Source organism: Nesoenas mayeri (genome assembly GCF_963082525.1).
Source record: "Nesoenas mayeri genome assembly, chromosome: 10".
In the NCBI taxonomy this organism is placed as follows: domain Eukaryota; kingdom Metazoa; phylum Chordata; class Aves; order Columbiformes; family Columbidae; genus Nesoenas; species Nesoenas mayeri.
The window spans coordinates 19,377,063-19,620,855 of record NC_137560.1 but is presented as its reverse complement, the minus strand read 5'-3'; the positions used below and the strand labels follow the sequence as shown (position 1 = coordinate 19,620,855).

Below are 243,793 nucleotides of genomic sequence, written 5' to 3'. Positions count from 1 at the left end.
GAAGAAACGGATTTCAGACCTTTTTGTGGGACACGTCCCTAAACTCCAACAAACTTCTTTTTAATAGGGTCTGCTGGAAAATGTAGAAAGAAATCAATAATTCAGATTCAGTCTTTGACCAATGTACAAGCAGGTTAACTTGCTGTCTTCTCCCAAAATAAAACAATCTAAAAACCTTTAGCCTTTATTTGGTGTTAATGTCCGTGAAGTGTAACCCCAACACGGCTATTCCAGCAGGGTCAGGACTATCCGCTGCCACGGGACTTGCACAAAGGTCTATTCCCACCAGATGTGGGAAATGTGATATTTTCAGTGCTGGGGACAGAAAATCAGTCCAATCAAACCAGGTATGGTTTTCACTTTGTATTCAAGGGAACCAAATGATTAGCTAAGTTCTTATTTGAATATCCCCCACTTACACATCAGAGTCTAGATGCCTATGGCCTCTCTGATGTGGAACCCATAAATTTACATCTGCCACGTAGTGTTGCTCAGAGTAGTTTAAATGACGTAGTCATCCCACATCTTATGTCGCAGAGACTACTTTTATCTAGATTCATACATGTGACATTTTACATCGTAGGTACAACACAACTGATAATCAGAGATACTTATTTTTACACCTAGGTAACGGCTAGGACATGTTTGACCAAATCAAGCATTTTAAAACAGATGTTTTCTACTGTCTGAAAACTTGTAATTGCTGCCAACAGAACCAGTGTTATATGTGTTCATAAACTAAATCATACCAACAAAAATCTGGACATCTACACAGAGGTTTCTCCTAGCTTAACATTTATCCATGAATACTGCAAAGTATCTTCCCGAGAATATCCAAATAATGTTTGATGGACTGAAGGTAGTGGCAAAGTAACACATTTCAGCTGACACCAGTATTTATGTACATCTATTCAAAAGGCTGATTTTTTCCTCCTGTCTTTGTATTAGCGATAGACAGTTCTGCATCATTTCTTGAAATAAGTAGTACTCAAGCTACTCACTCCAAATTCAACAAGAAAAATATATACTGAATTGTACTTACTGCCACAAGCAAACTGGCTCATTACAGTACCAAAGCTTTGGTTTCTGAAGTTAAGTACTTTCCTAAGGAAAAAATCAAACAGAGGCAGGAGAAGCAGTTTTTCCTGTGCGCTGCTTTGAAGGATCTCTGCATCCTGGTAGCTAAGCCCAGGATTTCTCTGTCTTTTGTTAGAATTACTTCCTCTGCTAAAAGGAAAGCTCAAACATTTTCTGTACATTATGCATGAAGTGACATTTACAGTGACAGGAGAAAGCAGCAGACAGAAAAACAAAAAACGCTGAAGTTTGAACATGAAACAGAAAATTTCAGATACAAAACTCGTCATATACTTTTTACAACGAGGGAGATCAACCACTGGAGAACAGACCAAGGGAAGAGGGAAATTTTAAATCTTTTTATGTCTTAACATGTAGACTGGATACCTCCAGTTCATTATCATGTGGCAGCCAAAAAACCCCAAACAAATCCGTTAGAGAACAAAACACTATGGTTTTTCTGCTGTGTAAAACCGCGGATTTTGGGATGTGCAGACCAGACCTGCACACAGTGCCCATGGAAGGCACAGCAAAGTTGAGAAAATACAGAAAAGAGCATTTAACGTGACCCTGGAGATGAAGCAGCTGCCTTTAGAGGAGAGACTGGTAAGACTGTGGGACATTAATTTGGAGAAGGCTGAAGCAAGATAAGATCAAGGTTTACGATATCACAAAGTAGCAAAGTAAACACATGCAGAACCACCATTCACCAAATCCTGCAACAGCAGGAGCAGGGACCGTTTGGTAAATCTGGGAAGAGTGTTTCAAAACCGAGGAAAGAGAAATGGCGCTTTATCTAACAGGTATTTAACTCATGGAACTTGCTGCTGTGAGACACTGTGGAAGCTCATTGCACTTTGCGCTTTCAAAACAAGATGAGAGAGTCATGAAGAGCAGTCCTTGAGCTGGAAATGGAAAGAAACACCCTCTGACATCCCTAACAGGACAACTGGAGATGCCACAGGACTACACGGGGACCAGGCTGCAGACCGTGGCCGGGCTCATGTCCCCTCCACGAGCAGAATCTCCTCCTGCCCTGGTTGAAACAGGGACAAACCCTGGTCACCGGCTGCCGCACACGGGGGATGCGGAAAATGTCACGTCCTGAGGTTTACAACATTTTGCATGAGATTATCAAACGGTTCTGTTTCTCCTCAACTCTGCAGCTCCATGATGTTGGCTTTAAAAATGTGCAGTGAAGTAGTTACCAGGCAGGAAACACAGGATAATGGCAAGAACTGACAAATAATCTAAAACTAAAGCAACCATTGAATTTCAAAGCCACTGCTGAACCTACTCCTCCTCAGCTCAGGGTTTTTTGTGCCAAAAGCATCCCACACGGCTGAACCCCACACCTCGGTGGGGCAAGGAGGGAGGCGGCGCTGGGACATGCCCGGCTTGAGAGAGCTCACTGGGGTGACACCCGCCACAACGCGCAACAGCCATACCCGTGGTAATTAATCTAACTTTCCTTAAACAAGAGACAGTGTTTTCTAACCCCAACCACCGGAATACTTAGTGTTTTCTTGTACTGAATTACTTGCAGTGGATTTGGAGGCAAGTGTAATTAATCCAAGATGTACGTATGTTTATATAGTGTCTGAGGTCTGGCTGGTGCTGACAGGTTTATGAGAAGTGAAGTATTACTTGTTATAAAAAGATTTATTTTACTTTTTAAAGAGCCAGTCTGGAGGTTTAGTGTGATTATTTTTCCCCAATGCAAGACTACACAGACTATTTTGCTCTTCCACTTGCAACTTCGCTGCTCCTGCTAGTAGGACAAGCACTGAAGCTCCATCATAGTTTCACCAAAGGTGCATCCAAGTTACACAGCACTGGACAGAGCGAAGAGACCTCAATTTGGGAGCACAGATACATGATAAATATGGGAATAGCTTTCAGACACTAAGAAAGTCTTCGGAAAAAATACAATTCCGAAAAACCTATACATTTTGATAGGAATATTGTGAGGACCAGCTTCATCAGTTACACAAGTCTAATTCCATACTGGGTGCTGAACACATCACAAAGGCAGCGGAAAGAAATTGCATTGGTTACGCTCCATGAATTAAAAACATTATAAAAGGGATCAAATTAATGGAAGTGCATTTCCTAATTTCTTCCATTCTTTTACTGTGGATGCTTATTATAGTAATAATTTAAAAAGCGATGCAAATTTAGGGTGAAAGAAAGTGCATGATGAGCTATAGGTATGCACAGCAGGCAGTATTATAATTAACTTGACCACAGACAAATCTCATGCATATATGCGCCATCAGCTCTGATGCTCACAAAATGAAAAGGTATCTAAAGGCATGGAAGAAACTGTGGTGTAATCCAGCTTGAAAACGTGCTTCATGTGACCTTGGATGCTTTTTATTTTGTCCGTTGACCTTCAGAAGGAGGCTAAACACACTTCTGCTGTTTACTTTCCTCTGAAGCTGATTAGTTACATGTGGACATATAAATACCAGAATGCTAACACACTGTAGCTCTTTAGAGACTTAACAATATTTACTGGTAACACATTTTTTTTCACCCAAATAACCAGATTTATATCCACAGGCACAAATGAGAGAAAACTATCAACAAACGTTGAAAGCTAATACAAGAGCTGACTCATGCCAAAAGCAGGCAGTTGTCAGGTGGCTGGCTGTTGTGCAAGAGAGTGGGAAAGAAAAATAAGTATATTCCCTTGCAATTAGACGTTCTTCCTCTGCCCCTACCTGCCAATGCTTTTTAATTTGGGATTTTACCTTTTTTTTTTACAGCATTTTTAAAATTGCATTTTTACCTCTTCACCAACAGTAGTATTTTCAGCAACCAACTGGCAGAGGAAAGATCTCATCAGAAGTCTTACTTAATTTTGGGGAGAACTAACAAAATATGGTTTTCCCGTTGACCAAAATCATTACCTTGTACCAGTGCTATCAGTAACATATGTACATTGAGCAGTGCAATGTGCTTTTGTATTGTTTGAGACAATTTATTATCAGAAAAGTAATATGGTAGGAGTGATACATAAAAAAGCAGTACCAATTATCTTTGCAGAAGAGGGATGATACAGTAATTGTTGTGCCTGCTGGAAAAACAAAGTTTACAGAGAAACTTACTAGATGTGGCAAAGCTACCTCCTGTGCTTGTTTTTAATTAGTTTTGTATGGATACAAGTCACAATCTTACCCTGCATAAAAATATGGGAGCCGTATTACAAAGAACATCTTTTACCAGGGAGACTGGGTGCTGTAGTGAGTGGCACCAGCTGGACCCCTCACTGAGAACACAGTCAGTAAGAGCGCTGGATGGGGTGTTGTGGGACCCACAGTTGTGCCCTGTGCTGATGAACAGACTATTTTTGCCTGGGAGTGTGGTGAGAACCATCTGGATAAACAATGGGACCCTTTGGCACACGAGCAAACAAAACCAAAACACACAATGAATTCCCTCAGCCGACTCTGGGCTTCTAAGTGAAATTTCGTATTTTGAGTACAAGTTGATTTCTGCTTTTTTTATTGTCGGAACAAAAGAAGAATTAAATAAAAACATTTACACTGACAACATGCAGTGGCGTCACTGAGCCAACATCCCGATTCTCCGCGACCCATGTTTGCACAGGCCTGTTTTCTTCCAAGACTTGTTTTCCAGCAACGTCAAACCTCAAGGGCTGATGGCTCCACGCCACGCAGCCAGTCGCCAGCTCCTGGGCATCTGCCAAACCTCCCTCGTACACACAGATAACAGGTTTTGTACAGAGAATACAACCAAAAATCTGAATACAGCACATTTAACCACATACAAATGGGTAGCTCCATAGTTTGCACATAGAAGCAATAAATTAGATGCTTCACTTTTCTGAAATTCTTCCTTTTCGATGCTCTCAGGTGTTCAGTATGAGCTTAGCAGATCAACACCATTGCCACCATGACACTATATCACAGGTGACATTATGGCTTTACATGGGTTTTACCAAAAGGCGTGAAGACCTGCACGCTTCTTCTCTTGTGCTCATTAGTTTTAAGAACGTTTATTTAATGACTTAATTCTGACAAGAAACCAGAGGGGTCAGAGGGCCTAAATCTAATTGCGACCAAGAATTAGATCACAATTTAGATGAGATCTGATCAAGATCAAAGAGAACTCCTTTCTCCCACTCGTGTGGGAGCTGTGAAACACCCTCACAGACACCGTGGGGAAGGAGAAGAAGAAATGAGCACACGAGGTCACTATCTGAAGGGGAAACAAAGAATTCAAAGGGCAGCTGTGAAGGCTGCTCGGTGCGGTGCAGAGCCGCTGCTCACAGCCCGGGCGCTGCGTGACCAGAGACAGAGATCCGCACCACCGTCCACGGCTGACCCTCGGCCCTCCCCACACCAACACGGGCTCCGGTCCGAGGGTTTGCAAACCGCGCACAAGCCCGTTCCGAACCGCCGTGACCGGGGCCGGACGACTCCAGCCCGTTCCGCCCGGGCGGACGCCCGGACCCTGCTCAGGTTTCCCACGGGCTGAACCGCCCGCACGAGCGGCTGCTCCGCCGAGCCGCTCCCGGGACCCCCGCTCCTGCCGGGCCCCCGCGGTCCCGCCGGACACCGGGTGGCACCGGGGGACGCTGGAGGACACCGGGCTCGCCCGCGCGCCGCCGCCACCCGCGTGCCCGGCGCCTCCGCTCGCGCCTCGCAGTGACGCGCGCCCGCGCCTCCCCGTGACGCACGCGCCTCCCCGCTCGGCGCGTGCGCGGCCGTTGGACCCGCGCCCGCTCCCGCGCCTGCGCAGCCGGAGCCGCTCCCATCCCCGGCTCCCCCCTCCCCTCCCCTCCTCTCCTCCGGCGAGGCTCGTGTGACCGGAGCGGCGGGAGTCAGTCCGCGCCCGCGGAGGGAGGCCCCGAGCCCGCCACCACCACAGCCGGCCGCGGAGGGGGGGAGAGGCGGCGGTCTCCTCGGTGTCCGGCACCATGAACATCGAGATCCCGCCGGGCCTCACCGAACTGCTGCAGAGCTTCACGGTGGAGGTGCTGCGGCAGCGGCCGCCCGACCTGCTGGGCTTCGCCGCCGACTACTTCACCCGCCGGCGGGATGCCCGCGAGCAGGAGGCGGCCGGCGGCGGCCGCAGGGTGGTGAGCTTCGACGGGGAGCCCATGCAGACGGAGTCCAACGGCGAAGAGGAGCCCGACCGCCGCGACGAGGACTCCGACTCCGACTTCGAGCGTGAGTACGGGCGGCGGGGGGCGGCGGCGGGAGGCGGTGCGGGGCTGTGCGGGGCTGCCCGTGGCGGCGGGAGGCGGTGCGGGGCTGCCCGTGGCGGCGGGAGGCGGTGCGGGGCGGTGCGGGGCTGCCCGTGGCGGCGGGAGGCTGTGCCCGTGGCGGTGAGGAAGGGCCGGGGGCCGCGGGGTCCTGCCCCGGCGGGGGAACAGCCCGGAAGGCCAGTCGGGAGCCTCCGCCACCCCGTCCTCGGTGCCGTTGTCCCGGCCGCTGCCGCTCGGGGCTGCCGGGCGGGATGGATTGAATGGGGGAAGAGGCTCCGGCCGCGTTCTCTGGCAGAGCGAGTGCTGCCGGGGTCCCTCCCTCTGGGGCGCCGCAGAACTGGCCTCTCGGCCGGAGCCCTTGCTCGCCCTGACGCCAGGCCCGTGGACTCCAGGAGGAGCCTCGTTCCCCGGGTGGGGTGTCAGAAAGCAGCTGCACAGAGCTACCATGTAACGGCTGGGGTTATCAGTGCATTGAGCAGACTGCCAGGCATGTGATAGGGAAGATCATGTGTTATTGTGCAACCTCTTCTGTGCTTATCTTTACGTTTCTGTCTTTAAATCATTACGGGCAAGTGTTTTTTTCATTGACAGAGGGGATGTTTATTGCCACCGTCGTGTGTTTAAAGTGGTTATTATAAGGCACTGCAATAACTTTTTAATATGTTGCGAACAAGCAAAAATTCAAACCCAGCTGTATATTCCTGCTTATAGTATAGCTTACCTGATCTAGACAGTGAAGTACCGCTTGTGATACTTCGTTTTTATTCTGTCAAAATAATACTATGTGTGTTCTGCAGTGTGCACTGTTTGTAATTCGAACTGTAATTGAACGTCAGTGCCAAAAGTTATTTAAAATGTTTGTGAATGGGACTTCTTGGCACACCCAGAATTTTGGACCTGAAATCAGTGAATACTCTCTCATAACTAGAAAATAACTTAAGGGGAGAGGGCAAGGTGAGAAAAGGCATGCTTTCCATAAGCTTTCAGTGCCCTCGGTTGGAGGTCTTGTGCCCTTGACCTATAACTTGAGTAAAGGTTTCTGACTTTTATTGACAGAGGATCCTCTTTTAGACCAATTACTGTGTGTCACCTTGTGGATGCAGAGCGTTCTTAAATCTGTGCTGTGGTTAACAGTTTTAAAGAAATAAGGAGAAATTAAACCATGGAACAAATATTTGTATTTATTAAAGAAGAATAGAGAGACCAGCTATTTTTTCAGCCCTTCCTAGGCTGGGAACTTCACAAAGTAAAACACAGCTTCAGCTCTTGAAAAATATACCACCTAACCAGGACATGAAATATGTGAGAGGACAAGAATGAAATGCACTGTCAGAATGAATGAAAAAGCAGTTTGCAATTACTGCCTAGATTTGATTTTTTTCTTTTTCTAATGAGAGAGAGGTTCTGTTTATGGCATGGAGAAGATGGAAGGGTAAAGAGGTGGATGCTGGTAGGGACTGGGCTGAAGTTAAGGGGATGTGCAAGTGTGAGCACAGATCTATGACAGTAATTACAAGTGATTTCGCTTGTCCTGCAACCCAAGTCAGCAATATTTTCAAATATCTTTAAATATAAAAGAAGTTACAATTTCGTGTAAGATGTATTATTTGAAAATGAAGTTCTAGATTGGAAAAATTGCAGTAAATAGTTGGATGTAATTTTTAAAAAATGTTCAATATCTTTGTATATAACATTTTCCTTTTTTTTTTAAAAAAAACCAAATTCACAAAAAACACCACTCCACCAGAGCTTTTAATGTAATTGAAAACAACTTTTCTATTTCTTGATCAGTTTATCTTCTTTTGGGGTTTGACAGACCTTCTCCCGGGAAGTGTAATTTTCCTAGTGAATGTTGGCAACTGCAGCTGAAAGGATCCTCTGAAATTAAATGTTTTCAGATAAAAATCTAAAAACTTGATGGTGGCAAGCAACATTGCAGTCACAGCTTTATGAGGTGAGGCTGTCCAAAGCAGAAGGGTGGTTCCTTTGCTTCAAGTTTCTACTCATCATCTTTCTATCTTAGTCAGAGAGAAAATTAATTTAACGAGGCCAGTCAGTATCACTTGTTGTAGTCAGAGCCCTTCGGCAAGTGGCGCTGTCAGTAGTGCTTGTCTTGCTGCCCACCTGAAAACCTGAACTATTCCCTCCTTAGTGTTTCAGAGAACTGTGGAGGAGAGTGTGATGATCTGTGCAACAGCAGGTGAGGGTCTCTCGGCAGGGTCAGGGAAACGAGTCTTTCTTATGGTGTTTACTGGTGTGGGTGGCAGTCAACTGTGGCTGTATGTTTTTTAGATTTATAGACAGCTTTATTAATGAGAAAATGTTCAGTCAGAGGTTCTGGTATCTTTGTCTTCGGTGAATATTATAAGTAGGACAATACATCTGCCTTGTTCTGGAAGACCAGGTCCTGTGTGCTTGTAGACTGCTTAGCATTTAAATGACACTTAGAGAAAACACACAAACTGAGAGAGTTTCAGATGATCTCGTTGGCCAGGCCCTAGTACTGTTTATTAGGATTGCATTTTTTCATCCTGGGCAACTTAGGAAAGACTTGAATTAATTTCACCGTGTTTTCATAGGTTAACAATTTTTTTACCTCTGAGTTGCAAAGACAGGTCAAATGGATGCTTTAAAAATGTTGCCATAGCTGTTTTTAAATATAAAGATAAAATTGAGCAATTGTTTTTGTAAAGTACTATGTTAAGAAAAAATTAAAGATAGTTAAAATAGTTGTATTTGTTGGGAGTGTGAAAGATGTCTGCAAAAATAATGTGCTTGTATTCATGTTTCTGCTTCTGGCACAGTATTGAATTTGTGCGTCTCGCTAAGCTGCATCTACATGCTATGAGTTAGAAGACACTTTGGATAAATTTTCTGTCTTTTTGATATGCTTTGAGTACATATGGCAATAGAAGTGAGAAATAACTTAAAATCAGAGTGAGTTCTTGGCCTTTGGTGTAAACCATGTGGGCGATGTCTTCATGTAGTCATAGTGACACCAGTGGTTCCTTGTCTGCCCTAATGACACTTATTAATGTGGTAAAAGTCACTGAAACTAACAGGACTACAAAAACCCTTCTGTTTTCTTGTGACGCTTAAGAAGTTACTTCCAGGTTTATGTTTATTCTCTGAACCCCCTGGAGTTTCATCTCTCATTTTAAGTGGTTTTGTAAATGTGATCAAAGGACATCAGGATCTGGCTGTTCAGCAGAGAGTGGTGTGTAAGGAATGTGTAGAAATAAAATGATCATAGTGGGAGGAAAACCTCCAGAAACATTTACCCAGTGGGCTGTGACAGAGAATATATACATACGAAGCTTTCCTCAGAGCCTTTATTTGGTTAGTATAACTGCAAAATCAACAAGTTGATAGAGTTGGGAAAAGATGCGAAGTGACAATATAAAAAATGAGGCTGAGGACACAACCAAGGATGACTATGTCTTCTCAAAATGTGTCCTTGACAGCAACACTTGTAATTTTAACAAGGAAGCTCTGAATGGATGTGTTAAGGCTGCGAAATTAAAGCCACAGAAATGGTCCATCCACTGTTTGAGGCTGAGTCACGGCTTTTTGAAACCAAAACCTCCTGTCGTGAGCAGCACATCTGAAGGAATGCTGGCAGCTTTCCTCCCATCAGTCGAGGCCATTGCACAAAGGTGCAGGGTGCTGCACTGTTAGCTTTCCATTTATGTCCTTGTTTGTAACAGTGATCAGTTAATTAATAAACCACCTGTATTTATTTTTGGAGATACTGAACATAACTAACGGTGGAACTAAAATGGTTTTGGGATTATATACTAACTTGAGCAACTCAGATGTTTTAACTAATGGCAAGTATTTTAGTGCAAATCGATTTTTTTCCTTCCCAAGGTTTCTCCTTGACACTGAGGCAAAGATTATGTGCTTTTCAGCTGCTCCCTGAGCAAAAGAAAGCACTTCTCATGATATTGCTTTTGAAATAATCCTCCTCAGTATGCTCTATTGTTATGAAGGAAAATGGTGCATAAGAATCTGGATGAAGAGGTGAAAAGATCCTGTCTAGCTCTGCACTGAGCTTCTCAACTAAAATTCAAGGATTTGTGAAATGTCATTTCTAAAACAGCAATAGGATATCTGAGCAGAAGAGATGCAGGGAGGAGGGAGCAGGGAAGTGGACTTTTACGTCATCAGATCTTGGACGTGGTACAGAGTAAGAGCTCAGTCCATCCTTGAAATATTTCTCTTTTTAATTGTTAACAGAAGTGCTTAATATTAAATTAAACCTGTTTCAGATTACTTCTCTTCTTAAGCTTATGCATTCTTATTCTGTACTTTGCTGATGTGTCCTGTGGGATTCTTCAGGAATTACCGTGTTACATCAATCACACAGCATTAGTGCTCTGCCTACATCAGTTCACAGGTCAGGCATAACTCCTTGCAGTTTTCCTGAAATAATTCAAGGAAATTTTTCGAAAGGCAGATGTCAGATGATTTGAAGACGTTTGAAGGATAGCATAAGGAGAATAGTGGTCCTTCTGAAGAACACTGTTCAAGTTTTCAGATGTAATTCAGATTGATGGCTTATTGCAATTGTTTCTGTCACCTTTAAAATGAAAGTACTTTTAACTTTTTAGTGGTACTTTCACCTACATACTTCCTCCATAATTGTTAATTTACTGGGAATAAAGCACAGTAGCTCTCTCCTCAATGTTTTGTTTGACCTTAACATTAAAAGAGCTTCTCTTTGCAGAACATCTTTTTTGCAGTATTATTGCACTGTATGATGCAAATTCAGTCCAAAGAATGGTTACTGTATTTAAAATCTAGGTAGTACAGTGGGCACTTTCATAATCTGATAATTACTATTGCTACATTTTAAAAAATTGTTTTACTGACTCGTGGCTTAATTGCTTAATAGAGTAATTATAACAAAAGTGTTTTGTGCTCTACTTAAGTAGTTACTAGATTTTTAGGGAGATGGATGAAGAAGCTTTAGATTATGATTTAACTGTATTAAGCATTTGAGTTTAGTGTACAAAGGAAGAAATATGCATGATTTCTTTGGAATATGTTTTAAAATGGTGTGTATGTGAGCAAGCCTAGCAACCTGAAGATACAGAAGAAACTTTAGAGTTTTATTTATTCTTTTACCTCCATCAATAACATGATAGCAATTATAAAGCAAAGTATTAGTGACACATCCATGTTTTAAGAGGAGTATATGTCTACACTTAATTTTCTAATTTTGATAGGTCTTGGCAGCATAGTGTCTTGAACGTGTTTAGCATAAGAAATACCAAGTGAAAGGCTGCCGTTGTGCAGCTGCTGTACTCGCACGTCTTTGCTTTTGCAGAGAGTTCTCACTAACTTAAATCTGAAGGATTAAATAGAGTAACTGCTGTTAGTACTAATGGAACTTCACTCCCTATATTTATCTTGTTCACACAGTGGAACTTTGCAGATAAACTAAGTATTAAGGAAGACTGAGGTAACTTTTCTTTAGTTACCTGGACAAAATATCTAAAGCTGTTTTTCTGGAGGTCTTTTTGCGTCTGTATTTGCGTATCACAAGAGACTTGCTTTTCAGCGTTTGTTCTTAAGATTAGACTAGGTTAGACTAGGACTTTAAGGTTAGACTTAAGGTTAGACTAGGACTTTTTTTGCTAAGAGATGTCGTTCTAAGAAGGTCAGCATTTGTATCAGTGGAACCCGAAGGAAGGTTTCATCAGTAATCTTCAGTACAAACGACAATTAAAATACAGGTGTAATATGCTGTTCTTACCTGAGATAGTAACAGAACTGAAAGTATGAAGTGAAGGGATGAAAGTTGCTGGCTGAGGAACAGAGAATTGTAGATGACTTGGCTGAAATTTGCAGGTATCACTGGATGTTGCTAAATGTCTATTGATCTACATCAGGAAGGAGGAACTTCTATGTTAATTTTAAAATATGGGTTTCTTGCAGTTTTGACATAGTGCACTCACAGAGTTATTTGTAACATCCGGACATTGGCACTGTTATTACTGCTATAGCATCTACTAGACAGTCCTTGGAATCTCTCAAGAAAAATATCCTCTTAATCTGGTTTACTATTAGTGGCTTGACATAATTGTTCTGCTTTCCTTAAGTGATCCATAAATTCCAAAATGTGAGGAAGCAAGCAGTACTTTTTTGTTTAAAATTTCTTTTAAGTTCATATTTGTGGTCTGTTGCATTTTTAACTGTTAGGCTTGATATTTCCTGAAAGAGCTTTTGGTACTATATATAACCATATAGCTAAATTAAATTCCAGACTCAGTTTCTGCTTTTTAAATATCTTTCTGTTACTTTGGGCAAGTAGAAACTGCATTACTCTATGTACTAGCCTATGAAAAGAGCATCGCTATAAAGGAAGCGGATAAGTAGCCTTTGTAAATAATTGCTGAATTCTTAAATGCTTGTGATTCCATATTGAAAAAGTTTATTGTAAGAAAAATACTATCAAACTTCTAAAATTGGATTATTCTAGCTGGTTCTGAAATTAAACTAAAGGAAATGGTTGTATTGCAATAGTAGGTATTGTACTGAATACCAGCTTCTTTTTAACTGTGCTTTTTTTTTTTTTCATTTAATAAACTATTATTAGAGTGTAGAGACAATTCCGCCAGTGTTGCAGAGTGCCATCTTCCCCTCTTGCTAATACTGGAGTTTAGTTGTATCCTCTTACCTAAAATAGAACAATGGAGATCTCGGGGAAGAGGAGGAGACAACAGAGAACAAACTCGCTTCAAATTATTCACCAGTCAGTCATTAAAAAGCATTAATGTTTAACAAAGAGCAGTTGCTCATTATTCAAATGAAGACTGGAACTGGAGCCAAGATGAGCTATGAATGTTTCTCGCTGGCTTTAGTAACGTTTTCAACTGTGTGAATGATCATTCATATTTTTTTGTGAAAGAAGAGGGAGACAATGACAAATATAATTCTAGCAAACGTACCGGTTCCTCTTTTAGAGGGATGTTATTCTTGCCTTTGTGTAGTCCTTTAGATTCATTCAGGTATGCCACTGCACTTGCATCCTTGTGTTCCATACCTACCATGGTCGGTATGTAACAATTGGTTGGGTTTTTTTTTGACACATCAGGATTCTTCCATTCACGTAGGTTTCCTTTTTTTTCCTGAAATACCATCAGTTCCACAGCAAATGATGTGCACTCTTCTGCACTCTGCATTTTCAGTATGTTTGTGCATCACTGTAATATGAAACAGACAAGATAACGCATAAATGATAATGTCGGTTAGAAAAGTAAGCATTCTGAGTGTGGATGGAACACTGATGTATAAAAGTCTCTTGCACCAAGATACTAATTCTGCTAAAGGGTGTGTGCCTATGAGATCTTCCATACAAAAGGATCCTTTTCTTTTAAAAGTATGGATCTAAAAGAGGGATTATCAGGTGGAAACTCTAGAGGTCTGGTACACAGAATAAGCAGCAGTTTTGTGGTCATTTGTGTTTTGTCTGTGAGGTGGTGAAAATTGTGGTGATCATGTCATTGTTCTCTGTGTGCTTTAATGAGTAGGATACTTAGAAGAGAGATGAGATTTAGAAAGCAAGCCTGTTTTACAGTTATTATACTACTAGGATTTGGCCTCTGTTTCATAAATATACAATAAATCGTATAATGAAGCCCAGTGTTGTATTAGTAGCAGTTATACTGTTAGCCCTTCCCATCCTGGGGCATTTCTTTTTTATGTGGAAATTGCAAATGATGAGTAGTGGCAATTCTGCATGGACTTGGCAATTCCCTTTAGGAGGGAAGACATGTCTAGGAACAGCCTGCCTTCAAGGCGTGTGGGAGGGACTGCAGGGATTCCTTCTGCAGCATTGCTTTTCTGATCATTTAAAAGCAACAACAAGCAAACTTGTTTTTTACTTTTCTAAGAAAAAAAAATAAGCCACTCTGCCTCCCTCTGTTTTGTGTTGACTTTCTGAGGGTGGCTTGAAGAACAGGTTTGCTTCTCCTCAGAAATGATCTCCAGCCTGCAGGAACTCCATTTCTGAGGTCATTTTACAGACATCTGGAACCTCACACTCTGGAACCATGTGTAGGACTTGCCACCTGCTGCAGCTCACTCAAGTCAGGGAATTTCTGTTATTGTTACTGGCATATTTATATTAGGATGAATGCTAACATGTACACTCTTGCAGGGACTTCAAACATTCATGAGTATAAAAGAGGATTTTCCCTGGCCTGGGGAGAACACACAGTTTTTTTTACTATTATCCCTTCTTGGGAAATAGGACAAATTTTTGGCTATTGGTGAAGTCCAAACCAAGATGGTCCATGATCACGGGCCTTACCTGCAAAATTGAGCAAACTGCCACAAAATCTCTCTCTAACCTGTTGTGTGAAGGATTAGGATTGCAAGCTGGAGATGAAGTGCTGGTTTGGGTAAAAATATGTTCTTCCGTCTACAACTGTTTCTGTGTCTCTCCGAGCTGGAGTGGTGTGCAGTGAAGGGTTGCAGAGCTTCGAGTGCTGCAGCTCTTGTTGCAGAGCATTTGAACAACATGCACGGAGTTTGTGTGGGGAGCAAACTGCGTGTTTTTTAGATGAGGGTGGAGAAACTGCTTTGTAGTTTTCCTGTGTATTTTTAAATAAGCTGTAGTGCCAAGTTCCTTGTTCTTGGTGATTGTATATTGACAGACGGTTAGAAAGCAGGATGTCACAATGGCCCTTCATTTCCATTTTGGTTCTTCCTCCCTTGGGCTAACATATTGTTTTTTGCTTCCTACTGAGAAAGCTATATTCCACAGAAGACATTTTAAGAAAAGAAAAATACAAATATTTGTGGGTCGTGCGTGTCGTGTTTTGTTTTGTTTTCCGCTGTAGGGGCTCCAGTAAATGCTGCAATTTCTGTGGCAACACTTGTGCTAATCCTGATCATTCAGGAAGATTTGCTTCCTTAAGGACATGCTGTAGTGTAAGGAACTGGTCCATCTCAGCTTGTCATGGATATGAGGAATAGCTCTCTATGAAAGGTGTCTCATGGACAGCCCTGGAATGAAAATTCAAAAATGATGGAGTTGCTTTCTCAGGGATAAGTTATGAAAGATGGCTCATTAAAACAGATTAACATTCAGTCTTCTGGCTCTGACATCGTTGGGGGCATGATTCCACAAGTATTCTGGTTCTAAAATGCTGAAACTTGGTGTTATTCAGAGTGGCATTGTTGCTTTAAATACTCTAGTTTCTCAAGAATGTAGAAGTTAAGTATCACTGGATATAATTTGTATAATGATTTTAGTTCTGATCTTGAGATGGTAACTTTATGATAAACTGGGCTTCAGTTTCTCTTGTGGTCTGTATGAGCATCTTGTAGAGCCCTGTGAAGTAATTTTAATTTCTTGATGCTGAAGACATTTAAGTGTTGTATCTTGTTATTTTAATAGCACTATGAAGCAATATCACTTTGTATGGTGTATATATTGGTTTTGCTAGCGTGTGTCAGGTTTTTTTTAACTTATCATAGTTTCACATGCAGATACTGTTAACTTTTCATGGCTAAAAGATTTGCTTTGTGTAGCATTTGTTTTGAAGTAATAAGTAACAGTGACTGCGGAGCTTCAGACTAGAAGTTCTGCTAAAAATCAGTTCATGCAGAAGCTGAACCATGTGTAGGACTTGCCACCTGCTGCAGCTCACTCAAGTCAGGGAATTTCTGTTATTGTTACTGGCATATTTATATTAGGATGAATGCTAACATGTACACTCTTGCAGGGACTTCAAACATTCATGAGTATAAAAGAGGATTTTCCCTGGCCTGGGGAGAACACACAGTTTTTTTTACTATTATCCCTTCTTGGGAAACAGGACAAATCTGTCTTCAGCCTTCCTCTTTCCCCAAAATCATCTTCCCGTGAAAGCGCACAGGATGCAATTACTGGAAGTGTGTGTGTGGGGGGGGGTTGTCTGTCAAAATACTTTTTTACATGGAGATTACTCTTTTTACAACTATATGTTTTAAGTAGGGTTTGCTGAATATTGACTTAACAGTGTTAAAGCATAAATTTGATGGATTAAAAGTATAAAATACATTAATTTGAGATGTGGTAGAGAAGTTATTTTTTACTCATAATTTTGTTGTGTATCACAACGTGAAGACTGCCTTGATAACAACTTTTCTAAATTTTAAAACATACATATTTAGAATCTACTCAACTTTATGTATACTTGGTTTACTACAAGAACCTTACCAAGTTATATCTGAATGGAACAAGATTCACTTGTGAATTATTGATGGATATAATTTTACTGGCAATGAAGCAGCAGAAGGGAAGGACCAGCTCCTTTGACCTGCTGGTGATGCTGCTCCTGGTGAAGCCACGAAACCAGCCTGGCACACACGAGTGTACTTGGTGCCCCAATTTAAATGTGAATGTGTGAAATTAGGCTCTGAATCAGCTTGAAGTGACGCTTGATGCTGGTCTAATTGAAATTTATCTTGTTCTTTCATACAGATCAAATCAGATGACAACATAAGCCATTCCAGCTTTGTCTGATGTAAAAACATGCTATGTTTCATCATCCAAATCAGTAATGACAGGAATTGGTAATGAAATTAGAAGCGACCCAACCAAAGAACTCTGGGCTTTTATGTGCCTCCTGTTTTAGCTATGGGATGGATGCTATTCTTAAGTCCTACCTATGTAGGTGTAACTATACAATCCTGAACTGAGGCTGACCTGACAAGTATAGCTGTGGAACGTCTATGCTGGGCATATAAAACACTCTGCTCTTTCAGTGTGGCTCTTTGTTTCTGCTGAGCTTCAGATCTTCTTGTCTGTATTTTTCTTCGGAATTGCTCTCTTTTGTAGAACCAGTGCAGTTCCAGTTGTTTCTTACCGTCTGCCACATAGTACTGGACTGTGCAGTGACTCCAACCTGTTTTAGCTGAGACTGTAAATAGCTAAGAGGCAAAAGGAAAAGCTGCTTATACTGCATCTTATCCGTAACTGCCTGTGCTAGTCTTTCTGTTGTAGTGCAAACTTGAGCAGACCAGCTGTATATCACTGAAAATCTAAGACAGACCCTTTTTTTTTTTTGCACTGAAACAGATTGGAAGTGCTGCTACAATCGGGCCATCAATCTTCTGGTTGTGTGCTCAGGTTTGGGATTGAATCTGCACTCTGTCCTCTGATTTTTTTCTTTGTCTTTCCCCTTTTGTTGCCATTGCATTATGTGTTCTGAAATGGTGGTGGGTGTGCAAGTACAGGCTGGAGGCTGACCGTGTATTACACCCTGAGCATGAACAATTGTCTTCCCCTTCTGTGTAACTCACTTCTCTGTTAAGCTGTGCTGGAGCTAAGCTGTGTCTGTTAAGCCCATTAGTCTATCAGAAGAAGGGCACCAGAGTTAGAGTTGGATCACCGTGATTTTCTGTTCTTACGTTGCCTCTACTTGTGTAATTATTTTTGTGGCAACATATCTATATCTTAATGAGCTATCATCTTGAAGTTTCGTTAGATTTGTGAAGAAGTGTTTGTTACAATACTATGGCAAAGATAGCAGAAGGCCAGTTCCCCACGAAAACATGTATTTCATGAAAAGCAAGTGTTGTTCTTAGATAAAAGGGACGTAGGAACTCTTTGTTAAGATTTAAATAAGTTGAAAAATGTATTACGTCAGTTTGAAGGTGTAATATCTAGTTGCTTGTATTGGAGAGACAACTTTGTGTGTGTATATATATGTATATACACACATACATACTTCTCTTCATATAGATTGCTGATGACTGCCCCATTTGTCAGAAACTTACAGATGGGTACAAGCTGAAAACACATAGATGATTGGGAAAATGTAAATTTATATTACCATCAGTTGGTAAGGATTTGAAGCAAATGATGATGCTATTAACTTAGCGTCATTTTTATCTTAAAAAATAGGTAACTATATTGTTCATTCAAGAATAATCAGTCTGACATAGTAGGAAAGTATCTTAAATCACTGAGCACACCTGTTAATTGAATTCTTTTATTTGGGTACTCTTACATGCTTAGCAATGGTCACGTTTTAGATTTTTATGAATGCTTTGAGCTTCACTACTCAGTTTCAGTTGCACTGAAGTTCAGTTTTCTTTGTCCTCTTTTGTTTACTGGTTAGATTTGCCTAAATCTGTATCTTAATGAAAGATGTGAGCATTCAGTTTTATCAGTTCATTGTCTCTCTTTGAAAATTGACTGAATATAAACCATTTTGCTTATAAGTAGTTTAAGGTGCTAGTAAACTATATTAGGTATGGATGGCATTGTAGAACTGTTTCATGATAGTAAATATTTGATTTTTCAAGATACCTTTTATGTCCTGATACCACATTATTTAAAGACACTATCAGTCTCAGCAGGACTTGACAATAAGCCTGCCAAGCAGCTGCCAAGTGCAGATAGCCAACGTTTACATTCAGTGTTGTGTGATGGTAGCTGTGACATGATTCCAATTAAAAGCTTGGTCTGCACACTGCAGATGTCTTCTGAATATTAATGTGTATTACAGACAGAGCAGATGGAATATCTTTAAAATACAATGCAGTGAGTGTAAAATTAAGGTTGGGTTTCTGGTGGAAACTGAGAGGCAGTCAAAATAATTCCTTTTTTCTTTATTTTTCATTACTCGACCACAAGAATATCTGTGTATTGTTGCCATCTTTCTTTATATATAGGAGGAAATCAACTCTTCACTATGCATCCAAGTAAAAATACAGCATTATGCCTTATTGAAGTTTTGTTAAATGCCAAATGCACCTAGAAAAGTATTAGGATTGCGTGCAACATTTGCTGTGCCTTAAAATATGTCTCTGCCTAAAGGACAGATATGAGGCAATACATAATAGTTGAAATGTAGGATGTCTGTGAGTTGAGGAGTTGTTCGTTGACAAAAGCTATGTAAAATATATACAGGAGTATGTATTTAATTGGGATTTGAAGGTGTTATGTGAGGTGTATTAGGAAGAGTTCACCCTGGATAGGAGGGGTGGTGTAACACTGGGAAACGAAGAGAGCAGCAAGGACTCAGTGATGCAGTGCAGCGTGGCCTGTTGCAGACCCAAAGGAAGCTGTCAGCAAACAGCAGCAACCCGGCTGGGAAAGTGTGTGGATTAATTGCTTAAGTATTACTGTGTTTCCTTGGCAATCCTTGGGATGTGGAGTAAAGCTTTGGTAGCGGGAATATGTCAAAAGTCTTGGAAGTAATAGGGTAGGTGTTGTATTGAAACAGAAAGCAGAGGGTTTCTATGTGAGTGGGAACTGGAACTTTCCTCTTTTCAGCTGCAGTTGTCTTGCCCTCCCAGGCAGGATGCGGGTGTGTGAGAAGGGAGTGAGCGGCTGTGCACAGAGGGAAGGGGTTATAGGGAAGGAAGTGAGAGGAGGCACAAAATACATAAATCCAGTACACTGTTTAACTCGCTAGTGCTATTACCATGGCTGTGGCATGCTTGCCTCCTACCATTTATACTTAATTTTACAATAACTTATACCTAAGGCTGTGTAAACACTCAAGCCAGTGCCAGTGAAAGCATTTTCCACTTCATCCGTATTACTTTTTTTTTCTGTACTTGTCAAACGTTGCTTTAAACCATGTTTCTGAAGTTTCAACCAAAAATATTTCAGATAAAACTTGTCTTTGTTACATTTCAAATATCTTAAATACCTGAAGTATCTGTGATTTCTGGTGGGATGGGAGTTTGGTGAATAAAGAGGTGAAGTTTGAAAGCAGGACGGGTGAGGTAGAAGGGAAGAGTCAAGAGACTTGGACAGGCAGAGGCTGTGCTGCCTTCGCCACTGTGCCTGGACACCCGGCTCAGGTGCCCATGTGTCTCACTCATAAGCCTTATGCTTCCCTAGGTAAGATGCCGCTATCTTTTCCTGTATGAAGCATTTATTTTAAGGAATTTTTCAGTTATTTCACCTTGATATGATGTTTCTGGCACTCTAGAGTCTCATACTCATCTTTGGCCCCTTCTGGCTTTTTCATTGTCAGAGAATCCCTGTGAAAGTCGTTTCCAAATATGTTCAGGATCTTTACTTTTTATCATCTACTTGATGTTGGGTCTGTAACCCTAACGTCATTCTGGGTTTTAAAACTTCTGTTGTATTACTAATGTGGCTTCTTTGCTTCCCTATCTCTAAAACGCTTTTCTCTTTAAGCTTGCTCCTAAAGCCCAAGCAAATGTCCCTTTTTCACTTATTGTGTCTTGCTTTGCTGTGCCCTCCAGTGTCTTGCCTCTCCTGACAATACTTTGAAGATTTGCCAGTTGCTTCTTAACTCTCCTGGTTCTTTGCAGCATCCTTCATTTTCCGTGCAACGTATAATTTTGTCTTTCCTTGAAAAAATTCTCCAGTCTTTCATTTCAGTCCCTGACAATCTCCATTGTAGTATCAGCATTCAGTTATATCTTTAATCACTGTGAAATATATCCTTTCCACCGAGATTGTATCTTAGCGCTGGGAATTTGTCTAATTTCATGTCTGTAAAGCAAGCGCATGCCTTACTGCGATCTCTTTGATCTTCATAATATAGATTACGCTCATAAAAAATCGAGGCAAAAAAAAAGTGCTGTGTTTGGCTAGATATCTGAAACATGTCAGCAAGAAATAAGAGAGGGCTGCGTGGGTCATGCCATTGCAATGTCAGATAATACGGGGTGCTGCTTGATGGGTATTCGTTCTCCTGTACTTGGGCTTCAGTCAGGCTGAATTAACTCCTGAATTCTGAGAGCAGGGTGCACTGCACAACAATCGTGGTCCTTTTTTTGCATTGAATTAATATCTGCTGAGAAACATAATCAAAATAGTACCGTGTATGACTGTTCAAGTTTAGTCATGGAATGAGAATATTGAAGTGGTGATATATTTTTGCTAAAGAATGCCTTTAATTCAAAACAAACAAAACTCTTACTGGCAGTTCTTGACAAGATGTTACAACCAGCGGTTCCTCTAAATTTCTTTCAGAGAGTCAAGTAAAGATTTACGATTTTCTTGAATTTTTCAGCTATTTAAAGTCTGTCCATTCCAGAGGGCATATTAATTTTTCTTCTCTATTTAAGAAAAAAGCCAACCAAAATAGCACAACAGCTTTAATAACTTTGTAAAACATCTTCTTTTAACTGCCAGAGATGTCTTGCTTGTTGACTCAATCTTTTCCTCCAGAAGTAGTTATCCTTTCTATTAGAGGGGTTCTAAAGAACTCAGGGGCTCCTGACAGTGTTTTCCCTTTTCCTGTCAGTAATTTTAAAGTCCAAATTAAAAAATCAATTAAAATGGAGACCAGGATGTTTTACTACTTTGGTTTTATATTTTATTATCGCTTGCTACTGATGAGATCTCTTTTTAAATCCTGGGAATGTAAAGGTATCTATGCCTCTATTACTTTAGCAGAGGAACACAGTGTTTAGTATTCATGTATTTTTTTGTTATTGGTTTCCTCTCTTACAGAAAGGTGAAGTGTGTGTGTACACAGACAATCCTGGACCATGGTTTCCATTTTCCTGCCTTCTTTTTCTAAAGTTCTGTGCTCCGTTTGTCTTCTGAAAGAACTCGCTTCCTCCCTAGTGTTCCCTGACCTTTTGTCTTCCTCCAAATATCTGGCACGCTTCAGCTGACACCGTCACTATCTCTCCTGCCTGTCTCTAACCAGGTTCTGAGTTTCCATCCTTTTCTGGAGGGGTGTGAGAATAGAAGGGAAAAAACAATGGTACCTGTAAAACTTCCATTTCTGTCTGTTTTGCTTTTCTGAAAGAAACGTTGACATGTGGACTGTTGGGTTCCAGAACTGCCTCTGTAAACACATGCCCCACTCACATTCCCCACCTTGTCAAGCAGAGATCTGTAAGGGGTTAGTGGAATTTGCCACTGACCAGCAGGGACATCCTGAAGGAAATCATGGATACATAACTATTGTATTAGTAATAGTCACAGAGAGTCCCATTATTTTACTTACTTGTTGAAAAACAAGGTCAGATTTGCATATATTAAAGTGTGATTGCATATCTGATGATGGAAGTCTTGTTTCTGCTATAGCATTACTTTTTAGTTACTAGAAATCCTAAAAGGTTGATACTTGAATCTTTACATTTTCTCACAGTTCCAATGGTTCATACTCATGTAAGTCCGTTAACATCTTGGTGTGTAGAAAAACAGTTTGACAGCTGTAGTCTAGCACTTCCTTATCGTAACTTGATATAACATTCCGTGGAGACAGTCACGCCTCAGATTTATACTCCACTCTGCTTCTGGTATTTCAGCTTTAATATAGTGTCAGCTCACATGTTGTTTGGATAATCTTAATTGACTTTTTAAATACGAACAGTTTACATTCTGTTTCTCTTTTTGTCTCTGTTCACATAGGATGATCTTGTTCCACGATTCGATGGGAATGTACCCTGGAAACCACTAATTTCTGTTGGTGTTTTATGCCTATGTTCTATGAACTCCAAGTACTATACTGCTTACTTTATGCACCCTCTCGTATGTCAACTTTGCTCTATCTTTCATCAGGAAACCTTGAAAAGATTGTTAAGTTGATGAGACTGTTACATCTATATTAGATTTTTGTGTGCACAATAATTAAACTTAGTCTGCTGCGATAAATTGTATTCAGTATCACAAACAATCAGCATGTGGGTTGTTTTTTTTCCCCAGTTGTAATTGGGAAGTGTTCAGAGGTCCTTGTAAAAAGCAAAGTGCTTGTGGAGGAAGAGGAATGAAGTTTTCACAGTATCCAGTACAGAGGGGTAACATCTGGTACTGTCAGCTCATGCCTGGGACACCAGTTCTTTCTTTGTCCCTGATTTTTTTTCCTGTGACCCTGAACTGATCTTTTGAGTCTTATTTATCCTTTCATTAAGAATTTAATGTTCTTAGTATGTGTAAGAAGAGGATTGCAGTAGCTGGGAGTATTATTGTTGTAATTTTCCTGTTCATTTCAGGCTTTAGTGTCTTCTGTTACTGTACAGTGCTAATGAGTAGCATAGAGAAATAGCTTCTACTATTACGGTAGTAGTGTAACTTTTAAAAAGCTTGCTGGTGTTTTTTACCAGTCACTTTTGTTACTCTGACACAGAAGGGATCCCATGCACTGTAGGGAAAGTGTTCTTTTAGATCTGGTTGGAGAATCATTTTACTGTCACTTGCTAGGCTTAAATACTTCAATTGTTGGTTTGGTTTTGAAAGCGGGGGTAAGAAAAGTTTGTATGTGTCCTTTTTCTCTTATATACTTTATCACCTATAGGGCTGAGCCTTAACACTTGCCTATAACCATAGTCAGAACTCTTGTAAGTTAAACATGGTGAACCAAAATCCAGCATCAGGTATTTCAGAGAAGATCTCAATGCCAAAGCAAACAGAAAAATAGTGGATAATTTCCTGTTTCTTCAATTTTGGAAAGTATTAAAAAAAACCAAACCAACCCCCCTGTATTTGAGGTGAGTGGTTTGCAGCATTATCACATACCAGTCTCTGTTTCTCCAATTCATATCCCTAATTTTTCAAGTGATGAAACCAACTGGAATGGAGCCACTAACAAGTGTTAGGATGACTGCATGGCAGTAGTGCTGTTTGCTATCAGGTACATCTGTCAGTTTAACAAAAGGTACAGTATTGATTAATTTATGCAAATGATTCAAAATTTTTATTGAATAAATGGAATGCTGTACCTTTGAGGAAGAAAGGTTGTGCAGTCTTTTATTAGCAAATATGTGCGTAACTAATTTTTGCAGAGCTGGCTGATTGAAGTTAGTATAAAATGTTTTCGAAATTGAGAAGCTGGGTACCTTTATAGCATTGTTCTGTCTTTGACTATTTATAATATGTATGTAGCATTCATATATGTGTGTGTGTATATATATATATATGAATGAATGAATTCTCGCTATTTTTTCTCTTCCAGCATGGGAACAGGAGAATGATGAGTGACATGATAGTGACATAAAGTTGAACTTGTTTAATAAGCACTTGAATTAAACTAGAGAACTGACTGGTTCAAGAAAAAGCAGTTGTAAAGAAAAAATCATTCTACAGCCAGAAACCTGTAAATTTTTCAATCTGAAACAGCCCCTGTTTAGTGTTCCTATCTAGTGCTGCACTCAGGCCGTGCCTCAGGCCAATATGGAAAATACACCCACGTTCAGCAGATATTTCTGATTTTTCTTGAACAGTGCAGTTGGATCATTGTCCTGAGTTGGTCCTGGCCAAGCTGTGGGATGCAGGATTGATGGGCCTCCCCACTGCCCGTGTCACTTGGCCTTTGGCTGCCAGGGAGGAAATTGGGCCAGTTTGGTGTCTGGTACAATGATTTAATGTACCTCAGTTTTTGTTGTGTTTACCCAATTACTGGGTCTTGGCTCCCATGAGCCAAGTAAAAGCAGGGAGTGTGCTACAAGTATGAGACATTTTGAACTTGAATGTTGCTGCACCTGAGGTTTTGACACAATGGAGAGTTCGCAATACAATTGTCTGGCAGCGAGATCTTTTAATCTCATTATAATTTCTGCAATTAACGTATCACTGACCTGCGACATGGCTTGTTGGCGTGCAGGTGGGAAATTCTAATTGTACAAAAGAAGAAAAAGAATGTCTTCCTGTTTCAAAGCAGCAATTTCTTTGTATTGGTGAAGATCCCAGCTGCACTGAGCGGTACTGGAGTGGTGTGCTGGGCTCACTGTGTTCTTGTTGTGGTGTAGGCAGAGATGTGCTCGTGGCTGCGCTGCTGTAAGAGGTTAATATTAGTGTATCTATCGCTGTAGCTTTAAATTAGACGCCCGTTAGTGTTCAGGCTAGGAAACAGGCTGGGCTAACCATAAGTATTATTCTCTTCCGCCCCATCTAATTTTTTGGCATATGTCCGTGGTCTAATCTAGGTGTGTGTAGGACCTTCACGAGTTGTTCTCGGCCGTCCTTGATTCCGGGCTTGTCTCCGTGTTCTTCTAATGGCAAAACACAAGGATGCCGTAGCAGGGGCTGTACTGTCTGTGCAATACTGAAAATAGTCATAAACAAACAGAACTTTTCATTGGTGACCCAGAACAAAAGAAAATGCTGATTTTCTGTAGTAGGAAATGGCAGATTTTATCTCTTTAGAATAAAAATGATCTTCTGGCAACATATAAAAGTAAACCTGAAGTTTTATACATCTGAAAACTCTCACTGGTGTAAGAAAAGCAAACTATCATTTTAATCTTAAAAGCTTTGTGGAGGCAGAATAATAGTGCTTTCTTTAACTGTCCTTAAAAGGCTGTGTTTTTTTTCTCATGTTTAACACTGTGGAAAACTTGATGCTGTTTCGATGACACTAAAGCCTGCGATAGGATGAAATAATCAAGATTCTAAAAGAAGCCATAGTCTTTGAAACATGGATTTTTTTTTTCTGTGGTACCCAGAGTATGTCAGAGCTTTCTGTCGTCTATTCGTGCTGTTCAACAGGAATGGGAAAGCTCGAAGCATTCGGAATAAAATTACTTTGGTTGTTATGTGTGGTGAGGGATGGGTGACTGGAGTTAGTCCGGGGGCCCTGCCTGTGCGGTTACCTGCGTGTGTGCTGTAGGAGTATAGAACGGTGTAGATAATAAATTGCATCAGATCTTGATCATGTTAAGTAGGTATAGATAACTTAAAGCGCTTTGAAACGTTTTGTTGTAACACTAGGTGAAGTGGGCTGGGAACTGATGATGGGTTAAGATTGGGTGACCTCTGTAGAAGTATGTTTTTTTCAGAATCGGGTACGAAACCCCAAAACTGCTTACGCTTCATCTTAGCATGTAATGGCCTTCTGGAAAATAAAGTTTTAACTTTGAACAGACACTTAAATGGCTGGCAAGCAAGTGGATGAAAGGTTTATATTGAAGCTTTTCTTTAACTTGTATGGGATTTGTGTGGTAAAAATGTATCTTGATTACTCAAGATGATGACTTTTAATTTGTAATAATAAACAGCATTTTTAATTTCAATTTGTTTCTTTTGCAGCTCCAGTCATTAACCGGTACAACAGGAGAGTATCAGGTATGATTTCCTTTTAAGAATGTAATGTTTCTCAAGAAGTACTGAAATGTGTATTTGACTAAAGGAATTACATTTAAAATGTCCATACTTTTAATCACTGCCGTATTTCTTGCACTTCTTGCAGTATTTTTATTTGAAATAACGAGAATAGATTCTTAATTCACTTTAGAAACCAATAGGCAGCACAGCAAGAGTAGTTTAGACAAGTTCTGCAAGGTGTCACAGGCTGTTGAAGCAACTTCAGCAGTGATGACTCTGCCCAGAAAAACTTCCCAGAACTTTGCAAAAGTTTGTTTTGCAGTGAATTGGAAAAGTGGCAGCTTCTTTTTGCTGGAGCACATCTCCTAATCTTCCGTGTTGCTGATCATTTTATCTCTGGTTAGAATACAGAAATATGAGGGGGTAGGCGATGTCCCCTCTCTGTGGTGTTTTAGCCCCTTGCTTGTGCAGCTGATTTAAAGTTGTTGGATTTGTGGCTGTTCACTTGTTCTGGAGATGCAGATTATACTTGTTTGTTTGTTTTCTATCTTAACCATTATTGAATGCTTTATTGAGTCGCTGTTATTCCAAACAAATTATTTTTAAAGTTGTTTTTGAACAGTATCATGTGAAGAAAATGCAATGTGTAGGTGAGAAGGTATTGTATTTTTGCATCTGAGGTGCAATACGCATTGCTGTGCATAAGTTACTTTTTTTCTTCAAATATTTAATTGTAACATTCAGCTGGTCTAGAAAGTTGTTATGGTTCTGATTTGAAGAATTGCTTTGTAAAAATGCCAGTGGGTTCAGTGTTTTCTCTCTAGTTTTCAGTTGAAGCTTACTCAGTTTGTAACTTGTGTATATTATCTGACATGTTCTTTGGTATGATAGTTACAGTGGGACATTGGTGATAATATATATATATATATATAGTATATAAATATATGTGACATAAATACCTGGTTAATTTTATCTGCAAAATGTCCTTATACCCATGCAGTCCAGTCGCTTTACTGCTGTGCTTGGGTATGATTAAGGGTATGATGTGTGTTTATGCCACTACATAATATGTAATTGTGAGTATAATGAGAACGTCATAACTCTTAAAAATCAACAGTGCTCATAGTTTTGGTATATTATTACATGAGAAATTTAGGCAAGAAAAAACTGTGTCTTGAATGATGGAGTTTGATACTTTGATAGTAAATATTGGAAGTCATACATTGTAGAGTATCTTAATCTGGAAACTTGCAGCACATTTTAGTTTCTCTGCTAATTAAACTAATCTTCCCTGAAACCTGCTGATGGAGTAAAATCTTACAAATGAGAAGTGAATACGTCTCAGATTTACATTTAAATAAAGGCTGACTTATTGCTGAATTTAAGAGGTTGAGCCTTAATCAGAAGGTGCTTGTAATCCTTTTGAATCTTCAATGGTGAAATATAATATTGGTGCTCTCATAGTACCGAGCTACTCTTAGATTAAAAAACAGGTTCCTTCATTGAAGGGGTCTAAAGGTTAATGTGAACAACTAAAGAGCAAATGTAAAATTCAATTGCTAACTTAGGCAATTAGATTAAGGTGGACTGTTTAGATGCTTAATAACGCTGCTGCTCCAAGGAGAGCTACAATAATTCCGAGTTTACAGTACATATTAGAATTCTCATGGAGAGAAACATTAATAGAATGCATTTTACTGCTGTGTGTTAAATACTTTTCACAATTAAGAAAAAAATATATATACAAAATGGAGGAAAAAATATAATGTACAGGTCATGATCAGTGTGGGATTTGTTAAAATATGAAAGAGGTGTAAAGAGCGTCTATGCATACACAAGGAGACCCCATTTTCCTTTTCTTGGCAGTACAGAAAGTACAGAAACAGTTTGAGGTGGGGGATGTTGTGGGTTGTATTTATTTTTTGGGGGGTTCAACAGCCACAAAGCTCTGCAGGGAATCCTGTTGGCTCCTTGGCCGGAGAACGTGGCTTTGTGTGAGGGTCAGATTCAGCCAGCAAAGCTGCTCCGGGAGTGGGATGGTGGGAAACTCCATGAGCCGTGCAGGAGGGTCGTCCTGGAAAAGGGGGCTTATCTAATCATGTTCCCGGAATTATTTATAGAAGCACAGAGTAGTAAAGTAGTGTTCTCATGAAGAGAAACAGCCTTTTCCAGGAAATGTCAGGAGGGAGAAAGAGAAATTAGAGCTTGATGTTCCCCTAGAAATGTATCTAATTAATAGTTTACTGATGTATAGCGAGATTGGACATGTAACATGTTGAGGTTCCTTGGCGTGTGCACAAAGCCCAAATATTGTGTTGGTCAGTTCTAATTTGTGTATAAGCCGGTGGCTGATTTGATTAACATGGTTGTCTGTTTCCAAAATCATAAGCTATCCCTATGTAGAAATTAAAAAACAAACCAAAACCAACCAACCAAAACAAACAAACAAAACCAAACAACACAACCCCCAACCCACTAATTTTTAAATCTCTGAGCTATAAGACGCCAATTACGTATTACGTGGTGCCCAGGGCAGTTTCAGTGCTGATCACCCAGCAGAACGGTTCTCTCGCTGCTGCTTTAAGTGAATTAGCGCTGTCTGAGCCTTTGCCAGCGTGGGGAACTCATGTTACACGACGTGCTGACCGCCCCGGGCTGCCTGGGCTGGCTTGGATGGCCTGAAAACTGTGCGGATTCCTTCCTCCCAAGAGTTGGACTGTGGTGAAATTCATACTTGCTTGATGACGTTTCTTGATTTTCCTCCAAGCACAGGGGCTCCTGACAAATTTTATTTTGTTAGTCATTTCCTTTTCTATAGTGAAAGAGACCGCAGAGAACCCCAGGGAGTGTCTCAGTCCTTGGTTAGTGACTACAGGGTGCGGGGAGGTGGGACAGACCTCCTTTCACAAGTAATAATATCAAAGCTATTTCAAAACTAGGGGGAAGAGAGCATTGATATTTGTCCCACTATAACAACTGATACGTAACATTGAGGAGAATTTTGCTACTAGCAGTATATGAATGAAAGTTAATTGTGGTTTTGGAATGAAGAGTGTGACGCCTACTACAGTCTCACTTGGGCATAGTTTCTCCTCTTTTAGTTTTAGAAAAGTAAAGTTTTCTGCTAGATTTCTGTATTGCCTTTTCTAGACACCTTTGATTCATTCCACAGAACACCCACTCCCAGCAGACTTGCTGAATTCTTTACCGGATAGAAAAAAAGTCTGAGGAAATATGACACCCATACCATATACACGTAAGGAAATGATTTCATCTGTTTTCTCTGATTAATCCTGTTTATCTGAGTGACCTGGTATAATTTATCTCTCTTGCACAGCCTTGTGCTCCCTCAATCTTCATTTGACCTCTGTGGGATAGGACTGGGATTAAGTTTTCACACTCAACTATATAAGCAGAATAAATGAATTATAGAATCTAGAGAAGCTATATGTTATAGTTATTTCCCCAATATTTTTATACTGGCAGAGTAACATGACTATCAGGATCTATGACTATCAAATGAACAAGACTTGCTTCAGTTAGCCCCTCTGCTAGGGCAGCTCTCAACAGAGACTTGCTCAAGTGAGAAGGATCAAATCTGCTGTCCCCAGAATGAGAAGCCATCTCCTAAAATATGATCAAACTTCCATAAGAGTTCTGGATGAAAATTGGTTCTTCAAACTCACTGGTTCTTCTCCATTTTGACGATGGGTGACTCTTTACCTTCAATGCCTTATTCTTCCGGCTCCTACCAAAGATGAACAACATTTCTACTTTATGAGCTGACTGTTCAAGTCTGATGTCTCTCTGGGCTTTCTAGTGAGATAAAGCATTTTCGTCACACTCTGGCAAGTTGAGATGTCAGGATATGATAATATTATGCATAGTAAAATCTTTTTAATAGCTTTAGCCTTTTAAAATGACATTTAAAAAACAGTTTTCCAAGAAAGCTTTTATATTAATTATTGCCATGCACCATGTTAGTATTTGGTAAAGAATACAGTTTTGGGATCCTGTTGAATTTGGACATGTAAATAGTAGCAATGAAGCAAGAAGCAGCTCTTGTTTTGGGAGGCTGTTTTGAGTATTTTCTCTTGCAGGATACTATCTACTAATTCAGTGATAAAATCTCATCAAATCACCAAGGGAGGAAGACTGAGTGACTTTCTCTGTGCCGTTCTCTTTGCTTTCTACTTACAAGAATAGCTGATTATCAGAGGGTGACTTGGAAATCATGATCTGATTCCTTCTCTTGCAGCTATTAGTGGATTTCTATATTGATTATTCACCACCTTTCAAAACTGATGGTATAATAACTTCTACTGAAAGGTTTTCAGGCAGATGATAAATTGTAAGAGACTTCTGACTTAAAATCACATTTTTACTAATGGCACAAACAGCTTGCCTGTTTCAGCAACCTGATGCTTCTATAATTTTTTGCTGTCCCTAATGATTGCAAAACTGATATCATCACTTGAGTGAAAATAATTCATTTTGAAAAATGTTGATATGAGCAAAAGCCAAGTGTGTGGGATGACAGATGAAAGTGGTGATAAATTGTGTGGGTGCTCTCCTGTAAGAAAGTGCCTGAACCATTATTCGTTAAACAGAAAAAAGCTTGTTTTTTGTTGCAATATTGGGACTTATTTAAAAATCCTTGGCATGTAATTGACATTCAGTGAATAATGAACAGCTTATTTTTGGAAATTAACAGTCGTGACTTCACAATTACTTGGATTGCACAGTTGTGAATAATTCTGCTTGTAATTGGTAGATTTTTATGACAAAAAGAGAAATACAACACTCAGTGAGAATCCTTATTTAAAACTTAAGTCAGTGCAGTACATGGTCAGACAAAATCTGATCCAATCTACTCAGTGCGAATATAAGTGCTACAATGGAATAGAATTAAGTCCGTTTTCCTTTTTTTAATGCATTCTTAATTTTTAATGCTTATGTTACCTAATGATAAAAAGATGTTCCTCTGAAGTAAAATATCTTAACTCAAATTAGTCCTTATTAATTGAGGGTATAAGGTATAGCTATACATGTTTATTAAGCCACTAATGCAGTGAGGACCAGTTTTTCAGAAGTATTCAGGTGGCAAAAGATGCAGGTGATTAACTTCTGCTAATCTTTAATATTAAAGATCTTTAAAAAGCCTATATAGATGCTGCTCCATATCTTTAGATACGTAAATACTTCTGAAAACAGCCTTCAGATGATAATTTTTTTAAAAATAAAATTACATTCTCTCACTTTTTGATGGGTTAGAATTTCATTTTCTTTTCTTGAGATGAGGTGGAATGAGAAATGCTGGGTTTTTTTGCTTTTGTTTTGAAACGAAGCTGGTTTTTAATGTGTGAATTGAAGCCCAAATTAAAATATTCCTACGTGTTTTGTTGTGCACGAGAACCTGAAAGCAAACACACTGGAGAAAACATCAAAATGATACGATACAGGCTTAAAAGGTGGTTTTAAATGTAGTGCTGTGATATAGAGATGTGGAGCGATGGGAGTTAGTTGTGCTTTGCATTTTCCCTGTAGATAAATACAGCAGCAATTTATCCCTTTTTTAATATAAAATTTTAGACTGAGTCATAGATGTTATGCTTTTTTCCTGATTAATACACTCACGACAAGTTTAGGTTGCTGTGACTTCAGATTAAACTTCACTCAGTCGTTTTTAACACCTGAACGCCTTGATGAGACTGTGTGTACTCCAAATAATGTAAAGCTTTAGTCAACCTGCTAAAAAACGAGCTACAGGAGATACAGTGGGTTTAAAGCAGTCTCAGAAAGTGCTGTGAGCACTTTTATAGTTCTCTCATTTAAAGAGAGACTTAAATCAAGACTTGGCTCTGGGAGATGGCTTCTACACGGCTACTTGGCAGCCTGAAGCCCTTACCTGATCCGGATCAGCGTGTCAATGTACGTTTTTCCCACGTCTCTATTATTTGTGCTAGGAAGGAAAGCAACCTTCTGAAACTTGTTCATCTTCTGTAACAGAAAAACACAGAACTAAGTGGTTCTAAATAAAGCCCACAAATTCTAACTGATGACGCTCTGTTTAACATTAGTCTTTTGCCACACTGCTTTAACTGACTCTTTCTGTAAATGAAATCAATTTGTTCAGTGAGCCACTGAAGTCGACGGTTGACTCATCCTGAAGATGAGCGGCACCATATCAAACAGTTCTGCCTTGCCCATTACTGGCAATCATCGGGACATCCGAGCTGCTCAGAAATGGGGGTGCCTGGTGGGATTTTCACGCAGGGACGGGACAGCAGGTTTTCACATTCCTTGAGTTGCTGATGTGCCAGGACAGGACGCAGTCGTTTCAAAGCTCAGGGATCCGGGGCTTCCACATCATTGCTCTGCACACAGTCCTGTGTCAAAACCGCAGCAGCTTTATAGCGTTTGCTGCCAGATAGATGGAGAATACTTGTTCCATTAGGGGTAACGTGCTTTTTAAGCTATTTGGACATTCTCTAGAAATCTGTAAAAATCATATCTAAGTTGCTGAACCATTCATTTCAGAAATGCCATCTAACACTCTGACATCCCTCAGTTCTCTGTCACAATAGACCTCAGAAAGACATGGGTAATTTTCATTGCTGAATATCTGCTTTGCCCTAACACACAGGTGCTTCAGTGCACTTTCCACAAGATGCTGGGGTTCTTTTAAAGTATTATGTGCCTAATCGCAAGTTTAGCAATTCACATATCAGAATTGGGGGAAAAAAAAAGACCATGGTCTGAAAACAAAAAGATAATTTCTTATTTCTAGACTGGAAAAACACTTTTTCTGTTTTATTCCTGAGGTAGGTTATATTCCTCAGATTGTATTTGCTATCTACTGTTTGCAACTTTGCCTATGAGATACATGCCTTTTTTTTGGAAGATGTATATTTGAGCCCTTTTCTGGGACTTGGGGTGTTTAGATGTAAACCGAATGTAAAATGAATGTTCTCCATGCTGTTTTGAACTGAGACACAGTATCACTGTTTTTAGCTGGCATGTAAACACTTTTTGGTGCTTAATTTCTGGTTTTATCTGCCTGGGTTATGTAACCATTTAGAAGTGTGGTGAGATTTATGTGATGGGCTATAACAGAAGATCATGAAAGCAGAAGGCTGACTTCTACAATTGTGAAGCTGGGTGCTCTGAAATAGTAGTAGCATCATGTTTTCCAGGAGACCTTTTTTATGGCTGACTATCTCATCGGTAAGGCTCTCTTACAAGGCTTGAACAAGGTCAGCAGTGTGTTTATCCATTGCAGTCTGATTTCTTAACTTGCAAGAATAAAGCTTGCTTCAGTTGAATTTCTCAGGCTGCGCCACATAGAAGAATAATGTGTAACTCTAAAATACTCAGCTGCCATTTTAAGGTTTTTGTTTAAATGTAGTAAAGGGAGTTGGGAACAGAAGCAGCAAGTTTTAAATTGCTGTTTAGTAACTAAGGATCAATATCTTGGATTTGGTTGTTACCGTGTCATAGCGGCGAGCACCTTTGATGCTGACACATGGAAAGCTTTCTTATTTTCAATTAGTCCTCTACCATGATGGAAAGCTTTCTGTTGTTTTATTTGTATTTCTCATGCAGACTCGCCTGTTACCTCAAGGTTCAGAACACACGAGTGTCTGATGGGACACGGGACTCTGCTGGGACAAATAGACACAGAAACCACAAGGGCAGGAGCCCTTCTTGTGGCTTCCCTAGCAGCTGAGCTCGGTGAAATCAGGTTGTCTTGTCCCTTGGCTTCTCCAGCTGTGCAGGAGAGTGTTTGCACAAATGTGTATTTAGATTATCTAGGGGCGTTTTATACAGTTATTTTTGCCGGTGTTTTACTCTACAAAATTAAGTAGCCTCGTAACTTCATTACTGTTATTCCCCTGCACCTGGCTCGGTGAGGTGGGAGGGTGTGATGCTTTAGCCACGTGTGAGCACTTAAAGTGATAAGTGATAAAGTGATAAGCTGAAGCAGTCTGCATAACTCATACATAAAGGTATTAAGTAAAAGTTGTGTCTCTATATCATTCAACAGGCAAGAACGTAAAGTAAATCCAATGATAAACAGCTGTTGGTTTAATTAAACAAAACCAAAATAAAAATAAAGAGGCAAATGTCATGTTAATCTGGTTATACTAAAGCAGTAGAAGAGCCTAAGAGAATTCTGTCTCCTGTCCTGCATGGGCACAAGTTTTTTGTTTTAATTGCACATAAGTAGGAGGATTTAAATAAAGATATGTAGGCTGAGGATGGTCTTCTGAAGTTTCCTTGTGGTTCAGTAGGATGCCCTCTCCTCAATTTGCCTCTTTGACAGGAGATATTTTTCCATACTGGATCCCAGGAGCAGGTTCTCTAGTAGGAAGGCATTGTGTTGTAAGTTAAAAGTGCTTTATGTTTCTCTTAAAAAATCTAGCTGAAGCAGCATTGTCTGCATTGTAATGCTTTCTTTATATGTACATAAAGATATAAATCTAAAAGAGAATGTGATTATTTACTTTCTGTTTATTATTCTAGGTCTTTCATCATGAAAGTTCTCATCTGTCCCTAGGGAAATGTAATTTTAAATACTTTGCCAAATCTTCCTGTAGGGGGAAAAGAATTTAATTTGTGGATGTATCATTTCCCTGGCTGTTCTGCTGTAATGAATTGTCTCATTTGTTTTACGCTGTATCTGAAGATAATGCCTTTTAAATACACACTTGGAACAATATTTTTATTAATCTATATGAATTTAGTAAAAATACTTGAAAAATGCATTCAGAATATGTAAACCAAATGTACTCGTGGAAATAGTTGCCAACTAATTGTCATAATTTTAAAGGGCTTATTCTATTGCTTGTACTTATGCATCTGGGAGAAAAGTTGTCTGTGGATGTAGAGTTGGATTTCCTGCAAAGAAAAGAAAATATCATAAAAGGCAGCATTTATAATGGATTCCGCAATGTGTTCTGAACTCATGACTGAAATGTAGTGTGGAGGAGGAGTGTGTGACACTGTTTTATCACAAGCCATTTTCACTGGAACTGGTACATTTCTGTCTTGATTTGTTGGGAAGAAAACAAGCTGGAGATTTAGATAACAATAGTACTGGGAAGTGTGGAATCATACAGAGGGAACAGTTAGCAGAGGTTCCTAAAGGCAAGGACAGCAAGTGCTGTGATCTTCCGTTCTCTGGAACAGCTGCAGTGCCCCAGCTCCCTGGGCAGAACCGGCTCTGCCTGTGCCCTCGGATTTACTGCTCTGATGTGGATGTTACCGACACCTGAACAGAGACAGGCATTTTAGATTTGAGTTAGGGGTGTAAGCAAAGCTTTGGGTGGGCCAGGTGAACACTTTCACCTTTCCTCCCTCAAATTACCCATTACTGAGCTGGTTTGGCACAGGAACGCTCAGTGACTTTGTGTCTTCGTAGTTAATCTGTAAAGCAGAAAAACTACCCGTGAAGAACTGAGTTGATTTTAATTTTCTTATAACTTTTAATAAAATTTGAAGCTGTTTCCAGAACTGAAAATCCATTATTTTCCTTTGCCACTTCATTATTTCTAAGTATTTCTCAACTGAAAAGCCTTACAATTGATTTGACATATATGGGCATGCAGGTGGTTGTGTGCTTGAATATTCTGCATTGGTATTTGACAAAGATTTGAGGGGGAGGGTTTGCTCAAGTCCCAGTCATTGTAAGTCACGTCTCAGTTATGCCTCTGAGAATTAAGAATGAAGTGATGAAGAGACACTGCTGTGGGTACTCCTGCATCTGGGGATTTTCATATGGCACATAATGTAAAAGAGAAAGACCTGAGATCTGAGTTTTGGGCTGATGCAATGACATTCTTTTTGACTAAAAATTTACACTTGATTTCAGTCAGTTCTCATTAGTGAACTGAAGGCTGAAACAGCTGATTTTCCTGCAGATGGCTTCACTGTTTTTCAGGTTTCAGTGTTGCTTTTCATTCTGTCATAAATGTGCAAATTGTTCAGGTAGTGTGAATGGGTGCAGGTTCTGTTTCCCACTTGATGGGTTGAGGTATGAATCTGTCATCTGCTTTGACGTGGTGAGATCTTTAACTCAGCAAACCAAGTGCAATTTCTAAACCACAAAGTTCGGAGCTACCCAGCAACAGAAGTGAGAGGAAACTTGAAGTACAGAAAATCACATTGAGCTGTGCCAGCAAAGACCTGTGTATAAGCTCAGTTTAAGCTTCCTAAGTTCATCTCGACTGCATCATTTTGGAAGTGCCTGCTTTAGCAACTCAGCTGTCAAGGAGGGAATGACAAGCCACTGGAAGTGGTCACCTTTCCAGCTGGCGTTGCGCTCCCAGAAGAGGCTGCACATCTGTCCTTCGAGAGACAGACTTGCAAAAAATGTTTGAAGCTTTGGCAAACTCCAAAGTGAAGAACAGTGCCTTAAACATAGTGCAAGATTACTGATCTGAATAAATAACGAGGAAAGTTCTGTGTGTACCACTCTGGGGGGATTTTCATTACTGAGTCTCATAGGATCAGCTGGAGGTGATGCAGGCTCATAAAGATGAGTGAATAGGTTTTCACTCTGAAGTACAGATGGTGCTATCCAAAATTGTAAAGAGAATATGACAAAGTGTTTCTTTGCCACTTCTTCCAATAACAACAGAAATACTGTGCCCTTGTGGGTGGGAAGGCCAATGGCATCTTGGGGTGTATTAGAAGGGGGGTGGTTAGTAGGTCAGAGAGGTTCTCCTGCCCCTCTGCTCTGCCCTGGTGAGACCACATCTGGAATATTGTGTCCAGTTCTGGGCCCCTCAGTTCCAGCAGGACAGGGAACTGCTGGAGAGTCCAGCACAGGGCAACGAAGATGCTGAAGGGAGTGGAGCATCTCCCGTGTGAGGAAAGGCTGAGGGAGCTGGGGCTCTTTAGCTTGGAGAAGAGAAGACTGAGGGGTGACCTCATTAATCTTTATCAATATGTAAAGGGCGAGTGTCAGGAGGATGGAGCCAGGCTCTTCTCGGTGACAACCAATGATAGGACAAGGGGCAATGGGTTCAAACTGGAACACAAAAGGTTCCACTTAAATTTGAGAAGCAACTTGTTTGGGGTGAGGGTGGCAGAGCCTGGCCCAGGCTGCCCAGGGAGGTTGTGGAGTCTCCTACTCTGCAGACATTCCAACCCGCCTGGACACCTTCCTGTGTAACCTCATCTGGGTGTTCCTGCTCCATGGGAGGATTGCACTGGGTGAGCTTTTGAGGTCCCTTCCAATCCCTGACATTTTGTGTTTAAAAATGCTTTCACCTTACACAAAATGTAGAGTTTTCATATCTGATATGAAAATGTTTCCTCCTCTTTCGTGTGTCTGAAGGTCTTCAGGGTCCAGCCTCTTGGCTACTATTTTGAAAGTAGTAACAGCAATCTCTTAACTAGTGGGATGCTATGTATTTCTCACAAAGGCTTTGCTTGCTTGTGGGAGCTAAATGTTGAACTGTTATGCAAATTTGCATAGAGTGCAAGGACTTTGATCTTGACAAAACACATTTTGCAGAACAATATTATCTTGGCAGCGATTAGAGCTTGCATAAAGGAAGATAACAAAGTTGTACTGGCAAACTTTCCTTGTTACTTCTCATTCTCTCGCCAGCCCTTGCTTCCCCCTCACCCATCCACTGCTATGTCATTGCTGCAGCTAGAAAGATCTTTATTGCTTTCAGCACCTGCGTAAGAAAGCAGCGATCGAGTTGTATCATTTCAGAGCCTTCAGAAGTGTTAACAGATGTGCGTGTTCTTGAAAGCCAAAGGAGGTGCTGTATGAGGAGAAAGCTAAACCAGAAGCTGCAGCAGCTAAGAAAGACTAAGCATAGATGGTAGGATAAAAGCCCGAATTTCTTTTTATCTTGAAGCTTCTTAAAACTGAAAACTGTTTTTTTTAATGTTCCGAAGCTGTTTGAAGTATGTGGGCAGATTTGGAAGGAAACTTGGTCTGCATGATATATGCTGATAATAGCTGTAATATTGGACATAAATAATTGGGGTGTGTGTCACACTCATATATAACTTTTGCTGATGCATTCATGTTTAGCATTTGCTCAAGGGCAGATCTGTGCTGAAAATCTCACATAGGAAAGGTGTGATTTCAGAAGTCACTTCAAATTATATCAAGATATTTGTGAACTTTAGGTTGCACGTTAAGAAAACCTTCTCCCAAGAGGGTGGTGCAGCAGGTGAGCCAGAAAGATGTGCGATCTTCACCCGAGGAGGTTTCCGAGTCCGCCCTGATAGCACGGCAAATATCTCCCCTTTTGGGGGTAGATTGGGCTGGGAGAACGTGAGAGAGATCCCTTCCACCTGCGGTTCCAGGCAGTCTGAAAACATGCTGCCAACACATTTCTTCAGGATAATCCTGTGAGAAATTAGCTTGCCTTGGAGTACCTGTTTTATTGAGATGCTCAAATAGTTAATATTTTAATTCAGTCGTGTATAAAATAGTTGGGCAAGTGTATTTTCACTCTGTCAAGATGAAGGATCGAGCGGTTTCTCATTGGGACTGGCCGTACTGCAGCCTGTGGATGATGAACCTTCGGGAGTCAAGTTAATGGCCACAGATTTCTAAAAGGGGTTGCAGGCTTTAGGGTAGTTCCAGGAATGTTTTTTCCTTCCTAAGAATAGAGAAGCAGCACTGTTAAGCACAGATAACATGAAACCTGTTGAAGGTAAGACTGATATATGTCGTATGTTCACCAGTACAGACTTCCACAAGTAATTTACCAATTAAAAATAATTTACCGATTAAAAATTGGATGTATTGTGACGTAAACCACAGGATGGTGTTGATGTAATGTTTGCCTTTTCTCTGCATTAGTCATGTTTAAAAATATTTGGAAAATGCTGTTGGTTGTTATGAGTAGGCTGAAGAGCTTTCCAGCATATCGCAGTATTAATTTAAGCTTGAGGTCAGAATTAATCACTTTAGTCTCTCTCCCCTTTTTCTAACCATCCCACAACAGATAAGTTACGTTAAGGGTTACAGCTCTGCCTGAAAGTAAACACTCCTGTCAATCAGAGCTGTCAATCAAAGTCCAAAATGTCTGCCCTACCCTTCTACATGAAAAAAGAACTCCCGGCAGGAGGCTGAAGAACACAAAGTCCAATGGGAAGGCTTTGGACTTGACAGCATGGGAAGAAGTAGCACTTTTGCCACATTTTTGTTTGATTTCTGTGGTGCCCGTTCTTGAGCGCTCCAGCAGTGATTTCCATGTGTAAGGAAGGGCCCTCAGTCCTGGGCTGTGTCCTTACTGGGCTGCTTGAAGCTGGTTTTGCGCTTACTGGGTTGGATGAATTAGGGGAGACTTATGTATACAAATCCCAACCAAAACCTTTTGATGCTAAAGTTGCAGAGAACTGTGTTGTTTTGCCGCATGTTTTAAGGTAAAGTTTTGCTCTAGTACTATCATCTTACCTGTGGTAATTAAACTTCTTTTCCCAAGGGAATCTTGGAAGAGAATTTCCTCAGTTCCAAAGCATATTCTTAGCAATAGCTTCCCTGAAGTTGAGGTGGGAACAAAGTCTAATTTGCAGCTTAATATTGAGAATTTAAATGGTAGAATGATATAATGAAATATGGTGATTTTTGAATTCATGGATACAGAGCTTGAATGTGCTTGTGTGCCAGGTACTGTCAGAAACACATGTTAAGTGCGTTTCTAATACATACTGTAGTGTGTAGTAAGGAATTGAACTCTAGTTACTGGTTGTAAATAAATAAAGATACTTTAAATCTCCAGTTTCACCCATACTGTTTAAACCAAGGAGCCTTTCTTCTAAGAAAATGTTCTTTATTAGAAAATCCAAAGCTTTTACAATAGACTTTGATCCTTACTGTAAAATAGAGGGAGGAGGAAAGTTTTCACCCCGAAATGCTAATTGTGTTGTCTTTGTTAGTGCCTTTGTGTCGCATATTAAGTGGATCTTTGCCTATCAGCCCCAGTTCTGCAGCTTTTTAGGCATCTGCCTTCCCACAACACAGACATGGTCCGACTGTGGTGGGCTGGGCTGCTGCTTTAGTTGGGGAAGAATGCTGTTTATCCTTTGGGAAGGATCTGCCCTGCATGTGGGCGAACCACTCTGTTAAACAAAAAGCATGTGTTTGCTGTAGGAACGCTGTTAATGTACCATTTCTATATTGTTGAATGGTGCGAAGCAGAAGCGGCAGCGCGACACTGAGTTTATTGTATGAGCAATAGCTACTTATTAATGCCTAATGATTACATGGTTGGGTTTTTGCATTGTGGTTTGCTAAGTGGAATACTTGTGTTGTATTGCAGTCTCTTCAACCTCTTCAGGGAAAAAAATGAATTAAAATCTAATTTGCTAGGAAAGATGTGTACATTTTAGGCAGAAAAAAATATACAAGTCTCTCCTAGCAAATTATGCTGGAGTTGTGCATTTTTATAGCAATTTTCAAAACATGATGACAAGGTCAATAGTCCTGTACGCGTTTTCAAATCATTTGCAAGTTACTGAATGCTAGGCCTTCTAGATTTTATTTTTTTTTTAAATCTGCTTATTTTTATTGATACTTTCCAAGTCCATTCAGTGGTTAGATGTCATTGCAGTGAGCTGCTGGGCGTTCTGCCAAGTCTTCAGTATTGTCAGGTTGCTGGATAAAGTACAAAGAAAAACGCTTGTCTGTGTTGCCTTGTAAAATCTTACAAGTGGCGTATACCCTGAGGAAGACCACCCTTATTAAAATGGGAAGCAGAGCTAGATGAAAACAGCACTGACTCCCACTTTATCTGTACAGCTAGTTGGAATGGAGGGGTCTCTTTGACATGTAAGAACTGCAGATGTCTACAAATTAATAAGGAAATCTGAGCTAGAGATGTAGGCTTTTGGCAGCCAAAGGTGTCTGTGTTTAATGGTGTAAACCTGGAGAACGAAATTTTAGAAACTCACCATTATTGCTGCCTCTCGTACAATTGATCCTGTACTTATAATGACATGTCTGGCGGAGCCTGGTTCCTGTCACTACAGCGTATGGTTTGCACAGATGTTCTCATACTTAAAAACAAAACCAAAAAAACCTTTCTGTATTTTTTTTTCAAGTTGTTTTTATATTTCAACCTGACATTCATTTTATTCAAATGTATTAAGATACAGGAGCATATGGAGGAGGGAAGTAAACATTTTTTGGCGTAGAATATACTGTGGTCAAGCTGATTGTTCATTTCCCAGGTTAATTTCTGTGTGAACGTGATTTCTCTATATTGAAGGAACCTCAACATATAGACACTCACTTGCAAATTTCGCTTGAGGTGGAGTGAGTGCCACGTGTCTGCTTCTACTTTTCTCATTTAGCGTGTTTTGCTACATACATTGCACTGCAAAGAACAAAGCAATGAGCTGCAGTATTTTTCCACTGCATTTTTAGAGAAGATGTTTATAAATGTGAATGGAGATCGTTATGCTTCGATAAGAAACCAAAGGTAATCTGTGTGTGTGCTTTGGAGCACTCACTAGGCAAGGTTATTTTCTGTTGGAAGTTACAGACTTTGTACTTCAGAGTTCAAGAACAGCCATGCTGTGCCTGCTCAGAGAATAGATAGGATTTAAGCTTCTGACACTGTAACAACATAAAAACAGAAGTGATCTTGTTTTCCCTGCAGGAAAATAAAATACAGAAGAAAGGAATTTAAACTTGATCTGTTTGATGTTCTCGTGTGATTGCTTCTTTTTAGTAATTTCTTCTCTCTTTGTCTTCCAAGTTTGTGCCGAGGCTTTCAACCCCGATGAGGAGGAGGAAGACACGGAACAAAGGGTAAGGATGAGTGGATTGCATCAGGCTCCTCTGCAGTGTGACAGGCAGATGTCTGTACGTCACCTTCTCCTTTCCACGCGCGCGTTCGTTCTGAGCGACTGTGATGCGCCGACATTGACAAAGCGACATTGCTCTGAAATTTAGGGCCGTGTTGTCTCACGCACTTTTTTAGTCACTATAGCTTTAATATAAGTTTACTTCAAAGGACTTGAGGATTGCACTGAAGTCTACCATCTTTCCAGCCTCAATTATCTTAGAGGCTTGTTGAGGCAATTCCTAGAGCATCGATGCTGTTGTGAATAGTTAGTTAAGCTTTACCACAGCTGTTTCTTCATGGTTGCTTAAAATTCCTCAGATGTTTTTTACTGCCTTTCTTGTCAAAGTGTTCTGCCTGGGTAGTCGTTCAAATATTTTGAGACTGTAGCCACCTGTTGTTCTATTGTTCTTGAAAAGTGGGAGTTTCTAGGAAATGCAAGTCCAACTATTATGGTTGTTTTTCTTTAGAGATGCTTCTATGTGAGCAAATCCTGTAGCCTGGCTGGTGAGGGTCACTGTTTTCTCTCTAAATTTCTGGTGTTCCATTTGCAGATTCCATCTCAAGGATGCTTACATTTCTGCAATGAAAATCTAAGTCTAGTCTAATTTCTCTTTCAAAAGAAGATACTTCATAAATAAAATGTTATTAAAAGGGAAAAACAAGACTCTGGATGTGTCTGATCATCCAGATGTTTGTAAACCTGGATACATTTATTCCATCAAAATTCTTCATTTTACTGACTGCTGATTCGATATTCAGTTTTCTTTTACAACAAGGATCTGAAATCTGCTTAACTTTGGACAATGAGTTTTTAGAAGCGCGTACTAATGTAACTGTTGTTTGGAATTCTTGTTATTCCAGAAATATAGTTAACATGGTAAATATGAGGTAATTAGTATTTTTTAGATACATTTTCATAATTATCCCCAAACAAGCACTTAAATAAACGTTTTTATGACACAGTGAGTGTTGGTTCCTTTAACTGATGAAATGTTTATAATTGGGAAAGAAAATCCCTCAAACAGCAAAATTTGATTTAAGTAATTTTGTTGAAAAAATACACTTCTTAGATAACATTTGCTATTAGATGCACTGAAATACGCATGTATCATAAATCTCATAAACTACCTGTATGCCAACAGTAAATCTAATAGGACTAATATACCCAGAGTTTAGAAAACTCGACTTTTTCCTCCATTAGAAATGTTTAAGCCTTGACTGTATCTGTGGCCCCATTAGAAAGGAAGGGGAAGGAAAAGGCATCCTTGTCTTCCTTGACTCTTATTTTACATGTGTTAATTGTCACCCTAATGTATTTCTTACGTCTCTTTCATTCTGTCTTGCATTGTATGTTTATATATAAATACTCTTTATGCAAACAACAAAAAGAACCGTATACTTTGACACTTAAATTGTGTTCTGCTTTTTCACTCTGAAGGTTCAGTCTGTAATCACGTTTCTTTGTTGTCATGGCAGTTTTGTTTTACTTTATTTTAAAGGTAGTTCACCCCAAAACTGACGAGCAGCGCTGCAGGCTGCAGGAAGCGTGTAAAGATATCCTGCTCTTCAAAAACCTTGATCAGGTAATACCATTTTGAGGCAATCTTAACTGGAATTGGTGCTTTGTAGGTACAGATAATAGCTCGATGTAACAGTCCGGACACTTGTTTGCACTGTGGTAGTTCATGAATTATTAATTATATGCAGGCTGGACTGGGACATGTGTTTAGAGATCAACAGTCAATGAACAAGATAAACAAGCACGTCAAATTGTCAGTTACTAGGACAATCAAATCCCTCTCTCCGCAAATTTTTTTCCTGTTGTTTTTTTCTATTAATTCCTTTGCTCATCTTTCAATATTTGCTGTTGTGTACCATTGCACCTCATTTTTTTCCCCTAGGTTTGTAGAATCCTAGTTAAAACTGGATTTTCTGCTGGGTAGGAGCAATGACTGTTATCTTTACCAGCAAGGCCCCTGAAAGTGCTCAGTAACCATATTTAAACCAAGGGGGTTTTTTACAGTTCAGAAATCTGACAAAGTTTGTCCTTCTATTGACAGAAGAGCTCAGTGTTTTATTTACTTCAAATAAGTTTTTTGCCCGTTTACCCTCCAAACAAAGCATTATTGAGTTACAGCATTTCAAAAAAGCTTTTGAAAATCTGCATTTCGTGTTTTCTGACAACTGTTACTTCAATGCATGCAGTGAAATACGTGGTTAAAATAAATGGCTTTCATACAATGATTTTTAGTTTAAATATCAGGAGAGTTTTTTAAAGACAAGAAAATAGGATTCCAGTGCAAGGATAGGCAGTATTTTCGATATAGGGCTGCCTACAGATGCTGCATTGATTATTCCCAACTTAAGGAGTGCAGTAAATACTTCGAGTGTATCTAGCAGCATAAAGACTAGTTGGCGTATTCATGCAGCATATTTTTAGAAACTCAGCTGGGATCTGTGTCTTCAACTTTGAACATATGGTCACTGAAAATGCAGTGAAAGTCTATTGTTAATGGACTTGGGAATAACAAAGGTGGTAAAGCAGCTCAGCGTCGAGACCAGGCGTTACTGCGGCATCGTCTCTCCTGGCTTTCATGGCCTCCCTGCCTGGGCTGCCTACAAAACCAGTTTAGTCATGGCCCATCAGACAAACCTAGCTTGAGTCTGCTGTGCAGACCAGCGTTATCCCATTTTCTGTGTGTGCTCCCCATCTGTACTGGTCTGATCTCATCTTATGCTGGACTTCCAGGTTCTCTAAGCCAGAGACTGTCTAAGGAAATACCTCTCTTTGTATGGAGTCTTGTTCAGTACAGTCCTGATCATGACTGGGGCTCTTAGATTATGACAGTACAAATAAGTTACTAATAAACTGCGGTACAGTTTCTAGACATACATACATATTATTAAATATATGTGCTGTTGACATAAGTCAATATGTATCCATTGCAGTGAAGCTGTGTTGGATTATCCCAAGTGGGAGCTTGCTGTACACCTGTGCTTTGGCACTGAAATGGTGTGCATGGGTTAAGCCGTTTGGATATAATTTTGAGATCATAGCTCTTCTGTAATGAAAGTATCCGTGTTTGTCTGCATTATTGAACTTATATTAATAAGCTGGAAACAAGTGAGATATTAATGGAAGTCAGCATTTAATATCAATATTACTTGTATTTGCATACAGTAAAAATAATGCAGTGCATGTTGCACTTCACTCTTCAGATAGAATGAGCTCACCCTTGTCCAGCAGTAATGCTAAGGTGTGTTTTCTGAGACTTTTCTTTTTTTAAATTATTTTTTCATCCTGTTCATTTTATAGGAGCAGCTGTCTCAGGTCCTTGATGCCATGTTTGAGAGGAAGGTGAAACCTCAGGAACATGTGATTGACCAAGGGGATGACGGAGACAACTTCTATGTCATCGAGCGGTAAGCAGCTGTGCCTTTGAAATGTAGAGTGTGTTTCTTTTCAGGTTCTTTGACCTGGCAGGGAATGCTACTGCAGGACAGTTTCTGAAGGAAACGTCCTTTTTGCAGTTATTGCCTCTTCCTTTGATCTTTCCATTTTCCCCTTTAGGCCTCCATAGACTTCTGGATCATGTGCCCAGGGCAGTTGGTTTTGACAGAGGCAGACATTTCAAACCTGCTGAGTTTTAAGACATTCTGTGTGACTGCATAAAAACTCAACTACCACTTTGTCTGAGGAAAGGGCTGCAGCATGAGCTTGCCTGTGATTTGTCCAGTTCAGGTTTTGTGCCCATCAGCATGTGCATAGCTTAAAAGCAGCTGTATTACGTGTTGTATCTAGACCAGGATGTGTTTTTTTCTCAAGAGAGAGAAAAGCAGCAATAGAAAACATATAGCAAAGAAAGGGCTAGGAGAATATTTTGGGGCAGGAGAGTATGGGAAATAAAACTCCATGGTAGTGGCTACCATGGAACAACTTGGACTTTGTCCAGTTAGCTTTGATCACTGACTTTAGAGAGACTTGTGGTTACTTTGCTTTTGTTCGTTGTGTGACTTGTATTTGTGGAGTTTAAGGTGCCGTTTTGCAATTTCTTACATCAAGCAAATTCACATGATAATTTTGTAGATCATATGTATGTGCAACAGGCATATGATAGATATGTGTGCACATGCACATTTTGAGTATCTTTTAGCCTTTTGGAAGAAATTGTGGCTAATGGTACTTTTAATTGCCGAATTTGTAGAAGAGTTAAGGACACAGATGTATTTCCTCCTGTAAAGCCTGTAGTATTAAACAGCTTAGTGATGAATTATGAACACAATCTTAGGAAAATATGTTTTGTGATGTACTGATATCTTCCTTATCATTGAAATAATGGCACCATTAATATTGTATTAAATGCTTTCAGAGCAGTTCTTCAAGATAACGTGTTGCCTTTTGAATTGTCGTTTCTGCTGTGTTTATGGAATTTGCCTAAGAATTTCTAGGTTAGAAATCGTTCATTTTAAGTGATCCTCGTTCATTTTAAGGACATTCCCCCCTCTGATTAGTGGAATTATAGAACATAAGGCTACCTCAATTATATTCTGACCCTATACCTGTTCCCCTGTCCTCTATGATACCACCCCATTTTAAACCAGTGCTCCATTTCTACACTTGTTTATCTGCCTCAGCCCAGTCCTGTGTCTTTGGCTGGACAGGGCAGGTTCCTTCTCCTGCTGTGCTCACTGGGGAGACCAGGCTGTTGCGAATAAGAGTGAGGTGCAGATCAGAGCCCAGGGGAGCCAGAGCCACCAGCTCTGCAAAGATGAGATGTATGCAGGGCAGTGATTCCTAATTTCTACTTCCATTGCTGTTCATTCTTCTTTGTATTGCGTGCTAATGATGTTCTGGGCGATAATACTGTTCCTTCTGACAAAGATCTAAACTTCTGGGGAAAACTATATGTAATCGGGTGTATGTTCAGCTGCTTTAAGCCAGGAAGGTGTTCCTTACCTGCTTTTCACCAGGGTGTGACATGTTTTGTAAAGTTTCTTAGGCCAGTGACTAGTACCCGAATGATCTCTGGTGCCATAGCTGAGAATTAATCAAGCCTAGTCAAGGTGTATTTTAAAATTATTTTTTTGAAGCCTCAAGCTTAAGACAGTCCTGAGGATGTTGTAGACACTTGTTTAACTTTGAAAAAGGCTGCATTTCAGTGCACACCCTGTTTCTTCATGTGCAGTTGCTGTCGTGCGTTTTGATCTACATTTGCGTCTTTAGCTTTGACTCGCTGGACTTCTACCTGCGTCTTCAATAAAGCATGTTCCATCTCACCCAGCAATAAGAGCACTATTTGTACAACAGCAAAACACCATTTTTATGATCTGTACTGAAATGTTGTCTAACAGAAAGTGTATATCCCATTGTTTTCCAGGGGACTGTATGATATTATTGTAGCAAAAGACAACCAGTCGCGCTGTGTGGGCCGCTATGACAATCACGGCAGTTTTGGGGAGCTGGCGTTGATGTACAACACTCCTAGGGCTGCCACCATTGTTGCTGTGACAGAAGGAGCCCTTTGGGGACTGGTAAGGAAGGGAATTGCTCCCACCTGCATAATATTTTAAACAGTAACTCACCGTGTCCAGTGCTTCTCTTGGTATGACTCATTGTGCTAAATCGCTATTTTATCATGATCTGTTCTCTCACCTCCTGGCATAAGAGATCCATTGTGCAAATTTTTTTGGCCACCTTTCTAGAACAACTTGTCTGTGAAAACTGTATCGCTAGTTTTATCTGTCCCTTTATTATTTTGCATTTGCTGTAATTGTAGCTTTTGTTGGGGAAAAAAAAAACCCACCTGGTTTTGTTTTCATTCTGCAGAGGACAATGGAGGCATTAATGCACGTATTTTGTGGAAAGGAGAAGCAGTATCTAAATGACATTCTTTATTTTCAATTCACCTTCTTACCATTTTGTCTGCTTTAAGGGGAATGGGAAGGTGTTCAATTTCTTCTTGAGGATGTCAGTAATTTGAAGAGCTAGGAAAACTGCCCAGAGTTTTGCTTACCTTCAAAACAAACTGTCACGATGTTTCTGGTCCCTTTGTGTTACCCTGGAAGAGGTTCTTAGGTCAGCGTGACCTATGAGATACCAAGCTAAATGGCAGCGTTGCTTTTTCTTCAGCCGAGTGGTGTTGAATGTGAAGCTGCAGACATTAGTTTCCTTTTTTAGTTCTTTTCTCTGTACTATTTGGATAGGGTTATTTTCCCAGTGCTCTCTTACTCATCTGCGAGGGCTCACATAATGAGTGGATTGTGCGATCGACGCCTTTGAAGCCAGAAGTGTTGTCTGCTCTGTGTGCGCGGGCTCCTCGGCAACTATCGCTGGGGGTTCGCCACGTGTTGTGACCTTGATTACGGGACTGATAAGCTGCTACACACCGTGTACTTGTGCAGCCTCAGCGCTGGCTGAGAGATCTGACTTCCCTTTGTGAGCCGAAAGGAAAGATTTGGGTAAAATCAACCAGGGAGTTATGTCAGAATCTGATTTCTTGAACAAGACAGAATAAAGCAGCTGCCTACAAACTGAGCTCATTCATAAAAGGAAGAAAATGAGAAGATGATTCTTTGTTCCCGTTTGCCTTTGAAATAACTGCAAAAACTGGGTTATTTTTTTTTCCTGTGATTACATTCACTTAATTAACAAGGTGTAGTTTAAGGGGGACCTTGCCATTCATCTGTCCTGTCGATATTTTATTAACTAAGGCTGCATTTTTCTGCCTAGAACTTCAGCTATTCTGTCATTGCCATGCTTTATAGCACTATTTTTTGCCTAATGTGATTTAAACATATTTTTATTAGTCTGCAGAAGTAATTGCTAAAGCTTATGGGCTATCTGCCATTTAGGAATTGTGGATTACTACTGCTGCACTGCAGACTTAAGCCCACAAAAGCAGTAATCCCACGTGGGTCTCTTCTGGAGCAGAGAAACATCCTCAGCCTTTGCTGTTGAACATGTCTGGGGAAAATCTCACCATCGCGCACAATTCCCTCACTGCTCTGCCTTTTCTGTTCCAATACTGCTGCTTCTCCTTCCTCACTGATACTCTCAAACAAATGACTTATGATTTCTTTTATGCTTTTGCGATTCTTCTACAGTTTCTGCACCTTTCTGCTTCTCCAGACATGTACATTTGAAGAGACTTCCACCACTGAAGAATTTCTTTAAAAAATAAAGAATGAGGGATTGTTTTATTTTTATCATCTCCTGTTCTCCTTTGGATAACAGTAATACCATTCTTCCCTTCATCTTTCACTTCCTTCCAAGTTTTATATTCTACTAGTGTCACCTGTATCAGTCATTGTTTCAACTTACAACAAGTATGTGCAGCCTGCATCCCATAAAGCTCTTCAAAAATACCTCTTCAAAATGTTGCCGCTAAAGTAGCAGTTGATGTTTTCAGAAAATGCAATCCAGAGGAATGGCTCTCAGGACTTTGGATGTTTCTGCTATTTTTTTATAGATAAAAATGTGGGGTTTTTTGGTGGTTATGGTTTGGTTTTGGGTGATGGTGGTTGTTTTGTTTTTACCATTTTTCTAACCAAACTTTCCTCTGATGTTTGTTTCTGATTTTTTACACTTGCAGCTTCATGTTGTGTAAGGTAAACTCTGCAGCTCTCACTCTGTTCATAAATCAGTGCTGACTCTCACAGGGACCACAGGCATTAGGATAATGCAAACACAAACTCAAATCCTGGTGGGCAAGTGCCCGTCTGCTTAGCCTGAACCTGCCCTTTAGTTTCAGCTCTTGTGGCCATTCTCAGTGGTGTTTGCAGTAGTTGAGCCTGACCTTTTCCCCCTGAAAATAAAAGGTGTTTCATTCAGAGCCCTGGCAGTAACCTCTGGAAGATGTCTGCCGGCGCAGGTACCGGCACCGGAGCCGCGGTTACCAGACCTGCCGTTGCGTTCCCTCGGGCAGGCAGTGCCGCCCAGCGGCCGCGGAGCCCGCACGGCACCGGCTGCTGCCTGGGAACGTGCCAGAGCAGGAGGGATGGCAGGGGGTGGGTGAGAATCTTGCTCAATATTTGCACTTCAAAACCAAACCAAACACTTTTCCCGTCAGGAAGGTGCGTATGGTACACACGGACAGCTGGCGGTTGGGAAGCAGTTGTTGTGAAAAGCTGCCTCGGGTTCTGGGAGGCGGAGGAGTGAATTGAGCCTGTTGCTGTTTGATATTCTGTTCCTGATCTATTTGAGACCAGTATAAATCTCCAATTTACTTTTGAAATCTGTGACTCAAGTAGAAGAGAATCCAATTCAGACTTAATCCTGCAGTTGCCTTAACAAAAAGGTGTTGGAAATGGCAGTTTCCTGTGGCTTCTGCAAGAAGAGCGGAACTTCTTCATTGTATGTGGAAGCATGAAAGATAAAGTAACAAACAGCCAAACAAAACCCCAAAACTCAACCCTGCAAACCAGTACAAAATAGAATAAAAATGGAATTCTTAAATGCTTATCTGAGGAGGACCAGCTCTTACAGCTCCCTGTTTTTCCATTTGTTACTGCAACAAGTATTCTCACAAGAGCTGTTAGGATCACCATTGTGATGGATATGGCATCATTTTAACAGTTTGTGTCTCAAACCCAATGTTTGTTGCAAATCCTGGTCTGTGTTTGTCAGTTCTTTAAACGGGGAGCATTTTAGTCAAGAGGAATAACAGATTTCTCTGTGCTGTTTCTTGCAGGATCGGGTGACATTCAGAAGAATTATATTGAAAAACAACGCAAAGAAGAGGAAGACGTATGAATTATTTATTGAGTCTGTGCCCCTTCTCAAATCCTTGGAGGTAAAACCTCTCAGACATTTGCATCAAATTCTTGCATTAGCTCCACAGTGTTTGTGCTGTGTCAGAAATCTGTGTCATTTTTGCTTAGATCTAAATGTTAAGAGCTGCTTTGGTATCACGTTTGGCGTACAAATTAATTTGCATTGTTGAAGTTGTACACCGTTCTTTCCATATCTTGTGCTCGCAGCAACTTGCCGATTTTTATTTCAAGTCTGCGTAAAGATTTTTTAAAAAAATCACAAAACACCACAAAACAAAAACCATCTGTAAATATGTCAGAGATGTATTAAAGTGAAAATTGGAACTTAGGGCTGTGGTTCCCTTGGTGGTTGTGATATTGAAGTCATGATACAATCACTGGGATATTTGGCCTTTATCAGCCATGGAAGATTTTAAACTTGAGACAAAGACGTGGCAGTAGTAGGTCTTGCTTTAACCTTAACTGATATTGAGGAGGTAAAGTAAGAACAGGCTAAAAGGAAGCACTGTTCTACCTGCAAACAAAATGTGCAGGCAGATGTCATGTTGATGTGTGTGGCTTTAGCAACGATGTGTAAGTTAGAAATTCTGAGCTGTTCTTCAGAAGGCTTTTGGAGCCATACCAAAGTGCTTTGAAATTAGTGTGTGCTTTACAGCATAACTGATCTTTTCTTTGTTATCTCATCATAAGAATATTTTTTCAGGATTAATCTTTATGATTTGAGAAAAGCTTTTAATCCCTTGGAGAGGAGATTACAAAATTGCAAAATATCATTAGGTGTGAATAGCACCCTGTAATATATACTCTTTTGCACCTCTGTTGGTAGCTGTGTAAATTGCACAACACCTTCTCCCTCGGTACCTGACTTAAACTAGTTTCGTCAATGTGACTTTTTTGAGCACAGAAATGACTCATAAGTATGTAAAGATATAGAAAAATAACTCATTAGCCCTGGATGGCTTTTTGCATGACACACTGCAGCTGAATCATGTGTGGATCAGAATTAAGTTTCTCCAATGTGGGCTAGATTGAGGTGCATTTGTGGAAGGAATGGATTACAACTGAATCATCTGTTGAGATATTCATTTTAACTGTAGCGTTTTCTTCCTTTCTTAGTGTGTTTTTTACACTGCTCTGAACCAATAGAACTGTTTCGTGGTGTTCTAGATAAGCAGTGGGAAACATTGAAGATAAATTTAACTGTTATTTCTCCCTCCCTGTTCTTGTAGACTCAGGCATGTTTCATTGCATGTCAGATGAACCGCTTGCCCTTGCTGGGCATCCTGTTGTAGTGCCTGCTAACAATTCAGAGCCAGGAGCCTTTCCATATCCACTTCTCATGCTAGGAATGAGTTTTGGGAAACAAAAAACAGCCCACAAATTCAAGTAGACAGTGATTAAAATGCGTTGCTGGTGTTTCTCATTGAAGTTCAGTGGTAGGTTTGTTTTGTTTGTTTGTTTCTTTGCTTTAAACCAGCCAAATCAGTTATTTGTTAACTTTGGGGGTAAGAAAAGCGCACGAACGGGACACTAGACATTTTTCTTTTCCTATAGATTACGGTAGTCTCGAAAGCTGTGGTGCAGTACGACGGTGTTGTTGTAGGGGCTCTATTTTTCAGGACCCAGATACTGTGTGTTTGTGTGTCTAATGACTTTCATTTCAGGGCTGCAAAGTTTACAAGAGGTGCACTGCAGTAGATGAGTATGTCTAATTTCTCTCTTTGTTCCAGGCATCAGAGCGAATGAAGATAGTGGATGTTATAGGGGAGAAGGTGTATCATGATGGGGAACGTATCATTTCTCAGGTACTTGAAGTCTACATTTCTCATTCTCCTTTCTCTGCCTCTTTTTTTGCTGTTTGGAATTGACTTATAGAATCCTATTACTTGGACCAACTTGGCATTGCGTATTCTTTTAATACTTTTGATTTATTTAATCACTTCTTGGATGTTTGAGGAACAGCCAGTATGTCTTTTGCTCCAAATTTATTCTGTTACTTTAGCTTCTGGGTTTTTCATCTCTCATCTCTTTGTTTTTTATAAATGGTCTTTGCAAGGTTTCAAGAGGAGAATGCCTTAAGAAGCTGAAATTAAATGTCTCTCTGTGCAATTTTCCATGACAGCCCCCAGCTAGACTTTTCATTGGCACCTACAACCAGATGAAACAAGGAGTCACAAGCATGTAGTAAAGGCAGCTCTAATTCGTAGGTCTGACTAAACCACAAAACCAAACAACAGGAGCATGACTGGGATGAAACTAAATGAATTCATTTGGAATATTACACTAGTTGGACCTAATTCAGTTAACTATTCTAAGAAGTTATCAGGGTTATTAAACCTACTGTTTTTCCTGATGCTCTTAAACAGTGGTTATTGGTGTATATTTTCTTCTTGGCTTACCTGAAATTGCAGGCTTTTGACTGCAATTGTTATCATGTTTTATAAGCAGAATATGACTCCTTAGTAATGTCTTGAATAATTAATTACATTGGATGTCAGATAAGTCTGAATGCAGGAAAATTTAGTGGACTATAACCAAATACTGCCAAATTACTTCCCTCCAAAAATACCCTCAGTTTTTTAAGTTGAAAATCTTGTTGCTTCAGATCCTGAGAAAACTGAACTGTCAGCAAAATCAAAGCTTATAAATCAGTCTCAAAACTGGGAACCTACGTAACCGGTGATCCAATTACGCAGTTGGTTTTAATCTTTTCTAAGAACTAAATTAAAGACAAGGATATAATTACGTTGAAAAGGAGGATTAATAATCTGGATAGGTCTTGGGTGATGGTAATACACTGCTAAAGATGATGAAACGGAATGCTTGGAAAAGATGTGATAGCTCTTGCATTACAGCAGTTGCATCGATACTGTGAACCCCTTTTCTGCTGTGGATAATTTTACATTTCAGTTAGAGTTCTGGAATTTGCCTCTTCAGTTAAGAGCAGTACGCTTCGAAACACTTAAGCTGTTAGTGCCTGTCGGTGTCACAAGGATGTCTCCTACTCGGTTTGTTTTCATTCTTTTAAAAAACTAAGTACTCTGTCAGAAGTGTGCGGAGTGTATTAGTTTATGTTGTGAGAGATGGCGACAGTGAATGAAAAGCTTTGTGCTGGGTGGTTTATGATGGTCCTGGGAAGTTTACCTAATGGCATAATTTATTCTGTAACTCCGTGTTAATTCTTTCATCACCTTCTTGCAGCCCATGCTTTGTACTCAAGTTGTAACTGTAACTTAAGTTGGTATAGAAAGGGAAAAGTTCTCTCTTTCACAGCTAAAACTTTACAAATATGAAGTCCTGCCGAAGCTCCCCGGAGCAGATGTAAACTGGGATCTGTTGAATGTCTGCAACCTGATGCGGTTTGGAGAGGTGTGACAAAGGCTTTAGAAACTCTCACAGAATCACAGGCTGGTTGAGGTTTGCAGAGACCTCTGGAGGTCATCCTACCATTTACATGTACTTTTACAGTAAACTAAAAAACCTTTTGTTTTACCTTTTTGTCTTTACAGGGCGATAAAGCAGATTGTTTTTACATTGTAGAATCTGGAGAAGTAAAAATCTTGATTAAAAGCAAGGTGAGTTCGAATTGGGTGATTATGCTTTAGGTCAATCCCTGATTTGATTGATGAATACCAGTCATGTAAGAAAGCCTACCCTGACTTATTTTAAGATGTTATTTTGTGATATTTATCATTGTTACTCATGTAATGTTGGCTGTAAATCCCCATACCCATTCTGAAGTGGCCAGAAGTCACTTTACTAAACTTGCAAAGTCTGTTGCTTGTATTTGCTCCTCTGCAAACTGACTTGATACTGTCCCTGGCCTTAAAGGTTGAGATGAAAATTTTCTCTGAGGATTATAGAAAAGTGCAACTTAGAAAACCTGGGGTATATTTTCTCTATGGACATACTAGAGATTGGCATTTGAACAGATTTGTACACTGTGAGCAGCCTTAAGGAACAACATTTTGTGCATGATAAAAGCTGTGTTATGCTAATATAATAGCAGTTCCCAAAGCTGTAACAGTAAATACCTGCCAATCTCAAAACTTGCGGGCTGGCATACACTTTTCTAATCAAACTTCCAATTGAACGTGCTGTTCAGGTGTTCTACAGTACAGAGCATGACTTGGAACTTGGTAGTTTAAAAGCCCTAAGCCAGTGAGCTGTTGCACATCTGTAAGATACCCAGGATTAATTTCAGCATTGTACAAAGACACAAGTGTATGCAAATAATTGTACTGTTTGACAGACTAAGACGAGTAGAGAAGCTAACCAAGAAGTGGAGATCGCCCGGTGTCACAGAGGGCAGTATTTTGGAGAGCTCGCACTTGTTACCAACAAACCCAGAGCAGCCTCTGCTTATGCCGTTGGGGAAGTCAAATGTTTAGGTAAGCAGATGTCATGTGTTTCTAGCTCCCCTTTTCTGGTCTTTGCTTGTTTGTGCACCATGCCTGAGTGAGCAGCTGTTCCAAATGTAGTAGTAGCCTTTTGGTAACTGGTGGTCAGGCAGGAGAAGCTCCCAGCATGGCCTGGAACACATCTCCGTGTTGGAGTTTGAGAAGCACAGCTGCTTCCAGCAGATTCTGTTTTTTCTGCTTGTATGGCCTGTGCTCTTTGAAGGGGTAGGTAGCATCAGCTTCTTGTCTACAGCTTGTTTGTCACACAGAAATTCCAGATGATCCATCACTACTAGATGATCCACCATCTGTATTTGTCCTTGAGGGCAGGTGTTGTTTTGCCAGTCGAGGGTGTCAAGAGGAAGGACAGAGACACCAACAAGAGTACACTTATTTTACTGTCTATTTCAAGGTATTGCAAGAAAAAGATGATGCATTTAGTTAAAACAATAAGCTTATTACACTCTTAGTTTGGAGCAGCAAAGACAATAAGCAAGGTAATGCACATAATCATTACAAACGCTCTTGTTTTCACTTCTGTTCCTTTGCAGTCATGGATGTGCAAGCGTTTGAGAGGTTGCTTGGACCGTGCATGGACATCATGAAGAGGAACATAACACATTATGAGGAGCAGCTGGTGGCAATGTTTGGTTCTAGCATGGACCTGTTGGATCCAGGGAATTAGGCACAGGGTACTTCAATGCCTTCTTAGTTCGACACAGAAAAACCTATCGGCAACACAACCCACAAGGAAAATGGGCACTATGGAACAGTTCCTGCTGCTGTCTTCTTGGGCATTTTAGAAACCATGAACAAGTCTCAGCACAGATGGATTGCTCACTCCCTGCCTCCACTTTGCTGCTGATACTTCATTATTAGACCTAGATTAAAGATCATTCTAACCCTATGTTCACTTACTTCATTCAGAATGGCATCTGTCCAACAGTTCAAGTGCCTGATGTGAAACCCAAAGTGTGCAAGATACAGAAGCCTCCTTCCTCTGCTGTTACTGTTGGGATACATTTTCAGATCAGATTCTGTAGTGGGAGGTTGCTTGTTCAGCAAAGGCAACCTGTGGAATATGAGCCTTTTACGGGCTTATTACCTTCATCTGATGCTCTCCTTTCACATTGTCAAATTTGCTTTTAATTGTAGCATCTGGGTTTGAAGTTCAGATATCAATGGAGCCAGTTAGTAAGGTGGCACTGAAGTTTTCTTCCACCTGCTGAAAGCAGCAGGTGCTATCGCTCTTTAAACCAAGTAAACTGAGCTGGGGACATGGGAGAGTCTGCTTAGCAGCAAAATGCAGAAAATGGAGCATTACGATATTTTAAGTGTTTTCTGAGTAGCAAAGAAAATTGCTTTACTATATGCTGCCCAAAAAAGTGCAGTGGTTCAGATTAAATTGCTTGAAGGTGTCATAATTGTCATCTCCCCAAATCTGCTCCTTTTTCCTGACACTGAGTACATTTTATTGTGGTGAGATCACAATATATGACCTTCTCTTGCTCACAGAGATCCTTTCTACTGCTAGATTTCCCAGGGCGCTGTTGTTGACTGGGCCTGTTTTAAAGCTTTTTAAAAAGGTGAATGTTTTGTAATTGAAGACTACTTCTGTACTCGTTTACAGGAGCTCCCCCCAGTTACACAGTTACATTACACAGTATTCTAACTTCATTAGACACTTGGATGCTTCCAAATGCCACGTTGATTTGCTCAACTTTTCAAAAGCTGGCGACATTTGACTTTGTAAAGCAGATGTCTTTGCTAACTACGCACTTGGTGTGTTTGAGGAGTCTTTTTGGTTTAGGTGATAACTAAGCTACTGATGTTTATCTAAAATACCTGTTAAATTTGCAGCATTTATTAGGTAGATTCTATTTCTATAGCTTTAATGACCTTAACTGGCATACTGCTGAGATTTTATCAGAGTATTATCTCATTAAGAATGAGACCATATAAGAAGGACATTTTTTATGGTGTACAAACAGAATAATTATATTAAGACATTGAATTTGTAGGTAATAAATCTAGTGACCCTTTGAATTTGCATTTTTCTGCAGCTCATGCAAAACTTACTGGTGTTTTACGGGGTTATGAAATTTTAATTGTGGGTGCTAGTATAACAGAACCTGCTCTTTTTATTCGTGGCCACGTGAGCAAGAATAGAAGGATGCTAATGTTGAATTCCTGCTTCTAGTTATCACAGTGGATGTTTAAGGCATGAGATGCTTAACTACAACTCCTAAGTTGATTTCTGGACAATTTTTTTCCCCCTAAATGGATGAGCTCCTCCCAGTTCCTGCAATATGAGTAAGGTGGAAACTTTGTAAGTTTGAATGGCTGTTGTCCAGTTACTGTAATTGGAGTAATATTTTTATATAATGCAAATGATTTGTAACAGACACCACTGGACTAGGTGTTTCCATATTATTAAAGTCCTGGTTGTGATGTCTACCGGCTGTTCTAACTGCATGTATTTAGAACAGTGAATTTCCCTTGCTTTACTGGGCTGGTTTTTTGTTGTAAATTACAGCCGGTACTTCATTCATGCTTCCAAGTTTTAACACCAAAGACAAAGCTGTTGTTTGATTACAGAATTAAAAAACAGATAAAACAAACCTAAGCAAAAACAAATGAACAAAAAGAACCAAACCAAACAAAAAAACTCAAACCAGAACCACAACAAAATAAACAAAACCCCCACACTCATCAGGTCCTTGCATTGAAAACACATAAAAATTTAAGATACTTTGGGCTCCAAGAAAAGAGTCTTTTTGAAGCCAACTCATGACTGTCCTGCAAACCAGGCATAAGCTGGTCTACAGAACAGGCTGAGTTTCTGTGCTGTCTAAACTGTCACATGAACTAAAGAGAAACTGGCTGTGAATACCCATCAGCTGGCCCGTGTCGCTCCAGGCCAAACATCCTCTCCTTCATCCGGGTGAGCCTGGCAGGTTGGTTCTGGTTCTTACAGCCCTTGCTCCTCTGCAGGACAGGACTGTTTACCTCAGCGTACGCAAACATTGGCAATGGTCCTGAAGCTTAACCAAAAAAAAAAACGGGCGAGGCTGATGTTATATTCTTAAGGTAATTCTGCCTGGAAGGGAGGATTTGATGGCTTCTAGAACTCAAAAGGATGAGAAAGTAAAATCAAAAGATCAGGTTCCCATGTGAGCAAGAACAAGCTCTTCAAGTTTTTCCTTCTAGACACCCTGAACAAGGACAGAGTGGGCAAAGCCGTCCTGCAGCCAGGAGCTGTGCGGCGTCACCGTGGTGCAAGGAGGCACCTGACCGTGAGCTGGAAGAGGGTGAATCCGTATGAAGGGTCGTCCTTTTCACAGCTGTAATTTGCAGTGTGCCTGATGAGTTTGGTCTGGTTTAACCAACCTCTTCTGCAGAATTTTGGAGCATGAAGATAGCGAGAGAAACTTGTACTAAGGTACTCAGCGTTTCCAGGTATCTGGTCAGAGCACCAGCAATGATTAACATTGGAAAGCATGTGAGTGGTGACAGCAAGACCTGGGAGTGAAGAGAGGTGCCTGTAAAGATCTGCTGGTGTGACTGTATCTCAGCTCATCCCTGCTCACTGTGACTGTTCATCGCAGTTGTTGTGCAGAACAAACCTGGGTTTTTTGTTGTTATTACTCAGTGTTCAGTAAATCCACTGTGGAGTCTCTGAAATTGGCAGCAGAGAGAGATCTAGTTTTTAATAAAAGAAATCAGCAGCAAAGTGGGCAAAGAGGACAGTGTCTTCAAGACTTAGAGGAAAAAAGTCTCTTGTTTGCGATGCCCTGCTTGTGATTGTTGTGAAGTCAGTGAGAGGAGTTTTCAGTGGTCAAATATCCTGGCATATGGTCTTTCTGTTCAATGTCACAGCACAGGTTTCACAATGTAAAAGAACAAAAAAGGGCAAAAGCGCCCTCTTTTTAGAAACAAAAGTGCAGAACTTAAAGCTCTAAAACAAAACTTTAAAAGCAAAGTGCAATTTTTGCACAGAGGGCAAAAAATGAAACCCCTTTGAATGTCACTTCCTTTCTTTTCTGTTGGCTGAAAGCTGACTCTTGTTCTTGACGTGTATTTGTAAACTAGTCTTGCCAAAATACAAACATTTTGGTTATTTTCACTCCAGCTAATTGTTGTTATGGTTATTGCTGATGATTTTCACATTTTTTTCAAACCATACATTTTATTTCAATAGGCCTTCCTTGTGGATTTCCTCCTGACGGTCTGCAGCACTACACTGCTATTTCAAGATGCAAGAGCAAGTCACTAACCTCACAGGAGAACACTCAACTCCGCTTTGCTGGCTGGAGCTAATAACGTGCTACTAATTTTCCTCTGCTCTGTGGGGCAGGAGGGGAATTAAATTCTGCATAAAGTTGCTACCTCAAGGCTCCAAGTGCTTTTAAAAGTCTTTCACTTGGGAGAATTTCATAAGACAGTTCTTAAGATTGGTCTGTTCTGAATTAAATGTGTTTGGTTTTTTTTTTTAATTGGTTCATTAAGGGACCCTTATTTTAATTCATTGTATATTTACTACTTGATTCTCAAAGGATGAACAGCTGCGAAGTTTGGTTCTTGCACTATAGTGTTGAACATGAAAGAAAAATACTTGCCATATAAACATACGGTTTTAACGAGTTAAACCATTCTGGGGTTCAGCTTCACTTTTGGTTAATAAAAACCTGACATGTTGTGTCCAGCCTTCCTGTACGATCCTGTGTGTGCTCTTTATTGACTTGTGCAGCTGACACAACCCCCAGCACTTACATCAGGAGTGGACTTTACAACAGGTAGCCAGACTTACTCAGAGTGCCTGGGTCACTGTTGCTTGTGTTACCAGAGCCTCAGGGAAAAACAGCCCTCACCTTGTCACAATAACCGAAAGAGATTTACACATGATCTGATCACCAAGTTTTACTGCTTGGTGATAAAACTTTACTAAGATCTTAAAAATAATACCCACTTATGTAGCTATTACTGCTCCCAATAAAACTGGACGCTCTGAGATGTCTGACAAGTTACCTTAGAACAGATTTGTTGTTTGTGGTTGTCGGTTCCCAGGAGAAACACGATATTCCTGAAGGTCTCTTGCTGCCCTATACTTACAGCTACTGAGTTTTATGTGGCAAGCTGCCTTTTTTAACCTAACTAACACTTTTAAAAGAAAATTACTTTAGTACATGCGAAATTGCCTGTTCAGATACTCAGTATTTGCTTTTGCAGAAGTTTTGTTTCTGAATACTTAGTATTTTATGTACAGTTTTTAAATTAGTCTGGGAGAGTCATTCAGATGGGTTGTGGTGCTAATAGTGAGGAAGCCTCTGCCAGAGTAACGTACAGCAGCGCTGGGTACTTGAGCTCAAGGAAGATCTTGACATCCGAAAGGGCCAGGGGGCAGCAGCACGATAAACAAATATCTAGGAAATGTTAAATTTTACAGAAGGATAAGGGAAGAACTGGGATAAAGGTCTGTCTGGAAGACACTAGAACAGACCGCTTGGGGGAGCGCAAAACCTTCCAGTACTATATGTATTCCCTCTACCAAATGCTTACAATAACTGTCTGAGGCAGGGGTGAATTAAATAACTTGCTGGGGAGGCTTCTGAGCTGTGCTGCTGTTTTCTTATGAGTACCTGTTTAAAATCACCAAGGGCTTTAGCTGACACAAATACGCTCTCTGCGGGTTTTGTGCCACGTCAGCAGCAGAGAGATCAGTGCCCGACAGCATCCTGGGGCTCAGGTCCAAAGCTCATGAAGCACCTGGGATGAAGGAGGCCGGGCTGTCCGCGGGCCAGACAGAAAACCCCAAATCCGAACAGAAAATGGCTCCAACTCTGAAGTTCCTTTGCACAGACTGAGCAGCTTGATGGCAAATGCGGAGAGTGTCTTGTGAGCTGAGCCCTAACTCCAGTGCATCAGAAGGGTGTTGGGCTACAGCAGTGTAGCGGGAATATTAATTCCTGGATGAAGTTGTGGTTTGTTTGTTTATTTATATATATTTTTTTAGAATTAAAATTCTGCAAAGTTCTTATGCTGAGGATGATGTTTGATCACTCTGGCAGAGCAAAGCTACTTCCATCCTTTCTGCTGTTTCTCTCCAAAGGATGCGTTTGGCACCAATCTGCAGCTCGGCTCCAAGGATTCTTCTCAGTAAGGGTGACAGACACTGGAACAGGCTGCCCAGGGGGGTTGTGGAGTCTCCTTCTCTGGAGACATTCAAGACCCCCCTGGATATGTTCCTGTGCGACCTCACCTGGGCGTTCCTGCTCCAGCAGGGAGATTGGACTGGATGATCTTTTGAGGTCCCTTCCAATCCCAAACATACTGTGATACTGTGATTCACGTTGGTGCTAATGTTGTTCTGTTCCCTCAGCTTGCTGTTGAGCACTGAGATGCACAGATGTGCTGTCAGCCTCCTTCCGTGGACTTTTCGAAGCTGTTTCAGTTGTGCAATGCTGCTAAATAGGAGAGTAACACGGTGCCTTGTGTTGTGGTGTCAGGAACTGCATCAGGACCAACGTAACTGGTGTAACGGGGAAGCGAAGGCTCATCTCTGCTGCCCGGTCCAACAGCCGGTGTCGTGTGGAGCGTTCCGCTGTTGTGAAGCGAAAAGCCAGCGTGTAGCACTTGGAACCTGCGCCTGTTTCCAGAGATGAATCTCAGCCCCAGGGGCTGCTCGTTGTGTTCCTCGAGGTGAAGCGGTGGGGCTGAGGTTCCTGCCAGGGCTGGTTTAGGGGGTTTGGCACAGCAGCGCCACGTCAAGCACCGACCCGGCCGCGGCGGCCGCTCCCCCGGGCGGTGTAAGCGGGAACCGGCCGTTTCCCCTGCCCAGAGGCCCAGCGCTTCCCGCTGGACAGCGGGAACCGAGCCCAGGCAAGAGGCTGCTGCTCCAGGCCGTGCCCGGGCCGCGGCGGGGGCGGCGGGGGCGGGTCCTTCCCCGGCAGCCGCCCGGGCCGGCGCTGCAGTGACAGGCTGCGAGCGGACGCCTCGCGCCCGTGGCCATAGCGACGCGGGGCGGGGCGCGAGGAGCTGAGCCCGCGCGGCCGCCGTCGAAGGGCGGGCGGTTCCGCGCCGCTATTGGCTGGGCGGGGACGCGCGCGGGGGCGCGCGAGCTGGCGGGCGGATGGCGCGAGCGGAGGCGGCGGCCGCCACGTTCGAGCGGCGGGTGCTGCGGGGGGCGGCGGAGCACCAGTACCTGCGCGTGCGGCTGTGAGCGCGGGGCCGGGGGCGCGCGGGCCCGGGTGGGATCCCCCGCCCCGGGTGGGATCCCCCGCCCCGCGGATCCCCGCCAGCCCGCCCCGTGCTGTTTCCCGCAGGGAGCTGCCGGACGGCGCGGCCCGGCCGAGCGTCGCGCAGGTGAAGCAGCTGGTGGTGTCGGCGCTGCGGGAACTGCACGGAGAGGTGCGCTGGGGCCGGGCTGGGCTCCTTCCCTCTGCTGGCGGCTTCGGCCCGAGCCCGGCAGAGCCTTCCGGGGGCGGCCGGTGTGCCGGGGGGTTCCCGCCGGCTCTGCCGCCTGGAGCCCGCCCGTGGGGCGGGGGCAGGAGCCGTGTCTGCGCTTCGCCCCGCCCGTACCCTGCTCCCTGCTCTGCAGCCCGCGCTGGGACTCGCTTCTAACGCAGCCGGGTTGTAGCTTTGTCTGGGCGTCTGTAGCCAAGTGGCTCCAGCACAGCAGGTTTTGGAATGTGGGGGGTCGATGCTTTCGCTGTTGTGAGGCTTTAAAAGGAGAACGGTGGGAAGAGAACAGCTTCTGGGGTGGGGAAGTCCCCAGTGCTGTTGTTACTGGGTGACTTGAAGCGGTCACAGCAGCGCTGTGATGTGGATCTAAAAATGGGTTCACTCTAAAGAGCTCTGAGAGGAAGGGAGCTGTGTGAAATCTAGTGCTGCTGTAGCGGCAACACTCATTTGAGCGTAACGATAATGCCTTTAGCGTCATGTACTGGCCATGAATTCACTTGCTCACAAAGCACTCTTAAGAGCACAGCATGGTACTTATTAAAGAATGTATTTTTTCATAGGTTGGAGCAGCTTTGCCTGTTGATATCTTGACGTATGATGAAAAAACTCTGTCTGCCATATTAAGAGTTATTAGCAGGTAAGGTACAGTAAGTACACGCTTCAAATACTGCCGTTAAAATATGTTTCATAAGAAACCAGAACTCTTAAGCTAAGAATAGTCTTTGAAGAGTTAAGCCTGACTTGCAGATGTCTGCATAGAGTATGCAGAAAACAAAAATCCAGCAAGATTTGGTAACCTGCATGCATCAGTACATTATTCCTGCTTTATGACAATGGTCTGGCAGGACATTTGAAATATGTTGCTTTAAATCTCTTCCTATAGTAAAGCTGAGAGTGTTCACCAGATTTAAATGGTGAAGACAACTGCAGGTGATGTAGGGGAAGAAGGAGCTTAAAGGCACAGAAAGAACAAGAACAGGTCTGGTAAAGTGAATCTGAAAATGTTACAGTGTGCATCTCTGTATGTTAAGGACAAGAGACTGCAGTCAGTGCAATAACCCTCCAGAGCATGGTTTGCTACTAGAATTCACTGGTGAAGTCACCTGATGTTAAACTTGGTTAAGGTTGCATTAATCCTTATGTAATGTTATTTAAGATATTTGTGCTGCAGAGAGACTGGGGAAAGCAAATTTTATTAATATATTTCATTTTCTTTTTCCTCAGTGGCCTCGTGAAGCTGTGGAGCGCTCTGACGTTGCTGGGCTCCTACCAGAACAGGAGGTGTGCGTTCCGCGTGCTGCAGGTAAAGCCCCGCGGGGGCTGGATGGCTGTCCCGTGTCAGCTCTCACCGTGGCGCTGTCTGGCTCGCTGAACACGCTGCCTCTTCATGCAAAAACAGCCTGGGTGCAAAAACCTCTTGGTTTGGGAGTGAAATGCTTTTCTGTGCAGATGCGTAGGCCCCTGTTCAAGCAATTTTCACAATGAATCTTGTAAAATGTGACAGTAGTGGCTGTCTCATTGCTTTATAGTTTAATTTCAATAAGAATTCCTGATCTCAATACATCTACAAGAAAGTAATTATTGGAAAGTTTTGTTCTTGGCCTACACCTTGGTCCAATCTTTTATTTCCCCTACCCCATTTCTTCCCTTTCTCATAGTTACTGTCAACTGACCTTATTTAAAAAATCATGCATAAAGCTGCACTTCCAGAGGTCATTTTTTTCTTCAGGATGCTACTTAATGAGTTCCAAGAATTGTTTCCAAAACAATGACTAAACAAAAATCTGCTTGGGCATAGCTCTAAGTTTTTAATCTTTTCTGTGAAAGGGAAACTTAAGCATTTTCAATGTTTCATTTGAGGGGTTTTTTGTTTTTATTTTTAAATGCTTTAGTTTGTTTCTCGCTTCATTTTTGTTTCTCCCCCGAACTAGACATCTCCATTTCTTCTTGCGTTAGCTGGGAACAGCAGGGAACTCGTCTTGGACTGAACGCGGTTGTTGGTTTGCCTGTACAAAGCAGAAGCTGCTTGAGATGTTGCAGCCCTTCAGGTACGGAGTTTCTGGAGGGGGTTTTCGACAAAGAGCCCTGACAAAGCTGACAGATATCAACTCACTGCTTGGACGTCCTGTACTTCAGAGCTTACACGTAAAGGTTGGAGACAAAGCTGAACTTACCAAAGCTTTTACACAGAGTGATGTTGTTGCTTTTTCTGATTTAACAGGTGACACAAACCCTTTGCATTTAAATGAAGATTTTGCAAAGAAATCTAGGTTTGGGAGAACTATTGTGCATGGAGTTTTAATCAATGGACTTATTTCGGCAGTTCTGGGAACTAAAATGCCTGGTCAAGGTTGTGTGTTTCTTTCTCAGGAGATCCGATTTCCAGCTCCTTTGTACACTGGAGAAGAAGTCGTAGCTGCAGCGGAGGTTAAACGACTGAAGGGTTCTATTGCACACATTTCAGTGTTGTGTAAAGTCAAAGAAAGTGGAAAGACTGTAATGGAAGGGATGGTGAAAGTCATGGTGTCAGACAGTGGGAGCTGTTGATCCTGTGCTGCTTTGCTATAAAGGCCAGAAATGTGCACTTGGTTTTGACTGTTTTTATGTGACGTCGTTTAATCCAGTGAAGTTGCATTAGAAAAACCCTTCAAAATGTTTCAAAGGCAGTGTGCAAACTCAATTCACGTAACAACTGTGTTAAGAAACGCCAGTCTTTTCATTTTTCCCTGTGTACTGCCAAGTTGAAACCAATGGAACTGGCACTTACTATGATGAATGCGGCACATTTAGGAAAGCCTTTGCTCCAGTGGGAAGTCTGCAGTGCTGGGGCTTAGATTGAGGGTCTTACTCTTCACAAAATCACAGTCCGCACTAGTTGAGTTCAGTTAAAATTAATTCCTTCTTTACAAAGTAGTTGTATCACTGACAAACAGGGAGGGGAGGATGCTGTGTGTTTAACCAGCAGAACAGAAGTGGAGGTATTGACACACATGGACTGCAAGGTGTGTAGTAACCTCGGTGGCAGCTCTAGCTGCTGTTGGTGCAGCGTGCTCTTCTGCGGTGCTCTAGCTAGCAAAGCCTTTCTTAGCTTTGCACATCAGGAGTAGTCGGCCTCCACATAAACAGCGTCACCTTGCCTGGTTTAGCCAGAGATGTGGCTCTCACAAGACTTCCAAATTCTTTACATACCTTACAAAACCTGATTATAAGCAAACAAAAGAGTCACTGCTTGTACTTACTGCCTCCTTGTGCCCCTGTGGGCAAGACAAGCAGGGGCAGCATTGTTGAGCGGTAACTACATGGCTTCTCCCTGCTTACTCATCCATGTGGATGCATATTCCCCTTTCCCCGCTGAAAGTACCTTGGTTGCTGGTATAGAAGGCTTTTGGTCAATTAATTAGTAAATCAACCAAGTTAAGTTGTTTTAGTACCAACATAAGGTGGCTCATAATTTTCTGGCAAAATATCTGTTATCCCCCCATCTTCTCAGCAGCAGAAATGCATCTGTAACTTCCCTTCACCTCACAAGTCGTTTACTATGAAACAAGAATTTGTCCTCAAACTGGTGAAAGCTCCTGGAACAGCTGTCTGAGGGATGAGGTCTTGTTCTTCAATGCAGCTTTGCTGTAACACCAAACCCGGGTGTTAACAGCGAACTGGATCAGAGGGAGGGGGCACATTTAAGCTGTTGGACTTCAACAAAGCGCGGGGTTTGGTGTGTTCACAGTGTGGAACCAGGACTCGGCCAGAGCTTTCCTTTGGTCTGTAGCAGTTCCTTCGTTTCCCGTTTCCTTCTGCATTGTTTCACTGCCTGAAACACTGTATGAAACGCTGGTTTTCCAAGCAGGAATGATTCTTGCCTTGTTCCTTGTTCCCCTGCCTCTCTAGATGAGCAGCTGTCATGTAAGCACCGGTTAACAAAAGGAATCAAACCTCTTACCTGGCCTCCCGGGTCGCTGTACGAGACGTTTGGCAAGATGCTGCTGTTCAGCTGGTTAACCGCAGCACACGGCCCGTTTTCCTGTCAACGTGGAGCTGCGGGACAGGGACGAGCGTATTTGTGATAACAGAAGCGTAAAACAAACTCCAGCTCTGCAGTCTCAGTTCCAGCATCTTAAGCAAAATTAATTCCTGACCCAGCGTAAAAAAGACACGAGGAAATGCCAACAAGTGTTCAACAGGCAGGAGGTATCGAGGGCTAAGTATTGAAATAAAGAGTTTTCTACGCTGCTACAATAAAAGCGAGGTTGTGGAACTCAATTAAACAACTTCAAATCTGTGTTTTGCCAAAAACCCCAAACAAACAAAATCAAAACAGCAAAAAGGAAAATCTACACATTGAGAAGATATTGAATGCTGTTTGATTTTTTTTTTTTAAATGGTCATTTAACTAAAAAAATCAACAAAAAATCTACACATTGAGGAGAAGATTTTTGGATGCCATTTGATTTTTTAAATGATAATTTAACTGAAAAAATCAAAACGAAACCAAAAATCTACAAAAGGAGGAGAAGATTTTGAACACCATTTGATTATTTTAAATGATAATTTAACTAAAAAAAAAACAGAAATAAAAATCTACACATTGAGAAGATTTTGAACGCCATTTGTTTTTTTTAAAGTGATAATTTAACTAAAAACAAACCCTACCAAGATGTAAAGAGCAGCACGTGTACCAGCCCTTTCCAGTCTCTCTTCCCCACGGGACCCCCGGGGCCGTGTACTCGGGGCTCATCTCCTTCCGCAGCCGTTCGTGCCACCGGCGGGGCGCGTTACCGATCGCTCCGCGCCCCCGCAGCTCCTTCCCCGTTACCGCCGCCGGCCACGCGCCGTTTCCCGCCACCGCCCGCGCGCTCCCGCGCCTGCCCCGAGCGGCCGCGGGCGCGGCCGCTCGGGGCAGGCGCGGGAGCGCGCGGGCGGCGGCGGCGCGGCGCCCCCTGGCGGTCGCTGTCGGGCGGCGGCGGCGTCGCTGTCGTGTTGACAGCGGCGGCCGCGCCGGGAGCTGCCCCGGGAAGCAGGTTGGCGGCGCCGGGGCTCCCGCGTTTCCCTCCCCGCTATGGCCTTCATGGAGAAGCCGCCGGCCGGGAAGGTGCTGCTGGACGACACGGTGCCGCTGACAGCGCAGATCGAGGCGAGCCAGAGCCTGCACTCCCACACGGTGAGCAGGCCGGGCCGCGGGGGGCGGCGGGAGCGGGCGAGAAGGAACCGGGGAACGCGGGGAGCGGGGCGGGGAGCGGGGGGGTTGAGGTTTAGCCCGGCGGGAGCGAGCCCGAGGGCAGCGGGGCAGGGCCCGGGGCCTCGGGCAGCCGATGTGGTGCGGGGGGTGCGACCCCGGGAGCGGGGGTTGCACCTCCCGGGCAGCCCGGGGTGGGGAATGTGGCGATACCGCCGTGTCCCGGTCTCCCCCAGCGAAGCGGGAGTTGTTGGGCTCCGTCTGCTCGTTCCCGTGAAGCGGCTTTTCCGCCGGGGGTGCGGGCAGAGCGGGGGCTCCGGGCCGGCTCCCCCCACACCGACCCGACGAGGCCTGGGCCCGTCTGGCTGAATAAAGTTGTTGTAATTGCAGTTTTTGCGGGGTCTGTGAACAGCGTTTGGAGCAGAGGTGGGATCTGGTTGTCTCGTTTCAGTAGCTGTGATGAAGTTCCATTGGAACGGGCTGTATTTACCTCCCAGGGCTGTGGAGCTGCGGGGACACCTCGGGGGGCAGCCCCGTGGGTTTGCCGTGGGGAGCGATGACACTCGGCATAACCAGCCCCGCCGTGACTTTATGTCACGCATTAACTCTCCTGGGGTGTCTGGTCCACATGCACACTGCCCCCTAAGAACTGTACTGACTTCGAGCCCAAATTTCATAGTCTCCTGCTTGCAGTTATTTTCCACTTTAAAAACGAGGTTTGCTTACGGTATGACCAAGCAGGACTGTGGATCAGAGGGAGAACTGGCTGTCGTTTGGCATTGCTGCTGTGGTTGGGAGCGGGGATGCTGGGCTGAAGAGGAGCCTGGAGGTACCTGAGCCGCAGGTACATTAACGGGGAGCGTGTTTTAAATGGAGAGGCTGTTCTGCCTTCACGCAGCTCCCATTCCTGCCTTGTTCACCTCTCTACCCAGCTCCTTGCATCTGGTGAATACTCTTAACATGAATGACAATAATTGTAGGTTCACCACAGGATATACAACTAATCTGTAGCCTGTCTCATTAAATACCCTTCCTGTAAGCAATTCACACATAAGAAGTGTTTTGTTGTTGTAGGAGGAGCTTGCATTAACTAATGTTCCTCAGTCTTCCTCAGAAGAGAAGTTACATATGAGAAGTCATCCAGAAAGTCTTGTGAATCCAGCAGGCTGTGGCTCTCGATTGTTGCAGCTCCTCCTGTAAATAAAACTCATGAGGCTTATTTTCTCGTGGTACTTTTTACCTGTGTCAATAGCTGAGGGGCGTATGTGCCAAATCCCAAGAGAAGTTGTATAACTTGTAATGCTCCCCAGTTCACAGGCCAGATTATGGTTTCACTGTTACCTTGTTTCAGTCAGGCCTTATTAGACTTTTGGGTTATTTTACTAGCTCAAATGACAATAGCTTTTTGTGTGCTTTCATTTGGTTTGCATGATTCTGGTTAGGAAAAAAAAAGTCACAATATTATTTTAGAATGAGCACTTGGAAGTAGTTGTTCAATCCAGACTGTGTGTGTGTGTTGTCTTTTCTGGGGGAGTACGATGGCAAATGTTGCTCCCCTCTCTCTGTCTGTCAGCGCTGTGTGCTGTTACTAATGGATGTTCAGAAGAAATTGTCTGCTGATTTGTTCTGATCTTTTGTTAATAACAGAATCCAGGAGCACTGTGCCTTTTGATTTAAAATCTGTCTCTAAGATACATCTATTAGTAATTGTTTGTTTTTACTGCAGAAGCCCTGTTGATAGTTGAAAGATGGCTTGAAGTGTGTGTAGCACAGATGGTTTATATAGAGGCAGTGTGGGATAACAAAATACAGGAAGCCATCACAGAGACTTAGTTTCTTATTTGATGTGAGTTCACTATTTTGTCATTTTGGACACTTCCTCTCATGTCCCTCGTACATGAATAATTTGTTTAGTGGTGGGTGATGCTGTCCCTGATTTGAACTTTCCTGGTTTAAATAAGCCACACAAATAGACCCTTGTGTTTGAAGAGGTGTGTGAATGAAGCCCCTTGAAGAAATACGGGTTCAAGTGCTTTTGTGGGGCGTTAAGACTGTATTTTTCTTTGTTATATTATAAATATAAGGGAGTAGGTTGCCATTAACTGAGTGCTTTTTGGGTTTGTTCCTCAGCCCACCTCAAACCGATGTAGATCTATACAATTCTTCATCCCAAACTAATGTTTGGAGAACTAGGTCTTCAGACACTAGACTTGTTCTAAAGCTGAAATGCAAAGGCATCCATGAATACATTTTCTATTCTTTTGTCAGCAGGATGTATTAAGATTTTATAATGCTGCTTAGTGTTGCAAGAATTGCTTTAAGCTTGCATTTATAATTTTATGACTATAGCTCATTGCTTATAAAAGCACTCTCAGGAAGATGATTTAGGCCCAGGTTAGATGCAGCTTTAACATCCAGCTGAACTAGTAATAATAGGAACCTTCTACGGGTGCTGACAATAGCCAGTCTTCTGAATAACCAGCTAAGGAAAAGGTGAAGAATTTCAGGAAGAGCTCTGTAGATGTTGTGAAAAACCACGCAGAAGACCAAAGCTTGTGTCAAATGAATGTTTTGCTTGTCTATTGTTCTATGCAGCTTCTGTTAATTTAAATGTAATAGAGCAGACTGGGTAAGTGTAAACTTAACAGCATTGAATGAAGGGCTGTACTTGGCAGAGGTTGAGTTTCTGTTTCCTGGGCATGAAGGTGAAACTGAAAAAACAAAACTGAAAACAAAGCCCCAAACTACTACATACGTACGTGAATTCTCCAGAAACCTAAGAAGGGACAAAGCTAGTATTTAGTATTTAAACTGTACTTCTGAGGGTTTGCACTTTTGGTTTAGTAAGAACACGTCAATCCCCTAGCAAATGTGGTTTTTAGGTTGTTAGGTAATCAACTGCAAAGTTTTCTGATATGCTCACATGCTCTTTGTGTTTCTTTCAAGTCAGAAGAGCTCAGAGGTTCTCACTTGAGTTAGAACATCTCAGCTGGTACATAACCTCCATGCTTTTGTGTTGCAACAAAGACATTGTCAGCTGAGGTTTTCTCTCTGCCTATTTATTTCCCATGATAATTGAAGATGGAAATGACACCTTTTCTTTTTTACAAAAGTTGTTTCCCCAGTCAAGTGTATTACAAGCAGTCTTGAGTTTTGTTGGAATGCGCCCTTACATACAAATCATTCTATAGTGCAGCGTTCATGGAGCCCTTTTCATTTTGAAAGCCACATAAATGTATATTGCGGGCACATTCCAACGGTACGTCACTTAACAGATCTGAAATTACACGAGCAAACCCTGTCAGCTTCGTTTTGTGTCTTTCTCTGTGTTTCAGTCACTGGTGCTGTCCGATTTCCAGGCGTGCGTTGGGCACCTTTTCACAGGCACGCCTCAGTGCTCTCGGTAGCTACGTGTACCAACTGGTTTGCGGAAAATGAAGTTGTTTAGTTGCCATCGCATTCCTCGAATTCAATAGGAGTGGAATTACAACCAGTATATTAAGCCATTTGCAAGTGTCTCAATACCAAATGTGCTCTGACGACAGAGGCATTTTCAGCTCTAAAGCTTTAATATGATAAATTTTGGCTATTGAGTTTGCTTCATATTACAATATTTCATCTGCATATTTACTATTTAAAAGTGGCTTTCTTTCTAAGCCTTAAAATAGGATGCTATTTTCTTCCACAAAAATCTAGACATATTCCTTAATAAGAACTACCCATCTGTACATACAAGTTTTAGAGCACTTTACAGCAGTAAACCCACTATCAAGTTATACAAATACTTCTGAACATTCCTTAATTCTTTTCTGAAGCGATTTTCCTTTTTCATGCATTTTGTGTTGAAATGGAAGTAGTGAAACAGCCAATTTTGCCACGGTACGTTGTTGACTTAAAGGCATTTGGAAATGAACAGCTGAAATAAATCCCTCTCATAACACGCTTCCAGAGTTTTTGTGTTTTCCTTAAGCAATCGGGAATGTTAACACTCATAGCTTTTAGATTAGAAAAATGTTGAAAAAGCATGTATATCTTTCCTGTGTTGTTCTTGGATACAGAAATGGAGCCACATATTTCTAGAACCGTAGGATTTATTTGAAAAGCTTGTAAAGGACTTTGCACGTCTGCTTTATAAGGAATTAAATCTCTGCAGCGTTGCCTTCGCTTTGGAAAAAAAAATAATGAAGTAACTTTTTGAGGTGGTTTTAGACAAGGAACTATTAGAGTTCACTTGTGTGAGGCTTTGGAAATACAGTTTATCCACTGGGCTTAGTAAGCAAGCTTGACCACCTGCCCCTCGCCAAGCTTGGGCTCAAACAAGATACTGGTTCAGCACACCTAATTTTAGATACCCCAGCCTTATTGTTTCCACTTACTAAATTAGCATCGCGTTTGTAGCTCCTGCAAAAATGGCAGTCAAAGCATTAGTTGCCGTGTTATATGTTGGTAAATCCAGTGCCTGCGAGATGTTGTGTTGTCATTAGAGTATTTTTATTGGCTACTGAGTCATTCCTGAAAAATACTGAGTGTTTTGCTCTTCGGGTGGAGGGCGCAGTGATGCAGGTCCTGCCAAGCTGTTATTTCTCTCATCTGTCTCCAGAGCTGTTCTTGTTCAGTACATTTCATTACATGGAAGTGTGTGTCCTATTTTTTGGTTGTTTTTTTTTCTGCCGTTGTCCTACTTCACAGCTTTCACTTGTTGAATGGGTTACTCATTACTACACCAGGGTTAACTGTGTGTGTAACAGATAATGCCCCCGGACAAACACCGCAGGTAAACCCCATTGCTGCTGCTCGTACCCCAGATGGGCTTAATGGCAGGTTGTGCAACAGCAAATAAATGCTGTGCCCTGTACTGAAGAGGTCGAGCAGTTTTCCTGATCTCGTTGCTGCTGTTCACATGGGTGATTTTCTAAATAAACATTTAAAAGCGCTTCTTACTGGATATTGTTTCAATCCAGCCCATTTAAGCAGGGATTGTGTTCGTGCTTAATTAGGCTTTCCTCTCTTTAATGCTTATAAAATAAAGGCCTTTCAAAGTTTTGGTTGATGTGACCTGAAGGTGGCCTGGGTCTTTATAATGGTTGGCTTTTCAAGTCTCTTGGATTGAACAGATGTACAGCAGAAACCTGTGGAAAAACAGACTGATTATCGTGGGCCGGAAATTGAGAGACTATTTTCTTGGAAAACCAGAATGTATTACCCAATATTGGCGAAACTCTCTAGGTTTTATTATATCAATCTGCAAATTCACCACTTGTTATTTCCTATTTTGTCTCTGTAAAAGCCTTTCTTTCCTGTTTGCTTTCAGTTTCAACAACTAGGAAAGATGATAAACAGCAGTCATTAAATATTTTGACATGTTTTGCTGTGTCACTTTCACCTAGGAACATTAACAGAATTATCTGAGCAGCTCTGAGCTGCTGGTATTTTAACAAGTGCTGGAATACCAGGGAATAATCTTGTGGATTTTGGGGGAAAAAACACCTAAATGTTGGCTCTGCACGAAATTGGGCGAGTTCAGGGTAACATTAATCCCAGGCAGCGATTGTGAAACTGTTACTGGCAAAAGATTGAAGAGATGCAGCATGGTTGTCACTGAGCCACGTGGATGTTTGGAAAATACTCTTTTTCAGAAAATCTACCCAGCACTCTGTAGCGGTAGGAAGAAGATATTTAGGAAATGACAGCGTGTGACAGGGGTTATACAGCTTTCCCTGCTCCAAACCGTCCTCCCAGCAGCGCTTTCCGCTTTCTTGACTAACTGGAGCAGCCAGGAAATGATCCTGTAGGTAAAACCGCTTTGCTCGGCATCTTCAAACATGTATTATATATTGAACTGCTGCTGGAATACCCAGGTTGTGGCAGGACCTGGCTTGGTGGTGTTGGTGGGGAGAGCAGGGGATGTACAGACCTCACCTGAGTGGGAGGCTGGAGGGACTCAGGGAGGTTCTCCTGGGGACTGGGTTTATGGCCTGTGTGGTTATTGCCTATGAGCAAAATCAGTTGCAGGAGGTCATCTGCGTCCTCCAAGCCGAGAGCTTGCTTTGCCAGCCAGCAGCTGTCAGGGCTCCTTTGATGTTGGTTGGTAAACTGAGTCATAGGAAAGATTTTGAGCCATTCGTGTAGGAGTGAAAGATGCCATGGGAATTACTGCATGAGTGTAGCTGACCTAGAGCTCACCGAGCCTGGTTGTTGATCCCTAAAACTGTCGGCAGGAGTGAACTCTGATAATTCCCAGCCCTTTCTGAAGCCTTTTCCGTATTTTCTCAGCTTATGCAGCTAAACAGAAATGATTCTGAGTGTGCCTATCTGTTTTCTTTACACTTTCACATATTTCCTATGCACACAGTCTCAGTCCCACTATCAAATCAGGCTGTTTCAGAAGAAAATTGTCATAATTCAGATTTTTTTCCAAGACAAAATAGGATTTGGCAGAGTAATAAAGGCTTTTGCGCATTTAGGCTTTTTCCTTGAAGAGCTGAAAGCTCTTCTTTGGTCCTATGGGAAGCAGATATCAGCGGTGCCAATTATAATCCCAAGACAAGCTTGTTGGTGTGCGGAGGCAATAGGAAGTGTCAGCTTCTCACTAGAACTCAACGAGCTGTGGTCTGCTGATTATGTGTAGCCATGGTAGATATTGGGAATCGTGTCGTGTTTCTTATCGCGGCTTTTCTACCATAGCTATTATTTGGCTTTCAGTCGCGTTATCAACTCTAGGAAAAAACAAAAAAAATAAAAAAACCCCAAAGAAACAAACAAAGACCCAAAACAAAACCCCGGAAGACCATTCAGGTTTTTTTCCTTAGTGGTAGTGCTGAGGTGGCCGGTTCTTCATTACTGTCAACACTGATGGAGAGAGACTTTAACCTTTTCCATACAGGCAGAACTAACGATGTTAGGATGAACTAGCGATGCTCTAGTTTCAGTTTGTGAAGCCGTGATGTGCAGAGGGGTCTCGATTAGTGCTTTAGGGTGCCAAAGTAAAACTAGATGGGAAAATTCTGGAGTCTGCATGGAAGAAATAGTTGTGGACCAAGTGTATTTTTCATAGAATCACAGGATGGTTTGGGTTGAAGGGACCTTCAAAGCTCTCCCAGTGCCCCCCCTGCCATGAGCAGGGACATCTTCACCAGCTCAGGTTGCTCAGAGCCCCGTCCAGCCTGGCCTGGGATGTCTCCAGGGATGGTTCATCCACCACCTCTCTGGCCAACCTGGGCCAGGCTCTCACCACCCTCAGGGGCTACAATTTCTTCCTCATGTCCAGCCTGAATCTCCCTCCTTTAGTTTAATCTTTCTTATCGGCCCCTTTTAAGCACTGAAAGGCCACAATAAGGTCTCTCCGGAGCTTCTATTCTCCAGCTGAACACCCCGACTCTCTCAGCCTGTCCTCCCAGCAGAGCTGTTCCAGCCTCGGATCATTGCTGTGGCTCCTCTGGCCCCTCTCCAACAGGCCCATGTCTGTCCTGACAGGGTTTTGTGATACAGTCTCACTGTGAGAATGAGCTCTGAGCGCTGAGCTGTTCATCACCAGGCTCTGCAGAAGAGACGACGGTTGGATTGGTCGGAGTGGTTGTGTGCAATAAGGTATTTTGGCCTTTGTCTAATGAATCGGTGTGTTCTACCTGCCTGAGAACGTTTTCTTGGGGTGCAATAGGAAAGGTTAATCGCTGGACAAAGAGTAAGGGCTACAAGGGATTGAGCAATAACTCTGCTTCTTTCAAAACCCTAGAAAAGATGAATGACTGAACATGGTAAATCATGACCAACGTGGTTTTTCAGAGAAACAGCCAACGTTCCTGTGAGACTTGCTGAATAAGCGGTTGCTGCAATTTTTTGGCGGTGTGTGAAGCAGCCTCTTCCTACTTCCCAAATGCAGCAACAATCACGAAACAGGAAAAGCCACGTTAGTGGTAAATCTGGGTTTCCAGGTGTCCCTTTAATCAGTTTCTGTCACACAGTTTCCAAACATAATTACATAGTTGATTGCAATCAGCTCTGTGGATTTTTGTTACTGTTTATGAGGATCTGGGCTCCTTGTTTTGCAGGAAAATACCTTAATTGTAATTTCAAATGAGTAAAAGAAGAGAATGTGGAGAGAGTATGTCAGGCTGACTTTCTGAAAATAGACACTCCAATTCCGGTACAGTAGTTATGTGTTTTGGTCTGTGACATCTTGGATTTCTGTCATTTCCAGCTAAGCTGCTAGGACATGAAGTGTTTTAAATCACTTCAGTTTTCATGCTTACTAATCCTGAATTTGTTCTCAAGGCTTGATAGTTCAAAATTGCTACAGATATTTGCCAGCTCTTGATAATAAAGCATTTTTGCCTGAGCAACATTGTGCTTTGGAAGGAAACTTCAGTAAATATATTCCGGATTAGTTAACGCTGAACACACAAGGTAATGCCATCCGATAAGTGTTGCCTTTGCCTCTTGTCTGGAATAGTCATAATTCTTGATTTACGCTACTTACTTTCATGATGGTAAATGTTAAATGAGAATTTAATTCTACGGAGGGATGCTCTGATGTGCCCCACTTTGTTTGCATCCGATAGTATGTTTATGTTTTCCAGTGTACAAGCTTTTAATTTCATTTCATTTGAAAGAGGAGAATTAGTTCTGTGTGGTTCTGAAGGCAACTTGCAAAACCAGAAGATGCTTCTGGTACCAGGAAGAAAGTACTAATAAATGCATTTTTAACTGTGAAGCTGAATTTATAATATCTCATGGATCAAACCCTTAATTAATTGAATTATCTAGTTGGTATGCAGGTACATGCCAGATAGTTACTCTTACAGGATGAACAAATCTTGTACCTAGACTCAAGGTAGTGGAAATGCCTTTGTTTATTCATTATTATTTCATTATTGTCTATTCATAATCATTTAGAATGCAGCATTCATTTTAATATCTGAAAAAAATGGTGCATAATGCTCTCATCTGTCCTTTTGTTTGTGTGAGACTCAACTATTGATGTAAGCAGTTCAGGAAACTCCAGTGGCGTTTGAAATTGAAAAAATTACTCAGCACTTTACATAAAATACATTTGAAAGTTCGAAGCGGGGTGGATGGAGCCATCTGAGCTGAGTAACAACTGATTCATCGTGTGCCGTTGCTGCACCGCGGGCAATAACTGGGTGGGTACTCATGCGTCGCTTGGCACAAATGCAAAGAGCTTTTTGTGCGTTCCAGCCTAGAAATACCGTGAGCCGTGGCTTGGCTTTGTATTTGGTTTAGATTTTTCTGGTTCTCACTTTGAGTTTTGTGGCTGTGGGTGTGCGGAGAGACTGAGCGTGTTGGGTGGGGAAATTCGGGGGATTCAAGTGGGACTTTGAGCACCAATGGTGGGTCCTGCTGCCCCGTCCAGGAAGAGGAGAACAGGAACGTGTTGGGGACACGGGGCTCTCTGGCAATGTCAGCCTGACACAATTGGAAGGAAAGTGTGAAACATAAGCACCTGTGTGGCTTCTTCCCCCACTTCTGACTCTGAGTGCTCTCCAGCTCTTTTCAGTCTTGAGAGCTGGGTTTTCTCAGGCTTTTCTTTACCTTTTTGGCTCTCCATTTACATGTTTTTCAATGTAAATTATGTGGTCATGGGATTATCTGTATAATAAGACTTTAAAAAAAGCTGCATTTATAGAGCTTTCAGTGTATGCAAATGGAAAAGGAAGTATCCCTCACTACGGTTAGCCCAGATTAATTTTTATTCTTGCTAATTGCACAATATCTAAAATGGAGATTATAGGCTTTCTAGGAAAGGAACTTGCCTCATTTATGATCTTTGAAATGTCAAAAGTGTTTTTAGAGCTGTTTTCAAACTTAATCAGAATAGGGGTAAACAAAATCATGGCCTCTTTGAAGTGTGCCTGAGTAGGGATACACAATGCTTGGTATCCGTTCTTAAGATAATTAGATAAATCACATAATGATATTGCTGTATTGACCAGGTATCGGTCTACAAAACGTACATTGGAGCTTGAAATGGAGAGACTGAAAAGAATTGTGTTTGATGAATGAAGTTGTGGTGGGAGAATTATTAATTCTTAAAATCTAAAAGTGATTCACTGAGATTTAGATACATTTGCACAGTTAATATATAAATAATTAACATTAAGCGTGCATTAGAAATGAAGAATGATCCTAATGGTGAACTGATACGTTCCAGTTACCCAAGCACGCCCCAAAGCTTTTGTGGTAACGTTGCTCATAGAAAGATAACCCGAGGTTGGGCAGCTCTGGGACTGTGCCGGCGTTTTGATCTGTGGTGATGGGGGTTACTGGTTAGATACTGGGGGTTACTGGTTAGATACTGGGGGTTACTGGTTAGATACTGGCGGTGTGGAGATGCTTCTTCAGCTGCTATGTGTGGTGAGTACGCTCTTACCGTCTTTTTCTTAACTCAATGAACTGTTCAAGTGCTTCACAGATCTGTGAGCTCTTGGACTCCTCATCTCTTCCTCGGTGAAGCAGAGGGAGCTGCTCGTGATGGGTCTGAGCAAACCCCGCTCCGACTTTCACCCAGCCATGGAAAATCTTCACCTGAATCTTCTGTTCTTGAGTGTTTCATAATCTGATAGTGATCATATTTGGAGAAGTTCCTTATAACTTTCTTCAGCTTGTTACTTCTCATTTCTAATAATGTTTTTCCTTTAATTAGGAATACATCATTCGCGTTCAGAGAGGAGTTTCAGCAGAAAACAGTTGGCAGGTAATTTCTTGAACTGTGGTTCGTGTAACCAGGATGCCTTTTTAGGAAGAACTTGGAAATTGTCTCTTCCTAGCTTTTAAAATTTGAGCTAGAGAGGGAAATGTTGGTTTGGAACTGAAGACACAAAGTGCTTCAATACTTTTGGTCAAAAACTAAGAGAAAAGCAGCATTGCTGCCAGCTGCAGAAGGGATGGTGTCTGCTGCTATTGTGAATATTCCAGGAAAACAGGGAAAATGCCTGTCATGTTACTACTGTGTGTTGCACGACCATCATTTTTAAATCTCAAACTCCAGTTTGCCTTCCCTAGTGCTAAAATCACAGCCTTGCTGATACATGAGCAATGAAACATAGAAGTAATGAAGGTGATTGTGAAAAGTTGTTGCATATAACACGGCAAAAATACATTGTTTGCTGACAGCTTTGCTCACAAAGATTTTTTTTAAGCTGTTTCAAGGTAATATCTGAAATATATTTTCATTCTGGTCAAGATGTGATTAAAAACATTTCTTTGCTTTCTGGCAGTGTGACATAAATCCAGCAGTTATGCATTTGTACAAAAATGGTTAAAAGAAGAAAAACTTATGCATGGGAATTACTTTTCTCTGATGGGATTTTGAAGGGTGAAATACTAATGGGAAAAGTAATATATTTCCTGAACTTTGTTATTATGTTTTGCAGATTGTGAGGCGATACAGTGACTTTGACTTGCTTAATAATAGCTTGCAGGTAACTTTTACCCTTTACATGTAAATATCAAATGTCTGTAAGAAGGAGTTATATCAAATGGCTTGTGATACTTCTATGCATTGCAGTGAAGAAAAAATACAAATTCACATAGCTGTAAATAGAAACAATGACTTCACGTGTAACTTTAACGCCTACATTTTTCACTCTTTTCTCTTGTAAAACTCTAATTTTAGCACCAACAGGACCAGTTTATACAGAAATGGAGGAAACTGGCAGATACTGAATCTTTCCCTTCAGTACTGCGACTTGTTCCGGTTTTATGTGTTATTATTTGTTCCTCCTTTGATTCGAAGAAAGCCAAAGCAGCACACACCAACCTTATAAATTCAGCATTGAAGTGCTACGTCTCATTATTTATACTCGTCTAAAAGCACTACCAGATGCTGCTTATCATGTGATGGTTTTCTGTATCACTGGGAAGTGTTCTGTAGTTAAACACTGGACTTACTGTGTGTTTTCTTGTGCTTTTTTGGACAATTATTTCTTTTTAGTTTGTGTGGGAAAAGGAGGGTATGTGAGTGTGTTTGGGAAGCAGGGGGAGATTTCCATAGTACTATGCAAGCAATATAAAAAGTGAATGCTTCTGCGATTTGAGGGTAGATTTTTGTGACTTTGAAACTTTTTTCCCCTGTTAAATGTTGCATGAATTCAGGAGCTTAATGCTGCTTCTCCTTCCTCTCCCCCACCTTCATCGAGTCAGTTATTTGCTTGATAAACCTCAGTGAGAAAACCACGTAGGATGTTGAATTGTGCACTCTGATAGTCTGCTGTAACTGATTCCTGCGCTAGAAGGTGGATGGAAGGGCATATTAGTCACAATTCAACAGATGAAATGTGGTTGCATTGTGGAATTATTTTATTGAATGTACAGCAGCACGTAGGAACTCTTATCGTGACCTAGAAACCTCTTGTGCTGAATAAATGCGATACAAAGATGTCTCCAGCTCCAAAGAGCATTTCTGGTTAGATAAGCACCCATGGGAAGACAAGGAAATGACATGGTACTAGTCATCATAGTCCATAGCGGTCATTGTAGTCTTAACCATAGTCAAGTTTTGATAGAGATCACAGAGAATGAATTTTGAGAAAGATTTAAAAATAAGAAAGAGTTCACTTTTGCAGTTGCCTGTAACAAGCTCCTCTTAACCGTGGGGAATACAATGTGAAAAAGCTTTGTCGTCTTCTCATTTAACTTTCAAATGAGGCAGCTTTAGTAGAGAAGCCAATGGACCTTTAAGACTTAAATTCAGAAATGACAGGTACTGGAAGGTTAGGCCAAGGTGGAAGGTCTAGGAAGTGAAAGTAAACAGGTTATGTGTGATGTGGTACAGGAAGAAAAGCACCTTGTATCTGAGACAAAGGTGAATGGTAGAAGTGGAGGGTTCAGGAAATTATTCGACACCAACTTGCAGAGTGGGACAAGGAGGAATTTGAAGTGAGAAATTTTGCAGATAGAAGATACCAAGACCTGGGACAAAAACATCAGCTACTTGGATGGCTAGAAGAGATCAAACAGAATCATCGAGACATACCTCTGACACGGGTAGGAGGATGTGCAGAGGACGGCTAAATTGGGAGGCTGTGTTCATTAGCACTTGATCTCCTTCAGTGTAAACTACCGCTCATGTTCAAACTCCTGTTTCTACTTGCCATAGTCTGGAACGGCAAAGATCTCTCTCTGCTTGGAGACAGCTGACTGAGAGCCACCCCAAGAGGTGTAATTCCTTGTTACGTGCCCAGCAGAATGGCAGGGACAACCCTTTAAATGTGTATCAAAGATGCACAGCTCTGCTTTTGACAAACACCACTGCTTCTCCAGCTGAGACCCATATGCCAGGGCTGGAGAGACAGCAGAGAGCAGCTGACAAGGAGCGTGTTAAAATTGCTCATTTCTCCCACTGTTTGAGATTTTGTTTTTATAAATTGCTCTTTGTGATGCTGGAGCTGAAGTTTTCTGATCCGTTAAGACATGAAACACTCCTCAGTTCTTTCCATCTAGAACTCTAAGTGACAATATTTCATCACAATGTTCAGGTCCCATGATTAAACTCTTTAAACTCTCATCTGTGTACATTGAAATCAGAGTAAACAAACAATCTCCAAACAAAACAACCCCCCCCAACAGTATACGGCAATGAGCAATAAGAAAATACCAAAACACAATCTCCATCCTTGAAAATGAAAACATTGCTGGACAAACTGCTGGATTTTCCTTTGGGTGTAAAGCCCCAAGTTCTTCCATTTCCTATGCCATACTGGACCTCTCTGTAGGTTTGGGTGGTTGTGTTTGAACATGTAGCTGCAGCTGAGCTGGAATGCAACTTTTCTGCTGTTAATCTGCTGCTACCTGTGCAATAAAAGCAAGGACCAAGAATTTCTAAACTGTGTACACTGGGGGATGCAGTCCTACCACCCACCTTGGAAATAACGAGAAGTGTTTGCCTGTGACCCTGATCTGCATCAGAAGGTTTCAAGGCAGATTCCCTGAACTCTCAGCCATGTGCTGGATTTAAAAGCCCCTTCCAGACCATCCTGCATTTCTTCCTCTTCGCTTCTTTGACAGAGATGCGTGGAGATTATTGGCTGCTCTTTTGTTTGGTGAACCACTGGTACGGCAAGATACAGAAGTGTTTTATTGCGACTTTTGAACAGACATTCCTGAGTGGGCTGCGATTTGAAGATAAGAGTGTTAATTCCCAGGTTCTTCAGTGGTGAAGCCCATCCTGGCTCCAGCGCTGAGCTGGGGACGCTGATGAGTTACCGTGTTTGAAAGCTTGTGAGGTCTTAGCCGGGTCAGGACCGCACTGAGGTCTTGCTCTGCGGCAGACGGTGCTCCCGCTGTGCTGGGTGCTGTGGCAGATAGCTACAAAAACCTGCGGGTGAATGGTGCTTTCTGCTGAAATAGAGCAGATGTGCGGGTTATTGAAATAAATTTTAAAACAATAGTGGGCTAAAAGCATCGGAACTAGAGTCCTGTTCGCTCTGCTGGGAGGTAGCCGTCAGGTCAGGGAGGTGAAGGTGATTATGATTTAATGTATTTTTCCAGTGAGTTATACCAGAAATGGATTTAATTTTTGTTTAGAAACTTGTTTGTGAATGGAAGAGTGGTCTGCCAAATGAAACTCTTGTGTGCCTCTGGCATTACAGCCAGTAATTCACCAAATTAGCTTTAAGTTGTAAATGGTTACTTTTGAGTTTATTCCTTGATGTGTTTTTTTCCCCCCTTGTGTGTAACAGAGCATTAAAAAATGCTCAGTGGATTGGATTATTTTTCTGCAATTCAGGCACAGTTAGAGCTGCAACTTTATCAGCCCATGATTTGCAGTTAGAAATGGGAAATAGGAGAAGTGGCTGAGGTTGAACTCCTGTGTTCAAAAGGAGAAGAAAACGAAAAGGGGTTGCTGCTTCTGCCCCAGTTCATTGAACTGATCCTTTCCTTTTGCACTAGTTAAAATGCGTTGTTCAGACACCATGTCACTGTCTTCTCCCCGGTGAACTGTTTGCTTTAGAAATGAGGTTGTTGCATCTGGTGTAATTGATTCCTGCAACACTCTCTTCCCAAAGCCAACCCCCCTGGAGATGCAGGGCACCCAAGGCAGGTGCTTTGATCTGCAGGACAACGATGTGTTAACAACGTGAAAAATTTATTCTGGCAATTCACATGACCTAATTGAATATAAACACTGCGTGCAATCCTAGTTTTGTTTTCTAAAGATGATCTCTTTGATCTGACTTACATAAGGCTTTGAATTCCTGTACATTTTTTCATCGTCCCGTTTCGAAGTATTCCTCTGATTTATTTTTTTCCTCAAGTTTTAGATCACTTATGTCAACATAAACCAACTACTGTACATCCACTGGTAGATTGCAGCTATTTCTGGGTTGAAAGCTGTTTAAAAACTGTACAGCAACGAATTCAGAAGAGAAAACGGAAAAGTTGAAGTGTATTTGAAATTACAGATTTAAAATACCGGCAGTAAGGGCGTTGAATTACCTATAAAGGCAGTAGAGGGAAAGTTACTAATCTCCACTTCATGAAATAAGAAAGCATAAATCTTATCCAGAGTAAATGGTGAGGCGTGAATCGTTTTTGTGCTCTGGTGGAGACAGGTCCTGGAAAGGGTTTGGCTGAAAATTGTAGTCATTTAGTATCTGTAAGTTTTGTGTGGGGATCTTCAATGCATGAGTCACTAGCAAGAATTTCTCTGCTCGCATTTTCAGTGTCATTCCAGTTACTAATCTCTTCACAGTGGGATGCGGGCTGTTGTCTGTCTAGCTTACCCTGATAACAGTACTTAGAAAAAACATAAGAGCCTGTACATATATGCAGTCCAAAAAGAGTTATCCGGTAGTTAACTTGCTACTGAGAGTCTTTTACTTTCTGGGTTGCGAGTTTCTATCCCTGAGGCATTTTGAGAGCGAGGGTAGTAATTTTTCCTCTCTTTTTCAGATCTCAACTCTAAGTCTACCTCTTCCTCCAAAAAAATTGATTGGGAATATGGAGCGTGAATTCATAGCTGAAAGACAGAAAGGACTCCAGGCCTATCTCGATGCAATTACTTCCCATCACATACTGTCTAACTGTGAGCTGGTAAAAAAATTCTTGGACCCAAACAGCTATTCTGTAAACTACACTGGTAAGTGAGGGATTGCAAACTGCTTTCCAGTTTCCCTTGAGCCTTTGTGTGTGTATCTTCCATTGATGCTGGCAAGGATTTACACTGAAACGTGGCGGGTGGATGGGGGAACAACTTCCAGAATTATCATCCTGTGCATGTGATTATTTAGTAAAATGCTTCTCTAGCCTTGTGCATGAATCATACTGCGATTGGCAAACCTAAATATTTGAATTATCTTAGGGAGGAGTGATGAGGGTCAAGATCTATGTAAGCAGAACTTAGGAGGGGGGAGTCGATGAAAGCAACATCTACTTTTTCACAGTTTGTGATAAAAGCGGAGGGTTGGTGTTTGGAAATCGTCTACCAGAGCATAAGGGCCGAGTTAAGTTTGTCAGATCTGTGTTCTGTTAAAACGGACGGTTGTCTGAACGCCGAATGTTGCTTTTTTCGTTTCTCAAATCAACAGGAACAATTGTGGTCATCTTGTCTGGCTCCCACTATCAGTTTGGGTTGTGAGACTTCCTAGAACTAATTGTTCGAGCTAGGCTGAGGACTTTTTCAAGGCTCGAACAAGTCACACATCCTCTCCCCCAAATACTGGAAAATCACTGCGTCCCTTCAAATGATATCCAGTGATCCGTTCTCTTTGTGATTGTTTCTTCTTTAAATTTGTCTCCCTTCAGCTTCAGCCATTGGATATTGTTAAATATTTGCTTTACGGACTGAAAAACAACTTCCTCTTAGTCATGAAACCCACTCTACAGATTTAGTTCACAGGCAGAACAACTCTTTGCAAAAGGCAAAGCTTGTTTTCACAGAAGCAGAGCCCACTGAAGCAGGAACTTGCTGCTTCCTTTTCACTTGTCTTTTTGCTCTCCCTTTATGTAACATTCTCGTGTGTTCAGCTTCAAAGTGCAGAGAACATTTCCCGGATGTTTATGGTGAGCTGTGGAGGAGTTGTAAATTATGAGTAACTCTTTAAGGATGCAGTTTGTCTGCCCGATGCTGAGCCAGCAATTTCAATCCTCAAGGAGATGCTGTGACTTCTGTGTTAATTCTGAGCGCTTTCATCAAGATTGTTTTCTCAGCAAGTTGCAGGGAAGTTAGTAGCAATCAAGTTGTTGCTTGTGGTCTTTGGAGACACCATCAGTTTGTCATTTTTTAGATACTGGAGCCGTGGGCTGATATTTATTGCACCGTTCTCTCTTTTTTTCCTAGCCTGTTTTCAGATAGAGAAGATGCGGGGCAGGAGTATCAGTGCATCCTTACATTTTTGCTGTGCTTCTATGCCAAGATAAGCCGTGTTAGAGAAAACTCCTGGTTGGCATGATTCCCTTTCTCCCCCTGCCGTCTCCACTTCTCACTGAGATTTCCCCTCAAAGCGCTTCATGAATAAACCAGTTGTGTTCCCAGCTGTGGGAGAATTCAGCAACCAGAAGGGTGACTTTATCCCCCACCCCCTGCCTCAGAGATGTGTGTTGGATCGTGGTAGCTTGCAAAATACCTTTGCCTGCACAGAAAAGAGCAGAATAACACCTAGTGAAACAGAACTGACTAGTTTACATGTAGTAATGGCAATGTAGGTGCACATTAAAGAGGTGGAAAAGTTGGTTCTTTTACAGGTGTAGCAGAAACATTTCATGATCTTACATAGTGTGGGGAATCTTAGCTGCGAGCATTGGACTTGGACTTAGAAATGTAGATCTAGTACAGATAGAAGCTGGGTAAGCTAAGATTTTTGAAGGCAGAGCTTGCTTTGTTTTCTCTGTGGATTTGAGATCTCAGGTTAAAAATGCAAATGCCCTTTAACTGTGGTTTTATCTGATTTCCTTTTAAAGTGATTTTGCTGACTTTCAGTTTGAATTCCTGCAGGTTTCTTTCTGGCATTGAACATTACTTAACATGGATAATAATCTTAAAAACCTTTTTTTTTCTTTCCAGAAATTGCCTTACAGCATGTTTCAATGTTCTTCCGATCAGAGCCAAAGTGGGAAGTGGTAGAACCATTAAAAGATATAGGTAAGGAGAGCATATATGCATAAAAACTTGTCTGATTATTTTTTCCCCAAACTATACGAGTTTTCCTGAGATTACAATAGTACCTTTGCTTACAGAGCTCGTCCTGCCTGTAAGCTGTGTGATTTAGTAGTGGTTAAGCTGCTGATGACTTTTTGTTTTGTAGGTTGGCGAATACGTAAGAAATATTTCTTAATGAAGATTAAGAATCAACCAAAGGAGCGACTAATGCTAAGCTGGGTATATATACTTTCATCTCATGCTCAAGTCTTTCTTAATGAACGTGGCTGATTTAATTGATACTGGCTACCATGTGTGAGTGATGGAGAGACAGACTTAAAAGCTCAGGTTTTGGAAGAGCCTTGAGAGCCCTTAGGTGGATGTGTGGTGTGGGAACTTGTTGTGTTTCTTTAGTGGCAAATCCAGTTTGCAAGTTTCTGTGCCTGGTCATTTATTCCCATTCCTGCACATCAAGTTCCTTTAATTGTAATGATGGAGCTGTTGAGCGCAGGATAAATTTGCTCACTGAAAATAACAAGGTGATCCGATTTAAAGTGGTGGCTTTTCTTATTCGGATCTTTAGTTGTACTGACAAACTAACAGGTGAGAGAGGCATGAATTGCTCCTTTAGGGTGGACATTTATCAACACCAAGTAGTTTGTTGTTACTAAACACATGCTCATGCGCTCAAATGTGCTGCCCTGTTGATGATATTGGCACAGCTGTTTGTGAGACTTCACTGGAGAGCAGATATCACTGAAGTCGGCAGTAGGAGGGAAGGTTGTTTTTTATCGCTGGGGAGAAAGAAGGTGGATGTTTCAGCCTTATCAGTTCACAATGCGCACAGTCCCCAGTTCGGGCTTGGCAGAGTTCATTCAGCGGTAGTAAAGCGCGTCAGATACGGGAGAGGAAGGAGGCAATAATACTTATTTACTGTCAGATGCCTTGTATTGTGAAACCATGGCCTAATTCAACGTCTTCAAGATTCATTCTGTATGTGTAATTTCCTTGCTCGCTCTTCAAAATTATACCTTCAAGCAGCTGTCTTGATTTGTGAGAGCAGAATACAGATCACATTTTCATTAGAGAATGCAACATCTATCACGATGCCTTTCTTTTCCTATTTATTTCCAGGCTGATCTTGGCCCTGATAAATACTTGTCTGACAAAGATTTACAGTATGCTGTGAAACTTCTTTCTTCCTGTTCTGTGAGTATTACTTGAAGACTTTTAAATTATAGCAGCGCAAAAGTGCTTGTCAAGGGCTGATCTTGCCAAAGCACATGTAGCCTTGTAGACACAGTTTGTAATTTTAGAGTTGCTTTCATTTAAAGATGTGCAAACCTTTTAATTAAATTTCCCACACAATGTGAGTTCACATGTTCTCAGCACAAATAATAATCCCGCAGGATTGTTACAGGAGATTCAGAGTTGTGGCTAATTGTATTTTTCTCTTTTGGTGCAGTACTGTGAGATCATGAGCTTTTATTGCATCTGCTCAACACTTTTAGGCTGTTAGGGTAGTGTTGTTGGGGTGTAATCGCTGGGGATATTCTCAGGCAGTGGAACGAGTCTCATTGTTTTTTCAGTTCTTTGAATTTAAGACAGGAGTATCTTGTAGAGGTACAATGGAGGCCATACAGTTTAAGCGCCTGTGCAGTGCCACGTTATAAATCTATTAGACATCTCTGTCTGGAAAACTGGCATTTGGCTCCAAAAGGAGTTTCTCTTTAAGGATGTGAAGCATGTGAGAGACTGGCTGAGCAGGGTGGTGTTTGAACTGTTAAACCTCTGCAGTCCTGAATCTCAGCAGATGCACACAACAGAAGAGGCTGAAAACTGGGCTTTCCAACCCCCAAACCACACTGAAACTACCGTATTAAAACAAGACATGAACAAGGGGTCTTTTTCTAACGAGCAATTTCAGTTTGTCTATGTGTTGCATGTGTAATCTATTTCCAACTGGGCTGTCTCATTTGGTTTCACGAAGTTGCAGGAAGTTGTTACAATAATTTCTGAAGCCGTCAAACTGTTATGACAGTTATTAATGCTGAGTTTCCATATGTGCCATCATCGTATGAAACTGAATGAATTTATTAGCTTAGCTTAACTTAAACTTGCAGTAAAGTTGCTCATGTATAAGTGCTAATGGGGCTGGATTCTTCATTTCTTTAAACTCCTGGTCTGTTTTGTTAAAAAAAATAGTGTGTTTTTTATTATTAATATTTATGTGGAAATTGAACAATATCCTTTTGAAATTTTCCTTGCATTTTTTTACTCCAGGTTAAGACTTGAGCAAATGTCACTGACAGGATCTATTTTATTACATTAAATATACAATTCAGGCAGATCTTTGCTTACTTGTGAATCAAGCAAAGGCGAATTACAGAATCTGTCATCTAAAACTTACCTACAGTTTCTTCTTTTGGTAGCATCCCTATATTTACAAAATCACTTTTGCCACTGCCAATGAATCTTCAGCGCTGGTTATTAGACCATTCAGTGAAAAAGGGACACTAAAGGACCTTATTTATAAGGTAATGTCTCCCCCCATCCCCAACTCAAATGGTAGAACGTTTCCTGGAATGACCACAATATGTCTTTTATAAAACTGTTCATCATCTATTCCTAAGCAAACTAAGACAATTATTGGCTTTTCTGGGCGTGATACTTGATACGTGTGTTTCTTTTAAAGGCAAAGCCAAAAGACCCGTTCCTGAAGAAGTATTGCAATCCTAAAAAAATTCAAGGTCTTGAACTTCAGCAAATAAAAACATATGGAAGGCAAATATTAGAGGTAATTTTGCTTTATTTACTGTGGATTTTTTTTGTTTGGTTGTGGGGTCTTTTGGTTTGTTTTTGTTTAGGCCTGTGGTGTTTTGTTTTTGGGGGGTTTTTAGGCCAACTGGTTTAACTAGAAGAAGTAGGCAAAGTTTTGAGCACGCAAGCTTTATTTCAGCAGCAGACTTGGCTGCTGGGAATTGAATTTAGATATATATGTGTGAGGCCATTTCCGACCCAAAAAAAAAGGCAGTTGGTACACGTGGCGCTCAAGTGCGAGGGAGGTGACAATGTAGTTTCTTCCTTGTGGAAAAAGAGAAAGAAGTAATTCATAGCCTGCAGAAACATGTGCCATAAATTCATTGTCATTAATGTGGTTTTAAACTATAATATTCAGTTGAATTGTGAATTTTAGTTCCCATATCTCTCAGGGAGGCATCTATCAGCCTGCTTTGAAGATCAGCATCGAATGTTTGTTTTGTGAGAGATGTTACCAATGAAATGGAAATGAATAGTCAGCTAAAGTTGATGTAGATAGAAGATCAAGTCAAGCAAGCATTCCAAATAGGGCCCTCGTTTGTTATGTATCTGCTTTAGTATTGGAGCGTTTAAGATCTTGAGATCAGCAGAGCATCTTGTGACAGTGCTTCTGTATTGGATTTTTTGCAGGTATTAAAGTTCTTGCATGAGAAAGGTTTTCCCTACGGCCATCTTCACTCTGCCAATGTGATGTTGGATGGGGACACCTGCAAGTTACTGGATCTAGAAAATTCCTTGTTGGGACTTCCATCATTTTATCGATCGTACTTTTCACAGTTTCGGAAAATTAACGTAAGATTCAGATAATTAGTTCAGCTGACTCTTAGGCATCCCTTTAACCTCACCTTCTGTTTGTGGAGAACTGAATGAAAAAAAGCTCATAACTCCTTTTCTTTAATCTGAGCTTTTCTCCATCAAATCCCTTTTCTCCTCCCTCCAAATCACACTCTGGCTGCACAGAACTTCTGTTGCAGGACACTGAAGTGGGGCTGAGGCCACAGGTGAGTGGGTAGATGGGGCTACAGGTGAGTGTTTTCATCACAGCAGTGCTGGCGCAAATAGAGGTAAATGGCCAGTTCTTTTAAGATGTTTTTCCACCCTGGTCTTGTATTTCATAGGAACGTGCGTATTGTCTGCCACACTTTTTCACTCGTATGTCTGTACCATGAGTGCAGCGTATTATTTGGCCTTAGCTGGGAGCAGTAATCATCCCTCTCTTTGGATGCTGTGAAAATTGATCAGATGCTTGCAGATATCTAGCTATTAAAAGCTGGGTTTTATTTGTTTAAAGGGTGTCTCTTAACTGCAGGCTTGCAAAGCAAAATGCTATCTTCTTACAAAAATAGGAAAACAAATTTGCCCTGTTGCAGCAATACAGTTTTCTAGCCAGCATCTTGCCCTGCCTTAAAGTGCTCATTGTAATAATTCCGTCCAGCATCACAAGACAGCTGCTTGCTGACCTTGCTGAACAAGTTCTACTGCGTTGTCACAGAAACGATCAAAAGTTCAGGATTAGTCCAAATCTGTTAGTACCATCAGAGCTCTAAGCCTTTTCCAGTAAGAGGAGCCATTTCTGTTTAAACATGAATCAAAAATCTCGGAAATATGCTGTCTGGGAGCTTAGTGTGTATGTACAGCTTGTGCAAACCTAAGGAGGAGTGGAAGGTTTGTTTGGTATGCATTTGCATTTTTGCTCTCTTTTTATCTACCTCCCTGTAATGTGAAGCCGGTCATATTATGAATCTCATTCTTTGCTCTTTGACTTAGTTAGGAAAACGTGCTTTGTTGTGATTCTTATCAATGGATGGTGCCCTAAGTTGCTGTATATTAAAAGAGTTCACTACTTTACACGTTTTTATGGAACATGACTATACTGCTATCCCATTTACATCATCACGTACAGAAAGACAGCAGTAGCTTCTTTAGCTTAAACTTGAAAATGTCTTTTGAACTAAAGTTACGCAGGGAAGTGGTTTGGGTTAGAAACTGTTTCAGTGGTTCCTCTTTTCTGTCTTCAAATGCAAGACCACACTCTTTAATGGGTTATCACACGTTTTCAAACCAGTTGAAAAACTGATTAGTTCTAACAAGTTGGCTTTTCTTTTGGTTTTTGTTGTTCCTTCGCAGACTTTAGAAGGTGTTGATGTACATTGCTTTGGACACTTACTGTATGAAATGACATATGGAAGACCCCCAGATATGATTCCAGTTGACAACTTCCCTCCTGCACCATCAGTGTTTGTTGGTTAGTACAAAGTCGAGAAAACGGGTACTTTTACCTTTTCCCTAAGCTGAAGTGCTGTGAAATAGCAGCTTGAGATCTTTGCAGACTGTGACCAGAAAGAATTAGTTAATAATTTGTAAAAACAGATAATGTGTTCTTCTTGAAATATATGTAGCGTGTAAATAAACCCTTTTTTTTTTAACTGAGTGATAAAGCAGTGTGTAGTAAGTAATTAGATGTCTGGATTCCCTTGCCTCCTGTCTAACATTCTTGAAAAGTTTTTATGTGTAATAGTAACATTATAATAAAAAACAGATGCCACAGAGCTTCATCACAGCTTAATTGATGCAATACTTAGGGGAACATCACACAGTGGTGCCAGACATCCATTCTAAATCATTTGCTATCCTGCCGTGCAAAAATGTGTTCGTTCTTATTCTTTCTTTGGTAGTGTCTGTGTTGGAATCCATTCTGACCTGTGAAGCTATGAAGAATGGCATGCCAACTGTTTCACGGCTCTTACAGATGCCGTAAGTCTTGTTTTACTTGTTTTATACTCATAGCAATGGTTTTAATTATATCTACAGGAAGAACTTTTTTGTTCTTGTTCCTTTTTAGAAAGATTTGCTCCTCATTCTGAGGGATGTACAGAGTATCCCAAACGAAGCTTTAAAATTGATACAACTCATCCTTTGTGAATATGATAGATGCTCTTTTGACATTTCTTTGTCTCTTAGTGTATTGGAGCTGTTATGAATGCATTTTATTTCACATGGTGCTATGGTTTAAATTGATCCAGCTACTAAAACAGTGCAAGCACAATTAAGATCACATTTTAAAGCATTTAGAATAAGGAGTCTTTTGCACGTCCCCTTCAGACCTCTTTTGGTAGATTTTGCTATCAGTTTACTTATGACCAGAAAAATAGATATCTCGCTTTCCTCAGCAGTGACTTTTAGACCGGGTCTGGGTATCAAACATTGTGTAGTTCTGGCTGTTTTTTGCAGGCCTGGCTTAGGGGTTCTCTGAAGCATAGACAGAATAAATGTCACCAGCATGCTGAGCGTAGAACCTCAGTTCCTGATGGGGAGTTCTTTTATTTTTTCTTAATACGAGGTGCCAGAGTCGCGACCTTATAAATGACTGATTGCCTGTACCTAAATCTGGGTCTGATCTCACCATGTACAGATTCCAGGATGTTTAGAGCGTGTTCCAAGATTCGTATTTCCTGGCTGGGAAGAGTCACTGCTTGTCTCACCTTCTGTTCCTTCTCCTGCTCCCTTCCTCTGCTCTTAAAGGAGATGGGAGGTAGAAGAATGTAACTGGGCAGAAATACTATAGGAAACCTCAGGAATATATAGGTCTTAGATCTTGAACGAACAAGCCACGTGCAGCTGCTGCTGAAATGTAGGATACTATACTACATTCCCTTCATACCAATACTCTTCACAAAGCTGTTCTACATAGATGTGCAATACAGTTAATGGAATTTAAAGAAATTAATTTAAATATTTGTTAACCTTTACTATTTTTTGTGACCATATAAACTATGTTTTAAGGACATGTAATCAAAAAAGGTCAGACAGACACCCTACAAACAGGGCTGAACTTTCTTGTTTGTTTTTAAAGTCTTAAAATTTGCTTTATTTCTGATTTTTTCACGCAATACTGTTCTTATAAACCTGATTCTGGACTTAGATTTGTTTTCTCTAATAAAGGCCTGTGATAATTTTCCACAGTGAACAGCAACAAAAGATCTCAGAAATATTTATCTCAGAGCAGATTTGAGATCTCTTTCTGGGACAGTTTTCTAGTATGTTCTCCAGAGCAAAGTATCTTGAAATGGACTAACTAGTTTATTTGCAGACTACCATTGCCCTCTAGTGTCTTTGTTCTGGATGGAAAAGGATTAATCATTTACACTGTTGCTGCTGATGGCATAGATATTAGAATATTTGCTTTAGTTGCCTTTGCCGGAGTACAGACAAGAGTGCAAATATTTTCAAACGTTAAGTTCACTCATTGATCTTTCACATGGTTCATGTTAAAGCTAAAACAAGAGATGTGCTAAGGGAGTTTTCTTCAAAAGAGCAAGGATTTTGTTTAGGTGAAATGTAAAATAAAGTGCCTGGTAATCTCTTGTCATTAAAGAATCGATATACTTTTAAGGAAAAGGCTTTTTTTTTGAGAGAGAGAACCCTTCTCTGCCTTTGATACCTGTACCCATTCTATCAGCTTTCAAAATCCTTCTTGCTTACTGTGCCATCAGTGGTGGCTCCATTCTGAAGGCTGGATGCTGCTAATTTTACAGCAGTGCTTGGAAAATAAAGAGCAGTACATAAAAACCTGTGAGAAAAAACCCACCAGTGGCCTGAGGATGAGGACAGAGAAGCAAAATAGAGAAAGAGGGACTTAAGTGAACAGTACCAGTAATATATTCGCTGTGGTTCTGCCTGTCTCATGGGGATAAGATTAATTTTTTCATTGTGTTTTTCCTCTTTTCATCCACTCACAGATTATTCAGTGACGTCCTGCTAACAAACTCCGAGAAACCGCAGTTTAAGGTAGAGTTGACCATTGATTTGCTGATGTTTGTGGGAGCGCCAGGCTGTGGGTAGCTGTGCATTGATGGACAGGCAGGATAGAGGAGAGCTGCCTTGATTTAGCTTTATGGTGATTGCCTTCAGCATTTGGATTTCTTTGCTGAATTGTACCCAAGAACATTATATCACCCCTTAGAAGGGGGACACGGTGTGACCCACATGTGTTCAAATGCAGCTCATTTTTGTGACTGATGCTGCTGGTCTATCTGAGCATAGGCTGCAGAGTAACACGGGTCTCTTGCAATGAGAGGAAACAAAAAGCTGATTTTGCTGGGTGAGACCGTGAGTTCCAGCACTGCAGCGCTGGGGGGTTTGAGGAGCCCCATCTGTGGCAATTTGGGGATGTGACTGGAGTATCAGAATAGCTGGCTGGCCCTGCCATTAGACTGGCCCTTCCATTATTTGGTGTTTCTTTGTCTCTGCTGTTAGATCTGTAGCTAGGTTTGGAATGGAAAACATGCATTCAGAGTCTTCTTTTCTCCCTCACTAAGGGAATAGTGTCAGAACTTGGGGCTTTAGATGAGCAACATGATCAGATAAGTGGTGAGATTTGGCTGGTGAAGTTGGGTTTCCCTTTATCACATTTTGTGCTATGATTTTTTTGTTCTCCATTCTGTACTAGATTCCTACTAAGCTAAAAGAGGCGTTGAAAACCTCCAAGGAATGCATAGAAAAGCGATTAACAGAAGAACAGAAATTGGTAACGTCTGCATTCTTTTATTGTATTTCCTACAGACATTCCATTTCCTCTTATCACTTATCACCACATCAGCTGGCAGTGACAACACTTTTACACGGGGAAAATGAGTTTTTACTCGCTTAAAGTGATTTTGAGTAATAAAGGCTTTCATCAGCAGATTTGTTTTCTCTAAAATGCAGTGTGAGGAGTTGAACAGCTGTTGTCTGTATGGCGTTTCACTGTTTTAAGTGATGCTGCCTCACAGGCAGTGGCTCCTACATTAAAGGATCATTTGAACTGCGGTACGAGGCTCTACCCTCTACTAGCAACAGCAAAGATGAAAACTCAAAATAACAAAAGAGCACTAAACATGCAAAGTGACTACAGTGTGTTTCCTTGTACCCCAAACTTGTCTGATAACATTTAAGATCTTAACATGGTCTTTTTTGTGTGTTTTTCCCTTCATTCTGAAGATTCACCAGCACAGAAGGCTGACAAGAGCTCAATCTCATCATGGCTCTGAGGAAGAGAAAAAGAAAAGGAAGATCTTAGCACGAAAGGTGAGCCTTCTTTAATTAGACTTCTCAAACAGAAAGACTCATATCTTTTTTGAATGTTTAGCACACACAACCACAGGTATGCTGCTCTGTTCTCTCCTGTGTTTTTCTGTGCTGCTTCCTGGTTGTTTTCACTTCTGTAGCAACCCAACAAGCTACTTAAGAAGTTTAAATTACAATGGTAGCTGACTTGCTTATTTGTTTAACCGAGGTTCTGTATGAAATCGGGCTTAGTTAGCACCTTGCACACAGGTGACCAACAGCCTGTGCTGCTTCCTGCTGCCCTGGGAGGCATCGGAGCCTTTTCCAGTCAGCTCCTGCATTTCTTCCTTTTTGCTGGGTCAGTTTTCTGCCTTTCCCTTGTGGTCAAAGGGCTCTGAAGGTGCCCTGGTTACTCACCTGGAGTGCAGAACAGCCTCACTGTGCTTTTCATTGTGGCAGCACGTGTTGGGTGTGGGGAGAGGGATGCTGGCTGTTGATAAACCTTGTGTTGTGATACAGCGGGTGCTGTTACAAATCCGTGTGTCAGTTCAGCCCTTATCACGGGGAGCAGTTATTCACTCCCGCCTTCTGTTTCTTCTGCTTGCTTTAAAGAAATCGAAACGCTCTGCCTATGAAAGTGGGGAAGAACACTCAGCAAAATACAGCAACTCAAATAACTCAGGTAACTACAGAGAGGAGAGTTCTCTTCTACACTGCTATGTCAATGTTGTTTGTTTTGTTGCTGTCATTTTCTGGCTTAAAAGATCCAGGGTCACCAGCAGTTTATACATTAATGTTGTACTAAACCCAATACCATTGTTTTGGGTATTTAATAACAGATATATTGAAGGCTTTAAAATATTGTCAGTGTTAGATTTTCAGCTGCCTAATACAAAACAATGTGTCCTCTCTTCTGTGCCTCATTCCTAAAAAAAAAACCCAACTCTCTCTTCAATCTGTTTGACATTTGAGTGGAATAATTATAACATCCACTATTTGGGCCACTTCATGCAGCCTTCAGGGAGAAACTCCGGTGATCTGTATTGTATATTAAGGTGTTAAGATGAATGAGAAAATTATCTGTTTAACTGCTGCATCAGGGCCAGATTCTGAAACAACAGAGCTTTCATTTAGTTAAAGAGAAGGGTCAGTGCTACTGAACAGTGTAATAGAGCTGACTTGCCTGGCTAAAATGTGTTCAAAAGCAGCTTGTTGTGGAATAGTCAGGTATCAGAGTAACTTGTGGAGTACAGCAACTGACTGCAAATAATCTCTTAGAAGGAGAACTGGGGTGCCATCTGTGCAGTGGCACAACTCTTAAGGAGAACAGAATTTGGACACTGAAATCCAACAGCCTAAGCAACAGAAAGGAATTGTTCCCCATTGAGGAATACTGTTGAGTGCCGTTCTTATGGGTTTGGACGTTCTCCTGTGTGCTGGAAAAGCCTCGCTGGTCAGATGGGGTCTGAGTGACACTGTTTGCATGAATGGGAATCCTCGCCCAGATTTCAGTGGAAGCAGGATTGGATCTTCAGTCAATAAAGCTGGCCTGTTCCTAACAGTCTGTCTTGTCTGCCTGTGTTGAATTTTAATGTCACAGCTTTAGTTACTAGACTGTTGTTTTATTTAGCAGGCTCTGGGGCGAGTTCCCCGTTAACATCTCCATCATCCCCCACTCCGCCCTCTACAGCAGGTAAGTTCGAGTCATTACAGCGTTTGTCTTCTTCTTTGTTTTTTATTTTCCTTGCCCCAACTGGGGGTGTTATTCCCAAGGAATGGTGGCTTTCAAGAGTGGAACACAGATGGGTTTTATCTTGTGTTGGTGTGGTTATTTGCTCTCTTTTGAGGGCCATAGAGAACCCTTTACTACTGTTCTTTTTCATCTAATAACCTCTCTTGAGATACACATGATATGATTTACCCATAGAGTATAAGTGCTTACTTCAAAATCTGTATTGCTCTAGTCCTACCGACATCACTATTTTCCAGATGTTTTCTGGGCCTTATGTTACAGTGCATTTGTTCTGATGTAAATGGTCTGTTGACTTTGAAATACTGTTTGCTGACCCTTTGTTATTGTATGTTGTCTCTCTACACCTGTACTGCTGTGACTGTAGCTTCAGGAATTTGGGGTGTGACAAATTCAGTGGCTTAGGCTGCGTAAATCTCCCCCATTCTGTTCCAGCCCATTGATAACACCAGTAGAATTGGTAGAAACAAGTCAGAGACTGATCTGGCTTAAAAAAAGAATAACTTTATTACTTTTGACAGACAAAAATGATATATTTTTTAAAATTTTTGCCCAGTTCCCTCTTCCAGTTTGCTGGGTAGCTGTGCAAACAGTTTTGCTAGATATTTAGGACAGGTGGTGGGAAGTGGTAAAGAATCTGCTTGAGTGGGCAATAGAAATGCCTGTGAAAATCTGATCACAAATGTGAATATTGAGCAATAGCAAATGTGCTTCAGTCTGAAAGGCTGGAAGAGGAGCACCGGAAAACAATAACAGCACAAGGTGTTAGTGGAACACATTTCTAGGAGGGAAGCAGTCCATGGCATTGCCGTTTGTTATGGTGACTCATGCCATATGATTTCTAGTCCCAGGAACTTTCTGCACAGCACAACTCGTTAACTGAAGCAACACAATCAAATTTGCATTTGCTGCGGATGGTCTTTCAAAGGACACTACAGTCAGCGTGATGCGATTCAAGTCAGGATGAAATTCAAATTAGTCGTTTCTCCTCCAGGTTGGGGGTATGTTCAAGTGTATATTTTATGAACTAACTTGTCCCACTTAGTCTAAACAAGGTAATTACTGTTATTGCGTTGCACAGTAACAGTGCTGTTCTCTGGACATACTGGCTCTTAGCTGGAGGGTTTATTTCAAGTTCTGTGTGCTTTTTAAAGAGGAAATAGCTAAAAATGCAAAAGAAATCCTACTTTTTTTTTTTTCTGCAATAAAACTACCTTTTACTTACATTTTAACTTTAACATGTTGGAACTTGGTTGAAATCCTCTTAGAGTTTTGAGCATGCGATGCAGGTTTATGTGTAGACATGGCTCAAATGGCTAAAAATGGCTCAAGTTTGGGCTCAGGATCAGGGTCTGTTGTCACAGTGCAGTGGTCATCCTGCTGTTGGTGTCCTCATGGTGACTCATGGTGATCAGCCCCGTTCGACACGGGGCACGTTGCCCTGATGCCTTCAAATGGGAAAGTGTTTCATTGTGCCGATGGCTTCAATGCATTTGTCACCATTTCAGGAATGCTTTTGTGAGTAGAATTCATAGAAGATATTTGAGATATTAGCTCTAAGGAAAGCTGGTATAGTTAATTTTTTTCACCAGTGATATTGTAGTTTTAGCTGTTCTAAGCCAGTATGCTATTAATGACCCTGTTAAGACTCGCTGGCCCCAGGGTAGGCTTTCTTGGCAGCAGCTGGTGGATCTATAGCTTGTATCTCTCTCTTCCAGTTTCTTTGTACTTACGAAGGATCTTTACCTCCAAACCAAAATTGCTTGTGGATATCAGTGTGTTGAGATGACTGTCAGAAGGGGAATGGGGCTTTCCATCTGTCTGTCTGGTTTGGTTGTGGTTGTGTTAGAATCATGACACATCAAAGCATCTTGCTGATATGATGCCACGGCAAAACAAAGGCTGACATGGAGAAATGTGCCCAGCAGAAGCTCTTGCCCTTGTCCTGGCCCGTAAGCGACCAAATCTGTGTTGTGTATGGGTACGTGCAGAGCCAGAGACGCCGAGCAGAGGGGAACAGGCTCCGGGTTGAGGTGCCCTGGGGAAGGAACCTTGTTCAGGGGGGTCCTCACACTTTGAGCTGTGCCTTATGAGACTTAGTTTGCAGCAGGGTGCTTGGTATGGTCAATGCAAAACATAGTAAGAAATAAAATGATTGCTGGCTTCAGTTGTCTTTGTAGCGATAGCTGGAGGATCAGATGCACGACCTGCTGCAAGGGGAAAGGTGTTACTAGAAACGCGGCACTCATGGGCTTTTCTTACTGACTAGAATGTTTGGGGCTGGTTTTGTTGCAGATACTTGGCTAAATATAATCTTTGAAACACGTTGTTTAGATTGTGGCAAGTGATTCTCATGTATTTTCCCATGTTTCTGATATTCTCTCTTGATTTTTTTTCTCCACTTGCACAATTCTTTGCCTTCTTGAAAATGTGTTATTTTTCTTTGTGGCTCTGAGCTGTGTCTGGGATCAGAAGGGATGAAGAACACTGGGTATGGGTTATTTAAAACTTTGCTGCATCTTTTCTAAATCCAGTAAGCCCATAACATACCAGTGAGCTCTGTTACAACAGAGGGAAGTTTTGAGGGCACCATTTTTGCTTCCCTGTGGGCATAACAGTGAGAGAGTTGTACTTAACTTTAGCTGTCGTTTCTGTGCCAGTTGTTTTGAATCCTTCAGTACAACATATGTTTCATAGACACCCATATGGTGCATCTCTTCTGCTCTTCACCTTTCTGTAAGACCATCTGAATGCTTCAGCAAATGCTGTTCTTGAGTAGCACTTATCCGTGGAGCATAACTGTAAATACAGGTGTTAATATGACAGGAATTGTTCCTTAAACGGAGTGGATTTCCTCTTCTATAGCTAATCGTTCTGCAGATTTCTTGCTAAATCTCTCTAAATGCACTTTAATCCTGTAAAACTCGAATTATGGCATGTGGAACTAGAAAGCGTGTGTTGTATTTGTTCATCAAGTATAATAATGTTTATAGCACGGAAACTTGTGGTTCATTATTCAGAATCAAAGTATTGTATATGTAATATGAGACAGTCAGTCTGCTATCCTCATGTTTGTCAGTGCATAAGAATGTATTGGTTTTGTACTAACTTTTCAGCTAACGGAATCTGTATTTCTTACTTTGCCACGAGAACTGGCTGATTAACATGTGTCCTCTTTCTTTCTCTGCTGTCTTCAATAGAGCATGCATCATTTTGAACGCGAATTTTCGGAAAAGTAAGCTAATGCTGATTTATCTCTTTAAAGATGCTCTGTTTCTGTATGGGAAAGCTGAATGCAAATCTCGAACTTGCTTAGTATTGGGAGGGAATAGAAGAAAAAGATCTCAACATTCTTATGAATGATTTTAATGAAATATAGCATCTTTAAAAACTCTATCACTAAAATGACTAGTTTGCATTCCATTCTCAGCCACGTTTTTAATGCTGTTTGCACGATTACTGTCACTTTAAATTCATAATTAAGTTTTTGTTTCAATTCAGGCATCAAGTTTACAGCATCTGATTTACTTCCTATTCCTTTTAACACACTCTCTTAACAAAAATGTCCCTGTAAAAAACCCTTGGTAAGTTCTTGTTTGTGTGTTTTATTCTTATCACTGCATGAATGAGTAAAATGTGTGTTTGCAGGCAACTTCTTCCAACGTATGTATTAGAAAGGTCTAGTTATAACTGTTTTTTCTAGTAAATACAGGAGAACATTTCACTGTTGGACAGAGCAATTTGAACTGTAGACATAACTGCATATCCAGTGTGAATTAAGATCTCCTTTGCACTGCTCATGTCAAGAAGGGAAGGACAGCTTGGTTTTGATTGACTAATTGAAATGAGTTGATTTGAAGATTACCAGAACCACACTCTGAATTAACAGGTTCAATAAGTAATGCTCATAGCTAGTCAGATATCACCCTAAGACCGGTGTGTATTTGTTTTAAGGCAGAGCTCAGGTGTAGGAGTATCATTGTCTGTAGGCGGTCTCCCACTAGTTTAACTGTACGATGTTGTCACCAGCAAAATTTCAGTAATAGTCAGTCCGGAGGAATTGACCCAACTTACAGGAAGGAAAGTGGCCTCTCCCTCTACTTCCCCGTCTTTTTGCTCCCATTGTAAAGTAAACAGACCAAAATTTGAATGTGACACATGGAATCTTGACGTAATAAGACTTAGTGATCCAGGCACTTAGTGGCTTTATCGCCCCACTCTCTGTCACGTCTCCCTTCTTTCACTGCACGTTCCCATTGTATTTGTATTCCATACAGAGTCCTGGCCACTGTTTCCACCGTCATTCCTTGTGTCATTCTTGTACAACTACTTGCGTACCCTCTTCAACCTCACCGTGCAATTCCAGCCAAAGAATCTTGTCTCTGTTCTCTGCAGTTCTTGCATCTCTTTCAAGCCATTTCGTTTATGATGATCTGGTCCTGGCCCTTTTACAGCGTTTGTCGGGTCGGTTTGGTGGTGGCGCGGGTGCGCCAGTCCCCCGCTGTTCTGCTCTCTCCACTTTAACCGCAACAGTGATTATTTTACTGTAACTGTCCTCAGTCTTGTTCTTCCTCTGGCAAAGTGTCAGGATTTGCTTTCCTGTGCTTTGCTGGCCGTCTGTACACCCGTGAGGAATGGGACTCTAACCTAGGGGATGGTTTTCCAGTATTTTTGATGACAAATTGACTTACAGCTTTGGCTGGTGTAAGAAAGATTTGGAACTTAGATGGCCCCAAGGCATCACTATGCGGTTCACTTCAGTTTGTGCTAACATTGTGTAATGTTTTGATTACTTAAGAGAGCGGTCGATCCACATGCAACAGGCATGTTGAATTCTTTCCGTTGATCTCTGAAATTTCTACTAGGACTTGAGTATTTCTTCTGGAAAGGAGGAGGGTGAAGATGAGCCCAATATGTATGTCCATGTTTAGTTGTCACAGAAGGCTTTCGTGCCAATGAGAATTTCTCCTGAAGAGCTGGAAGTGCTAAAAACACAGCATGAATTCATGTACACTGGCAAAATTGGATGCTTTGTGTGAATACTCTGCATTTTGAGCTTGCTCCCATATGGAAAAACTCGCCTTTCGAAGGCTGGTACAAACAGAACATGAGGGAGCTTTGAGTTACGACTTTAATCTAGTATTACTCCTTTTTTTAATTACAGCAGTTACTTTTTGTACTATTGTTAATCTAAGAGCAGGTGTTAGTGAGGAATTGAGAGAGAAGTGGAGCACAGAGAGCCTTGCCTGCTTTTTGTTTTCTGTAGCTGAGCTTTACCTTTCATTGAATACCTCGAGTCCGTGTGGCAGAATGTCCTTGAATTAAAGGATTGCTATTGCTCAGTACTTGCTTACTTCACAGCAAGCAGTTCTCCTTCAGTAACCATCGTCTCTTGGCTGTCCTCAGGTTGTTTTGTAATGTATCATAGTTCTTGCCACTCACCAATATATTCCTCTTTGTAGGGTAGAGCTACCAAAAGCAAGTGTTATACTATATATACCATCTCTCTAGTCTTACTTTGAAGTAACTTATGATTCACTGTTTAATAGTTCTAAGGTATTAATAATTATACCCCTGCTCATTCCAGAAGAGGAGACTAGACAAGCCCTTCATTCCCCATAGACAGGGGATGTGCTGTAGATGCCACCTTCACGTGGGTGTCCTGTGGGACGGCAGGCGCTCACCTCTGAAACCCTTTGCTCTGACTCCAGCACGAATCTTTGATGGTGCTTGTGTGGAAATGATGGAGCAATGTGCAGCAGTTGAGTTGCACAAGATCAGGGTGTTGAGGGCAAATAGGGCCACCTGCCTGGAGCTGAGCTGCCAGGAGACACCTGCACATGCTGCTGTTGGGCTCCGGCTTCCCAGGGAGTCAGGATGTGGAGGTTGAGACATGAGGAGAAGCAGGAGATGGATGTGATTGGGGTAGAAAGCAAAAACCGGAGTGCAAAAGTGACTGGTGGGAGCACAGGAGGCAGGCACGCGGTGTGAGTGGCAGGTGGTTGTGATTCATTCACTCTGTGAAACGTGTATTTGTTATAACATGTTCGGAGAAAGTCTGACAGTTCTGTGGAAGTGTGAAACCCTTCCAGAAAACTCTATCTGCAGTTGCTGCTTTAAAAATGGAATATAATCTGACCAAGCAGTCATCACAAATCCTACAGTGATGTGCTCCTTTGTCAGAATGTAAAATGAGTTGTGTGAATAAGAACAAGTAGCAAGATTTGCTTCCAGACTTTCTTACTGTTCATGACCCAAAGAACAAACTAAGTCACTGGGGACAAACAAGAGAAACTGAGGCTGGGAATTGCTGTTCGGTGATCTCCATCTCCCTCAGTACAAGATCACATTTGAGTCATGTTTGCATCCCTGAGTACTGAGGCACTTCAGCCTTTGTTTTAGAGGTGTCTCAGAAGACACAGCTCACCTGCAGATAGAGGGATCTGATCACCTGGGCATTTTTCCATCTGTTCTGTTTTTCACACTCCACTGGCTCTGAAGGAACGAGGTGACCCGTGCAGGACTGACCCAGTCCCGCCAAGCAGCCGCAGTCCTCTGCGGCAGGACCTCCTCGGCGTAATCAAACTCCATCTTCTCTCTCAACTCAACAGGAGCGTTGTCGATACCCCCAGCACCGCCACCGCCGCCCCTGCCACCAGCAGCTCCTCCCCCGAGTGCAGAGGTGCCAACGCAGCCCAGCCCGCAGCCCCACGTCACCGCGAGCCGCGGAGCCTTACTCAGCTCCATCCAAAACTTTCAGAAAGGAACTCTGAAGAAAACACAGACCTGCGACTACAGCGCTCCCAGGATCAGCTGAGGCTGCTGGCCACGCCAGGATTCAATTCCCTCTCCCGCTCCTGTGCCGTCTCGGAACGGCCCGATGCACCAGCACGTAGCGGCTCATCTCACTGCAGCTCCGTTTACTTCTTTACAGCTTTTCTGGAGTAGCAGCACTACCCTGAATCGCTGCCGTGCTGCGAGAACTCCGTTCTTTACTTGCTTTCAAGGACTTTGTTCTCTAGCTACAGTTTCAGGGCTACATCAACTTCTATATAGCTGAATAAAAATCCCAAAATAGGAAGGACCATTATCATGGTGAATTAATGCATTTTTTTTTTTCCAAAATTACAGGAATGTAGTTTTAGTCTGCTTGTTTTTTCAGCACTTTTCACGCAGTTTTAACTCATCTTGATTCTTGCTGTGCTGAATCAGCGAGTTTTGTTTTAGATAATCCAACACCCTCCTGCCCCCCAACCATTAAGCGTACTGCACAGGTGAGGGAACTGGAGAATTAAATCTTATTCATACCATATTTGCTGGTGGAGTAAAAATGCTGTTTCATTAAATTGTCTAAATGGACACCCTACCTGTAACTCTAAGGGAAAGTGTTTCTAAATGAGGAAACAGTTGAAATGGGAGTTAATAGGGCACTGGGATATTACTCTTGATTTAGTTAAAAGCAAAGTTACTTCAAGTTAATTCTACAACTTTATTGAAAGATCCTTTTTGATTTAAAACCTTAAACAAATTGCACTTTAAAGGATTATAGATAATCCATTTTTTTAAATTCAAGTACATCAGTGTTTGTTACTATGCAGAGAATGTCTGTACAAAGTTTCATGTAACCTGTGATATTCAGTCATTTTTATTAAAAATGTTAATGGAATTCCTTCGGCAGCGTGGTGGTGGGTGTGTTCAGCTAGAATTGCACCTGCCAGCTGGACTTTCTAAGAACCTAAGAGGACTTCTGCTAAAAAGAAATGCCCTGAAGCGTTATTCCTGGCCCTGGCCTGAAATAGCACCCGAGGTGTTGGGTCTGCTCACAGAGGTAAGCGTCTCCTCTCCAACATTCCCACAGATGGGCAGGCTGCCCAGTGCAGGACACAGCGCGCTGCAGCGGCTCCTCCGCTCCAGGAGCTGCTGAGCAAAGCCCAGCAGAGCTCTCCCCGCCTGGCAGGACCAGCCCTGGGCTAAACCCCAGCACACAGAGCTGCCCAAAGGCTGCCGCCGCGACCCAGCTCCTCAAACAACCTCTGCTGCCGCTGCAGACCCAGGCTCAGTACGTCTGAATAAAGTAATTTATTTTGCACTACAAGAACTATCGTTTGCGCATGCTCTTAGCCCATGTGATGAGTTTAAAAAAAGTAATAGATAAGGCAAAGCATCTGGGCAAGTATTTTTTATCACTGTATGTGGCAGCTAGTAAAGAAAAATTAGGTAGTGTCTTCTATCACATACTGAAGAGGATCAGGACCTTTGTTTAAGCTCTTGTGCAGAAGCTTTCCTGCAGGAGCAGAGCGCTCTTCCAGCTAAACAAATCAGCCATCTCTTAGCCCATACTGCAGGTTTCCAAAGCCCCTTTGCACAGGCAGTTGCACTCAACTGTTGAACCGAAAACAAGGCTTCGCTCACTCCAGTTTGACCATTCACCTTTAATAAGCCTCACGGCCATGGCCTCAGGAGAGCTCTACAGCATCTTCCAGGGCTGGACTCTTGCTGCGGTTCTTCACTCACCCACCACTACAGCCAGGTTACCACAGCTCGACTGGTAATTACAAGTCAAACAGAAATGGAGGATTTTTTCCTCACTCCAAATTTAGAATCGGAATTCTCCACATACAGTAGCGCTAACCCACCTGAACTGTCGAACAGACAAACATTAACACATCGTTGCTTATACAAAGTGTGGCGTAGAGGGTAACCCCATATAAATATTCTGGGAGGTCACTATACTTTGTCCACTGTACAAAAGTTCATGTAGCTATACAATAAAGTTACGCATACAACTTGCCTGCCACCATTGATAACTTTAAAGCAGGACTTTAAAACATATATTTACAACTTAGATATTCAAAGTTTTCTTCACTGCAAATATTATATCCTTCACTTGAGGTGTGCAGTGATCTTCTAAAATTTTTGCATAAGGCATAGGAACATCTGCACCGGTACAACGCACAGCTGGAGCATCCAAGTAGTTAAAGGCAGGTCCTGAAACAGAAGATAGCTGTCAGGTTACTATGTACTACGCTTTTCTCTCAATTCAATTTCTGAGTCCTGATCTATTTAAACAATTCTGTTCCCGTAGCTCTAATGTTCCAGAAAGCAATGTTCCTGCTCATTTATCTTCATGTACTATAGTTTAGACAGAAAGTTTCCATCCTGCTTCTCACACAGTCAAGTTCGTGAGGTAAGAATTACAACAGAACACGAGCTGGATCCACACTGTGAAAATCTCTAGAGCGTGACAGGTGGGCTCAGGCTCCTCAGTTATAAACTCCTAACTCTGCTTTCAGCTGGTTTTATCTGAAGTCCTCAGGATTTAGACTAGGGAATGAGGGAACGTGTACATTGCAAAACTTGGTACCTTCCATGATCCTGGCACAGATTTCGGCTCCTACTCCAAACTGTGGCCAACCTCCTTCTACAGTTACAAGGTGGTTTGTCTTTACAATGCTGGCTTCCACTGTTTCAATATCCATTGGTCGAATGGTACGCAGATTTATAACCTGGGGAAAAAAAAAAAGGTACTTCTTGATTTTTGTCCTTTAGCCCTTTACTCTGACTTTGAAGACAAGACTTAAAGTTAATAACATTTCTAAATTTTTATTGTGACAGAGACTGTGCAGAACAGTTTCTGGTGGCTCCTGGAACATCCCAGATCAGCGAGTCTTGCTGTATCATAATACATATTGTCATTGTTCTGCTTACCATGCAGCTGGCTCAGTCTGAAAATCATTAGCAGTTCTGCTTTAATTTTGTGATGAAAAGGTCAAATGCAGAAACATGAAGTGCCCGTGCTTGGCTCACTAACTGTTAAAGCGTTTACAAATAAAGAAGCTTGGAGTAATTACACTGAAATTTTGCAGAGCTTGAACAAGAAGACCCTCTGTTGTTGTTTTTTTTTCCCACTTCAGGAAAAGAGAAAACCAACAGAACTGCCACCCACCTCACACTCTACACCTTCTTTGGCGAGTACAGAAGCTGCTTCTATACAGTGTCCAACAGGTCTAGAGTGTGCCACTAATGTAACGTGAGTGCCTAGAACAGGAACAAGTGTTAAAAAAGAAAAACCAAACCAAAAACAACCACCAAAACCAACCCACAAAACAACAATAATAAAAGAACACTTTAAGATTTAAAACTTTTCTCTGGACCTCAGGCTCCTTTCAAGGTAACATTAGAATTCTCTTGTAAATTTAAGTTCCTTAAGTGTATATGAAATGTTAAATATTCTACACGCATACACAGCGTGAAGAGTGGTAGCACAAGGACTACGTAAAGAAACAACTTTACCCTTTAGTTCGGAAAACTGAGGAGATATTGTAGTTTTCAGATTACCCTTTTCAAACATTCATATAATTAAGTGGTGAATTCTGAACAAATGGACTGAAATATTACAGTGATCTCTTCTGTGTTTTTGACAAAAGTTACACACTCAGGTAATCTCTGTACTAAGGAACAAATCTTTTAGAAAGGTATCATTTTAGATAAGATAATCAAGTGATTTTTCTTTATATGGGCAACAGAACAACTACATATGTTACAGGATAAAATAACATTTGAACATTTAAGACTTGAAATATTTTTGTGTGCCCCACGGTGGCAGTATTCTGAAAAAAACCCCATCAATCCCCAAGCAGCTCAGTTAATACAGAAACAAACTATTCTCAGCTTACCTGGCCTTTCTATTTTAGCTTTTCCAATTGGAACAACAAAATCCTTTGACTGTGCCTGCTCAGACAATTCAAAGGCAACACCATACAATAATTCATTTTCCAGCATCACAACTAGAAGAAAACATATTTGGATTAACATGTACATCTGCAGGCAGAGGACTGTCCTGATTAATGGTAATACTGCAGCAGAGAAGCTCAGGATGTGAAGCCCATCAGGCAACAAGGACCTGAGTGTGTTTGCAGAAGGAATTAAAAAAACCTAAATCACAGTCTTTACTTCAACACTGAATTACTTTAAAATACTGTCTAGAATCAGCCTTAAATGAGATCAGGTATTTAGCTTTTGGTACATGATGGTAGAATCACTAGTTTTAGAAATCTCTTAGATTTTGCATGCTCTTTTCAGAAAAGTAAAGGTTGCCCTACTTTTAATTAATGACGTTTGCAATTTATCATCGGAGTTTCATGGTCTGTAAAAATGAGTAACACAGATATTGTATATGCACCAACTCCTCACTCATCTTCATCCTTTTGAAACCCTTTATGTTAGGATTCATAAATGGTTCTAAGTTTCCTGATTGGTACCAAAGGAGCACTAAAGACAATAGCACAAAGTTAGTCTATTGTGAGCAAGGCAAGTGACTTAAGAAAATAATAAATACTTCTGTGCCTTTGTAAGTGCCCTAAAGCTGCAGTAAAGCAACTTTAATTGTTTTAGGACTTAACAATATTTTTTTGTTTGGTTTAAATAGGGCAGAAGAAGAAAATAAACATTCTTTTCAGGATCAAGTGGTAGGTACTGCCACGATCCCCCCGTGTTCACCTGGATTATCATCCCGGATTGCTGATTTCAGCAGACCTTTAGCATCTTCTGAGCTCCAAGGACTAACAACTTTCAGTCCCGGGCAGTGTCCATACCAGGCGGCAAAACATTGCGAGTGCTGGGCGGCGACTCCGGCTGATGCCCCGTTGGGGCCCCGGAAGACGATGGGAACCGCGATGGCTCCTGCGGACATGTAACAGGTCTTGGCAGCGGAGTTTATAACCTGATCGATGGCTTGCATGGAGAAGTTGAACGTCATGAATTCACACACTGGTCTCAGCCCCGCCTAGTGAACACATTGAGACATATCTTAGTATGTTTGTATATACAAATAGTTTGAGTGTTTAGTTCAGAAGTAAGAGAATGTGAATCTACAAACCATAGCAGCACCCACAGCGATTCCCGCAAAGCCCATCTGGAAGAGAAGGAAACCGAGGGTAAGTCAGGGGAGCGGCTGATGAAGGGATGGCAGGGACGGAGCCGGCGCAGCCTCACCTCTGAGATGGGGGTGTCGATCACCCTCTTGTCCCCGTACTTCTTCCAGAGTCCCCTGGAGATCTGCGGGGCACGACAGAGGAGTCAGGGCCCCGTCTGAGGCCCCTTCCCGGCCCAGCAAAAGCCGCCACGCACCTTGTAGGCCCCGTCATACTGAGCCACCTCCTCGCCCAGCAGGAAGACGCGCTCGTCCCGCTCCAGCTCCTCATCCAGCGCCTGGTTCAGCGCGTCCCGCACTGTCACCTGCGCGACACCGGCACCGGGCAGGGCGGGGGCACGGCCCGCACCCGCCACGGCCGAGGGGGGTTCCCGCGCCGCCCCGCGCCTCACGGCCGGCCCGCCCGCCCGCCCTGAGCGGGGACAAGCCCCGCTCCCCCAACCCCTCTCTCCGGGGTACCCCGTCCCCGCGGCGGCCGCGCTACCTGTGCGGCGGCGGGTGCGGAGAGGCGGAAGCCCCTGCGCTGCTGGAGCGGCCGCCCGGCGGCGCGGCCCTGCGGCGGGAGGCGGGCGCGCAGCGGTGCCCGCAGCCCCGGTGCCAGCAGCCGCAGTGCCGCCGCCATCTTGCCCGTGTCCTCTACCGCCCGCGGCCCCGCCCCCTGCCACCGGCTTCGCCACGCCCTCCGAGCTCTCGCGAGAACGGGCGCGCGCGGCGGCGGAAGGCGCGCGGCGCGAGCTTTATACGTCTCTTCCGGTTTCCCTGCGGTGGCGGCAGCGCCGGGCCCGCGCGGGGCGAGCGCGCTCCCGCCCTGCGCCGCCGGGGACGCGCATGGCTCAGGCTGCCGCGCTCCAACCGCGGCCGCGGCTTCGCCTCCTGGCGACGGGGCTGCCCGGGCCGGGACCCGCCCAACCCCCGCGGTGACGCCGCGGCCGGGAACAGGGCCGAGGCGGGTGCCGAGCGCGGCCACCGGGGCTGGCGGCCCTGAGGTGAACGGGGGCGGCGATCGCCCCTCCCAGCGCCGCCGGGAGGGGGCGCGGCCGCGGGGCGTGGCCCGGCCAGGACACACCTTCGCTCCGCCCCTGCCGGCGGCCGAACGGGCTCACGCTCAGTCGTCCCCGCCGCCGCCGCCGCCGCCGCCGGGCTCTGCCTCAGTGCCGAGAGTTGCGCCCGTGAGTGCCGGGCCGGGCCGCCGCGGGGCCGGGGGTGCGGGGCCGAGCGCCCGGGGCCTGCCTTGGTGCGGGGGAGCGCCGAGGGACCGGCCGCCCGGGGCCAGTGTGGGGCGGGGTCCCCGCAGCCTCTGTGGGGAGCGCCTTGAGGCGGGACGGGCGCGTCCCCGGTGGGGTGGGGGACGGGGCGCGGGGTTACGCTCCCGGGGCATTTTCGGTGCTGGGGAGGGCTGCGGGGCAGGAGGCCGGGGCTCCGGGGTTAGGCTGGGGAGGGGACAGGCGGTGCCGGGGTCCTGTGCCCGCCTGGGCTGGGGGAAGGAGCGAGAAGGATGCTGGGGTGGGAGCCGGGGTGCCTGGGCGTGATCTTTGGTAGGAAGGGGCTGGGATACCTGGGTCTTGCCCCATGCGGGAGAAGAGAGGGTTGTCCCGCCCGCCCTGGAGAGGAGGCAGAGCTGGGACACTGCTGTGGGGTGCAGGCGAGGGCTTGGGCTCTTGGGTCATTTGCTAGGGGGAGGCAAAATGTCTGGGTTGGTTTCCAGCATCTTTGCTGAATCATTGTGATCCTGGGGAGAGTTCTTCCACCGTGAGCTCTCTGGCTCCTCTCTGATGGAAGGTGGCACTTCCCAGCTCCTGCTGCAGGCTTGGGCCCCTCTCTGACCGGGGCTCATGGGGGGATTTCTGTCCCATCTCCCTGTCGCTCCTTGGTCCACGCACATACTGAGCCCCACTGGTGTGTGCAGGGAGGTCAGTGTTGCTGGCACCTGCCAGCCTGCAAAACTGTTTGGGAACACACTTCCACATGCAGACAACTACTGGTTCGTTTCACAGAAGCTAAATACAGGGGTGAAACCCAAGTGTTGTTATAGGTGTGGAAAACCTGGGTGCCTTGGGTTGTTTCAACAGCACAGGGCCAGCAAGGCCAGGCTAGACACAAGTGTCTTCCTTTGGCTCTTGTGAGAGGAGGCCTAAAGTGATATCGTGATGTGGGCTCTTTGGATAAGTAGCAATTAAAATAAAAGTTTGGAACCTGGACTTAAACCAGGATGTTGTAGAGCTCCTTAGAGAAGGGAAGGAACTTCAGGAGCTTGGAACTTATAGTGAGGCAGTTGGACATAAAGGAGTGAAAATGCTGAGTGGCTGGTATGACTGTTTGTATTAGTAAAAAGCAACTAAAGAAAAGCAAGAGCGAAGTTAATTTTTAATAAACTGTATTAGTAATTGCAAACCTGACATGTGTAGAAGGTGGTGGCTGCTTTCTTTAGCGAAGCTGATCTACTGAATTACCATAAGATTCGTTAACTGGTTGTTTTAAGAGCTTCCCTCCTCCTTGCTCCTTTGGTGAGGTAGCGCGGTGCTGGATCCTCACTGTTTCACTTTGGAGACCGTCTTCTCACTGTACGGTTTGGTGGAATAGAGTCATCCCTGCTGCTAGTTTGGGTTTTGTCAGTTCAGGTGAGTCACCCCTAATGATTTACAATGAAAACTTGCCTTTCAAATGTTACGCCTGGCTGGAGAATAGAGAGGTTGTCTGTGTGCAGTGTAACTGTGCGGAGGGCAGGAGTTTCTTTTCCTCGTCTTTTGAGATCTAAGTGTGAGAGGCGGCGAGCTCGCTAAGTGGGTGAGTAGTTTGAAATACCCTGTATAAATACAGTGCTATCTTCACTCTTTTTAATTTTTAAGTTGCCATTGGTAAAATTCCCATCAACTCTATATTTGACCTAGAAATCTAAGGTAACTGTTGAGGTTAAGTGGCTTGTTGTGTAACCTTGATACCAAACTATCCGTTAAAGACTAGTGCCACAAATAAATCCTTTCATTCTTTTCTAGATGAAAAACATTCAGAGCAAACCAGGTGGCGTGTGCCTCTTGACTTTTACCTGTTAGATGTATTTCTGCTCCTCCTTTAAGTAGCTGTGTACAACACAAACAGTGTGATGTTCTCCAGGTGCAGTGCGTAGCCTGTGGCCCTGACCAGATGTGGAGCACATGGTCCCAGGAGCGCAAGTGCTTGACGGTGCTGCTGGTGTCCCCTGGGCCTGTCCTGAGCCCATGTGTGTGTGTGTGTTCACAGCTGCAGATGTTTGGCTGACTCTCATTTGCTTTCTCTGAATTTCAGCTTGCAAAATGGTTGTGTGTTAGCAGCTCCGTTCTGGGAAAAGCGCTGCTAAAGTTAATGGGACTACCTGTTTCGGTGGTGGTGCTGGTAAACGGCCTTGTAATCCTCTGAGTCATAATATATGAAATAAGAGCAAGCATTTTATAAATGCAGGTATCCAGTTTGGTGTATTAAGTATAAAATGATGACTTGAGTGCTTTTCTGCTCACCTCTCGTTGCGCGTTTCTGGATCTGGATGTGCTTGGTGCTGTGCTACGGCAGCAGCTGTGATCACGATGCTGTGTTGTCTCCCTGCTCGCAGGAGAAGCTTAGCGAGAGCCAGGCTGTGGTTTGACACGATCAGTGCCCTTCTGCTCTCACCACAGGATGTCATCCTGCTTGGCTTAAATGGTGTCAGCATTTTGGCTGAGTTTTATCTTAAATGAGTATTTCTTGTGGTTATTAAAGACGGGTTGTCCTGGGATATGGCTGCACATCGTCTGTTCTCCTCTGGATGCGAGTGGCCACGTTAGTCAGGCTGTCCCTGGGTGTGGGATGTTGTGTGACACGGAGACAAGCTGGCTGGAGGCTGCACATCCCAGGACGCGGATGGAATGAGTGTCTGCCCAGCCCTGCTGATGTGTCGCTGTATTTCATTCAGGAAAGATTTAAAGCATCACTGAAGGGGCGTATGTCACGAAGGGTGCACGTCCACGCCTTTGTTGTGATGTGGTTTGCTAATCCTCATCTCCGGTTGTACCTGACCGGAGCTACTTCTGCCTGTGAAGCTGTCTAGAAATTCCCAGGCTGATGAGGGAAGCAGCAGACAGTTGCGATCACACTCAGCCACTTTGGGACGGCCTCTCGATATCATCCCTTCGCGTTGTGCATCTCGCTGCTGTGCTGTGTGTGCCTGGTGACTCCTTACGGAAAGGTCAGTGGGACTTCTCGATGCCACTTGCATGTTGCGGGCTGGGTTTGTTTCAGCTAATTGCTCTCATAAATTATTCACTCCGGTGTTACATAGCAGTGCTGTGATCAAAGATTACTTCATGCTTTCCTACAGACAGGCGGTGTCATCTGTTTCTTTCCCTCATAAAGTCCTGATTCATCTGTGGTGTGGACTTAGATGCTGACCAAAATATCTGTCCATCAGTTTAAGTAACTCTGATGGACATCTGTCTGTCTTTGAAATATTCTGAGTGTAGCTCTCCACTTAATTTCATTAAGACTGCAAATCTCTTCTGTCATGATTACCAGGGAAGTTTCTGGCTGGCTGCACAGTTTCTTTTCTAAGTGAATTTTTTTCTTGAATATCAGAAACCTGTACCAGTCTCTCCTATGGTTTTATGCATCTGTGTGTTATACTGGTGTTGTACTTGACTGGAATAATACCTCTAAGTACATTTTCCTTAAGAGAAAAAAAGTACTGGAATTTAAAATGTCTGGGCTATCGATAAAAGTTAATGAGCTCTACCTGAATGACAATTTCAAGTAAAAAAAAAACCTGAGTGGATTCATTTCTTGGTTTGTGAGCAGTTAAAAATAATTACAGAGGTTGGCAAAAGAGCTGGTATTCCAGGTTTATCTGCTGTCAGGGCAGGGGGAGCTTTAATGTACTTTCTTGAGGCATGATCTGTCTCTAATTTGTAAAAACAGGATCCTGGTATGACTAGTTCTGTATCTTAGTATTCCTTAGTCTTCTGTTGTCTGACCTCACGATTTTCATATACTGGTCTTGTTTTTTTCTGCTCTTCAATACATCCAGAGGCAGCTGAGGCTGTGCCCAGGCTGGGGGCTTGGGCAGGTGGCAGAGCCCACAGAGCTGGGACGTGCTGCCTTGTTCTGGGGTGAACGAGACCGACCTCGTTTGCTGGGAATGAGAAGGGCAAGTGATCTTTCTGGTTGGGAATGAACTGTGGAAGTTGTTTTGGAATATAGGGCTCCGGCTCAGCTAAATCTTTGTCCCGCTTATAGTTCAGTGAGCATGTGTTGAAATTTTTTGGTAAAGACGATGGGAATAGAAGTCTTGGTAACTGTGTGGTCTTTGAGATGTAAAAATAAACAAAGCTGAGAAGCTGTACCCTACTTAAAACAGACTGACCTAAATTTTCGGCAGTTCTAGCAGAGAGGCAGGTTCTGGGTAGGGATAAAGGCTTGTTGACAACAGGCTTCCCAGTCCACGCATCGCTTGCTGTGGAAAATCTCCACTGGTGTCTGGGGTCATTGCTTCCCCCTCCTCGAGTTGCACAACCCGGGCTGTGGGTTTCCTTCGTTGCATCTGCGTGGAGAGTCTCCTCTTGTTATGCAAGTCAGCAGCTCAGCATCTTCTGGGAAGTTATGGCATGAACCGCTTCTCAAATTGCTTTTGGTGGAGCGTTGTTGAAGACATGTTTCATGTCCTTTGGCTTGTCCCTGAAGAGATTTCTTTTGAGAGTGTCTGTGAAGCCCACTCGTACTCTTTGTAGATTAACGTTCTTGCCATCCGTTGCAGTTCTCCACTACTGAATTATTAATTCTGCAGTGAGATTCTTTTCTCTTCTTACTGTCCATTGACTTTCATGCCTGATTTATTCTTCTGCGCAGTTTGAAACTGGAGCATGGGAATTTTGACTAATATTAACGGATCATGCGTATGACTTTGGCGGCTAAATAAACTTTTTTAGTTGAGAAAAGGGAATCTGTCTTTGAAAGTACTCACAGTTTCCCAGGTGAAAGGGAGTCCGTTTGTGAACGTACGTTATCCTTAGAGGCACATTGGTTGTTATTTAACAGAACTGGCATGGTCAGGCAGCTGGTGATTACCCGTGTGCTCCGGAGGCAGCCCTGTGGGTAGCGGGAAGGGAGAAGGAGGGAAAAGCTCGTTTGTAGTTTCTCCTGCTAATGTGGCTTTGTAGCTGAATGTTCTCCTGGCAGAGAGCCTGCCTGTGATTAGGAAGCGTTTCCCTCGGTTATCCTTGTAGGTACTGACGGTCTGCCATGTTTTGTTCTTTGTTTTGTGGTGTTGTGTGTGCCTTTTCCTGCAGGAAGATAATAAGAGGTGAATTGCGTATCCTTTCGGCAGCCTTCTGTAAACTTGGAATACCGTGGTTCAAGCAACTGAACAGATGGATAATGGAGACTGGGGATATATGGTAAGTGACCTGCGGACGTGTGTGCTGTGCGGTACAGCTGGGCTTTCGAGATCCTGCGGTAAGAGTCCTTCCAGATCTGGCTTGTGTAAATCCAGAGCTTCAGTCATGTGAGAAGAAAACTGTGCGTGTTAGGACAGCTTATGGACATTCTCTGGAGTGCTTTGCCTCGCGTGCTGTTTGTGGGGAGAGCTCAGGTTCCTATTTCATAGGTACAATCAGTGAGTACTTAACTGACTCCTTAAGCTCATGGTTACTGTTTTCCTGATACACAAAAACTGAAAGTAGTTTGTGCTTCCTGCATATAATTTTAAGGACTTTGTCATTTTATTTATAAAGAAAAATATTTTTCCTTGTAAACCCTGTTTCAAACGAGGCAAATCCATCTTATTTTTCTCTTCCCTTTCTCTAAACATTCTGCTGCCATGCATATGTCTCTTTTCTCTGGCTGGCCTCAGTCCTGGTTGTTAGGGTTGGTGGCCAGATGGGATTTATGTTCCTTTCTCTCTTGCTTCCTCATGTGCTATCTGGAAGCTGATGCAGACGGGTTTGTGCTCTGCCTCTTTCTTCCGCGCAGCATGCTAATTTGCTAATAAATATTTCTTTATAGAGTTAAAAGCTGAAAGTTTTTTTTTGTTTTCTTGTTTCAGTGATGCCTCTTAATGAGTGCATGGGTTATTTTGATTGTGAGCTCTTGGTCCTGTGTCTAAACTTGCACCATCATCCTCTTCTGAGGGGGAGAGAGAGGCTTAAGATTCGTTCAGCTGATATTTTTCTTCTTCTTTTTGTTTGTTCTAGAGTGAGAAACAGATTGAAAGTAAAGAACACTGACAGGCCTCATTCAGACTAACTCGTTCTTCAGGAAATCTCTCTGTTCTCATTTCCCCATCTGTAGAATAGGAAAAAAAACTTGTTGCCCAAATGCAAAACTTCAGTGACAGTAGCTCACTTGTTAAGATTTCCAAAGCATTCTGGAAATGCACGTTCTGAATGTTAAGTATCACCCTGTCTGGTTGCCAGTTGTGCCTTGCTGCTGGGTGGCTCAGATTAGTTCGGGTTTAAACACCACTTAGAGGCTTCGAATGGGGAAGTGTGACTCCTCAGAGCCCGCGGTTTTCCAACAGTATTTGCCATGTGTGTCGGTGAGGGGATCGAGTGTTCTTGCAGTGGCTTGATAAACTCTGCCATTTCTCTCTTTCTAGATGACTGATCCAGTCACGCTAAATGTGGGTGGACACATGTACACGACATCCCTCACAACTCTCACGAGATATCCTGACTCGATGCTCGGGGCCATGTTCAGGGGAGACTTCCCCACTGCCAGGGACTCTCAGGGCAATTACTTTATTGACAGAGATGGACCACTTTTCCGTTATGTTCTTAACTTTTTAAGGACCTCAGAGCTCACTTTGCCACTGGACTTCAAGGAGTTCGACCTACTTCGGAAGGAAGCGGACTTCTATCAGATCGAACCACTAATTCAGTGTCTTAATGACCCCAAGCCGCTGTATCCCGTGGATACCTTTGAGGAGGTGGTGGAGCTCTCCAGCACGCGGAAACTTTCCAAGTACTCCAACCCGGTGGCTGTCATCATCACGCAGCTCACTATCACGACGAAAGTCCATTCCTTACTGGAAGGCATTTCAAACCACTTCACAAAGTGGAATAAGCACATGATGGACACCAGGGACTGCCAGGTTTCCTTCACTTTCGGGCCGTGCGATTACCACCAGGAAGTGTCGCTCCGAGTCCATCTGATGGAGTACATCACAAAACAAGGCTTCACGATCAGGAACACCCGCGTCCACCACATGAGCGAGCGAGCCAACGAGAACACAGTGGAGCACAACTGGACTTTCTGCAGACTGGCGCGGAAAACAGATGACTGATTCTGACTCCTCAGGAGCCACTTCAGTGATTAGCAACTTAATTGGACAGTAAACCCGAGAGCGTCTGGATTTTGACTAAAGCAACAATGTGGGCTTTTTTTTATACGACTATTTATTGTTTATCCATAAGGACTGGAGGAGTTTCCTTCTCTAGCAGCTCTGTCCTTTTGTCCCGTTCAGAAAAAAAACATGCATGTGCCTGTTCAGTCAAGACACCTTTTTGTTTGAAAGAGGGAGTCCGAAGAATTAGTACGATAGGGTATTTTGTGTCATTAACACAATTCTCTGACGCAACTTAAAGTGCTAAAATTACCTCCATTAAAATGGTTTCTAATCCATCTAATGCTATGATACTGGGAGCAAGAAACAAACAATTTAAGATGCGGTTGGGGAAAAGCTGCTATCATGTAGACTAATTTAGTTTCTAAATCAATAAACAGTATTGTAATATTCTAGGAAAACCAATCCCACCCTTTAAAAGTACTTGATAAGTACAGTTTCTTACAGTTATGACAACTGTTTCTTTCTATGCATATAAATCAAGCAACCAAATATTATCTGTAGCCATGGAAATATGATTAGAAATATTTATATTGGATTCTAAATGCAAAATGTCCCTGTGGTAGAATTCTTATTTTTTAATGCCTGGTGCAATATTATTCCCAAGTGTAATGCCTGCCAGCAAGAAGCTAATAAAAATGTGAAATACAGAATACTATTTTGTATTTTCTTGTTTGTTTTCTAGAACTCTAATACTTAAAAAACCAAAACCAACCAAGCAAACCCACACAAACCCTGTTTTTCTATTCTGCAGAGTAGTTCCCGTGCTCTGGTAGGGCTCCATTCTTCTCCGTTATTGATGTACTTTGATCCTTTTTGTCTTAATCAGTTGATTTAACTGTCCCTGTTACAGAAAAAGCTTGTGTTTTGAAAACTGCATGATGGTGAACAAAAGAATGGCAAGTGTGTGTACTGGGGTAGGGGTGGAGGGAACACAGAGCCTAAATACTTGTAGCTGCTGAGTGGTGTTGTCTGGTTTGTCAGCGGTTTATCTAGTGACTTCACATAATTTTAACCGCTGAGTGCTGTTCTGATGATGTTCAAGTCAAGGCACTTGGGTTCTGTAGTTTTACTCAGTTTTGATTGACCATTTCTGCTTATCGTCGGCACTTTGTCATGGTTATTAGCAGGATTTCTGGTTATGCCATAACTCGAATGCTGTTGGGATAAGAGACCTGACGCCCGTTGTGATGAGTGCATCGTGTTCTCCCGTGAAGTCCTTGTCACACGTGTTCCGTACCACCACGGCTTTGCCGTCAGGCCGGTGCAGACCACGGCTCTTTGGGGTTGTAAGAGAGGGTCAGGATTTCTGTTGTGGCTGCTGGTTCTTGAAGGCGGGAGCATTCCATCCCATCTCTCCCTCGGGCCTGTCTCGGGGTGTATTTGTCATATTTTTGTCTCCCCCTTTTCATACATTGTAGGAGTTTTGACTTCTGTAATAAGAGGTGGTAAGAGCTTTATTTTCCTACAAGAGGGGGAAGAACAGCTGACCTGGTGAAGCTCAGAAGTGGTTGTTTCCCTCCTGCAACACGTGGTAAGAAATATCTGTGTTAACTGACATTGAATTATAATCACAAGATGTTCTTTGCAGCACTTCATTTACTAGCAAATTAATGGCTGGCCTGGATCAGCCTGCCCTTTCCATAATTATGAAGTATAATAATTAGAGAAGCAGTATTCCAAATAATGCGCTTTATTGGAGCCCAAGATTTATAGAAAGACAGTACGAGCAGCTCTGTTAATGGGAAAGTAAATTCTGCAGCCTGGAGTTGGCATCAGCTTTGTCTGAATCTTCATTAGCCAGGAACAGTCCATTGCTAAGCAAGTTAAGAGTGATTTTAATTGCCCAAACAGATGTACTTTCTCATATACTTCTTGATCAAGTTGTTCTAGGAAACCAGGGACCATAATTTGACCTTCCTTGGGTTTTTGAGTAAAGTGGGGTTTTTTGGTGTTTGTTTGGTTTGTTTTGAAGGCACTGCACAGTTATAACACTGAGGAGCAGCTCATAATGTGTTGTTTGTGTTTTTTTCCTTAATCATCATGTAGTAGATTTAGAAAAAGAGTGAGAAAGCCAAATGGCATCATTTTGATGCTATCAAGACACTTCAGGTTGCAAAACAGCAAAGCCAAGGCTATTTCTGACCAGATTGCTTTACAGCAGCGGTTACGACTCAGCATTGCTTGGCTTCTGTTTAATTAGATGCAAACGGCTGGCTGAGAATCTTGTTCCATACTTCTTGCAACTGATTATTAATTCTGATTAGTCATTACTGATGCTTCATGAAGGTGCTGCCGCACAAAGGGCAGGAGGAGACGTGTGGCGTTCACTTGGATCCCGTGGTCTTCATAATTTTGATAGCGTGTTGTGAAGAAGTGGCTTCAAGTACCTCTCATAGGCTGGGTTCGTCTGTTCAGAAAGAGAATGTGGAAGGGAATCGGTGGTAATTAAGAAGGAAAGGATGTAATTTTTTCTTAAGAATGATCTCTGAAATACAGAAAGCCAGACTGTTAAACAACCCAACCGGCCAGCTGCTTCGGTTCTGCAGCATCGCTTTCCCTGTAGTATGTGCTGTCCTCCATAACCGGTACACAATACTCATCCCAAATGGAATGGCATACTATTTAATTTCAAAAAATATGCTTGAACTTGAATGTTTGCTGAAGGCAAATTTTGTGTTCAGCCGTAGAATTTCAAAGGGTTGCTGATTACCACAGTAAAAATCTCACTTAAGGCAAAATGAGTTTTCAAACAGAGCAATAGCTATTTGCATCATGCGGAATTCTGTATTATTCCACAATGTGGATGAATTAAGAAGTGAAAGTAAAGTGCTAAAGACCATGAAGGATGAAATTGCCTTGTTTAACATTGACGCTCTTTCTGGTTAAACATATTATTTAAAAAATTAAGTATTGCACTAGTGGAAGTGCCAGTGAATGGGAAATACCCTGCAATTAGTGGCTCTTGCAGCCATCTAGTGTTGTTCCATAACATGTGAACTATGTAAACAGACCTTTGGTTTAGCTTATTTTGTACAATGTTACCTCAGTGAACTAAGTTCAAGAACCAAAACCACATTGGTGGCACATGACAGTCCAGCTCCTGGGTACGAGCTCTGGAGACATTAATTCATCGTTATGTTAAATGTCTGAGCTAAGACTATAGGTGGCAGAACTGGCGTATCACAGGTCATTGTCGAGAGTGAGATACTAAGAATTAAAGGCTCTTTTATCTGTATTGCTTTTGTTAAAATGAAAGCAAACCACTTATTCTCTGGCTAAGGCGCCCGTACCTGCGTGTTGGTCGGTGACTTCTGAGCCCACTCGTAAAGCCGCTGGTAAACCTGCCCGTCGTAACTGCCCAGCGCGGAGTTCAAGCTCTTATCTGTGAAGTCAAACGCATCCACGAGTGGAACAGCATCCTTCCTGAGGAGCAGAGGGATGGCGTTCGTGTTACTGACACAGGTTTGCTTTGTAAGGGGGGAAAATAAGTCAAACCTGACAGCAGTTGTCTGGGTTCCTCAGCACAAAAAGCTTGTGCCTGTTTTCCCCTTGACTGCACTGTGGGGAAAATCCTGTTTGTTTTGACTCCTCAGAGGCGCGTTCTACTAATGGCCTGGGTTATCTGTACTGTTGAACAGGTATTTGCAGGGTCTCGTAATCACCTGGGGTCTGTCCCTAATTCCCTAATTTAGGAGTCAGTCTCATGGCAGATATTTTCTCAGCAGACTCTGCCAATTCTTCCTTTCGGTTTTTGTCATTTGTTGTTGCTTGCTTTTTCTTACGCTGCACCTGTTTGTCTTGCAAAATGGAATAAGGTTGCTACTAGACAGATGTGGAGTGCTTTGCTTTTCTCCAACCTTCATCTGCTCTTAAGCATTTCTATTCCCTCATCTTGGGGTGTCCAGGCCTTCTACTCTCTGCGTCTGGAAGAACAAAGCGACCCCGAACCACACCAAGGGCCCAATCCAGCCCAGGGGCCAATCTGAGAGCAGTCAGCAGACACAGTGTAAGGACAGGTACGGAACGACAGCACCTTCGCCTTGGCAGGAGATGGTTTCTTTTTCTTGTCTTCCCGTCGTCCTGAGTGTGTAAGTGGTGCTGGCTGTATCTACACCTGATGTACAGGGATGCAAAGCGGTTTGCTCAGGTGTTGGCATTTGCATCCACCAGTTCCTTTTGGGGAAGGGCTGTTTGGGCGTTTGGGAAAGGCTGGGGTTTTGCTACAGACTGCGAAGTGTTTGTATCCTTTCTTCTAATTGTAAATAACTGACTCTAATTGCCCAGATAAATACCCGCCTTGTTTTTGAACCATGTTAACAAGGCATGGAGTAACGCAGAGAAGTTGCAATATATTCCAGAGACGATGTGTTACGGTTTTGAAAAGGTTATGTTAAGGTTATTGCTTAACTTGAATTCTGCAATCAGTTCTGAAAATGCTGTTTGGCTCAGTCCTGTTCTGCTCTTGGTTATGGTGCATTTTTGTTTCTCTCCACATGGTTTAAGTAGACTTTTACATACGGTAGAACTCACTTCTCTGCACCGTAAGTCAATCTGTTCTTAAACAGCACTGGGTAGTGATAGATGAAACCTTTGTCAAACAGCCTTTGTGAGTATTGGGGTAAATTAAAACCTAAGCATGTCTCAGAATTCACATAGCTAGTAATCAATGGTATCAAGCAGATGCCTCTGAACTAGCTGTGGGCAGGATTGTTTGGGTACCAGTTGCAACTCAGCCATGGCAACAGAGTAGGCTGGATTAGCTGCGGCTTAAGCAGATTTTGGAGTGTGTGATCGGTTGCTGTGGCTGCGTCCTGCCAGTGCTGCTCTGCCTGCGTGTTCTGCTTTTGCTTTACTGCAAATGGTAGAAAGTGTTCAGGATTTCTTGATTTATCATTTCAGATTTCACGTTACAGCACTTTAATTTGGAGATTGCAGAGGAGCTGGACACTTAGGTCTGTTTTGCTGTGCAAACGAGCTCCATGTGGATGTTTCAATCAATTTCTAGCACTGCCAGGCAATGAAAATAAAAACTGAACGAGGTGAATTGACTTTGGAGATGTTGCCATAGGTACAGCAGCACCATTGTGTATCTATCACAGGGACTAACTGAATAGCTATGTATTTCCTCTCATACTAGAGCAGCTCACCGAATGACAGCCAGGAGGTCCAGGTATGAATCTGTGACCATGTCCATTTGAGCTCCAGATATGTATCCATCATGCAAGAAGACTCCTGCGTTCGAGAAGATCCCATGCAATGCAAAGAGGTCACAAAGATGTTTCATAATCTTCTGGATGCCAGCCTCCGTCTCGAGTTTTTCCACAGTTTCTGCAAAGTTCTTCACTGTGATGTAGTGGCAGTGAGCCTGGAAAACAAACGCAATCAACAGTGAATGCACCTCAAAACACTTTTAGTAGGTCAAGGGACTCAAATGTTCTTGCAAAGAATATAAAACCTTTTCATTTCCCTGGAACTTTTCCAGTCTGTATTCTTTGTTTGCTGGTTGACCAGGCCTTTGCATTCATGTCTTCCAGCAACAGTAGAGGAGAGAATTGGGGGTGTAAACAGTCAACAGTGTGGTATTTGTAAACTGTAGAAAACCACTTCAGAAATCATGGTAGTGCTTATTCTGAATATTTCTGATGAATACCCCAAAGACCTGAAATTCAGCTCTTCATGCCAACAAGGTCAAGCAGTGAGGAGGCCAGCACGGATGGCAGAACCTGCTGGAGGACCTGGGTGTCTTCTCCAGCAATTACCCTGCGTGGAGTCTGCGGCAAAGCCGTACCCAGTGTCCGAGCCACTCGGCCGAGAGTGGGAAAGTGTGGAATGAAAAGTAAATACAAAAGTGCCCCAAGAAGGTAGCAGGCTATCAAGGTTTTAAAGTTATGGTGGAAACCCAGGGGGTTTGGGTGACTCTTCCTCTCCCTGAAGTATCTAAGAAACTTTGGGTGCCCAGAGCCCATTTCCTGAAGAGTTTAGCAGCACGGTTGCCACTGACACCACCACAGCCACTCTGCATGTGTTAGGCTCTTCGGAAACAGGTTATTTCTGACTAGTCCCATGTCTAGGTTCTCTTCCTTACCCATTTGAGAGAGCTGGATTGCAGCTCCTCCTCTGACATGTGGCTTCCCCCAACTCTTTAGTCCACAAACCTTGGCTGCCCATTTGAGGGGGTGCAGGAGGGAATGGCTTGTTCAGGCTTGTGTGTGGGGAGCATTGGTCAAAGCCTTTTCCAGGGTAATCTCTGAATAGGAACATTTTGCTTCGGTTTCATTCCACTAAAACTATATTTGCACTTAATTATTGCTAAAGTAATTTTTAAAAACGTCATTCTGTTTATAGAGGCTGTCCTATCTTTTTTGAGGCAGTTACATGTTTTTTCCGCTCTTTTTCAAGCTTACAGCATTGAATACTTGCTGCTTCTACTGAATCTGTGATTGAAAATGGGGGTGACGCACGGCTTGCACAATCACAAAAATGCTGCTGTGAGGTCAAGTCTTTGCTCCCTTTGCCCCTTGTTTTGAAGGATTGTGACCGTGTTTACCAGTATGAGTGCATCAGCACTTCTGATGGTTTTGAAAGGATCTCGGCTGTTGCTGAGGAAGAGTTTGACTCATTGAGGACTTCATCTAATTGAGGTGAGATCACTGAGATGGTGTCACCACAGTTTGGTATGTCTGTGGTTCCTTCTCCCTGTCAGGGGCTCCTTTCTAAGCCCTTTTCAGTTTGGGTTGGCTCTGGCCAAACTGTAGATTACAGCAAGATGTTTCCCATTAAAAACTGAATGAAGTTAAAATAAGCCATGGATCTGTTTCAAAGTCTTCCTTTCCTCAGTTTAGGAAGGAAGGAAGCCCTTCACCATAATTATAGAGCAATAACACTTCATTGTATATTAAAAATAGAATTTTGTTCTTTGGAGATGCTGAAGTATCAGTGGTCGTGGTTTTCATTTAAATTTAGGGCTTTTGTCTCCTCTTGCTGTTTTTTCTGCTTAGTTCTGTACTAACCCCTGTTTTGGGGAGCAAACGCTGCTGTGCTGATCCCACTTCAGCTGAAGGCTGCCTAATCCATATGAACAAGGAGCTGTTTTTTGTGCGTGTTATTTGACTTTCCTAATTTGAACAGAAAACAACAAACAGCGCTGAGATTTGAAGCTAATTCTGCCATTTCTACCGCATATAGTATCACGAAGACAAATGGCAAAGAAGCAGGTAAGTTTTGCTCACCTTCGCAGCCTGTGCCAGCTGCACCGTGCACTGGTTCCACGCCTCGTGCTTTTTGACTCCTGACTGGATCAAGTCCTGTAGTTTTGCTGCTGTGCTGCTTACGAGTCTGGAAAATTGGAAAAGCATATTGTGTATGAATATAGCAGCCCACATGCACTCATTTCGTACTCAGACTCGTGTGTGATCGTATGGCAAAATGGCATTTCTGACACACGAAGTTATCTATACTCAGTATGAGCGAACTTAGATTATGCAAAATCTAATTGCAAATTGGGAGCAGCACCCAGAGCACCCCGGTTCTGAAGGATTTCTGCATTCTCAGCTTCCAGGGTAGTTTACCAAGGGGTCTGCTGAGTTCTTCTTGGGTTGTGTATGTGTAAGGAGAGTTTGCAAAACAAAATAAAGCAGTGATAATTTTGGACCGATGTTACATTATGTTTCTGCTTTTCTACACAGAGACCCAAATCCTGCTCCCATTGACACCAAAGCTTTCAGAAGAATTGCACGGTTTTTACACTGATTTGTGCCACAGCACAGTTGTCTGTTTACCTGCTTTTCACAGGTGACACCTATGTGACCCATAAATGTGCACATAACACTAATGAGACCACTCATGGTACCATTTTTATTCGTGTTGAGTAGATGAAAGGCTACGGACAGAATGCGAGGCGCTGTGGTGCTAATTGAAAACAAACATCGGTTTCTCAGGTATGTGAAATTTTAACTTTCTGTATAGAATTGCACAGAGTCCAGTGGCCTAAAGGTCTCTCTGGATGGCAACTTGGTGATGTGGTCTGGGGTTTATTTAAATGGTGCCATCAGCTCTATGGAATATGGTTGTTAGGTGGCACGTGGCTTCAAAACTTCTGATGTTCTGAATGTCAAAGCATCATATTGAACATTTGACGTGGCTGTTAATCCTGTGTGAGTCTTCCTTTTCTCTTTTGGGAGCAGATGGTGTCAATTCTTGTGTAACTTATGTTATTTTACCTCCCTTTAAAGCGAGGAAGAAGCTGAGCTCTTAACACATTTCTGATGTCAAAGACAGAAAGCCCGTCTCCCGTCCTCCGTACTGACCTGACTGCTGCGTGTTGATAGGCCTCGCTGTAAATATCTGGACTGAGAAAATCCAGCTTGTTCTTGGCTGGACACTTCCCGGCTTTCACAGCAGACAGATAGATGACGGACGGCGGGATGGGCTGCCCAGCGCTGGCTGCTGAGAAGCATTTGATCAAGAACCTGGGAAGAGGGAAACAGGGCAGGGTAAGGCTGTGATCCCCGTGCAGCGAAGAGTGAGGTGGGCTCAGGTGAGGAGCAGCGATGTGTGACCCATCCCATCAGTGCTACAGGATGCACTCCAACAAGTAACAGCCTTTTGTTTTGCATATTATTCACCTGATCCGTGATGGGTCTCAGGTAGCCTGTCTACCCTATTTAATGCTACAGCAATCTGTAGTGATGGATTTTTGGGAAGAAACTTGCTGTGGCTGTTAGCACTTGGCAACACGGTAATTAGATACATCATCAACTTGCCAGCCTGAGTCTTAACATTCTGGGTGTCTTAGAGGGTAAGACCAAACCACCATTGACACCCCTGACGCACAGTCCTGTGATGTTAACACACATGAGACCCTTTCTTGGAGCTAAACATGTGTCTAAGGAGCATTCCTTACTCCCTTATTTTTTTGGCACCTTTGCTATGACCTGAACTGACCAGTTCTGGAAGTAAAAGGCTACAGCACTTCTCTTGACCTTGTATTTATCTTGCAAGAGGAATCTGACTGAGTGCGAGAGTGTCTGCACGCGAGCACAGAGCTACAGGGCAGCACCTCTGTCCCTGGGAAGGGTACTGGTTTTCTCCTTCTAGGAAAAACACATTATTAAAAGTTCAAGCAGCTGTGGTTTCTTTCTTTGTATTTCTCCTGCTCTGGATAATCATCAGTCTGCGTGTTCAGAGCAAAGTGGTGTTCTTGGAGTGTGACTCATCCCCTTTCAGCATCCAACAACTTTGCCTTCTCTGAATCAACCTCACTTTACCAATATCACGCTATATTGGTTGCTTAAGAAATAAACTGCAAAGCTTGCATAGCAATGCTTTTGCTGTGCTACTAGACAAAGAAGAAAAGGAGGTTATGCAGAACAGCACCTGCGTATGTCCCCAAGCCAAAACCAGAAGAGATAATCTGATTCCCACACACCTCCATGCCTGTTAGACAGAAGACATGAATAGTTTATGTCCTAAGCTGTATTTTTAGAAGGTGCTGTGAGAAAGGAGCAGCTGGTTTTACTGGTTTTGGAGAAGAAGTGGTAGAAGTTGAATAAATGAAGGGGCAGGCTTTTAGATGAACAGATTTGAATTGTTACCTGGCAGTTTGCAGGAGCAAAATGGTGTTTTCCCCTTCATAAATACAAGAGGCGAGTATTTTAGTGTACAGGGAAGGGAGTCCACTCAGCAAGGAGTAACCGTGTCCCCCGCACGCCCGGAGGCAAATCTCCACTGCAGAAGTGCAGTACTGGGTCGCCAGGGCTTTGAAGCCCGAAGAAGATGCATGGAGCTGTTTCAAACAAATAAACAAAAAGGCAGAGCGTTAATAGTGAAAATGTTCTCAAGCAATCCTCAGGATAAGTGTCCTTTTTGAATTTTGTGTGATTTCTGGGCATGAAATCCCCGTCAGACCCTCCTTTGTGTGCTGCACACCCTCGTGCTGGACACACCGCGGTCAGTTTGTGCATTTTGGGGGCTTTTCTCAACCAACAGTGGCTTTGGCTGCCCTTGTTCAGAGTGTGTTTTTATTTCAGTCTTCCAGTTACAAAATCTGACATTCTATCTAAAAATTCATGATTTTGGTTTTGGCTCAGAAGTGAATATTTGCGTGCGCTTTTGGACACGAAGTTGTGAAATAATGCTTCGTACCGCCAGCTGCTCGGAACAAGGTTTTTATCAAACAGACGTGCTTTTCAAGGACTTTTCACTCGGCAATAGCTCCCAAAACGAAAAATTTGGGGTGGTAAAGCAAATGCTGTTGCTGACTGGCTGTGCACTTAGGACACACCATTTGATCTCTTAGTGCTTCTTCTTTCTCCAGTTCTCTGGTGCTGAGAGGAACGCTTGTCCTTTTTGCTAGAATGCTTTGATATTTAGAGCTGAGAAGTGCTGTATGTGATAGGGCAAGAGGAAATGGCCTCAAGTTGTGCCAGAGGAAGTTTAGATTGGATATTAGGAAAAAAATCTTTATGGAAAGAGTTGTCAGGCATTGGAACAGGCTGCCCGGGGCAGTGGTGGAGTCACCATCCCTGGAGGGGTTTAAAAGGCGTTTAGATGAGGTTCTTAGGGACATGGGTTAGTGCTGGAGTTGGGTTATGGTTGAACTTGATGATCCTGAGAGTCTCTTTCAACTGAAATGATTCTATGGTTCTAATCCTGCTGCAGCTCACCTCCGGCAGATTGTCGAAATTCTTCTTCTGGACCTCTCTGTACCCCCTGTTGAGCAGCTCCTGCAGGTACTTGTTGATGAAATGAAAGGCATAGGCTGCTGCCAGCTGGGGCAGCAGTTTCTCTTGCTGAGTCTGGTAGTCAAGGATTTTTGCTTCTTGCTCCCTGTTGGAAGACAGCTGATGAAGTAGGGGAAGTGCAGACACAGGCACAGCTACTATTGGTTTACCTATTGCATAATGGGAAGCGGTGTTTCTCGTTACCAAGAAGCAGTGTGTGAACAGGACTGTGCTGATGCCATGGCAGCAAATCTGCCCAGCTTGCTGAGCAGTTCGAGAAACAAGCCCAACTAGGAAAAAGGTGATTTTTCTGCGGTGTTGGTGGACCAGAAAAGACTCCTTGTGATCGGTCGGCACTGAGAGGGAGCTGGGACGGTGGGACAGGATGAAACCTTCAAGAACAGCAAGTTGTTGGATGATACAGGGGAGCGGTGGCTCTGCACCCTGAGAGACTTTTGCTTTTCAAACTGGATCTTTGTGGCCCTGGGCATAGACAGATTTCTCTCAAAATATTTGAGTCGAAATTATTTTAAGCTTTCTGAGCTTTTCTTGGATGTTCTTTACCACTTCTGCTGTGGTTAGAACACTTAGGGCTTCAAATGATGGAACTGGTTATTACAATCGTTCAGCCTGCTGTGCTCTTGTGTTTGGTTTGCGTTTGAACCAAACTCTGTTCTCATTAGGATCTTCTTCTGAAAGGAGATTCAAGTGGAAAATTTTGAAATCCATTCAAATGAAAGTATCTATTTTAAAATTACAGGGATTCTTACTGGACTAATAAAATTCAGTGTTGTAAAGTGTGGATGTTGGAAGGTATTTAAATGTTGCATTCAGTGACAGGATGCTATGGAATAAGAATTCAGCAACTTGTATGCTTTGTCTGGGGTCTGCTGAGTTATGAGATTATATGGGAAGGTCAGTTATAAGAAAAATAAGTTGCGTGTGTGAACCCCACTCAGCTATTCGAACTATGAAACTTATCTCAGAAAGAACTGTAAACATTCTCTTGTACTTTGACTGAAGCTCATTAATGTAAATAATGAGGAAGCCTGTTTGTAATACCCTATCTGGGCCAGGAAACAAGCCAGTGATATGCTGAAAGATAAGATGAGAAGTAGAAATACAGGCTGATGTGTGGGCAGGTGGTGGATGGTCCCCTTCCCAAGGCTGCGGGCTTGCGTGGCATTACCCGGGCTTTAACTTGGACTGCCGGCGGACCGCAGAGTATCGGATGGCAATGGTGCAGGCTTTCATTAGAGGCAGGATAGCTTCGTCTGAAATGAGGGAAATGCGCACTGTAGTCATGGTGAAATAATTGATCTTCGGCGACCCCCTTTTTATATAGGTGCCGTCCGGCTGGACCTAGAGCAGAGAGAGGACGTTAGATGCTGCCTTCTTCAATAATTCAATACTAGGATGGTTGTATAATCTCTATGTGTAGAATAAAATGGACATCAAAACCCTTAGCTGAATGCAAACCTAAATAATTTTGTGAGCGATGGGTGACACGTGCCCGTTTGAAGAGACAAACTTACTGCTTCTGACTCAGGATCTGCCTGCCCTGTGATCCCCAACCTCTGAACGTGGAATTCCTGACATCGAGTTTCATTTAGGATTCAGGTAACTTCTGCCCCTGATAAAACCGCTGAGGCTTGCGGACACCTCAGAAGAAGATTTTTGTCCTAAATTCAGGCAGATCCCTGTTGTCTCTGGCTGTGTAATGACAATCTGATGGGTGTGCTGGTGATGTGAGTCCGTACGTACCTCACAAAACTTGTTCAGCATGTTCTCCCTGGGGACACGCACATTCTGCAGCATGAGATAGCCATTGTCAGTGTGCTCAAAATTCATTTTGGGACCGATGTCTCCTGCGGTTATGCCTGCAGTGGGAGAAAACATGGCCTGCTTACTTCCACTTGAACTGTTTTCTCCCCATTTTGCAGCAGGCTGGGTGATCTGGCCTTGAGGGATGAAATTTGAATGCCTCGTGGTTTTTCTGTGATCCACCTGTTAGTGATGTTGGTTGAGGTCAGAACTGAGGTGTTAATGTAGAGGTGGCCAGAACAGCCCGGGTTTCTGGTTAAGAAGAGGGCTTAGAGTGCAATAAATCTTAATTTAGATGAAGACGTTTGGGTTAATGATAGATATACCTTGAGTATCTGCCTTGGTTTGGTTTTGGCAATTACAGCTCTCTGTGCTCACTCCCCCTGGGCTCAGTGCTCTAAAATCATTTAAAGCCAAACTAGTCAGAGCACCTGCACGAGTGCTGCAATGCCTGGAGTCATTTACCTGGGCAGAGGGAATGGTCCTGAAGGCTGCGTATCTGCAGGATGAAGGGATGCACGCCGTAGCACTGCCCGTGGACGTACAGCTGAGCAAAGACCACGGTGTGGGTCGCTGACCTTCCCACTGCAAGAGGAAAAACAGCCCCATTCCCTTAAGACAAGGTACAGCACAAACAATTCCGCAATTAACAGCGGTCAGTGCTAATTGTGTGTTAGGTCTCGGTAACATATGGGTCGGTGTAGGTGCGACCCACAGCTGCTGGAAGCTGGAGGTAGCCTAAATCTGCGTTCTGAGCCCACTCTTGGGTCTCAGAAATTGCATCACCCTTCTGCCTCTGTCAGTGCAGCTTGGATGGACAGTTTGCATCAGCAGATAAGAAAAAATAACAGTAGTTAAAGTTCAAGCAGTGCTGAGAGAGTGGGAAGTGCTGTGGCTGTTGGAGGAACTCCAGCTATTTTCTGTGAAATACCTTCCTGAAGGGAGCCATGAATTTCCCACTTGCATTCTTCATGCCAAGACTGGCTGATGACTTGAATCCTTTATGCTGATAATCTCCATGTAGTTTTTGGTTGTCTGAGTATTATTTACGAAGAAGAGAAGATTAATTCCTGTAGAGGCCAAGTTCTCCAGCCCTGTGACCCAAGGGCTTTTGATAGATGGTGGTTGGCTCCCTTCTGGCCTTTGAACTTGTACAAAACCCTTTGGTCTCTTAATCATCTCTCACTTGTCTCTCAATATGTGCATCTCTTACTGAAGTTCTCTGCTAGCACCTGGGCCCTCAAACACAGAGCTTGAGTGGGGCAGAGCGAGTAACTGAAGGAGGCAAATGAGGAAAACCAAGATACCGTGTGTGGTACTTACTGTCTCCAGGCCACCACTTCACGGCAGAGATCTTTGGTGTGTTCAGTATAAACTCCTGTGTAGTGATATCAAAGACTGCTGTTGTTTCCAAACCCTGAAGATAAGTACCTTTGAAAAAATAAAATAAAAAATCTCCTGGTGTATCACAAGGGTGATTAGAGAGGGTGGAGAATCGCTGGAGGCTGGTGTGGGTACTACCAGGCTTTTGTGGTTTACCCTTGTGATGAGAACTGTGGGACAATTATCCCAGTGACCCCACACCATCTTCTGCAAAGGTCTCTCAAGCCACATGGTATTTGGGCAAGCTGTCTGCTTCATGGTGACTACCAGTGACTCCGGCAAGCTGTCTGCTTCAAGGTGACTACCATTGACTCGGGCAAGCTACCTGCTTCAAGGTGACTACCATTGACTCGGGCAAGCTGCCTGCTTCATGGTGACTACCACTGACTCGGGCAAGCTGCCTGCTTCAAGGTGACTACCATTGACTCGGGCAAGCTGCTGCTTCATGGTGACTACCATTTACTCGGGCAAGCTACCTGCTTCATGGTGACTACCACTGACTTGGGCAAGCTACCTGCTTCATGGTGACTACCACTGACTTGGGCAAGCTGCCTACTTCATGGTGACTACCATTGACTCGGGCAAGCTGCCTGCTTCATGGTGACAACCGTAAACTCGGGTAAGCTGCTCAGCTGATCCCCTCCACCAATGGTCACTGCCTGCTCTCTAACCATGAGCTTTGGCCTTGCTTATTCTGTTTTGTTCTACATGAGCAAAACCAAGGCCAGTGCATCTCCAGCTTGCAGGGAAACACTGAGGACATCAACCTCTAATGCACAAGTGGCCACCTCTGCCCCCATGAAGCACAGACAGCTTGAACTCAAATTCCTTCAAGAATCTGTCCCAAAGCCCCTCGTCCTACAGAAACGCTGTGTTTTCTTTGCAGCCTTACCGTGCCCCAGTTCAGTCTGGGCGTAGCTCCCGATGAGCCGATACTGGGTGGCGGGAGGAATCCATTTGGCAATCTGTTTGTCGGAGCCCAGCACCGAAATGCATCTCATGAAGACATGGTGAAGGAGAAACGCGACGTCTCCTGAGAGCGCCCTGCTGAGAAGGCACGAGGGGTATTTTTGTGTGGATTAAGTTCCAGAGGTGTGAAGAATGAGGCAGTGACACTGCGGTGGCCACCAGAGAGAACCACCTGTTGCCTTTTGATTTGTTCTCATACCTTATCCAACGCAGTATTGCAGGAAAAGTGCCCTTCCAAGCTGCTTTTGTTCCCTCTTTCATAACACAGTTTGCTGAAGTGTTGCTAGCTCATTATTTTACTTGCTCTTAGAGGAATTATCTGTTCTGAGTAGCAGATGCTGAGCTCCTAAAAACACAGCCCAGCTCCAAAGCTCCCGTGGCTATGATAGCTTGAGAGCCTTTTGTATCTATTTTACTTCAGAGGATTTTATTTTTTCCTGATGATTTGATTCACATTTTAAGGCTGAGCTAACAAATCCCACCACCCTACCCTAAAACCCCCAAACCCTGGGAATTCACTGTAGGGCACATTAGACCGAATTAGATATGTTGGCATCTGAGAGCTGGATTTCCTGAACCTTCCTGTTCTGGGGAAATACCTTGGTACATTGGGTTGGTTGCTGTGGTGTTTGCTGCCGGTGAACAATACTGAGGTTCATGGGGACTTGGTCTGACTTGAGATGTTTTTTTCTTGTGGAAAAATTAGAATACATCCTTGTAACACCTGATCTATTGTCTCGTCAGGTCCTTCGGCATCACCAGCTGATAGGGCTGCACACATCCTAAAAAGCACTATTCCAGAAGCTGTGTGTGCTGACTTGGGTACAGTAATTTCCATGGTGCAAATCAGAAACTCATTTGTTTTAAGCTTTTGTGTGTGTGTGAGAGAGAGAAACTCTAAGAAAATATGAGGAATATAGTCCCTCTTCCTGTGATTCCTCAGAATATGGTTGAATTGCCTCATAGGTAAAAGTACATGTGCTCTCACGCCTAAAAATAAGTGGCTCTGCAGTTCTCAGTAGCTTGTATGGCTGCTAGCACATTGCTTTACTGCAGTGCTCTAGTGACTGTCTCATCCTAGGCAGACACCTTTTATTCTGAACAAATGGCTGCAGCCTTTCTTTTATATTGGCCCTGAGAGAAAATGTCATACTGAAAAACTGGGGGAAAAATATGAACAAAAAAAGTTAAAGGGAAATCGCTTTGATTAACAGAAAAAGATGTAATGAACCCTTGGCAGCCTATCCAGAAATAATGTTACTCTAACTGTGATTTTTAAAAGCTGGTTTTTAAATGTATGAGTGATTCAGTGTGTCTGGCAGCGGGAGCACCAGGACTTTGTCAGGCGGAGCTTGGTGCTCACCTGGTGGTTCCCCAGACAAGAGTTGTCCTACCCGGACAAAAGCTGCGTGCAGGGCTGGCCCTTGGCATCAGAGCTCTGGTAAAACTGAGTCCAGCTGGGAGAGGTGGTTGAGTTTTGTTAGGTTTTAAAAATCTGGGATTTTTTTATTTTTTGATAGAAGATTTCCGCCTTTATTAGTCCCATTCACTGTAGGTGGTGAAGAGCTTAGTATAAAAAAATATCATCTTCCGTGTGACAAAATATTGGAAAGTGGCTGAGCATCAGTGGTGATTTGTGAGGTGCAGGCGTTGCCCTTTAGAATGGGTTTTGAACTTGAACCTTCTCACTGGGTACGTAACCCCACCAAATCAACAGTGTGCACTGAACAAGAGCACACCAGTAAATTATTTAGCAAATGGGGAAAGAAGGAGGGGCAAGCAGTTAAAATGTGGAGCTCAACACCATGCAAAGTATTACAGAAATCTTCTAAGGAAAGGATTGAGAGGAATATTTTATTCCGTTTATCTACAAACTAAGGTCTTGGTGTGTGTGTTTGTTTTTTTTGGTTGGTTGTTTTTTTAATACAATGTAGATTTTCTAGATAAATGAAATGTCATCTTTATCTGCAAGTCGGTAATGGAACTGAAACAGCAGCACTTCAAATTCTGGTTATGTGTTTTAAAAAGGCTGGGGAGTGGTATGCGAGCGGTAGCACAGGTGAGGAGCTTGCTGCAGTGGATATGTCACACTGAGGATGTGAACTGCTGTCATCTGTCACACTGTGTACCCATGTGCTGCTCCGTGAGAAGTTTCCTGCTGTGTATCATCATTTTCCCTTTTCCCCTGCATGCTGCTAAAGTAAAAACCCACGGCAGGTTTGCATCAAAACCTTATTTGTCTACTGCTGGCCTCTCCCAGCCTTTGCTAAACCTGGTTCTTTTTGGCATACAAAATTTTAAGAAAAAAATATTTGTGCATTTAAACCAATAAATAAAAATCACCTGTAAATGTACTTGAGTTCAGGTCCCTTCTCCGTCCATCTCATCTCGTGCATCTTTCTCTGGAGGTGAACAGCTTTTCTGACGGCTGCTTCGTACCTCTCATTCTGGCTCTGGAAATACTGATTTTCTCTGCTAAATACGGGGTCGCTCTCGAAAGCTTCGACTGCAAAGCAACACAGCAGAGTTGGTTCTCCTGGGGCTGGAGGGCTGCGGGAGGCACCGCGACCCTGCGTGGAGGAGCAGGCAGGGCTGGGTCCTGGATCCCGATGCTGGGAGGTTTTAAGGTGGCTGCAGGCAGGTTTTACTTTGCTGGTACTGGATCTGGCTGTCACGTCTAACTCTGAAAAGCGGTGGGTTTGGGAAAAGAGGAAGGGAACTGAGTGGAAATAGTGACACTGCAGAGTAAGGCACTGTCCCTGGTCAGGGTGTCGGAGGTGACTGTGTTGATTTACACTAACATGGGACCCCATCTCCACACTCCCGCTTTTTTTAAGAGATGGGCAATAAACAGAACAACCTGGGAGTGCAAAACCCACTGTGCAAAGGAGCAGCAACAGCAGCGACGTGGGGATGCTCCGTACCAGCCTGCAGCCGGGGACCACGCCACAGCTCACTCACCCACCGCCCTCCGGATCCGCGTCTGCTCCGCGCCGCCGTCCAGCCACGCCGTGAGCTTTTCCACGCTGAAGGAGGCCGTTCTCCTCTCGCTGGCCAGGTCAGGGTTTACGCTGCCGAGGACCGAGCCCTGCGAGTACTTGCTGGTGTCCAGCAAAGGCATCCTGGACGCTGAGCCGCTCTGGGAGGGAATGGGGCTCGTTAGGCGCTTGGCACCCCTTCAGTGGGTATGTAAATAGCCAGATTTCCATGTTATTTTTTTTTAGAAAACAGCAAAACAACAGGGGTTGCATGAATACTTAGACACTTCCCTCTCCTCTGTAATGACAATGAAAATGTAGGGCGCTTTCAAGAGATCAAAATGCAGGTTTTCTGATTCGTTTTTTAAAAAACATAAAATCTTAGTCTTTCTCCAGTCTGTCCCTGGTATTTTATGAGAGGTACTGCTGGACTATCCACAGCTACGTGTTAATGTTTAAGGGAGTTTCTGGCCCGTTTCCCCCATGCTGCCCCCAGCTCCCAGCCCTGCACAGGCAGCTCTGCTTCCTGCGGGGCTCAGCTTACATTAACTCTAACCTTATCATTCCCGTGTTAGCCGGATTTATTGCAGGATACTACTACTAAAAAAAATAAATAAATACGTGTGGTATGTGGAAAATCAAGCAGATTTTTCCCTTGAAGAGGCTGCTTGCCTTCCTGAATTATTTGTAACACCGTAAGAAGTTAAAACTCTGCAAATTCTCGCAACGATGTTTTCATTCTTGCTTCTCAGATCTTAAGCTCAGGGTGTCCTATTGTTCTTGGAGGGAGAAAAGCCTCAAAGCAGCGTCGGTTGGAGTAACGCGAACCTGCCCTTGAGCCGCCGGAGCTCCGGGACGGCTCAGCCGCCAGCTCCCTCTTCCGTGAGGCTGCGTAGGAAAAATCCGTGTGTCTGTCTGCGATGTGCCAACGCAAACCCCCACGTACCTTGTCCCACGCGTCCCCTGGGGAGCCGTCTGTCTGCTGCCTGCCTGGGCCAGGCTCCTGGCGTCCCTGCTGCAGGGACCTTGTCCTAGGGGCCAAGGGAGCTGGTCCCAGCCCGTGGGTGTTTCTGGGTGTTCATGGCGGTGTGTCGGAGCCGACCTCTGCCGGCAGCGGCCTGAAATCCCACAGCTCCCACTGCTGAAAGCACCGAAGCCTCTGTGTTTAAAAACAAAATGCCCTTTTTCTGATCTCACTTCAGGCCGTTTGTGCATCGGAGGCTGCACTTCAGCACTGTCACACAAGTAGCACCCTGCCCCTGTCCCAGCATATGTATATGTATATATATATATATATATTATTCATTTATTTATTTATTTATTTTAGTTTGCTGAGGATGGAGGAGAGCACCCCTTGGGCTCCCACTGCTCCTTGCCTGTGGATTTGACTTGCTCAAGGTTTTCCCAGCTCCGTTATGGCGCTTCCCTCAGCCCTTCCCGCAGCTTGGGGGAGCAAGCCATGAAAATGGGGAGGTGCCGGGGGACGGATTGTGCCGGGGAAGGGGATGTTGCCACGGGGTATGTGCTGCCTTTGTCTCCGGCAATCCTGAGTCCATCCCTGTTGCAGTCTGCCCTGGTGTGTGGTGGGCAGGAGCCGCTACTCACCTGCCAGCTACATCACTGTGAACCTGAGGGCAGAGGAGCCCATCCATGAGTCTGTGCTGCTGCTCCTGACCTGCTTGTCTCTCGCTGGAAACTGCTTTGTCAGGGAAGGAGGTGAAACAGGTGAGCGTCACTGTACCTTAGAGTTGCTGTAATACCTTAGAGTTGCTTTAATATAGGAAGTTAAACAAAAGATGGGAAATGAGGTGTAGTTTTGTGTAACTACAATGTTAAGCTCGAGCCTGATTGAACCAAGCCCAGTGGCCATGAAGGGCAGCAATAACCCAGAACAGCTGGCTGTGATGCAGGGAGTGTCCTGGTGGATGGTGCATTAGGGAGGTGTCTGGGGGATTAAAGATGCTGTGTGTCTCTGTCCCCCTGCCAGAGCAACAGGGTGTCCTATGGAGGTGCATCTGGTTATCCTGGTCAGTGCCGCACAGCATCACATCCTACAGTGACCTGTGGTTGCCAGCGCTTGGACGCAGCAGCATCTTTCTGAGGTTATCCATGGGCTTTCTCTACTTGCTCTGTTGTTTTCTTCTGCTGGAGTCAGAAGCGCTCAGCCTTGTGCTTCTGGAGCGCTGTTCAGCTGCTGGGTCTGGGTCTCCCAAAGGAAGGGCGAGGGATGACAGGTTGGAAGAAGCCTGTCCCCAAACCCGTTTGCAACCTCATGTTTGTGCAGGCTTGTATTTGAGCAGGCCTGGGTAGGTCATTGCCAATCTGTGTTAGCGAAGTCTGGCTGAAATGCCACCGGAGCTGCATGCCCGTCAGCGTTCTCATCCACCTCGGCTCTGTGTGCTCATGGGCTATAGTGGGAACCCACAAAATCCACAGGAGCACCTGGTTGTAGTGTGTTGGAATACACCACAATTATGTTGCTGATAATTTTGCATTTTTGCCCATTTCTGTAAGCCTGGATATACCTGGTATAATGTCTGACTTACGGGTTTCGTAATACATGCACGTATTGAATACCCTCTTTTTTTCTTATCTGTGCTCTTTGGTTGCTGCTAAAATACTTTAACAATTTTTTTAAAATAATGAAGTAAGCACACTAGTGTGATGATTACCTTTCAGCTCAAAACTGGGTTTTTAAACTAAATCCAAGAGCAATGTGTTTCCTTGGCTTTGTGGGTGTTACCCTGCCAGGCAGGCGGGTGGCCGTGGCCAGTTAGAAATCAAGCATTTGGGAGTTTCAGTGCACAAACCCACAATTTTTGTGCCCTTAAACTTTCAGCAAATTGAGATGTGGTCTGGGGATAAGCAATGGGTGAATCATGAGGTGTGGATGATGAAAACAGCTTGTTGATGAGTAAGTTAACACAGCCCTAGCAAAGAAGTTGCTGTCAGACTTCACTGGTTTTTTATGTTCAATCAGTTTATTTGGCTGTTGTCTGCTTGTATCCTTGAAGCTTTTTCAATTCCTTATGGAAAAGAGCAAAATATACAACCATTGTTTAGTTTATTTCTTCAGTACTGTCCACATTAAACAGTGTAAGTTAATTAAGTAGAGTTGCATGACATATACTTTTATATAAATGTAAAAACACCAACACACAATATGGACTATATACCACATATGCAACACATACAGTGCAAAAAATTGTCTTCCATCAATACTGTATCTTCTGGGTACACCATATTTATTCAGGAATGTGTTTTAGGGGCATAGGAAGGAATCCATTTTAAAGAAAACAGAATCAAAATACCCCCAAATGTTCCTGGTGCTGCTTACGCTGGTGGTTTTTCGGGTGCCATCTCCACGCTGCTGCACCGTGAAGCACAAGAGCATCGGGGAAGGTTGTACAGGCTGCGGGTCTGAGCCCAGCCAGGGCGGCGGGTACCAGTTCATAGGGCTGAGAAAAGCTGAAAATGACCCAGACACCCCTTAGCAATCATGGACTGTGTTGGTGCGCAGCCTCTCTTTGTACTTTTTAGACACCACATCAAAGGGAGATACCTTGATTTTTAGTTTTACTCTTTTTTTCCATATAATAGTTGCATACTCAAGAAGACGGCAGCAAAATATTTTCAACCTTTGCATTGCTGCTCTGAGCTTACCCAGACCTTCCCCGGTGGCTCCCACCCAAGGACTTGCATAAATGCCCCCGTCCCAGCCCAGGTGAGCTGGTAACACTGATTTCACTGGTGCATATGGAGCGACAGATTGCCTCTCCTGGAGTGCATTTCCATCTGTGGCAAAATTACAAATTAATTTGCTGATTTTTTGGGGGTTTTTTTTGAGCTCTTTGATCAAGGTTACTTGATCTGTGCCATAACCCCTCACAAAAACCCAACACAGTAATTCTGGCTTGTTATTTAAACTGATGTTATCTATGGAGTATCATATAGCCATGTACAAGCATCCTCAGCAACATCTTTTATTTTTTCATCAGAAACTATATGAAAAGCTTCCTTTCAGGTCTTATTTGACCCATAGTGACCATACACACTGGATTTCTGAAATAAAGACCTGTTTAGAAGAAGCATGATGAGAAAGGACCATAAAACCACCGCGGAGGCAGCGCCAAGAGATGGGGCTCTCAAAGACTGAAACTGAGTGAAGGGATTTCATAGTCCAACCTGTTGTGAAAGCCCTGTACCTGTATCACTGGTCTTGACACCTGACTCGGGTGTTTTACTCAAGCTGCCAGGCTGAGTAACAGTCCTCTGAAATGAAACACCCCACTGAACTGGGAAGACTAGGGGAAGGATTAGTAATTTTTAAATAAATACATGACAAATGCCCAGTTTCCCTTAATTCCTGTATTGATCCGCTGAAGCTGTGGACAGTAGTTATGGTTTAACCAGGTTTTACCTTCCCAGCTGACTCGGGCCATTCAAGAACCCGTGTTCCAAGGCAGCCGGTGAGTTGTGCTGTTTAGACTTTGTATAATAGGGCTGATGTGAGAAGCAAGAAGCTGAGATCTTCCTGAAGGAGCAATTTTAGCTCTAGATGGGGACCCCTCAGGGCACAGGTGTCCCACTAATGTGTCCATACATGATGCAAATGCACCATCTATCTCAGATTTTCTGTATCAGGGGCAAGAAGATTTTTAGCTTTGCAAGGTGGCAACTGAAATGAGGCAGCTCTGACCTCTGGAAAAGGGGATGAGAAGCACTGACAAGTAGTTTTGCATCATCACCTATGTGCCCCACAGCTCCCAGTGCCTTCAGCTGTGTGCAGGGTCACCAGTACAGCAGCCTGACACCAGTATGATGTGACCACGTTGCCACCTCTCAACCACAGGACATTTTTGTGGGTCCCTGTGGTAGCACATGTCCAGCTGCTGGATGAGGGGCTGAAACTCAGTAGTCCAGCGGCAAAAAGCAGTTTGTCCATCTGCTGCATCCACAGGGATCTGCTGCCTCATCACTGCATGCTTCCATGAACACCCACACTGCAAACACCCAGCTGTTGCTTTCTGCACCCAGCATTTCCCTCCCGCTCGGGGTGCTGGTGGTGTTAGTTCAACGTCTCTTGTGCCTGAGCAGAACTGCCTAAATGGCTGTTTTTGAAGAGGTTTGAAACGCAGTTTAAAGGTGCTTGTGAAGATCGGTTGCTCCTGCCTGTGCTGCATTGGTATGGGTGCACAGAGGCTGATTTTTGTAATATTTTAATGGTACAGATGTGCTGCTGGGACACACGGTGTTGGCGAGGCTTGACTCACACTCCGGTGCAATACCTTGGGAAAGCTGTTATTGTCATCTGGGCTCTTCTCAGTAATATACAGACTGTCGTTTTTAGTTACCACTCCAGGTTTCCAGGAGGTTCTCTGGAGCTGCAGCTGCCCTCCTGTCACCTCGTGCCTGGCAAGCCCCTCTTTGGGAAGAAGCAGGGGTCCCCCAAACCATCCCACCACAGACTTCCTTGGCTTAAACAGTCACTGCATCTCAAGGGTTAACCAGGGGTTAGCTGGAGGTTAGCATGCACCCACCACCTGGGGGGAAAATAACACCATTTCTATCTGCGTCTCCTTGTGTATTTCCTTCATGAGCACTGCACCTTTTCCACAGTGATACTTTCCTGGGCTGGGAAAAGCTTTTCTGTGCCTTCTACTGCAGCAAGTGTTAATAACCATAAATAGCCCCAATGATGCGGCTGTGAATGTCCACCATGTACAGAGATGTCAGCATGTATGTGTTAGCGCCGGCCTTGGTAGGATCCCTGTTGAGTTTTGGCAGAAGCTACGCTGCTTTCTCGTCCCCAGTCACTGTCGATGTTCTTCTCAGGTTTTCCTTGACTTTAATGAATTCTGGTGCATGGTCTTCCTGCTTCTCCTGCTCTTTCTCCAACTGTAGGAAAGCAGAGTCACTGTTATCTGTGCATGCTAAAGGACAAAAGTGCATTAGCTACGTTAAAATGGTGGGCTTCATTGCTGCTGCGTGTCCATTTATTATTGCTCAAAGCTGAATGAGTGTGTAGTGGCATGTGTCTGTCTGTTTTTCTGGCCAAATTACATTATTATTATTATTATTATTATTATTATTATTATTATTATTTTATATTTTATATTTTATATTTTATATTTTATATTTTATATTTTATATTTTATATTTTTATTATATTTTTCCTCCAGGGAGGGACATCTCCAGCAGAAAATCAGGGGGGTGCTTCACTTCAGACCTGGCATGGAGGAGGGGAAGGTTTGAATCCTTCCCAGTGAAGGAGGCCTGTGAGCCTGGGAAAAGCTCTCAGCATCAGCTTATCATCTAAGACGGGGTAAGTTGTTGTACTGCTTTGCTTTTATATCCAAATTCTTAATGGATCTGTCCCTACACCACCTTGTTTCATATTCCTAGTTCTTCTCTGAGAGTGCAGGGCTTTGATTTTCAAGGGATCTTGGCTAATATTATTGTAAGGGAGCTGTTGTGTAATTAATTAAACAAATTAGTTTCATCCACTTGTAGTGCAAATAGTGGTAAGTAGGACAGGGAGTGACTTTTTTTCAACAAGCTGACTGGCTTCTTGCACTGGTTTGGGTACAAGGGCAGGCACAGAGAGCACTAGGACACGGCTGCGCTACTGACAAGCACCCATGCTGGATATTGCTCTCCCCAGGCATATTTTTGGCCAGAGTACATGCCAGGAACTGCTCCCCAAAGCAGCTTGGGTGTGATTGCAGACAGTTTTGCACCTTCCAGCGCATCTGTGGCCTCACACCCCCGTGTCCTGAGCACCCCTGTGGTGTGTGCTGCAACAGCCCCCATGCTTTTCAGGGTGCTTTGAGCTGGAAAGTGCACCCCAAGGGCACCATGTGGGATGCAGAGCAGGTCCTGGGTGAGGTGGGACTAATGAGGGGATCCCACTGTGAGGATGAGGGGGCTGCAACTTTGTGGGGCAGTAGTGAAGGAATTGGGGTTCCTGTTTTGTGGAGGGGTAGCGATGCTGTTCCTTGGTTTGCATCTTAGCCCACACATCTCCCCTGTGGTCTGTGCTTTGCATGGGGTGGTGAGGATAACCGGGGGGTGACTGAAAACTCAGTTCTACCTGATCCAGCCTCTGGTGCCTCTTTAATAGCTCTTTTTCAAAAGGAGACTGCAATTTCTTTGCCTCTTCCTCTTCCTTCTTCTGTCTGATGAGCTGGTTTCGCCGTCGGTGCTCGAGTACGCGCTGCAGCTCTGGTTTGCTCTCCACGCCCAAACCTCTGGGGATAAAAAGCAGAAAAATCAGGGCAAAAGCACCTATATTCTGGGGTATAACCACAGCTGGCCCAGAAACCCTAGAACTCTTCTTAGACCTAAATAGAAAGATGGGAGACCTGGTCCACAGACCAGCCCTGATCCACAAATCCATCCACAAGGCTTTGAGGGTGTCACTGGGAGCACGTTACTGGTGGGATGGTGCCTTGGGCTGCTGGCCTGGGGTGGGCACCAGTTTGCTGACTGTGTATGGGACTTGTGGCAGATTTGCTAATCCTGTTGTGCTGAGGTGCTACATTTTTCTGGGTCAGATATGGAAATGGGACCTTCCATTGGCTTCTGCTGGTACTGGTTTTATTTATGTCAGTGGCATCTCCAAGCAGCATTGAGGGCATTTTAAATAATGACGATTTTGTTTTCCACCAGCAGGGGTAGTTGTTGATCTGCAATAATTATCCCGGCGGTTCCTTTCCTCCTCGTTGCATCTCGGCTTTGCTTCAGAGCTGAGATCTAGAGATGACATGCAGAGTTTGGGTCAAGAAGCCAAACCGAAATGTCCTTTTCTCCTGGAATCCAGAGCCTTTGCCGATGGTGCAGTTGCCCAACTCCCCTTCAGCCGCTCAGAGCATCTCCCAGTGGGGCTGCTCCGAGCCCTGTTCTGTGAGGGGTGGGATCATGGGAGAGGAGACATGGCCAGGACATGCAGGCAAGGCATAAATATGTGGCAAACAGATGAAAAAAGTTCTCAAAAAAAAAATTCAGAAATCTAGCACTTTGAATATTGCCATGCCCGAATTTAGACGCCGAGATTTACCTCCACCTTCCCACCAGCTTCTGCCCCACTAGAAGCATGGGAGTAGTTAAGGACGTGTAGGGCTATGGATGAACATGGAGCAAGTCCAGATATCCTCCTGTGTGGCTGTGGGACAGTTTCTGCCCCTCCAGGATAGTGGTTTGACCAGCTCATCTCCTCCATGCCAAAAGGAATCAGCTTCCTGGCTTAAATCACTAGAAGTGGTGATTCCACCCCACTGAGTCTTTGTCAGAGAAAGGCAAAAATGTGAAGTTGCTGGGTAGCTGAACATTTGCTGAATTTCGAGAGACTTTTAGAAGTAGCTGGTGGAAATTATATTTTTAGGAACAAATTGAAGACCTTGTAGCTATCACACATGGCAAAGGAGTAGGGCCTGACTGCTTTTGTGGGTTGGGTTTAACACTCATTGAAATCGATGGGCTGAGAGTATTTACAAGTCCCATTGTAAAATGGGAGGTGTTTGATGTTCCTGTGGGTGAAGATCTGTTTTGGGTTGAGGAGGGGACCCATGTCTGTGTCAAGGACTTGCCGAGAGGGCACGGTGGGTTGGGGTATGCTATTAATGCAAAGCTCCTCCGCAGCACCTGGAGGTTTCTGTTGACCAAAGGCTGTTTGGTTTCTGCTGAGGTCGTTTGAAAGCAGAAACATCAAACCCTGTGGACTATGGAGCTTCCTCGGCAAGGTGGCAGGTGCTGGGATGTCATCTCATGTCATGAGAAACTGAACTGACAGGCAAGAGAGGAAAATGTTCTCCAGATACAGCAGATCTCTGCGCTGTCACGGTGTGGCTGGAGACCAGTTCTTGCATCCCTCCAGTGCCACATTTAGTGATGCTTCCTGTTGCTATTTATTTTGTTTTGCTTTATGACAGAACAAAGTTCATGACAACGTCAGTCAAACCAGGCCCTGGAACTTTAATGATGTTTTTTCGAGGCAGGAGGATCTTGGATGCTGCAGATGTGCTTTTCCCAGGGCTTGAGAGAAGGCAAACCTGCCTTGGCTTGCTGGAGCCACAACTTGCAATGTTGCCTGTGGATTTATTGCTACTCTTTGATTTAATCCGCCTGTGTTGTTAGTACCCAGAGGTGTTGACTAAGATAAGGGTTTTATTGCGCAAGCTGCTGATTTGAGTTGTTTCTTACTGCTGCTTAAAGGGAAAAAACAACAGCAAAAACAGGAGCAAGTCATAGAGCCTTTTCTCTTCCCTTCTCCCCTTGCTCATCATGTATTAACATGTAGCAGGAAGCAAAACTGGTGGATTCCAGAGTGACAAGACACCAGCAATGATGGATTATTGTTTGCAGTAGGGTTCATTTCACATACTTGCTGAAAAATATTTGCGACACCAGAGACAAAGCAGGTTTAAATTGATGCCTGAGCCATACATGTCTCAAACAAAAGAGGTCAGGAGATGCAGATTGGCTGCGATGTGGCTGCCTCCTGCCAGCATCTGATAGCACATGTGGATATATCGTGGTGGCAGGTATGGCACTCAAGTACAAAGTGATGTTTGCCAGTTTGAAGTTCAGCTCAGCCTGGTGCCGTGGGGTCTGTACCCTGTCTGCCACCACTCGTGTCTGCTACCTTCATTGCAGGAGTTTCTTGATGCTTGGGTCCATCATGGCTAGACTGGAACAACATTCTGTGAGATCAAAGCCAATGCTGGTGGCTGAGCCTTTAAACTGAGCAGTGTCACTGGTCAGGATGTGGTCACTCTCAAGCCAGAGAGTTTTAAAAATATCTGACTGGTATAGTTACGTCTGCCTCAATGCTGGAGAATGGCCTGGGCATGGTCCCTGTAATTCTTCTGATTGTGTGAAAATCAAATCAAACCCATGCCCAGCTAGTGCTAGTATTGATTAATGAACCCTGCTGGCAGACTTGATTGTTTGCTGAATTAATATATGTGTCTGGTTCTCGTAATGACTGTAGTCCTTTGGAACAGAGGCTGTGCTCCTTTTAATTAGACGGTCAAAGTTCTATTATGTCAGGATATTTCTGGGTGTTCAGAAAATGTCAATATAAAGCAAGCAGATTTCTTGCTGTGCTAAAAAGGCTCTGAACTGAATATGCTTTTGTGGCACTGATGTTCAGACAGTTGCTGCAAAGGAATGATGTGGTTTTAGGTTTTCAGCCCCTGGTGTTGTTTCTGTACCCCCAAAGACTTAAATTGGGGTGATGGGGTAGAAAATCAGGAACGTGAATTCTAACCTATCTCTATTGGTCTGATTTTTAGGGAGACAGTGATTAACTTGGTACAGAAGATCTCACCCTGATGCTATCCCAGCTTTCAATGGCTCCATCCAGCCTGCAGCTCTTACTGCCTCTGGATTGACCGTAAAGCACACAGGAAGGCTGCATATTGCTAGAGACTTGGCAGGTCAGTGATGGAGACAGAAGAACCAGGACGAGGGAGAAAACATGTGTGGGACACCGAGCAGGTCCTCTAGGGATGCCTTGTGTCTTCCAATACTTGTGGCTTGAGGTGGTGGAAACAGCGAGCAGCTCCAAAAAGTGCTTGCTGATGCTTCAGGATGGCAGAGCAGGGGGCTTTTTGTTCTGCTTTTGTTTTAAAAGAAATCATTGCATCAGAGAAAAGGACAGGAAAGGACTACAGCAAAATTTACATGGTGTTCATTTGCAAGTGAAGGGATTTATTATGCCCTTTCAACTCGCAGACTGTCGCTGGCACTTTTGCCTTGGCTGCTGAGTTCTGCAACACCTCTCAGACCACTCCAGGCTGCAACCTCCTCTTACCTTTTGTGGTTCATCAGCAGCTCCCTGTGCAGCTCTTGGTGGCTCTTCGAGGCTTTGACAGGATTCAGGAGCTTTTTAGGTTTGATGAGGTCTGGGTTTCCATCTATGTAGTCTGGATGAGTCAGGATATTCCCACTGTCTGGTCGCTCCCGCTGTATTTCAGTGTACATGGATGCTGGAAGAAAAGAGAGGTGTTTGCATGAGCAGCTTCACCCTGCTGTGCTTTGGGAACCTGCTGGAGCGAGACAGCGGAGAAGAGACGGTGTCTGCCCCAGCTGCTCGACACCCATGTCGGTGTCTGCATGCACGTGCCTCCATGTGCCGGTGCGGGTTTTTTAGAGGTTTTAAAAAATATTCCCTCGGTGTTGTTGATGAGACACGTATTAATTAGATCATTTAAATTACTTGCCAGCCACTCGCTTCAGTGGCTGCAATGTTTAGTGCCAAGGTTTAATTAATGCAGTATAGGTCTAACTAAAACTGGAAACAGCCACGACTGGACTGTGCTGAGCTGCTGCTTCTGCCGTCCTGGCCGAGGCCATCGGTCCCTTAGCACGAGGGGATGCTCTGGGGTTTGAGGTGCTTCTGGAACACGGGCGGAGAAACTGCTGCTGTATCTGAAACCTCTCGTCAAGGAAAGATTTCGCTGATATCCTGCTGGCCTAATAAACAGGATCGAGCCCAGCGCCAGGAAAATTGCAGTTCGCCCATGTGGTCGTGCTGTAATAATTTGTACGTTCTGAACGTAGGAACAAGAGCCCACTGTTTTGGAAGTGGTGACAGCTTGGATTTCAGGCAAACCACACGGCGTGTTTGCTGTTCGTATTTTCCAAGTGCTCTATATTTCTCCTTTATGAAAAAAACCTACACAAAGTGAGTGCAAAGCACAAGTTGTAAGGCAAACTGCATGTGTTAAGCTGTGTCTTTAAATGCACAGCACCGTGGGGCTGCCTGCAATTATTCCATGTACCATCTAATCAGCGGCTCAGAAACAGCAATTTATTCCTGACTATTCACTTGAACAATTTGGAAGTTTACCAGTAAGAACAAAAAGTCCCAGGAAAAGGGTGTAGGCAGCTCCATATCTTCAAGTGTCTTGTTATTACAGTATTTCTAGGGGTTGAGTGTGGAGTTATATGGGTTGGTGGAGCAGCAAGGAAAACAGTTGTTCAGTAACGTTGCCTCTCTTATTGCCATCTCACATATAAAAGGAATAAAAGCCTTTTAAAAGAGAAATCAATAAAAATAAAACCAAGAGAAAGCAGGCTGGGGCATTCTTTCATAGCAAGTACTTATCAAATGTAAAGTGGATTGCAATCAAACAGAATTCTGTAAGGAATAATGCTGCTGAAGAAATGATTCAGTATCAAACAACTTCTCATTGAATGCTAATGGCAGCCAGTGCCTTACTGCTTTGGGAACAAAGAAAAACAAATGAGAGCCCATTACATGAGTGTAATTGGGGTGAATAGTTTGGTACATATTTAAAGGGCACTTGGAATCTCGAACCAGTGATTTCTTGTGTCAAATTATTTTCCTCTGGGATCGTACGTCGCTGCTGGCAGAAGGGACCATGGCGTGGTTTGATGTTCAATGGCAATTGCCAGGCTGGCTTAAACCGCAGCAGGGTCGGACTCCACAGCCTGAAACTGGGGGCTCAGTGTTGCCTTCCAGAGAGTTCTTCCAGGAACAGCCAAGGGTTAAGGCAGCACAGTTTCATGGCTAATTTTTGTTAGATGAAAGCCAGGTTTTGAACAATGAGAAAATACGTCAGGTTTTCAGTGGGATAAAATTACTTTTTTTTTCTTCCCTGCCCCTTCTTCAGCTTTTTTCCTTTTTTGGTCTTTTATTTTTTTTACAGGAAAAAAGACAGGCAAAAGTTGGGGAAGGAAGGTACAAAAGCAAAGGTTTGTTTTGGCATTAATGAAATGGATGAGCTCCCATTTCAAATGGCAAAACAATGTCTCCATTCTTCAAAAAAAAAGTCTCTCCATGGAGTAACCTAAATAAAATGCCAGGTGTTTTTAATGGAAACACCGTTTTTGGGCAGCTATCCTAACAGACTAGCCTCACTGTCACTGTGTCATCCTGTCTGTCACCCTTTTCCCACTATTCCTGTGGCGTTGTTCAGACCAGAGCAGCCTTCAGTGACAGAGATGCCTGCACTTGCCTGTGTGCTCAGTACCAAATCCAGCAGGAGAAGAGCTTGGGCTTATTGGGCTTATCAGGCTTGGATTTGGCCATCTTAAATCCACCTGTTGTGTTCTGCTGGGGGATAACGCAGTGAGCAGCGAGCATGGAAGGATTACGTGGCCAACCAAGCCTGAAGGACCAACCTGGATGCTGTAAGTGGCTGTAAGTCTTGTGACTTTGGTGTTTGTTTTCTTCTATACCAAGTAGCTCTCAGGCCCTGCTGCTAAGCTGTACTTGCTCTTGGGGCACTGGTGCAGCACTGCTACTTATAAAGGACATTTTCCCCCTGCCTCTGTGATGTATGGATTTGCTTTTGCAACACAGGAGTGGGAGTCCCTTCTTCCCCACCTCCGAGACCCAGATTGTAGGAGATTCACTTGGGGCAGGCTGTCCCCACACCCACGTAGGGCTAATGCCCAGCAACATGCAGTACCATTGCACAGTGTCATCCAGCCCTTCAGTTTGGTCTTGTGGTGTTTCCACCCTCTGGACACTCAGCATGATCAGGGAAGGCCCCCCTGCCCTGGCTTTGGGGGACCCTCTGCTTATCCAGTATTTTGGGGGAGCACTGTGGCGAGCCTGGTGGTTTTGAATTGGCTGATGTGGTTATTTCCAGACTGCTGCAGTGTAACATTGCATGGCCGAGGCTTAAAAAGAAGCAGCAATTTATCAGCCTATTTACTGAAGGCAGATGGGGAACTTTTCCCTGAAACTAGCAGAAATGAAGAAATTACTGGGAAGGAAGGAGTAGGAGGAACTGAAATGGACTGGAAGCATTTCTGGTCAGGCAGCTGCTAAATCAGCATGCAAAAGTCCTCCCAATGAGTACATTTGTGTGAACAGTTCTGCAGGGGCCAGGATACAGCAGGTAGCTCTGAGCTTGGTTTTCGCTGTGCTAGATGTGCCCAGGGGTGTGCAGGCACCGAGGCTTTGCCTTCCAGTGGGTGATGGTTCTGCCCTGGGGACAAAGTCAAAGACCTGATCTTGTACCTGACCAGGACTGGAAGGAGCCTTGAACCTCACTACAAGAACAGCACCTTAAACCTTCAGAAGACCTTAGTCTAGAATAATTCAAAGAATGTCTCATTTGCATTGAGCAGAAAAAGATAAATGAGAATATAATAATATTGGTGTGCCTAAAACACAGCGTGGGGTTATGCTGGGAGTAAGCATGGGGCATCCTTTCTCCTGCAGGTTGGCAGATAGGGACCCAGTGCAAAATATTTCTCAGGGAGTAGATCTATCATCTTCAAGACCTGATGTAATTCATGTCCATGTAAGGGGAGACAGACTGCTATCAGGCTGCTTTTTGTCAGTATTTATAGTGCTGGAGGTATAAATCAAGCCAGGTCTCTGCAGTGGATTTACAGCAGGATGTCTGGTTTTGCATGATTCAGCCATAGATCAATGAACAAGGCTCTGCTCTGGCACCTCCTTGGCCACCATCATAAATCAGCAAAAGGTGTTAGACATTTTTATATTGTTCTTGGCAAGATATAACAAAAAAAACCCACCAAAACCTGTGCATTTTAATACCCTGTGCTGTACTCAGAAAGACAACGTGACCTTTTAAATAGCTCTGCTCTGGAGTGTTGCTTATAAAAAGTAGCTGTGTTTCTTTGACATACTCACTCTTTTGCTTGCTTTTAAATATTTTCCCTTTTCTCGTTTCTAGAAGTCTGAGGCTTTCTAGGAAAGGTACGTTTCCAAGTGACTTTTCTGTAAGTGAAAAGCAAGGCTGCCTGGAGGAGGAGGCCAGGGCCACTGGCGGGTACTTGGACTGTGTGACGTTATCTCCTCTCCCAGCTGTAGCTTTGAAACAAGTTTCCAGGCTTGATTAATTTTCCAATAGACCCCCACAGGGAATATTCAGCATCTTTGAGATGGCCCAGAGACCAACCACCCTCCTGCCCCAGGGTGCGGGACTGGTTGGAGGAGAAAAATGTCATTATAAAATCTTGGCCCGTTCTGACCTAAAGCAAAGCGCAAATTCCTGCTCACCTGGAAATGTTTATACATTTCCAAATTCCTGTGAGACTTGTGATAAAATCATCACTCTGCAGTCCTGGAGCAAATTGTTTCCACTTCTGATTATGCTCAGCCCCAGTTCTTGGGGGAACAGGATACCAGGCAGTTTTGGTGCAACATTAAATGACTTTGAAAACCTGAATTTTGCAAATAGTACGTTAATTGTGCCCTGCTGGGTGTGTAAGATGCGGTGGGCTGCTTGGGGTGCTGAGTGGCTTTTGTGCAGCCCAGGGCAAGGAGAAAGGCTTTAGCATGCTCCTGGGGAGGAGGAGAAGGAGGAAGAGGATGAGGATGAGGAGGACGGGCTCATGTTGCAGACAGGGGGCTCAGCTCTCCTTCCCTTTGCCACTGCTGCTTTTTGCTTTTCCCTCAGAGGAGATGCCCTTCAGAGAGCGTTTATTTAGGATTAAGCGACTTGTCTCTCCGCGGTGGGCTGCCCCGCGGGTCCCTCTGCATCAGACCGTGTGCTGTTCTGGGTGCTGCCATGGGCAGCCGGCTTCACCGTCCGGGCGGGATGGAAATAATCCCCAGGAATGTTAAGGGGATTAATGGCGCTGGAAAGGGCAGGTAACCCGAGGGGTGCTGCCTGTATGGCTCCAGCCATTCTTCACAAGGGGAAAAAACAAGAGAAATTGGAAAGAAAACTAGTCCATAGCTGTTGGGTTTAGAAAACTGTAGGGTGGAGGTCTGGGCTCCTACCCAGCACCTCTCAACTTGCAACTGTATAAAAGAAGGTGCAGCAAGAAACCATAGTTTGGCTGCTTTTTTGCAGGTTTTCCTATGAAATGCCTTCTCCCCCTTGGCTTTTGTTTTACAAGCTCTCCTTGATGTCCTGCCCGCTGTGCGACCTGCTTGCCCTTCCCCTATGCATCCCTCAGCCCTTTTCCACGCCACCTGCAACGTGAGTTTCTCTTCCCTTAGCCCTCTGCAGCGCCCTGTCCCATGCAACGCTGCCGTGATGCTTCTCAGCATCCTTAACTCGCAAATCTGGTGTGCTGTCTTCTGCCACACAGGTCAGTGTTTAGCTTTAGAGGAAATCTTTTATTTCTGCCGTCTGTGCTGTTTGAGAACCGACTTTCCAACTAGAGAATCTCAGGAGAGGTTTGTCAATAAAGGCAGATGATGGCCAAAGTGCTTTTGTTAAAAATACTGTCTGGGCATCCCTTTCTGGGCAGAGGATGTGCCTTTGTGAAATGCCATCCGTGTAAAAAGAGGCAGAAGGCATTATTCTGGGAATGGGATGCAAGCTCAGAGGATGTTACTACTTGTAATTCTGTGAAACCCTATTACTTGGTAGAAGAGATGAGACTGCACAAAAACCTCAGGGTCAGAGCCCTGGATCTGGGTTTGTAAAAACACTGACCCAAGGGACTGTTTCCTGGGCAGAAATGATCACTTAAAAGTGTGGCTACAGAGAAGAACCTCTGGTTTTCTGGATGCTTGGGATTTATTAATGAACGTGTCTTTTTTTAAAGAACCAACAGATTAATGAAGGGCTGCTGAAAGAAGCTGGTCATACACATACTACAAGTAAAGAGGCTGCAAAACCAACACACTCATTATGCGTCAGCAGAGCTACCTTAAAGCTATTTACACAAGTAACCTGAGCCTGGGAAATAATGTGAAATAACTGCAATCCTGGGGACAGCCTTCGCTTTTCTGGGCTATGGTCCCTGATGGCATTCACTCCCTGGGGAGCCCTCCTTCCCCCAGGATGAGGGATCCTCCCTCACACCCCCCTCTTTGGGAAGGCTGAGGGGAGCAGGTCTGTCCTCACACCCCCCAGGGGTTTGCGTGTGCGTGGGATCTTTAAATCAGCTGCCGTTCCTTTTAAGCACTGGGACACGCACACTTCTACCCCTTAACCAGAAGTTAACTTTGTTTTTCACTTTAGAGCATGAACTTTCAGTCAATGCTGCTGAGGCAGTCTGTTCTAACAACACATTTCCACTCTCTGAAGTGGAGCTGGAGTTCAGCCCTACAGCTTTTCCCATGAGAGTGTAATGGGACAAGAGGTTGTGCTGTATGTTAAATCCTACAAAGAATGAAGCTGAAAGTCTGTTTCTAGTTTTGGATTCTTGAATTGATGGCATTTGCTAATTTGCATGATTTTCACAGCATTAATTAATTGTATTTTAGAAACAGAGAATAGCTGGGGTTGGCATCACGGTGCAGAGAAGCAACTGCATGTTCATCCCTGTGAGCCCCAAAGCTTTGTGGGCTGAGAGCAGTTTTGGAATGTGCAACTGCACCGCAGAGGGTCTGCCACCAGGAGGACGAGGGGTTTGACCTCAAAGGTAGGTACTTGCTTTTGGAAGCCACTTTTTGTGTGATCAGGGGGTTTGGGGCAGGACAAGGCACCCAGGTGCTGGCTTTAGCGGGTTGGATGTGGGTGCTGCCCGCTGGGATGACTCACTGTGCCTGGGAGCCCTTTGGTGGGTGAGTCCCTGCAGCTGAGCCTGCAAAATGTGCCTTAGTGTCCCAACTAATCTGTGTGTTGCTGTTACCTGGCTGAGCCTGGGACAAAATATCTGTCATTCCTTCACATTAGCTTAATGACTGCTGTGGCTTACTGCCCTGGTGATGGGTGATGATGTTAATAAGGATGATGATAATAATAATAATGATAATAATGTGAGCCCGAAGACTGTCAGATGCTAATTGTTACCTACCCTGGGTAAGATGGTACCAGCTTCTACCCTCACAGTGATTTTTGCCCTCTGGTTCCTGCCATGCCAGCAGCTCGGGAACATCTCATACCAATGCATCTGGCACATTCCCCCTTGCTTGTCACCAGGCGACCGTATCACCGATAAGTGATACGCGTGCTCCGGAAAGGAGGCAAAGAGCCTTTGTCTGCTTTTAATCTATAGTTTTAAATAATTAAGCAAGGCTAATTCTGATATTTATAATGCAATAGAGTGAATGTAACTCAATGTGGCTGCTGTGGGAAGCAGTTCCCAGCTATCGGGTGGCAGCAGCAGGCAGGGATGCCCCAGGTCCCTTCGCCTTCACTCAGCCCTAGTGTTCAGGAATAAACCCCACAAGGTCGCAGGGTTGGAAAGGAGAAAGAAAACCCTACTGGAAATGTAAGATGGGGCAGGGGGACAGGGCCCTGCAGCTCCTGGCATTGCTGCCACATCTCACCCTGGTCCCTGCCTCTCTGCCGAGCACACGCTGGGGCTGGGTCACCAGTGCAGTCCGAGATCCCCACCAGTACAGCCAGTGCTCCCCGCCCGTACAATGTCCTCCCACCAGTATAGCCAGTGCTCCTAGTCCTGCCCTTGCTTGCTGAGCACCGTGCCAGCGCTGCAGCCCATGGGACTGGGGTCCCCCATTTACTCCAGCACAGCACCCATGTGAGGGGGCACAGAGTGGGCACCAGCTCAGCTCACACACCAGCAGTTGCCATCACCGCGAATGTAAAGGACCTGGGATGTTACCCTGATCACCTGCTGAGCTTTGCACTCATCACATTTATTTGGAAGAGAGAAATCCCAGCAGGTTTGGGACTAGCTGAGCTATCTGGTGTGTGGAAGTTACTGGTACCCTGTTTTGTGTTGGCTAATGCTGGAAATGCCTGTACAGTCAGGCAGCAGCAAGCTCCTCTCTGCCTGCAGGCAGGCAGGGTTGGGTGTGCTGGTTAATAATTTCATTTCATTACTTTGGACTGTGATAAGCAAAGATAACAAGGCTGGGATCCCATTCTGTAGCAATCACCAAGGGGTGTCAGCCCCATGCCTTTTGCAAGTGGCATTTGGAGTGACTTGTTTAGTTTTGTTAAGCAATGACAGATGCTTAGCAATATTTCTTGATAATCGCAAACTTTTAATATCTCATCAAATATTTTCTCTGTGCATTTGCCTGCCTATGAAAGAGACACGCATCAATCATTAATGAATGTTTTAAGGTAGCTCAAAGTTATTTTGTTGAATACAGGGAAATTCTTCCCATGTTGATTTGCAGGGATTGTGTTATATTAACAAGTGCCCCCTGTCCAGCCCAATGCTTCTCCAAGAAGGTTTGAATCGCAACATGGGTTTGCTTACAGAATTTTTTGCAGGATATGGGTCTGTTTTGAAGGGCAGAAGCAGAAGGGCAGCTTTTCAGCCAGCTACTGAAGTATTAAAGTAACCTGATATCTCAAATAAAATTTAAAACAGGGTCCAAAGTCACCTGTGCACAAACATGTATGCAGCGCAGACTAATCCCATGGAAGCTCAGCAGCCCGTCCCTGCAGGGGGGAGCTGGCAGAGTTGTGGGGATCCCCGGGGGCAGCTCAGGTGGTCCTGGACTTACCTGATTTCCGCAGTGTGGCCCTGGGAAGCCCGGGGGGCAGGTGCTGCCCTGCACCCCATGACATGGGGCTGAGGCTGCTGCTTCTGCCCGGCTGTGCTCGCGCCTGCATGAGTTTTTGGCAGGGTCCGACGAAGCTGCCCGGCTCTTGTCAGGTCTCTCCAGCGGGAGCAGGGACAGAGGGTCACGTGGAGGTGGCCGCTGCACTGTCGCTCCCTCCCTGTTGCTCTCGTCACCCCACGGGGACCCCAGCAAGTGTTGGAGCTCAGGTGGCAGCAGCTGGTGGCTTTGCCCGCTCCTCAGTGCTGGTCCCAAAGGTCTCTCTGCTGCCCCGAAAACTTGCTGCCTTTGCTCTTCGCTGCCGGACGATGTTTTCCCAGGACAGAGGAACAAGCTAATTGTTTTTTCCTCCCAAAGCAAACAGCTCTGTGCATGCCCAGGTGCCCAGGCAGCCCACTCACTCAGTGTGGCTGCTGCTGCCAGTGAAGAGGTTGTGTCCCTGCTCCACGGAGAATGATTTCCCCTAAGCGTGCCTTAAGCATGCTCCCAGAGAAATCAGATCGCCCCAGAGGAAACCGCACGCCCACTCTCTTTAGCAACCACTGCAACAGCCAAGCCCGGCACCAGGGCAACCGCTCGAGTTATCGTGATTATTCCCTGGCATGTTGCAACACCCCGTCATCTACCAACTGCTGCATGGTCCCAGGGGAACAGCTGCTGCACCTCATGGGTAAGGGCTGCAGGAGGTAGAAGCAGCCCCTGGGTGGGGGCCATGGGTGTCCTGGTGGCACCAGGGCTGTGTGAGGCTGCTGCATCGCTGCCCCAGGTCTCATCCTGCTGACACGCAGCTCCTGCCTGGATCGGACCCCTTGTCCCCATCCATGCTGTGGCTGGATGTACCATGTTGGCCAACCCTGAATTACCACAGCCTGGGAATCCAGAGGCTGGAAAGCTGAAGGAGGAGTTTAACCACCTCAGCAGCTCTGGGATGGGCACTGTGGTCTGGCTCTGCCCAGGTCGCTCTTTGCCAGCCTGCAGATGCCCATAATTTTGGTCCCAGGAAGTGGGCAGGCAACTACTTCCACCCCGAGAAAGGGGAGAAGGGGTGCTGTGGGGCATCACCGAGGTGCAGGTACCAGCCACATTCCTGCACCCATGGGTGCACACACCAGCGTGGCCACTTCCTGACCAGACGCTCCCGTCCCTGTGAAGGACTGCAGAAAGGGGCCAGGCTGCCGTAGCCACAGGGCTGCTTATTCGCTTATGTCCACCTCTCCACATTTTGCTCCTCTCTACATCCCAGCATTTTTTCCCCCCATCCCAGCCGTGTTTTCCAGCCAAGGGCTCAGCAGCGCTGGGGGTGAGCAGACATCCCAGCCTCTCCCTCCCCGGGGAGCACAGGCTGCTGGACTCACCCGAGCCACCGCTCCTGGGCTTCCCACCGCCACCTGGACACTTGGGCTGAAGGGAATATTCTTTCTGGAAGAAAAGAGAGAGAAATGGGAAAGGACTGCACAGGTGTTGTTCTGTTACAGGAGATGAAATGTAGGAAGAGTTGCTGGTCATTTGCTGCTGTTATTAAAACTTATTAATTTATATTTTTTTTACCTCCTGACCAGGAGCTGTTGAATTTAACTGACATGGAGTTTCAAGGGCAGGAGGTGAGAGGCAGGCTGGTCTGCATTCCCCTGTGCCTGGTATGTGTGTACGTGTACTTGTGTGTGCATGGTCAGCCCAGCCCCATCAGACGTGGGTTAGACACGGGCAGGGTTTGAAGGTCCAATACAGCTTTTGCCCCTAGACCAAGGCTGTGGTGGAGGAAGGGGCTTTAAGTGGGGAGGCTGTGCAGTTTGTTTGCTCAAACTGCAACCTGCCTTGCAGTCCACATATGCCCTGTGAGCTTTTCATGGCTGTGCAGATTCTCCTCACATCACCTGTGGCTCCATAGCCTGTCTACTCGCATGCTCCTAAAAACCATTTGGCTCAATGCAGCATCTTGGCGTGCATCAAGAATAGTGTGGCCAGGAGGACCAAGGCAGTGACTGTCTCCCTGTACTTGGCACTGGTGACAACCCACCTTGAATACAGTGTTCAGTTTTGGGCCCCTCACAAGAAATCCCTTGAGATGCTGGAGCGAGTTCAGAGAAGGGAACGGAGCTGGTGAAGGGTCTGGAGCACAAGTGTGATGGGAGCAGCTCAGGAACCTGGGGGGTTCAGCTGGAGAACAGGAGCTGAGGGGAGACCTTCTGATCTCTGAACTGCCTGAAAGGAGGTTGGAACATGGAGGGGGTTGGTCTCTTCTCCCAAGTAATAAGCGACAGGACAAGAGGAAATGGCCTCAAGTTGTGCCAGGGGAGGTTTAAATTGGATATTAGGAAAATTTTTTCACCGAAAGGGTTGTCAGGTATTGGAACAAGCTGCCCAGGGCAGTGGAGTCACCATCCCTAGAGGGGATTAAAAGACACACAGATGAGGTTTTTAGGGACATGGTTTAGTGCTAGAGTTAGGTTATGCTTGGACTCAATGATCCTGAAGATCTCTTCCAACCAAAATGATTCTATGATTTTGTTCTATGATTTCTTGGGACTTGGACTCTGCCCGGCTGAGGAAGTGATGTGGTCTTTTCATTCAATGTATAAGTAAAGAGAAGATAATGCTGTGCTGATTGTGCCCCAGAGTGTCACTGATAGGCAGCTGTCTGTTTTATTAGTGAATGCCGAAGGAGGAAGATGGCTCTGGGGGAGCCCACAGCTGGGTCCTCATTACTGGGGCTGTATATTAGGTTGACTTTCAGTCGTTGAGTTACTTTGCTAGTGATGCTAGGTGCTGGCTGCCGTTGGTCTAGACAATTGCTGCGGCATCAGGAGCTTTCTTGTGTGAACACATCTCCCGTGTATTAAAAAGCCCCAGACAGGTCAAGTAAGTACCCAACACACACACTGGCTTTTCCATGGTTGTGTAACGCAGCCAGCCTGACATGAACACAATGACAGTGAGATAACGCCGCCGCCAAGACGGGCTCACTGTCTGTCCGGCCGCAGCGCCAAGGAGCCTGATACAAGCTGTGAATTACTGAGCAGACAGCTCTGCCTGGCCCTGCCTGTATCTTTATTAAATCTTGCTCTCAGCACGGGGTCGGGAGTGCAGCATCGCTGTCAGTTGTGTCCAGACTCCTGATCCTCAGACAAAATTCTGGCCCCGCTGAAGTTGTCCAGACTCGAAGGCAGACAACGTTTCACCTCCTGCTGCAGGGAGGTCCTGGAGGCTGGTTAAACATTTTCTGTGCTGGTTAATGTGAGATGTTGGCTGTAATGGTGAGGACCAGCTCTCCCTCCTGCTCCTTGTCCCCCTGCACACACTGTGCAATCCCACTACAACCTGAGTTGTGCTTGTTGCACCGTGGCGGTCACCTTGGTGGTGGCAAAGCCAAGGACATGTAGGTTGTTCAAAGCGGTGCCTTGTCCCTGATACCCCGTCACCTCCATGGCACGGGATGGCTGGAAACACACTCCTGCTAATCTCCACTCCAGCTATTAGTGTGTTTGCAGAGCAGGATGACTTCTCACACCTCCCCAGCTCATGAATGGGAGTTAATGATTGCTCAAATGACAGACTTTAACTTGCTCCCCATGGGACAAAAGGGGGACAGGACTCTGTCCCCAACCCTGCTGTGCAGGGGGTCAGGTACTGCAGGAGTCAGAGGGCTTTGTTTGTCACAGTGAGGGTTCAGATGGGGAGGGTGTATTGCAGTAAATGGGTGGAAAATGCCTGCATCTACCCAGAACTAAGAAGTGCTAAGAAAAATCTAGCATCAGACGGTAACACTGTGCCCCTCTGCAGGTGAGCGGGACAGATGCACGTGGGGTGGGCAGATGAAGGAGGAGCTGCCCCAAGCCCACCCGGTGCTTCCATCCATGGCAGCAGCAGCCAGCCCGCAGCGGCCACGGCCAGGGAATTTCTTCAGCAAGAGAAGGAGGATCCTGGAAACACGGCTGATGGGAGCAGGTACCAGTTCCAACCCACAGGCCAGCTCCTGCCTGGGATCCCCAGCCTGCTGCGACCATCTCAGTGGGGACACCTACCACTTCAGCTGGAATTAGCTATTAAGTGGGGCTAAATGCAACAAAGCAACATAAAGTATGAATAGTAAGTAGTCTCATGTACTTTTACTGTTCTATGTTACTCCCAGATATCCTGGGCATCATTATACCCCAGCAGGACCGTTCCTGGCCCTGACTGATGCACAGCAAAGAACTCCTGCAGCAAATGTCTGGAGGCAGATTTGCAGGTGTAGGCTGCTTTGAAACACCGGGGCTAAGCAGGAATCCTCCTCCGCAGCTCCCTGCATGGGATTGCAATGCTCCAACCGCAGCTTAAAGCCAGCCTCTCTGTATAAACCATTAATCAGTGTTACTTGTCCTACACGTGGGCGCGCTAATATTTACTTGCAGCAAAATTGATATCTGGGAATTTTGGCACATTTCTGCTTTGATGCAAGCCATTAGGGAAACAAGCCATCAGCGTGGTCAGAGTGCGAACCATGGGAAGGGCGAGGAGGATGGTTTCAGGCAGGTTCAGATCAATACAGATGCCATTAAGGAGTGGTATCTTAGCATCTGTACTGCACTATAGCCAAGTCTGAGCCAATAAATTAGGCAAGGAATAGCTGCAATCAGATTATGATTATAAAGAGGTATTAAAGTGGGCAAAATGCCACCCAGCTTGAGAGCTGATGTGAATCTCTCACAGACCTGGTTTTGGGAGGGAAGCACCATTAGCAGGGTTGGAAGTTGCCCAGCCTATTTGGGAGTAGATGGGCTCAGAGAAAGGTATTTTGTCCGGAACGTTGGTGTTCAATGAATGAATACATCCATTGACTAAAATAAGTCTTATTGCTTAACCCAGAGGCTTTGAAAGAAGTTGTCATGACCCAGAACAAGGCACTGATGGCTGGCAGATTGAAGCCAGTATTTCTGTGTGTGATGAAGCCACAAAACATGCAATTTAGAGGTCAGCCAAACTGTACTCTACCACTGCTTTCAAATAGCCTCAGATACCCTCTTGCTGCTCCTGCTGCTCTGTATGAAAATGTCTCTTACATGCTCCTGGATGCTGAGATGTTGTCTAAGCTGTTGCCTAAATCTCCTCTGTTACTGCTGAATTCTGGTCTATCTGTGCTCATTTGCAGCAGCTGGGACTGATCCAGAGACATCAGTGAAATCATCCACTGGAAGAAACTTTTGAGGATTAGTAAGACTTTTTCCCATCTGTGATGTAAATGTACAAAAATCTGTCAGCTCGATTGTTTTGCTGCAAAGTCTTGCCATGTGAGGTGCTGAGGCTTATTTGATCCAGCAAGCTGGTGCACATGTTTGTCGAGATGACACCATTTTCTTGTTAAGGAGAAACACACAAAAAAAATCACCAGCATGCCCCAACACCTAATATCACTGCTAGTTCCCTGCTGGCCTTGGCCAGAGGAAGTGCTCCAGTTTAGACAAATTTCCAAAATTTCTTGAGCGTTAGGAAAGACAATATAACAACGCCCACCCTCCCTTTCCAGTGGTGGTCACAACATCGCTGCTGTTGGAGCCGTGGCAAGAAACTGTGTGTTTCTCTCTCTGGGTTCGGGAGGGTTACTCTGCGGCAGGGAGCTTGACGGTGCACATTCCTCCGCTCCCGGCTCATTATGGGACACTGTTATTTTGGCAGGTTTTGCAATCGGGACTGGCAGGCACCCAGGAGTCGGTGTCCAAGCACATCCCAGCGCTCCTGAGCCAGCAGCTATGAAATCTGCTGTTGCAGCGCTGCCCTTGTCATGGGAAGGGTCTCAGCAGGGGGACAGCAGCAGGTGGCACCTGGCTGAACCCCCCACCGGCCCCTCTGAACCCCCAGGGCACCCCGTGCTTGCTCCAGCACGGTGCCCAGCCCCTTCGCTCCCTGTCCCAGTCTGCCCATGCTCTGCTGCCCTTGCCCAGCCCTCCATACCCCGCTGCCCATGGGTGAGCAGGTTTTTCAAGTGAAGCTGTGAGCTTGTGTTACTCCTGGTCCCTGGCTGCAACCACGGCTCATTTCCCTATCATATTGCAAAGGGCTTTAAGAAAATATCAAGTTATTGGTGTAACATTTCATGACCAGTCTTTTGACCTCCATGAATCTGCAGCATTTCTTGGGATAAGGTGGAGCTGAAGGTGGGTGCTCGTGGCCATTCTCAGGAGGATCACCAGCAGCCTTGGGGATTTTGTGGCCACTCTCAGAAGGGTGATGAGCAGCCTTGGGGATTTTTTGACAACAGCAATTAGTAAATTTAGGCTTGCAGAAGGAGGCTGGGATCTCTCTGTCTGGGTACAGGGCCAGGCTCATGTTACTGCAGCTCCTCTTGGGGAGCACCAGCCAGGTGGCCACTTTGCTGCCTAGTCAAGTGGAAAATTGCAAATGCTTCAAATAGCACTTGGTGTTATTTTATTCATAAAGAAAACACAATTTGACACAGATGAGTGCCGCGCTGACCTCTGCCTGTCTTTGCCCATTCCCCTCCCAAGTCCTCCCAGCAGGGCTGGCCCCGGAAGGCAAGACCAGCCCTCCTGCAGCCTTGAAAACTGGCAAATCAAGCCCAATTTCACAGCCTGCCCACAAAGAAGAGCAGAAAGAGCTAAAGCAGGGAAGCAGCAGCATGGGAACAGGAGCTCAGCAGAGCCACCAGCCCTGGGGCAGGGACCCCACCGAACTCCCTGCCGAGACCAGAGCAAATGCTGCTGCATGGGGCACCGGCTGCTGGAGATGGAGCGTGACGCACCCGACCTTAGCCGAAAATTTCCTGCAGATTAATGACAGCAATCAGTGAGAGGGCTCAGCCTTGTGGCAGCCAGCGCACAAGGCTCATTTGTCAGCATTCAAGCTGACTGCGAAGCCCAACGTCCCATGGCTAAGGGCACAGGGAGGCTCTTGGCAGCTCTACAGCGCAAACCAGAGCAGCACATCCATCCATCGGCGTGGTGCTGCTGAACCTGCTGTTCTCCTGTGGTCCTAAGGAAATCCTTGCCTGCAGTTCAGTGCTTTTTAATCTCATCTCTTGCAATGTGCAGAGCACATAACGCTGCTGCCTGCCAGGGCAGAGATGAATTCTCACCTTTCAACCTGTTGGCAATTGCCCACCTCAATGTTGTTGGCACCAGTGAAGTTGTTGCTATGGATAAACCAATTTTCACCTGTCTCAGGAGCTTGTTTTTGCCCTGTACTGTAAGTATGGTGGCACTGAGGATGCCAAAGACTGCTCCGCTATTTCTGGAGATGCTGCTGACCGCATGGGAGAAGCATCAGTCACTGGTACAAAAAGGGTCCAGCAGTTTTGGAGAGAATTGCTGTCATGCTGCAAAGAGACCATTAAGATACCCTGAAGTGCCTTGAAGAATAGTGTTTTTCAAAAATGGAGGCTTATGCCACATGAATAATGGGGACAATATTTATTTCTGGCTGCTTCAGCACAAAGTCAGCTGTCTAGGGAGCCAGGACAGGTATCACATCAGGGTGCTGGCAGCTGGTTTTGCACCGTGAAGGATGCAACATGGGGGCAGCTGATCCAGTGCAGCTGCAGAAGCAGCAGTGCAGGGTGGGGAAGGCAGACCCTTCAACTGGGGCAACTGTGTGCCAATTAGTTCCCTGCCTGCACTGAGCCCATATAAATCCTCTCCGGACAAAAATGCCAGCCTTTCTGGAGTGGGTTATATTAGGTGTTGGAGCTGGTTTACTTGTGCTGCCTGGGGATTTAGGCTGAAGAGGTAAGGAATAAAGCTGAGATCTCTTTCCAGGAGTTAGAGCAACTTACTGTAATGAGCTTGACTTCTGGAGGCTGGGATGCTACAGAGTTATTAATATTATTTAAAAAAACCCTCAAGCCTACAAAAGTCTGGAGCAGTGCATCTGTTTAATCAGTTTTCCCAAATGTCACCACCTATGAGACTTCATAGGGTTGAAAAAGGAAAGAAGAGGCAGGATAAAGTAATCTTAGAGGGCTTCTGTAGAGGTTTGGGGACCAGCCCTGGCCCAGCTCTCTGCTCTGGGCTGTGCTGTGTCAGAAAAGAGGGCTTAGAGGTGTTTGCTGTGTCAGGAGCCTGAGATGTTGTTTCTGGGCATGTGTTAATTTTACCCAGAAATGGGCTTTTCATCAGTGATATCCCCACTCTCACAAGGCACTTATGGACTTGCCCGATGTGCAAAGTCATCAGCTCTTGTTCCTGTCCCTCTGACCCAAAGCTTGTTGCAGGCAGCACGTGGCAAACCCTTCTCCCCAGGCAGCGCAATGCTTCAGGACACCGAAATGTTGCTGTTCCCAGTTGCCATCTGATTTTTGGATTTACTCCTGGAGCCAGTGCCGCCAAACAACTGATGGCATTCAGTGGCTGTCGGTGGGACTTGTTCTGCTCATGGGCCTTGGCACTCACAGCTCCTCTTGCTGAAAGCAAAGTGGCAGCCCCAGCCAGTGAATGGGGACAGCCACCGCTCCAGCGGGCAGGGTCCCTCGAGGGCTCTTGTGCTGCCCGGGCACAGGGATGCTTTGATAGAGCTGGCATGGACACCAGCTGCTGGCTTTCTGAAATAGGGAGAGCCACGAAAATCCTGCTGTGCATGCTGGTCTGGTGGGCACAATGGAGCTCTGCCTCTAAGGGCTGTGTCCCTATGATGTCCCCTCTTGCACGAGGGGCTGCTGGACCACGGAGCCTGTCCTGAGTTCACAAGCTGATGCATTTCATGCCTCTTTGTCTTGCTGTAGTTAAGCTTTTCTGTCCCCTCAGGGAGTGATTTGGGCCTCGTTTCTCATCTTGGTTTTGAAGCAGTTTCAATTCCAGATGCTGCCTGTGCCGGTAACTGCAGGGAAGGTACTGGTGATAGCAGGTCCCAGGACCACATCCTTCAGCCTCATGTGATCCGTGTCCCCATACCAGGATAGCCACAGTACTGGTCCCTTCATGGCAGTTTCTTCCCTGTGCTCTGCTTCTCTGCCATGAAACAGCCATTTTCTCATGACGAACCTCTCCTCTGCATGTCACCAACACAGCTCCTCTTGTTCTGCTTACTGTCACCTGTGCTTTCCAAAACAAGGGCCTGGGATTTTTTTGTAGCCTGGATAAGAGTTTCTAAGTTCTTGAATGGTGAGAACCAGCTTTTTGGTCAATCTAGATCTTTCATTTAACAATATAGATTAAAAAAAAAATCCCTCTAGATGTTGCCTTGGCATTTTGGAGCTCTGCTCCCCATTGGACCATGGTTTTCGCAGCCAGCGCTAGTCAAGAGAAGAGACGGTGCTGAGCATGGTGGATGCTGCTTTAGCTGGAGTCACCCCGAATGTGTAGGCTTGGTGCTGGGGTGATTCCAAGCAGGATACGTGCATGTGCAGCTGAACTGTCAGGGTTAGTCCCATGAGAGGGATGTCTGGTTTGGGATTTCACCTGTGTGGTGGGATCTGGGGAAATGAGTCCCTTGCTCGATGTTAAGTGATGCTGGGAAAATCACCGCTGCTTCCTGCCTCCTTGAGGATGGGTGGAAAATCCATAGAATCACAACTTTTATATTTTACTCTCTCCCTGTACTGTGAGAGCAGCAAACAGATGCCTTTAAAAACTGAGATCATTCTCATGACAGCCAAGATAACTGAGTTCTACAGAGATGTTTAGTAGGAGCATGACCCTGTTATCATGAGCCCAGAGCTGGTGGAAGGGCAGTGGCACTTATCTACCTGTTTGAGAGCCTCCTCCTGCTAACAACAGAATTATTTCCCCTCCCACCCTTTTGTAGAGGAATTTTTTAGGACTTGGTCTTTATTCTGGAGCTGAAGTGTTGATTTTTGTAGCCTTCACCTCTGTTATTGTGTGAATAATGCGTGTGATCGCTGAAAAGAGAACTCTATGAAGTGCAGCTCAGTGTGTTGGTGGAGCAGGTTGGCAGAAGCCAAAGTTGATTTGAAATAGGGGCAGCTGAGGTACACGGTGCATGTCATGGGCCACCTCCCCTGTGCCTTGAAAAGAAGGGTGGATGATGGAGCAGTAAGTGCATCCCATGGGAGCTGGGACACAGGCACTTCTCTGGCCGGGCTGTGGGGATGCCCTCACAAGTGGGGTGAGTTGTGTCCGTGGGGAAATCCCACCAGCAGCTCCCAAAAACGCCAGTCCCCTCCTTCTGCAACGCTCAGATGAAGGAGTTTTAAAGGATGCTCTCAAAGCCCCAGTTTTCGGCATGGTCAGCCAGGTACTGTGGTTTGCCTGGACAAGCGGAGCCTCTCCCTGTTTCTGGCGTGCTGCCTGTTGTTGTTTTAAACCAACTGCAGCGCAAAGCTCCTCACTGGGCAGCGAGGCTAATCTCAGCTCATCTGACATTAGTGTAAACTGACACTCTTGGGAATTTGGGGACAGAAAACTTTCCCTGGGGAAGCGGCTGCTATGCAAACCCTGCCTTGAGAAACAGGGGAGAAAAGCAGCGGAGAGGTGCAGGTGCCTGGAAACAGCCCCCTCCTTTATTGGAGGGTCTGGAGTATCTGCCCTGCCACCCTGCGAGCTGCTGCTGGGAAGGCTGCGCTTGCAGGGTTATTTGAAGGCAGTTTGCTGTGGTTAGAGGGATGTTATCCGCATCAGCACCAGCTCTGCAACACCCCTAAACCAGCCCCTGTCGAGTCCTTGCCTCACAGCAAAGGGTGTCCTGGCAGGGGACGGTGTCCTGCTGGAGCCCTGCTGTTTGCTTGTACCCACGGGACACGGTGATACCAGAACAGGTTTTTTTGGGAGCAGCTGCAGCCTTTGAAAGTAGAAACGTCCTTGGAGCCATGCTGGCAGCCTTTCCGGTCCCTTTTGTTGTGAAGCTGAGGATTGCCTTGCACTCCACAATCCACTACTGTAATCCCCTTGGAGTGCTGCTCTGGTCTAAGTTTAAAAGGGGTGCAGCCGAGACTGCTAATGCAGGCAGCACTGGCGAGGGGTGCTGAGTCTTCCTCGTGCTCCGTGTTCCCGTGCGGGTCCCCTCTGGGCTGTAGCTGGTGGATGGGTCATGCTGGCAGAGCCCTTGATGTGACTGTGCCCTGAGTAGGCTGGTTTTACACTGGTTAGGGGAAACAGAGCTCTTCTGCCCATCACTTAGACCTAACCTGGTACTCGGGGAGGGCTGGAGCCTGCTGTTCGTGCCCACTCTGGAAATGCAGCAGAAGGAGCTGCCTTGTTTCCATCCCCCATCACTTTCAGCCACAGGGTACAGTACCGACCCAGCAGCTGCCACAGATGTCCCTGCTGGTTGACAGACGTGTGGTGGCACAGGCTTTTGTCAACCTGGGCAATGTTTGAAAGGCTGTGACAGGAATGAAATCTTGGTCCTTTTGATGCCAATTAAGGTAAAACTGTCTTGGAGCTTTTTTGGGGCTGCCAGCAAGCCAAGGGTGAGCTGGCGCAATGGGAGAGCTCGAGCTCCCGGGAGCGTTTCAAAGCCATTCAGTGCTGGGCTGTGGTGGAATTATGGTGTTTTGGAAAGGGGGAGCAGTGGGGAGATCTGTCCAAAAGCCATCCGGTCTGGGGGTCGAGAGGCTGCCATAGATTGCATTGAACGCAGCAGGGCTGAACTGCTTGGCGCTGAGCCAAGCTTGACCTAACCAGCTTATTTCCTTGCTTTCAGTAATGCCCGTGCAAATGTGCCAAAGCCTGAAGGTCACAGCCACGTGAGGAATGGTCTGGGCATTAACAGTGGTCAGAATGTGGCTCCTCCCAAGTTTGCCATGATATTCCTGAGCCCCGGGAATGCCACATCCCCCCAGCCTGGCTGCAGCCCCCCCTGTGTTGGTGCCTTGGATGGGTGCAGGCTGGCTGGGAGCAGCACCTCCTGTGCCTGGCACTTCTCTGAGGTCCAGAAAAATAGGTAGATGTTTGCTCATCCCATGTCAGCCCCGGTTGCCCTCCTGGCTGTCAGCAGTGCTAGCCAGCAGGTGGCTTTTTTGTGTATTTCCCCAGTACCAGTGTCTACCTCTGGTTTTGGAAGAAAGCCATGCTCTGCTGAGCATGCAGGGTCCCTCTTGGTGCAAACAGTCTCAGTTGTCCCTGTTGCAACAGAAGTTACTGACCTAGTGTGGTACACAAGTGCATTTCTCTTGGAGATCTGAGAGACAAGTTCCAGAAGTCTAATAGCAGATCAAGGCATCCCCGCCAAATAGTGGTGATGCATCTCTAGGCACTGATGTCATCAGATGTGAACACAAAATGACATCTAACAGAATCCTCAGCACAAGCCTCTCTAGCCACCTCTGGGTGGCTCTGACTCTGTAAAGCCCCGCTTCCTTTTGGAGCTCTTTGGGTGCTCTCCTTGGGTGATTTGGAGGAGAGGGAGATGCGTGTGGGTGCCGTGGGACCTGGCCCAGCTCCTCCCCATCCCAGGAAGGAGCTGGCAGAAATTCACAAGCCACGGAATACTTGGGGCTCATTCTGCACCACATCTGTGGGAGACATCCCGCAGGCTGCTGGACATGCTCAGAGCAAGCCTGATGTTTCTCCCCAGAAAGCCAAACTTCGCCTATCCTAGTGCAATGCTCTCAACCCCGCCTTGCTGTCCTGAACGCCCGGGCAGGCCCAGATGCTGAGCCCATCAGGTGGAATTACTTAATCTGTCACTGACGAGTGACACACGCACCCGGGAGCAGGTCACTTCTCTCTAATCCCTTGCTGCCATCACCTGCCTTAACACGCATGGGGCAAAACAAACAACATGTGAGCAGATGGTGCCTTCTCCATCATCCCACCGCCACTTCAGCAGCCCCCAAAATACAGCCCCCTTACCTTTTTCCCATGAGCTGCCCCCATGGTCCGACGTGTTGGCTGTGCCCTGCGCACTTGGGGTGAGGGACTGGCTGGCTGCCCGTGGTCACTGTCCCCGTTACTCCTGGGGGGATGTGTGGCTGTGCAGCTCCCGGCCCCTCAGCGGCTGCTGCGGGGAGATGTGGGTGAAATTCAGCCCGTCTGCAGTGGGGTCGGGTGGGAAATCTTGCTTTTCCTCCCTTCTCGCAGCACGTGGAGAACTCATTTTCTTCGTGCACCTAACGTCTGGCTCGCACCCAGGCTCTGCCCAGGCACAAAGGCAGCTTTCATGCTGTGGATGCCCAGTTTCTAAGCCGGGATCTGTATTTTGAGAGGCTGTGGAAGATTACAGTAATTGCACTTGACAGGGCAAGATGTCACAGGACGCGGATTCGTCCGGCTGCGGGGCCCCGGCATCCGTCGGTCCTTGCCGGTGGCATCCTTCCTAGCTGCTCCTTGGGTGCTTTGCCGAAATAAATCCATACCACCAAAATAAAGGAGGATTATCCCTCTGCTGCCCGTCCGCATCCTGGCTCTTGGCTCCTCTTGCAGCACTGGATTTTGCAAACTTTGTTCCTGCGAATGCCCTGTGCTGCCTGTTTGCTGCTGGAGCCCACCAAGCCCCCCCGCTGAGCCCAGGGTACCCTGTGTTGTGTCCTGAGAGGCCGGGCAGGTCAGGGCTTGTGTTTGCTGAAGTCTTGGGGGATGCGGCACTGTGATAACCAGCCAGGTAGGTGCCTGTCTCTGCACTAATACAGCTTTCAAAATGCCAGGGCACTAAAAAAAACTCATTTCAGGATTGCTGTCCCTGCACCCACCACCCTTTTCAGATCTTTTTAAAAAAATTAGCAGGTTAAATTTGACTCCTGAAGCCTTATTTATACCCCTGCCTCCCAGATTCTAGACTTTTTAAAAGCTTCCATTTATTTCTCAGGACACTGTGACTTTGGCAGGAATGGCTCCTCAAAACGCTGGCTGATGATGAAGGTGCCACAGGAGTGGCACTTTTCGCTCTCCCTATTTATTGAAAATAGTGGTGTACCTTAGTAACTGCTCAGCAATAGATTCAAAGCTAGTTTTAACTGTCTGTAGCGTGCTGAAACATAAGTTTTCTTTGTTTTGGCTTTCAACCAGATTTCTAACATGCATTGCAAAGGGCCAGGAAGAGTTTCCTGCGGCTGAAAGGTGCCGGGTGTTTTCCGGGCTGCAGCCGATGCCGTGCACTGGTTTACCCCATGCAGCCGCCTTTCCAGCTCTTAGGCTGTTTTCAGTTTGGCTTACGAGTGAATCTAGATCCTCTGAGGGGGCTTAAAATAGTTGGCATATTTATGCTGGCAGTGCAGCCGGGCTGGGCGATGTGAGGGCTGTTGTGTCTGTTGTGTTGGGTTATTTCTCGCTGCCATGGGTTGGGATGATTCAGCGCCCAGGATTAACCGCTGCTGTTGCAGCGGATTTAGGGATCGATTTATGGCAGAGGCTTCCCTCGGCGTGGTCAGGTGCACGTTTAGAGCGCAGGAGGATAAGCCGGGATAAAATACTACGGCTATTGAGGGATTCCTCTGTGATGGCCGTTTGGGAGTTTTATTTAAGTTTTGCTTTTGGAAGTTCTTACAGGTGTTGCATGATTTATCTTGGGATTTTTCCTTCTTTAGGGGAAACTGGTTGCCTTGCTGGTTTTGGATGGTCGTGCCGGGTTTTGGATCCACGGTTTCATCCCTAAGGTGGCCGGTGCAGGACAGGCTGTGTCTCTTCCTGGCCTTATCCTGCCAACATTCTCCACTTCTGCTCCCCTGGGGTGACCTGTGGGCTCAGACAACCAATGTGAACTGTCTGTTAGAAGCTGTGCTGGGGCAAACTCTGCTGTTAGAGGCAGAAAAGGCTGTGCAGAAGTGCCCCGTGTTGCCCTGCACCAGCAGAAATGCTTCAGCCTCACGTTCTGCGAAACTGCTAGTCTGCTTTGAAGAATGAGGAAAAAACTGATACAATCATAGGAAATTAAAGTCTGTATATGATGCAAATTTGTTCCTGTCCATGATGACAGATAAGCCTGGGCCATTGCTCACAAGCTTTATCAGATCTCAGCAGTGCTCGTGCTTGGGGAGGCTTTGGGCACAGACAGGTGAATGCACCCAGACACGAGTTGGTGGCAGATGCTCTCCCAGGACCTCCTCGACGTTTGGCAGCAGGATGGGAACCATCCTGGAAGGAGGTCTGCGGGGCTTTACTGGCCTGCTTTTGGGGAGGAATCTCTCCTGTTCCACAGGGTCGGCCAGTAGTGTTGGGGTGCAGCTCCCTGAGCAAAGTGGCTGTGGGGGTGCTAGCTCTGGTGTATTGTATCCCTCCAGGGTGATACTGGCTCCAGCTCTCCTGGTAAAAGGCTCCCACCTATCGGTTGTGCTGCACAATTTCAGCTGCCTGAGAAACCTGCACATCCATCCCTCCCTTTTTGCTGGCCAAAGTTGGATTGGCGCATCCCTGGTGTTATCACAACCTTTGGGGGACCTGTCGTGGGGGCTTAAACTCTGATTTAAGCCAGGAAGGATGCAATTGGGTGGGGGAAATGCTTTGGTCTGTGAATATTACCCTGCATTGCTGCAAACCATCCCTGTGGCCACCGGGCCTTATTGTGGCTGTAGGAGACAGTGTGTGCGGGGGTGACAAGAGATCCAGGGGGAACCCACCAAGGTCTGAGCATCCCCAGGGATGACCTTACCCTGTGCCATGTGGGGAGGGGAGCAGCTGTGTGCGGTGCTGTGGTGATGGTGATACCTGGCTGGTGGCAGAGGACATGGCAATGTCCAGGAAAAGCCAGGATTATGCTTGAAAATGGAAGCGAGAAGGTAGTGTCTTATAATAGATATCTTATTTAAGAAATCTGAAAAACCTCCTACAAAGTTTTTGGTTTGAAGACAGAAAAAATACCCCAAATTTGACCCATAGATGAGGACAACTCGGCTGAAACCTGGCCAGGTGTTTGCTCGGGCTCTACGGGTGCTTGTCCAGCCCTTCTCCAAGCCCTGTGCAGCCCCTGCTGTGGCACGGCTGGTCCCTGGAGCGAACAGCTGCTGCTGGGCTGTGTGACCGGGCGGTGCGGTGGGGCTGGGGTCCCTGCGGTGGGGCTGGGGTCCCTGTGAGACTGGTCTCGCCTTCATGGCAGGCTGGGACTTGATGTTAATCCATCTTCCTGGGGACACAGCCTTCCATCTCCAGCATCTCAGGCCAGCCCTCGTATTTATTTGTTTTCTGATCATTTTTGATGTGCTGCAGGAAAAAAAAGAAACAAGAGAGAAATGAACGAGGAGGTTGGTGGCACAGTGCAAGTTTGCAACGTGGCAAAACTTGCAGTTTGGCTCGATGTGGGGGGATAACGCTGCTGGCCCATGTCTTTTGCAGAAAGGCACGTGAGATGTGGCTCAGGAGGTGCTACGGAGAGGCTGGGAGCCTCTGGAGCTGGTGGCAGGGCAGGACCATGTACCTCTTCAAAGGGGCTCTTGTTATTCAGCCCTTTTGCTCCCAAAAAGACCCAGTTGTCGCGGAAGCCCAGCTTGTTCACGTGGCTGCTGCCCAGCCCCACAAAATGTGCCCGTATTTTGTCATTCATCCTGAAAGAGGGTAAGAAGGTGTCAGTGTGGTTCCAGATGGGTGTCCCTTCCTGTCCCCTCTCTGCTGCTGGCAGCAGCACCTGCAGCTCCCCCCAGCTGTGGGGTTTTGGGGAGCCAGGTGTTGTTCCCAGGGCCAAACTCACTTTGTGGCAGCATCATCGTAGCTGGCTGTCAGCACCATGGTGCCATACTTGATCTCTTGGAGGAAGGTGTCCAATTGTTGTGTGTCTAGGGGAGAAGAGCATTAAAGGAAGAAAAGGGGATTAAGCAGCTGTGTGGCTGCTGGGGAATCTCCTCTGGGTTGGTGAGAAATATCCTGGTGCCAGCCAGGATTTGAGGTCACAGGCTTGGGGAAGGATGTGGCTCCCAGGTGCTGCGTTCCCCATCTTGTGTTCCCACCTGGAGTCTCCTACAGCACTCAGGGCTGGGGCTTTCCTCCTGCTAGTACAACTGCAAAGGGGAATTTGCTCCTAAAGTTTGCCGGGAAATCCAGTTACATGAATTTACTTCCCACCACAAGAAATTAACCCACTTGGCCGCAGAGCTGCCTGCCCGGCCATCCTGCCTGTGGCTGGATTGCTGGAATTATTCCTCATTCTGCATCCAAGGGATGTTTGAGTCCAATGCCCCATCTAGTGGCACAGGAGCTGACTGCTGTCTCCTTCCAGGTGCCTTTCCCACCGCACATCTCGCTCACAAACTCAGCCAGAAATCTCACGATATTGCTGCTTCTCCTTAAAACTCCAGAGTTACCGAGAACAGTTCGCAAGCCTAAAAAGCAAAAAGGGTGATTGATCCATGGGGATCACCCTACAGGGGTGATTTTAGCGTGTGGTTTTGAGTATTCCTGCCAAAACTCTGCAGAGGTTTGGTGACAGATTTGCAACCGTGGTGGGACTTGCAGCATCCTGCAAGTCAGTGCGAGCCGGGTTGTGAGCAGGCGCTGCCCCTGCTCAGGGCAGCTTCTTGCTGTTAGGAAGATTGTTTGAAGCTGGCAGGCACAGGGACGTGGTCTTTGCTGCCACCAAGCTCTGCTCCCTGTGCCTGGCTGCACTGGGGCTGGGGGCCGCATCTCACCTGCCCTGCACCAGCGTCTGCTGTGCCCCAAGCTCCTCATCTATCCTCCTGCAAAAGGCAGGGACACAAGCTGCTGCTCAGCCACCAGCAGCATTCAAAAACAGAGGTGAAAGCTGCAAAATCTCAGGATTAGTGTAACTACCTGATCTCAGAAAGTAGCCACTCTCAGGTCCCAAGTGCCCTGGATTATTTAGCTTAATGGAATTTTGTTTTTTTCAGGCTTTTAAATGCACTTAAAATGCACAAATAGCCAACCTCGGATGTGAACGCATTACAAGGGCTCCAGGCTCAACGGCCTCAGGGAAAGCTGAGCTTTTCTCGCCCAGGCTGGCCACCCTGGTCAAAGTCCACTCAACTTTATCATTAAATACACGGCAGAGGAGCAGCCTAAATAGCCGGCAGGCAGCAGTGCTGGTGTGAGCCCTGGCTGGGAGCTGCGGAGCAGCAAAGGGACCGTGCTTACCTCCGGAGAACATGTCGAACGTACCCACTTTCAGGAGCTGCCCATTTGTTCCTGGAAGGTTAAAACAGAGCACAGTGAGTTTGCACTGGGGTGGCTCTAGGCTTTGCCAGACCACCAGCTTGGGGTTCCTGCCTCAAAATGCTTTGCTCGTCCCTCAGTGTGTCATATTTGCTGTGACACTGAATGTGTTGCTCAGTGGAGCTCGGGAGTCATTGTGCATGACCCAGGTGGGTTTGTTCCCATCCTCCTTGGCATTTCTTGCAACTGTAACTATGTCTGATGTGCTTTTGGCTCAGCCACTGTGCCTGGAACAGGGTTCCTGATGGCCTGTCCCCTCCCAGGAGCAGGAAGGGACCCCGGCCACGGGGACAGAGGGGCTGGCGTCTGCTTGACTCACCGTTCACCAGTGCGATGTTCAGGCCTCGGCCAACGTTGTTTTTCACGCTGCTCATGAGGCTGGAAAGGAAAGTGGAGAGGACCAGTAAGTGCAGGGATGCCCTGGAGATACTGGTGCCAGTGAAACAGTGTGATTCGGCAAAGTGGCTGCAGACAGCAAAATATCTGCAGGAGTGGTAGCAAAGAAAACAATTTCCAATTTTATTTATTTTTTTTTAACTACAAATGCCCTGTGTTGGCCAGTATTGTGCTTGGCAGAGGCTAAACTCGCTCATTCAAGGCCAGGGCAGCCCCATCCCTCCCATATGCTGCTTACACCATGTCATTGAAGCAGATGGAGGGTCCCACCACGTTTGCGGCACCACTGATGATCTTGAAGGCGAACTGGTTCTGGGGGCAGCTCTTCTGGTTCCCGCACTTGTGCCGGGGCGGCTGCTGGCCTGCGAGGGGGGAGCGGAGCTGCAAGCCATGGGGGGACACCAGCTGTGTCCAGGAGGGGCTGAGCAGGGCTGGTGCTGGGGCACGGTGCCCCACAACGGGACAACACCTAGACCAGCTTCTTGCATGAAGGAGGCTTGTCCTGGGGCTGGGACTGGCTTCTTGTTTGAGGTTTATGGTGCTGAGGCTGGGGTGGGTGGGATGAGCTGGCAGGTGCTGCTCTGGGTGTGAGCAGCGGGATGGCACGGCCATCGCAGGGGTGTGTGCCACAAATGTTCAGAGCTGGCGCTTGTTCAAGGCCATCCCTGGTGGCTTTTCTGCCCAGAGTTTCCCCATTCTTGGCCAGGGTAGGGACCTGTGCCACACTGCCTGGATGGGCTAGTGACCCTCTTCCTGCGGTAGCCTGTGGCCCAGGGGTGTTTCTGCTGGGGCAGGGGAATTGTTGAGGGTTTGTGCATTTGCAGAGCCCACCAAGGACATCGCTGCTGTGTGCAATAATGAAACTCCGTTGCATTCGGGAGGGTGGGACTTTGCTTTGGAAAAGGGGCTCTTGAGGGCACCTATTGTGCTTCCACCATCACCCTCAGCCATGGAGCACTGTTGTGTGATGGAGATGAAGTTGAGAGCGGTACTCACTGCCGAGCTTGTTGGTGGCACCTGTGGGTACCAAGCAGGAGGATTAGACACCCAGAGAGATGCTGGCTCTTCCCCAAGCCAGGAGCAGCTGTTCAGGCACTATCTCTCCAAAACTGCTCCCCATGTCTGCAGGCACCCCCAGAGCCACCCGCCTTGGTGCAACTTCTCACCATGCTATCCCCAATGGTCAGAACTGGTGGTTATAGCCTTGGCCAGGAACTGCAAGTACAAATGTTCATGGCAACTATATGCAGCTCTGGGGTCTGGCTCACAAAGGGGACACCCACCCCCTCCCTCCGGAGCCGGCTGGAGCCCTGCCGGTGTCTCACCGATCCAGCTCCGCAGGCTGATGGCTTTCCAGCTGTGGTCGAAGTACGTCTGCACGATGAACCACGTGCCCAGCAGCGTGACGAGCAGAACCATGGACCGGATCACACCTGCGAGGGACGGGAGAGGAGCCAGGTGAGAGCAGCGGCAGGGTGCGTTGGGGACTGGAGCTTCCATCTGGCTTCTTGGGGACATGATTTGTGTGTCCCCAGGTTACCAGGCACAGGGTGACAGCCAGGCATGGGAAGACACCTTAATACTCTTCCTTCATCCTCTAAAAGGACTCTGATCTCTTAATTACTATCTCTTGAGCATGTGGTGATGCTCAGATAGGCATTACCCTTCTACTGGGAGCCCCTATTAATATTTCTCTCTGCATTAAAGTAAATCTGATAATTAGTCAGAAAGCTATGTAAATTCAAATATTTCTTACATTCCCAGCACTGGGAAGGCTGCTGCCCCCCAATTAGTCACTAGCTACAGCTGAGCAGCTGCTAATACAAATGTGATTGGCATTTGGCTTTAAAGCAGCGCTCATCAGAGCAAAACGTTCCAGCCCTGCATGGAAAGATAGTAGAAAAATACACTGATATTGCAGCTGAATGGCTCTTATGGAACCAGGAATGTCTCAATAGCCGTATCTTCCCAGCCGCAGAGGGTTTCATTGGGAAAAATACAACAGGCTGAAATCTACACAAATCTGTTAAAAAGCTGATGTTTATACAAAGGCTTTTTGCCATGGCCCTGTCAGGGGAGAGTCAGGGTAGTTGGGCTGGGAAGGGGTCATGTAAATGAGAGGGGAGCATAAAGGACTGTAGAAAAACGGACAGAGAAAAGTAAATTTCTGTCTCCCTCCTTACCTGACACCCGCATGGTGGTGGGGACAGAAAGCACAACCAAGGCGGGTGGCCAAGGGTCACGAATCACCCTGAGGAAGAAGAAGGAAAATACCATAAAGTATACCTGTAACCCACCAACGCCAGGCAGATATTAGTTGAAAAAAAAAAATTGCTATGTTTAGCATATTTGCAACAACTAAGAAATCACTGAAGGTGCATAAATTCTGATCAGGCACATGTGCTCGGTCCCACCCTGATGTTGAAGTCCTGGCTCCCATACACTGGAGCAGGCTGCATGGATCGAGCTTGCTTTATTTTTAAGCCTCTGAACTCTTCACAGTGCCTCTCTGCTGTCCTGTGTGCTCCTGCTCATGTCCTTTTCTCAGTAACCCATCGCTCTTTTCTATTCTGCTGATAGTGGTGAGCTCAAGGAGCACATTTTTGGGTCAGGGCTTTGCTGCATTTCCTTCTGGAAAGATGCAAAGCAGGTTTCAAATATTAAGGACTGCAAAATGCTGTCTGAGGACAAGCTGCGATTTGGCCTTACCCGTTCAGAGGAACCTGCAAGAACAAGCTTGTCCGCCTTAAAATCAGAAAGCAAAGGGAGGGAGGGCAGCGCCGCTGAGCTGGGCAGAGCGCTGCCAGATTTGGGGCACCTGACTTAAGAACAGAAATGTTTCCCCTTGTCCAAATCCTGCAGCGTATTCACTCACACAGATGGGGAGTGGTTGTAGTTTGAAGTGTGAACTATTTCCAACCCATCTGCCCACCTCCCTCCCACCGCTGCTGCCACGGGCACCTGGCACCCCCCGCACCGGGCACCCGGGGTGGGGACCCACTCCTACCTTTGGAATTCAGGGATGCAGCTCAGTGAACGTCCGTGCTGGAAACACCTCGATGTCCTAAGGCGAATTGTCACCTGTGAGACATGTGCTCAGAGTTTAACAGCCCAGTGTTAAATAAAGCAGCCTTTTAGTGAGGCTTGGTATAAAAAAATTCCTAGAAGAGCTACGCTGAGAGTTGCTTTTCCTGTTTGAAGGGTAAATAAGGAGCAGCCGGTTGTAAGCGGGGCTGGGCTGCAGGTCGATTTCAGGCTTCTGCGTCATGAGGAAGGAGAGAAGAGCTTTGCCTCCTGCCCAGCCCCTCTTCAGGGCTTGAGTTCAGGAAAAATGCACACAGCCACGTGATTGACCGTGGCCGTGGTGCAGCATCCTCTTTTGGGCAGGACGGACCCAGCATCCCCACCTTGGCACCCCACCGGGCTGGACCCATCATCCATCCGTGCCCTGGTGAGATGCTCCCCTTTGCTTCCCCTGCACCCTGGGTAGCAGGGAAACTGTAAGGGGCTTTTAGGCAGCCTAGAAAACAAGGAGAAAAACAATCTGCACTGTGGGAGGAGAGTGGTTGCTTTCCTACTTGGCCTGAGACCCTGGAGGCAGTTTGTGGTGGGCCAGGGTGGCCGGTGCCCAGCCAGAGCAGCAGCCCCACAGTGACACTGCAGCTGTCTGGAGCCTGGTACTTGTCCCCATGAGGTCCCAGCGCTGTGCCCATGTTTGCCATGAGGCTGTGGCAAGGAGGAGCTGCCAAAGCCACTCACAGCTTCCCATGGCAGAGTGGCCTCACGGCTTATCTGCATTTTAAAGGAAGCCTTGGAAAGTGTTTGTGTACCCTGGTGTATGGTGGCAATGTGGTTTCGATGGGGTACCAGCAGAGCACACTTGCTTTGCAGCAGCATCTTGCTTCTCTCTGCAGCTGTTCCTCCCAGAGGAAGGTGGCTGTGAGCAGGAATCTGTCCCTGCAGGAGGTGACACAGGGGGTCTGTGACATCTGCATCTCTTCCCTGTGACACCTTGTCCTGGGCCATCCCAGCCCCACATCATGGTGCCCCTGAAATGGGTTTTAAACTCCTGCTGGAGCTGGCACAAGCAAGCCTGTTTCACTGAGCTGCTGGAGGAGCCACAGACCTGAAAAAGGACAGTTTAAAAGTTTTGGAGCATGAAGGTTCACTTTTTAAATGCAAGGAGCCTGTCCCATACCTGGCTCCTCAGCCCGATGCCTGATAAAGTGACAACTGTGATGGGATCAGAAGAGCAGAACCTTAAAATCCCCCTTGGCAAGTCACAAAACCTTCAAAATTGGTATTGATTTGCTTTTGGAGCCTCTTGAGTTCCCCTCCAAATGCCATGAGCAAAGCCTGGACCTGGTGAGGATTCAGACTTGATGAGGATTCAGACCTGGGCCACAATTCGGACACAGTGAGTGGAACAAAACTCCCCTGGGTTTGCAAAACCTGTCCCTGTTTGGTCCCTGCTGCGGCAGGGGACACCAGCCTCGCTGGGCTCATTGCACAGTGCTGTCCTTCACCCAGTTTGTGTTTTTTACTGCACGTACTGATCTTGTTGCAGAGAGAGAGAAATGGAAGAATAAAAAGATTTACAGCTTTAGGGAAGTAATTAATTTATTTGGGCTATTTATCTCACCTTAATCCCAGGTAAAACTTACTGGGTGAGGTCCCTGGGTGGTGAAATTCCTAGAACCTAATTGCATTACAAGAGGGCAGCCCTGTCTTGGGTTTTCTGGGGTTTCTATGATATTCTTTTTATATTTTCCAGGTTGATTTTTTAAAAAATTTGTTTTTAAAGACTGCTCTGGAAAAGAAGTCGTCTGTATTTTGGCATCTGCCAGAGGACAACTTGCAGAAGGAGAAAGGAAGGAACTGTGGTGAGTGATAAACAGAATTATTTGCCTAACAACGGGAAACCTATTTGCTTAAAAACCATTCCGGGAACAAAAACTTTCTCAGACAAATATTGCCAAAGAGCTCTGTGGCATTGTAAGGCAAAGGCTCCACCCTGAGCGTGCTCAGGACTGAAGTGCCTCTTGGCACTGCCAAGTTATTGCTGCCAAGAAGATACGAGGGCACATCCCTGCCCTCACAGGGAGGTTTTCCAGGATGTGGGGGGTGACTGTTCCTATTTCCTCCTACACCAGAGGAAAGTTTCCCTTCTCTTCCCCAGAAACTTTCAGCATTGTTGGGTTTGGGGTTTTTTTCCCGCTTTTCATCCCAGCCCATCCCTGTCTCTCCCAGCTGGCTGTGGAGTGGGGATGCGGCTCCAAGGAGGGTGGCTGCCAGATGTCACCCGTGCCCACACCCAGCAAGTCACTGCTCCAAAAATCAGTGTTTTCCCATGAAACTAAATGCAGGGAGCACAGAAGAAGGGCCGGCATGGGGTGGGTGCACATCGGCTGTGTGTCCAGGCCTGGTCCCACCATAAGAGGATGGAGGATGTTATGATGCTATTTTTAGTCTGAAAACGAGTAAATCTGACAGAGCTTTGCTGAGCTACTCAATGGGAGAGCACTGCTTGCCAAAGGGCTTATAAATTCCTCGACTCATAAAAATGCTCGGCCAGCTGCTGTAAATGCCAGAAGGCTGGAGAGAGCATCTTATGGCCAAAATGCCCCTGGCACAAATCAATAGTTAACCGGGGTGAGGCCCTGATCCTGAAACAGAAGCCAAACAGGATGCACGGTGGTGGCTCCGCATCTGGGAGCGGGACCATGGCCAAGGTGGGATGTGACACCTGAGGTGCTGCTGAGGAAGCCAGTCCCGGGGATCTGTGCCAAGGGGACAGGCTGGTTTTGGTACCCGTGCCAGGTGCAGCCCTGCCCGCTGTGTGCTGCAGGGCAGGTACAGCCCCTCCTGCACTCGGCTGCCTGCAGCTGTCAGAGCAGCTTCACCCAACCGCAGCCACCATCAATTCCATCTCTTGTTCTTTTATTTGTCATTGGCGGCCACTTGGCCGGTTCTGTGTCCCTGTCACTGAGCTCAAAGTTAAATCCCTATGAGCTCCTCTCTAATGAGGTTTCCCTGAGCAGTAAATCAGGAGTTGCGAAAGCGATGAGAGATGGAGGGGAGTGATCACATCCATCCCCTTTGGCATGAGAATGGTGGCTGGCAGCTTGGTGAGGATCCCTGTGCCATGGGTTGCAGGTTGTACTGAAGTTCCCCATGCCAAAACCGCAGGGCAAAAGGAGGGACACAAGTGCTGGTGCTCAGGGCTGGCAGCGAGCTGGCTGCTGGGAAGGGGCTGGGGCAGAAAGCAGAGAGTGAGCTGGGCCATGGGGCACTGGACAGCCACAGTGAGGGGATCTGGTTTTTGGTACTTGCACACAGGAGGACCTGAAATACTTTTTTGGCAGTTAGCAAAGCCCTGGGTGCCAGCACCCCATGGGCTCCCGGCTGGTGCGTGGGAGGTGTCCCAGCAGTCGGGGCTGTGCATCGCTCAGCTCTCCTGCTTTCCCCATTGCACCCTGGCTGCTCTGAGTGCAAAGAGGTTGCTCTTGGGAGATGGGGATGCTTTTGTTATTGTGTCAGAGGAGGTTTCCAGATGACCAGTGTTTGCTGCTTTCTGTCAGAAAGCACTTAGTATCTTACATCCTCCTACCCTTGCATCTAGTCTGGTTTCTCAGGTCTCCAGCTGATGCCATCAGTTTTTTAAAGAAAATAATGCCTTCCCTACTGCTGCAGTGTTGGCAGCAAGACTCGGTCCCTACACAAGCTCTTCCAGTAGTGCAAGAAAAAAAGAGATGACATCCTGAGCTTGGCGTTGGACAAGCTGCATGCTTTGCGCGATGAACACCCTGCAAATTCATCCATAGCTTTGATGGATAAAGGGGTTTGACCTGGACAACACATCACAGAGCTGATTCTACCACATATCCTGTAATGGGTGGAAATGTGGATTTAGCCCTTGCCATTAACACAGGTAGTTCATTAATTCTGCTCAGCATCCCGGGGACACCGTTCCTCTCCGCAGACAGTGTGGGTGCCGGTACATCCCAGGTAGATGGGGTGCCATGTACTTAGCAGCACAGCTGCCCAGCCCAACCCAACCCTCTGTGACTTGGGGCACCTACCCAAACCTCATCTTGCTGTCTGGCACAGGGCTGGGTGCCCCCATGTGCCCCACCATGGCGCACACTGACCGGGAGCTGTTGGGAGCAGCTGTTATGCAGGAGGGGAAAAAAGTAATTCCTGTGGCCGTGAGCTCATGTGTTTCCTTTGGAGGTTTTCTCCACTTTGACACTCTTCTTTTTGCCATATGAGAAGAGGAAAACCTCTGGGCAGCAGCCTGACCCTCTGCACTTGCACTAAACCAGCACACCGGGCAGCGTGGCAGTGGGACTAAAGCTGGGGGGGCTGGAGCAAAGCACCCATGGGACCAACATTAGTCCCTGGTAATTAGTTTAATACCTGAGGGTGTTCTCTGCAGAACACTGTGCACTGACCTTTTCTTTGCATCCCCAGTGCTGGGCAAGAGCTCCAAGGCTGCATCCTGGGCTACACACTGGAGGAAATCCCAGCTTCTGCACCAAAACCTTCCAGGCAGGGAGCAGAAAAACAAACACAGGCCTGGGCTTGGCATTGGGATAATTATTGCCTTCGGAAGGAAATTTTAGCTGTGGTGAGAGTCTGGGCTTGAACGGCGCAGTCTATATCAGAAACCTCCTCCCTCTCCTGAGAAATATCCTTCCTATTAGTTTGTCTAGCTGCTGGCAATAACTGGCTCGGCTCAATAACAAAGTGCCCCAAGCGCCGGCGTGCTGCGGCACGGGTCTCTGTGCTGTCCCCCCGCTTCCCATCCACTCAGGGCTTGTAGCACCCTGGGGGATGCCTGTTTTGGGATTAATTTATCCTCCTGCTTCAAGGGACCTGAGGCCCCCTGGGTCCTCTATGGAGATGGAGACATTGCTGCTGCTGCTTGCAGAGGAAACAAGCAAAACACATCAGCAGGGCTGGGGGCCTCGTCATCCCAGTGAAGAACCTTGTCTGAAGTGCTTCTGCTCTCTGCAACTGCGTATTTCATGCCAGATGTTTCCCTGAAACCACAGGAAAGGATGGGGAGTTGCGCGTGGGACGTGGCTGTGGCACAGCCCAGGTGCTGGCGTGGGAGCTCTCATGTCCTGTCCCCGTGCCCTGCGGTAGCCCAGGTTTGCTGTGGCACATGGCAGAAAGGTGCTTTTAAATCACACAGAACATCAGTGAATGCATCAAGTGCTGGGGTCGGGGCATCAGCTTGGTCTTGCCTCAGCAAATAATTAACTTGTGCAGTGCAATGGAATTACATCAGGCTCATCTGCAGGCTCCTCCTGGGAAGCTTCTGCAGGATTTGGAGAAACAGAAATTAAGGAAAAAAGAAAAAATGATATCAAAAAGCTGTCAAGCTGGGGAATGAACAATCTGTGGTGCAAAGTCACTGCACTGTGGTGAGCATCATGCTGGGCTCAGCAGGAACGAGCTGATGGGTGAGGAGCTGCTCTCCGCTTCTTCCTCCTCTTCCTCCTCCTCCTCCTTCCTTGTTCCAGCGCTGCCTGCACGGGCCCCATGCGGGACCTCAGTGGGTGGTGGGGAGCGTTGGGGTGCTGGTGGCTCCTGACAAAAAATCCCTCTGAGGAGCTGTTTCCTACAAGAGCTCAGCACCAGGGGAGGCTCCCCCTGCAGATCCCTTGTCCACAGGGCTCGGCAGTGTCTGCAGGGACATGTGGCTTTGCAAAGTGCTCACTGGGCTAAATTAATCCCAAATTCTGCTGCTCAGAGGAAAGGTTTGGCCACTGCCGCTTTGCAAACTTTGTCACGAAGAGTCCTGTGGCTTTATGGTTTCAGATTGCGCATGTGGGGCTAAACCACGTACCGCAGATGTTAAATGTAGATGTTAAATGTTGCTGTTCTGTTTATCTAGTGTTAAACATCACCTGCAGTTCCTGCACGGTGTGAGAGGTGCGAGAGGGCGAGGGTTGCACCGCAGTCCCCACCTGTGCCACCGCTGTGGATTATTTACCCATCAACAAACCATCCTGCTCTGGTACTCACCTCACCTCTCCCACTTCTGTGCAGGTCAGTAAACAGCTGTATTTAATTGACCAAAGAGGGAGTCACGCCAGCAAATTGGTGACGCATCCAACAGGTGTCACCAGCATCCTGAGCATCCGGGTGCAATGCCAGCGGGGTTACCTTGTGCCAGATGGGCTGGAGGAAGAAATGTGCAAGGACAGAGATTGATAGGAGGGGTGATATCACAATATTGGACACGAAGGTGAGGAAGCAGTTTCCCAAGAGAAGGGGGGTGTTTGGTCGGTGAGGGTTTAGTGTGCCCACTGTTGGGGGTGCTGTTGGGCAGCAAATCCACCACCCTGCTGCAGCCCTTCCCTGCTAGGGAGAGGAAAATAAATAAGGGAAATCAGAAATGCTTTTCCCATTAAAAGAGAAATTAGCTCGTGCAGTGCTAAGCCCCCCGTCTGCGGGCCCAGCGCAGCCAATCTGTTTTTATTGTTTCACGGGACAGCTCTGCAACCGGACAATGACAAATCCCAGGAATTAGCAAAGTGTAATTACTCCATATTAGCTGAATTCACAGTATAGACACAGATCATAAACAGCCATTGATTATTCCTAATTTCACATTTTTAGCATTCTGAATTGCAGCAATTATGCCTGTCCAAGGGAATTATCTTCTCTTTCAACCCCTCAAGTCCCCAATCACTGCCCTTCCTTTAAAATAATCTTTTCCTGCTGAAAAAGAGGACATTTAACACAAATTCCTCCTACTTCTACAATAAAACTCCCCTCCACCCCAGCTCCCAAATCCCTCTGGTTCTGCAGCCCAAAGGTTTCTCCTTGGACAAGATCTGTGAGAGGGGCTGGTAGAACTCAGCATTTTCTCGTTACTGACTACAAGCAGCATTACAAAAATGAATGTAGATATAAACTATTAATATTTGCCCAGGAAAATTCAAGCCTTATTAGTATCATACCATTACATTTGTTTCCTACTCACAGGCAGTGATTTCATTGCAAAGCACAGGAGAGCATAATGCCAGCTCCGCAACACTGATGCGGTCAGTTGAGAGGGGGAAAGATCCTGTTGTTTACTGACCACAGAGCATTTGGGACTTTTCCTTTTGCTTTGCCCTAGTAAATACGGAGGAATGGTAGGTGGCTGCCATGGGGAAGGCGCTGGGCTCACAGATGTGCTGGGGTGTCAGGCTGCACTTGGGGCTGTGGGTGAGGAGGAGGAGGAGGAGGAAGAGCAGACGGGCCGGTTGGCTCCGCGCCACAGGCCATGGGCTCCTGAGTTATTGCAGACACTTTGGCCTGACCCACACAGCAATTTTGGCATTTTTATCTATTTTGACATGATTTGCCCATCTTGGGCTGCAGTGGTGCAAAGGGACAAGGGGCCGAGAAGCCCATGGTTCAAAGCACTTGCAGGGAGTTATTTATTCCAGGCAGAGGCTGTGGCCACCAAGCAGCAGCAGCAGCAAATTTTTATTGCACCCATTCCTAGGACACTGAAGAAGGATTATGTATGCTTCCACTACACCAGCTTTTTATTAGATTGCAGGCCGGGGTTAAAGTGATCCTTGTCAGCACAAATATAATGCCCGGGGTGATGAGAGCGGCATAAATTGAGGACAAGAGGTGGCCGCTTTTACCGCTGCTCTCAAGAATGCTCTGCTATTTTACTGCATCGTTTGCTTTTTAATTGGGACATTTTCCTCTGGCCAGTGGATGTCTTTCCTACTTTTTATTTTTTTTGCTGGTGAGGTGCAATAAATAACCGGCCTGACACAGACTCTGAGGGGGGTGAAGTGCAGAGGGCAGATTAGTGGCTGCACCAAAGCCCTTCGAATCTCCCCGTTTTGCCACGATGGGACCGATTTTGGTCCAGCTTCCGCAAGCTGGGGACACAGGGGCTGTCCTGCGGTGGCAAGGGGTCCGCAGCAGCGCAAACCGCGCAGCTGCTTCATATATTTGTCACCTCCATTTCTTTGCAGAGTACACGTATGTTAGCAGGAGGAGACTGTCCTCAGTGCTGTGTCAGTGTCATGAGTTTATTTGTGGCTATTTCTGATATGTCCGTGCCATTGGAAAGCAATATTTGAGGGAGCACATGGTATTCCTGTGTGCCAGGCTGGCCAGATTTGCTTATCGGTTACGGCAGAGCAGGACTATGGGGATGCAGCATCTGAATGTTCCAAAACTGCCTGTTTGCTGTAATCGGGCAGAGTGAGCTATTGCATGGGAACTACGGTGACACTGAGCGTGCAAGAGAGCTGGGAGGGAAATAAGATACTCATTCAGGTGTCCTGTTATTTTTATTTGCCCACAGTAGTGGCTGATTAATTAGGTATCTTCCACCCCTGCCCTCCCTGTACTTGCAGCAGAGTTATTCCTGCCTTTGAGCTGCTAATGCACCTCACCCATCCAGTAAAGCATCACAGTGCAGACAAAATGTCTCTTTAAAAAGTGCAATAGAAATTAAACTCTCCACTGAGAACAAAACCAGTGAGGCTTTTTGCATCTACTGCTTTTATTGTATTCTGTAACATTTGTAAAGCAGATCACTTTTATCGAGAGAGCCTATCTTTTCTCCCAAGCTGTAATTCCTAGACTTCTTAAAGAAGATTTCTGCTCACAAAGGAAATAAAAGATAGAAATATGATGCTCTCTGACATTTGAACACGCTACTGAGAATCTGAATTAAAAGGAACAAACTCAGAAAGTACCATTTATACAGCAATCAACTTTAAAAAGTCACCATCTGCTAAGAGTTACCACCTGGTGTAACGGCATCTTTATTGCTAGAGAGAGAATAGGGAATAAGTCGGGGAACTCTTCTGGCCCTGCTGGGTTTGTCTTGGTGCTGTGCGCACACTGAGCCGCGGGGGCCGGCGTGCCGCAGGGTGCCTATTGCAACTCGCCTTTTGCTGCAGCTCACCACAGAATATACATCTGAATACAGGTGCCATTAGGAGGGATGATTTGGGGTTGTTAAAGTTATAGCATAGTGTCAGCTTTTTGAAAAGTCTAAAGAGCAAAAGAAATGACCTAAGCTGGAATGAGGGACCCGGCTTGGGTTTATATGCAGAAAACTGGTTTTGTTTTTTTCTTGCTTGCTGCTCACCTCCTTGCTGCCCCCACCCCAATGACATTTCCTGGCCTCTCAGAGCCCTTTCTAGTTCCATCTTTCTGTTTCATCATAATTGATCGTAATATTATCGAATTCTTCGACCTGTGCAACTTGACTAGCACTCACCTTGCAGTTTTTTGTCTCATTTCGGTCTTCCACTGCTCATAGTCTCCTAGAAAGATTGTGGACGCTTTGATACAAAAAATTCCCATCAGATTTTATGTCTTCCATCAAGCCCGCTCTGTGTTCAGGTGATGTTTGGTGTAACTTAATCCCCTCTGCTGCTACTGTGCAGTGTTGATCTCCCTGTCTCGGCAATGGTGATGGTTTCCCTCCTACCTCTCCACGCACCAGACTCAACTGTGGCAATGTAACTGTGTGCACCATTTCGAGTCTTTGGTCTCTTGGAATGAACTGAGATGCATTCACAAGGCACATAAGCTGAAAAAGTGTGGAAACGTTTGTGCAAGTTATTTCTGCATTATCTGCCTTGGATTATATCCAATAGCACCGGGCGCTGGGAAGCTGCAGTGGCTTTTCCCCACCAGGTTTCCCATCACTGTGCAACATCTATTGTAGAGTCTGCTTGTGTCAGAAGCAAGGAAGCAAGGCTGGGCCTGAGAGCCAAATAATAAACATGATATAATAACATAATAAAGATGATATAATAAAATAATGAACAGGCAACCATGTTCTCCTCCCCTTTTATGATTTCTAAGCCTCTCATTGCCATCCCTCAGGAGGCCACTGTGTCCTCTCTCCTTTCCAAGGTCTTGTGCTGTTGCAGAGGCTGAGTCAGGAACAACAGAAAGTCTTGGGTGCTGTTTTGCTTTGTGCCTGGTGGGGAAGAACGTCTTTTGCCATCACTCTCAGTTACCTGTTCCTGCGTGTGTTTGTGGCATCGTGCTGGGCTTTGGAAAGGAGAATGCTTGCAGTCCTCATTGACTTGCTTTAGGAGTTTTTAATTGCATTTAATCACCAAGCTCTAATCAAAGTTCGGACGCCTTATTTGAGGGAAGTTAATAGATACATTAGTTAAATTTACTGTGGTTTGTTGTGTGTTGTTTTGGCAGAAGAGCAGCCAATATGTGCTCCGATAACAAATATTTCCACCTCAAACCCTTGGGGCTGGACGGTGGGTGTTGCAAGATGTGGACCTGCAAGTGTCTTCTGCTGCTTGCTGTCATCATCAACACCCACAGAGCCTCATTTATTGTGAAAGGAAATAACTCCTTAAAAGCTGAACGGGAATCTGGTGTGAAGCACATAACCAGCTCGCACCGGAGCAGTTACAAAGTGCAGAAATGGTCTGTTTAAGGTAAGTTCTACATTTTTAAGCTTCTTTTAAGTAGAGGGTAAACCTCAGGGAGTTCCAGAAAGAAGGTTGATACTGCCTTAAAGGACACCAAATAACTTCACTGTTTTCCTGGTAAATCAGCTGCCTTGGGAACCCACGTTACCATTTCACTGGTGACCTGCTTCGCATTTATCACCGGCAACAATCGACATGCACTGAATTGTCTATAATCCTTCCTTAGATGGAGGGAGTTGAATGAGCTGGGATTTTGTTTCTTTGTTGAGATGAAATGTAATTACTTTATGGGGTTTGCATGGTGTGTTAAATTCTGCCAGTATTATAGCGTAATACAAGCTATAGAGCTGTGCCAGTTGCTGGAGATTTATGGAATAAAAGGTATAATTTCACACTTCACTGCATTTTATTTTGAAGTTGGATGTCGATGTGCTTTTCAGTTCTTTAGATGTGTTTATTTAGCCTTTACTCTTGGTTAAGACAAGTACGCCGAGGGATTAGATGGCTGAGAGGCTGGAGTTGCTTTCCTCACTTTCTGATGGAGGTGCCTGGGAAGGCGTGAAGCCCCGTGCTGGAGCCACGGCCCCAGCATCCTGAACAGTGAAAATGGACCGATGGTCCAAGCATTACGGTCTCTGAGGGTGAAAAGTCTTCCTTCTGCCTGCTGTATTTCAATAGTTCATATTTTCCTAATGAGTTTGCTGTACACAAGAGGCTGTTGTCGGTTGTGCCGTTCAAAGCCATCACAGCAGCAGTTTGGATGGCTGATGATACTAAAAGAAATGGTAAAATTTGCAAAGCTGCCAATTCCTCCAGAGGTTTTCGGGCCAGACTGGCCAAACACAAGGGGCACTTGTGTGACACGTGTTAAAGAAATTCCCCCATGACTGCGGCAGTGCAAGATGCTGCTCTCCCATCAATAAATGGCATTTCTAGAGCATCCAAAAGTTCACCGCTGGGCTGTCCTTACAGCTGGTGTCCTGTATTTGACTCCAGAGAGCTGGTGCCAAAGATAATGGCTCTCCTTAATGAGGGAACACATACACACTCTGTGTATCTGAGCTAAGCAGGTTGCAAACTGCCTGCACTTCTGTCTGCATTTCTTTGAAAACTGTGTGGCTTTAATATCTATTAACTTCTATGTAGGGCAGCACTGTGACCTGTTCAGTTTTAGGAACGATACAACGTGCCATCTGGTGCCACTGGCTGATTGCCTGAAAAGCTCTATAAAGACATTTTTCATGCAGCTCCATCTTTTTTTCCCCTGTTTCTTCCCACCTCTGGCAGTCACTGAGTATCCACCCAGGAGCCACAAGAAGTGACACAGGTCCTGAGGGAAACTGTCCCGGCCGGGTGACGGTCGAGGCTTTTGGGCTGCCAGGGGTTCCTCACCACAGCTGTTTAATCCTTGGGAGGGGAAAGTGCTTATCTGGACTAAAGACACTCATATTTCTTCAGCTCATGAAATCTGAGCCCCTTGCGCTGCGTGCACTGTGGTGAGTGCTGTTAACACCTCAACAATCCTTTTCCAGATACCATAACGTTTAAGACACTGTCAAACTGATGGTGAATGTCCCAGCACATCAATGATGTGTGTTGGGGAGCAGCAGCTGTGGCCAAGGGGTTCATTAATACCCATTGCAAGGGGTTTGCACCGAACCATTTCCCTGAGGCTCGTCAGCATCTTTGTCCTTCTAGTGACTCTCCCAGATCCGGCTTTAAACCACTTCTCGAGGAGGAACACTGAGTATTTCCAGAAAGACTCTGCTTTTGGACAGGGCTGACTAAAAGAAGCCCATATCCAAGCAGCCGTTGCTGAGCTTCCAGCAAGATTCAGCTGAAGCTGCTTTAAAATAAGGGGAAAAGGGCTTTTGTGAAACAGGCACCATGGGTGTGGGTGAGCACCGTCCCTCCCTACTCGCTCATTAAGGTGTTTGCTGCCTCATTACAGATAACAAACAACTATTATTAATATAATTTTCATTTTCCCCCCCACTAATTCCCTGAACTCATTGGCCTTTTCTGGTAATAAGATTCCTCCCTTGTGCCCTGTTTCACCTGATTTAATAATACTTCATGGGGTTCGTTATCTCCTAGAAGATGTAAAACTTGGAAAGCATTGCAATGCATCAGAAAAATGTGGGCTAGAGCTCTATAGGGTATGTACACACACAGCCCACTGGTGTGCTTCTGCCGACCCATACATGATGGGCTGATGCTGCGCTTCACAGCAGCATCTTGATTTTAACTATTTACTAAAGACTCACAACTGTGTTGGGGTTTTATTTTAGAGAGCCTGAGTCTATAATTATTTTCTTCACGAAGTAATTTTGGCTTCACAGGTAAACACAAATCTCAGCAATTTCCACTTTTAATATGCAATTTGATTTAGGACTAAACATCCTCTGCTTGCTAAATAGGTATTTATTACAATCAAGCCTGCCGACACCCTTCCTCACCACACAGGTTTTTTTTCCCCCTATATAATAAACATCATTTGTGGGTGGGGGGGAAATGTTGCACCACATGCCTGAGGGGGCCTGAGCACTTTAACGAGGTTTAATTACAACATTAGCAATATGGGTGAAGCATCTAAGTAAACAAGCCATAAATCAGCCCATAAAATGAGCAAAATAAACCCCTTCCACCCACACTGACTGCAGATTGCACTGAGCAAATGGTGTCCTGGCTGTTGCTGTCTGCTGATTTGGGGCACCCAGGAGGTTTGCAGGCATGGGTGCTGTTGGGCTGGTTACAGACATAAATGTCCCCGAGTGCTGGGTGTCACCACCCGTGTCCCCAGGAGCTGACCCTCCTGCTAATGGGGATGGGACACTCCTGCTCCTTTGTCCGACGCAAGACTAAGGGTTTTCCCATGAGCTTTTGGGGTGCCAGCAGGACTAAGGGGTGTCTGCTTGGCCATGGGCTATTCCATTCACCAACCCACTGCAAACGGTGCCACCTCTCTGCCTTGGTTTTCCTGTGGGAGCGGTGATGTTCTGCAACGCACAGATTTGTTTATCAAGAGGAACTTTGGGAATTTCCATGGTGACGTGGTAGCAGGTGGCACGCTGCTCACAGGAGGGAATTTGCATCAGATGCTCCTCCAGAACCACTGTGTTCAATAAACTGCGAATTAAGAAGGATTTACATGACAGTCTGTGAGAGCTGCTTAAGAGTTAGAGTATGCTCAGTAATCCAGTTACAAAAATATGCCAATACATGAGCTTGATAAAAGACTGCTTTTAAATATGGTTATGGGCTGTTGTACAAAGGAGAAACAGTAACTGAACTATTCACAGGCATTGAATGTGCTTGACTTTATAATGAGCTACAGTGATTTATACATGGCATAAAAAACAATTGTCAAAAATGTGGAAGAAAAATTCAAAGCCAAAAGCACAGTCATTTGTTGTGAATGGTAACATGTTAATGCAGGGCAAGAGAAACCTCAGCACTGCAAATAGAAAGGAACCGTTCAGCAAACTAAACTCTTCATTGGAAAAAAAATCCCACAGAATAATAATTATCCATTAGCTTTGTAATAACCTCAAATTAATAGCTGTTTTCCTAGCATCACAATGTTGCCCATTTTTCTAAAGGAAACAAATCTATCACCAAGTGCGTTTGTATCTCTTATGCCTTTAATGTTCATAATTCAGTCAAAATAAAGCCTTGTTGCAGACAGACAGAAGAAAAAGATGCTTTAGAAGAATAAAAGGTTATAATTCAGTCAAGGTTTCCTGACAGCACTGCATACCCACTGCAATGGGAAGAGAGCACCGAGATTGAATTAGCGCCTGAAGATTTTGTGCAAAATCCTTCATTGTTAAGGGGCCTTGCCAGTTCATATTTATGTGGTTTATAAGATGTCACATGGCTGTACACTTTAATCTCGTGGCACTAAGTTTACAGCTGAGGGGACTGCAGAGCTGGCGGTATTGGAGGACTGGCAAGGGAAAGCAAATTGATGAATTAGCAACATTACCCTCATTTCCCTGGGCTGCTCTGGAAGCAGCGGAGCTGTTTGTGCAGGAACCTGCAAACACCCGTGTCCGATGATTGTGGGGCGTGGGTGCCCAGGTGTCGCTCCTGCCACCAGCTGTGACAACGCTGCTATTGCTCAGGAGTGTGCCCGGGGTTCCGCGTTACAACCCCGGCTGTAAATCTGGCGATCAGTGTCTCTTTCCCATTTAAACAATGCGTCATTAACTTCTAACAGTGGCAAAGCATTCCCATGATTACACTCAACATGATCAGTGCACAAAGTAATATCAAGCCCCCTGTTCCACTCGGCGGAAAGTATAAATACCTTCTGTCTGTGTGCGCGTAGCTCGCAGGTGGCTCTGGAGGGGAAGACGCAGCAGGAGATGGAGTGATGGATCGATGCGAGCTGACGTGCTCCTCTCGGGTGTCGCAGCACCTGGCGTGTGTTGGCTTTGCTCATGAGCTGGAAGCTAACAGAAGATGTCAGTAAAAGATGTGTCCTTTGAGCACCTTACGGACTGATCAGACATTTCCTTCTATCGGCACGTGAGGATTTATAGATCATATTAAAGAAGGTGTATCGCACTGCAACAGATCAGGGTGAGTGCAGAGTGATGTATCAAAGGCATGATAGCTGCCAGGCCCTCACCTCCAGCTCTGCTGCCGCCACAGACCCCCCGGGCCCGATGAAACTGTTTCAGTGCAGAGATGGAGGATTCTCAGTGTTATGAGGTCAAGTGTAAGGAGTCTCAGCCTCGCTGTAAGTGCGCACAGAGCAGAGGAAGGGTCTGTTGCTTAAGATACTCTCTTATGAAACGCATCCCTCTGAATAACATATGCCATTGCTACTCAGAAGATGATGCTCCAGGCTTGTGTCTGGGAGCCTCACAGCATAGCAAATGTCCAGCTCTGGGGCTGGTACCTGGGACTCCTGATGTGTGTGGGGAACTCTGTGGCACCACAGGGGACCAGCAACTCACTGGGGGTGGCAGGAACCCTCCGTGGGTGTCCAGGCTCTCCCACAAAGTGCCGTCCATCCCTGTTTTCCTCTCCTCAGTGCCTCCTCTCCAGCAGCATGGTGTGCTGGGGTCACAGCCCCGCGCAGGGACGTGTGTGCGCACAGATGGCCTGACTCTGTTTCACCACACTTCATTGCTTTTCCAGAGCAGGAACCTGCCCTCTTGGTTCACCCCCCATCACTCACCACTGAGTATTGCAAATTAATTGCAAAAGTGTAAGTGCAGCAGCAGTTTAGTCCTGGCGGCACAAGACCGGGAAGAGAGGCCCTGGGTGCAGGGTGTGAGCCAGGCACGGGGCGGCTCTCCCTGCTCACAGGGGTTTATGGCTGCAAGTAGCAGAACAGGGTGAAAAACTGAGCCAGGATGGAGCAAATGGTACCTGGAAAAGTAACGCTGTTTTCCTGGGTGGGTGAGTGGTGTCCAACATCTCCTTCTCGCTGCTGTGCTGTGGTCTGCACATCTCTGAACAGCACCGGGATGGTTTTGATCGTAGTCTCAGGTCTGATCCTGGCTCTGCCGCAGAGGATACGAGGACATGTTTGGGTAAAGATGTTAGGGCCACAAAGGTGCCGCAGTGTAGCGCACACGCCGTGGAGGCTCTTTGGTTACTAGAAAAATGAGGTAACCCAAAAGCTGCAGTTCTTGTGAAGAACACACAGCTTGCCCAGGCGTCAACACCGCTTTGGAACTTGCTGTTTTTGAAAGGTACTCGCTTTTTTTGGGTTTCTTTCTTAGGAAAACAGCAGCTATTTTAATTTGGGCTTCACATGGGAAATGCCAGGCAGGTATCTGCCAGACCCTCCAGCCACAATCAGTCTTAGCGAGGCTGGAATGACTAATTGCAGTGCCACCCAGCCGTGCGTTCAGCACAACAAACCCATTGGCACAGCAGGATTCCTCCTCAGAGGCCCCTCTCAAGCTCCATGAGAAAACAGCAGTCAAAGGTAAAGGAAAATCTTGCATGGGACGTTTCCTGAGCTTTTATAGATTCATTAGAAAATTACTCAGCACAATAATAAATGTATCCAGAGCTTTGATATTTTGCACATCGGGTGGTAAAATAGTAGCTGTGAATATATTGCCCGCACGAAGTTTTTTGCCTTGAGCGCTGCAGTAGCAGATGGCCTAATAAATATGCAGTGCTCTAAGCTAACAGAATTACGTGACCTAAGGTTTTTTGGTCTTCCACACAGATAAAATGCACAATCATCGAATAATAAACTTTTAAATATATTAAAAACCCTAAGCGGTGCAATGTAAAAGCTGTACCAGTGTAGTAACAGTTTGTCCTGGTTTCAGCTGGGATAATTTTCTTCCTGGTGGCTGGTATAGTGCTGTGTTTCGGATTTTGTATGAGAATAAGGGATGTTTTAGTTGTTGCTAAGCAGTCAAGGACTTTTCAGCTTCTCATACTGGCCTTCAGTATGAGGGTTCAGAGAGGACACAGCCAGGACATCTGACCCCAGCTGACCAAAGGGACATCCCATGCCATATGATGTCATGTCCTGTATATGATGTTGGTGGAAGGAGGAGGAAGGGGGGATGTTCAGAATTATGGCATTTATTTTCCTAAGTCACTGTTACTCCTGATGGGGATGGCTGAACACCTGCCTGCCCATGGCAAGCAGTGAGTGAATCCCTTGGTTTGCTTTGCTTGGACACGTGGCTTTTGCTTTCCCTGTTAAATTGTCTTTCTCTCAACGCCCAAGTCTTCCCATTTTTACTCTTCTGATTCTCTCCCCCATCCCACCTGGCTGAGCTGCTGGTTGGTGTTGAACCACAACACAGCTGTACTGGTAGCCTAGTTTTCTTATAACAAATATTTTACTGCGGCTGTACCTGGTCAGCGCAGAGGACTCACTATTGGCACAACTGTATCTCTGCTCTGGCAGCGGCCAGGGGAGGATATCAATGAGGACACACCATCAGTCCCCAGGATCACCGCAGCCACACTGCTGATGTAAACCTGCTTTTTATGTAATGGCTTTGGACTGCATTTTTCCCCTGTTGTTTTGCAACCACGTACCTTTCAAACCTGTCTGCTCTTCAAAACTCTTGGCAAAAGAACATGATGACAAAGGAAAAAGCTTGAGATCTGCTGAAGAGGCCACACCTGCAGGGCTTGGTCACCAAACACTCTGGCTTCAGCACAACGTTCAGCCCCGCTGCAGACACACTGGACCGTTGTACCCGATGGCCAGGAACGAACAACCTTGATCACAAGCATTTATTTTGGTGCCCTTAGAGCAAAAAGGAGGTGAAACTGCTGGGCAGCCGTACTCAGCCAGGACACCTGAGGTTTGCATTGGCCTTGGACTCACCTCCAATGTTTCTCAGCTCTCCAGCATTCCCAGCCCTGGTCCACTCTCATCTGCCATGCAGACTGCATGGCACACACTTGGAAAGGGATTAAAAGCATCAAAAGGTTGTTGATTGACCGCTGATTTACAGGAACCCTCATAATAATTCTCACCATCTAGTTTAATGTCCACAGATTATTCTTCCTCTTGAAAAGTGTCAAGCGTGGAAACAGAACCGCTTTTAGAGTGACATGATAAGAGCAAAATCCTGCTCAGGTCTTTGCATCATGGGCTGCTGCGTGTGACCCCACGGCTGTTCCTGGGGTTTCATCCAGGGTGTTCACGTTTGCGCTGGTTATAACACCTGCAGCAGGATCCCAAAACATCACAGTTGGAACTGCCTGTACAGCTGCTAACAAGCAAGTTAAACACTGAATAAGAAAAAATGACAAGTATTGTTGTTACACTTATGTACTCCCATGGGTACCGTGAAGCCAAGCTTTCTGTTTATCAGGGAACTGAATTTAAATAGTTTTTTTCAAGGTGCCAAAAAAGGTGGCAGATAAGGATGCCAAGTTACTATAGTAACCATGAGAAAAATGGTGATTATCAGCAATACCACATAGGAAAGACAGACTGGATTGTCTTTTCATTCTCCATGTAGCCCATTGCTTAAAAAAATAAGTCCTTTTCTAAAAGAAAGAAATACCATGGAAAAATAACTTGAATAAGAAACGCATTATGCAAAATTATTTCAAGGATTTTTCAGCCTGTGCAATCTTGCCATTTGACCCAAAGTTTAGAGGATGGGCCCCTAAACAGAATGCTTAATGGCTGAAGGATATACAGATAATAAAGCATGACTTTTCATGTTTTCTCGCCCAGTAACCACAGCAGCAGAGGGGAAAAATCAATATTGATGTCCTACTGTAAGCTCCTTAGGACAGAGTGTTCTTTGTTTGACATAATGAGGCTCACACGTACACAGCGCATTCAGGGACAAGTGACAGTACTGCAAGATCAAAGATTACCAAGTCCCAGCAGCTGTTTGGAAAAGTCCATATGTGCGAGCTGCAATTCTGAGCTGCTGCAGCCCAAAGAGACCTAAAGGCTCAAGCTTGGTTATTTGGTTGGGCTTTGGAGAAAACCTCAGTGGATGGACCTAAGGCAAAAAGAATGAGAGAAATGGGCAGAATCATTCCAGCAACACAGAAACACACTGCCCTGGGCTATGGCTAAGAAGTGTTTTAAAGATTTGTTCTTCCTCTTGAACTATCTGAAAGCTGGTTGATGGTGTTTTTTAGCAACTGGAAACAAAGCAGAGATATCTGTCACACCTTACATGTGTAGGGAACACACAAACGCCTGGGAGACCAATGGATTGACTTGTGATCTGCTGACCCCAGCAGCTCCACCGAGCTAACTTCAATTCTGCTATTTTCAATGCACACGTAAAAAACATGAACGAAGCCTTACTAAAATTTACTGCATTTCAAAATTTCTATTCCTAAAAATCATAACTGATGCTGAATCTGTAGAAATAAATCCTGGCAGCTTCATGAACCTGAAACTTTATGCCCAACAAGTGTCTTTTTTTTGACTCTCCTGGACTAAAACATTGCACATAATTGCTAGGAGGAAATCTCTGCGTCCTTCATCACTTGCCATAAATGCTGGCTTTGACAAACTGGCTAAACAACAAGCATGCAGCATGCCAGGGGAGCTTTAGTTCTAGGTTCACGGAATAATGATTAAGAAAAACATTCTGAACAAAACTTACAGCACTCGTAGCTTTTCTTGCCATTCAACTCACAGGTGTCGTTCACAGCATTACAGCAATCAATCCCCGCGGATGTTGGAGACATAGAGCTGTTGACTAGAACACAAAGGGCAAGGATCCCAAACGGCTGATTTTGAAAAGCAGGGTTTGCCTATAAAATACTACCTGTGCTAATGACGGGAAAACAGAGTGTACCTGGACTTGCCTATGAACCTGTCTAGAACAACAGGCTCGCCCTGAACTTGGAATTGCTCATTATCTCACTAAAGGTGGGGATAAGAGTGCGGAGCTTCCAAAAGCTCCCGCTTGTCCAAGCTCCCGACGTCCACTGGTAGACTCTGGTATGTGGCACTTCAGTGGTTGATGCTGAGAAGCCAGGACATACCTCCTCAGACCAGTCCTGTGAGACATGCGGCTACGAAAGGAAAATTAACATCACATTTTAAATAGCCCTTGCCACAGATACAAGGAGCCTGGTCCTGATCACTACAAGACGCTAAAAAGCAAGCGGTTAGATATGTGCAAGAATGTACAAGCTAGTATCTGATTTTTGAAGGTCAAAATTATGATTTCATTGAACTTTTAAACTGATTATGGCACCAGCAGTAACAGGTACAAATCTTTCTGGGAGAAATAGGCTAAGGCAGGGTAAGTAAATTACCTCAACAGAATATCTGTCTTCCTGTGGATTTCAGTGCTACTCGAATCAATTTGTGATGATATGTTTGTACCCGACACAGAAGCCAAATACACAACCTGATCTTATGCCAAGTCACTATTAACAACTACATTTTCAATTGATTCTAGGATATTCATTAACTAGGATCCATAATTACATATAATTTACAGACATATCATTTTAAATCACTTGCCAGTGAGCTTACTAAGCTCACTTTATGACATTCAAACACATTATTCTAAAAAATTCACTGAGTAATCAGCTTGCAAGTAATGACAGTGGAATAGCACTGGATATAATCAAGTGGAAACTTAGAACAAGAATCACCAGAAACGCCTATAGATCACTTTTGCCATGCGACTTTGACACTCCCTTCAACCCTTTCCAGAAAATTATGTGGGCTCCAAAGCTGTTCCACCAACTCGACTCCATCAAACACAACTCCTTGGACTTGTTTCATCAGCAACCCCTGCCTGACACCTCTTCTTCAATACCAGGCAGCAGATTTGTTTTAATGGTATATTTACCCTTTTAGCAAGTGTCCTGTTGTTAGGGGGGACGTTGTGACAAGCAGCCCTGTATAGTGTTGCAGAATCTCCTTGGTGTGGGGCTAGAAATGTCGGGCACTGCTTGAAGCCAAAGAGCAGCCATGGCCACGTGGAAACATGAGGGTCAGGCTGACTGGTTTGTAGAGCAGACAAAGTTTGACACGTGTCCACTCACAGCTTTTTATTAATTTCATATAATGATTTCATTTGCAAAAGCTACGTATGGTCTGGTTTATATCTACAGTCTATCTCCATGGTCAATAGGGATATTTTATGTGCCATAAAAAAACCCTGCACAGTGATGCAGGGGATTTAAAATGCTAAGTTGGAACTTTAGGACTGTCGCTGCAAACTGCACTGAAACCCCATACAGATGGGTTAAACAAATTACGTGATTTTATTGCAAGTTGTAACAGAAAAACTAATACAAATATGTAAGACATGTAACCCAGCACTCTGAGCACTGGTTCAACTTCATTTGTTTCCATATAGAAACTCTGAATACTGGAAATAAATTAGACTAACAAATGTCTTAGTCACAAGGAACTTTTATGTTATGTGATTTTCCACTGCATAACAACTTAATACAAAACTATAAAAATAAGATGCTATTTACAAAATATATTAACTTGTTTGCAAAACTATTCGTTAATTCAATTTTTATGTTACGTGATAAATTATACAGCTCAGTCACACTTTACAAACAGTTAAAAGATAAACCTGCTCTGAATACAAAATTCTATCCTCTCAGGATCTGACTATGCCAACTCATAGTACTTCCCAGAATTTGGATCAAAGTAGCAGTTCAGACACGGATCATACAGAAGATTCAAAACTTCATCTTCTTCAGCACTGGGGTCATCTTCACCTGGATCAAGTGGGAAAGTAAGAATAAATTACTCCTGTTGAATTAGACAATTAGATGGAAATACCTTTCTGTCAGATGTGACAGGATGTCTCTTTAAAGTGCATCATCTTTCGACTTCTGATAACAAGATAACAGCAATTCACACTGTTATTATATTTCTGAAGACTTGTATTTAGTTGAGGTGAAACGATGTCAGTCAGTTTGCTTAACAACCGGACTTCACAGAGTCGAATGGAGCAGCTCACCAGAAGCACCTTTGCTAACAGTGGATCAAAGCCTCCCAAAGTGCTATTTTTCTCAATGATCTTAAATGATAATGTTTTAGTATGAACAATGATGGTCAGCGTGCACTTAAGGCCTGTAAGAATGAAAGATTTTGAATGTCTGGTATCGAACATGTTACCTAAATGTCCAGTACAGGTAAACCTGTACAGAAGAGCTTCCAATAACAGAGAGGAAATAAGATTCTTTCAGACAATAAAAAATTTAAATTTAGGTTGTCTGAAGTTATTTAAAACACAAGAGAAGTTTTCAGCTAACAGAAATTAATCCTTAGCTTAAAACACACTGATAAAGCCATACAGACCATTACAGACACTCTGTACGTTGTAGCTCCTTTTCTAAACATGTCTGTCATACAATCTAAATCTAAGTTACAAGATCTATGGTTTTTTGTTAGGAAATAATTCATTGCTGAATGTTAATCTCATTCTCGGACTGCTAATACAAACAGAATGCTTTGTATGCCCTAACTCTTCATAATAAGTAATGGCCTGTGATGTTAACAGCAGCAGTTTCACAATGCTCTGAGTCTATTTACAGCCAGGATCACAGAACGATATATAGATTACATTATCTAGAGACCAGAAAGTAGGTTGGTGCATTTAATGCATACAGAAGCGTGCACCTTATTGTTTCGGAAGAGATTTCATTTGTGTTTCCCCAGTAGCATTAACAAATGCCATGAGAAAGAAACTCTTACTGTAACCACAGGTGAAAGGGCAAAGCTGAACTGTTGCTGTCCTTGCTGGGGGTGCTTCATCAGGCCTGGTGAGTTAAATGGGGTTAAGGGAGGTATTTTGTTTGGACAGCTCTTGGGAAAACTTATGCAGCGCACAAAGAAGGTGTAGAACCCATCACCTTTTTCTATACTTCAGATCATAGTAAACAAGCAAATGGTATTCATGCCTGATAGGTATAGATGCATCAGAATTTAATTTGATTGAATAAAGGTACAAAAATAAAAAGCCAAAATAAAACACTATGGTATATAGAGATTTTTTGTTCTCCAAATGTGCAATCACAGACACATGATGTAAAATATCTCAGCGTAAAGAAAAATTAGTTTAGGAACAATTCAGAAAACAGTTTGGAATGTCTAGTGTGAAGAACAGAAGAAATCCAACAAATTCCCAAGTATGCTTATTTTTAAAGATTTTAAAGATAATAATCCAAATTTTAAAATTTACAGAATTTCTAGCTTTATTGCAGCAAGCCTTGGATTTCATAACACTAACATAAAAAATGCTCAGAGACCTATCACAACTTTATGTCCAACATGCCTTTAACTCAAGGATTATTGTCCAATTCTCTTTGGCTTACTTAAGACCCTTAAGAAAATCTATTATTTGATTCTTCGGTGCAAGGTCCCTTCCTAACAGCAAAATTCTATTTTGCTGCCATAAAGAATTGCACATACAGATCTATGAAAACATTCCCGATTTGAGGGGCAGAGTCTATTTTAGACAGTAAATCACCAAGACATCTTCATCCCTCAGGCAGAAAAATACACAGGAGAGATTTATAAGATTTCACATGACTTGAAGAAAAATATCTGCCCTGTTTCCTAAGAGAACCGATAAGGAAAGGGGTATTTGAAGAGGTATTTGGAGAAAGGGGCATTTGAAGAAAACAAGGTGTTTGTTTTATTCCACTGTTGTTGACTTTCCATAGCATTTAAGTTCTTTGCCATTCTCTAAACAAACACCATTGATAAACAAAAGCCTGTAGCACCTTAGGTGGTGACAATAGTCTTTAGTCAGGAAATCATGCTGAGATTTCATTTAAGGCTAAATCTGAATTTTTTCTTCATAAGAGAAGTTCTGCTTATGTAAGTGTAACTGTCCTGAATGTTTAGTCTTCGTGTTCTTTCATAGGTTTGCCAACCCCACTAGCATCAATTCCTTAAACAACTAAGATGTGTTTTTTTATGAATTAATCCATATCGAGCCAGCATATTAGGAACTACAACTGCATAAGTTATTATTCTATCAGAGATAGATAATACCTCATGGAAAACTCTGCTAGCTTGAGCTAAGAAAAGACAACTTGGAACCAAAATGTAGCAGTATAGACAACTATGAAAAGGCAGCACCAGCACTACAGAAACAACATTTAGAAATGTCTTCCTACCCAGGTCCTTTTCATTGCCTTCATAAATTCCTACCTGGAATACTCTGATTTGCTGAAGATTTAGTGTGCTCTTCCAGCTCTTGGCTTCCAGGAACGATGGGGGGACTGAACACATTTGACCAGTCCCTGAAAAACACAAATCAAAATATCGTTGGTAAAAGAACAGTTCTTGTTCCTATTTATTCTAATTATTTTGATTATTAAAAATAATTCAAAGGAAATCAAAGGTTGTCATGTGTGATGAAACACAATCCAGCTGTGGTTTATTATTATGAAAATAAACTTTACAGTTAAGACAATTCTTAAATGTTAAGGCTTCCTTCCTCTTTTAGCTACTGGCAAAGCCCATACGGAGGACTCCTCAGCACAGCTGTCATGTAGCTATTTTGCTTTTGTAAAGAAAAAGGTTTTGATGGGATCTTTATCAAAGAGGAGGGAGTATGGACTTTCTTCACCCATTCAATTTAACAGGCAATTTAGGTCCCTCCTGAACATTACTTTGTGATAGCTTGTAAAAATGATTTTCACATTATCATACATTCATGCAAAGTTCAACGTTCATGCCACATACACCACTTTATGATACACTGTCTTTGATTGCTACAGCTCCAAGAAAGGAGAACAGTTGTTTTCATTGTTACTGCTTTTTATTGCAAACTGAACTGCAGATTTTTTTTCACTGAAAAAGACACTCATATTATATTATCAACCAGAGAAAGACAGCCTGGCAAGGACACAGCTAAGTCATAAAGTTAAGGCATTCCTTGTGCAGGTGATCACGTCATGTAATTGTTTTCATGTATGAAACTAATCTCTGTACACTGTGCATAGCTGATGTTTCCTTAAGTTCCCACCTCTCCTCATCAACAGTGGAGAGTCATAACACATTAAACTTTCCATATAACTATTAACTAGACTAAATAATTGCAAGTTAACACTTGAACACAGAATTGGAAGTACCTCAGTAAGTCAGCTCATTTTGACAGAACCAATTCCATCCTTTTTGACCATTTCATTTCACTGCAAGGCAAGGGGAATGGAAGGGAAAAGAGCTCTTTAAATTCCCTTGCGCTTGCTTCATGCTGATGGGAACAGTGCAGCTCTACATAGTAAATTAAACTTGGTTTGGGGTTGATTCAACTTGTGTTTGGCCATGGCTGTTTCAACAGCTGGCACAATATTATTATTCATGCAAACTTGTGCTAGAGACCAGGGGGATTAGCCAGAGCTTTAGAGGTAACTTCAACATCCACGGTTTCCTCTAAAAGGGATGAATTTACTAACAACTGACAGACTGCAATAGTCTCAACTCAATTGCAATTGTCCAGCACCAATTGAACAGGTAGTGTACTTCTACCTTCTGAAAAGCCTTGATGATCTCATGTGAGATTTGCTACTGACAGAGAAATCTGGCAAGGCTCAATCGCGTTATAATTGCTAAAGTATGCAAATTGCCCTTCCCCCCCTTTTTTTTCTGCTACTTCTGGACTTTGATTCCACATCATCTCCTGTTGGTGTGTATGGACGATCTGGGGTGAACCAGGGGACAACCGCCTACCTGTTTGCAGTCAAAATGGAAAAATCTAATTTTCTGCTTCAGGAAACAGAACTGCTGGTGTAGAAATCCAGCCAGTAGTACAGCAGATTTAAAAGAAGAAATATTGAATTTCCCATCATTTCAATATGTAAAAAATGTACTTGAAAAGTTTTTTACACCATCATATTATTTTCACATCGAAGGCCAACTTCACAACCAACCTTTCTCCTTCCTGTGGTTCAGCTAACTGCAGAGAGAACTGGTACAACCAATCCACGCAGCAATACGCTTGCCCAGACATCCCATTATTAGCTCTTGCTGTCGTTGCTCCCCGTATTTACATTCCCTGAATACAGCCAAAGACTCTTTATTTACACCAAAGCTTCAGAAGTTTTTAGGAATAATATTTCAAAGCATACTGTGATACCCAGTGGCAGGGTAGAATATATTCTCCATTTCTGCCACTTGGCACGTGTCGTGTGTGCTGCTTCACAATCAGCCAACAAAAGCCCAACAGTAGAACCTCTCTGTGCCCATAGGACGTGGCCAGAGAACACAAACCAGTATCACTTACCTGATTCTCTACAATCACACTGAAAGACAATGTCAGCAGAGGCAAATTCTTGGAGAAACTGCACCAGTTTTAAAGAATGAATAACTATTAGTGCTAATCTCCATCTCTGCTTCTCAAGCCACCCTTTCTTCCAAATTCACTACAACTTTTTAAAGAGATGATGATGTTTGAGATCCAGAGAAGAACTAGAATATTTGTTCTTGGAAGACTGCTGAAGCAAAAATGGGGCAAGGAGAGAGGAAAGACAGTGCTTGTTTCTAAAGAGAATTATCTCAGGCCAACAAATGTAGTTAGAAAAGTAAAGAAGCTTCAGCATGTATTTGCAGTTCTACAGGTCTGGCACAAAACAGAAGAGTTTAAAGATATGTGTTTTTCATATATAATACATATCAGAGAATTTCCAAAGAACATAGTTGGTACCTGGAAAGCAGAGAGGATGTTAGTAAGAACAAAAGATTGTCAAGCAACTACCTCCAATGGAAAAGAAAAAGACAATTCATTTAGAGAACATCGAGGGTGAGAGGTAATCATGTGTCATTAAATTAGTGGTTCTGTTAAATTAATAGTTCTTATTAGTCAGGAAATGTATTAATTTTAGCTTGACGTCTCATCTATGGAAGGTCCTCATGAAAGATCAAGTCTGAGAAATCGGAGATGGGGTGATTTCTGAGTCGCTGGATCATTTTGTCCTTCATTTATTGGAGTTAATTCTGTGCAGGAGTTGTTAAGTTTCATCTTTATGTCTTTTTTTTTTTATTTTGATGCATCTGGTTCAGTATATGAATTATTATTTTTCTCTAGTAGGTGCAAGTGTGAGATGTGGGGATTTTGATCGTTCTAAAGGGAGGCAAAGGAGTGGTTATTTATGACAGAGGCAACACGTGTCAGCCAGCTTAACTTTTCCCATTAAGACAGTCTAGATTTAGGTTATGGGTTTTTTTCACCATGTCCAAGAAAAACTAATAGTTTTGCTATTCAACCCCCTCCCACCATGACAAATAATCAAAACACTCTAATATTAGTGATTAATTATTGACTTAATACTACTTTGAAGGTTGAAACAATTTACACAATATATATTAAAACCAGGTTTACTACCTCCACACGTTTCTTAGCAATGTCTATATCAACTTCTCCTAAAATACTGAAAAAAAAAATCTCATGCATGCAGAAATCATCTTGGTTAAATTGCAGTAGAGAGTAAATACTGGCAGTTGATTGATAAACCTCTGAAAAGTGGGTTTACAGTGGTAATTCTGATAGATGCTGCAGTGCAGCAGTCAAGACAGATGTTTCCATGGTGAAATCTGCAGCTGATTTTAGGAAGCAACTAAAGCATGTGTGAGTATGAGACAGAGTGTATGAGCTAAGTTAAACAATCAAATGAATCCTTAAGAATTTGTAGACTTTGCCTAAAAGTAGAGCCCAGCATAGAGACAACCTGCAATATCCTGAGAAATGTAGACTGTGGCCTGTGTTTTGATTCTGGCTGAATTAAGGATATTTTTTGGGGGAACTTCCTTAAGAAGGTTATCTCCTTAAAAAAGCAAAGCCAACCACACATTCTGACTAATTAAAACCACTCTATTTATGCCATCAATGCCAGCTGTAAACAATACAATCAAAATGCAAGCCACGAGCTACATTGTATTATTCTACTTGAGTATTGTTGTAGTTCCAAAATATCATTAAATCAGCACAAACCAACACTTACCATTTCCTGCACATTTTTCACAGTGAGCTGCATTCTGACTATGAGTGATCTGTTAATCTGTTCTTTGCCTCACAATCCGTCAAAGTGACAGATTCATTCCATCCCTAATACACAGTATCTTCATTTACTGTATGCCTTATTTTTTGCTAGCACCAAGGTTTAGAAAATCCCAAGCTTATTTACAGAATGCCTTTTTCCTTCCTCCAAACCACTTCAGCAAGTCCAGCCTGCCAAATACCAGACTTCTAACGGAGGCAGAGAGACCTCCTTAAAAACTCAGTTATATCATTTTCACTTAATTAGTAACTCAAAAAGAGATCATAAAAGGTACAAGTGCAACTGTGCAGGCAAGACTTGAATCTGCTCCTCTTAGTCTTAAATCTGTAAATGAACTGGCTTGTGGGTGCCAGATTAGGATCAAGGATAACAAAGGAAACGTGACTTCTACTTAGTAAACACGATACTACAAGTGCACACAGTATAATCATGCTGACTGGTATCAGCTGAAAGTTTAAACTTTTAATGCTATCCTATTTTTCTTTCATTATCAAAGTTCAAATGATAAATTTGCGCAGGTTATTAGAAATATAAACAGTTATCTACACCAGTCTAAAAATACAAATGACCTGGATTTTGAGGTTTAGCAGCTTAGTAATTAATATATTGTGCTATTTGGTCAATGTTCTGCAGTTAAATACATGAAACTTCTATCATAGCTTCTGTTATATAATAGTAACATTGGAATTTACTTAAAAGACTAAATCTCTAGTTCACCACCATGGCTTGCTGGTTAGATTATAACCTCGATATTCACTAGCAGTATTAATGACACCAGTAGAGCAAACCAATGATTTATCATATAAGTAAGATATTAATACTAGTCCTCTCTTCTTTGCTAGCTTTGATTCATTTCTCAGAAGATCAGCTGTATAAATTTAATGAATTGATCGGTTAATGAAAGTTGTCTGAATTTGGACTCAGACCTTAGGTGGTGGCTGTGAATGGGAGTCCCAGACTCAGCACAAAGTAACTCAGATCTCTTCCTTTCCATCTAAGAGATCTTAGGGGCACATAAACTCTTTTACTGCCTGTTCTCCAGCTCTACACTTAAGCACAGACAGACAACTCTGAATGGCCCAGAAATATGCAGAAAAAGGGTGGAACCAATAAAAGATATCTTCAATAAATCCTGAAACTACAAAAAGAAGATACAAACTACCTTATATAAATAGAGACACAACAGTATATTTGAAAGCATCTGCCATGGTTTATATTCAAAGCCTTAATACATATGCTGCCACGTTTGCATGTTCTCAGGTTCCCATAACAAGGGAAAGCCATTTTTGGATTATTTTAACAACCTTTTAGACATTAGCCACTTGGTTCTCAACAACCTTTCTCCTGCTAAGCTTTTTGCCATCAGGATTAAAAAAATTAGCCTTTTCAATTAGGTCTTTCCTGTGCCATTTGCTTCTTTTGTCATGTTCTTTTTCATGCGTATTATAACCTGACAAATGCAGCTGAACTTTGCTAATTCAGATTAACGACTGGGAGGCCTATTGCAAATTACTCTATTTTGTGGATGAGTAAAGTAACTGAACAAGTACAATGAAAAACCAAAGTACATTTTGTGAGGTATTGTTCTTGTTCACTTATTTTGACAACTGTTGTGTAATTTTATAATACTTCATAATGTAATATTGTCTGTTTTGTGGAATTAATGAAGTTGTATGGCTTCAATATCATAATGAATCATAAAACCAAATATGCTTCTTTGTTTGCAAAACCGGAACTTTAAATGTGCTGCTTAACTTTAAATGATTCTGCTATTTAAGTCTTTGCTTGGAAATATGGGAGACAAAGACTTTTTGTGTCTGAATTTCACAGCACATGTGCTGGAGAAGTTCTGGTGTAGAGCAAATAAACATTACAGCTACAATCCTCCTTTACCTGCATCATTCTGTAGGCCAGCTTAATTTTACTGAATCTCCCAATGGTATAACACATGCATCAGCTATTGGAATGTTTAGTTTTCACCTGGGATGGATGAGAGCACTTGAATGATAGTCTCAAAGCTGAACATACTTTTAATGAGTAGGGCTGAACAGGGTACACTATATACTGATGTATACACACACTTTAACATACCAGCCTGGCAAACATGAGCTTCCAGCAGCACAGAGATGGAGATGGAGGTGACAAGGGAGTACAGTTGTGTTTACTCCTGATAGTTTCGTGCAGGTAACGCTGAGCAAGCACACAGCAGAGGCACAGAAGAAGATCATTTGCACTGATTGATTAATTAATTTCTGCAGGTTCCTTGGAAAAGCTGTCAGCCCTACATATATAGAGTAGTTTGGAGAAGCTGTTGGAATTCAGAGCTGTCAACAAACGAAACCCACCAGACACTAATGGGGAAAACAAATTAAACTTCAGTTTAACAAATATTTTCATTTGTGAATGACAAACAGCTTGAGCACTCATTATTTGGTTTGAGACCACTGATCAATAGACTTACTCATAAAACAACACCTGTGTTTTACGTGCTCATCTTACATTCTTGGGTATCGTCCAAATCAGGCAGACATTGTCATCAAATCTCTGTGCCCAAAATGGGAATACATTTTATTAAACTCATAGAGTTAAATGTCCAGGTAAAACTTAACTGAAAATTTTGGCTGTGTACAATTTGTATGAAATTACTTAAGTAAAATATACTTCTTGTGAAAGGATGGCCAGAGAAAAGCTGAAATATTTGTGTCCTACTTTAGTGTGGCTTCTGGGGAACAGCTGTTTGAGCTTCAGAGGAACAAATTTTACTTGTTAACTTGGGAAGAACTGAGTAGGAAGCCAAGAGAGGATCTGCTGAGGCAATGCTTACAAAGACAGGTTTGAATTTATAGAAGAGCCCTCTCTCAAACATGGAAAAAATTAGCTTTTATCAGAAATACATTTTCTGGAGAGCATTTGCAGAAGTTCTGAAAATCTATTAATAAAATTAGGATCTTTTTGAGAGAGCAGCTCAACCTTTTGCAGCTTAGTACGGCTGAAATTCCTCTAGAATATTTACTTTCTTTCAGCATTTCCTTTAATGAAACTTCCAAACCTACGACACACAAATATTTTGGAGGGGAAATGCTTACTAAGTAGATGTGGGTACATCGCTGGAGGAAGAAGTAACACAGATAGTTACAGGTTTGTATTTGGAGAGAAGAGAGTGATTCGGAAGCTCCGGTAGGACCAAGCAGCACATCATGCGGAGGGAACGGCGGTGCTGGGCTGACGGGCTCTGCAGTCACCCCTCTCCTCCCATCACCTGGTTCTGCGCCTCGCAAAGCAGCACAACGCGGAGGTGATTTGTACCGCACCAGCAATATTCTCGACAGACTTATGACCTTTATCCAGTGGAACCAATGGAAAATGAGTCTTGCTGGGTCTTTTTATTGACTGCATTTCCATTATCTTCGTGGGTGCTTTCTTTCCTGGCTTCTTGTTTTATCTTATTACAGGCAGAAGCTACATTTACTGGACAATAGTTTCCACATTGCTCTCTTTTCATTTCCCAGAAAGTATCGCTACTACAATTTTTAAAGTTATTTGAGACCTGTCAAATTCTTTATCACTCTTTACAAGAAGGCATTTGTTGTTTCAGTAAGTGCATCACGTAGCTGTCTTCATGCCATGGCATTTATACTCATCCATCTACATACGATATATCCATTTTTCAAATATTCTGGGTGTTCCCTTACATAGCTACAGTAGGTTTACAAGACTTACATATTTTCCAGTTGTTCATATATTAATTGTTAAAGTTTGCTTTAAGAACAGTTTAGGAACTGAGTTATAGAATTACCACTAATTTTATCTCCCTCTCATTTAGGTACACACCCTATGTGAAAAGACATCACAGAATTTTCCATTACAAATGAGAGGTAATGATGTGAACAATGGTATTCAAGTCACATCATCTCCAGTTTTTATATCATGATGCAAACTGACCTCATAATTTTGTCATCTTCGGTATTTACAGCCCAATAATGCTTCTCTGGCAGTTCACAAGGGCTACTGAATTTATGAGGCACTTGCAAGTCAGGTATTTAACGAATACTTTGCTTGCATTTCTCAAAAATGATTTCTAGAGACATTTAAGTCTACCGTGTGTACTGGATTAAACTAGCATAAGAACTAAGTAATAATTTATACTATTTTGTTTTAAATTTTATTATATGGAAATACAAGTTTATTTGTTGATCGTATTAACTTGATATGATGAAATGCTTTATTTTTACAGATAACGGAGTTTATTCTGTTCTTCAGTATATAAAATGTACCGAGTACTCAATTACTTTAGCACATGCATAAAAATAACTTAATAAAACCTGACTCAACGAATGTATGGGCAAAAAGAAGACAATCAATGTAGCTTGCACTAAAATACAGGCAATTCTAATGCTATCAGAATTACAAAATTGCTTCTGGAATAGAGTCCTTGACAAACTGTCAGTCACAAGGTACCTGATATGTCACTCTGTGGACTGCAGGCAAGTGTCTGTGTCCACTTCATCCACTGCAACAATTCATAAGGACAGAGACAGATCCTCTGAGAACCAGCACCCAAGGCAGAGAGGTTTTCTAGAGCAACATGAGCACTTTGATTTACATGTGAAAGCAACAGGAATCCAGGATTACACTCTAACTCCAGTAATATATTGTGTGCACTAGGAAACATGGTGGCATGTTGCAATAACTGATGCCTCTGGGTGAACTTGCACAGCAAGTTTCATAGTGTTCACTTGATAAAAGTCTAACAAGAAGGTAATAAAAATGTGGATGGCAAGTGAGACAAGTGACTGAAAACATCTGTGTGACGAGAAATGCGTATTATCCTGCACAATTGACTTTCAGTGCCTTACCGTAAAACATTTCAGGCTGTTGATAGAGGATAAATAAGTTGTATCTGAAATGTCCTCTCCTCCTACCCCTCCCAACACACATACACTGTCCAGTTAAAAATTGGACAAGCAAAATCCATATTCATGACACCAAGTGAAAGTAAAATAAGATGGCTTTTTAAAATACACCTCTTGTTCAGGCTGTTAAAAAACTGAGAAAGTGATGTTGGGGTTTCACAGACACAAGGCAGTTCTGAAACTGGACAATTCAATTAGATTATTTCTCCATAGCCACCCAAAACATGCAGAATTCAGTTCTACATTCCAGGACAATGCAGACAATGACTAAAATATGCAATAATAAAGCCCTCTGAGAGAAGGTTGCAACCGAAAAGAGATTTAAGATTAAATCAATGAATGTCACATTTAATATTCAGAACACTCTAACTGAATCCTTACTGCCTGGGCTATAAATGGTATCTTACCGTGGGTTGGAATGAGAAAGTGGGCTCATTTCTTTCTGATAGTGATGCTCCTGACTGACAGGCTATGGAAAACAAAATAAAACAATAGTGAGAAAATAACTTCACAAATATTTTTCAGAATGTTTAAAAGTTTGTAAGAGACCCTTTACGAGAACAGACATTTGCAGCTTCTGATATTAAAATTTTACAGTCTTTTTTGCTTATCCGTGAAAATTAAAAGGAATTATAAAGATCCTAGATATGAAAAAGTACAAACTAACTTATGATTCTTGTCTGGGTGGAAATACATATGAATTAAGGAGTCAACCACATAGTCATTTCTCTGCTGCCTGTGAGAGTGTTGAGAGTGTCAGGAAACAAGGAACAGTGGCAAAGTGTTGTCTGATGGAAAGGTGTGGACTATATGTCTGTAGGAGGCTTGGTGCAGGGGCTCTTGGTTGGATCTGCACTGAAACAACCGTTCTTGAGACTCGACAACATTGAGCCACAGCTAACAGGGCTGGCAGACACTGTTCCTCCTCCCTCAGAAGCAGCATTAACAGCAATCTTCGCAGTCCCAGATGAAGTTTGCTGAAGCGCATGTTTCTCTATGGGACTGCCAATTTGAAACCTGGATTAAGATGTTCATGAATAGTTGCAGTGGACAGTATGAATATTCACACAAGATATGATCATTTCCCACAGTCTTCAAATCTTACTTACCCATTGTAAGAATATGCCCCAAAGGTTTTAAACTACATTTGGTTTAAGGCATTAAAACCAGTTATTTGCAAGAAAGATCAATATTCATAAGCTGGTATAAAAATTAAAGAATTTCTAAATTCAGAAATACATTTTCTGTCAGTATATATGTGGTGCTTCCAAAAGAGACTCCCTGGCCATTATCACACACCTCAAAAGGAATTCTAAACAAATTACTGAAGCAAATGCAAAAGAAGTGAAAATACAAGCACACATTAACAATACTTGTACCATTTAGTACATGAAATCCTAAAAAGAAATACTAAGCATTGTGATAGCAATTGCTTTTTTACAAATGAATAAAAAAAGAGTGTGTTCTCATGATTTCAGGAAGTGGGATGGTGTAAAATATATGTTGAGGATGAATGACATCCTAATTACTGCCAAATGTGAGTCATTGCCTGGTGGCAGATAGTGCAATTTCCCAATGATGGCTAGCGGAAGACTGAGGATGAGACAGAAAGTAAATTAGTCAGTCTGTGAACCAGAATATCTGTCTAAATAATTTTTAGGCTCATTTCATAGTAAAGAATAGTTTGCCTCAGTTTTGCAATTTGACTTGATGTGAACAGATCCCTCCAGGGGCTGTCAAACTGAGCTCTCAGTTGGAACAATTCTGGGTTTAAATATCACTCCTCTTGTCTGTCAGACTTCAGTTCTGCCAGACCATTTCTGTGTTAAGTGGTTTTCTTTTCTGAATCATCACAAAGGAGGCCAGAAGACCTTCCACAAAGCAGGTATGAACCTGGAAATACTCTTTCAAATATTTCGCAGATCAAGGCCTATGTGGCTGAATTTGTATTCAGGAAGCCGCTTGGGGAACAAGTTCTCTTTCTTCTCTGTGAGTACTCCTTACTCAAAAGACAAGTCTTAGTGGTGGGCAGATGCCGGAGTTTGGTAATGGAGTATTACACCACTACAGGCCTCCAAGACACATCAACGAGCAATCTCAGACAATATTCCTTCTCCTTTGCGTTTCTCACTGAGAATCAGGGACCTTATGCGAGAAGATACTCTGAATTCTCTTCTATATGATCTTGCTCCACAATGTTTGTGTTGCATCTGAAGTGGTGTCTGAGGTGTGGAAACAGCTGTCCAAGAATAGGCTAATTCCCTGACATGGCAGGAAGGTCTTACTGGAGCTCTGGAACGCAGGAAGGCATTTCAGCAGAAATATTTTGTGAGCTTTGCAACTTTTCCTGGGTAACGTATATATGTGGACAGAAACCCCACATTATACTCTGCAATATACGCAATTGTGTCTTGTATATTGTTGCAAAGCTAACATGGAATTTCATAGACCTTAACATTCAGGTAAGAAACAGTCAAATGCAGTCTTAAAATATTTAGTTCTACATTCATGCATATTATTGATTTGGAATGGTGCCCCACACACATTTTACAAGGGTTTACAATTCTCCTTCGAAGTAAATACATTTTAAAACAGAAGTTTTTCATATTTATAACTGATAGCTGTGCTGGGTAATGTATAATATTCAAAGCTGTTTTATTCCTTTCTGGCTGTCATAGTTTACAGCAGCTGCTAAACAACTCACATTTCAACGACTTCTCCTGACAGGATATACTCAGTTCTCAGTAAACTATCGTAAGTTATAAAATACAGCTTTAGTATATCTGGTTTACAGTTGTTTAAGGACATCTGTTCATCTGTTCTAACTGCAACTTAGCAATATGATCAATCTATGTGCCTTTACATTGAGAACGGTTTCTGAGATTCATTTGAGTCAATAACATGAGAATTCTCAATGAATCTGGAAATCAGAGTAAAAATGGCAAGCGATAGAAAAAATAAACTAACTAAAAATGTGGTTTATATATAAAGTATTACTTTGATTCATATCTTCACTATCTAACATGATTATAGCCTGCCATGCCTCACAAAACATCATAGGTATTTCAAAATGAAAGACACACAAAATGCTGCCTTTTGGTGGTGCTGTTGCCATACTTAGCACTAAGGGACAAAAAGATTGTCTAAAATGAATGAAAACTGGGAATAAAAATACTCCTTACTTATCTTTGAAGAACATAAGAGAAAGCAATAGATACTACTGATTTAAATAATCAGAAAAATACTACCTGGAAACACATGTAAGCATGAAAGTTTAATCATGACAAGAATTTCAAGCTGCCTTGAATTTCTCGAAGTACGATAAGAGGATTATTTCTATTTCTTTTCTAAAATCATTTGCCTACACAACTGGAAGATGGCTACACATATACACAAACTTTTTTGTGGTCTGTACATTAGATTTTGGAAGGATTGATCATTTGCAAATTCTCTTGACTAAACTCCAATGATGATGATACTAAAGATCAGTGACATAAAATGCATTTGCTTTTATTCTACACATATATTTTAAAATAATATAGAAGGAATAAGTACATCTATAAGGAACACTTATTGGTAAAAACTGGAAGCTGAAGAAACGATGACTCTACTCATTTTAGGTCTTACACCAAGACCATGCATGGCAGAAGATGAAAATCCAGAAGGATTAGAATTTAACACCAGCATACCAAAAATGCCCCCAACTACTGTTTTAAAAGCTTCTGTGTTAGAACAACTTGGGGTGTTGTTCTAATAAATGCTGTTTATAACCTTCTTAGATACTACAGGTCTAGAAAATACAATTGCCACCCTCACATGAATACTCTGAGGGTAGAATACTACCTGAGAAAGTTTGCTTTCTGAATCACCTCTTCTGAAAACGAGGTTCTTGCCACTAGATCTTAAAGCCTCGATGCCCACCTTGCAAAGCACAGAGAAGAAACCCGACCAGCTGCATGTGTAGCACACATCACCACTTCAGACAACTGAATGAAATTTAGAAAACTTCTCTCTCAAAGACAAATATGTTGCCTTTTACACTTGATTTATGCAGAGAAAGAAAGTCACAAAGGCCTACTATGAAAAACTACAGCCATATTAAATTACAATTTAAATGACTAACCTATTATATCTAAACACGTCTTCAGACTGATGCTATTAGTCTGAAGCTACAGAAGTTGATCAAGGCAGAAAGATCAAAGAACTGACTCCACAATCACACTGTGCTTCACTGAATACTGCAGTACGGTTTACTTTAAAAGCTCATTTTGTTTTAGTCATGTAATTTGTATTAACCAAACCTGACATGTCTAAACATTCTTATCAATTTCCTTATAATTAAACTACTAAAAAATTAATGAGGCTGCTATTCTCTTTATTTGAGTTCCATTTGTCCAGTCTTGCAGATTTACACCATGTTTGAGTCTATGCAGTGAGTACCGAGACAAAGCACTGAAAACATGATGAAATCAATTAAATGTATAACATTGACATATCTCCAACAGTTAAAAAGTACTAATGTTTCTCTGATATCCTGCAAAATATTATTTGGCAAACCAAGGTCTTATTTGCATAATAGACCACTTATGGATACATCTCTTCTCATTTGAAACCTTTATTTACCAGCGTATTGCAAAATCCCAATGCTGTGTCAACCATTCAGTATGGAAGGTGGCTACTACAGGCATCTGTTTGGACCCAATAGATCCCTGGAGGTAATTAGCATCTGCCATATTAGAGCATCTACCCTACAATAGTTTATACTGGGGCAACACAGCAGCATTTAATCTTCCAACATTAGATCTGCCTCAGAGTTGTGCGCTTTACTTAAGCCACACTCATTATTTATTATTGTTTCACCTATAATAAAATAAGAACTATGTTGCTGAAATACAGACGGAGTGACGAGGTTATCTAGTTGTACAGCAGCTCCTGCAAGTACCTTTATGCAACTGCTGAAATATTATTCTTTGATTTCATACATTCAATAGCCTTCGGTGGACTGTAACAAATATTCCTCTGCTTCTCATAACAGTACTTTGTCACATAGTGCAGCTGTGTGTGATTTTGTACCACATTCTACCAGGACAAATAATGATACGAGGTGTAAAATACAGAAGGGTCACATACTAAGCGCTCAGAACTACTGCAGCTTTTTGCCGCTCTTCTCCTGCTTCAGTCCTCGAAATAGCTTTCATTAGCTTTTCAGTAATGAGACTTTATCACTGTAAGCAGCAATTATTTTCCACTACTCACAGTGTAATGCTGTTGCTGACTGGTATATCTGGGTTTCATTCATTTTTGAACTATTTTTAAGTACTGTATCACACACCTGCAGGTTGTCAGCCGCTCTTGCGACAAGCTGTACAGCCTACTTGATTATTCAGGATTCTAGGATGAAATACATACAGTAGATTTGCTCTTTGTCCATGGCGGTACTACAGAACCTCCTGGAAGTCCATGTGTTCTGGCTGTGTGTTTTACTCGATAAATTGTAAAAACCTTTTGGTATTGATACCTTGAATTTCAGAGCTATTCAAAGCAGTTTTAATATTCAAGACCCCCAAGTCTCAGAATTGATAGAAACTATAAAGAGAAAATACTGCAGGTTTAGACTTACCGGAGGGAAACAAGAGCTCCAGGTTTCTGTATCATCGCTGCTTGCACTTATGCTGACATTGCAGTTGTCAATCTGTGATGCGCTCAGCCCATGGGAGATCCTAGCATCCCTTAATTCTTCGTTCCGTTGTCTCTCCATGCTGGCCAGCATCTGTAGTTCAGATGGACTCAGTCTATTTGACTGGTAGTTTTTCCAGTCATACTCCTGTGAAATAAAATGGAAAAGTCAATAAAATAGACAGGATCATGGAACAGAATGTATGAATGAAACACACACTTTGGAGAATCTCTTTGAGAATCTTCAAGAAGCTGCAATACTAAAAGAGAAACCGATTAGTCAACAGATTTCTGTTATGAAGATCAAGCATATTTACACATAATGCCAGGAAGGAAGAAGAACACAAACATTGTTATGGACTGCAATTTGCACCCAGGGTGTTTGGTGAAGCTGCCGTTCCACTGCAATTAAAACCAGAAGAGGTTTTCAGAAACTCAAAAATCCAGCAGCTACAATCGCTTAAGCAGTAAATGCAAATCTTGAGATAAACCCAACCACATGGTTATCACAGTAACATAAACACCATCAACATAACATTTAGTTATTTGTCAAGCACAGCATAAAATTTCTCTGGAAAGCTACACATGCCAGCAGTAAGTTATAAAAATTATTTTGGTAACTTGCTAGTGTGTATATTTTAACATTAACATAACTATATTTTAATTTTTCTTTATACTCATTATTTTTTCCCTATGGAATCACGTCCATCACTCAGAAGCGACTTCTTGACACATATATACATAATCTGTCATTTCGTACAAGGTACAGGAAGATGACAGAAGTTGTTGGCACAGCTGCCACCCCCTTCTTTACCTCTGGCTTTTGAGGTCCAAGTTTCATTCCTGAATAATGTGGTTATTACTACCATTTTTAATCCTAAAATAATACATAATTCTTCTCTAGACCCTTACTGAATGCAAGTTCTTAGCTCAGTTACTACCAGTTATTTGTTCACTTCTCACAAAGCTTGCGATGTTACCTGTTCAGAATTGTTTGAATGTAGTTATACATGCGGAAAACTTTAATTATCAGCTATCTACATGCTTGCAATATCACCCAGAGGGCGGTACCTCTTTCTTAATTAAAAATCTTTGTACTTAATAATAGAGAACTCTATTAAAACATTAATAAAACATCGCAAGCAACCAGGTTCTTAAAGACGTAATTCTCAAAACAATGAACAGTGTTTCAGAATGGAAATAGAATAACTACATGCCCACAGCAAACAAAAAACCTCCAGTGTTGTCTCACTGTTGTTAACAATATTATGACAACACTTACTTTCTTGAAACTTGTGGGGACCTAGAATACTTCCTGTAAAAGTGCTCCAATAGGTACCCAAGAAAAGCTTTACATATGTATGTGGTCAGAAACAGGCCACATTGAAGTAGCTTATTATAGTAATTCTAAAATTATTGGAAACATTCTTAATAAAAAGTTAATAAGAATACATATTTGACTTTATTCTGTAAGCGCCAGGTGAACGTGTTTTCTAATATAAATGACTGTTAAAGAGGCAGTCAGTGGCACTCAGATTTGGTTTCAAACTGTGACCTAGTACAAAGAGAAGTATCAAAGAAGTCCAAGGAAAGACTTCTGGATGGGAAACTTTTATTACCTGATCAAATATGCCAGATATTTTCATCTTGTATTTTGTAGCAATAAAGTCTGTAACTCCTGATATTCTACACATCGATAATAGGCTTTGACCTTGCAAAAAATACTTCCAAGCAACAAATTATAGTATATGTGTGCAATACATTTACAACTACAAGTGCAGTATGGTAATAACCTTCCTGTCTAATTTAGCAATTTATTGAAAGGAGGAAAAATGATACCTCTTTCCCTTCATCTTTTAAAACAAAATATCACAAAGAAGTTGTAAAATATATCAAATGCTTTAAAAACTTGCAATTCACCTAGGTAGTCTATAGTTGTTCTACAGAACCAAGTTGATTGCTGCATTATAACACTGTTAGCAAAGTAATCAACATACCACTTCATTTGTTATGGACACATAGATTACAGTTCTGATTAGGAATAAATATAGTTGAATTTAAGTGGAACAGTTTTCCAAAACTGGAAAGAATGAGGAAACCAGGGAGGAACACTGTTCATCACAAAAATGTGAGTAGCTACTGGAGACTAGAAAAAACAAAATCCTATAGATAAAGCTAGGAGGGAAAGGGGATGCAAAATGGAAACGAATTTTATTATACAATTACAGATACATGGATATTAACACAGCTAATATCAGTATCGAGTGGGGTTCTCCTATCAGTAAAAGTTATTAAAACATTATCTTATTTCTTCCCCAAACCAAAAGAACACCTGCATCGCATTCTTCCACATTTTCTACGTAACTAGTGGTGGTTCTAACATCTTTTCCAGATAATAAATACATAGAACATATCCTGCTATTGGTAGGGTTTTCTTTTTTTTTTTAAATTGTCTTTAAGATCACCAGCCACTGATGTGTTTCATCACCATACGGTCTCAGCACTGCTGCTGATTTTCACGTGCATTATTGTATTTCACTCCCCTTGCTTCCCCCTAATCTGCTTCTTTCCCAAAGGAAACCAGTCTCCATGCCCTTCACGGACAAGGATGTTCTGTTTTTATCACTTTGTTCAATTACACATTTTTATCTATTAACTGCTGTGTTTTCTGTTTTATTTGGAGCAATATTTTGTGTGCCACAAAAAACTATCACTCTCACATTGAGTTCGGTAAATATTGTTAGGAAGAAATGTGAATATACCTGGATGAAAGACAGGATGTCTTATTTCATGCAAATAGGTATATCTAATATAGCTTCTCTATACAATCTAATAATTTAACCTCAAAGTAAAAATCACTTACACAAGTCTGTGTTGATATATATGAATTTTCTCTTGAGACTTTCTTGAGAGACTTTTTACTGACGGATCTTTTTAATTGACCAGAAACTCCTTCACATCTTTCAGTTTTTTCAGATCCATATGGAATTGCTTTAAAGAATTCGGATTTACTTCCAGTTGGAGAAAGAGAAAGGGTGGGCTTTAAGCTTCTCTGAGAGCTAGCAGAATCTGTTCTTCTCACAGTGGAGCTCTGTGGTTCGCACAAGACAGTCTCTTCAATGTTATGTTCGCTGTGTCCCTTATTCTTCCAGTATTCATTTCCCCATGATATCGTCTTCCATGGGATCTCTTTAAAAACCGCTGGATCAGATGGTCCTTGCCCGTTGTGGCCCATCTCGAGGTTCTCAGTACCCTGGATGAATTCACTGTTGTCATCCTAAGTTTAGGAAACAAAAGCAAGGAGAGAAAAATCCTCAATTTCTTCACTGAAGGCTCTGCTGATGAACTCACCTGCCACAGCCATACAGCCCTTGCAAACAGCAAGAGTTCTTGGGTTTGCTGCCTTGATAAGTTTAATTACATAAAGTCTCTGACAGGAATTTGAGCTGAAAGCAAAGGCATTCATATAATTACAAAATAAGTCACTTGATGGTGAATGGTCCCAAAAGAAGCAGGAAGTTTTATCCGTTACTGATATTTGACTCTGATAATTGGATAATAGCATTGAATTATTCCTCATCAACCGAGGCAAACTCCTCCATTGTCCAACCTTCCTCTGGGGCCTCAGCGGTATGGGGCTCCTCAGGACAGCCTCCAGCAGAGTAGACAGAGACAAAGGCGGCATTCAGTAATTCTGCCTTCTCCGTATCTTCTGTCACCAGGGTACCCACCTTGTTCATCAATGGGCCTGCATTGCCTCTGGTGTTAGTTTTACCTGCCACGTATTGGAAAGAGCTCTTCCTCTTGTCCTTGACCCCTCTTGTCAGGTTTAATTCTAGGCTTAGCTTTCCTAGTTGCCTTCTTACACCCTCTGACAACAGCCTTATATTCTCCCCAAGTGGCCAACCCCTCCTTCCATGAGCTCTAAACTCTCCTCTTCCACTTGAGCACACCCAGCAGTTCCCTGTTTAACCACGCAGGTCTCCTGGCTCCCTTCCTTGACTTCCTAGAGTGACCTTTTGGTGACTAATTAGTAACCACTAAAGGGAATTTATAAACACTTGCTGTTTTCAATTTGCAGGCAGAAACATTTCCTCCCCAAAAGCCAAAAGTGACATAAACTGTATAATTCTATTAATAGCACAGCTATTATTGTGCATGTCTTACTGATCTCAGTACCTGCAACAGTCAATGTTTGCTTATTTGAAATCTATCCTGATGCATAACCTGTCTCTTATAGCTTTTTGTAGCTAATACTGATTTTCCATAGATTTCATTAAAAAGTACATAATTCTGCTTTGCAGCTGCACTAACTGCAAATGTAGACTAGGACGAAACTGTGATTTAGCCCCTTTAGCTGTAATTTTTTTAAATTCATGATGCAGTGACACAAACCCAAAGAAAACTTTTGGAATTTTTGGACTTTTTAGCAGTCTGAGATATTTAAACTACAAAGATATGTTTTGGTTTTTTTTTTTTTAATTAAAATTAAGTTCTATTTATGTTTTCCAGGAGAAAGCCAATTTATGCTCACATGCAGCTATTGGAATTGTAGGCTGAGATGCCCATCTTATTTGATACAGGTCAAGAGCATGTACATTTGAATTTTAAAGAACGCTGTAATACAATGACAAGAAGACAATAATAGAGTGAAAACCTGGAACAATATACCTTACATGAGCATGTAAGATTAACATATATTTTTAAAAATATATTTCTTATAATTACCATCAGCAATTTGGTTTCTCAGAAATACAGGATATAGAGTATTTCTGTTAAGTTCAGTCCATCTTACTATTATGTAACTTGGTTTCATTTTCTCGGCTATGAGCAACAGATTAGAATGCTAAGAAACAGATTTTTGTAATTAAAAATGAAATACATTAGCACTATGACAAAAGTAGGAGTTACTGTAATAACATAATGCAACTATTCAGTGAATTGACAAATTGGTGTATTTTTATATAGTATCAGCTGATACATTTGTTAAAAAAACGTTTATTTTCTTTCATTTATTTTATTGCTGAAAGATTTCGACAGTGCAAAAGAGTTAAAGTTGGTGATGCTGAAACAGCTCAGACATGATACAAATCAGAAATACCAAGCAAGTGACAGTAAAAAGCTGAAATTTCTTAATTTGCTTTCAATGATGTTGATGAGCAAAACAGTCCCTGCCTACAGTTTGAAAAGGCAGAATGAAGCCTTATTTACTGCACTCTCGCTCAACCGTAAAGGGCTTGTATCTCACTCAAATCTATGATGCAGGCTGGCTTTCCTAAAAGCTTTTTTGTTGTAACTATACACCCCTCTGTTAGCAGAGGGGCTGACAGAGTTTGGTTTCTTTCGCCCACTTGTTACAGAGGGTACACCTGCATTTTCACTCCTGTCTCCAGACAGACAACACAACCTGACAAAGACAAATCTACCTGTAGGTATAGGGGGAAAAGATGATTTATCCCCTCTGTCTCGCTCGAAGACAGAATTTCATCCTAGAAATTTCAGGATGAAGGTGACTTTATCAAGAATTACATGTACAAAGTGGCCTACCTCTTCACTGCTGTCAGTTCCTTCAAAGTTATCTTCAATTTGGGTTTGCCCATGTACTCCGTTACTGTCTTGCTTCAAATCCAAAGGGAAAATGTAAGATTCTGGCGAGACGTTTGGAGACTTCCCATGAGGAGCTGATTGAGGGCTTGATGAAAACGTGAAAATCTCTTTCTTATTCGTTTGGTGATCACTGCTTTCCTTGCCGTGATGTTCAGAGGCGTTCTGTGGTGAGGTTAAATTACAGCAGGCTGAATCTTGAGTAGCTACAAACTGCTCACTCCTGTCCAACTGAACTCCTTCTGCAACACTTTCTGGGAACACCCACTCATCTGAAATGTACAATATTTATTTTAATGGCAAGTATGTAAATTATATGTTAACCTGATCACTCCTTTTCTCCAGAAGTTGTACAGTAAAATAAGCTTTTTTTAATATAGAGACATTCTGCTTATTGGATTTATACAACTGGAAGAGTGACGAGGATGCAACAAAAAAGACCAGGCTGTTTTCTAAGTGAGGCAAGGTTAATCAAAACATTTCCAGATCTCAGCTCAAAAAAATCCACAGGCTGTGATATGTGATATGCAAACCCGCAATTTGTAAATCTGAAACTATTTAGCTGTTAAGATTTGAAACTGTTGAACTGAATTTCATTCTAGGAAAATATTAATTTATTAAATCTGGCTATTGATCTTTTTCTATAGGCATTTTTTGTGGCTGACATTTTAAAAAAATAACCACACATAGTTGGCGGAAAGTTCATACTATTACAATCTACTGCTTCTTTATTGCTGAAATTCTTCACTTTCTTTTATGCCCAGAACTTATGGTTTAAATCTCAATTTCAAACTACAGCTCTGATGAAAAATAGTGTGACATGAAAAATGTATGAAGATCTCTGTTTCACCAGGTTTCCCTGAATACAGGCAGCGCTAATCTGCCAATTTTAAAACAAACAATAAACTACAGAAATGGATTTAAAGATTGAGTGCACCAGATAAACATGAAAAAGCCATTTTTATACTCTTATTGTTAACTTATATTTTACTCTTTGGAATGACGGTATAGAAAAAAAAATGTCAATTTGATTGATTAAAACCAATCTCAAATAGCATCTGAGAAAAGGAGAATTGCTCAGGTATGCAATACTCCCTTATCTTCATTAAAGGTAGTGTGGTGTGGATTATTCACTAGATCTCGAAACTTTCCGGCTCCATAAAACAAAGTTACCTTCAACTGTATTAAAAAAGCCTCAATAAAAAATACTAAAAACATAATAATAAAGTAGCGCTGCAGTAATAAAACGCTTGCTGTCAGAGAAGACAGTAAATTTACTGTGGTATTCTACTCTTCTTAGTTTTGTTAGAGATAATTATCACTTCAGGCAGACTCAGCAGCTTTGGGGGTGGGGAGAAGGGGGAAATCTGAACCATCATAAATGAAGGCAAAAGAAGGAAGAATGAGAACTCCAGGAGAAACAGTTGTCTTCTGACTGGCTTGCTGTGACTTTTCCCATTTACTGAAGAGAGTTAATAAAGCTACCAAGTTCCAGTTAATATCCTAAGCAGTAGTTTGTCCTAGGAACCAGTGAAAAGTAGGGATTTCACACATCTTTTACATTCACAGTTTGCACCTACTCGTTCCAGAAAAGACTATTTTTCAGTGTCTACATGAAGACTCACAAGTTTTCAAGTAAACTCTTTTTATGTTAGATAACCACAATGGTTTAAAACAATTCAGAAGATCATTGTCTACTCTACATAAAAAGTCTATTTCCTAATGTCTCTACTCAGATCAAAAGTACTTCATAAATACAAAGAACTACTGTGAATATTTAGCATCGGCATAGTATTCAGTCTGAATAGTCTGCTTTTTTAGTCTAAACTTCTCTATAAAGAACATCCTTTGTTTCCTGAGATGTTGAAGAAATACACCTGGGTTAGTAATAAGTTAAATGCAAATATCAGTTTGTATACCACAGTATTAATTCTTAATGAAATATACAGGGCGGGGAATGACAGAAAAGTTTAAGGTTTTAAGATGACATTTTATGCTACCTACAGAGCTCAGCAACTTCTGTAACCTGCAGTTAGTGGTGTATTTTGTTAATAGTCTACAAGTGAAAGATATGGAGTGTTTTGGACCAAATCAAATCCCATTATCTCTCCACCACAAACAACACTGGAATTTCTTTTTAACTCAGCATTTCCATGTCAATTGAAATGAACAATTCGGAGTATCTTAGCAAAATATGCAAATTACTATGTAATCACAACACTGCAGCAAACAAGATAAATGCAAGAATGATCACCTAAACATCTAATTAGCTCTTCTACATAGTCAGACTTATGCTAAAGCTTCTAATTGCAGCCTAACATTTTAATGAAGGTTTCAGCACTGCATAAATAAGATTGGCAAACTATAAACAATGCTCACCGATTTTATTTTTTAGCTTGCTTAAAAACAATTTATCTTGGTAAAGGTACTGAACATCTGCTACAGGAGACATGCTGATTTGAGGTCTACAATAAATCTAAAAGATACTATAAATAGCAGTGTCTAACCTCTAAGATAATAAGAGCAATCAATTATAAAAACTCCCTTCCCCCACTAAAATTTAAATTAATTTTTACTCAAGCTAATGGCAGAACAAGTGCAGCGCTGTCCCAAGCTCACCATAGGATACAGTTGCACAAGGCTCAAGAACATTAAATGTCTGGTGATGAGAGCAGTGTATGACAAAGCAAACCTGATATTACACAGAACCACAGAATGTCAGGGATTGGAAGGGACCTTGAAAGCTCATCCAGTCCAATCCCCCCATGGAGCAGGAACACCCAGATGAGGTTACACAGGAAGGTGTCCAGGTGGGTTTGAATGTCTACAGAGTAGGAGACTCCACAGCCCCCCTGGACAGCCTGTTCCAGTGTCTGTTACCTTCATTGAGAAGAAGTTTCTTCTCAAATTTAAGTGGAACCTCTTGTGTTCCAGTTTGAACCCATTACCCCTTGTCCTGTCATTGGTTCTCACCAAGAATAGCCTGGCTCCATCCTCATGACACTCACCCTTTATATATTTGTAAACATTAATGAGGTCACCCCTCAGTCTCCTCTTCTTCAAGCTAAAGAGCCCCATCTCCCTCAGCCTTTCCTCATAAGGGAGATGCTCCACTCCATCATCTTCATTGCCCTGCGCTGGACTCTGTCCAGCAGTTCCCTGTCCTTCTGGAACTGAGGGACCCAGAACTGGACACAATATTCCAGATGTGGTCTCACCAGGGCAGAGTAGAGGGGAAGGAGAACCTCCCTCAACCTACTAACCACTCCCCTTCTAATCCAGCCCAGGTACCATTGGCTTCCTGGCCACAAGGGCCCAGTGCTGGCTCATGGTCATCCTGCTGTCCACCAGGACCCCCAGGCCCCTTTCCCCTACGCTGCTCTCTAATAGGTCATTCCCCAGCTTATACTGGAACCTGGGGTTGTTCCTGCCCAGATGCAATACTCTATACCTGCCCTTGTTATATTTCATTAAATTTTTCCCTGCCCAACTCTCCAGCTTGTCCAGGTCTCTGATGGCAGCACAGCTTCCAGTGTCAGCCACTCCTCCCAGCTTGGTGTCATCAGCAAACTTGCTGACAGTCACTCTATTCCCTCATCCAAATCATTGATGAATATATTGAATAATACCGGCCCCAGCACTGCCCCCTGAGGCACTGCACTAGATCCAGGTCTCAACTGGACTCTGCCTCATTGACCACAACTCTCTGGCTTCTTCCCTTCAGCCAGTTCGCAGTCCACCCCACCATCTGGTCATCCAGACCTCACTCCCTCAGCTTAGCTGTGAGGATGCTGTGGGAGACTGTGTCAAATATGGATACCATAATTAATATCCTAAACTCTTATCTGGAACAAGTAAAAAATTTCTCATACATTTGATGTTTGGAGTCTTTAGCATTAAATTGAATAGGGATTTAAAGAACAAATTATTTTGAGTTCTTTCCCTTTAAACATGAAAGCATGCAATTTTTCTGTTTTTTTTTAGCTATTCACTGCTCTGGTACTCTGCCTAATCCTGTAAATCTTTATCAATGCTCAAAAGTAGTTCTGTTGCAGGGTGGTTGATTTCCATAATCCCCCACAACACAGACATTTATATTTTATGTGAACTGTTTGAGTCCCTCAAAATTTACAACAGATGCCCCTGTGTCACGCATAACTGAGATGTAAAATAACATAAAATTAGCACCATACCACTGGATATCTCCCATGTGTTTCTGGCTGCATTTTTTGGAGATAATCTTCTATGACTGTTCTTGTTTGCTGATGGCCCTTGTGGTGAGGTGAGCTGAAAATCTGGTTGTCCACTCTCAGAGGTTTTCTGAGTCTGAATTTCAGGGCCTGAAATACAACCCAGAAGCTTATGAAATGCCTGTGAACACTCATATTGTGTGCTTTTCTTACTTGACGCACGGAAAAAACAGCATATGGAGCATTGTCCTGGGATATAAACATCTTCCCAACAGCAGGGCAATCTTGTAGGGCAGCAGGGATATCACAGTCATAAGAGAGTAAAAATTCAACACGAGGTATAGAAGAAGTGCAAACCATATAAGTTACAAAAAGTTAGCTTGCAAAAGTCTGCAAAATCACTGAGAACCACTGGAATAGCCCAGTTATATCCACAGCATGAAGGAAGGAGGAATATGTGTTTAACCTGTGGCTGCTGCCAGCAGGTGCTGATCCCTGGCTCAAACACAATACAAATACCTGAAGCAAGAATAAGCATTTATTCCATCCCCTACAGAGGAACAAGCCATGATTTAATTTAAATGTCTTCAGTGATAAACAAGGTAGATAAAGGATTAGAAAAGCAGAAAATTAATCTTCCATTCTGAAGTCAGAACCATGCAAAAATCTGGGCAGTCTGGGAACTCCACATATTCTTTGCTTTATGCTCTTACCATTTGGACTTACACATCCAGTTGTCTGGTGAGTATTTCTTTTCCCTCCTTGATCTAAAGAACCATTGCATGGTGAGAACGATAGCTCCCATCTCTCCGTGTCTTCTGCAGATTCAGTTCCCTTTCCTGAATTCTGAAGTTGGCATGATCTATGGCTTTTGCTACTCCAGGTCTTTGTTACCTTGAAAGACATTATTTTCTTAATGAAAGACAAAAATGTAACAGCTTTCAAAATACTCAAAGGCAAACACACATTTTGAATTATGCTTATTTTTCAAATAAATGTTTCCAAATCTCTTTCTTTTTTAAAATATGATCTTTTCAGGAAACTTTATGATAGGTACAGTTCTGTGTGGTTCAGCCTTCTTACCTCTCTAGACACTTTTGTATTGACTCTTCTGTTTGAAGATGGAGGTGGCCCAAGGATCTTTGATCCAAATGCGATATGTGATACATCCCGAGTTTTACTGCTGTGTATATTGCCTTGTTCTCTATTAACCAAGCTACCTAAGTTAAGAAAAATAAGAGGTTTAAGGAAATATTACAGTACTTACAAAGAATAAGTATTAATACTTACATCAAATCAACTGAAATAAACCACTGCTGAACATCATAGATAAAAATTACATTCCTTTACAGCACAATCACTAGAAATAGGAAGAAATAGCAAAAGCACATTTTACAAAAGAGTGTCAATATAGAAGCGACAAACTTCTGGTCTATTACACAGATATATTTCTAAAGTCCTCACTTTAGACATTTATGTAAAAAGGAGCTATTTATAAACAACAACAACAAAAAATGGTTTGCATGATATCTTTAGAACTTCAATGAAAACTGAACTTGTGAGAGGGAAAACAACTCTAATTAATAAATAACATAATAAATAAATAATAACACAAGAAAACTGAAGCAAGACTCTCAAGGTATCACTCACAGCTCAGCGGAAAACTATTTATAATGCATTAGCCACCAAATATCATAATTTACTATACTAATAAGCACAGAAGCAGCCACTTTCTGTCATTACCTTCTTCCCTTTCTCCTGATGTGACATTTGGTTGCTGCTAACAGCTGCCATTTCACAACATTAGATGACCTGTCTTGGTTTAACATCCATTTCTTTAATTTGCTGACTATCTTGGGATGTTGTTAGCTCCAATTAGAAAAGCTGATTTGCATGAAAATCTCTGTTTACAAACACATTAATTGACTGCAATTAATTACCTACATCTACACATAACAGTGTGTTGATGGCATAATGAAATAATATGTGTAATTAAAAGTGGATGAGACTAAAAATAATTTGAGCTTTTGGTTATCTGCTAAACAAAGTTTAGCAGATAAAAAGAACATTTTCCAATTAAAATGTATGTAAACATACCAAAGCTTCCGTTTTCAAAAAGGTAAACTTCTGAAATTTGGAAAACATGTCTGGAAGAACACATTATGTTCATAAGATGAGACTGAAAATAAAGGTTAAACCTTGAACTGAAGGCGTTTTATTTTCATGCAGGTCAGGGATCTTATAATTAATTATTTTACTCTATATACATAATGGTTACAAATCTTTGTAGTCCAGACAGTAAAATCTCAGTCTTATTTTAAATTAACATTCATTTTTCTGTTTAGATACATCATTCATACTATTATATTCATCTAAGTTTTACAGTCCCTCATATTCTGACAACCCAGGCAAGAAGTCTTGATTTTAATACAGTCACTGAGAAACTGAATTCCAGAATTTCCTCTGCTATTTCGAAAACAGACGTAAAATCAAACTTCCCAACAGAACTTTGGCTTGACTGCTTGTAGGGCGATAATACTCTAAAAATATTACTTGCCCTTTAATATTACAAAATTGGTACTAGTGTGTAAAATAAAGTTGAATGTAATTTAAGTAAATGTACGATGGGTCTTACCCTAAGCAAGAATTTAAAACCTCTCCTATAAATTTCCGCTGCTGTAGGACACAGGCTGCCGTTACTCAAGAGGTATTAACATACCATGAGAGCAAAAGTCAACAACTTGAACAAGCATCAGCATGGTAGCTTAGTGACAATGATCAAATCTTCGAGTTTTAGGTTTTTTTGTTGTTGTTTTTTGTTTGTTTGTTTGGGGTTTTTTTTGAGTTTTTTTCATATACCAGTAAAAGCAGAAGAAAATAAGTTTAAAAAGTATTTTCGTAAATATTTCATATTATCAAGGTTGTTCCCAAAGAAATCCTTCATAAAAAGTTAATTTTTCTCTAGAGTGCTACACATTAAATACGATTTTGGGCTGTAATCATCTTGTCTTTTATACTGTTAAATTCACCAGTAGGTACCATTCCCTGTAATTTACCTTACTCATTTGGTCAATACTTTGCACAAGTATTTCCAGAGCATTTTGACAGAAATGGTGGAAATGGTCATTCCCTGAATTCAAACACTGAGGATGAGAATCCTCAAGCCTGAGAAAGCACTAAAGACAGTGGAATAAAAATGTAGCTTCCTTATCTACAGCACCACTTCTAACATCGCCTACGCTGGAGAAGATGTATTAGAAATGGATCCTTTAACTGATTCGCTTCTCCAGACCCACTTTGAAGCTACTTCAGACCTACTTCCTTCTCAAAAGATGTTCTAACTGCCCTGGTTTAGTATGATGAATCAATGACTCATAAAAGCTGGTACAGAGTAAGGGGAAAATGAAAAACTTTAGTAAGACATAGCAATTATTATATGGGTCAAATTAAAGGCTTAGTCTTGTGTCTTGTACAGAAGCCAATAACAATGTAAGAAAGGAGTAAAGATGATGCCTATAGTGAGATTTCACTGTGTGTTTTTCTAAGCTGTAGGAGTAAGAAGTTTATGTACTTCTTAAGTTTAAGCTGAAAATAACCATCGATTCAACATTTTATAATAAAAGAAGTTAAATTATCGGTTCTCCATGAAGGACATGAATCAGAGCATACAAAATATTCTCCTTTTAAAATCCATTATAACACTCTTGTTTTTTAAAGAAGTGCCTGTACATATTCCAGGATATTTACTATTGCAAGTGGATCTACAGAAACTGGATTTACACTACCAGGTTATTACTGGTTTTGTAACAACTGAACGGCCACACTTCAATTTACATTCAGAAGACATGCCTCAAATATTATTATAAATCCAATGTTTGAATTAGAATTCTTCAGGCTGCACACAGATCTCAAACTATAAAACAGACGTGTCTGTATGCTCATGATACTGCAGCTATGCAAGAGTTTTCATGTTTAAGCCACTGGAACTCTTAATGTGTACTTTTACAAAAAAAATCCATTATTTGTACACATACTGTATAGATCATATTCACAATATTTTCATACAACACACCTGTTTCTTGCGCCGTCACTGGATGTCTCCTGCATTTTATTTCTGGCTTGTGAATTTTAGTCAGGTTCAGCACTTGTGTAACTTGCGGCACGTCCGTATTTAGCCGGCAGGTTCGAGGAATAGCATCTGTGGGCTCACGTGGCATAAATGGAACACACGGATCTAGAATCAAAACACATGGGCTTTACTTCGCTCAGATGACATGATGAGATTAAATTCAACTGACATTATTTGTTAGATTATTTTACTTCAGTTCATATGGCGAGTCTGAACTTAATAGATTATGGTCATTTGAAAAATTTGCTGCAATTGGCCACATTTAAGACAATAAGTATGTAAATTCTGAAGTGATACTACATATTTTTTAGGCAAAGAAAATGGAATACATTTAAATTAAGAAATACCCACCAATGGCTGGAATAGTCATAATAAACCAGCTTCTTTCATCTAGCAAATGAACAAGCAGAACAGAATCACAAAATACATTTCCTTAATTTTTATTACAAATCAGCTTTAATTCTAATATTGATACCCTGATTTTCAGACAAAATGAACATCTGAAAATGGTATTGATATCAGAGAAGTCCCGTACATGCAAATAAAAAATTCACAAGCTTTAATTCCAAAGGTTGGACACCACTACGCTTTCAGGACAGACTAAAAAGCCATGAACTGATCTATTCTTGGGACATCAGGCACTAGTAGAACGTGATCTGATTGTCTCTGCCTTCCCTTTGATAACCAACATAGACTAAGTTTATGACAGTTCTTCTCTACAAAGACAGATATCCAGAGTCAGAACCATTGATGTTGTGATGCAAATTCATTCCAAATTTTAAATGACCTGAATATATTAAATTAATGAACATTAGCTTCTTTTCCAAGGATAAGAAAACATAACCCCCAAACGGAACACAAATAACGAATCAAGTTTTGAGATCCTAATAGAAAAAAATCAAGTCTCCCATGCTACATTTTATTTTTTCACCAAGCCAGTACATTATTTACCGCTGTAAGGCAATACTTAGTGATAAAAACCCCAACGTAACCTCAGGATTACTATAGAAAACAGAAACCAGGTATATATAAAGCTTGTATGCCCCAATGTCACAGGGCAGATAAATTCTTTCCTCTTCTATCTCAATGATCTCATATAGAAATAATTTCTTAGTATACATGGTTTCTCCTTTCGACTTGCTATCATTTTAAGAATGCAAAACATACTAAGAACGAACACCCACGTTGCACCTTGAAATCACTGTTTCTACCACCAAGGAGGCTTAAGCAGAGAACTTGACCCTCATTACAAGTTGCAATGTCATTGCAGTCAGTGGAACTCCACTAACTGGTCCGACCGTCTGAGAGGAAACAAGCTTTATCAAATCATGATTGTTAACTCAAAGTTCATTAATAATAACAAAAAAACTACTATTGCTTTTCTGTAATTGAGTGTGAAATATAGAGTTATTTTAATACAGCCAAACTTTGAGACTTGCCTAGATAAGGAAATGCGTAAGTATACAGAAAATACTAATGGCCACCAGCTGTGTAATAATCACAGAATTAATAATCCAGTAATTAAAGTGTGATATTCTACCATGTACACAGTTTATTAAAGCTTTCTATTCATTATGCTAACTACATTTTGGAATTTTGGAACGAATTTAACACATTTATGCACATTTCAAAATCTGTTTAGAATAGAAGGGAGAAAAGGAACCAACAGGAAAAAAGCCAACGAGGCCTCTCGCTGCAGTTTCTGCTGAGACTTCACCAGATTCTCTCTGTAGCCATTTTTTGAGTTAATATTCTTCCCAACCTTACCAACACACTCTCCCTTACTGGTTTAGGTTTTCCAAATGGAAGATACATTTTGTTAAATACACAATACTGCTAACTGTCCCTCCTTTGGAAACCAGAATTCTTTTTTCAGGTGTGCTCCTTCAAAAGCCACTAAACGAGAATCGGAACGAAATCGAAGCACAACTAGGCTGCCTCTAAAATAAGAAAGTGCCAGCTGTGCTTTTATAAATTCCTCCTCTATTACTGCAAATATCAGCAAGGAATGAAGTTCTCTCCCTTGGAAAATAATGACTCAGGATTATGATGCTAGTTATGAAACTTCTGACCAATATCCTGCTCTACTACAAATATAATCTCTCATTTTTCACCTCATCACCAATATTACTTTTCCAATGAACAAGGACACATTAGGATAAATGGACTAAAGATCACAGAAAGATGTTTATGATAGTGTCACAGCTCTGTTTTATTCAATAACGTTTTTTTATAGTTTTGCCTTGAATTATTTAAAGAAGAAAGCTTTCATCAGCTGCTGAGGTCCAAAATTAAGAAAACAAGCAGTAAATGCTGCTGAGTTGAGGTATTTATCTTGCCTTTCAGATACTCTCTTATTGGCCAAAACCCGATTTCTATCAGCATATTATACCCTCATTAACCCAAGCTCTCTACTTGATAAATCTTGCTAGAATGTCTTCAATAAAATACCTCCAAGGATATAAATGTTTAAAACAGAGGAGTACACATATATTTAATTAGTCACCTGAAGTTCAACACTATCAGATTTAATATGCTGTAATACCACTTCATTTTTCATGAAATCATGTAATCTTTCAAATTGCCAATCTGATGACTACGAAGCTTTTGATTTTATAATACGAACAGTTTTCATTAAGACTACATAGTAATTACAACACAGCACCTTCCTCAGCTGTATCTTGAGGCTTGGATTTTAAAGTGAAGATCTTTCTCAGTTTACAGTTAGCTGAAATAATAATTCCATCCAAAGACTGGAAGACAGCTCCTCCAAATATTTCACTGGTGAATGCTACCAAGTCAATACACATATTGCACCACTAGAAGAGAGAAACAATACTCTTTAATAAAACCCAAACACTAATCATTGCAGAAGAGTATTTGTGTATAGTTGCCTAGAAATGAAGACTGTGTAATAGTAGATTCTCACAGACTGCGATCATCAACACACAACTTTTTGATAATAAAATGATATTGCTGTATTCAGACTTAGAACGATTACTTATACAAACAAATTAGTACATATGACTTAGTGACTGCGAGCCCAAATGAGCTCTAGCATATCCACAGTATGTTTTGCAGCTATTTTGAGGTAATCTGTGAGAAAAGACATTTATTGAAGGTTTTCAGGGGGATGTGTGGTGAAAAGTTACTCAATATATGTTGTGGCTGGGGGTGGGAGAGAGGAACAGGGAGAAGCTGAGGCTATTGTTTTATTTTAATCAGTTTGACATATAAATTGTTTTATATATACCACCATCTGGAAGAACCTGAAACCTGTGCAAACAGCCATGAGCTACAGTCTACCTGCAGCTCCTATGAATGTGACTGAAGGTCAATACAGGAGAAGATACACATTAACAGGAACACTATAAAGTATGAGAGACACAGAGAACTTTATAAAGCCTGAACAGACAGAAATGACAGATAAACACATCACAAACAACATTAATCTAGGAAAATGGGAATGAACTCCTAATGTTAGAAGATGGGCAGAAGAGTAAGTAGGATTAAGCGGTTCTGATACCATCCAGTAAAGGGTCATTCACATGGACCCTGCAGTGGCATGAGTTGAATTCTAAAGCAAGCAGTAATTTCAACAGGTCTATAAGCTTACATAAAACATTTGTGATAAAAAAATCGTGCTCAACCACAGTTCAAGGAATATTCCCAAAGTACCTACTATATTGCGCTTGATCGTAAACAGAGGAATTTTTGCATGCAGAGGGGTTACAGACAACTCCTTGTGGACTGTTGATAAATACAATCTTCTTTTAATATTTCCTAAATCAGTTATCCTATAAAAGAAAAAGCAAGAGAGAACGGAACAGATCTTTGTCAATTCAATAACCAAGTATCTTTGAGTGAACACAAAAAGAGTATTCATATGCAGAACCTTTATGTCAGTGACAGCAAATATAGAATTTAAGAATTACTACTTTTACAAGATGAGTAATAAGATCTCTTGCTCAAATTCAAACTTGGTGGCTATAGTCCTACATATAAAAAATCACTTTACATGCTAATTTTATTTCGAGAGTCTACACTCTTTACTGGATTTCCATAGCCCTTCAGACTAGGAAAGAATTCAATTCGTACGCACTGAGAACCCAATAGGCCAATAGTCACACTTGTTTCTGCCTCTTAAGCTTGTGCTATCTTGGGACACGCTGTCACCTGCTAACTAGAAAACATTATTTGATTTCTTTTCCTAAAAAGGCCTCTGTCATTTTATAAAGACTCTTTCTCAGCTTAAAAACAGCCACAAGACATTGTTGTCCATTTAACTTCCAGAGCACATTATCTTCAAATGTGAATTATAACACAAGTTTTATACTTCTCCCTCCTGAAAATTATCAGGTGCCTTAGCAATAGAAAGGCCATTAGTAAATGTACAGCTCAGTTACATTCTGAAATGCAACACAAACTACATTCATTTAGATAAAAATACACACATTTATATCAAAATCTCTCATATAAGTCTAAAATAAGCTGTTTCGTGTGATGCTATGTATGCCACAAAAAGCAGCAAACCATAGATACAAAGTTATGATCACACCTAAAGAAGTTTAACATTTATTTCAGTAAAGAAATTTAAAGCAAAAATATTTATATTCTACAGGTGAAAGTAGGTGAAGCATTTGAAGAACAGGCAAAATTGGTCTTAAAATTCTGTAAAATAATTTATTTCCTTGCAGAAGATCATTATTTGAGAGCTGCTGTAACTTTCAGACTTCCCAGCTACTTTGCTTCTTGGAAAATAAAACTAAAACAAGTGTCTTATGAAACTTTTTCTGAACTAATTCTGACAAAGGGAGTTTGAATGTTACAACTCAGTTGTAAGCTGACTCAAGAGTACTTGTGGTGAAACTCAACCATTGTTTTTGTTATCAGAAACACAACCTATGTTAAACCTACAAAGGCAAGAAACACCTGCAGCACACATTTGATTTTCAAAGATGCATTAAAAAACAACAACAACAAAAATCTATGTAGGAGTTAATGTATTTTTATTATGTGTGTGCTCGAGTATTTATATCGAAGGGTCAGACATGTGATAGAAAAGTAATGAGACTATGTTGAGAAAAATGAGGTAGTCAACAGGAAAAATCAACCTCATTTATAATAATATTCCTGTGATCAGCAGGTGCACAACTCTCCCAGCTATGGTCATTAACAGCATTCATTTCACACTTAACATCTACATTTACAAAGCATTTGAAAGTAAAATTACCTTCCAATTCAATTTTCAATTTTATTTTATACCTTCAACTTTGATTGACTATTCTCCTCACAATGGTAACTATAGTGACATTGCAAGTAAATGGCAGCAGCTACCCAGGAGTACAGACAAACTCATCTTCTTGGATTACCTATTCACTTTGCTTCTGTATGTGCAAGAATTTATAACCATTTGTTAATGTTCAATTCAAGGCTTAAAATGAACTTAGAAAAAATGACGCTGGACTATTGAAGGGATGCTTCATTTATCAGGCTCACTTGTTCTTAAAATGAAAGTGTTTTTCTCCTCATAAATGACCTAAACTGGAAGTTTACCAAACACGAAAGCAGGTATTTCATTGATGTTGCTAAGCAAAGAGAAAGTCCTATACAATTTATTATTAATAGAAATCTCTCTGCATCCCGATCAAAATCCAGATAGAATCATCTGCTAAAGCTTTACTACTAGTATGTTGGTATATTATAGTACTTAGCAATTGTAATGACATCAAAACTTCTCTTGTTCTGCTCCAAGCAGCTCACAACCTCTGCAGGCTACTTAGACCCTAAGACTTTATGTACTGGACAGATTTAGATACCACACCAGTTTTCTGGTTTAACTCTAGCAGGATATTACGGGGTTTATTTTTTTAACTTTTTCCCAAGATACTGCAAAAGAGATTATCATCAAAATAATTGAAGATAACATTCATATTCTTTAGCCACCTGGATCTCCAGGCGTAAGCAATTTCTCAGTGTTTCAGGATGATTTTTCAGCCCCAACGTTGTCCTTTCTTTCTTCCTTCCTCACCTTGGGAAATGTGTCCACTGACAAACTTTGAACCTATAGCTTTTAACAGAAGGTGGGGATTTCTTTGTTACAAAATTGAGAAACTTATTCTGACTTCTCCCCTTCAATAACTGAAGAAATGAGAAATTACAGCTATAAAACACCCCAGGGAAAAAAAAAATCCAACAAAATAGCCTCTGCAAATGACACATTAAACACAGGCTACAAGCATTGAAGGAAAGGAGAGTTCAATGTCTGAGAATGTTCTGGGTGGAGCACATATTCAGTTCTTCAGATACATTTTGGTACCCATCTGTATCTGTTCAACCAACACCAAGAATCACAAATTCCTTGATTGATACCTTTCAAAAGTAGAAGCAGAGCAAAGGTTTTTATAGAGACATAGATGGGTGGCAAGTACCCAAAAGAACCCAACTCAATACGACACTATAGAAAATCTGGATTCCTGTCCCTGTCACTAAGTCTCTGCCATCTGTCTACAAAATGCCTACGAGAAGTACATCTATGTACTTGATTTCTGTTCACTGCGTGACATATTCTGTTTGTTTATCCCTTGAAGATTTTCTCAATGTTCAGATTCCAAAACCATGGTAGAAATTCAGCATGCCACAGTGGAATATATAATGTTACCAACATGCTGCAGGTCACAAAAGCCCCGTAACACAAACCACTGAGACTAAAATACCTGCATGGATTGTTATAAATCCACAGAAGAATTTTAATACATGACTCAATTCACACTAGCATATTCCTTGTTAAAATAACAAAATATTCCAAGATGACTCTATTTACATGAAGGTACAGAAGATAACAAAACTACCCAGCAACATTAAATAAACTACCCAGCAACATTAAATAACACACCATCCTAAATTCATGAAATAGATTATTCACATCATAATGAATGCTATTTCTCTACTACAGTATAGCTGGAATGCTATTTTCTCAGCATCTCATTTTGTTCTCTTTGACTTAAACCTACAAGAGTTGTTTCCCCTTCCTCCCAGAACTAGGACCTTCAGACAATCAAGAAAAGCTGACACCTGCGGGTACAGATGAATGCAAAGTCACAGAAAGACAAACAAAAATACAAATCTGAATTAACTTTACTTAGTTTAATTGCATATCATCCAACCTATCATTTTCCTGCAGGGTTTTTGACGGCATATTTCTCTTGTTAATCCAAATCTTCAGTGTTCCAGTGGCTACAAAGCTGAGCTGGTCACATACAGCTGGTGCTACCGGGGGGGAATGGTGTCCAAAGACTGACAATTGCCCAAGTTTAAAACTGTATTAAATCATTTCACATCAAACTAATGTAAAACAGGTCTGTTTCAACTGGATGTCTTTCATTACAGCATGGACATAATTATACCAATTGAGCATTCCAAATTGATCAAGCTTTTTACCATTTGTTTGGTTGCTTTTTTCTCTCCCCTGATTATTAGAATATATATTTATTTTTGCCCTGAACCAAAGGGTCCTGGAATAGTTATTTATAAATTGTATAGTTATTTATAAATTGTTTATGAATTTTCAGGACACCCTTACGAGCCTAGATTTTCATGTTTGATAAATTCATGTCCTATTTTTTCAAATTTTTCATCAACTTCATGTGTGATTTTTAGAGCTTGTTCTGTCTTCAAAGGAATGTCACTATTTAAAACATCCAAAAAATAATGATCTCATTAGCTTAATTACTTCTTATTGACTTGATAAGTCACTATACTTTAATGCAAAATCTGCCACTGCAATTAATGGCTGCAATCAGACATGCAATTTACATTAAGTGTTTGAGGAAATTTAATGCGTCTTACAGTAACTCAGCAGAGAAGTCTTGTCCCAGTGGCACAAGAATCTGAAGTGTCAGAAATTGCTGGATCAGTCCCACTAGAAACAAGGAGAAAAATGAAATACATGTGCTATGTGCGTGCAGATACACAGTTCACCATCAAGCATTTCAATTGTGTGCCATCCAGATAAGCTCCTGCGACACTATTTCCCAATGTTCACACAACATATGAACGCGAGAAAAACCTGAAGAAAACCAATTCAAACTGCAATAAAAGTGTTGGTTTAAAAGTCCCTTATGTGGCTTTGGTGGAATTCTCATGAAAATAAAAGGATTTTTTTTTTTTAAATTACAATTCTACATTCTGTTCCAAGAGTATGTAGACACCAAATATCCCATAGGAACTATAAAATAAAGTAATGTTTTCCTATCAAGATTATCTTACAGTTGTATGAAAGTTGCTCTCACATTTGTGACAATGTGCAGCTTACTAAACAACTTCAAAAAAAACCCCTGGGTAAAAATGCAATCCAGATCATTATAACAATATTCAGTGGAGGCTTCTGATATTAGAACAGTAACAAAGGAGCTCAACTGAGGGAACAAACTCAAGAAATCTTTCAGAATTTAGGGAAAATAGGTAGTATGTTACTTTTGATACATTTTACTTTAATTTTTGATACATAAAAGTAAAAACTAAAATGAGAAAGGGGACAGAAACTATTCCACATTCTGTAATGCCAATAGAATTACTGGCTTCAAGTGCTGGATGGAGTCAGAAGTGATTTGCCAGCCATCCGTCTGCTGCTAAAAAGTGAGTGAAAAACCACTTTGCTAATGCTGAATTGCACGCAAAGTAAGGGAGAATAATGTAAGCTCTGCATTCCAATAGAAAACCGACTTAATAATCTGAACAGCATCGCAGACATTTAATTCTTTGATACTTACAAGTTTGTCTAGTTTCCTTTGGCAGCTGCATTTTGTTGATTTGACTGCTCCCTTCAAGTACAAAAACAAAGCCCTTTACTTCTTTATCATATTCCTACAAAAAGGAACAGCAAACAAACATAAGCATCCTGATGGAACTCTTCTCACAGCCAACCCTGCTACTAACATGCAAAACTACTTGTTTGTTTTTAAAAATCACAGATGACGGGTGGCACTGCATGTATGACAGTAGTTGAAATATGATGGTAATAACATAATCCATAGAAATACGTCATTTACTTATATATTTAAGGAGTCCTGACAAACAGGACTCGTGATCCTATGGGCTCAGCCTAATCCATCGGTTATCAGAACAGCAAAATTACTTCCTAAATATCTGAACTATAAAATTATGCTGTGACCAAGCCAGTCTGCAAGCAGGCGTAAGAACTAATTTAGTCTGTCATAAAGGCAGAACTGCAAGCGAGAACTCCTCTGCCAGGTCAAAGCCCTCATTACCATCTAATTTAAAGCTTCATTCACATTTTTCTGTTTTATATTTGAAGTTTTATAAGTTTCTTTAAAAACTTACTTTCCGTATAGCTGATGGGCTGCCAAAAATCTTCCATTTTGCTCCTGGGTTCTTGCCTTGAGCACTGAATATTTCAACAAATGGGGCACCCTATGATAAAATGGTTTAAAGATACATGATCCAACCACATGTTCAGCCCAGAACCACCAACAGTTGAGGCGAGTCCATAAGAACAATCCCTCCTCACATCAGGCAGTTACCACAGTAGCATTATCAATCAGTCAGATGGCAGAATATTAATAACAGTTTCTAGACTAAAACAATATAGCAATCCATACAGTCAATATTTGACTTTATTACAGGATCAGAACATAAGGCTGAAGGAATACCATGGAATATGTTAATTATTTTGTTTGTAATGTCATTCTCTAAAAAGCAAAATTATTGTAAAAATTCTAACGACATGCTGGTGATTAGTAAATTATATTTGCGTATGGTTTATTTCTACAGCTCACCAAATGAAGCCAGTTTTAAAGCATACTGAAAAAAACGTATTGCATATTGGATGTTTTGTCTGATTTCCTATGCAAATAAAATATACACAATTTGTCTACATCTGTGCATATGTTTGGCTCTGTCTACACATGTGAGCATGTCAAAGACACCTCCCAGTAACTTTCCTACGAGTTATCAAATTGCAACCTGATTTGACCAGTTTGTGAAACCACAAACACTTTCTATATTTCTGAGCCAACTGAAGCGGCTTCACAGATCAGATCTTACCCATCTCACCATAAAGAGCTAAGGACTGTACTCATGCTGCAGCCGTCATAAGCATCATCAAATTAATACTGGGAAAAGATTATGAATGCCCCTTCCAGGTGAAAACTCCTTAGACAGAACATCCCAGAGTCTAACCACAGGCTCTCGGGGAGGCAGATTTATCATCTCTGCTTAGGGAATTATTTGCTTCAATATTTTTCACATTCGTTGTCACAAAAAATGTGACAGCTGATGTATTCAGCCTGTAGTTTGATAAGAATCTTTTTGAGTAGCATGGTTGACCTAATCCATCCTTACAACTCTACCACTCCCTTCTCATTCCTCCTCCCCTGCACTCCCCGGTTCTCTTTATGCTCAGCTGCCCAAACTATTGTAAACAAGTCAGAATGAGGAAGAGGGGCGAGCAGCCTTGCCGGCAAAATAAATGCTCTTCAAAGTATGTTTTCAGAGAACATCAACGCTGCACTGTATATGAATTAGGTGTTTTCCTCTGCCCAGTCATGTTGCTAATCCCAGCTACTAGATTTACTGAGTTCTCGGGAGATTCAAAATGGCATTACATAAACCACACTTATTTAATAGTTTTTAAATTTATAATGGATTTTAAAAAAATACAGCATACTATCAGTTTGAAAGTTACCTGACATATTTAACGACTAAAGGATCAAGCTCTCAGAAAGTTAAAAGGGATTCTCAACTGCAGAGTTATATGTGCTTGTGGCAAATCTTAACAAAACAATTGGCTTTTTATCGCATATTTACAAGTACATTTTCTCAATAATTCAGTGCTCGAGTAGGACCTGATTTGAGGTTAAACTAACTGAACGCGACACAGAAAACTACCAGAGATGACGGAAGAGAATGCTGAACACACACTGATAGGAGCAGCTGAGCGAAGTCACTCAGTGCCGCAGTGGACGGGCTGGATCTCCCGGGTGCTCCAGAGGCAACAAGAAGCTGTGAAATGTCACCATCAGTCAGAGGGGACTATGGGACATCTTTTGGGGAGCACAAGCCTGCAAAGCCAACAGCACCCAGGCAGCAGTATCAGAAATAGCATATAAAGCTGAGATAGACCAGGTAACAGCATCAGAAACACCAGTTTTGGGTACTGATGTAGCACATCTGGCAGCTGGGGTGGGCTGCTCTCTCGGGAGGGGATCGGTGCGGAGAAAGGGATGTGAATGATGTGACCAGCATTGTCACAACCCTGTGCTGGACCAAGAGAACAAACCAACCCCCTTTCTGATTATACTTCCCAAGTTGGGGTGGGAGCAGCCAGGTTGAGTTCCCCACCCAACAATAAAGACAAAAAGCCATTGGTAACAGCACGCTGGTGTCCATTCTAGACCTGACAGCATCAGCATCTACCTGCTGTTCCATAACATTTACATTAAAATACCGAATAATGAAACAGTTCAAAACGTTTCTGTACCTGGATTTTCTGCCCCCCGGAATAAGCCATTTTAATTGAGTTCTCTCAGAGGTGAAACGAAAGAGGGCAAAAAATAAAACTATTTCTGTTTTACCTGATATTGATTTTTGAACATTTTCCAGCTTTCCCAGGCAAAAAATAACTTCAGCTTCTCAATCAGTAAGGACACTTACAGACTACACTGGAAAAAAAAAAACACAGATAAAAAACTTTATATAGGATTGGACAATAAAAAAAGCTTATAATGAAACCCCAACCATATTTCAAAAGATAAGAATACCATTACAAAATACTTTTTATGAGTATAGACTGTATATCAGCTGCATCAGAGTGCTATCACAAAGGAATTAGGATCAAAAAAATGTAAACACTGACACTGTCTTGGAAACATTCTCTTTATGCATCAAGTACTCAGCGCTGCCTTTTCTTATATTCAAAGTAAAATTACTAATTTTATGTCAGTCCTTATTTTTAACAATGAAGGTTTCCTCATTCCTTAAAAATGCTTGAGAATAATCTTTAATACACATTTTTTATTATCCTTTGTTATTGAGCGCCCACTGGAAAACATTCGACTCCATTAAAGAGCAGCTTAACATTTAATATAGAAAAAGAGAAACATATGGAACAGCTGCAATAGAAACCACTCCATCTAGAGACACTTGGCAGAGACTTCTTAGACAAATTATCTTCTTTCACATGCAGCATTCTTCTTTAGGATGATAAGACTCAAACCAAGCACTTCAGTTATTGGAGGGCTGCTTAAGTCAATGTGAATTAAGAGATGTCTGAAGCTGGAGAATCAGAACAGTAAGAAGTGAAGTGACTGATACAGGAAGCCTCGCACATCCCTTCGATCCTGCTCAGTGTCTGCAGTTTCACCCAAATTTAACAGAAAGTGAAGGGGCCCTGAACATAGAAGGCAGTTGTCGATCTCCAAAGACAGGTAGAACCAGAATAGGGGACAACGTTCACCTGCCCTGTGAAAACAGAGTGCTCATCAACTCAGCAAAAATCCTTTCACAAGACTGTGTCTCACATTTATATAATATACTTTATGTTCGGCGCTTCAGTTCAGGCACAGACCCCTTTTAATTACTGGATGTTTTTGAACCTGAAACCGTTTTGTTAAATATAAGTGTGGCTGCTCATAGAGAACAGTTTAATTCCCACAATCAGAAAGGGACAGAAAGTTTAACAAAATTTACAAAAAGATATATGGCTGTGAATGAACTAGAAATTCATTTACCTTATGCATGAGTTCATAAAGGATTAGAGCAGCAGCCTATTTTAAAAAGCATATAATCATTCATTGAGGAAAACTTGATGAAATCTGTTGATGTTTAACCATAATTATTTTAATCAGCAACAATTAAATTAAGTCTAAAAGTTGTCTGTAAATAAAATTAAAAAGTAAAAAATTCAGATATTAGAAATTTATCCCATGCTGCTCCCAGAAACACTAGTTCATTTTATATCTTTTGGTTATAAGGAAAATGAAACTTAGGAACCATAGCGTTGGTAACAGTCTTGTGCTGACTATAATTACACTACATATTTTGGAACAAACGTTTAGTGTGTAGTAAGTAGAGGCCAAGTTTCACCTTCACTACCATACCAACTTTCAGGTTGGAAAGGTTAAATCCACTTAACAAGGTCGACAGCTACTGGATTTGCAGAGACGGCCATAGTCAGAATTACACATAAGACACAGAAAGTAATACTTTGTTTTCTTCACTGTTTTCTCATGAAGTCCACCAGACTTTGCTAAGAGTCAGCCCGCTAACAGCAAATCACACCAGGCTTTGAAGGAAGATACCAACAGCTCCAACTGAAAACACAGGCTTAGTGTCAGTCAAGGACAAACCATCAAGAACGTAGGTCATAAAGTTAAGCAACAATGGAAGATATTTATCTTTGGAAGAACAGATTCCTATCAGGATTTACCTTGTGAAGTCTTGATTTGCGCACTGATTTGATCATTACTTACACAATGTTTCCTACATCAAAAATAGAGCAGCAGCAGTGGAAAGGGCCCTCTAATCCTTCCATTCACATAAACCCCTCCATCCTATGACATCTTAGGTATATTTTTTCTTCAAACTGGAACTTTTCATATTGAAACATTTCAATAATATTTGTGTTTATGTAGCCCCACGATTCAAACAGTTGGTCTCTAGTAAGTTACAAGCAAAAGAGTATTTCACAAATAGTAAATGCAAGCAGACCTTTGTGCTTGTTTAAATTACTTACGCTACACACTGTTCTGGCCCCAAGGGAGACGGAGATGGACAGACTCACACAGTCCTAAAAACCTTCATAGTCATGGTTAGTCCCTTGACTTAAAAGGGACTATTTACATCAGCATATAAATGCATTTTACTGTTTAATATCCCAGTGCTGAAAAAGCTGTGTTTATTTAACATTTTCTATTCCAAAGTCAAGTGTGAAGCAAAGTGAATATGCACCTACTAGTCATTTGCATTGAAAAAACACATGAGACAAATACACTATTTTTGGCAGGGAACATAGGCTTAGACCCAGAACCATTAATACATATAGCTCCCCACCACGGGCCCAAAGCCAAAGCTGATGTATGGCCGGACACACCAGCGAGAGCCATTCATCACCCACAAAGGGGTTTACCATCTTCCAAATGAATTCCACCCATTGCATATTTAAAACCGGGTTTGTAACACTGCTATATATATTTTCTCAAAATACAAGTTAACATAATACACGGGCAGAAAGCCCGTTAATAAACTACACCAAGACTACTGGTGCTCCTAGGTGAAAAGCTGCACAGCTCTGCACACAAAACCCAGAATTAAGAAGGAAAAAAAAAAATAAAGCTTTTAACTTTAAAAAACTGATCATAAAGCTTAAAAAAAAATAAAATAAAGCTTTTAACTTAAAAAAACTGATCATAAAACGTTCAGACACGAGCACCAGCACCCCCGCACACCTGTTTACCGGCGCCACGGCCGCGTCCCCCAGCGCCGGGCGCTTCCCCGCCCCTCCGGGGCAGCCCTGGCCGGGTGCCGGTGCCGGTGCCGGTGCCGGCTCCGCTCCGTCCCCACCGCTCGCCACAGACACCCGGGGCCGCTCAGGCCGGGAGCTCCGGCCCCCGCCAGGACCCACCTGGGCGAGGGTGGCCGGGGACGAGGCGACACCTACGGACCGGGCGGGTCCGCCCAGCACGGAGGGATCCGGTTAAAATGGCGGCGCACGGGGCGTGTCTCGACCGGTCCGTCATGGCCGGCGCCCGTTACCTGCGGCTTCGTCCGTCGGTTCGGGTTTCATTGTGGATCTTAAAAGCGTGAGGCTCCTTGGACTCCCCCTCTACTCTGCGCTGGTGAGAGCGCATCTGGAATGTTGCATCCAGTTCTGGGCCCCTCAGTTCCAGCAGGACAGGGAACTGCTGGGGAGTCCAGTGCACAGCAATGAAGATGATGGAGTGGAGCATCTCCCGTGTGAGGAGAGGCTGAGGGAGCTGGGGCTCTTTAACTTGGAGAAGAGGAGACTGAGGGGTGACCTCATTAATGTTTATCAATATGGAAAGGGTGAGTGTCATGAGGATGGAGCCAGGCTCTTCTTGGTGACAACCAGTGATAGGACAAGGGGCAATGGGTTCAAACTGGAACACAGGATTTCCCACTTAAATATGAGAAGAAGCTTCTTCTCAATAAGGGTAACAGACACTGCAACAGGCTGCCCAGGGGGGTTGTGGAGTCTCCTTCTCTGCAGACATTCCAACCCGCCTGGACACCTTCCTGTGTAACCTCATCTGGGTGTTCCTGCTCCATGGGGGGATTGCACTAGATGAGCTTTCCAGGTCCCTTCCAATCCCTGACATTTTGTGATTCTGTGACTGCCATGGGCCACCAAGCGAATAAACCCTGGCTAAAGGTGGCAGAGAAGGTGGTGCTGGCCCCCTCAGGGGCACTCGTGTGAAATGGCACCGTGTCACCTGTGAGGGGCTTTTGAGTGCACATGTTCCTGAGGACACAGCTCCTAAAACACTTTAAGGCTTCATGTGTAAAGTGTGTCTTTTGAGAAGGATATAGGAAGCTATGAGCCAGAGCAGCCACATCAAAGCCCTCAGTTTTTGAGGAATTAGAATGGACTTGCAGGTCTGGCGTGAAGGAAATGAGAAGGATGGGCCCATTAGTTTAACATCACAGTCAAGAACAAGCGAACACCTCCTGATGGCTTCAAAAACCTCTGGGAAGAAGCTCACGGATAATCAATTATATCTTGATTTTTATAATGAGATATTAGTCGAATAAGAT

At 43.2% G+C, this 243,793-nt stretch overlaps 10 protein-coding genes across 12 annotated transcripts; 5 read left to right on the top strand and 5 right to left on the bottom strand.

Moving 5' to 3' along the window:
- Window positions 1-5,932: 5,932 nt before the first annotated feature.
- On the top strand, window positions 5,933-56,787 carry PRKAR2A (protein kinase cAMP-dependent type II regulatory subunit alpha). The gene is made up of 11 exons (XM_080350472.1): window positions 5,933-6,278; window positions 26,289-26,324; window positions 42,044-42,096; window positions 43,633-43,716; window positions 45,450-45,556; window positions 47,512-47,665; window positions 50,824-50,925; window positions 52,636-52,710; window positions 54,415-54,480; window positions 55,158-55,296; window positions 55,857-56,787. Exons 1-11 carry the CDS (start codon window positions 6,026-6,028, stop codon window positions 55,988-55,990), a joined length of 1,203 nt encoding a protein of 400 aa, XP_080206598.1. The 5' UTR covers window positions 5,933-6,025; the 3' UTR covers window positions 55,991-56,787.
- A 5,647-nt stretch (window positions 56,788-62,434) lies between these two features.
- Window positions 62,435-64,754, top strand: RPP14 (ribonuclease P/MRP subunit p14; the record flags this gene model as incomplete). The annotated part of the gene is made up of 5 exons (XM_080350752.1): window positions 62,435-62,520; window positions 62,628-62,712; window positions 63,327-63,403; window positions 63,991-64,069; window positions 64,698-64,754. 5 exons carry the CDS (start codon window positions 62,435-62,437, stop codon window positions 64,752-64,754), a joined length of 384 nt encoding a protein of 127 aa, XP_080206878.1.
- Window positions 64,755-64,797: 43 nt separating this feature from the next.
- On the top strand, window positions 64,798-65,384 carry HTD2 (hydroxyacyl-thioester dehydratase type 2; the record flags this gene model as incomplete). The annotated part of the gene is made up of 1 exon (XM_080350750.1): window positions 64,798-65,384. The coding sequence occupies one exon, from the start codon at window positions 64,798-64,800 to the stop codon at window positions 65,311-65,313; it is 516 nt and encodes a 171-aa protein (XP_080206876.1). The 3' UTR covers window positions 65,314-65,384.
- Window positions 65,385-67,776: 2,392 nt separating this feature from the next.
- On the top strand, window positions 67,777-104,912 carry PXK (PX domain containing serine/threonine kinase like). Its single transcript, XM_080350560.1, has 18 exons — window positions 67,777-67,924; window positions 78,600-78,650; window positions 79,330-79,377; window positions 83,849-84,035; window positions 85,959-86,036; window positions 86,200-86,273; window positions 87,168-87,242; window positions 88,466-88,570; window positions 88,729-88,830; window positions 89,484-89,645; window positions 90,981-91,098; window positions 91,529-91,607; window positions 93,593-93,641; window positions 94,303-94,380; window positions 94,833-94,919; window positions 95,511-95,580; window positions 96,529-96,591; window positions 103,260-104,912. The coding sequence occupies exons 1-18, from the start codon at window positions 67,823-67,825 to the stop codon at window positions 103,463-103,465; spliced, it is 1,734 nt and encodes a 577-aa protein (XP_080206686.1). The 5' UTR covers window positions 67,777-67,822; the 3' UTR covers window positions 103,466-104,912.
- Window positions 104,913-105,065: 153 nt separating this feature from the next.
- On the bottom strand, window positions 105,066-109,226 carry PDHB (pyruvate dehydrogenase E1 subunit beta). Its single transcript, XM_080350561.1, has 9 exons — window positions 109,065-109,226; window positions 108,778-108,885; window positions 108,643-108,705; window positions 108,527-108,562; window positions 108,148-108,433; window positions 107,325-107,435; window positions 106,595-106,686; window positions 106,013-106,154; window positions 105,066-105,636 (listed from the first exon to the last, which is right to left on the bottom strand). The coding sequence occupies exons 1-9, from the start codon at window positions 109,200-109,202 to the stop codon at window positions 105,491-105,493; spliced, it is 1,122 nt and encodes a 373-aa protein (XP_080206687.1). The 5' UTR covers window positions 109,203-109,226; the 3' UTR covers window positions 105,066-105,490.
- A 119-nt stretch (window positions 109,227-109,345) lies between these two features.
- KCTD6 (potassium channel tetramerization domain containing 6) lies at window positions 109,346-117,534 on the top strand. Of its 2 annotated transcripts, none has more exons than XM_080350621.1 (3): window positions 109,346-109,749; window positions 114,868-114,975; window positions 116,175-117,534. In XM_080350621.1, exons 2-3 carry the CDS (start codon window positions 114,949-114,951, stop codon window positions 116,859-116,861), a joined length of 714 nt encoding a protein of 237 aa, XP_080206747.1. In that variant the 5' UTR covers window positions 109,346-109,749; window positions 114,868-114,948; the 3' UTR covers window positions 116,862-117,534. The 2 variants fall into 2 exon arrangements, with proteins under 2 accessions (XP_080206747.1, XP_080206748.1); XM_080350622.1 differs by lacking the exon at window positions 109,346-109,749 and adding an exon at window positions 112,641-112,775.
- Window positions 117,535-119,268: 1,734 nt separating this feature from the next.
- Window positions 119,269-135,000, bottom strand: ACOX2 (acyl-CoA oxidase 2; the record flags this gene model as incomplete). The annotated part of the gene is made up of 14 exons (XM_080350805.1): window positions 134,783-135,000; window positions 134,165-134,327; window positions 131,745-131,896; window positions 130,793-130,900; window positions 129,935-130,054; window positions 129,410-129,525; window positions 128,835-129,007; window positions 127,589-127,751; window positions 126,518-126,708; window positions 125,231-125,392; window positions 124,154-124,259; window positions 122,072-122,289; window positions 120,215-120,347; window positions 119,269-119,331 (listed from the first exon to the last, which is right to left on the bottom strand). Exons 1-14 carry the CDS (start codon window positions 134,940-134,942, stop codon window positions 119,269-119,271), a joined length of 2,028 nt encoding a protein of 675 aa, XP_080206931.1. The 5' UTR covers window positions 134,943-135,000.
- Window positions 135,001-140,589: 5,589 nt separating this feature from the next.
- FAM107A (family with sequence similarity 107 member A) lies at window positions 140,590-166,956 on the bottom strand (the record flags this gene model as incomplete). Of its 2 annotated transcripts, XM_080350779.1 has the most annotated exons (5): window positions 140,590-140,697; window positions 141,893-142,049; window positions 145,616-145,790; window positions 155,548-155,611; window positions 166,933-166,956. In XM_080350779.1, the coding sequence occupies 5 exons, from the start codon at window positions 166,954-166,956 to the stop codon at window positions 140,590-140,592; spliced, it is 528 nt and encodes a 175-aa protein (XP_080206905.1). The 2 variants fall into 2 exon arrangements, with proteins under 2 accessions (XP_080206905.1, XP_080206904.1); XM_080350778.1 differs by lacking the exons at window positions 155,548-155,611; window positions 166,933-166,956 and adding an exon at window positions 154,136-154,244.
- Window positions 166,957-170,121: 3,165 nt separating this feature from the next.
- On the bottom strand, window positions 170,122-179,704 carry FAM3D (FAM3 metabolism regulating signaling molecule D; the record flags this gene model as incomplete). The annotated part of the gene is made up of 10 exons (XM_080350591.1): window positions 170,122-170,211; window positions 170,426-170,552; window positions 170,696-170,780; window positions 172,093-172,143; window positions 172,490-172,548; window positions 172,805-172,928; window positions 173,563-173,583; window positions 173,892-173,999; window positions 174,750-174,817; window positions 179,649-179,704. 10 exons carry the CDS (start codon window positions 179,702-179,704, stop codon window positions 170,122-170,124), a joined length of 789 nt encoding a protein of 262 aa, XP_080206717.1.
- A 17,381-nt stretch (window positions 179,705-197,085) lies between these two features.
- On the bottom strand, window positions 197,086-239,827 carry CFAP20DC (CFAP20 domain containing; the record flags this gene model as incomplete). Its single annotated transcript, XM_080350643.1, has 16 exons — window positions 239,596-239,827; window positions 237,344-237,433; window positions 236,773-236,866; window positions 235,850-235,922; window positions 231,684-231,798; window positions 230,667-230,820; window positions 227,945-228,106; window positions 224,956-225,092; window positions 224,586-224,766; window positions 223,876-224,022; window positions 219,626-219,954; window positions 216,942-217,355; window positions 214,023-214,226; window positions 208,810-208,871; window positions 199,642-199,733; window positions 197,086-197,195 (listed from the first exon to the last, which is right to left on the bottom strand). Exons 1-16 carry the CDS (start codon window positions 239,614-239,616, stop codon window positions 197,086-197,088), a joined length of 2,385 nt encoding a protein of 794 aa, XP_080206769.1. The 5' UTR covers window positions 239,617-239,827.
- Between the last annotated feature and the right edge of the window lie 3,966 nt (window positions 239,828-243,793).

Coding starts and splice junctions, on each gene's coding strand:
- PRKAR2A (XM_080350472.1), top strand. CDS start 6,026: ATGAACATCGAGATCCCGCCGGGCCTCACCGAACTGCTGCAGAGCTTC. Junction 42,097..43,632: donor AGGAAGACACGGAACAAAGG/GTAAGGATGAGT, acceptor TTTATTTTAAAG/GTAGTTCACCCCAAAACTGA. Junction 43,717..45,449: donor TCTTCAAAAACCTTGATCAG/GTAATACCATTT, acceptor TTCATTTTATAG/GAGCAGCTGTCTCAGGTCCT.
- PXK (XM_080350560.1), top strand. CDS start 67,823: ATGGCCTTCATGGAGAAGCCGCCGGCCGGGAAGGTGCTGCTGGACGAC. Junction 78,651..79,329: donor CAGCAGAAAACAGTTGGCAG/GTAATTTCTTGA, acceptor TATGTTTTGCAG/ATTGTGAGGCGATACAGTGA. Junction 88,831..89,483: donor ATGGAAGGCAAATATTAGAG/GTAATTTTGCTT, acceptor GATTTTTTGCAG/GTATTAAAGTTCTTGCATGA.
- PDHB (XM_080350561.1), bottom strand. CDS start 109,202: ATGGCGGCGGCACTGCGGCTGCTGGCACCGGGGCTGCGGGCACCGCTG. Junction 108,886..109,064: donor CCGCACCCGCCGCCGCACAG/GTAGCGCGGCCG, acceptor GGTGTCGCGCAG/GTGACAGTGCGGGACGCGCT. Junction 106,687..107,324: donor AGCTAAAATAGAAAGGCCAG/GTAAGCTGAGAA, acceptor TTCCTGTTCTAG/GCACTCACGTTACATTAGTG.
- KCTD6 (XM_080350621.1), top strand. CDS start 114,949: ATGGATAATGGAGACTGGGGATATATG. Junction 114,976..116,174: donor ATGGAGACTGGGGATATATG/GTAAGTGACCTG, acceptor CTCTCTTTCTAG/ATGACTGATCCAGTCACGCT.